General features: G+C 39.5%; 3 protein-coding genes across 13 annotated transcripts; 2 read left to right on the forward strand and 1 right to left on the reverse strand.

The window, feature by feature from the left end:
• The first annotated feature begins 11,475 nt into the window (after window positions 1–11,475).
• RICTOR (RPTOR independent companion of MTOR complex 2) lies at window positions 11,476–101,089 on the forward strand. 2 transcript variants are annotated; one of them, XM_052778819.1, is made up of 38 exons: window positions 11,476–11,614; window positions 11,776–11,823; window positions 30,005–30,102; window positions 38,697–38,761; window positions 44,334–44,465; window positions 45,481–45,544; window positions 49,876–50,002; window positions 50,951–51,120; window positions 51,370–51,437; window positions 52,324–52,391; window positions 54,894–54,976; window positions 56,008–56,095; window positions 57,058–57,148; window positions 57,283–57,349; window positions 57,454–57,534; window positions 59,401–59,501; window positions 61,966–62,128; window positions 62,551–62,652; window positions 65,097–65,143; window positions 67,468–67,603; window positions 68,179–68,378; window positions 69,441–69,567; window positions 76,419–76,583; window positions 77,042–77,118; window positions 77,234–77,312; window positions 78,174–78,283; window positions 81,469–81,556; window positions 82,259–82,351; window positions 83,243–83,349; window positions 84,013–84,242; window positions 84,985–86,014; window positions 89,591–89,768; window positions 90,919–91,003; window positions 92,388–92,621; window positions 94,071–94,223; window positions 94,928–95,051; window positions 95,961–96,099; window positions 96,269–101,089. In XM_052778819.1, exons 1-38 carry the CDS (start codon window positions 11,566–11,568, stop codon window positions 96,341–96,343), a joined length of 5,142 nt encoding a protein of 1,713 aa, XP_052634779.1. In that variant the 5' UTR covers window positions 11,476–11,565; the 3' UTR covers window positions 96,344–101,089. The 2 variants fall into 2 exon arrangements, with proteins under 2 accessions (XP_052634779.1, XP_052634780.1); XM_052778820.1 differs by lacking the exons at window positions 11,476–11,614; window positions 11,776–11,823; window positions 30,005–30,102; window positions 38,697–38,761; window positions 45,481–45,544 and having other exon boundaries at window positions 44,340–44,465.
• On the reverse strand, window positions 100,192–135,754 carry OSMR (oncostatin M receptor). Of its 7 annotated transcripts, none has more exons than XM_052778822.1 (20): window positions 135,542–135,754; window positions 132,837–132,929; window positions 129,148–129,245; window positions 128,407–128,503; window positions 124,755–124,918; window positions 121,887–122,046; window positions 120,061–120,342; window positions 119,309–119,438; window positions 117,796–117,953; window positions 115,551–115,687; window positions 114,087–114,246; window positions 113,483–113,559; window positions 112,840–113,056; window positions 112,055–112,237; window positions 110,780–110,881; window positions 110,154–110,333; window positions 108,237–108,401; window positions 106,599–106,677; window positions 106,249–106,321; window positions 100,192–105,231 (listed from the first exon to the last, which is right to left on the reverse strand). In XM_052778822.1, exons 4-20 carry the CDS (start codon window positions 128,477–128,479, stop codon window positions 104,782–104,784), a joined length of 2,790 nt encoding a protein of 929 aa, XP_052634782.1. In that variant the 5' UTR covers window positions 128,480–128,503; window positions 129,148–129,245; window positions 132,837–132,929; window positions 135,542–135,754; the 3' UTR covers window positions 100,192–104,781. The 7 variants fall into 7 exon arrangements, with proteins under 7 accessions (XP_052634782.1, XP_052634783.1, XP_052634785.1 ...); XM_052778823.1 differs by having other exon boundaries at window positions 132,837–132,933; XM_052778825.1 differs by lacking the exon at window positions 129,148–129,245.
• A 91,201-nt stretch (window positions 135,755–226,955) lies between these two features.
• Window positions 226,956–281,972, forward strand: LIFR (LIF receptor subunit alpha). Of its 4 annotated transcripts, none has more exons than XM_052775676.1 (21): window positions 226,956–227,092; window positions 235,691–235,795; window positions 248,387–248,541; window positions 249,258–249,378; window positions 251,432–251,583; window positions 253,327–253,490; window positions 254,327–254,501; window positions 254,784–255,053; window positions 257,143–257,272; window positions 259,078–259,241; window positions 260,711–260,856; window positions 263,610–263,775; window positions 263,930–264,000; window positions 264,428–264,641; window positions 267,500–267,679; window positions 269,299–269,400; window positions 271,024–271,191; window positions 271,847–272,008; window positions 273,042–273,135; window positions 273,685–273,763; window positions 274,440–281,972. In XM_052775676.1, exons 3-21 carry the CDS (start codon window positions 248,460–248,462, stop codon window positions 275,076–275,078), a joined length of 3,279 nt encoding a protein of 1,092 aa, XP_052631636.1. In that variant the 5' UTR covers window positions 226,956–227,092; window positions 235,691–235,795; window positions 248,387–248,459; the 3' UTR covers window positions 275,079–281,972. The 4 variants fall into 4 exon arrangements, with proteins under 4 accessions (XP_052631636.1, XP_052631637.1, XP_052631640.1 ...); XM_052775677.1 differs by having other exon boundaries at window positions 226,956–227,088; XM_052775680.1 differs by lacking the exon at window positions 235,691–235,795.
• The last annotated feature ends 5,684 nt before the right edge of the window (window positions 281,973–287,656 follow it).

Here is a 287,656-nt window from a genome sequence, read left to right on the forward strand (position 1 = left end):
TTAAAATGGACCTATAAACTGATGATAAACTGGTTGGGAAAAACATCTAGACTAAATATATTTATCACACCATTTTGATAATATCTTTTTCTTTTAAGTACTATATTTTACACTAGACTTGGCTAAATAAGAGTATAGAAATGAAACATTTCCATGCTTACCCATTGTAGAAACAACATTTATTCCTAAAGATCATTGGTGATGCTGTTCTGTGAATGAGCAAGTAGCAAATCAAAGTAAAATGAACGGATGAATCATAATAACGATCACTTTGCACTTATATATCAGAACTCACTGAAAATCAAAAGACATTTACAGTGAACTCCCAATAAAGAGGATGAGCATGTGCAGAAAATGGAACATGTATTTGTAATGTGTGATGCTTTTGCTGTAGTGCAAGATAATCAAAAACCCGTGACGACCAATGTGGCTGGATCAGTGTAAGAAACTCCTCTTGATAATCAAGTCTCCTATAACCCTCAAGGGAAGTAAGGTACTCTGTGCAAACCAGTGCAATGTAGCAAGCTAGTGAATTCAGCTTGTAAAATATTTTGGCTCTGTTGAAGCTAGTGAGTTTTGGTCTTACCTTCAGTGGCGCTGAGATTTTATCTCACACAAGTGCCTTTTATTGATGATTCAAAATACAGTAAATCTCTAAGGAGGTATAATGCTATGGGGATATCAAACATAAAATTAGCTGTAGAGATAATAGCCTATAAGCTATTTTATACTGTATTTAAAATCACTGATAATACACTGAAAAGCTATATGCAAACTTGAGTTTCCTGTTCTATGTTTGCTATTCAACCAGCATCCAGGCACACAATACCGATTTTATGTGTAAATATCAGTACCAGCACCCAAATTTAAAACATGACCTTGTATATTAAGTACAATGAATGCGGCTGGCTATTTGGCGATGTCACTGCTGGAGGTTTACTTCTTTTTCAGGGGCATTCAAGAGGGTATCTGCATCATATTAGTGATATGCCAAAGAACTGAGAGGGAACACAGATATTTAGAAATACACAACCACTTGTCACTTAACAACAGGATAAACAGTTTCATGCTTTATACAGTTAATTATCTCAAAAAGAGTTTGTGTTAATTTCTAACATATATAACCAGTCTTGGTTTAGTTTTAACTGATAGTAGAACTTCACGCATTGCAGTAAGTCCAACAAAGGAACTTTCCTTTTGAATATAGTTTATCCTGTATTAAAGGACTTCAGTAGAACACAAATCTCTTTTGTCCCCCTGAAAAAGAAGTGAGTTTTATTATTTGTGAGATTTTTTGGTCATATATTTTGAATAGTTTTTCCATGTTCTTAGCCTTGGTGTATTGTAGGTACTGTGCTTCCTTGCTGATTATACTGACTGAATTGGTAATATGATACATTAAGTCATCATAAATAACCATAAGATAATTTAAGCTAAAAATCCGTGCATCGTTTTCACAGATCCAATATGATGTGATTGTAACAGGGTGTTGAAATGTATTTATAGGTACTACACACTGAAAAATTACTGGTATTGTACATGTTTTCTTTTCATTATTTTACCAATGCCATTCACTGGATGCATTTTTTTCTTTCTTCTGAATAAAAGCGTGCTTTCTGACAAGAAATGTGGGTGCACCATCTTCTGCCAAAGTAGAACAAGAGTAGCTGAACAATAAGTTCTGAAAATCATCATTGAACTGCGGAAATGGTGAAAATAATTTTATTATTGCTGCAAAGGCAGCACAACTAGCATGTGGCATTTGTTTGTCAGTAATTACTACCCAGAAAGTGAAATGTAAGCAGAAAATCTTCCAGACAGGAAAATCTATACTTAGGCAGTTTAATAAATCTGTATTTAAGGCTTTCTCACCTGTAATTTATTCTATTATCTTTTACAAGTCAGAAAGAAAGAAAAGGAAAGCTGTTCTCTCTCTTGATATTTTTCTCTCTCCAAACTCAGTCTATAATCCTGGAGTATTTGGCTGTGCCTGCTAAAACATTCAGCAGTGAAAACATCAAAATATTGACATAAAAATTAGACTTCAGCATGAACACCCCAGATTAGGTAAACAGAGTTAGTTTCCATCTGTGTTGTACCTCTACACTGTCCCAGGAAACAGGCTAAGCAAAACCAAAACTAGGAGGGCAAAAAAGACTTCTCTAATTCAAGAGCTTTAGAGCATTTCTCTGCTGCTACCGCAGGCTCTGGACTGCAGGAATGCAGCTGATCTCTTGTGCATTCCTGTGTAAGAGGTTTATATTCTCGATCCACATAATTGCAGATCCCTTGGCTACTTCTCCCATGGCAGTAACAAAACCCTCTATGTGTGATCTTGTTGCATAATCCACCTCAACTGTGAAGATCAGTGCTTTAGTATGGGGAAGGAAATTCAGTGGAGGAACCTAGATTCACTGTGCGAATTAGATTACCCCTTACCACTACATTACTTCATGACAGATTCAGGTGTACGCATGTGTGCATCTGTGTGTGTGTATGTCAAATAAGACAACTTCTGAGGAAACTAATGGACCCATAAAAGGATACCCTTATGACTTCTGTACAGCATCACCAGACCACCCTACATGGAAAGGCTTTTGCATGTAGCTTCGCTAGAGACTGCTAGGAGGTGCAAGAAATGAGTTTGGTTTTGCACAGCCTCAGTTCTGCCTCCTTGTGTCTTTAACGATGTGCGCAGTCTATAATTACTTGATGGCTCAGTACTTTTTTCCACAGGATCCCCACCTCATTTAGTGCATGGGCTGGATGAGAGTTAACAGAAAAGGCAGTTGTTCAGCCTTGCTCATTCAGTTTCTGGCCACTCCTTTATTTAGTGCAAATCTCCCCAAGCCAATGCTGCACCCAGAATTATTAGTTTCTCATGGCATTCATCACAATGGTATCCCAGATTCCCATGAATAGTAATAGATTTATCTTGTGAGACAGGAAAATATTTTATCCCCATTTTTAATGTATGAAAGGAAGGCACGCACAGAGAACAATTTGTGGCACATATCCATTAATCCTGGATATAGAACCAAATTGCTAAAGCTAAATTGATTATATTTTTAGTACTTTCCTAGATTAGGACTCTCACTATTTTCTCCTCCTCTTCTTTGCCTCTATTTGTGGTTAAACACAAAGAGAAGAGAAAAAACACCTTATGTTTAAAAACTGTTAGCATCCAAAATGTATATTTTAAATATACCATGTTTACAGTAATAAAAAAGGGGGCAGATAGGGGATACTGATTAAAAGTTAATTTAAATAATAGTTTAGATTATATTGTGCAACTTAATAAAAACTGGGGAAAAATTCTAAAATTGAATGGTCTATCTTATTACCTCCCCTTACATCGTTTGCTGTCTCCCAACTCTCATGTCAACAGCAAGTTTGTTTGCATGGTTTTGAGTCAGGTCTATGGCTTTTGCCAGATTTAAATCCTTACGTGTATATGGTCTGGCGATATGCCAGGCTGAGACACCCTAACCAGTTCTGAAACAATTAACTTATTTATCAGAAGCCATTCACCCAGGGTAGCAGTGTAGCCCTCTAAGCCCTCTACCTTGACTACTTAGCCCAGCTAATAAATAAGGTAGTAGTGCAGCTGAAGGGTCATCCTAAGCAGTTTCCAGCATCCTAGTCAGCTGGAAGACATCTCTGTGCTGCTCAGTTAGCCATGGTACTGCAGAATGCCACTGCAACATGTCGTAGCCTTGTGTAGAGCAGCAGTGTGGTAGCCCCAGGTTCCCTTCTTTGCCTGGGTGGAGCAAAATTACAATGATCTCACAAAGCCTTTCTTCTCTGTTTCATTCTAGCTAGATGGCTCCTGAACACATGTAGAATTTGCTAAATTATCTCTATTTGCCTCCTTCTAAAGCAATTTGAGAGAGAGGATTAAGCTGCTATTAAATGTATAGAGTTTTTTGCTCCAGGGTTTTTATATTGTGGGCCTTGTTGAAAAGAACATGGGAAACTGTTTATTTTCTTTCTTAACACACAGACAAATACTGCTTAAACTTAAAACGTTCACTGTTAGGCAGCAAAGAAGTATGCAAAATGTCAACACAAACATGAATGAAATGTGAATTAGATGGATACCAAGGGTTTTAAGAAACATTATACGATTTGCATTACTTCAGTAATATTGCCAAATCCTACAGCTCAAGCATCATGAGACAGACAAAGAAAAGGAAAAACAGCACTGGCTTTTTTTCCCGCCTTTTAATTCTTTTTTTGGCCTGATTCCTGATTTTCAAGTTCTTAGCAGGAAAAGCTGCCTGATCCTTCATTTGTGTGTGGGTGCACTTCAGGTGGAAAATGCACACAAAACACAGACACAGAATCCAGGGCTCCCATCCCCTTTTCTTGCTGACAGAAGAAACATTCTGCCAAGCTCCCTTCCCTTCTGCATCTCAGCTTCCTTCACATTTTCCTGCCCTGGACAATGCCGTCACACACCTTCCAGCTCACACAGGTAAGCCCAGTTTCCTCTGTATTGATCCAAAGACGTCCTTTTTTTCATGTTGTCACTGCCTCCGTTCACCACCTGAGATTTCTCTGTACTCTTCTACTTGCTTTCTTGATTACTTCCTGTTCCCTATAATTATTCCTCTTTTCCTTGATCCTCTGACAATGGCATTCTGTCCTTTGCTTTTCTGCTCCCTTGTTCCTTTCTCTTTTCATCCTTTTAAACTGTTCCCCTACTTCTGCATCCCTGCCCCTGGCACTTTCATTTTTATCCCATTTTTAAAAGCTGCTCTGTTTAAATGCTCATTTTTTGTGCAAGATTCCTAACTCTGTGGGTGACACCAGCAGAGGTTTTATGACTCACCAACCATTGAGAAGACTTAAAATTCTTGTATTTTGCATTCTACACTGTTTATCCATAGCATTTAAAATCAGGCCAAACATACCTTCCTTCTGCCCTCAGTATTTGGGGGAGTTTTTTCAGTACTTAAGTTGTGATGCTATATATAACTAAATCTTACTACTGCCAGTTTAAATTAAAAAAAAAAAAAATCTTTTCTATCCTATCCCTTTCTCTGCTTCTATATTCATAGCAAGCTACTTGCTACTGCCCGTGTAAGAGACCGAAGCCTGTTCTAATGATATCCACTGACTGCCGAGCATCTCAGATATCCAAATATTTCAGTATGGATACCATGATGTATAACAGCGTTGCTATTAAAATGTTAGCCAGCCTTCGTCAGCCAGTGCCCAAAGAAAATGTTAATGGGCTTCTTCAGTTTTTAAAAAAAGGCCATGAAGGCTTACAAAAAATAGCTTCTGCTGCCATATGGATTTTGAATTGGATGATAGATTATCTTTACATAGAGCTTCAGCACTATTACTGGAGTTTATTTGGACTGAAACACTTAACAGCTGTGTTTTTTTAAAGTTTTTTTTCCTCAGGTCTAATTAATATGCCAACTATACCCAAACTCAACACCTGCTGCTTTTCACAGCTTCAATAGGATTATGCAGTGCAGAATGCTGTGAAAAATCTTACATGAATGGGTGCCTAAATGTGAGTTTGCACTAATTAACAATCTAGTTAGCAACCTGCCCGGTTAATCAGGAAGACTTGTTGCATCACTTGACACTCTGTTATTTTGCAGTTGGTTGTTGTTGCTTTAGTCTGATACTTATTGCTACTCCTGCATAATTTTCTGCTACGCAATGTATGTTCATTTTTTAATTTCTTCCATTACTGGATACTGAAGAAATATTAGCATTTTACCTGGTTGCAATCAATTCAGATTTTTATTAATAGTTTTTATTTCTACCTGGATTTAAGGGTGCTATATTAATGAACTAACTTAGATTATGATGTTTGCCAAAATTAGAGCAATTCCAGAAAAAAATACTTACCGAGCTAGAAATTTTTTTAGGAATTGTTTTTTCTTTAGCCAAATCATGTTACTTTTTAAAACTGTATTACTGATACTTAAAATATTATCTATAGAACTCCTTTTCCACAACAATGTATGTAGAAATACACCTATTGGCTTGTATTTGAAAAGGCTATCATAGGAATATATTAGGAATATACCATATCAGCCAGGAGAGCAATCACACCCCAAAAAGCAAATCCAGTGAAAACAGTCTCCCTGGGGAGAAAACTGCAAATTGCCCCTTGCTTTTTCTCCAAGCTGCTTGGTGAATGTGAGACCAAAAGGAACAAATCAGAAAACTAACACATGGCTCAGAAGTTCAACAAAAAATATTCAGCATCCACCTAAACCTAGTGGTTACAGACTAGGGTCCTCTTTGCTTGACTTATTCTCTGCACTGTCCCAGTCTGAGCAGTTTGGCAATCCAGCCCTTGCCTATAACCAAATGCAGCCTAGGCACTACAGCTGCATCCATACTAGTCACTTAAAACAGTGCCAGGGAACATTCCTGGGCACTGGACCTCGATGGTCTTTGCTGTCATGTTGGCTGAACCAGACAGTTTTGGCTCAGGACCAGTGCAAGGCTGTCCAAAGATGGCCCAACATGTTTTTACAGGATCTCCATGTCACCAGTGCCCTCCCCAAGCAAGCCCATCAGCCAGCTGGATTCCCAAAGGAGCAGATGTGCCTAAGATGCAATATCCATGCTTTCACATTGCACTTGTGTTTCAAGAGCTCTGTCCTTCCTGATACCCCAAATTCTGCTAGGTTTTCAACCAAGCTCTGGCCACATTCACATTTTCTCAGATCTTCTGGCAGGGTCCAGGGCAAAGAGGCACTGCTCCCAGGAGGCAGCTGACTTCATACACAGGAGGAAGGACCTTTCCTATTTCTGCTCGTTACTGTGTTACAGAGACACAGAACACAAATCTCAAGAATGGCTCATGAAAGGACTTTGATTTACGTAGATTAAGCTGCAGCTAGTAGGGTCACCTTTTTCCCCTCATTTCCTTTCCCACATCCTCTGAAGATTCAGCCTTTTTAGTCTTGCAGCACAAACCTCTCTCTCCCTAGCAGATCCTAGCACCTTCTGTTGCACAACAGGCACGCAAGCCCTGAGCTGCAGCAGCATGCTCCCACAGACTGCTCTGTACCACTGGATGGAGATGCGGTGTGCAGGCTCTTGCTGCTTTACAGCTGCTGTGTAGCACTCGGAATTCTGAGAATATCACGGTGTGGCTGCCCACGGGCCAGGCATTGTGCAGGTCTGCTCTAGTGTCTGTGTGTTACTTCAGAGTGACTGTTGGTAGTGCAGAGCTGCTGATAACTTAATTTGATATTACGCATTTTTCCAGCTGCTAAAAACACGCTGATGAGCTGGATTTGATTGTCTCAAACTGCAGAACTTCTAAACCAAACACCTACTAGCACCTGTTCTTGACCTGACTCTGAGCTGCTGCTGACCCAAACATTTTTACAGCCTGAGATTTTTTTACATAAGGAAAAACAGGTCGAGTGATTCTTGCAATATCAAACGGACAAACCAATGTCTGGTCAGTTTTGGTGCAGACCTGTTCATCTATTGTATTTGGCCACTGATCACCTTCTGAGATACTTCATCCAATCAGTAATGGTTTCTTTATACCTTCCTTTTTTATCCCTTCATTGCCAATATTTCTTGGCTGCAGAAAATAGAGCTCATGTCTTATCCTTTCCTAAGCAGTCTGATGGGCTTCACATGAAGAAAAAGGTTAAACAAATAGAGTGATTACAAAAATTCTTGCTAACAATATAGATATAGCAAAAGAAGCAATGATTTTTTTTTAACCTTTTGATCTCATTCACTAGATTTTCTCCTTTTCCTGTTTGTCCCACTGTCATTCAGGATTTATCATCTATTTAAAACCAATTTTATGATACTGCAAATTAAAGAAGAGTGTAACAAATACATTTGGGTAAGATAAAATGCTCAACAACTACAAATCACTGTAGCTCAGCTGAATTCAACAGCTTAACTTGTTATCTGCATAGCTTGATTCAAGTTTATGTTTTTTCTCCTTCTACCTTTATATAAAGGGCGGGCTGCAGCTGGTGTAAATTGCACAACCTTATTCATTTCCATGGAGTTTAAACAAATTAAGCTAGATAACGCTCTGCCCCTGGCTTGTCCCTCATATCCATATTTCTTCATTTGACCCCAAACAAGTGGAAAGCTGTTCTCTTTGATCTTCATACTAGATTTTAAATCTTTAAGATTTATAATTCACGTAGTGGTATCCTCTACAGCATATTGCAAAACCCTATTTGGCGTATAAAAAGGCTGTCACTGGCAAAATCCCACATGTGAGGGGGCAAAAGGGGATAATCTTCTGATTGCAAAAGGATGGAACAAAGCAGCTTCTTCATGAGTCCTTTGCATTTATGTGCAAAAATGTAGCTCTAGCTTTAGAAGCCCCTATCCACCACTGACCATGTAGAAATATTTTAAAATGGTTTCAAGATTAACCTGCCTCTGCAAATCTCCAGATTTGTTGTTATGTTCTCTTATGTGGTGCTTTGCAGGTGGGAAAGGAAGTACGCCAGCAGCTCACAGGAAACTCTACTTTCACACTGTGTCCCCAGCTTTAGGAGATTTACTTATCTATATAGAGAAGTTATATTCACATAAGATTATAAACTAGGAAGTAAAATTGAACTAGTCTGATTCCCCATTTGGCCATTAAAACATCTTTGATTTGATTTATAGTGATTTGATTTATTGTGATTTAGACACTGAAAGACAAAAATAATAAATCAAGGAGGCTGCCTTACACTGGATCAACTGTAATTTGTGACACAGACAAGCCATCAGACCAGTGGAGAAGTTCATTTTCTCTTTGAAATTAATCTCCCCCCTCCACACGGACAAAACAGCTTTTTTTTTTTTTTTTCCCCCTCCACATTTCTCCCCTCCTGCATACTCACAAGCAACAGTGGCTGAGGAAAATGTGTAGGAAATTCAATAGGTAAGGAACTTTTATCATTTTTTAGTTAAACTTTTGTGAGTCTTGCCCCACATTTAATGGGAGAACAGAACATGGGAAAAACTCCAAAAATAGATCCCAAAATGTCCTCTACTCTCACAGGATGAGGATGTCTCATACCAGCAATGACCATGCCATTTTAACGGCCAGACCCACTCTGCAGCATGTTGGGTTTTTTGGTTGTTTTTTTGTGGGTTTTCTTTTGGTGGGGAGCAGGGCGGGGAGCTCCCACATATGTAAGTGATAGTTAAGGGTAATGCATACTTGCTATTTTCCTTTTCACCATAATAAAAAGTTAAAAATCTAATGGTTTTTTTTTTCCCCAGTTGTGGCAAATATTAATTATACCTCAAACTATCTTCAGCGTACCTTGTGGGTTACCACTTGTAACTGACATTATGGCATTATTTTGTGTGTCTATCACAGACAACCTCAATTTTGTTGGCATAATTCAAATATAACTAGAGTTAAAAAAAAAAAAAAGGAAAGAGAAAACTGGAGCCCAGTGAGTTAAGTGAAATATTTTGATTATTAAAGGGTGTCTGCAGAAAAAAAGCTGCAAAAGAGTACTCTGGAGTTTAAACATTACTCCTTTCTTACTTTCCCCTGTTGGAAGAAGACGTTCTGGTTCTTTTAAAATACATGGTGTCTCTCTGTATCTATAAGAGAAGAAATAAGTGCTGTATGGAACTAGCATTTAGCATGAGGGTCCAAAGCATTTTTCACACAGATTACAGGTTCAAACCCAACCCAGAAGTTTAACAGTGGGCCAACGCTTAGTGGTACTTTGAAGTTTATGTGAAATTAACCAGTCCCAGCAGAATTTGAAGTAAACAGGATACAACATTACTACCAAAAGCAGCAGTTAATATGGCATTTTCAGGAAGTCAAGGGTTCCCTGGACATGAAATTTCAAAGGACAGCCCTGAGGTACATTAATGAAACTATTTAAGGAACTTCGATATGCTTTGGTCCTGTGTTACGGATGGGTGAGATTTTATTGTTTAGACCTTTTGAGAACCTGGGGTTCCTCAAGAACATTAACTTCGTATTTAACAAGCAAAAATCAAAATAGGAAAGTTGTTGAAAATGGTGTTTTAAATTAAATATACTTGACGTAATCCTATTAAAACAAGATTCTTGTATGTGTGTCATGAACCGATATGCCAGAAAGTTCTTCTACTCTGGCTTTACAAGTAATTATTTTTAATCTTCTAAATCAGTATTAATGTTTTAGAAGTGCACCAATCAGTGTAAAAACTAATTTACGATTTTTGAGATGAAACTTAGTGTCCTTGAATACTTAATGAAACCAGATTTTTATAAGTAATGAAGGATCTGAATTGAAAGACCTCAAGAAAGAGGAGGGAAAACTCAAGACTGGAAAATAATTGACTACAGAACAGGAAAACAATTACCTGAGCTTGTGAAGCTATTTTTGAACGGTTTGCTACTTCTACACTTCAATTTGATTATTATTTGCTGGTTTTGTTTCTGAGAATTTGGGAAGTCTGGATGCAAAAACTTGCCTTGTCTATGGCTGCCTGAAGTGTCAGGACATGATGTGTTATGTGCTTATTTAAACTTTTGCCTAAAGAGGACAAGAGCAACTACATATAAGTATACTGTTTATAATAGAGGGACTTCGGGTTTGGGTTGTTTTTTTTTATATATACACACTTATTTTATTAGTTAAGCTCAACAACTACCAAGGTAAGAAATAGATCAACACTTGAGACTGCAGAGACCCGCTGCATGTAAATCAAGAAAGCAATGTAAAGGTATTTTTTCCTGTTTTTAATTACTTCACATACTAACAACCAGAGTGCAGAAAACATCCGGTGTACAAAGCCAATGGTCATGCCGTTATCCACGTGAACTACCATCTCATCACAAGGCAAGTGCAGCTCAAAAAAGGAAAACTAAGCGGGCAAACCTCATAAAAACAAAACCAAAAGAAGTAATTTCACTGGACAGACCAAAACCTTCAGATGTGGTGACAGACCAGTTATGTAGGAAGCCAGTTCCCAGCAGGGGAAGCTCTTCAGCAAAAGGAGGCATTTCGCCACGTTTTCTGGCACAGCGGGGAAGCCCCCTCAGACACCCCTTCGCCCCCGCCACCCTCCCTTCCCCTCAGCTTTTGCCTCTCGGGGCTGAGCTGCCTGAGGGGAAGCCCCGCAGCGAACCCCGGCAGCGGACGCGGCCCTCGGGACCGCCCGGCTCTCAGGAGACCGGTGTTTCTCCCTCAGCCACGCTTCCAGCGGCGCGGGGCGGCGGGGTGGGCCGGTCTTCGACACCCGGGCAAGCGTGACTTAGGTGTGCGCCCAGGCAGGCGGAACCCTCCGCCACCGCCCCGGGGAGGCTGAGGAGTGGCGGCCCTCGCCCGCCCTCTAGTACTTAAGACCTCTCCTCAGAGCCACCAGACGCTGCTCCCGCACGGCAGAGAGGCCACGGCCGAGCAATGGCCGCTTAGCCTCCTGCCGCGCCGCCTCAGCCGCCCCCGCGCTCCTCCCGCCGCCGGCGGCGCAGTGACTGGGCGCAGGAAGGAGGGAGGGGAGGGGGTGCCGGCCGTGGCGGCGGCTCCGCGGTCTTCTCCTCGCGAGAGCGGGCGAGGTTTCCGGTGTTGTGACTGCGGGGCCGTAAACATGGCGGTGAGTCTACGCGCCCGGTCGTTGAGGCACCTCCGCATCCGAGGTAAGGGGCCCCGGCCAGGCCGCGGCGGCAGGCTGTCCCCGCGCCGGCTGTCGCGCCACGCCGGTGCCCAGCCGCCCCCTGCCTTCCTTTCCTCCCTTTCTGCTCCTCCGGCTCCTTCCTCCCCGCCAGCCTAACGCGCTTCTCTTTCCCCGTCCCCGCAGGTCGCAATGACAGCGGCGAGGAGAACGTCCCCCTCGATCTCAGCCGAGGTACGGCCGGTGGCCGGCGGGGCGGGGGTCGCCGCCTGCCCCTCGCTGCGCGCCCGCGGCGGAGCGGGGGGAAGTCGCCGGCGGCGAACGGCCTGGTGCTCCGGGGCGGCCGCGGGAGCTCGGTGGGCGGGGGGGGTGGGGGGAGAGGCGAGGAGGCAGCGGGGTGCCAGTGCCCGCCGCCGGTGGGCTGACCGGCGTCCTGTAGTGAGCGGAGCTGCCCGTAGGTGGAAGCCTCCCCTCAGCCCCCCGCCGGCTGCGGGGCAGCTCGGGCACCGCCGTGCTGGGGCCGCAGGGCTGGCCTGCCACGGCCACAGGCGAGGGGAGCCCCTGCGTCTGGGCAGAGGCTCCTCGGCCGCTTCTGGGGTTGTTTTCGGAGGAGGTCGTTGCTCGTGGACGGGGCCGCTTACAGCGTCCGTTCCGCAGCGGGGCTGCCCGCGCCGCGCCCCTCGGCCTCGCCGCTGGGGCTCCCTCCGGCCGTCGCTCCGCTCGGCGGGGCGGGCCGCGCGCCTCAGGGGAGCACCTCGGCAGTGGTGACTGGTCCTGCCTCCATCCCTTGTCGTACATCCCTGCCAGCCCTCGGCAGGCTGGCCACGGTGCTTCCCGTGAGCCTCTTGCTGTACGACCAGAACGCACTCATCTCCCGTTTACTTGTTAAATTGCTCCAAACATCCTCCACTGCTCTGGGATGTATGGGGGCGGAGGAGGGGATAAGAGGAAGGAAGTAAAGGTAACGTCCAATACACACTAACTAATTTTGTCTTGGACGAATAGGAACTCGTTCCCTACCCAAAAGTGTAGCTCATCTTGCCTTGCTGAGGGCTAAGGTAAGGGGTAGACTCTCCCAAAGGGCCGAATAAAATGCAGGAAACAAACTGACCCACTAGAAGCAATGATCTTCCCTGGGGCAGAAGGTCTTGGTCTGGTGGAGGGAATAAAGTTGATGCTTGTAGTATAACTGCTCTGCTTCAGGAGATCCAGGACTGCTTCTATCCTGAATAGATCCGCTTTATGAGGAAGTAGGCAAGGAGATGACAGAATCAATGAGATAAAAGTGGGCTGTGAAATGTAAAGGAAGTACAAATATTAGCAGCATCCATAAGGTTTTCAGCTTAGTGAGAGGCTGTATCAGCAATTCCACCTCTAATTGTTTTTTCCCCCAGTATGATCTGTGTTTAGAATTTTTCTATTAAGCAGTTTTACTGTGGGCTGAAAGTTAGCTCTATGTATACATGTCATATTTACAAGTGTATTTTAGTTCCTGGGAAAAGCACTGAGGTTTTTTTTAGTTTAAAGAAACAGGCTCTTATGTCTCTTCCCACCTTATCACCAAATGGACATGATTGCTTTAGTGTAACACTGTTTAAAATTATAACAAGTGAAACTTTTGCCAACAAAATGTGGGACAGAGGCCTTAACAGTTCAAGCATGTGACACAATTACTACTGTAAGCAGTGTTACCTGTTCATGAAACTTACAGAATCAGGATTTTAATGAATGGGTTTAGTAACTTTTTTTATGTTGTGTAGCATACTGCAGTGTTTTGATGTGAAAGAGCAATACACAAATCTTAAATGCTGGAGTGGTAATTTTTAGATGTGGTCTGTTTGAAATCTTTTACTCAGAATTTGATAGGCAGCTATCATTATGATACTGTTTTTTGCCATGAGGTGTTTTCAGCCACCTACTGATTCCATGCAACCTGTAGTAGTAGCAGTATAGCTACTTCACATGTATCATATTGTAAAAGAGGCTCTCGGGTAAGATGCAAAAACAATTTTTCATACAACAAAAAAAGATGTTTTGCACTGTGACTGTATATAGCCCCTGTTTAAAAAAAAAAAAAAAAAAAGAGCGGCTTTAAATTTAGTTGTGAACCCTGTATCAAAAAAGTGAGGGTTTTGGTTTTTTTGTCAGAGAAACTACAGCTGACTGATCAGTAATCATATAGTTATCCATGGTAGGTATTAACTTCATTTTAAAGAGAAAACAAAAGTAAAAAGCTAAAAAGTCTCAGCAAGACATTAGCTAAGCTAGATGATAACTTCATTTCCACACTGAACACAATGAATGTTTGTTTTTACAGCTGTTACAATAGTTATATAAGCAATTAGTTTAAATATTTTAAATTGTTACCCTAATTCTGTACTAATATACACTGTTTTGATTCACTTTGAGCGGATCATACAGTTTTCCACAGGGCTCACATTTTCAGTAACTTAAAAGAATATTCTCATATTTTTTTATTTCCCCAGACAACTGAACTTTATGTTGATTAATGTGAAATAACTGATTTGGGCAAAGTAAAGAATCACCATAAACAGTGCCTCAGCCATATGCTTCTAGTTACAGTGGCCTCTTTATTACAAACATGTGAAATTATATTGGTATTGCCTTGTTTTAAACAGGTTCCTGTTAGCATTGGCTTGATGAACATGACTTGGCATACATGTCAGACCTTCACTAGTCCATACCTGTGGACTATATACTATGCTCTTTCCATGCAAGAGGCCAGTGCAGTTACTAAGTATTTCAGAAGTAATAATAGATGTGGGGAGGGTGCTAGCCCTGTTTCTGCTACTTTGGGTCCTACTTCTTCCTGGCTTTTTGTGCAGTAAGGCTCGGGGAGTGTTTTGCTGCTTGTGGAGCTGATCTACCTTTCTCTGCTGCTTTTTGTTTGCTCTTTTCTCCGTTGCTGTAGTTTGAGGGTTGCTGGTGTCTTCCCAGAATACACCATGTTGTTCTTATGTATTTTTACCATGGCTGGTGTAGTAGGGTTTTACTCTTTGGAGCTTCTTGGTGCTCTGCCTTTTTAAAAATGATATATAGTAATGTTTATGAAAGGCATTTTATATGATGGTGCATTGTGTGTGTTTGTGTATGTGAACTCTTTATGTACAAGATTAGCCTGGTTAAAAATGATACTGTAAAGTCTGTGGTTTGCTGTTTCTGGCTGGCTTGGTTTTTTGTTGTTTTGGGTGTGTTTGTTTTTTTTTTTCCTTTTAAACTTCTGGGCCGCGCAGCCCTGGCTGTACCCCATCTTTTAAGAGGATTCTGGTAAATCTTTTTTGGGGACAATAATTTTCTTAAAATTAGGATGATCAACTCTGGAAAAATTGTCCCCAGACCAAATACTGTTGGGCATAATGTTGGTACAGTAAGAAAAAACTGCAGATACAGGTGAAGTCTCATTGCTTTTGTCTACTTAAGGTCATATGTTGTATCTTTTGTTGGTTACAAAATTGCAATTAATAATTGGGATTCAGAGTACCCAGCTTTTGGCCTTCTGTTGATATTACCTGCTCAGAATAGAACAGAAAAGGAAAAGGAGGGCAGACTTGCCACCAGTGCAACTCCCATTGCAGTCATCTGGAAGGAATTAGCAATGGGATGAGGCACATTGGTTTAATTAGACTACTGAAATCAAGCTTGTAACTTCTTAAGGCCAGAAAGGACAGTTGGAGTTCTTGACCAGGTTAGTGCATTTTGTAGGAATTCTTGCATTGAGTCTGGTCATGGTTTTGTATGTAACCATGCTACAAGTATTATATGCTTTTAGCATAATTGATCTTAATTTCTGACTGTTTTACAGGTATTCCAAGCTGAATTACAGAAGCTTATATATCTCCCAAAGCTCTGGGTACTGTAAAAGGCTTGTGTAATCCATGCTTTGTTTGCTGCTAAGTTCTTTGCTCACCTCTATAACTGAATCGCCTCGTCCTGTTGGGTGGCCAACAGCTCTTCCTTTGTTGGAGTTGCATATGTTGCCTTCGCGTTGTGAAGGCCTAAGTAGTTTAGAACTTGCCTAGTTGAGAGCTGTGTCTCACAGTGCCTTATCTGTAGTCAGGCTCCTTTAAATGTCCTTCCTTCAAGGGATCCCTCTTTTCTTGGATTCCTGTAGCTCTGAGCCTGCAATGGATATTAGGAACTTTTCAGAGCTTGTTTGCTTACTGAAGCTTTGGAGAGATACAAAAGTGTCAACTGCTGATGGTCAAGTGCAGTTCATGCCTGTATGTCTTTATTTCCTCCTTTTTGAGGGTATCAGTCTTTGCTTTCTGATACTGTACTCTTTAATTAACTGAAATGTACCTATCTCCAACATCAATACTTTTATTTATTATTCACAAATGTGCATTATGAGATCCTACTTTGATTTAGCAGCTTTTCTTGTACAGGCAATTCTATTTTGTAAATGTTGAGTCCTCTAGCTACACCACGAGGCAGATATGAATAAAGTAGCTGAGAAAACTGGTGCTTTTTTCTCCCTGAGAGTGAGTTTCACAGAACTGGCTAGTGTTACCTGAAAAAATTTCCTTTTTTCCTTTTCCTTTGCCTCCATTGTCTGTCATTTCCTTCTGTCACGTAGGCAGAAATAAAAGATGCAGAAGTTCCATTTAACTTCACGAGATCTGAACTGTATTACTTTTTTTACTGTGCTTGCATCACTTTAAACCCTGTTGTATTTGATTCCATGTGCCCATATGGCAAACCGTAATGCATTGCATGCAGGGCAAACATCTCAGGATGCTATTTGCAGTTTACAGCCCACAAAAATGTCGGGCATTTTAAAGGGTTATTTGCGGGATAGTTGAAGAAGGCTGGATGAATTTTGTTTCCAAATTCAGCTTGAGATTTGATGACCGTGCTGTTTCTAGCTTCCTTCATCAATATGAAAGAAGCAGGGAGGGATGCTGTGCACCTGTCTGATACTGAGAGCTTAAGTAATGGGGAAGGGGGAAAAAAAAACCCTCTGGGAGTGCTTCCAGCAAGGCAGTAGGGAACCAGTGCAGAGATGGTAGCTGGTGTGTACTTTCTTGGTGGCTCAAAGGTAGTTCTTCCACACTATTGGCAAGGCTGTTACAGAAAGCCTCTAAGTTCTTCTTTGCGTACTCCTGCAATACATGGTCTGGCTTGAAAATATGGAGTGGAGCTCCACCACACTGTAGAAACAGTATTTTAAAAATACCAAAATAAACAAAATGTGTGGGCGCCTTTTGCCCTCGCTTTGCAGTATGCTATCATTGTGATGGGTAACTATAGCAGGATGCTTGTGTTAGATCAGATCACACAGAGCAATAGCTGGGTTTTTTGCCCCCTTGTTTGTCAATCTATAACAGAAGCCACAGCAGGAGCAAGAAGGTAATAAGTAACTTTTTTTTTCAGTTCTTCTGAGATATAAAGGGGCAACTTGAAAAATGGCTTGAGAGAGATCTTACTTGTCTTGCTGTCTGAGGAATTTTCTGCTGCGTTATTCTTGTATATTGGTTTTTTTTATGTAGGGAGACCAAAGGGCAGGTTATCAATGATGGTGGCCTGTTAACTTTTTGGGCAACATGTAACATTTTAAGTAGGTTTTAAAAGTGAGCGAGTTAGAGGTGCTGAGTGTATGCACTGCAGAATTAAGGCATACGCTTAGCTTTCTTGCCTGCACTTGTGCTTTAGTTGGCCGTTGTTTTGGAATTGTATAGTGCACTGGCCTGGTTAGATTAATAACACTTGTGTACCTTTGGCTTTGCTTCCTAAGGTATTACTGCTTTTACAATCTTAAGACTTCTCAGAGCTACTAAAATGGTGTGTGCTTACAATATTTTCACTTTTTATTTCTTGAAAACAGGAACAACATTTTTAATGAAGGAAAAATCTTAACAAAAGGCAACTTTAAAACCTTATGACTTGCTTACCTAGCATTAAGGTATCTGTAGGAGCTGGGCACTACCATGTCTTTCAAGATCTGCATTCGTATCTGTCTTTAAAGTTTCTGTGTACAGCATCTCTAAATTTGTTTTTGTGGGTGGGTTCTTTGTTTTTACTGCTGTGGTTCAGATTGGTCAACAAATGTCAGCACTTTTCTTCTGAAGGGCAGAGAATAAAATGACTGTTCTAATATCTTGTGGTTTCTATTTATATTTGACAAAAGAGATTGTTCTGCAATTTGGATCGGTATAAATAGCTTCTTAGGTGTTTAAGCAATGCTGTGTTTCCACAACATTATAGTGTTCTGCTTCCCCTCCCCCTGGTCATTTGAATCTTGCAAACTGTTGAAGTACGAAAATCTCTAGTCTTTGCCTTGGTATGAATGTTTTAGTCTTTGTCATAAATGTTCTTCAGGTTTCCTCCCCCCTGCCTTTGAGATTAATGCAATGCTTAGTTTCAGGTTGTTTTTTTTTTTTTTGTCAGAGCCTATCCAGTGTAGATGCTGTGTAAAGAAACGCAGCCCTTATCATAATTACAGTAAATAAGGAAGCTGTGTCAACGACAGCTTTCCCAGAATGAAATACATCACTTACTTGCCCAGTCATGCATACTTTACTAATTACCTAGCAATCTTGGAAGTTTTGCCCTAATAACATAGAAGAGATGCTCAACATCAGATAGAGTTTTTCTCTTTAAAGTGGGAAGAAGTGAAACAGTTATGATGAAAACCTGTTGTTTTCCAACTGTTTATTACCATACAAACACTGCAGAAAAGAACAGTGTTCAGGAAGTGTTACCGGATGGCTTGAGAGTTGATGTTGAAGTGATGGCTGACTAGTTTGGGGGAATGCACTGAAAAGTCAGGTAAGCTTTTTATCTTTCATAGTAATTGAGACTCCTGCCTGAGACTTTTTAAATAATAAATGACACAAATCATCTACCTGAAAACCAGCTACCTTCTTACAACTAAGACATACGCATGTGACTTGAGGCTTTGATAACTACACAAAAGGTTAGATAAAATAAGAGGTTTGCTTTTTATTGTAAGTGTTTTTAACTGTGTGCAGGTAGGCAGATGCTTATGCTGTAGTGCAGGTGAATTTGCACACTGAGCAACACTCCTGTGATGAGTTCTGATACAGAAGGGAGGGTGCTAATAACACTGCTACAGAAGTGCTGGCTGATACTGGACAAATTGTTTTAACTGGAGCACTCGTAACTTTCAATCTCACAATAAAATATATCTTGCTTTATCTTGTTTAAAAATCTGTAGTATTAGTGTATTCATGTATACTGCAGAAAATATTTTTTTCATTTGCCAACCATCTGTTGTGGTGATGGAAAATTTAGGTAGAATGCATCAGGAAAAAAGCGGGACTTAGCAAAAATTCAGAGCATGATTAGTGAAGAGTGTATTCACCAAATTCTTGCATCTGGTGAAGAGGAGGAACGTTGGTAAAGCTGTGTAAGTGAGAAAATGGAGTAAAAAAACCAGCACAAAACCCAATAAAAAAACCTCAACCCCAAAGAACAAAAAACCCTACTTACAGTTGTGTTTTCTTAGTTACATGATGAATTTTACTATTATCACATACTTGAAAGCTCTGTAGGACTCATGTTCATACGCTTCTGTTACATTTATCAGAGTGTAGCAAGCTGCATCGCAATAGGGGCCTGAATAGGTTTGGGTAACTAAATATTATGAGGAAGTCTCTTCTCCCAATTCTACCTGAACAGCAATATCCTTGGAATCAATATTGTTCATTAATAAATTAGTCTGAGTGACAGAGCCTTTAGGAAAGTGTTCCTAAAAGGGGAGATTTTGTTTCTAAATTTACTGGGTTTGTTCTTCACTATGTAGACTTCTCTAAACTCATTTTAGTCCAAGTGCTACTTTTTGCTGTGATGTTTGGCTACATCTGACCATTTTTTCACGTAGGTAGTCCTGAAACATTTCAGAAGGCTACTTTTAAAATTATTTATTTAGTATAAATTAAATACGCTTAATTGTCTCAGATGTAAAGTGAAAAGCACAAAGATTTTGAATTCCTTTTCAGTTGGAGAAATGCATAGTTAACAATATTTCATGCTGTTTATCAGTGATACTTTGAGTAACCTTGTGAGTCTATGACCAAAGGGATGGCAAAATGGTTAAGATGAGCTAGGGCAGTTACCCGTATTTGAAATGGCTACTGTTAGCTGGCACTTATTTGGTTAAAATGAAAGATGTACATCTGTACCCCATTTGCATAAATTTTATTCATTGTGAAATGAACTACAGCTACTGATTTAAGACTACAGAATGATTAGTAGAAGATACTTGTGCATAGAGGTAAAGTATTTAAAGCAAAACAATATGAACTTGATTTATGGAAAAATAATAATTATAAAAGAGTAACAAAGAATGATTTCATTAATCTCTTCATGTGAACATGTGTGGTGATCAATACAGGGATTTTGTTTGTTTTTTTAGCTGCGTAAAAGATTGGTTTCCTGCTTCAAGTGTACACTACAAATAAAACTATATATATTTTTAAAAATAATTATTTCGTAAAAATAGAGGACTATCAAGAACAGCTGTTGCCTGAAAATTACTGTTTTTAAAAAAAAACTGATTAAATCTGTAAGTAATCTTTTTCCTTTGTTACCTTCTGAGCATCACTGAAGTCAGAATTCACCTTTAGCAACCTCATATCTAGATAATTTAGAATGTGTTCATCTCCTTCTTTATGCAAACCATGTGTGATTCTCATGGGTAGACTTACAGGTGTTTTTTTTTTTTTTTCATGAAATAAAAAAAAAAAACCAACCAACTTACTGTTCCTATAAATGTGGTGTTTCCAGCTCAGTTTTTTAGGTCAGCCTGTTACTTCAGTGGGATAGATTTTTCTAAGTTGAAATTGACCAAGGAATTGGGTGTCTTCAAAGAATTGTACTTAGATCATATTGTGAAATTTTTAAATATGATGCTTCCTGTCTCTTCTCTGAGAATGATGTTTTTCAGGGGAAAGAGTAAATGTCTTGAACAGTCACAGCTACGGATGGATGAGATTTGCCCTGTCCCTAGTATAAGGGACTGGAGTTCCCAAGCATCTTTAATCTGTGCACTATTCTGAAATCTTCTGGTTATAGCATTTTAAGGGGTATAGTTATCACATTGTAGATTTGCCACATTTTAAAGGTTTCCTGCTTCCGTTAGTGCTGTTTGTGAATTACATGTAGTTTCTAGTTGTGTACCTCTATTAATGTTTGAATTTGAGGTTGTTAACTACTTTGCTCTTTCCATGTCTTGCCAAATTGCCCTTCATGTCTTCATTGGCAAACCAGGGGATCCTACATCTGCTATGTTGCTAGGCTTTTTCTTACATGACGCCCTGTGTAACAGGGTATTTCTGGGGACAGTGGCTAGCTCCTGACAGCTTGGAGTTTATCATGAAGGGCCATTTAACTGGACAATACATTTTTGGGTTCTTGAACAAATTAAAATGATGCAGAGAAGAATTAGAATGTTCATTGGGAAAATATTCTTGGATACGATCATATTTCTCCCTTTCACAAATTTTCTTCTGATGTCAGTGATATTATTATTAACTTGCTTGTCAGTTTGATAATATTCAGAGAAATACATGATCAGAATTCTTTTGAGTAGTTTTGAAAGGAGACTTGCCTGATGTGAAGCAGTCACAGTATATCTTTTGTTAAAGCAACTAAAAATTGTGACTGCCCTGAATTTCCTGTTTCTAGAATTGGTGGCAGAAAAGAAGAAAAAGGGTTGGAGGAATTGAAGATAATTTTCTAACCGTTACAATAAACTCATATTACTATTCAAATTCATAGTTGATGTTCTGGAAAGTATTAATTTGATTTGTATACCAACATAACCAATGTTGTGAATCTGGGAATGGCTTATCCTCCAGCCTTTTATTGGCTTTTGGGCATAAGAACTGTACTGGGGTCACTCCAGCCTTGTGTCCTGTCTTTGACAGTAGCTGATAATTGATGCAGAGGAGCATAGAACAACAGGGCAAAGAAATGTGTAGTCACGCCACAATGGAGTGTTCCCCAGCCTCCAGTGTTTTGTGCCTTTGTGTTCTTTTTGTCGTCTTTTTTCCCTCCTTTTTCTTTTAAACATCTAAACCTTTGAAAGTTTTAGAGCAAGTTCTTCTAGAGTTTAACTATGTATACTGGAATAATTTATATTTCTGTTTTGCTTTGAAGTGGTAATGAGAGAAATTTTGTTAGGAGACTATAATCTGGGCTTGGTTTTAGTTGTCATAGTGTGCAGTAGTTACAGTTGTGTACCTAATATTTTAGAAAGATGGCATTATGTTTTTCGGGGGAGGGGGGCAGAATAAGTATGTAATACACAAAGATGGTATATATCAAGAATGATTGCTAAGATTGTTGGCATTAACATCACGTCTTCCTGAGAGTTGAGGACCTAACTGTATATTTTAATGGAGGACTAAATCAAATGTTTGTTCTCTCTGAATAGACAAGTTACTTAAAGAACAACAGGGTGGTTTTTGTTTTTTTTTTTTTTTTGAAACTTACCTTGGTACCTTATGTAGTCCTAACTTTAATATTATTTTCATAATTGGTCTTTGAGGAAACTCATGCAGGACAGTAGTTTGTTTTTAAGTAAGCATTTAAAGAATAGTTTGTTTATCAAAAGCTATAGGTAATTAATTTTCAAATCAACATTGTAGCTATCCTTTGGAATGGTCCTTCAGATTTGTCTTTCTGTGTTCAAAGCTTAAAGGTATTTTAAGTTTGTCACTAGCAATCCAAAATAATTTGTGGCCAATCTTCAGCTTTGTTCTGTGCTTCTGTTTAAGTAGTAATACTGTAGCTGTAGGTGCTAGAAAAGCTGTTAATGTTTCAACTATAAAACCTGTTTTGCAGAAGGTTTAACAGTAAAGCAAAGCTGTCTACAAATTTGGCATACAAGATAACATAATTATTGGGAATAATTAACGTAATTCCAAGGGTGAGGATGTTAGGATGTTTTTTTTACAGATAGAATCTGTGTCTTGGTTAGAAGTAATATTATAAGACAGTAGTTTAGAAACTGGTCCATTTTTGAACTGCTGTCACTGCTTCAAGCTGACTGCAACACCAGAATGTATATTTCCTGCCACCTTTATCCATACTTAGTAATATTAAAAAAATTATCCTTTAATTTACAGTATTTTATGCACACTTGCAAAAGAGAAATCTATACAGTCACAGTAGGCATTTAAACTTTACTTTCCTGTTTACTTACAGAAGGATGTAGTGCAAGTCTAGATGTACAGAGCTAAATATGAAGGATTAGACTCGTTAGTGTAGTCCCAATACAAGACTTTCTTCTTATCTGAGGTTCTAGTGATTTCTGCATCCTACCTTGGAAATGCTGTCTTTTGCACTGCTTTCTACTTAATAGGTATTTTTATAAATGTGAAGGTTAATTTCTACCTGATTGATGTAGGAAGAACAGTTGTTTTACTTTCTTTGCTGACTGTCATGAAAGAGAGGAGGTGTGCTTTTTTTCATATTACTGAGCCGCTTCCATCTATTCATAGCTTTCTTAAGCAGCAAGAGTGAAAATAATCATGCGTTCTTAGCTTTTATTTTCTTCTGTTTTCATGAACAGGAGTTACTGGAACTTCTCTGTATTCAAAATAAAGTGCTTTATGTATGGTTCACCTATGGAAGCTATAGGAATCAAACTAAATAAATCTTTAGGTACATTCTGCAGAAATCACTGGTTTTGGTCACCTCTACTTTTCAGAGTGATGCTCTCAATTGTTAAGATTTGTTATACATTGTGGGGTTTTTAATCTAAAATTTATGAGAATTATTTGGAAAAACTTAATACAGCACAGTATACCAGTGCGAAATACTTTGCACCTTACTGAATCAAGGGTGATAACAGAATTTTAACAGTGATTGTAGAGGATCTCTATCTGGCTTAGTATTCAGTACATTTTTCAACATAACAGTAACTACCTAAAATTGATACTACAAGCAAACAAGTATTTCTATGTTTTTACCTTATAAATTGAGACATACCTTCAGTCTAAACATATATTACTGTGTTTATGAAAATCATAGGCTGAATGTAAACTGTTCATGTGCTAATTTTTTTCAATCTGGCAAAGTGGAGTTGATGTGTCAATATAAATAATTCAGGAGTGATCTCTGTGTCATGCAGTTTGCTTTTTTTATGTAGCTTTCTCTTCTTCTGTTGTTCTCAGAACCTGGTTGTTTTTCTTCTGTGCAGTTTCCACATTTTGAATTAGATGTAAATTAAGAATACTTCATGTTATGAGAGATTACGTAATTGTCCTGATTTTTTTCCCCAGCAAGCTGTTAATGGCAGGATATGCCTTCTCATTGGTGTTTCATTTAATTATTAAAGGTGTTGATAAAAAGTATTTTAGCAGGCTGTCATCTAAGCTTACAAAGACGCCTTCAAGTAACTGATTTCTAATGTTTTGTTGCTTTTGATAACTGATATTTGATAACTATGTCAGTGGAAATGGAGAACAGTGCATTAATGTTTCTGGTTGAGGTGTGTTTCACTCAACTTCCTTTGTTTTGTCAGCATGTAGTTTTAACAGGCCACTAAGAGCAGCTTTGCATTATACAGTTGCATAGCACTTAAACTTTAAAAATCTCTGATAAATGTGGAGGTGTATAGTGAATTCACCAGAATCATCCATTTATATTGTGATTCTTTCCTTTAGTAAGAGGAAGATATTTCCTGTGTTCTTAGTCAAGGATGAAATGCTTAACTGTATTGAAGTACAGCTTCATTCTTTAGGAGAAGTCTTTAGGCATATTTAGTCTCTTATTTCACTTTTTGGCACTATGATTCTAGTAGGCATGATAGGAGCTGCTAGTGCAGTGTCTCACTTGAGAGTTTACTACTGTGCGTACATTGATTGCTGTGTACATGTACTGTCCTAGCATCTACTAAGTGAAGCATATAAAATACATGCTCCTCAGTTTAACTCGTTATGCCTGACTTCAGAGTTACTGAATTATTTGTGTGCTAAAGCCTACCATTCTTTTTGTTTGCTTTTTATTCACATGTGCATAACAGAATAGCAAACTGGCATGCTCCTAGCGTACTGAATGTGGTCAAACAATGCTGCTAAATCTGTCAGGGGAAAGGAGTTGTCAGTTGTGCTAATATAGCTATTGCTGGTCCTGTTTCATCCCAGCATTAGATGGAGCACTAGCGGGTTTGTGTAGCTGGAGCTCTGTGGTGTTCTTTCTCTCTAGAGAATGGGATCTGTCAGAATGCATCATGGTTCTCACTGGGGAAAAACAATGTCACAGTCCTGAAGGGGTGAAAAAGTGAGTCAAGCCTGAAAAGGCCATGAGAGTCTAAAAACAAACACCACCACAACTTAGAAGATTTTTAATATACATGCATCTATGAATTACTTTAAGGTGTAGAGAATTACAGCATTCTTGAGGCTAGGGTTTTAAAAACACCAGTTTTGCTCTGTGCTAAAGATTATCGTTATATGTACTGGGTGTTATTCAGTGCAGACAGTTGTGGGTGAGAAACTGTTTGGTGTAACAGAAGTACACAGAACAAAGGTATCTGCTACTTCAAAATGCTTGCTATCCAAAAAAAGAAGGCAGATACACAGAAAATCAGATGGTAATGATAATCAACCGAAGCTATTGTTGCAGAACACAAGTGTGCTGGCTTGAAATTTTTTTATATGTCAGCAAGTTTTTAGATGAGATTTGAGGCAAAGTGGCTTTGTGTACATTAATCGGGACAATTTGCCAAGTGTAAAAGTGCAGGTAAAAAAAAAAAAAGTCTGACTTTTTTCTAATGAGTCCCTTCTGGAAGGGGTATATCCTGCTTCCACCACTCTACCTGTGAATGGCTCAGTGGCACAGCCATTTCTGCGTGGATTTTTGTAAGACTTCAGTATTTAGTTTGACTTGGTAACCCAGCAGAAAAGTAACATAGCCAAAAGAATGAAAAGTATTCTGCTGAGTTAGTTAGCAGAATTGTTTTAATGTGAACTTGATGGGTGCCAGAGTAGTGTTAAGGATAGGGTGTATCATAGAGTGGGATAGAGTAGAGGGGAGGAAAGTAAGGGAAGGGGTTATACATCTTTTGGCAGAGGAAAGCTGTAAGATCAGCTCAGTCATTTTGCACAACTCCACCCTCAGAATCACCATGAGAAAGAATGTGAAGATACTTGGTTGTCACTATGGGCCAGCTCGAGATGGTAGAATCATTTATGTTGGAAAAGGCCCTTAAGATCATCGAGTCCAACCGTAAACCTAACACTACCAAGTCCACCACTAAACCATGTCCTGAAGTGCCACGTCTACATATCTTTTAAATACCTCCAGGGATGGTGACTCAACCGCTTCCCTGAGCAGCCTGTTCCAATGCTTGACAACCCTTTCGGTGAAGAAATTTTTCCTAATATGAGTCAGCATCTCAGTAATAAATGAGTTAAGTCAGGAAAGAATAGACTTTTGAGGGGTCTTGAAGTTATACCAAGTAGCTTCTCATCCTTGTCTTTTTTTTGGATAGAAAAGCAAGAACTTCTGAAGAGCTAGAGTAAGGGTTAATCAGAGCTAAGAAATCCCTGCAGCAGTGGTCTGAACTGGGGTCCTTAAAAGAGACAAAAAACCAAAAAAACCACCCCCCAAAAAAACCCCAAACCAAAACTCCTTGTCAACACCAACATGAGCTGTTAAGCTTGACAATGAAATGTTATGGCCATGATATTTCTTCTTTTGGGAGCTCAGTCTCTGATTTTGTGCCATGTTTTTTCCATTGCTGCATTAATCCATGTTCTTCAATGCTGTTGCATGAGTTTGTGACAGGAAGATAACGCAGTGCTGTATCTGATCTTTGATTACAGGAAAGCCACATGGCTTAGGTGGTGAATCCAGAATGTATTTAGTCTATTTTCAAGCCCATTTTAATGTAAGGGACAGACTAGCAAGAGACTATCTCTCCATTTGTGAAGTGATGTTATTTTGTTTAAGTTCTTTTACATCTGCCACATGTGAGGTTCTGTTAGGCCTGCCTACTTTCCCTATTGGCTTTATTTTTAATAAAAATGACTCACAGTTGAGTAACTAAGTAAATTTTCTACTTCTTTCTAATATGTGATGCATTTCCAGAAGGGGAAAAACAGGACAGCCAGTCTTTCCTTGAAGTTAGTATGTCACAATTCTTTTGGTCACTTTTTTGGAAGAGATTTTTTGCAAGAAGGTTCCTCTGAAGTTTAAAAGAAGACTTGAACTGACAAGGCTTGACCAAAAAGGCTTCTGTAATCTTAGTTCTTTCTAAGGGTATTTATTTCTTTACTGCTGTAGAAAAAACAAGATAGTAGTGTTGATATAACCAAAATGTGAGCTAGTTTACTTGCGGTATTCATATTACCAATTTGATAGTGGAAATATCTGTCATGTTCTCAATTTTCTTTCAGTGTTTTAGACCTCATACTGGAGTCCCCAGTTTGCTTCAAATTACTTGTCTGCTAGTGAAGCTTCTGGGAAATACCTGGCTGCTCAACTAGGCAGTACAAAGATGGTTTTCCTCAAACTTTTCTGTCTCTCTATAAATGAGAGTTTTTCTCAGCATAAAGAGGACAATGTGAGGAAAAGTTGCTGTAAGTGCAGTTTTTCATACATGAGTAAAATGGTTTTAGTGCACATTTTAATTAGCAAGCCTCATTATAAAGGTCTGCCATTGCTACAGAGTTGTTAACACGGGAATTGGTAGCATCATTATGTCCTGGTTTCTTCACATCCAAATTGTCTGCTTTTCTGCACAGCACACCTTGCTCACTTCTGAGTTAGTGCCCACTCTGTCAGGTAGCTGAATAGAAATGTTCATTGGCAATGGTGTACAAGAGGCTTCCTGGGCTAGTCTCGTGGTCTTTCCTGTCCATGTAGTGAGCTTAGTTTTGGTAGAGGTTTACCTTGAGTATGTAGCCATCTGCACTTTCAAAATTAAAACTTACAAGCATATTTCCAGTCATTTTGGAAAGTTATTGTTGCTGCTTGTTTTCCAGGGAATTGAAGTATAACATTTTGAAGAGCTCTAAGGCTGCTCACCTGGGCTCTTTCTTGTGGTGTAATGGGGTGTGTTACAGCTCCAAAAGAGGTGTGAGCTGGGGAAATTCCCACCCAAGGCAGGCCAAAGTATAGAAATCGGCCAAACTGTATTTTCAGAGAAACCAAATTACGAGGAAGTTTTTTTCCTCTCCTATTATGTTCCCTTGAAATTAGGGGCTATGATGTAAACTATTTGTAGTGCTGTAACTATCCCAGCCTACTTGTCTTCAGTGTTTCTCTTGTTTCTATAGCTTGTGCTATTGCAAACCTCTCAAACTGAGTTAAGCCCTGGAAAAGTAAACTGTGCAGAGGAATCCTAAACTTGGGATGGATCTACTAAGGTTTTCACTGTCTCTAATTTCTGTGATTGTGTCAAAGATTTTTTTTTTTGCTTGGTTGGGGGTGGGTTCAAAGAGATGCATGCACATGTTCCAGTTTAAATTCACAGTTATTGGATGTTTGGTTTTGCTATGCATACAGTTCTGTAATGCACGGTAGCTCTGTCTGTACTTGTGGCTGTGTATTCGAAGCTGACTTTGCTTATTGCTGTGACTTAGGTTTGTGGAAAAGGTTATTTCACACCAAGCTGGTGATGACTGAGATCGATGCCCACATTTAGGAGCCTGTCTTTGCTTCCCAACATCTCACTGATCCTTTGTCTGAAAAAAATCACTATTATGTGGTATGGCAGTAGCATGTCTGTACATGTGCTATAGTTTCATTATAAGCAGCATAGTTGGTACAATTGATTCACCTTACCCTTGAGTAGGCATCTTGCAGCTGGTCAGGTTAACTGTTTTTGACTTCATTGGCTGACAGATGAAATCTCCATTGACTACAGTGGGTTTACAGGTTTACACACCTTAATTGAGGTGTCTACCTGTAGGTGTCTTAATCTTTAAATACTGTCTTGTATTCCTGATGGTAGTGCAAGTACAGGGTCTTGTCTTTCCAAATATGCTCTGGATATATCCTGATGAGCTTGCTAGTTATGTCTGCTTTTTCAAATTTGTTGCTTTTAAAGTTTTTAAACTATAGAAGGTGATAAACTCAGCTTGGTTTGTAGAGAGGTGGTGAAGAAGGTGCATCTTTACATCTCTGACACTTTTGATTTCCTTTGTATAATGAAAAATATACAAATATCCTTTCTGGATGAACAGGGAAGTAAAAGACTCCATATGCCACAAATTCAGCTGTAGATGTTCGTACTGCAGTGGGAAGCAGGTTTCTTTTACTGAAGTGAGTGTGGGGCATCACACACAAAAGCCTTCTTTTTGCTGCTTTCCATATGTCTGGGGTTTGGACTCCTCAGGCATTTCTAAAGACTTCATTTTATGTAATGCAATTTTTTCTTTTGGTAATGTAATACTTTCTAACAGTCGACATCTCCAGTATAGCCTTGCTATTTCATTTATTTCAAACTACAGTGCTGTTGATAGTATTGTTGTAGTACCTATTACATAGTGTCCAATCAGACTGCATGAGAGTCCTGCAGTCAAGCATCTCCCTTTGAAAACTGTCCTGCCGCAATGCCACCATGTACAGAGCTTACTGCAGTTTCTGTTACAGTAGCTCTGCGTGCAGCTCTCTGTGCCCAGCCCCACGCTGTGCTGCTTGTCCCACTCTGCCTCAACTCCCAACCTTATTCTGAAAGGTGGGGCAATATTGTCTCTTCTCATCATGTTTGGTAGTCCTCTTCCATCTCCCAGAAGAAAGTAGGGTCATCAATTGGTGTCTGAATCCTGGTTTGTGAGGTTTGGGGTTTTTTGGCTGGGATGGTGGACCCTTAGGAAGAAAGGAGAAGACATACCTAGTCTCCCTGTTTACCTTGTAGTTAACTTCCTTTGTGACTGAAAGTCCTAGCCCTCAAGTATGTTTAGGGTGATTGTGGACAGAGATCGATATGGAGAGCAGAAAAGAGTCCCATCTTCCCAAAATCCCACCAACCCTTTGTCTGGAGGGAACAAAGAAGTCGTGGTATGACAGTAACATGCTATCTTTTTACTTCTGTCTTTAAGTTTACTTCTTGTCTTTAAATTACAAGGGGATTAAAGGTAAAGCTGTTCAGTTACAAGGTGTTAGGATTGGAGTTTTAGACACTAAATGGTTTTCTTTGTCAATTGTGAATTTAAGATGTGGATTAAAATCTGCTTTAAAATAGGAGTCTCGCTCCTCCATGGGCTTTAGCATTTATTCTAGAGAACTTGAGTGTGCCTGGTTTTGGTTCTAAGCATAAATCATATTGATGCTTCTTGAGGTAAAAATTATCTGCATCCTTAATTAAGACCAGGAGAGTACCTGTGATACTTGGGAAACTGCATGTTGAATGCACGTTTAGATTTTTTACTTTATTTTTCAACTGTATCCACTAATAACCTGTTTTCTTTTGCAGAACCCTGTGATAATATGAGAGAGATTCTGCAAAATGTGGCGAAACTACAAGGTGTTTCAAATATGAGAAAACTAGGTCACTTGAATAATTTTACTAAGGTAAGAGTTCAAATGGTATCATAGAACAAGTGATTACCCAGGCAAAATATTTTGCATGTACTCTATCAGACATTGGCTGAGAGATTCATGAAACAGCTTAGTATCATGGACCAGTACTTGAAATCTATATACTATGGGAGAGGAAAGGAGCAGATAAGGACAAGCAAATATGTGAATGCAGGGTTATGCTGAAGTTTGTCTGAATGTCCTACTAGCTGAATTTTTGTGTTGTTTTAGTGCTTAGAAGCCTGAAGTACCTCCCAATTAATGGGTTAAGTTGCACAAATAGAGCTAAAGATTGGTTAGTGCTCCACTGAATTGAATCAAAAATGTGAAATGCCAGACACTCTGGGTGTAAGCTGTCAAAAGTATGGTGAGGGCAAGTACTATATCAATGAGCATCATATGCGGTGGTTTGGACACTAATAGAACAGCAACCATCAACTTTCACTGCAGTTTTCATAGTGAAAAAGATTTAAAGGGGTGATTTCTAGAAATGGTCTGTATTGCTGATTTTTGGGGTGCTTTTTATCAAATATCCAAACCATGGGAATGTGACAGGTACTTGCCTGAAAGTATGGTATGTTGGAAGCTGTCATTGTGAGCTGACAGGAGGCAAGAATTAAAAACTTATGTCAGGATGAGAGTGTAGGCTGAAGAAGGAGGCCATCAAAGGCCTTCAGAAGGAGAGCAAGTACCCTTTTTTGGGGTAGATGAGGAACCTGTGGAGAGGAGCAGAGAGGACTGATGGAAGGTGGGCAGGAAGTTAGGAAACTGTTGTTGTAGCATATTGAATGGTTGTGGTTCGACCAGTGTTCCATTTGTGAAAGCAAGGGAAAAGTGCATTGCAGTCAGTGAGCTAGGAGAGATGAAGCTTCAGTGTGAGTGTTACCCAAATGGATGGGCTGATACTCAGAAGGAGCTGGTAAGTTGTATACCTTTCTGATAGAGCACCACAGAGAGGGCAACATGCCTGAAGATGAAACAGAAGTTTTGGTGACAGAGGATGGATCCTGCAATCAGCAGTAGCCAAGAAACAAGGTAGTAGTGGAGGATTTTGTGGGTAAAGTAAGGTTTAAATTATTGTTGTTGTAGATGAGCTGGTAACAGGTCATTGAGTGAGATAACCAGGAGGCTTTGACAGTTTTGAGACTTATCTCAAGTGAAAGAACAAATGCTCAAGGGCAGGTTTAGGGGACCAGTTTATATGAGAAAGACAAACATGCATGCTAATCTTTGAAGTAGGCATGCTCCTTGGGTGTTAAAAGCACTCCTTGCAAGATTGAACAGCACTTCAGTAGTAGTGTATGAGATTTGGTTAGCAGGAGGGCGAGTCCCGAGAACAAAATCACAATAGCAAATACATTGGTCTTCTAGTGCATTAATAATAAATCTGTAAATGCCCCATTTTCTGAGTTGGTTCAGAGCACATGTAGGTGCATAACATTCACTGAGGAAATGAACTTACTTATATGGAAATCTTTCATTTGGGTCATTGTCTTGTGTTTGTTAGACATCCACCATTGACAAAATGCTACTGTTTTTACTGAGATTCCAGATTGTGTTCCAAGAAAGCCATTATTCTGCTAGAAAAGGCCGATACATAGATACGTTTCCTTTTTGCGCTAATCTGGAAACTTTCAAATGCAAGTGCTTCCAAATTCTCTAGTTGCCTTAAAATTAAAAGAGCTGGATTAGGTTTGCAGATGCATGATTCCTAGTGAAAAGTCAATATGTGAAACTATGGATCTTAAAACAGTGTTGATTTTACTACTGAAATCATATGTTAAACAGCTCTAAATGTGGTAAACTAGTAAATATGCATACTGTAATTAAAGGATGAACCAACAATTCTTTTTAAAAGATAGCTTTGAAAAATTGAATAATTCCATAATTGAATATTTGAAGAATTTGTCCTTTATACTTAACCTGGTGCTAAAAATGGAAAATACTTACAAAAACACAAGGAAGGTTTTCATAAATTGGACTTAAAACTGGCAAGAGATGATTAATTTGTGAAAAGCAACTTGGTAAAATTAAATATGACTTTTAAAGACAGAGACAGTAGTTCATAACCTGGTTTTAATCCTGAATTAGAGTGACCCTTTATAAGGGAATCATCCTACTCTATTTAATATTTAGCACTTGTTCTTATATACATCTCCCTGGACTATCTGCTTTATAAATGTATAACTTGTACATTTGGTTTTGAAAAGTCTTCCTATTTTTGTTTAAACTGTAAATGCAGCTATGAAAATAGAATAAAAGTTGCAAATTGTATTGTACTGTCTGCCTTGTGGTTGGAACAATTCTGCATTTTTCATTCCAGTGAAAAGAGTGAAAGCCTGGAGCTTGGGGGAGATGGTTTTATTTCCTTTTTGCACTCTGGTCTTCTACCATGAATTGACACAGTCCGAGTTCCCCCTTTGTGAGATAGGACTGTGGGCAAGATAGATACGCTAAGAGCTGAGGATGTTTGTATCCTGTCTTGAAATTATATTGAAGATGAACTTGATTTGTTTGTAAATTCTTGCATTTTATGGTCCATTTTTGAAAGACTACCAGTTATCTAGGATATTTGTGCTATGGACTGGGAAAGGACCTGTGAATTTTTTTATAGCATATTTCTCATAAAATAATTCAGAAAAATCTATAAAATTTAACTCTCCTGCTAGGAATATTACTATACTTAAAAGAAAATGTCAGTACCAGTCTAAGAAGTTGCTCCCCACTGCCCCAGATTTTTCCTTCAAAGATGGGGCAAATCTCGCATTTGGAAGAAATACTGTTCTTTTTTGGTCAGGGGAAGCAAAATGTTTGTATTCATGTGGAAATAAGTAATGTAAGTTAACATGGACTTTCCTGACAGAGATCATGGTAGACAGTAAGCTTTATATAAGTTTCAAGATATCTGAGGTATATTAGGTTCAGGTTTCTTTCCTTGAAAGAGGACTAGATTTTTAAGGTGGGCTTTGTTCCCCCTACCCCATTTCATTTAAGGAGGAGAGTAATCACCCTTCTAAAATTACTGAACTAGACTCCAGGATTTTATGCACAAGTTGAATACTTCAAATAAAATTTATTAGAATAATGGCAGTCAGCAGTCAACAGGATTTGTTACTTTATCTGCAGGAGTGATACCATAAGGCAGATATTTTGTATGAAGCTTGACTCCCTTTTCACTTGTTTTTGCCTTCAAGAGAAGTGTGAACTAGTGATGTTCAAGTCCCCACAGCATCCATACTTACTCTGCAAAGTATGCTGTACACATGATATTTTACAAAAACCTGCATTTAATTCATCAAATTTTAGCTAGTACTTCTGAGTAAAAACCTTTGTGTTCTTGGCTCTTTGGCTGCAGAACATGGGTTGTTCTTGCCCAACAGGTGCTGTAAGTCTTCTCCTCCAAGAAATTAGCATCCCCAGCCTGGTGATACTCAGGCTGTGGAAAGGTATGTTTAGTTCTGAACTGCAGTAGTGGCAGACTTGGAAATTTTTCTCCTCATCTGCTGCTCATCACCTAATAAATGAAGCTGCAGTTCTGTGGGCAAAAATGTTTATGAAGTACTGCCTAAACTGTATCAGACAAAAATATTCTTGTTCCTTTCAAACCACCTATATTGCTATTTAAGCTAACCTGAATTTTGACCTGAAAACTGAGGATTTGACCTCTGATAAATGGTCAGCAACACTTTCAGTCGCCACAGCAGTTCACAAGCTCGGTATGTGCCTTTGGCTTCAGTAAACTGAGTAGGATTACTCATCTTTCATTTATACGGCCAGCTACATAAGGCAAGCATCTTGAAGTTTCCCAGCTTCTGCTGATTAATACCAGAACATGATGGTTACTTCTTTGGGGTTTTCCCCACCCCCATGAGAAGCAGTAAGTGATAAATTACTGAAAACCAGAAGGAACTGTACAATTGCATTTACCTAGTGGAAAATATCTTTTGGATTTGAAGTATTTATTTAGAATCCTTTATTATAGAAGGTTTATCCCACTGTTAGCTTCTGAGGGATCCTTTATACCTTTTTAAATCTAAACGCGTATTTAAATAATGAATGGAAAAAAGATCCACAGATGTTGTTAATAGGGATTTCTATTTTTTGTTCAAGAAGAAAGGTGCTTCTTTAAGGAGAAAATGAAACTGAACTAATTTTAGCTTAAACTTAGCAGTTTAATAGTATCAGCATTATGGAAAACTGCATTTTCAATCTGCTCAAAACTAATTCCATCATTATTTAATGAGGCTCTACTAGTCTGCTTTACATATCTGTTAGCTTTTGACCATGCTGCTGAATTTCACTGGGATATGGATTGAGTTTGGGACTATAGAGGCTTTCATGGATTCCGTCTCTGTCTGATTCATAGTCCGTCATTTTAGAGTCTCAACTGTCCTTTGCAAAACCCCAGTATCTTAGAATCTGAATGTAGTATTGACTGACTGTAACATTCATCCAAGTAGCTCAACTACTATGGCCCAAACTTGAAATCTCATGATAAAATATGTAGCAGAGAGGAACAGAACATCTGCTTAGGGGCATTCAACTATGGAACAAATCTGGAGAGCTGATGGGTCTAAACCCAGAGTCTGCAATTTCAGTAGGGGCTTCTCTTAAGACTAGGATCTACTAAGTAGTCTCCTCATAAATATTACCAGTGATGGTAATATTTATGAGGGTGATGGTTCAGGCTGTATTTCCAAAATTACTGTATCATAATTACATTTTGGATGCATAGAATAATGTCATACTTTTACCTAGTAATTGCTGTAACTATCCTGTTAAATATAAATTTGAATGGTCTCAGTGTGCACTCAACTTTTGTATGCAGCTGACCTCCTGTGGTTTTGTTGTTTTGAGCTACTGTTTCTAAGACATGTTGATGTGTTACTTGTATTGCTATGACTCATCCAAGTAGCATGAAAAACTCATAGCTGACAGTAAACATGAAAAAAACCTTTTTTGTAAGTTAGTCACTGTCTGGCCTAGTGTAAGTACCATTTTGTCCTAATATTATATCATAACCTCAAAGAGTCTGTGCTATTCCCATTCATTGCCTATTATACAAAACAATTTGAATTTTAGAGGTGACTTATTGGCAATTTTAACAAGCAAAGTATACTCTGTATGTATATGTATAGAAATACATAAAATTATTATGTATATATAAAGAATATACATTTTATATATTTTATATATATATATATATATGAAAAATATAAAGTATATTTGCATAATTCCAGGCATTTACATGATATGATAATCCATTGCCATTTTAGTGAAATATAGCAATGTGTAGCCAAAAGCAGATTTTAGTATTCTGGTACTGCCTGCTTACAAACTTGTACTACAATGATATGCATGTTAATTGCTAAATGTTACAGTCAAACACATGACAGTTACTTGGCTTTGTCAGGAATTCAGCCATCTACAAAAATCACTGCATTTGGGCCAGAATCATTGACCTGCTTAATGTTGTTTGAAGGTGAAGTGAGAAGAAAGTGGCAAAGTTTTCCCTATAATATATATGAGACCAGACATTTATAACTGAGCAAATACTCAAAGCATTGAGACCAGCTGAACAGTGTCTTCTTTATACCAGCTTCCATGACTTTTCCCTGCCTGCCCCCCCCGCCCCCCTTTAAACATATATCAATCCAACCTTACTTTTGCCAGGGCTTTTTTTGCTAAACTAAATAAACTCAATGGCTAGGCCTTCATGGGTGTATTTTCTAGCTACCTCGTACAGTATTTTAGTGTTTCCAAAGGTAAAAATTCCTTTTTCTGTTTTTTGGTTGTTTTTTTTTTTTACGATATGACATCACATTAATTCATTTAGCTTATAGTTTGCTGTAACTTATAGATCTTGCTTTCCTTTTGAAATTTGCTTTTGTATTTAACATTCTGAATATTTTCTGGACATCTTGTATTTCTCTGCTGGACTCCTTTCAGTTTTTATGTGTCTATTAATGTGTGGTACTGTGAAGGATATGATATGATTCCTTTTATTTAATTGAATTTTCTTATTGATTTTAGGTACTCCTTTCAAATCACTGAAACATTTTGAATTCTGATCTTGCTGTCCATCTTTTAAATTCTTTTTTAGCTAGAAATCCTGTAAGCACACTACTGTGCATACATTGCAGAGCTAATACACAAGTAGAGATGGCCCATTGGAGTGAGAGTAAACTAACAGCTAAAGTAGCTAATCTTGTATTTACATTTTTAGCCAATTTTATCTGTTCATTCTCTGTGAGAAATAGTTTACATGTATGCACAGACATCAAACACTTTAATTATTGGCACATTCAGAAATGTCTATTGATACAGTGGTTAAACTTGATGAAAGTTACAACTATTGCCAGGTTACATGACTATGAGTTTCAAGATGCAGTCAAGTTTCTTTCTACATTAGTGAGAATGGCAGCATGTATATAGAGGAAAACAGTTGGTATTGAGGAGCTAATAACCAGACTATATGTATTTGGTAAGAGTAGTTACTGACAGCTAGACTAGAGCTGGTCCAGTGAACTGAATGTTCTTTAGCAATTGCAGCAAGTTAGGTGGGTTCCTGGAACACGTCATCTGCTTTAGTTTCATCTCAGGACCGCTCAAGATGCAAACCAATGGTAAGTGCAATGATAGAAGACTTGCTTCAGAAATGCGCTAGTGCATACAATAGCAGCTTTCTCAAAAATGTTTTTTCCTACATCAGAATTATAATTCTGTGGGTTTTTTAAAGTAGGAAAAAAGACTGTTGAGGATAATCTGCTATGTTTAAATTAGGATTTCTCATTTGTATCTGGGGTGGAATGATGGGGAGAGGTTTAGATGTATAAATGATTAGCCTAAACAACTATTAATGTACTTGTCTGAAACTGAACAATGAACTGTTTTTACTCACTATCTTCTCACACTGTTTTGCTTACACTCTGCCAGCCAATTTTTACAGTTCATAAGATGTCAATAGAAATGCTAAAGCAGCAGTGGTGGCCTTAGGCAGTCCAACAACATGGCATAAAAATAGATTGATGTTAGGAAGTGACATACTGTCATAACCAGTTAATGCACTGATTGTCTAGTTTTATTATCACTTAAATTTGAAAGGTGGGGGAAAAGAGGTTATATAATAACTTTCCTTATGCTTTATAATCATCTTTGGTTATAGCCACTGTTAAGAAAAATGCAAAACCCAAAATATTTCAATTAACTTGGGTTATTTGAGCCCAAATGTGGAGCTGATCCAGGCCAATGTAATAATCTCTTTCATTAACAACTTCAGTTTTCAGCATTATCACTATGCATTTTTCTCACAATATGAAAAATAATTTCTCAAAATGTAATGTGATCCTTGGAAGAATTTGTACTTGTTGAGCATAAACGTAAGTATTGTTTGAATTTAAACCATCTTGCTAATAAAATGGGTTTACTTAAAAGCAGAGTTTCTATGCAATATGCTGCTTTTTCAGGTGGAGGTGGACAGTAGAACGGGAGCATGGAACATGTCAAATATTTCAACTTACAGTAGCCTTAATTTCATTTATTATAAATTTCTTATTGTTAGCAATAAATATGTATAAAGAGCATAGCATGGGGTATTCACTAGTTAGCACAAACACTTCCTGAATTCCTCACTGACAAACTGTTAATACCATGCTGGCTCAGAACTGAACACATGCATGTTTCGAAAAGAGAGGACAAAATGCAAAGCTATTGCAATTAGTGTTAGTCACTTGAGTTTTCGGAAGTGCTTGGAAGAGTGCTTTGGGATTTGGATGTGGTAATGAAGTATTTTATAATTTAACTGGGGGTAGTAAGTGAGATTATTAGGAATTTCTTTGCTGCTATAGCAAAGGAGAACAGCATGAGCTTTTCTTAGAGAAGAGACTGTTTTCCTTTCCTCAAGAAGCTAAAACATTGCAACGCACTAGATTGCTCCTTTGAGATTGCTTTTGGATGTAAAAACTGCACTTGCAAATCTTCAGTCTTGTGTTTAAAATGGATAGATATGGTTGAAATGTTCAGAATTTACAACAGTTTATAGGTGTCTTCTTGTGTGCATAAGTTCAACCTTTGCACTGATTTTTGAGGTACAAGTTCTATGGAATCGATGGCAGGCCAGACATTTATGGGACACTTACCATTGGCAATGCCTGCTGATGTTTTTCTATGCCTGTGCTGCTGTGGCAAAACATGACAGTGGACCATCAGTGTCAATCTTTGCTTCAAAACTCTCACCAAAGCTGTCTTTTTGAATGCAGATGTACTTTGACTTCAGTCTTTTTCATCTCTGCTCAGGTTACCAATTGCCCAACTAGCAATCTGGAGCTGAAAAACTGACCAGTAGGTAGCTTACACAATTGTACAAGCTTTTCTCTCGTACGACAGGCCACAGATTTGTGTGTGTGTCTGGCATATATAGAAACAGAATACTGACAGCAGAAATTCTCAGGGAAGTCTGAAGTTGGTATGCTTCCCCTTGCCATGAATTAAATTCCTCAGGTTTCTTTGAAAGCATTGCCAGAAATCTACAGTTTTACATAGTAATTTTTAAAGACTTATAAGTAATAGATGTTTTCTTTTATTTTCAGCTTCTTTGTAATACTGGCCATGCTGAAGAAAAGCTAGGTTTTACATATGACAGCATCATAATATGGTAAGTAGTAAGGAGCACTAGAGCAATACTAGGGTACTTTAATTGTTCTAAGTGCAATTAAATAAAGTTTATTTGTACTTTTGAGCTAATATGTTGTATTTCTAATGTGTCTGAAATTTCATAATGCAAACATACACCTTACAAATATTTTAATGAGTAAAATTAGAAATACTTCATTTGCTTTTGGGCAAAGAAAGGGAAAAAAGCTCCAAATTGCAAGTGTGGATTTCTTTATTATATTCCTCAGATGTACAAAACCCCTCTAAATATGTCAGTACTTGCAGAAAGCACTTTTAGTGAAAATGTGCACCTACAGAACTTAGAGCATACTCTTGATGTAGAATCAGGATTTAAAGACAAACATTTCTGTTAATTGGGTGTGTAGATATGTCTTCGTAGCATTGCTTTCCCTGCTACTAAAATGACCTGTGTATGTACTTTGAAGTAGAATTTTCCTATGTTTTGTTGCCGTTTCTGACAGTCAAAAGTAACTACATGCTATTTTCCAGAACTTCTGTGTTTTTACACAGACATTGGTAAATTTGTCCTGGGGCTCAGCATTGGTGACAGAAACAAATAAGATCTAGTATTTAGTATGATTTTGTGTTCTTTCAATTTGGTTATCTGACTTAGGAAAGCAAGCTTAGAAAAACTAGTCACTCTTTAATTAAAATGTTGGGAAAACTTGTGTAATTTCTTGTGGAAATATTTTAAGTTGTTTTCTTGACTAGAACTGATTTTCCTTGCTAGAACTAAAAAAATTTAAAAAGTCAGTATATTTTTGTGAATGCATATTTTACTGTAAATTTTAATAGGTTATCTTCTGATCTTATTTATGTAATCCATTATAGTGATTTATGATAGCAGTAAACATCACTTAAGAGTATAACTTCAAAATTCAGTGTTCTTCACCAAATATTTTTAAATACAAGTCTTAAAGGGTTGTGCAAATACTAGTGTTTGTTTTTATAGGAAGAAGTTTGCAGAAAGATCTGCTAATCTAAACTCAATTATGGATATTGATAAGGAAGAGATAAAAATGGTCTCAGCAGACACATGAAGAAAAATAGCCCCCTACTTAGAAAAATGCCAAAAATGGTTTCTCAAAAAAATAAGACCTACAGCAGGAAAACGGTTTGGGTTGGTGTCATTACTTTGGTCAGTCCAGTGGTTCCTCTGTGTGTGTACGTGAGAAGCAAACTTTTTATGCATATATGTAGGTTATTCTGCTATACGGATAATTTTCAAACTCAAATACATTTTAACAACCATAATCATGCTGATTGGTGGTTCTTCAGAAATATTTATAGGGTGGATAGTTTTCATGAAATACAGGCTTTCCAGGCAAACTTAAAAATTTTGCTCTACAGAGTTAAAGCCATTCTGCAGTAGTACTCTGCAGATTATTTTGCTATACAGCATACAGCCATTCTGAGTAACTTGCAAATACTGGACTCTTTAATTTCGGTGTAGGCCTTTGGAAATAACATGCAAGTTCTGTATTTTGCTCTGCTGATGTTCCCAACTTTATCTTAGAATCCCATAGGGAAACATTTTTATTCTACAGAACAAACTTGTTTTTCTTTGAAAACATGAAAAGTTATTTGGATGCAAGAAATACTTTGAGTTTTCTGCATTTGTGAAGTATGAATGGCTAACCTTAAGGCATTAAACTATAAGGGAATCAATGATTTCAAGAATAATTACAGACTTCCTATAAAGTTCTAGGTTTGGGGGGTCAGTAACCTTGATAGAACATTTACCCAAACCAAAGACAGTTGCAGTCTGCAATAATTGTGATTATTTTCAAGTTAGACATCTGTTTTTCAGAACCTATTCTCTTCTTAGAATTGTGTTAGTCCAGGTGCCTGAATAGAATTTCTTCCTGCCAGCAGATGGAGATACTAGTGATATTTTGTTGTCATTCCCAGTGTAGATGGGTCTTCCTGGTTCCCAGAGCAGCATGCCACTGACAGATGAGAGGAAACCGTGAGCAATAAAGAAAATGGAGTGTTTGTAGGCCTCAAACTTTTGACGTCTTTTAGTAATGTGCCAAGGGGCTTTGGCTGTAAAAGCAAAATTCAGAATATTCACAATTACCTGGCTGGATCAAACAGAGTTTTGTCCAAATCATGGTTGTCTTTCTGTAGTGTGTGGATGAGATGCTTAGAAAAAGGTGTGAGAATGGCCCTGCAATAGGAATTCTTATCCATCCTTTCTTAGTTCTTCCAGATTTTGTGTTAGTCTTAATGTTTATCAGCCTTAATGCTGTCTTAGGAAGTTATTTTCATTTCTGCAGTGACACTTAAAATACTGGGGCAAGTAGTATTGCGCTTACTTTTTCTCTTACACAGTCATGATGTCTTTTTGGCACTTTCAGCCACAGATGCACTTGGAGTGTTTGTATCAAAATAATTTTCTTGATCTGATGGCTATTTTAGAATCATGCATTATGGGTTTATAACAGTTTGTCTTGATGTGCATTAAGTCATATCTAACAATCTTGAATTTTCTTCATCTTGTTAACTATGTATACAGATAATTTTTAAGTTCCCTTGAAGTTTCTCATAACCCCATCCTATTCTTATTAATATAAACTACATTGCCCTCTGTATCTCTGTCCCCCTGCTTTTTCCAAATCAAAAATTGTATACTAAATACTACCTACAAAAGGAGATTGTGAGCCTGGATAAAAAGCAGGACAGAAAATTGTCAGGATAAAAAATCTTCCATTCACCTCTGCTCTTTGAATTCATCTTTTCAGATCTTGATTTGTGAGACTACATTTCATCACTCTATAATCTCTTTATAACCCTTAATACTATCTTCAGCAACATCTTATGCCTTTTTATACACTATTGTAATAAGTCCTTTCAAGTCTTTCAAAAGGTTAGTAGAATATGCTGGGTGCTTCACATGGCTAACCAGCTTTATTTTAAGGTGATTTTATTTTAAGATAATAAACAGTCCTCTGGATGCCCCTTTAGAATCCTTTTTGTATAGACCTGTTTATCACCTTTTCTCCATCTTGGCCACTACTGTTTATAATACAGTGCTAGCAAATATATGCAGATAGTGCATGTTAATATTCTTTCCGAACACTTAAAATGTGAAGCTTGGTGGGCTGCTGACAATACTTACCAATAGATTTCCTCCAGTTCTTCCATCGTTTTCACTTCTTAGTCTAACTTGTATTTTGTATAATAAAATTAGGATAGGAATTTTCATGCAGATCTCTAAAGCAATGACTTTGTATGAAGAAAATGCTTGTTTCTGTCATACTTCTGTCAGTCTCTTATTTGTTTCATTCCTTCTTTTCCTCTTGAGTTTTTCAGTAGGTCAGGTTTAATTTTTCAAGTTTTCTCCTTGTGGTACAGTTGAGTCAGAACAGGTAGACACATACAGGTGCACGCACATAGGTTTTCCCACATATTTTGTTTCTGCCTGCTGAAGCGTATCTTCATTGTCTTTATAAAGTCATGTTTCTCAAGTTTTTGCCATTCAGTCATTGACTGGTGTTTGGGGGTTTTGGTTTTTTTTTTAATGGAGAGATTTTTGTTCAGTGTTGTACTCTTCTGTGTTGTTACTTTCAGTGGACCTCTATGGATTTTTATGGCGTTTATTTTAGGTCTATATCTTTCTAGCTAGCTATATATTTTCATTGTGTTCTTGCTATTTAAAGGTAGTGACACATCCCTTTTTGATACCTTCTGCTTTTGTATGTTGAATCTCATTACAGTGTTGTCCTTTGTAGTGGTTTCATTGTTGCCAATTCTTAAATTAACTTCTGTCTACAGATTAAGAATATCTTCCTCTTATGAGTTGTAGAACAAGCTTTCAAAGCATTGATTGTTTTTGAGAAACTTTGTCTAGAGATTGTTTTGGGCTACCATTCAAGAAGTGTTTTCCTTGCAAATATAAAAGTAATGTATTTTACTCAATGAGGAGAAAAAAAAATCCAGATTCAGTATTTGGCTGTCCTAATAAAAAATGGCATGGATAGCAACAACACTATTTGCATGAGTAAAGGGTAACTTCTGCCCTAAAAAGAAACTCTACTGAAGTGTTTTAAACTGGCATATCCAAACCAATTTAAAGTCCACATAGAAAAATACCATTGAGTAGAACTGAGTCTTAAGTGCTCATCCCTCAGAATTCCATCTCTGCAAAGCTGCAAAACTAGAAATGAAGCATGATTCATCATCTAAAGAATACCTACTGTTTACTCAGCACAGTTGAAGAGTTTCTTGTCTGCTTTTCTTGAATGACTTTGGAAATAAATCCTCCTCTAGTACAGCTTTTTTTAGAGGAAGAATTTTTCTTAACTTCACAGTATTGAGAATCTGTTTCTTATTTGCTTCTAGCTCAGCTTAAAGTAAATAAAGGCTATTAGTGGCACTCTTTATGTGAAGAATTGTATTTGATATTACAGCAAAGATGGTCTTCCTGAAGTAATTACCTACTTGGTGCTGAAAGTAATAATCAGTTCATCTTTATTTGCATATAGTGTTTTAGCCTTTCTACTTTGTCTAGATATCACCTGGAATTAGGTTCCTGTTACAGTGACTCTTACACAGGCCAGTTAATCTCCAGAAAGATTCAGAAGATTTTTGGCCTTGGAGTAGCTGATTACCATGCATGGCAATCCTAGAATAAAAAAAGAAAAAAAAGCCATTTGTGTAGGCAGAAATTCAGTCTCACTGGCTGAAGTATTTACATTCTGAGATGTCCACTGAAAGAATCCTACTAAAACATGTCACTGGGAGGTTGGGGGTTTTTCCCCTGCTGTGTAGTCAAGGAAAAGGGGCAAATCTTTTGAGGGCCTTGAAAAGGACAGTGTGTCACTTAATACTTTGAAACTGCATCTCTGGAGGCCTTCAGTATCTCTTTTCTTTTTACTTAGTGAATTTAGGAAATTAAGTTATGATGATAGTTCTGTTAGGAAAGCTCACCTCAGTGCAAGCAAAATGCTTTCAAAATCTGTCTAAAGAGAAATACGTTTTGGTTATATGTTAAAATGAAATCTGTGCTGTGTGGGGCTGCTTAAGTTATGACTCTCATATTTCATGTGAACATAACATGGTGCCATAACATCTTTAGTGAGAGGTGCATGCAATTACTTATGGTGCAAATTTGTCTCTGTTAGGTGTCAAGATATTGTGTTGAGGACTCATGCTTACAGGTTGGCATTCTAGCAGAGGAAGCAATGCTCTCTACCTGTTAATTTTCTTGGACTAATATTGTGCTCAGCTGTTTTATCAAATAGCAGGTCGTAGTATACAGGTCTTGGTCATGTATCATTTAATGGATGTACAAACTGTTCTTTGGGGGGGGGGGATGGTTTGTGGCTTTTGCAGATTAATATATTGTCTACATCTACTAGCAGGGTGGAGGTTTTGCCTTCTAGGCTATAGAGGTGAATATCTCAGAAAATTAATGTGGACCATTTCTTGTTAAAAATCAGACTTTTTATTTTAAAGGAGTAGGTAGGTAGTAGCTGCATGTCAGATGGTGAAGTCAGATTTACCTGCTGCTAAATAATTGTTTGTCTCCCTTGTTTTCTTCATTGTAGTCTGAGGTTAGCTTTACTAAATGAAGCAAAAGAGGTGCGAGCAGCAGGATTGCGAGCCCTCCGCTATCTCATTCGAGACTCCAGTATTCTCCAGAAGGTGCTAAAGTTGAAAGTGGATTACTTGATAGCCAGGTAATTTTTCTCTTCCTTCTTGTTGTAAACTGCACAATTGTAAATCACTTTTTCATGACTGAGACAGGTGAGAAAAGGCATTTTCATATCCTCTTACATTCTCCATACATAGTTTTATAGAAGCTGTTTTTCTTCAATATGAATAATGTCTTTTAAAAATAAAAGGATAATGCATCACACCAGCTAATCCAAATAAAATGCTATCCTAATATATGATGTACTATGAGTAATCTAAAAAAACTTGTTTTTCTGTCATAAATGCCATTAATCATAAATTAATGTGTGGTATTAATAGAAGGTTGAAACATCAGTAATTTTCATGTCTTAAGTTGTTTTATGGGAGTTGTTTTGATTATTTCTATTATCATAGTGCTTTGGAGCCTCTGCTACAAAGTCAGGGCTAAAAAGTAGTTCATGCCCAAGAATTTGTAGTCTAAGTATAACCCATGACATGACAGAAGAATACTAAAGGGCAAACTAACAATGAGATAATAAGATCAGCATGATGAGTAGATGTAAATATTAACATTTCTAGTGCTTCCTCTGTTAAAATCTTGTTGGATTTAATATACTGATACAGATGTGCGTGTTTCTGTTTATATATGCACATAGTCAGTTTTAGTGTGCTGTTTAATTTTGTTGGAGCAAAAGGACTTTTCTGATCTGAGAACACACACAAAACATGTTGATGTGAAACATTGCAAATACTTTGTTTAGTCTCATTTGAAATGACAAATGCAGCTAGCTCAGAAAATATTTGCTGAAGCCCTTATGCCTTGATGTTGTATATTTGAGAACGCTCCAGTGATTTAATTATAATGAACATAACTGAAAAATACAAACTGAAGCTAATTGACCATTCATAATGAGTGTGCTGAAAGGCATAATTTTTAAACAATCGGTCATAATACTTGCTTCTGTTTATTCAGTTGCATAAATATTAACATGAGATGTTACCAGTTAAGGTGAAAGTTAGTGTTGTTGTAAACAAAATGTGTTTTTTAACTTACTTTAGGTGCATTGACATACAGCAGAGTAATGAAGTAGAACGAACACAAGCACTTCGATTAGTCAGAAAGGTAAAATCTAGCTATATATGGTCTTACTAGCTATGCCAGTCAGTTGTGCTGACTCCTGGTTTTCTCCATCAGCAGTTTTTTCACGTAGTCTCTAATACCTTACCTTACTTTACTGTATGAGAAGAAATTATAGCTGATAATTCAAAAGAGAGAAGGAATGGCAGTGCTGAGACTTGTTTCAATTTTGATCTCTTAAAACTGAGAATCTTGAGTGGGCTAGAAAAACACTGCTAATTTTCCTTTAATAGAGATCATACTGGACAAGATTTGGGAAAAATTTATCAAATGATGAATGCAAGGGTATAAGAACCATATTATTAAGTTTCATCTAATGATCTAACTTTATTGTATAGTGTGTTTAAGCATCTGTGAATCAAGGATGGAAGATTTTCTGCCATTTGAGAAATGAGGCAGATCGACATCACTGGGAATAGTCAGGCGGGAATGCTTCTAGCCTTATTGCTTTATCCATAGAGGATGCTATCCATCATTCTTTTCTTAGATACACCATAAGACATAGTTAGTCTGTGGTGGTTACTGTACTGTGTACCCATGGATATGAGATGTTTGAAGCTGTGGTAGCTGCATTTTCAAGTTCATCCTGGAGAAATTGGCATACACAGCTACTGAAGGTATTTTTTTAGGCAACACAGTATTCTGCCTTTGTGCTGGACTTTACTGTTCTTCATCGTGCTTATGTTCTTCTACTGAGTATCTTAGGAAAAACTACCAAAGCCCTAAGTAAAGTTTGAAGTAGTTAGAAGAATGGTTCCCCAGGAGCACTGTGTGTGTTTAATCTGTTTTGTGTGTATGTGAATTTTTTTACGTATATGTATAGGTTGAAAATATGGAAGTTTGATGTGCAATTTATTTTTCTTATAATGAGCTCACTTGGTTTCTGTCTTACAGAAGAGACAATATGGTTGATTAACAATTGTGCCAAAAAGAGCGTTTTAAAGCTTAAACACCACCCTCAAACCCAAACAAACAAAAAACCACCTTAAAGAAATGGATCCTTGAGGAAGTTGAAATCTGCAAAATTTCTTTGTTAATCTGCTTTAAAAAAAAGAGCTTCAATGTAGAGCCAGAATAACTTAAATCAGGCAATAGAATGGAAACACATTTGTAATTGGTTTTATTTGGATCAGAAATTTGTCCTTATTATTCCTGGGGTTATTCGAGCATTTCCTAGTTGAGCAAAAACTTCTGTCCTGCTTGAAAGAAACAAGAGGAGGCAAGAGAAATAAATCCATTCGTTTGATTGGGAAAAATGATCCTGAAAGATAAGCATTAAAAAAATCATACAGCTGACCACCAGTGCTTTTTTTTCTCCATTGTTGTACAAGGATGCTGTGAATGGAATGTACATGCTGTACAGAGATGCTCATGGTTCTTTGATGCTGAGAACTATGTTGATGAAAGATGTTTCCTAACATCTTTTGCTACCTAGAGCATCCTTTTTTCTTAAAAGACAATGTCAGACAAACAAAAAGCCACCCAACCTGGCTACCAGTAAAGTTAACACCTCTTTCGTGTCCTGTCTGAGCTGCATCAGTTAAGTATGCATTGGCCTAGAGCAGTTAGTACTTGAGAAACTCTCTTATAAGGAATACAGTGACACGCATCCTGAATGGCATATTCTGGATTTTCACACTGTCTTTTTGTTACCCTGCTCTTGCCCTTTTCCCATCTCTCCATCTCCCTCAATATCTCAGACTCAGTGGTTTGATACAGGATTTGTAAAAGATTATATAAAGGTCTAGAAGAGGAAAATGAATGACAAATAAAACATAATTCATTTGTGCAGGAGGTAATTTACTGTGAACCATGGAAGAAGTGAATTGGCTTCTATCAGCGTTATAGAACTATTGTTCTCAGCTTCAAAGTGTGGATGCAATTCTTTAACCTCATCTTTGATAGCAAAAATGCCTATGTAAGAATAGTGTAGAGACAAAACTTTAAAATATTCTCTCGCTTTCTTCTCTTCCTTTTCACAGGGTAGAAGAACAAAATACAAAATACTAATCCTGTTTTATGAATTCATAAAAGGCACTAAATGATAAACTTTTTTACAAAAATGTGCAGGTTAAAGTAGTATAGGAAGAGAAAAGAAAAACAACTTTAAGCTTTTTAAACTTGGTTTCTGATTATTTTTTTTTTGAAGGCTTTGAGTGCTCACTGTCTCTTTTGACTGTAATCACCTCTACACTTCCTAGGAAGAGCTTTGCAATTTAGCAGTGTCTTCAGCCATGAAAATGATGGCATACATTTTCTTCGGAAAGCATTTTTCCATCTAATAGAAGTCAATAAAACCACTTTTTTATAATTTAATAGGCAGGATGTTTTCTTGTAAAGCAGAAGTCAGTGTTATGTACAATATGAACCACCTTCTTTCTTCCTCTTTTTTAGAGGAATCTTTAAAGACCAAATTCATAGTCTCTGTTACTTACTTCATCATAGCTGCTTGTAAGTCACCTTGCATCACCTGTCCTTGGTCTTTAGAACTGCATTTCAAAACCCAAAGCAGAATGAAAGCAAATGAAAAGTTTATATTTATTCTGATGTACTTGGAATTGAATATTAAGAGAAAGAAATCTTTCATTCTCATGACTTAAAACCAAAGAAAACAATGAAGCAGAGCAGCCTTGAGAGGCTGCTTGTGTCCTCACACTAAGTACTTGTCAATATCAGTAGGAAAAAACGTTACAACTTTGCAGAGTGGATTGGTGCTCCCTTTCTATTGCTAATTCTTGTTACTTTATGCCCTTGTAAAAGTGAGACCACATGGGTGGGGAAGAGTTTGTTTTTTCTTTAGAGTCCTATCTTAAAACTTCCTGGTTTGTGTGTGACAACACTATGTATGACAAGAAGTTTCTCAAAAACACAACTTAAAAATAAGCTTGTTAGTGTTCTAATACATTTGTTAAAATGAGATCAACCATTATGACATCCTCTGCAAAGAAGGTAAAACAACTAATAGATATTTGTTCAAATGGGATAAGACACCCAAGGGAGCTGTAAAATGAATATAGGACAAAAGAATTTTGGAAAAATAATGAAGATAAGCCTGCTTTTGTTGGATACAAAAGGGATATTTAAAAAAAACCTTGGAAAACTAGCCTTAAGTTTTTAGGTGTTTGATGGATATTGAGTGTTTTTTTTACATCTCACTTTTATTTATTAGTAGAAGAAGATGTGACATGGTTGAGTGTGCTATAACACATTATGTTGTTCCCTTTTTAAGCAGTCAGACAGATAAAAAGCTACTTCCTCCATAGTAAGACATCTCTTTAGTGATGTTCATGTTCCACAGTATAGAGGATATGTATATTTAATTTTTGCAAACTATGAAAAAATGTGAACAAACAGCTGATCGGCCTTTGTAGTCACAGCCTCATTTGGGGCAAGGTCAGGAGTGGTGGTGTTGGGTTGGTTGTTTTGGAGTGGGGTTTTTTGCCTTTAATGTCTGCACAGGGTTTTGCTCCTCAATCTGGTTTAAATTCTGATTGTCCTAAACTAGCAGCTGGGGATTTCCATGGTGTGGGACCTCTTCAGTAGTGTAAATGAGCATTGGCTATTAAACTCTGTTCTTTTATTCTGTCTGAAATTTATTGCAAACTTTTTTCTAATTGAAGAATGACTTCATTAATGGATGCATGTCTTGTTTTCATCTTTGCTTTTCAGTTTAATATGTTTAAGGTGTGTGTGTCTTTTGTGCCATAGCTATATAATTTACAATGAAGTTGAATTAGGCTGCAGTTCTAGGAAGATCAGGTACTATGCAAGAGGATATAGGGGTGTTACTGACAGTTGCCTTCTAGATACTATAGCAGCTTCTTCTGTTGACTGTCCTTTTTTGTAGTCTGCAGCAATCTAAGGATCTCTCTGCAAAAGAAGAGATTTTAGTCCTGGCTAATTAAACAGTTGAATAGGTACTGAAGAATCTGCTGCAGTATGAATGAATCTTCTAGAAGAGTTTGTAATCTACTCTGTGCTATTGGATAGCATTCTTTGTTGGTAAAGAAATCTTGGAAAAAATGTGAAAAAGGTAGCTGTAGTTCTCTCTTTAACCCTTTCCTATTGCAATAAAATAATAAAAATTATGAAAAATACCCCAAAACTAAAGTGGGAAGAGAATGGCAAAGTAAATTGACAAACAAAGAATTTCAAGAACAAAAGAAATAGTTTTGAGGGTTCACCAGATACAACCAAGTAATAGATGGAGTGGTCTGTCTGGTTGTATCTAGGAAACAGAATGCTGGTGAATCTGTGAGTATATTTAGAGAAATATTGCAAAGAAACCAGAGGGCTTTTTCTTTCATTTTTGGCAGATGATCACTGTGAATGCCTCATTGTTCCCCAGTTCTATTACTAATTCTTTGATAGCAGTTGGAAACGATGGTCTTCAAGAAAGAGACAGAATGGTTCGAGCGTGTATAGCCATTATCTGTGAACTAGGTAAGATAACTGAAAGCTAATTAAGAAAAATTTTGACATGGTTGTCATCAGTTTTCTAAGAGATTCTCTTCTGTGGGTTAGTATTAAATAGATTGTGTTCAAATAATTAAGGATATTTGTTTAATAATGAATTAGAAGTTAGATGTTCTTAATGTCAGTTTTATGGATTTTAGTCATTAGTTTGATATAAAACAAAATCACTTTAACTTAAAATCAACGTCTCTTACATGAAGTACCTGAAGATTTCAGGTGCTGTTCTTTCCTTTAAGACTTGCCAATTCTTGATTTACTTTAAAAATGTTTCTCTGCTGCAGTTGATGTTTCTAAAACTAATGGATTGGAAGTAAGGAGAATTCCATACCTGAGATGCTGACAAATGTACAAGAGTTCAGAGAACTACAAAACATCCTCCTTTAAAAATTTCTACAGTGGCTTCTGGAAGTCAGTATTTGTGTCCATGTAAAGGCTATCTGGACAGTGATTTATACTAACTCCCTATGCTTGTTAAAAATCAGCACCCACATATGGTTTTTTGAAATCAATAAGAAGTAATTTCAGCAGTGTTTTCAACATACAAACTTCTGTTTTAAAGAAATAAATGATCTGTTGCTCCTTTATATTGTATAAATATTTTATCCATGTCAGTCCAATGAAGCACAAAATCTTTTTGCAGGGAAGTGTGGAAGCTACTGTATGGAAATTTGGTTGGAAATAAATTGGGAAATTGTTGCCAATGGTGACTGACTGACTGTTCATGATAAATTAATCCAAAATCTCAATTCTGACATTGCTGATGTCAGTCAGTTCCATTAAAAGCTTTACATGTGTCTCGGCAGTGTTCAGGTAGAAAAAGTTACATGTCCTGAAGAGACAAGTTTGTTATATTGGAAGCCATGAAATGTTTTCTTTCCTATCACTGGCTGAAGTGATGTGTTTTTCTTTATTTAGCACTTCAGAATCCTGAGGTGGTGGCTCTTCGGGGTGGTTTAAGTACCATCTTGAAAAATGTGATTGATTGTCAGCTAAGCCGAATAAATGAGGCTCTGATAACTACAGTTTTGCATCTCATCAATCATCCAAAGACCCGACAGTATGTGCGAGCAGATGTAGAATTAGAGGTGGGTTCAGTTTTACTTGTTTAGTGACAGAAATTAAACATTATATTACTAATGAAAATGTTTAATTTTAATCTCAGATTTTACCCTCTGTGTTTGTGCAAAATTTTTAAAATACAACATTTTAGGCTAAGAGCATAATGATTTATAAAGCGGGAATAACATGACAGATTGGAGTGGGACTGAGGAAGGGACAAGACCTGTTTAACTGTATTCTCATGTGAAAGTAATGCATGTCTTTCTTTCATTTAGAGAATTTTAGCTCCTTACACAGATTTTCACTACAGGCATAATCCAGACACAGCAGAAGGACAACTCAAGTAAGTGTTAGTGCTGCTACTTGTGCTACCAGTTATGTTTATGGTATGGGAATTAAGTGGTTTTTCTTTCCGAAGTGAAAATAAAAGCAATGACCTAATGCTAAACTATTTGAAGTTGAATACAGTGGGTTGGAATGCAACTTCCAAAAATACTATTAAGCGTTTAAGGTTTAAAAGGGCCTGTTTAGCGTGGAGAAGAGAAGCCTGGGGGATACTCTGCCCTGAATAACAGCCTTTCTAATACCTATGAAGATGTAATCAAGAAGATGTAGCCAGCACCCTTCGTGGTGGTAGAAGGTGGGAGGACAAGAAGCAACAGAGAGAAATTGGAACAGGCTGTCCGGAGAGGTCCTGCAGCCTTCATCCTTGCAAGTTTCTAAGACCCAACTGGATAAAGCCTTGAGTATAACCTGGTCTGGTCTGATAGCTGACAACTTCTTTGTGCAGGATTTTGGACTAGAAACCTCCTGAGATTGCTTCCAACTTGAATTGTTCAGGTTTTTTAATTATCAAATGGCATTAGGTGCTTAGGTCTGTGTAACTGAATAAGGTCCAACTCTTTATGTCCCTGCTGTAGATTCACTGTCAGTGGAGGTGCAGAGTGATTCATCTGACCATATATAGGTGTTTACTTTGTGATGATATCCTCCTACCATGGAAACTCCCCTGAAAAAGGAAAAGTAACAATAGTTAAAAATTCTAATCTTTGTGTGTGTATACACATGTGTATACACACATGCATATATGCACACATAAAGGCCTTCTCTTACTCTGGGCTTTGTTCCCATCTAAAGTCTCACTTAACTACTTTTTACTTGCTATGTTAGTAACACTGTTTGTTTTATGGTAATGAACTGTATTGTGACATCTGTTGTTTTAATGACAGAGAGGACAGAGAAGCACGGTTCCTAGCTAGTAAAATGGGAATAGTGGCAGCATTTCGATCATGGGCAGGTAAGATTGTTTTTTTTCCCTGTTTGAAGCTGGATGATTGGAAGGGGAATTTTACTTTCTAGTATAAAAAAAGTGGTTTGTTTAAACACGCAATCTGTCTCATTTTGCGTCTAATTTCTATCAATACCTTCCTACGATGCTACTAAGATGTGTTTTGATATTGTAAAATTGGAGGATGCATCCATAGTTTGACTACTGACAAGATGCAGCTTTCTGCCTTCCCCCCTGAATACCTTGTAAGTTGTACCTTGATGGTACTTCTTGACATTTGATGGGTGAGAGGATGTTGAAAATAACATCATATCAGAAGAATTTGCCTTTGACATGGTTCTGCCACTGTAAATAAGAAATTTGTCTATGTGAAGAGATACCAACAGAATAGTTTCATTAGCACCTGCTTTTACCAGGTGCCATAGCTGAAGTGAAATTGCGGGTGGACATAGTTTGGGATTTTTCATGTAGAAGACACTTCTAAATCAAAAAAGCAGGTTTCCACATCTTTCTAAATCCTTTCTCTGCAATGTTACAATATCTAACATGAAGATACTGCCTCTTTCATGAGGGACTGCTCATTCTTTTAGTTAAGACGGTGTCTTGCAAATAAAGTAAATCAGTTGATACAGCCATTTACCAAAATTTTGAGTAGGATTTTTGCAGGCTATACTTAGGAAAGATTCAGACTGTATAGAAAGCCTTTTTCATTGTGAGACTGTTTGTTTTATTTTTTTTGTGGTCTGAAAATGATCACTAAGCTTAATTTAATATCCAGGTATCAGTCAAAAGTTTCTCACATGTGTTCTCACTTGTTTGGGTAGGAAGCTTGGGAAGTTTGTGACAACTTTGAAACTTCTAGGAAGCAGTTTCTGGTAGGAGTGTTGCTGCATCTTCCCTTACTCAGACACTTAGAGCTAATAGCATATGCCTGAAAGTTCAAGTGACTGAAGAAACAATTGTCCTGGAATATGTTACTTGCCATGGCACTTTCACTGTTACTCATTTATTCTTTTTTATATTGCTTGTTAAGTTGGAGACTAAAATCTTAAACGTTTTTAGTATAAAAATGTCCTTATACTGTCAGTCTTCTCAAAGGACATGTAGCTAAACCAGGCTTGAGGGTGTTCTTGGGTTTTGTTTTGGCTTTTGGGGTGGGTTTTTTGCCTGTCTGTACCATCTGCTGTGTTCTACTGTTCTCTCCTTATTTTCCAGACTGGGTTATTCTTCAGAGCTGATGGTTACTATGTCCTTTATTCTCATGTGTGATCATGTCCTTAGAGATAAAATTGGGGCATGGAGCAATGACTGCATGTACCCAAATCTATTCCTGGGTTGCAATTGGGCCACTATATGCTCTTGGAAAAGGCCTGTGAGGTGCACTGTGGAACATATTTAAATGCCCTTAGTGTGTCTGTGGCCATATGTGTGTGTGTTAAGTTTTTGTGACATGGAAGTTTTTAAATTGAGGACTTGCTTCAAGTTCATATAAAGCACATGTCATTAAAGTTAAATTTGTATTAGTGAAAATAAATAGATGAGTAGGTGATATTTTTCATCCTTTAGTAATTTTTAAAGAATAATGGTTTGGGTTTATTTATGATATGTAAGACAAAAAAGTGTGTAAACCTGGATTCTTATTACTGACTTAAAGTTGCATTTTGGAGAAACTTGTTTGTTTTCTGGACATGTTTCCATAAGTTCTAATTCTGTGAAGTATGAAGAGAAGTGGTCAAGGAAATGAGTAAGGTTATTGTCTTTGCAGCCACATTTTTAATGAAGAGAATGTATGTAAATTGAGCCTGAAAATTGGTGTAAGCTTTAGGTGGTATTCTGTAACATTGAGAAACAATTTGAAGGTTTTCCCTATTAATATTGAAATATTGAACTAATTGAGTAGAAGTACAGAGTAAAAGGACAAAATTATAAAAGAGGCTCTGAGATTTTATGCAAAGTTAAATCGAACACATTTCAGTGTGGTGAAACTTCTTCAGATGAGCACTGGTCATTTAGGAAAAGATGGTTTAAAATGGTGCACAGAGAATGTTATTCCAAGTATGTTTACACTTGCTGTTTAGAATTTGCCTGAGATTAAAAGGAACTGAATAATCTGTTAGGTTAAGATACAGCTTTCGATGGAGAAACTTCTCATAGTTCTACCAAGATGATGCAGATCTTTCAGGTTTATGACTCATTCTTTACTGACAGATTTGTCTTGTCTTTTCTGCCATTTCTTCCAAGTAAACGTTGTTTCTGCAGATAATTTAAAAATACTGTTCACAGTAGAAAGGACAAAAGTAACTATAGTTTTTAATGAAGGAACAAGAGTTTTGCGATTAGAAAGTTTTGTTAAATATTGATTGGAAAGGAGATGACATTATAAAGGTGAAAATGTTTATGATTAGTAATTTTTGTTATCTGTGCTTGTAATCAAACTGGAAATCAAACTTAACAATGTGTCTAATGCTTTTTCTGTTTGAGGGATTATTACTATGTATTTAATGTTTCTAGGTATTATCAGCCTGTGCAAACCTGGAAATTCTGGGATTCAGTCTCTTATTGGGGTACTCTGTATACCAAATATGGAAATACGGGTAGGTGGTAAATATTTAGTACTGATGTAGGAATAATAATGGATGCTTTAATTAACATATTCTTAACATTTTAACAATTCAGTGGTTTAAACACAGACTCCAGTTATGAGACCACTATCCTCGAGTTTATTTGACTCTCAAGTTCAAGTCTGTAATTCCATCATAAAATTCCTGTGAGAATGGCAGCACACCCTTTATATCTGAGAGGAGGGAATGAAGGAGAGAAAAGTACATAAAATAACTTTTACTCTGGTGACAAGTCAAAGCACGTTCACAGTAGCTGCAGTTATGAGTTTAAAGCATAATAACCAGAGCTGAATCCAAGATTAAAAAAAATGTTTATTCCCAATTACCTATTAAACAAAGAAGTTGATGGTGGTATCAGTAACTGTTCTAAAAATCTGTAATCCAAGTAGCTTGAGCTTCTGTAGAATTCATAGTGACAATAAGGCACAGTTATAAAGTAAACAGGCCCCTTCCCTTCTCTTCTCCACATTATTTCAGTTTATGAAAATAAGCATGTTATCAAAAAAAGAAACACTGAAACAAATACACCAATTTTAGCTCTCTAAAGAAATACCAACTTCAACATTAGTTGTGGGAGCAGCTCGGAACACCTGGCATTTGTTTTCAAGAGTGACCGTTAGAATTTGTTGTGCTGCATGTTTGCCAAACCTTTGAAGAACTAGTTTCACAAGGTCAGGTTGGAGGATGGCCTTGTGTAGGCCTGGGAAGATGTGGCTGAAGACAGTCACAAGTATGTCTATGGAATGTTTTTATCTTTAACTGTTCTGAGGACTGGCAAGCATCCCAGCTGGGCCAGATATGCCCTCCTGTGTTAGTAGTATTGGCTGTGTGCCGTTAGTACTTTCTGGATCTTTGTTGAAACATATATAAGTTGGATTCTTTTGTGACATAAAGGGAATCTTGCACAGAGAGTTTGAGCGCTTAATTGAGTCTCCGCAATTAATAGTGAACAAAAGGACAATTTTTGTAAATCTATAAAATTCCTTTTGTGCTTTTTTTGGTAGCGAGGTCTGCTTGAAGTTCTCTATGATATATTTCGCCTTCCTCTCCCTGTTATCGCAGAAGAATTTATTGAGGCACTTCTCAGTGTAGGTAAGTATTTAGAAGCAGTTCACATAAGAATTCTGTCTATTAAGCTCTTCTACAAATTTGAACCCTTCACTGCCTCCTCTATATTGTAAATTACGTCAGCATTAACTGTTTCATCACTGAATTAATTGGGTGCTCTGAAGTCATGTTTAAAATTCTTTATCAACCATTAAATGTTGTAAGTTTGATAAAAGATCAGCAGTGGAGCACAATGGAACATTTATGCAAAACACTGTGTAAACACATTACTACAAATTAGACTGAAGTGTCAGAAGTATTAATAATGTAAAAGTGTTATTGAATGTTACAGAAAAGTTCTTGAACAGTCTTTTCTATATATTAAGTAGCTGCTAGCAATCTCCACTGCACTTTAGCAGACTTTTATTTTTCCTAGGGCAAGTGTATTCTTTTTCATGTCTCTATGTTTAGCAGAGTTAGTCTTTTATCTTCAGAATTACTCCTTTGTGAACCCAAGAGTATCCTCTGCTTTGTATCGCAGTGCAAAAGTATGAGCCCAGAAGGAGTAAGTTTCAGCCTTTGATGTTCCAGCAATTCTCTTCTCTGAACTTCAATTATAAAAGCTTAATCCTTGTTCTGCGTTTAAGTAAATAAATCATTCTTTGTTGCAAACTTCCTGCTTTCTGACTTATGGATGTACATTTTTGAATGTTAGGTCTTATGATATTTTCTGTTAAACAAGTTTAATGTGCTTATGAATTGGAAATGTCATTATTTGGGTTGATACTTAGATACAATCTTTGTTCTAGCTTTGAAGTTAGCCTTGCTTTGTTCAGCAGCGTGGATTAGATAACTTGTTAGGGATCCCTTCTGACAAAATTTTCTGTAATTTGAAACCTGAAATAACAGTTGTTGGCAATGACTATTGTTTACCTACTGACAACTATTAAAATAACACTGTGAAATCCAATGTTATAATTACCATTGTCTATATTTTCTTGTTCTAGATCCAAGCAGGTTTCAGGACTGCTGGAGACTTTCTGATGGCTTTGTAGCTGCTGAAGCTAAAACTATATTACCCCATCGAGCCAGGTCAAGGTGAGCATTTAATGAATTTAGTCTAAACCCTTGTTTTTGTTTTGTGGTGGTGTTGACAAAATACTTGTTGCTTTCTTGCAGAGACAATAAGAAATGAATTCTCTAAATTGTTTCCGTACTTTTTTTCTCCTTAGGCCTGATCTTATGGATAATTACTTGGCTTTAGTGCTTTCAGCTTTTATTACCAATGGACTTCTAGAGGTAACTAATGACTTAAGTTTGAATAGATGCTTGCTACTTTTTTCCTATAAATATTAAAATAAGATGTTGTACATTAAACGTAATAATTTTTAAAATTTTTGAAGGGTTTGGTTGAAGTGATCACAAGTAGTGATGACCATGTATCTGTCAGAGCAACTATCCTTTTAGGAGAACTTTTGCACATGGTAAGTAAAACTTTTTGCTGAGAATAAGTAGTATTGGTAGCTAGTTGTAAATAGATATTTCCTATTATAGCTTTGAATTTATGTTATGAACTTGGAACATCTACTTTTCATCAGAATAATGGGTTAATTTACATTACATCTTTAGGCACTTCATATATTAAAAGCAGTATGAACCAATACGAAGGCTGTTCGGGAAGTATTGAAAGTGGGGTCTGCTCCAAGGATAATCCTCAGCTCTCAAACTCTCACCAATACACTTCCTTGCCTCAGTAGCCAGTTGTATTTTTAAGCTGGAGTCCTGCAAACTCACCCATCAGTTACTGTGTTTGGGAAGAGGGTCATTGCAGATTTTTGCTTTTTTTAGAATGACCGTAGCCCTCTGGCAGTGTGTTTAGCTTTCTGCCTTACAGGCTAGGCAGACAGAACTTTTTTCATGTTCAGCTTGGTGTGGCTGGGGCACTTGATTTATTCATTCAGGCAACTCGAACTTGGTGGAGTGCTCTTTTAGCCTCGTGTGGGTAGCCCCTGCTACAGAGAAGCTGAAGGGACTGTGCTTTGTTCTGCTTCCCTCTACCTAACAGCTTTTACAGCAGCTTCTCTCTCTTAATCCAAACTATTTTGGTATAGAGATGATATGACTGTTTTCATATATACTCCAGTGCTACCTTTCAGCTTCCCAAGGAGCTGTTAGTCATATGTGAAGTGACATGATTTACCTTTCTTGCAAAACAGTTCTTTTATCTTTCACATCCTGTATTGATGACAACAATAGCATATGTAGCAGAGCATTTTTTGATTAGTTTTCTTGTGCTTGTTCTTTTAATCTTTTCTCCAAATAAACTATTTTATAAGAGATGGTAAGATCATGAAGTACAGCTCTGTCTTACAAAAATTTGAAAATGAATTATCAGACATAGTCTGCACCTGAGGACTATCTACTCACTTCAGTGGTGCTTAATGCTCCAAAAAACAAGATCTCAATCTTCAGATACAAGATTGCTTATTACTTACAGTGATTTACAACATCTCAGCTCAGCAGCAGGTGTCACAACCACAACAAATCTGTTCTGTAGTCTCTTCAGTGACTTTTCTTTAAATTATTGGTGGAATTTGTTGAGTATTCCATTAGCTATGTAGTGTAAAAAGAGGAATCTGTAACAACATATGCTACTTTTATGGTTTCTGGAATACTTTTGAATGGGAGTGACTGTTAACTGACATTTGAGTATGCTGCAAAGCATAGGTATTTTTTGGTTTTCTGAAGAGATGATTCATTAGAGATGACTGTTTATCAAAATACTGAACAAATATTTGTACTTTTATTTAGTTTTAAGAGATTGAAGTATTTCTTTATCTTCATTATTCCTTAGTTTCCAAAAACGTTTGCAGAACTACCTATGTTTCCCAAAATAAAAGCAATTAAATGTCTAGTAATTTAGGAAGTTATGGTAATTAGATTTTTTTTGTGCAGAAAGTTTTTAATAGAAATCATCAGCTTAAATTGTATTTCTGATTTTAGATTTTTTTAGCACTTTTGTACACATGACATGGGTATCTGATGCTTTGCATGTTTTTGCATATTACCACTTAAAGACCACCAATGCAAACAATACAGATTAGAAGGCTCTGAGATCTAAAATTGTCTTAAGTTATTTTCAATTGTATTTCAGATTGATTAGTTAGATCAAATATTCAAAATAGTATGTGTAATTATTGCTTTTTGATGTTATGCAAAAGGTAGTTTTATTGTTATGTGTTTGTGAAAGTCTTGTGGAAAGTGGTAGATAGTTCAAATGTTGATCCTAAAGAGATGGCTGAAAATGTTGTAATAAGTTATTCTAACAGGTCTTTTGTTGGTTTTTTTAGGCAAACACAATTCTTCCTCATTCTCATAGCCATCACCTGCACTGCTTACCAACGCTAATGAATATGGCAGCATCTTTTGACATCATGAAAGAGAAAAGACTGTAAGAATTCTAAGTTACACTTAAAAATATTTATTACCACCCCCCCCACCCCCCCCCCAAGTTGAGTGAAAACCTACATTACAAGCTTTCTGGTGGCAGAAAGTACTTATGTCTTTATTTAAAAGCAAACAAATGCATGCATATAGAAATGCTGTGTCACACTTGCTAGGGAAATAGTCTCCAGTGCATCATTCCAAAAGTGTTTACATTAACAATTTAGAAATTTGGAAAGAAAGTTTTGATAGTAGATTTCAGAAGACTTTTGTGTGGATTGCAGACTTTTACACAGAATTTTTCTTAAATGAACTCTAAGGCACTGTTCAACCAAGCAACATCTGAGGCATGTTCTGTGTGTTTGACCTCTCCATTGTTTCACACTTCTTTTTTGGCATTTTGATACAATTAAGCTTTCAAAACTAAAAAAGTCTGCATGAATTTTGTTTTCTTCTGTTGTTGTTTATCTATAGCTAATTAAATCGTAAGAGACCAAATCAGTGAGTCATTATTAGTGTAAGCAAGAGAAAAAACTGTAATATTGACATGGCGCTGTTTTTTTGTTGCTTTTCTTTTAAAACCATTTTTTCTTCAGAATGGTGATTGTAACAATAGTAATTGTTAAAACTTTCTGGTGCTTTTGTTCAAATTTTGCACTGATAATTTTTCAGTTCCATTTAAATATAAGAATGTATGAACAGAAATTTTAAATTTAGTGCAGCATTCTGCAGTGGTATGTATTAGGGAACAGTTTGGCAGTCATGGTGCTAATCAAATGAGGTATATTTAGGTATCTGATGAGAAAAAAATGTTTATAGAAGCCATTTATTCCTCTTTGAACTAGAAATACCTGAATTTTGAGATATTAAACTATGGGCTTTTTAAACTTATTTTACTTATTTTTTTAGAATTTCTCTGTACATCTTGCAATCTTGCAATTTAACCTCTGAAGTGCTCTGTCATAAAATACCATCTCTTGGGTGTTTCACACAATTCAAACCTCCTGCAAACCTCCTGAGGGAAAAGAGTCAAATTAATAGATTCATGTGTCTTTTAAAATACATTTCTGTAACTCAGTGTTCTTACTTCTGTTTCTTTGTGGAGACCCATTTAAATTGTGTGTTGGGTTTTTTCTGTATTATAGGAAATGGTTTTGTGAATTGCTCTTGCCATTCCTGATCTGCCTTGTCAGATCAGTATTATGATAAATATGACTTTCTATTTTGTCTTTCATTGTGTTGTCAGTGATAAATTGCAGCATCATTCTGAACTGCTGCTGTGAAATGATAAATGTTTCTTGTAGAGTGCTTCCAAGAAATGTAGTGCTCTTCTGCTTTTTAGTTTTGAAGTTTTCTTATGTGTCAGTACAAGATTTTAATATGTGAAAACACAGTTATTTTTCAAAAAAGACATATCTGAAACTCCATCACAGGTTATTTCACTTGGTCAAAGCTGTGGGGTGAGAGGAAGGATGAAGAACAGAAGGGATACGTTTGTGTATCACGTGCAGTGTATCACGTGCAGGTTTTTTGCTTTTTGGCATTTGTGGACATACCTGAGAAAGTATTAAGAATTCCTGGTTTTGTTGAAAGAAAGTGATTTTGTAGAAGTAGGTTTTTCTTTTTTTTTATTTGGGGATGTTGGTCTTGGTCAACACTGCTTTGTTTCATACTCTGAAAAACTGTAAGCCCTGTTATGGATTAAATTTATGTAATTCAGATAAGTGACCAAATTCAAATGTATTTGTTGGTTTGAAGATAATACAAAAACACTCTCCTACCCTATGAGAATTTTTGTTAATGGGGAAGAAAGGTAGACTTACCTCCTCCTTTTTAGACTTCCTTATTTTATATGCTCAGCAGTTTTTGTCTTTTTTTCTACCACTATTTTGTAATTAACTGTTTCTGCCCTTGTCAACTGTCATTTCTGTTAACTTCCTATCTTTTCCTGGAAAACTTCTTACATGCTGTTGCTGAACTATTCAGATATAAAGAGCAGGAAGCATACTACTGATACTCCTGCCACCCTTGTGGGGGGTGGGGGGAAAGAGAATTTATAAGAAATACTTTGTTAGTCAAAGTTGAAGCTAGCCCCCTCAACTCTCAACTTTACTACAGAATGTTGATCTACTGTGACATCTCACAATACTCATCAACTTTAAACTTTACAAATCTTCTGTGAACTGTGATAGACACCAGTAATTGCAGAGTAGAAGAAAAGGTAACAATAAGGCTTATTCTTCAGTACTAGAAGTTCTGAAAGGTAATTTTCTGTATAATTTCAGTACAAGACTGAGTCCTATGTATGTATGAAAACTTGTATCGAGAAAATTATTTTCTTTTTATTTGCTTTGGAATTGTTAGTCAGTTTTTTCTTGAGCTATGTTTATTTACTCAAGATAGAGCAGTGGTGCTCTTTAGTTGGATAACAGTTGCCAAATACTGATTACAGTATTTTTTTTTTCTATTAGACGAGCAAGTGCTGCACTCAACTGCTTAAAACGTTTTCATGAGATGAAGAAAAGAGGACCTAAACCTTACAGCCTCCATTTAGATCATATTATTCAGAAAGCGATCTCAACACACCAAAAAAGGGATCAGTACCGTGTGCAGAAAGACATCTTTATTTTAAAGGTATTACCATTATTGGGTTTCCAAAACGGAATATGACTTTGTATTTTGGAGACTCATATCCTGCCTACCAAGCTTCACTCTCTCATCTAAATCAGAGCCATTTAAGTGATCTCTTTATAGTATTTTTTTCATTTAATTTGTCTCATAGGTACTTGTGGATACTATGTTGCATTTCTGGAATTTGAGGAGTGAAATTACAATAATTCCTAATGCTTTTTAGCATTGTGTGATCTCTTTAGCAGTGTGATCTCTTACTATTAGATTCTTAATGCAGTACTATAACAATGCAATTTACTTTCAAATGCAAATTACTGTGGAGCACATCTCTTTTAATGATTGTTACATGAACAGTAAGTATATCGTGTGACAAGACTGAAAAAAATGGTGCAAGGCAACTGTAGTTTTTCGTGTCTGTATTCCAGGATACAGAAGAAGCACTTGTAATGAATCTTCGAGACAGCCAAGTTCTCAATCATAAAGAGAACCTTGACTGGAATTGGAATCTAATAGGGACCATACTGAAGGTGAGCTTAAAAAGGGCATGATACTACTTTTATGAAATTGTTTGGAAAAAGTCTCCATTTCATAAGAGAGCTTTGAATTTCTAATATTAATTCCACAGTACATCCCATCATCTGTTTTGTTTCAGAAAACTAGGATCTCATGGATTAATCAGTGCTGATACAGTCTGTTTACATACAACTCTTAAACTATACACAAAAATACACTACAGTTACATTCACAAATTTCTTAATAAGCATGTATTAAATTTTATATAACTTTATTTGTATAAAAATAGACTTTAAAGAATTAGCTATATTGACTTTAAAGCTGCTAATATTTTAGACTTCAGTCCAAACTACACAGGGATACTGCCTTGTTCAGTTTCATAGCAGAATTTTTTTATATAATGTGAGCTGAAGGTTAAGGCTGCAGGTGGGTTATAGATCAAACCTCAGATGCTTAGTCTGAGCCACATATGAAAACTTCAGTAATATGCAATCTCATTGTATGTTTTGAACTAGTACAAATACTCCCATAGCATCAAGTTCATTACAAACTTAACTTGTTTTTACAAAATAAAGAAGTATCTCTGACAGGGAAGGCATTATCTTAAATATATTTAGTGCACAGTTTTTAAGAGACTGCCTCTTTTTTTTAAGGAGAAAACTTACTTTCTTTGAGTATAGAAAACTTTCTGAGTACTCAGTATAGTTTTCAAACCAAAATAGCTCCTGTCATTCTGTGCATCAAAGCCATCCTTTTGTTGTTACCCCCAAGTAGTAACATTTTCTTACTGTCTCCTTACTGTGTTGTTATAAAGATGGTGAGAAAAAGGATTAATGGTGACAATAATCAAGATTATATTTTTTAAAAAAACTAAATATTTCTGTGCATTTTTTCAGGGACTGCTAAACTTGAGATAGTAAGGATCTCTCTGGTGTAAAGACCTGAATTTGTATATGACAGTAGCTTTGCTCCACCAAATTTCACTGTTCACAGGCTTTTTACTGCAATTACTAGTTTTACTGGATTACTAGAGATCTATGATTATTAATCATAGATATTTTTACCTTTGATTCAGTATTAAAGATATCAAGAAACTGTTTTTCAGAATCTCACTGTTAATTAATCTGTGTTGTACTTTGGCAACGGAAGTTTTACTACAATTTTATGTAGTTGACCACTAAGGTTTTGGAGGGGTTTTTTACCTGAAATTCAGGTCAAACTGTCAATTTCCCTGCTATCTCAGACCTCCCCAGCAGTATATTTTCTAGTGTCCTGACAAACAGTTGATAATGTCTCAAAATCAGGGACTTCAGTCTTTCAGAATGAGAAGTTTGTGTGTTCTCTGATTTAATTCTAACCACTTCTGTTCCTGTTAAACTGCGCAACACCAGCATATAGTTAAGATAATGTTATCAGAGTGGTCCATCTTTAGTCCTCCTATGAGCAGGATCCAGATTCCAGTGTTTGGACTTCACTATCTCATGTGGCTACTCACCTCTCTCTTGTCTCTGTCACAGCCTTACGGCTTTAGAGCATCAGCTTTCTAACCACCTCACTACTTGCATTTCATGTGGTCCCTTTACTGCCTTTTTTACTTGCTCAGCTTGCTGTCTAAGCTGCTAAAAGGGCAGCGAAAGTGGCAGCAGTCAGGATGGAGGAATTGCAACTTTGTTGTTCACAGCAGAGTTTCATACTTTTTCTAGAACTGTTACTAGTGTCAGTTTTACTAATCATTAACTAGTGCACTATACATCTTAATACTAGTATACCAATTGGAAATGTAGAACTGTATTGCTTAGGTAGGAAAGAATGCTTGCTGCACTTTTTTCCATCCATTCCAAGAAGATACTAGTAGCAATAAAAATAAATCTGAAACTGTAGAGAAAACAGATAGCTATAAAACAGAGGGAGATATAATAGGAAGAAAGGATAGGTCTGGAAGAGAGTATTATGACTTCATGTGGTCCTTCTTAAAACCTCTTACGAAGTATCAACAGGAGAGTTTAAATACCATTTTAATAAGCAGTATTTAAGTGAGCTATAACAGAATAATGATTATTTTTAAATCAAATCTGATTAATAGTGAAAACAACAACAAAGATTATTTGCCTATTAAGCATATAAATTTTTTATTTTTAGAGAAGAAACTGAGAAAAATTGTTTATTTTTCATTAGCTTTTCATAGTTTGCTGTTTTCATTAGCATTGTGGCCTTGTACACATAGCATGTGACCATCATACCCTGTCCTTCTCTAGAAAGAAATCAAACAGTTCTTGGAGCAAGAATTGTGGGATTTTCAATAATATAAGGGTTTTTTTGTAGGTAACATTAGATGCAAGGAAACTTACACTTCTAATTTTTAGGTAAATATAACTATAATAGAAATGAGTAAATTATAGTGACTAATCAAGGACTGATGTGCAAGTTTCATATAATGCTATATTTGCTGTTTTTCTAGTGGCCAAATGTAAATCTAAGGAACTACAAAGATGAACAATTACACAGGTATGTAAAAAATTATGTAGACTCTCTTTGAAGAAAGAAATTTGGAAAAACTGGGTTTTAATATTGCAATAAACTATTCTTGGATATGTCACACTTCTAAAACTTAATCTTTAGATAAGCAACAAAAAATCTAGATAATTAGGTTGCAGTATTTGCTTTAAATAAACAGGTCTTTAAGCTTTAGTGGTTTCTTTTCTATGTACAGATAGTTTATGTATTTATTCCCTTAACAAGAATCATACCAGCTTTGCAAACACCTTATTTGATTTTAAACCTTAAAATTATTACTGCTTTGATATTTTGTACATTAGTATTTGATATCAGCACTTGACAAATTTTGACAGAATAGGTTTACAGTTGTACCGTTATACAGTTACATCTTTCATCAAAGACCAAGAGGAAGATATTTCTAGTTGCTGTTAATGGCAAGGGAAGCATGTGTGATTCTGGAAAAAAACAACAACAACAAAGTACAGCTCTGGTTCCTTTCATGTCTGTTGGCGTTAAGACATTTTTATTACTTTTGTGCATGTGTGGCAATAGTGTAACTAACTCGTTGTTAGATTTCCCTTTTAACATGACTTTCACAAATTCATTTGATTAAATTATTTTGAAGAGTAGTTCTGTATTTGTAGGCATGGAAAGCTACCTCTACATGAATTTGAGGAAAAAACTAAAGCTAAAACATGCTGAAAGGCTCACACTGTTCCATTTTAAATTTTTACTAAAAAGTAATCAGGCTACTTTATATAATGTTCCCAGCATAAGTGGTAGGCCTAGTGTAATCACAGCCGTAACTTAATTTTGCATTTGTATTTATTCTGGTTTTTTTTTTTTCCTTCCCTAAACTTTGATTGCCAATCTGTACTTTGTGGTAAAGGATTATTTTCTAAATCTGGTGGTTTATAACGTTGCTTCTCTAAAGTAATGTCTGCAGTGCTGGCTGACAGCCACACCCACACTTCTACCTACCTACCTGAGACAGTGTTCCTGGTCCTTGGTTTTGTGCTGCACTCAAGTGTTGTTCAGCGCCTAAATAATTTAATTCCAAATAAACTGAGAAAATCTAGGATTGAGTTAGTATAAAACTTCTACAGTTCGTTGATCCTTTCTGCAGGATTGTGTTAGATGCTTTGATGGCTCTAAAATGCTGTTGCTTTTGTTTAATAATAACTAATTATCCCTGAATCTCTCTAGTTTCACTGCTGGTTATAAAAAATTTTCAGCCACTTTGTTTTTGAAGTGTAAAGTACATTTATTTGTCCTTCCATAAGTTGATTTTTTTTTAACTGTTAGTGTTCTTGTGATTATCTTATCTGGAATTTCACTTTAACAGCCATATTTCTGATACAGATTCCTTCACGTCATAGGGATGCAGTTAATGCAATATACATACATATACACACTTAAGTATACACATATCTAAACAGACATAAATATGTGTTAATATATATAATATATTTATTGCTATTAACCCAGAATAAAATACATTTCATTTGACAAAATTTAAACAAGCCCTCAGATTTCCATTGTAATTGGTCCTGTGTTTGGAGTTGGGGATAGTGGCTTACTCTCACTTTAAAAGTGCAGTGCTTTAGTTAAGTTTTTGTAATGCTTGACATTTCTACCTTCAGACAGAACATTCTGTGTTACTTTAAAGTACAAATGTGTGTTTATTTTTTGACTAACAATTGGCGAGGGGAAGTTCTTTGCTGAAGACTTTATTCCTGCAATGAAAAACTCAAGCGATACTGGTTCACCATGATCTCAGAAAGGCTGAGCGAAGAGTCTGCGTTTGCAGTTGCTGTGTTATGCTTCAGAAATGCTTAAGTGAGGTGAATGAAAATACTGTTGCTGAATAAATAAGGCCTTTTCCTGGAAGAACACAAAAATATATTTTTCACAGTAGCGTTAACTATTATAGCTGAAGAAAACTCAAGTCACAGATTCTTCTTTAGCCCTTTGTAAGTCTAGATAGTATAGTCTTTGAAACTCACCACAGGATAAATTACAGCAGAATAAATTATAAGCATGAGCATGAATAGGAAGCTACGGCTTCTAAGAGCATAGAGATTTTCAGTTCCTTTTGCTTATTTTAAGTCATGGCATAGAAAACGCTTTATAACACACAGTACAGCTGCATCTCTGAAATCGTGTCTGGGTAGACTCATTACTGTTACCTGCTACTCTTTTAATAAATTTTGAAGATTTATTGCCAATAAGCTAATTTAATGGTAACATATCTTTTGTACCAGCATCATTTTATACTGTGAGACTGTCCTTGTCATATTGAAAAATAGCAAATTATTCATTACTTTCCATAGGTTTGTAAGGAGATTGCTATATTTCTACAAGCCTAGCAGTAAACTGTATGCCAACCTGGATCTGGACTATGCCAAGGCTAAGCAGCTCACTGTGGTGGGTTGTCAGTTTACTGAATTTCTTCTTGAATCAGAAGAGGTAAGAAATTTTCAGCTACAAGGCTGGAGGTAGAATGAGTAGTGCTGCTGTATGCCACTTAGAGGAAAAAATTTAGTAAAGACTTCCATAGTCTTTGGGTGTTAAATCTAAAGTGATCAGTGTAATTAAGAAATATAACTTAAAATCTTGAATTGTCCAGATGAGACACTAAGGAAGACGACTGTGTTTAAGTCGAAGTTTTATTAAATACAGATTTATTAAATGTGGCTTAGGGTTTGGAGGGTTTTTTTTTTAATTTTTGCTATGAATATCCTTCCTTTCTCTACCTCCTTTCTTCTTGTGTACTAAAGACTTCTATGCCTCAGGCCAGAGGAAAATGTCATTGAACAATTCTTTTCCTGGAAAGAATAGAATTAGTCCCAAGATGTCTCCAAGCTAAACTCTTTTTCTTTGCCTTGAATCTTTTTCTTTAGTCTGAATTGTGTTTGCCAACCAGCATTTCTATTTTGTGTCTGTATTGTGTTTGTACATTTCAAGAAATTTAAAATGATGGATTTCAGTAAAGGAGACACAGTTCTGTTACTAGTAAATGCTATTACTCTTTGTTTTGTTAGGATGGGCAAGGCTACCTGGAGGAATTGGTTAAAGATATTGTACATTGGCTCAACTCTTCATCAGGAATGAAACCTGAACGTAGCCTTCAAAATAATGGGTTACTAAATACCCTTAGCCAGCACTACTTTCTGTTTTTTGGTACTCTCTCTTGTCACCCTCATGGAGTGAAAATGCTTGAAAAATGTAACGTGTTTCAGTGGTGAGTGTTTTTATTGTGTTTGAATTGTGCTTACAGGTATAATAGTTATGAAAATTATAAACTGTGCATGAGGACTACTGTCTGTAAAGCTGAAAACTTTAAAGTTCTTTTGAGTTACTTACAAGTAATGATACTCAGTTGTGGGGGGTTTCAGTATTTTTTTTTTTTTTAATAAAGGATCTTTTAGTCTGTCATATCTGAACAGATATGGGTGATTATATCACTAAATAGCTTACTTTTTCCTGTCCACACCTATCTGACAGAGATCAGTATCAGGAAGGATGATGTTGTACTGAAAAGACAGCAGGGGAAAAAAAAAAAACCAAACAAAAAACCCCACAAACAAAAAAAACCAAAACAAAACCCACATAAACCACGAAAAACTGGCAGGTATCATACTGTTTGTGAAATGTGATGATGCATGTTATACCTAAACTTAAGTCCAATATATTTGAGTGAAGCTGTGGAGTTCAAAATTTTGTTCAGGTACAAATAAACTTGCCTGCCTTTGGGAGTAAATTGGTTAGTGGCTAATACCAGTTTATTTTAAATACAGTAAACTTTAAGTGAAAATTCAGGTGTTTTGATGGACTCTTTTTTTAATTACGTTGTTTTCATTGATTATTAGAATACAAATTTTTTACTGGCTTCAGAAAACTTGGTTTACAATAAAATCTAGACAGTAGTACTAATGTTATGGCAAGCTGTATACACAGAATGTTTTACAATGAGGAATTGTTCACAGAGTTTCATGAACGCTGATTTTTGTACTCATAATCACTAATTAAAGTATGCTGACAAAATTATTACAGAGCAATTATGAAAACTGTTGGTTTGGGGTTTTTCCCCTTGCAGTTCAGTGCATTATTTGATCCCCATTTGACTTTTAACAGCCATAACAGTTTAAAGTTACTCCATTTCATGTGAGAACTTACTTTGTATTTTGAGTTTAGAAATGAAAGTCTAATTCAAAGTACTTAAGTTTAAATTACTGATTGACTAAATAAATGGGTGGGTTCAAATACTAATTTTTATTTTCTTCTCCCTCCCCTTCCCCCCCAGTCTTCTTAATCTTTGTTCTTTGAAGAACCAGGATCATTTGTTAAAATTGACTGTTTCCAGTTTGGATTACAGCAGAGATGGGTTAGCAAGAGTCATCCTTTCTAAAATCCTGACAGCAGCTACTGATGTAAGTTCAATTCAATTTATGTACAATTGTTAATTGCCACTAGACTTTTATTTTCTTATTCAAGGTGTATGACTTTATTTTTAAGCTATTATATATCCAGAAAGGTTTTTATTTTTGTTTCAGAGAAATGAAGCTCCTACTCATGTAGTTTTTGAATTTGCTGTGAACTTCACACTGTATATTGTATTTGTGCACAAGAAATTGAGTCATTCAAATAGAGGTTTCTGTCATATATTAAGGGGGTTGAAGTCTTTAAATGCATAAACCAAGTGTTATTGTCTAGGTCAGTGGACAGCCTAAATCAATTGTGAAGGCATCATTTTCACAAACAGAAATGTGTATTTCTAGCAGTAATAAACAGGTTAACCTTCCAGTGGTAGATACTGTTTTGATAATGATTGAGGTTACCGTGGTGGAACTGAGTAGACACTATAGCTGCTGGAACGAAGGGGTGGTTCAGAAATGGGCATTGGGATTTGTACTTCTGAATCAAAGAATGTGAGTGAAAATAAAACACAGCCTTAGGTAGACTTGGGAGAGGAAGCTCCTGAACTTTTAAGAAAAGAGAAATCAATCAGGTGTAACGTAGACAAGGAAGCATTGATGTCAGAAATGACAATTAGTAAGTTGAAATCTAAGTAGGAAAGAACTTACATTACTTCAGGGAGAGCTATTCCTCTGTTGTCTGGACAAGGCAGAATATATTCTAGAGTGGATAAAAGAGGGAATAAGGTAGATGCTAGCTTTAAATATCTCACTGTATTTTGGAAGAGGAGAGGGAAGGAAAGAAATTCAGGGTATTTCTCCCAAGACCATCAAAGATACAATGATTCTTACAGGTAAAGAGTGGAGTCTGAAAGTAGGGGTTTGAAGGAATGACTCATTGAAAGTGAAGCTCCCTACTGAATAATTTTGAAGTAATCTTTCAGTGAAGTGATGACTTTGATATCCTCTCTTCAAAGTTGTTTTATGCCTAGTCTGAGCAAGAGATCAGAAATTAATATGTTGTGAGGATGCATGCCTATGTCTTTATTAGACTTCTAAGATCCTGTTAGATGACTGTCACTTAAGAGCAATTTAGGCTGTGGAACTTTATTTAGCTGTTTCTACTGAGATTTCATGTCAATAGGTACTGCCCCCTGCCCCCCTCCACCAACTCTCAGTTATTTTTACCTCATAAAAAGAGGCTGTACATGGAGTAAAGAGCGCTCCAGCATTTCAGTTTCTTCCAAATTAAGCTGGTTAACAATTAGAAAAAAGTCCAGGCATGCTGTCACAATCTCCTCAATGAAGTATACAGTTACACTAATAATTTGAGACATTTTATTATGAATTAATGTTTGGGGTTTATATTTTGGGAAAGATTTCTTGATTCTGATATCTGAGGGATGAAGACTTAAATTCTGTTTTGAGAGAGGTACTTCCAAATGTTTTCAAGTATCCAGTACACTACACCAGAAGCTTTATGTAGGTAGGAATGGGTTGATCTCCATCCAAATGTTCTATAAAGACCTACTTTTGGACTTATTTTTATCTGACGGGGGGCGGGGAGTGGCACATGACCAAAACAGAATGCATTCAACTCTGATACAGGTATCACTAGCTGTAAGCAGACTGGCTTGAAGTGGGGTGCAGATACTGTCTTAACGTACTGTCCCAAGCATATACAAAGCCAGAAAACAGTTGATGGCTACTGCTGCTCTTAGCGATGATAACTAAAAATACAATTTCCACCTATTTGTAATTCAACTTAATGAACAATAGGTAGTAAACACTTCTTATACTTCAGATGTGAATAGAATAGACATCACTCTCTGGCACCTTAGAAATTAAGAAAGCTTGTAGAGCCCTCAGGCTTACCTGTTTCAGTTCTGGTCTGTTTGGGATTGTGAAAAGGATTAGGGATAATGATCTGATGGTTGGCATTACCTTGACTATTTAATGTCAGACCTTGACAGATGTCAAAGTAGAACACTCTGGAGAAAGCTAAGAAACTTTCTACAGGCTCAGAAACTTAAGAATGCACATTTTGGAGGTCAAACCTAAATAATTAGTTTTGAAGTTAGAGGTCCTTCTTGCCAGATATGCTGATAACTTCTCACAACTGTGATGTTTTAAGGTCTTGGCCTATGTTAGCAGCGTATGGCTACTGAGTTCTAATGCTTCAATTTCCCAGTCTCACATTGATGTGAGGTCTAACAACCTAGGGAAAGGGTTGTCTAGGGAAACAGCAGAGATTAAGTAACTGTCTGGTTTTGGCAGTCTCCTGAAATCTAGAAGAATAGAAATTATTTGGATATATCTTCTTAACTGCCAAGCACTGACTTACTCTAAGTAAAAGTGTAACCTTTCTCATATATGCACAATATGGGTCAGTGGTCCTTAATATCAGTTAGGTGTGCGTTCAGGTGTAGCAGGTCTCTAACCATAGCTATCCCCAGGCAAGTTCATGGCTGAGCTGTGTTGTGACTTAAATTCTGCTACTTAGAGTTCAGTGTTGTAGTGGATGAGACTGTATCCTGATTTTTGTACACTACAATACCATGAGAATCCCTTCAATATTTTCTTTTTTAAAAAAGAATTTATGATAACAATTTTAAGAAATATAAAAAAATTAAATCTTGTTTGTTGACCACAAATGTAAATGAATCTTTTACTATCAGAATACTAAAAAAGAAGGAAAAGTTACTGTTTGAACCTCTTAAATAGAGATTTACTTCCTTTGTGAAACATATTGAACCATGAGGGATGTACAAAACTACTTCAGGGTGTTTTGTTTCCTGAATTAGTTGACCTGCTTGGACTACTTGAAATTCATAGGGAAATATTTTGTATATTTCATCTAAAAGAGGAGAATCACAAATAGAATGGACTGTTTCAGTCAGCAGAAGTGGGTCTATGCTTGCATCAACCACAGATGATTTCATACTTGGATAAAATTTATTCCCTTAAGAAATTCTTTCCCTGCTTTATCATGTGCTCAACCCCATAAGTTCTTATGATGAAAACTGAAGTGATGGTATTTTGAAGAGAAAATTTCACTGAGTGCTACTTGACAAAAAGGCAAAATGTTGACCTGTCAAAGAACCCTTTGGCAATGCTTGGTGTACACAGTATTGCCAGTATCATCTTGTGGATAAAATGCTTGTCTTCAGTGTTTCTGATGTTCATGCTCCCAATACAAGACAAAAGCGTAAAAAGCTAATCCAAAGGATAAAACCTTTTTTTAAGTCTAGTATTAACTCTATCCTTAGTGGTATAAGTGGTATTTTTAAACAACTGCAATGGGCAAAACTACAAGTCTTCTCCAGAAATTAAAATATTCATGTGAGGTGGAAATTGTTGTCAATTCTGAGAGGGTAAGATACCTGAAAGAATATGGAAATATTGAACTGACAGGTATTTGTGTGGGCAGTTCCACTGACTGAGTAATTTGGAAGTACCTCTGTTTAGATTTTAGGGGAAGGTATCTGCCATTTTCTGGATTTTATGGTCTGGAATTCTGAAACAGCAGCATTGTCAACAGCAAAAGAAAACTTACTCAGCTGTATTTAGCAAGCATGGTAGGAAAAAATTGAAACTTGGAGCAGTTATACCACTCACGGCTCTGTCCCATGAGGAGAACATATTTTTAATTACCAGAACTGACATTCTGTCACCTTGGACAAGTGAATCCTAAGATTAAAAATGAACATGCAGTTCAATTCAAATAAGGCACTTGCAAGCCCGTTCCACCTTACCTTTTCAAGGACTTGTGATGAGGACCTCGTACGATGAGTGGAGCCTGTAAGCCTCTGGAAAGGGTTTGTATTAATTCATAATCCAGAAGACAAACTGTGATTTTGATTCTATATGCTGCCTCTGGCATCTAAATTCTATTTAAAAGCAATAAAAATGTATGGGACTGGTCATAATTTCTGAAAAGCTGTGTTTGTAAGTGAGAGACCATCTCCAGTAGGGCTTCTTCCCTTCAGAAATTTTAATTCCATGAGATATTTGTTAATAAAATACCTTATCTGTTCATTTCAAAAGTTGAAGTTGTTCTTTTTCTTGGGTTAACTGAGATTATAGCTGCATACACCTTTTAAAGCTATACAGAGCTGTGAAGCAGGCTTGTTAGCTGTTTGCTAATGAGTGTCTCTGAACAAGGAAAACTAATTTCTGTAGCCAGCTTAGCATTAGACGGGGAGAGTAGCATTTTGGGGTGACTATATACAATGAAAACATTTACAGAGCAGTATCTATGTAGATCAGTGAAGCAGAAGCACATCTTAACCTGCTTCCAGATGTGCTTTGGTCATTTGTGCTAAAGCAAATTAATACTGCCTCAGCTGCCTTTTTGCCAGTTCATGGTAAAAACGGCAGAGTACCCAGTGTGTCTTCAAGTGCTGCAGTTCATGACCTAGAATTTCATCTTCATAGGTGGCTAAAGGGTAGATTTATCCTGTATCTACTGGCATCTATGCTATGCTGTATGTAATCAGCTGAGCATAGTGACCTGTGACTTGCTGCTTCAATTCTAAGGGTCTCAAAGCCCTTTGATAGTAAAAGTAAGAATCTTCTGACAGATTTAGTACAGGCCTTTGTTTTTTAATGTAGTTCATGCATGAGTGAAGGAGGGGAATGTCTGTTTCCTCAGATATCCTCTACACTGCTTTTCTGATCAGTTCCCATCAAAAGTAAAAACATTCTAGCATTTTGCTTCATCTGGAAAAGCAATGCTGGGCTTTGCCTCTCTCATCTGGGAAATGCATACAGGTGATCTTGCTGCACAAAGGTTGTGACCCTGCTTGAAGACTTTAGGACTGTTAGAAATGCATGCAGTGGTTTTGCAGCCCGTGTTCTGAGGTTTGAACATCTTAGTGTGTTGAGTCATTCCTTGTTGTAAAGACCCTTTTCTGTACCTTCACTTGCTTAAAACCCTGTTCTTCTGTACTTTACACCTTTTTAGTTGTTCTTTTTATTTCTGATGATGGTAGGAAAACCAGAACTGCACACAGTGTCCAAGATGTCAACGCCCAGTGGATTTACCTAGTGACAACGCTGATGTATTTTGTTCTATTTACTTTCAGTGGTTTTGGTTGCCATTGAACTTCTCTCTAACGCTTCCACAGAACCAAATAATATTAGCCTCAAGATCTTTTCCCTGGGTATAAAGAGCTGGCTCAGAGCCTGTTGTGTGTGTAAAGCTGGGATTATTTTTTCACTTCAGCTCATTGTTTCAACTTTATCTGCAGTGAATTTTATTTGCCATTTTATTGTCCCAGCAGAGTCATGAATTCCTTCTTGTCTTTTCCATCTCTAAACAGAAAATTAAAAACTGTTCTAATTCTGTACTAGTTATCTGGATAGATTAATTCATGTTCAGCAAGTATTTCAGGAAGTGAACATTGTTCTCTTTCATTCTCTGTATCACACTCAGTGTAGTTGTAGCAGTAACAACAATTATTTATAGACAAATTCTAATGCACTACATGACACTGAATTCTGGTTTCATATTATTGTGTTACTCTGTAGGCTTAACATCTAGATCAAGTGATCATTTCAGCATAATAGCTCTTGTTCTCATCTTTAATAAATATGCTGCTAGTCGTCTATTCCATGTTCAAGATATACCACTAATAGTATGCAAGCCGCTTCAAAACGGTTGTGCAGCCTAGGCCAGAGTTGTGAATCACTGTTTCGCAGTCTGTCTTCATACGTGTGTTACGTCATTCCTGCATCCACTCCAAAAAATGAGCCTCTGTGTATTGAATAAGTAGAAATGTGCACATGATATTTGAAGTTGAAATAATGAGACAAGACTTTTGAAATGAACTGTGCACATTCACATTTCCTACTCTCACTTTCTTTCAAGTATTGCTTGCCAAGTATTTCTGGAGGGAAAAAAAACAATCCAGAAGATATTGTTACCCTAGGTAGTGCTGTCCAACCTGGACCAATTCACCTATCTCTTGGAGTACAGATATTCACATGCATCCCAACATCGATTATTTATATTTTAATGTATAGAAAATTTACTTGGTTATAGCTATCACAGCTTTAAAGGTGTAGGGACTGAAGACCTGAGGAAGGATTTGGGCACCTGATTTTGTCTTTTCCAGCTATGCTTGTGTAAGTATAGATAACACCTTTGCTAGTAAGCATATATTGTAAGGGTTGTTCTGTGCTTGCTTCAGAACACTGCAAATTCTTGTAGATTAGGCCTGTTTCCTTCTATTTTGTGTGTATTTTTTCTAATAGAAAATGGTGTTAATCGCTTTATGCTGTTTATTCAGCAAGTTCTGAACAGCAGTACAGGAACTTCTTTCTGCTGTCATTTGGAGAAATTCATAGTAGTAAACTAAGTGTTGGGAAACTGTCTTATTACAGAAAAAAACATTTTTCTATTTAGAAGGTTTTCTGAGACGTTTTGAAGATCAGATATGTTTGGGAAACAATTTAAAATGTATTAAAATAAATTCCCCAGAGGTTCTAATATTTGCTTGTTAAAGTTTTTTGCAAAACATTGCGTACATGAAAGTATATGCAATAGCACTGGCCATTTACAAGGTATTTATTTTTCCTGCTAATTCTGATGACTTTGTGTAGTGCTATCACAGCGAATGACTAATTGATAACTGCTTTCCAAGGAGACTTGCAGTGACCAGATTACTAGTGATCTCACACTCAAATTTCCCATTTGATAAGATAGAAATAGCTCTGAAATAGACTGTAGTTTTAATATATAAGGTGTGTTTCACAGCTACTTGCTGTAAAATATGGTAATTAAAATGTATTTTTTAAAGTGGTAAATCATTGACTACATTAGCTATTTTTCTTCCATTCAGAAAAGCATTTTCCTTTTGCAGAGCTGCAGGCTGTATGCAACAAAACACTTAAGAGTATTACTGAGAGCAAATGTAGAGTTCTTCAGCAACTGGGGGATTGAGCTACTGGTGACCCAGTTACATGATAAAAATAAAACTATTTCTTCTGAGGCACTTGATATTCTAGATGAGGCATGTGAAGACAAGGTGAGCATCCTTTCCCTTTCTAGTCTCTTTTTTGTATGCTACTCTGTAAGCTATACCCCACTCCCTCCCCCCATTAGCAAAGTAAAAGTATGCAAGAAGTTACTGATGGTTTCCTTCTTGATTGTCATTGATGGACTTCATAATAGTTTATAGACCCCGTTGCTGAAAATACTGCAGTATTAATGACAAGATGAGGTAGACTTCTGGGTTATGCCTACTTTTAAATATGGATTCAGACTACTTCAGCTATTTCGATCATTATACTTCTTGTGAAGTAATAGATATATTTAATGACAGATGGTACCTAAAGTGGATAATATTAGGATGAGGTTAGTGCTGTTTGGTACTTTCTTTTGAGAAAAACTTGCTGCTTCATTGCTGGCAGATTATTGTAGTTGCTGTAGTTTTCAGGATTATATAGTGCTCAGATACTCCGTATGCATTTTTAATTATTTTAGGCCAATCTTCATGCCCTCATCCAAATGAAACCAGCTCTTTCTCATCTTGGAGACAAGGGTTTGCTTCTACTCCTAAGGTAAATGTTGAATATGCTGTTTGACTTTACAGTGTGAAAACAAGTAAGTTTGTTTTTATTCAAATTATGTGATTTGTTTTAAGTGGACTACTAACTGTCTGATGTTACTTTACAGATTTCTGTCCATCCCAAAGGGGTTTTCATATCTAAATGAAAGAGGTTATGTAACAAAACAAATGGAAAAATGGCAAAAGGTAATGCTAAGAATAAAAAGTGTGCTTGATACTAGGAGGAGAAAGGGTGTGAATATGCAGGTTTAGGATGTCAAAGATTCTTAAAAATACTGCATATTCATATATGTGTATTGCTAATGCCAATACATTTATTGCCTCAGTGACTTAACAATTTTGCTGGAAAAGTTTGACAGGGACTCACAGGAGCTATGGAACTGTATACATGTGTGCGTTTGATTTACCCAGGCCTTTTATATAATTTTGACATTTCAGCAAATATTTCAGGAGCGTAGTGACTTTCTAAAATAGGTTGTTGTGTGAGGTCCTATCTAGAGAAGTGTGTAAAGGAATACTACTTTTCAAGATACCCATTACCTCTGGCTGTTGCTAATTAAAGTTAAATCTAGAGATCATGAAGATAGAATTAGCTTATGCTGTTAAGAAGTAAATAGGAACACAAGACCGCTGAGAAAAATGCATCATTGTCATGACTAGGATAAAACTCGTTATACATTATTTTGTTTTCATAATTGATCATAAATGCTTGGTCTTATTCCTGTTGCCATTTTTTTTACTAACTTATAAGCTGTGACTTCTCTAGGAATACTGAAATGCGTGGTGGTCTGTTGAGATTATTCGGGTTAAAGTCAGATGTGAAGTATTGCCTTCTTTCCTTCCTTTCTTAAATTCACTGAAATAATTATGGAATCAGTTGTCGACTCTGCAGACTCATTGTATGTATGAAGTACAGTAATTCTGGTGAGCCCCACCATCAGATCACAAAGAAATTCAGCTTTCCTTAATTATTCCTTCCTTATAAAGTACCACACTATAAAAACATACTGCTAAATGTATTGTCAACCTTTGTCTGTCGTCTTCTAGGAATATAACTTAAAGTATGTTGAATTGATTGAAGAACAACTTAATGAAGCACTTACAACATACCGCAAACCTGTTGATGGTGATAATTATGTTCGTCGGAGCAACCAAAGGTAAATTTGGGAAAATGTGTCTTTGGGCGTAAGCCGGCAGGACTGGTCAAGAGAGCTTTAAACTAGAATTGATGGGGGAAGGGGATACCAACAGGATTGCAGTAGGTAAGCCAAGGGTTCGCATGGCATCACCTGAGGGTGGCAATGATAGTGGGAATATTTATACTGCTCCTGGGAGCCCAGAGGGCTCAGGAGTGTATCTGAAATGCATGTACAGCAACACATGCAGTATGAGAAACAAACAGGATGAACTGGAAGCGTTGTTCAGTTCCCAGAGCTATGATATCATTGGTATTAGTGAGACTTGGTGGAGTGAGTCCCGCAGTTGGAGTGCTGAATGGAGGGTTCCAGGCTGTTCAGGAGGGATAGGCAGGGCAGGTGAGGTGGAGGTGTCACCCTATATGTAAGGGAGAGGTTTGATTGTACGGCCCTTACAGTTTGTGATGATATGTGGTTGAGAGCCTCTGGGTGAGGATTAGGGGGATGGGAAACAAAGGACATGCTGTAGTGGGTGTCTACTACTGACTGCCCAGCCAGGATGTTAGCACTGATGAGTTATTCTATAGGCAATTAGGAGAAATCTCTGGATCAGTAGCCCTTGTCCTTACGGGAGATTTCAACTTCCCAGACATTAACTGGGAGTACTGTGACAAGCAGGTCTTGGAAATTCTTGAAGTTTGTAGGAGGTAACTTCTTGTCACAATTACTCAGTAAGCCAACTAGGAAAGATGCCTTCCTAGACTTAATATTTGTGAATAAAGAAGGACTTGTGGGAGATGTGATGGTAGGTGGTTGTCTTGGCCACAGCGATCATGAAATGGTTGAGTTTAAAATTTTCAGTGTAATGAGAAAAAAGGATAGCAGAGTTGCTACCCTGGACTTCAGAGAGCAAACTCAGGGAGCTATTTAGCTGAGTACCCTGGGAGTCTGCTTTTGATGGCTTAGGATTCCACGAGTGCTGGTCAGTTTTTAAGAACCACCTTTTAAAAGCACAGAAGCAGGCAATCCCATTGTGTCATAAGTGAAGCAAGCGGGGCAGAAGACCGGTTGGCTGAACAGGGAACTCCTTGTGGAGTTCAAGAGGAGAAAGAAATTGTGTGATCTCTGGAAGCAAGGTCAGGCTTCATAGGAAGATTATAGAGCTGTGGTTCATATATGCAGGGAGAAGACACAAAAGGCCAATGCTCAGTTAGAATTGAAACTGGCCAGTGTTGTGTCAAATAACAAGAATGGCTTTTTTAGGTACGTTAATAGCAAGAGGAGGTCTAAATAAAACGTTGGACTGATCCTTGTTGAAGATAGTCACCTGACTAATAGGGATGAAGAAAAAGTGGAGGCATTCAATGCTTTTTTTGCCTCAGTCTTTAATAATACTGATAGACCTTGGGCTGCCCAGTCCCCTGAGTTGGAGGACCACAAGTGTGGGAACAGTGACTTTCTGTTTGTGGACACTGAAATTGTAAGGGACCTGACCAGGTCATATCAGCTGAATGTTCACAAATACGTGGGCCCTGACGGCATTCATTTTGGAGTACTGAGGAAGCTAGCAGATGTTACAGCAGGACCCCTCTTGATCATCTACCAAAGGTCTTGGGAGTCTGGGGAGGTCCCTGCTGACTGGAAGCTAGCCAATGTTATTCTAATTTACAAGAAGTGTGTAAGGGAAGACCCAGGAAGCTACAGACCTGTTAGTCTACCCTCAGTTCCTGGAAAAATTATGGAGAAGATCATGCTGAGTGCTTTTGAAAGGCATTTAAAGAATAATGCAGTCATCAGGCACAGTTAACGTTGGTTCACAAAGGGAAAGCCCTGTTTAACTAATTTGATATCCTGCTATGATAAGGTCACCCACCTAGTGGATGAAGGGAAGGCAGTGGATGTAGTTTTTCTAGATTTTAATAAGGCTTTTGGTACTGTCCCTCACAACATCCTTCTGGACTAGTTGTCCAACTGTGGGATGAGCAGGTTCATGTTGCACTGGGTGAAGAACTGGCTGAACAGCAGGGCTAAAAGGGTTGTAGTGAATGGGGCTACACGTGGCTGGCAACAGGTCACCTAGCAGTGTTCCTCGGAGTTTAATTCTGGGGTCAGTGCTGTTCAATAAAATTATCAATGATCTGGATGCAGGAGTTGAATGCACCATTAGCAAGTTTGCTGATGATACCAAACTGGGAGGTGCTGTTGATTCTCTTGAGGGACAGGAGGCCTTGCAGAGGAATGTAGATAGGTTGGAACATTGGGCAATCATTAATGGTATGAAATTTAATAAGTCCAAATACCAGATTCTGCACCTAGGATGGAGTAATGCCAGGCACAAGTATAAATTGGGAGACAACTGCCTGGAGAGCAGCCCTGCAGAAAGGGATCTGGGAGTGCTGGTCGACAGCAGGCTCAATACAAGTCAGCAGTGTGCCCTCACAGCCCAGAGGGCAAACTGCATCCTGGGGTGCATCAAACACGGTATCACCAGCCGGTCAAAAGAGGTGATTATCCTGCTGTATTCAGCATTGGTGGGGGCCCATCTTGGAATACTGTGTGCAGTTCTGGGCCCCACAATTTAAGAAGGATGTGAAGGTCCTTGAATGCATTCAGAGGAGGGCAACAAAGCTGGTGAGAGGGCTGGAAGGAGTGTCTTATGAGGAGCAGCTAAGGACTTTGGGCTTGTCTAGTTTGGGGGGAAGCAGGCTGAGGGGCGACTGCATTGCTCTCTGCAGCTTCCTGAGGAGGGAAGCAGAGAGGAAAGTGCTGGTCTCTTCTCCCTGGAATCCATCGATAGGATGTGTCGGAATGGTTCAAAGCTGTGTCTAGGGATGTTTAGACTGGACATTGGGAAGCATTTCTTTACTAAGAGGATGGTCAAACACTGGAAGAGGCTTCCTAGAGAGGTGGTCGATGCTGCAAGCCTGTCAGTGTTTAAGAGGCTTTTAGACAATGCCCTTAACTACATGCTTTAGCTTTTGGTCAGCCCTGAAGTGGTCAGGCATTTAGACTAGGTGATCATTGTAGGTCCTTTCCAACTGAAATACTCTATTCTATTCTGTTCTGTTCTATTCTAAATTCTCCAAAAGAATCCCCTTTGTCTGAAAAAGCTCAAGAGTAACTTATTGCATTACACTGCAGTGTAATTTATTTTAAAAGAAAATGTCAGAATTTCCTGGAAAGCATATGATTTCTCTTTCTGCCAGATTACAGCGACCGCATGTGTACCTGCCAGTTCACCTTTATGGCCAACTGGTGCACCATAAAACGGGCTGCCATTTATTGGAGTCTCAGGTGAGGATAATAACCATTTATAACTTGAAAGATTTTAAAGAGTACTGTAATCCTTTTAAGTACGTTTTAAAAGAGATGGCATTTAAAGTCATTGCAAAACAAGTTGATCATGAAATACCAGAGAAATACATTGCAACCCTTTTCTTAAAATGGCTTGCAAAATCTTAGAATGGAAAGCAACTCACCAATAGAAATAATTTTTCAGTTTGTGTGTGCATGAATTGTATATTGACAAGTAAAACTGTGCCTATCCTTTTATACATATAAAAATGTGGAGATGAGGGAATAAAATCTTATTTCGAATATCCTGAAAAGCTAAGAAAACAAATCCTAAGCCAGTTAATAGTTGCTTAAATGAATACACTTTTAATGTGAGTTTGCAAGATGATGTAATGAATATGATAGTTGAAAAGTTCAAGAGAAAGCTTACATATTGCAGTTTGTTAGTCTGATTAATCTGTTACCTTTATAAAATCTGAATTAACTTGATGCAGTCAGTGCTTACATCAAAATTTTCTACTTGCATTACCATTGCTGTTAATTTATGCTTATTATTCCAGAACTACCACTGTTCACTTTAGAGTGCATACTTTAAATTAGTGCTTTACCTTTTATTAAAAAGGCAAGAGAACCTGTTTGACTGAGGTCTCCTTTTCATTTTCAACTGAGTGGTTTTTTTTTTCTTCTGTTTCTCTCCTTCAGAGTATTGTTACAGATCTAAGTTATACTGTTCGTTCCCCAATGCTGGATAAGTGGGAAGGAATTAAGCAGCTGAAAGCAGCCCTTTGGGCCTTGGTTAGTAATAGATTTACAAACTTTTTGCAGTTGTTTGAGTTCTGTTGTGACTCTTGATTCTGAAATAACTAAGCAAAATCCTGTAAAATCATTAATTAGGTTTTTTGTTATAAAATGTGTGGGGTTGTTTTCTCCAAGTTGGCGTTTTGTACCCTAACTGGACTTTCAGTATAAAATGGTTCACTGCACCTTTTTTGTTCTGAGTTTTTTAATAGTCACTTTGTCTTTTTTTATTTTTTCTTTTTTAACAAATAAAAAGAACAGATTGCCACATGCAGCACCAATATTAATATGGAACCAGTAGTTACAAGCTGCTGTGGTCTGATTTTAATGTATTTACTGTAGTGGTCCAAAATTCATGTTTCTGGAATAAAGTTGGCTGCCACTGTGGATGCGTGTGAATATATATGGTCATGACACCCCCTGGTACCTGGGATAGGTGAAAACCTAGTGTCTGTACTTATCCAAGCTACACTTCTAAATTTGCTTTGCCACCTCAGCTGTTTGTCTGCTTCTTTCTTGTCTTCCCCAAAGCTTATTTAGGAACATTTGTCCAAGGTGACTATTACTGGAAGATATTGTAGGTATGTAATATAATGTATGTAAAATGAGTAAACGAAGATCATACTGCTGGCTGTAGCAGAATTGGTAAAATGAGGAATACACAGTAGTTAACTGTGAGCAGTTTTAGGGATTATACGTAGTATGCCAAGTCCTTTTTTAGATCTGCATGACTAGGAAATGCCAAAAAGGGTGCTAAAATCTCTTAATTGCTTTGAGAAGATGTGACTTGAAACTGTACTACCAACAAACAAAAATGTTAAAAGCTTTACACTGATAGTGCTGCAGATCACATCAAAATCAAAACTTACTTGAAAACTTTTATTTTAGGGCAATATTGGATCTTCAAATTGGGGTCTTAACTTGCTTCAAGAGGAGAATGTAATTCCTGATATAATGGCACTTGCCCAACAGTGTGAGGTTCTCTCTGTCAGAGGGTATGTGTGTCTGCTTTATATATAAAATTTACAGATGATAGTTGCCATAGGTTTTCAAATAGCCTTACCTAATTTACATGAACATAGTTTTGTACTTACTTGGAACTCAGTTATTAAAGATCATTCATGACTGAGTATCTATCTCAGTCCTATACAATCGCAGAATTGTATAGGAAGTCTGGAAGAACATGCAGTAAGCAAATGAAACCTATGAAAAAAGATACACTACTCTTCTTTTTTAAAAAACAATTAAAATATTTGCTACTTATATATCTGTTGGAATCAATTTATTATTCCATCGCTTTTATTCAATATCTTTTTTGAATCTTTAAAAGCATTAATAGATGGGGTTTTTTTGTACTATTGCTACTGCATTAATGTCCTTTTATTATTCTTTTTTAAAAAGGTATTCTTCTACTTTATATTATCAGGCTCTTGTAATAATTAGTTTTTATTTTTGAGTAGTGTATTGTTCTCAGATATTTTAGTCCATTTCTTAAGCTTCCATTGGTTTACAAATAAAAATGAACAAAAAGCTACTTGGCAGTTTTGTGAAGTTTCTGCTGAATTGTTTTGAAACTGTTTCCTTTCAAAAAAGAAATAAGTTTAGTTAAATTAGATTCTATTATTGTTGCTTTTTTTTCATATATGCATTAAATACAGAACCTGTGTCTACGTGCTTGGTCTAATAGCCAAAACTAAACAAGGATGTGACATTTTGAAGCATCACAACTGGGATGCAGTGAGACACAGTCGTAGACAGCCTTGGCCAGTGGTCCCTGATGACATGGAGCAGCTCTGCAATGAACTTTCTTCTATACCCAGCACTCTTAGCTTGAACTCTGAGTCCACCAGTTCTAGACATAACAGTGAAAGCGAATCTGCTCCTTCAAGTAAGTAACAACAAAACAAACAAAAAAAACCCACCACAAAGCAGCATTTTGCTGTTCTTACCAACCTTTTGGCAGGATGAGGTTCAGGCAGATGGTGTTATTGCAAGGAAGAAGAGTGCAAGCAAGGGTACAGTTATATGCATTGAGACATGTAGACAAGTGAGAGGGAAGAGAACAGTGTCTTAGGTTTACATTCGATGTAGAAGTAAGAAGTTTTAACATCAGCGTAAGTTACTAGTTCTTCTGTCAAGTCATGGCAGCTTGCTGTAATACCTGGCAGAAATCTCCATGCTTAGGTATGAAGATACACTTACTTAGTTCTCCTCAAAGGAATATTCTAGAAAATAAATACATTCTGTGTGTATATATGCACACACAGAGTATTGCTGTATTTAAATTCTTGTATATTTTGAGTATTTAATACATTTTAATTTTGTTATGGATATTTGGAATTTAAATCCAGAAATATACCCTATTTAGATATTATTAGAGGAGTGCATTGTTTGTAATCCTAGTAGCTGGATGTTTGCACTGAAATAAGGTAGTGTGGCTTTTCTTTTGAAGCAAGGAGACCTTCAGCTCAGGTACTCCTCAAGATACTTAATTTACTAAGTTCTACAGAAAAAATGTTGAATTAAAATTGCAGTAAATTGCATAGCCTCCCATTTTGGCTTCTATAGAATTGCTTTGTTTTCGCACATGAAATGTCCATTTTCAGTGATGAAGTCTCATATAATTTCAGGTATGTTCATCATGGAGGATGACCGTTTTGGTAGTACTTCCACTAGTACGTTCTTCCTAGATATTACTGAAGATGCAGAACAAATATTTTATGACAGACCTGGACCTTCAAAGGACAAAGACCGCAGTCCCTTTCCTTTTTTTTCTTCTAGTAGACTTGTGAAAAATCGCATTCTAAACTCTCTTACTCTACCTAATAAAAAACACAGAAGTAGCAGTGATCTAAAAGGAGGAAAGCTGACATCATCTGACAGTAAATCAGGCCTGAGGCGAAATCGTACAGTAACAGAACCTTCCAGAAGCATAGACTTTCCTGCTGGGGAAGAATTCAACCCTGTTTGCAAAGTTCCTAAAATCCAGACTTTACGATTAGAAACTTCTTTTGTTGGAAGTAAGCACATGGAAGATACTGATAGCACCCCAAGTATTGGAGAAAATGATCTGAAGCTGCCAAAAGGTCTTGGAAATGAAATTCACCGGGAAAATGCAAGCCGAGAAAGACTAATAGGAGATGGTACTACACAAACACATTTCAAGAGTCGTAGCTTAAGTTTTAATACAGATACCACAACAAGTGGCATAAGCTCAATGAGCTCTAGCCCTTCAAGGGAGACTGTAGGTGTGGACACTACAAATATAGATACTGACTGTGGAAGTTTGAGTACTGTGGTAAGCACAAAAACAGTTAAACCAAGTCACTGTTCAACACCACAGTCTAACCACCTGCCTCTCTCAAAATCCAGCTCTGTATCCCTGGTACCGCCAGGGTCTTCTCATACACTTCCCCGAAGAGCCCAGTCTCTTAAAGCTCCTTCTCTTGCTACGATAAAAAGTCTCGCTGACTATAACTTTAGCTACACAAGTTCTCGAGATGCCTTTGGCTATGCTACACTAAAACGCTTACAACAGCAGAGGATGCATCCTTCACTGTCTCATTCAGAAGCCCTAGCATCTCCAGCAAAGGACGTGCTGTTTACTGACACTATTACCATGAAGTCTGGCAGCCTGGATTCTCGGCTAACCCCAAGCCGGTAAGAGATTATTACATGCTCATTTCTTACTTCAAAGCTGTAAGACCAATTAAGTAAAAAAAGTATCTTTCTAATACTTTATTCCAACTTCACCTAAAAGTGAAAATTGTTGGAAGATGATTCATAACTTCACTGAAAGCAGTATCAAATACTATCAATAATATAGTAGAATGAGAATGCTGAACTTCATGCATGCTGTCAAAGAAACCCAGCTTTCATAGCTGTGCTCGGCCCCTTTAATGCTGTTAGTGACAAAGGAAAACATTTCCTTTTATCACATTTGCTTCCTGTTTAACTTTTTTTAATATTTAAATGTGATTACATTGCTAACATTATTAAAGTTGCAGTCACACGAAATTGCCCATGTAGTCAGAGCTATATTTCAGAAGAGAATTTTCTCTTTGTCACTCAGTGAGGTTTTAGGACAGGGACTCCTGCCAATATGCTATATTCGTGGCATTGAGGTCAGTGATGAGATACTGGTACCACTGATAGGAATGTCAGTTTGGCTTCATAGCTACAACAGAGCAAAGATTTTACTCATAGCGTTTATTTTTAGATGGCAGTGTCACCTCTTTATTTTTGAGTAATATTAGATGTTCTGAAGACTAATTGGATGGTTACGTAAGATATCTAGCTCATGACATTGACACTGTTCCCAGCAGCTACAGTCACTGCTTAAGAACTTTCTCTTAAAAACTCTTCTACTGAATTTTGCCTTTCAAATCATCTTGTAGCTAGTGCATTGGATTTTCACATTAGTATTGAAAGGGAAAAGACATATCTCTGTTTTTACCTAAACATCCTCTCTCAGATGAGAGAAAGGGGAAAAGCTACCAATACCTCAGTCATCTGCTTACTACACAGAACAGCAAATGCCAAGTCCCTGAACTGCACTCTGCATACCCAGTTGAGCGTACATAGTGCCTGTTTATTAGTATGCATTTTTTGTCCTGATGAAGAGCAAAATTAATTTGTTGATATTTTCACATGATTCTGCAAAGATGCCATAAAAGGTAAGTTTTGTTCCCTTCGTTCAATTCAGTTAGAACTAGACTGAGTGTGCTGATAAAATTAAGGATGAGTCAGTAATTAAGCTACACTATCCTGGAAATCAGAAGTGCTGTTCCTTGCTCTGTCACTGTCTTCCTGTGATAATGCAGGAAAAAATCAGTGTGATTTCAGTGGCAGTACAGGTTCTGTTGTGGCTGTAGTAATGTTGTACTGTGCCTTGCAGTCATGCCCTTGATAGGCAAAGCAGCCTTGCTGCAGTGGACTTTCATCCTGAAGTAATGTAATACTAACAATATTCCTGGTGCTTAGCTGTTCATCATCTCTTACATTGGTGGTCAGGCTCAAGGATTGGAGCTGACCTGTTTAACATTGAACTGAAGTGGCTGTAGTGCTTGTATCTCTGAGAAAGTTAAAAAATTGCAGACGTACATATTACAAGAGATTATCAGATTGTGTTGGTTACTAATATAATTGGTTGGAAAGGCTGTGATATAACTAGTATACATTTTTTTTCTTACTGGTTACAGCTGAATGTCTACACTGAATAATTGTGGTCCTTTTAATTTCAGAGTATGTTATACTTCTAGCTAAATATTGTCCTTAACTGCTGTTTAAGTAATAAATTGAAAAGAGATATTCTGTCCTTTTTGTCTGCTGAAGCTATTTTTCTGTCAGTTTTAGAAAAATTTCTTTGATTAGTGCTTCATTGACAAACTCATTTGTTCATAGCAACTAGCAGCTGTAAATTGATTTTTGTGATGTTTCCAGTTGTTTCCATTGAAAAGGTTGAAAAGCTTATTTCTTTGCATAAATCATTTTGTGAGGCTAAATTTTCCACTTTTGTCTTTAAAGACCAACCAAAAATATTAATGTGCATGTCTCAAATAATGGTCTTGGCTCTCACCCTATCACCTGCAGACATGCTTTCATGAAAACTTACTGGTGTTTATCACCACTAATGACATATCTGTTAGCTTTTCCAGGAAAAGCAGGGACAAATGTTTAGGATTAATACTTCTATCTTTAATTTTATATTGAGAGTAATTGTAGAATGCTTTATTATGAAATAACTAATGCATTTGGTAACTTTCTGGGTTTAGAATCATAGAATCATTTAGGTTGGAAAAGACCTTTAAGGTCATCAAGTCCAGCCGTAAACCTAACGCTGCCAAGTCCACCACTAAATCTCATGGCCCTAAGTGCCACATCTCCACATCTTTTGAACACCTCCAGGGATGGTGACTCCACCACTTCCCTGGGCAGCCTGTTCCAACACTTGACAACCCTTTTAGTGAAGAAATTCCTCCTAATGTGCAATCTAAACCTCCCCTGGTGCAACTTGAGGCCGTTTTCTCTTCTCCTTTTGAAATACGGCTTGACTTTTATTGTAAGTCCACTGCTACTGTCATTAGCATTGGTCAGAATTAGTTAGTAGCAAGAAAAGTATTGAATTCCTATAATTTGTGTTCTGTGCATTTCCATCACATAATAATGTCTTGAACCTTAGATTGTCAAATCTTGATAATATAATTTTATCTCAGTATAAATCTGTTAACCTGTTAGGGGTAGGAAGGCATTTTAATTGCCCATCTAAAACAAAAAATGATAGAAAATTATTTCTAAGGCAGGAAGTCAAGAAATCAAACATTTACTGTACTTTACCTCCCAATGTATAATAATTTGCAGTAATGTAATAAAAATTTACTGTTCCTGAGGTTTGTCTCTTTTTAGTAGGAAGCTTTAAGCCACTGTATATAGACCATCTACATAGGTTGATTAGAAGAAAACATTTGTAGGTTTTTATCTTCAATGAGAAGTAAAATGGCAGATGGCCAAATGTGAAATTTCCATCGTCAGGACTCTGATCAGCACTGAGGACTTGTTCTCCAGCCTCCTCTCTCCTGTCTCATTTTCCCAACCTATTTCTTTCTTTGTTCCTTGGGCTGCTTGTCACAGTCAGCTCTGCGCACTGTGCAGGTTCGAGTTTGTTCTTTGTGCATTCATGTTGAGCAAATTCTTCCTCCATGCCTGGGTGACCTAATTGGTGGCTCCTTCAGAGTACAGGAAAAAAAATGTTCCTTGTTCACATTGCTAATACCTTAGCAGGCTCAAGCTTTGCATTTGCAAGCATGTGCCTGCTCAGCTCAGAGTTTGTAAATATCCAGGGAGGGTAGATTTCAAAATGAGGCAGTTAGTTTAAAAGCCTAAATCTTTACTGACCATGTATGGGCTATAAATCTTCTAAGCCTGCTGAGTTGGAGAGAATTGGTGGGTTTGCAGGGTTGGCAGCCCCTCAAGCAGAAGTTACATACTGCCATCTTTCAAGTCCCCATCCCAGGACTTTCAAAGAAAAAATTTTTACCCAAGGAACTGCCGAACCATGCAATACAATATGAGAGAGAAAAAAGGAGTGAACTGATAGCTGCAATTTGACAGAGTTACAAGCTCTGTGTTCTACAATGGGAAGATGAGGATAGCCTTTGAGTCAGCAGTCCTTCTTACTTTTTATGTACCAGAATAAGAGATTTACCAAGTTTGTGATGTATTATTTCAATGTTACAGGTTCATGAAAGCTTTAAGTTATGCCTCATTAGATAAAGAAGATTTATTAAGTCCTATTAACCAAAACACACTTCAGCGTTCCTCTTCTGTTCGCTCCATGGTTTCTAATGCTACCTATGGTAGCTCTGATGATTACATTGGCCTTGCTCTTCCAGTGGATATCAATGAAATATTTCAGGTATGTATGTGATAACTTACTGGGTTCATTTGCATTTTCATAGTGAAAAGTAGTCAACTGTTGCATTTTTATCAGAATAGATTAGACCTAGAGAAATGAGGAAAAACTCATGTGGTACTTTCAAGGAATGCATTTTGGAGAACAAGAGTTTGTTTTCTAACCCTGTTTACAGAAAACCAGTAGTCTGTTTTGTATTATTAGGCAAATAATGACACATGCTGGGTTAGAAGAGTGTTAAACAATGGTAGCATAAGTTGTTTTTTTTTTTTTTAGTTGACAGCTAGCTTCTATACTAAAATTAGCAGTCTGTGGACATTTGTATCATCATACCATTAAATTATATTGTCTTACTTAACCTTACAGATGTATCTATATTTAAGTTAAAACAGATCTTTTTAATATCTTATCAATTGCTTTCCTCTTTCTACTTGGTTAAAACACTTTCCCATCTAACAAACTGATGCATCACAGGGTTTAATATTCTGTTACTTCATTATCAAAACCAGGATGTGATGTATGTCAAAGGTAAATGAGCGCGCTTCCTTATCTTTAGTTCATGTAGTCTTTGCCTTTTAAACCTAAATGGCTTTCTTACTCATCTCAAAAAAATTACTAAAGGTAGAGTAAAGGCAAGATTTTTCAATCATACCTGCTTCTGTTCCCCCTTTATGAAATGACTAGTTTTTCTTTCTCCTTTACAGCCTTTGTGGCATATTTATGTTGCCTCATTTCTTCTCACTCAACTCTTTTTCTAGAGTTGATACATGTCTTGACTCTGCAACATCTTACAGGCAACTTTTTTTATGTCCTGGGTGGTTTTGCACTGCTCTCCCAAGATCTCCAGCGTAGAGTGATCATGGACAGATCATTAATAGCCACTTCTGTGTCACTGGTTTCCTTACAGCCTGTCACTACTGTTAATATTTGCTGACTGTTCATAAGCCTTGCTTAATAAATGTTCATTCACAAATGTGTGTTTTTCTCATTGGCTTTTTGTTAGTACTCAGGAGCCCATTCTTAATTTCCTCCTCTAATTAGATCTTTTTCCTGAAGTAAAAAAACGGACATTTTATTTCCTCCTAAAATCTACTTTTCCTTTGTATATGATTATTACCTGTGCTAACTTTTAATTTTCACTTCAATATTCCAGGTAAAGGAAACTCCGTATTTCCAGAAGAAAACCACACTTCCATTTGATGACCATGGAACTAGGGTCTTCGCACCTGATGCAGGAGGTACTGTTTTTGTTTGTCTCATGTACCTTTTTGGTGTGTATTTGTACATTGGGTGGGGTGTTGGTTTATTTGTTTTTTTTCTTTACAGAAAAGGTTATTTTTAGCTGTTAAGTTTTGAGAGCTGTGTTCTGGACTCAGGATGGCAGGCCATTAATTCCCTGTCTTATTTAGTTTGAGATAATGTGGTGTTGCTGCAAAGCAACATAAGCTTGGTCCTCCTCTAGTAAACAAAGGAGGAAAGTCTACATATCTTTGATTATAATATGAGCTAATGCTAATCTAAGACTGGTATTGATATTGCGTTAAAGTAAGTAGCAAAATTTAAGCTAAGATAAAATACGTATGCCACATATTGAGCTGTTACATTTTTACTTCCCTTTGATTACATGTGAATTTATAGGAACCAATGAAGGTGTTAGGTGTGTATTTCAGAAAGTAAATTTTGTCTTTTTGTGATGTTTCCATGACAGTTGATCAGCGGAGGTGATGAGACATTGTACAAGAGAATTGCAAGTGTGCTATAATGCCTGGCTTGTTCTGAAATGCACTTCCTTTTTACTTGAGAGTAGTCAGAAATCTGTACGGCGTCAATATGTGTCTTTTCAGTTTGACAACTGAAAAAGCGGTGAAGCTGGTCCTAAAGTAGTATAGGATAGCTGTTGTCTTGCCTCCTAGTTAACTGGAACTTTATTACAAGCACTTTGAACATGCAAATAGACACATCTTACTGATTTTTATTTTTATTTCGTGTTGTTAATGTAATATATAAAGCTGATTTTCCGAAAGTGTGTTTCTGTAGTTTGATAAGTTTCAGTGTAAAGTAACTCTTGTTCAAAATTGTATCTGTTGGTATTTTCCATCCAGGGAAGAGCATGTCACTAAAGTGTCTTTGGCTTGTTTCTCCATTGTTGAGTCTAGTTTCTTCTTATTACAGGCACTAAGTTAGGTCTTTAAATTGTGTTTCTGTGTTCATTGGTGCACCTGTCATTTAACCATCTGGTATATTGTTGTACTAATCTTGTTTGACACTATGAAAATTGGTAATGTGTTAGTGTTACATGAGTATTACTAATGTTGATACAATGTCAGGATTTACCACACACCTTACAGTATGTGTGTACAGTATGTGTGTTTAGAGGTTGAATTCTGTCCTTTGCAATGTTTTGTTATATATGAGAAGCTGGGACTAAAATGTGATGTCTGTTTCCCAAATGCCAACAATCTTGGGAGCTTAACCACTCAAAAAAAGAAAAAAAAAAAAAGTTTCTGGATCTTCACGCACATGTACCCTTCCTAGCCTTAAGAGATTTAAAAGGGGAAATTTAGTTGAAATAACATTATTGCTTGGTTTTCTTTTTTCTGATGTCTAATTGCTTATCTACAGGCCTTCCATCAGGTACAAGTGATGTTGTCAAAAGCCCTTTTCAGATGCTCCGACAGCAGATCAGTCTCACAGAAATAATGAATACTAGCCGTTCAGATGCCTCTCAGTTTTTAGAAAATACAGAGGATACAGGGCTGCAGGAGCACACAGATGAGAACTGCCTTTACTGTGTCTGCATTCAGATACTAGGTTATCAGCCTAACAACAAAGTGAACTCTTCATGTAGTCGTACAGGTTAGTGTTCCTTGTGGGGAAATGTGATAAAACTGAATGAAAATACTGAATTTTGTTCATCTTTAAAACTGATTAATCTGTAAGGGTTTTTTTTCTTACTACTGACCTTGACATTAATTCTCCATAATAAGCTCACTGTGCAACCAATGGTATATCTATGGTCATTTCCAGCTTTTCGATTTCTAGTGGTGTTAGTACGACTAGGTGCCTGCGTGTTTTGTGGGTTTTTTTTTTTAATATTTTTAAGAGCTTGCCAAAATACAAAATCTGAAACCTTATTTAGTACTTAAAATCCATGTCCTGAAAACTGACACTGTCAAACTCATGAAAAGTCTGACTTCAAAGCCAGCCTGTACCATAAAACAAAGCAAAGGAAACTGAGGAGCCTGAAGTCAAGCTGTAATTTCTGGGATTTAGTCGTCTTCCTTCATATTTTGAGATTCAGATAGGATTCAGAATTATTTTTTCTTAACCTTCTCTGCAGAGCTTGCAGTTACATACCTCTTTGCAATGTCTGTAATAAAAAGATAATCCAGTAATGGATGCTTAGTAGGAATCCTCACTGTTTTACAGCGGTGTTACACATTCAGGTGGTAGCACATAGAGTACTGTTGGCAAGGGAGATGATGTACAAAATGTGAGGAATGGCCCAGAGAGCTAAATTTGAGCTTGAGTTCAGTATCAAGAAGGGATAGCAAATAAAATCCCAACTGTAGTCTTCAAATAAGGGTGTTAGAGGTGCGGCAGAGCCAGGCTCTTGTCAGAGGCACACAGCCAAAGGACAGGAGGCCATGAACACGTGCTGTAGGAATAGAAATTCTGGTTGAATATAAGAGGAAACTCTTGACAGTGTAACCTAATGTGATTTTCAGGTGAACTCTTCTTTGAGCAAGGGGGTGAACTAGGTGATCTCCAGGAGTCCCTTCAGACTTATTGTTTTTCTGTGGTTCTGTTAAATGCGCTACAATTAAAAGCTTGGATTTTATATTCATTTCTTTAAATCCAAAACACTGAAGGCTGTGGATAGTGAAACATCCCAGAAGAATCTTACTTGTCACATCTTTCTGTTGATGAAGACAGAGCCCTTTCTGTAACACCTGTGATAATTGTATGAACAAAATTATGTATATGCAGGAGCATCTTTATTATGTAAATAGAGCACAGATATATCAATAAGAACTCTATGTGTGATGACGGTTTTTAGGCTTTCATCAGTGTCTAAGAGAGTTGATTATTTTCAGTCAAGTATTTTAAGATTCAAAAAAAGTGATTTTTAGACATTTTGTGTATGATTTGTCCAAAATCCAACATCTGGTTTCCAGCTGGTTTATATGCACAGTACTTAGTGTATCAGTGTTATGCATGCTTACCATTGTTGAAAAATAACAAAAGCATTTGAAGTGAGGAAAAATGTGAATAACAAAGATAAAAACATCTTGTTTATGTCAGATTTTTCAGACATTCCATATACTGACTGGTGTGGGCAGACCATACACAATCACTTAGATGTGCATTCCTCCAAATTTTCTGGAATTTCAGGCTGTAGTGATGCAGTATCCCATGGTTCAGCTAGCAGCACCAAGAGTACAGAGCTTGTACTAGGTAAGTTTGAAAGCCTTATGATTATTAGAGACTATAACTCTTACAGTATTTAAGTACTGTGGAAAAATATACATACTGCAACAAAGTATTGCTTATTATTTAAAAAAAAACAAACAAAAAAAAAACCAAACCAAGAATAAAAACAACCACTGTTTCCAGATGAGAGAATATAATTTTAAGCTCTCCTTTTGCTGTACAGCACTTCTGTGGGTTATTAAATAGCTCTGTATCCGACACGACAAGCAAATTGATTGCCTTTTTTTCCACACTGGTGTTAGTTTAAAAAAAAAAAAAAAGACTAAATTTCTGTAAAGAGAAAGACGCTTCTTTCTTAGCCTTGTGGTTTACATTTTGAATTACCATAATTTCTTATTAAGTAGCTGGTTGCTAACTTCTCCAGTATCTGATAGAAAGAGAGCAGGTAATCACTCACCCAGACAGAACTGTAATTGAATCTTACAGGTTTTTCCATTTATGAAATGGTAGTTTACCTTTTAAAAATATTTCTATGTTAAAATTCCTGAAAATAGTATTTTTTCTGTTTTAATTTCAATGGAAATATTTGTTGATAGCTCAGAATACATACATAAATACGTGTGTGTGTGCGCGCTTTTGGAATGCTAAAACAGACTTACGTGGCGTAAGATTAGCACAATCAAACACTGTTCTGTTTAAACTCCATACTGTTTAATTTGTTTTTCCAGGAGTAAAATCAATCCCAGATGATACACCAGTATGCAGAATACTTCTGCGGAAAGAAGTCTTACGTTTAGTAATCAATTTAAGTAGTTCAGTAGGAACCAAGGGCCATGAAACTGGACTCCTGACGTAAGTTCAATACATTTCAGGTGTTTTAGCAACATTTAGTTGTATGTATTCTCAAAGATCTCTGGGATAGTGATTAACCTTATTTCTGACTTGTCAAAGAACTGTCATGCAGATACAATTGAATGTATCATAAAAGCTAAGCAAAGAATTTTCCTTTAATATTTTTGCTCTGTCTTTAATTTCTTACTCTTCCCCAGTCTTTTTAAAATCAGTAATTCAACTGTAGTGATACTTCATTACATACCCAGTATATCATGCATCTTTTTTAAAGAAACGATAATTCTTTTTTGTTATTTGTGCCAAATATATATCAGATAAGCAGAATAATGAGCTGAAAGTAACTTCTTGAGAAACACAAATCTGCTTTGAGAGAGAATACAACTACTGGAATTAATTTATAGAAAAAATCATGTTAAAATATAGGAATATAAATCCAGGGGCCAAATGTTATAATAAAATCTGTAGATTTCTAGGCTAGTGACATTGGAAACTGATGTACAGCTGCTGAAAGAAAATGTAGAAATGCTCATTTTAGTTTCAAAAATGCTTGCAGGTAATTGTTAGCTATTTCGTATTTTTTTTACTGTTGTACATGTGGGTGCCAATTCTTTGATACACTGTTCTTTTTCTACATCTGTTATTTTAAGACTAGGGGATCTCAGCAATTCTGTACAACTTTCAAATTATATATTCTTTTTTACCTCATTAATATAGATTTCTTCCAGTTTGGTACAAAATAATGCTGTCCTGATTTTCTTGCTTTGTCAGATCCAGAATTTATAATGCCTGTTACTGAAGAATTCTACTTTTGTTAATGATGACAATCAATATCTAATTGAACAGTGTTTTAGAATATGATGGAAGTATGTTCAAGACTTATGAAATCTTGGTGTTTTTTCTGTTTTTCAGAATTAAGGAGAAGTATCCCCAAGCATTTGATGACATATGCCTTTACTCTGAGGTGTCCTACTTGTTAGCACATTGTACATTTCGACTTCCATCTCGAAGGTTCATTCAGGAGCTATTTCAAGATGTACAGTTCTTACAAGTAAGTGGAGGGTCCAAATGCATTGAATGCACCAAAACGTGCCACCTGGGTGCAAGTTTCATGTTCTGAATAAAAGATGCTTTCAGATATATCTTCAAGGAAACCATTTTATAGTGTTTCTCTGGTAAAATCTCTAACATTATTAATACTTCATGTCTTTTTCCTGTAGATGCATGAAGAAGCGGAGGCTATTTTAGCAACACCAACAAGACAGCCAGTAATTGATGCATCAGCTGAATCCTGACCTCTGTCTCATGCAGTGCATTGCATATAGACTTTCTGAAATCCTCAGACAACCTCCGACTGACTGGATAAAAAGCTTGGAGCATCATCTTCTAGACTGTTCCGGAAGCTACTGGTACCTGAAGACTGAACTGAAAACATTTTCTTCCTCAACCAACTACTGCCCCAGTCTTTTGAGCCCTTTGGGGAGTTACTAAACATTACCATAGTTTTAATAATAGTAATTACCAGTATATGCAAGAGCCAAGCACTGAACACCTCCACAAGTTTTCATTTCATTTTCTACCATAAATTTAAAAAAACAGGACAACATGCAGAGACATCTTTTTTGATTGACTTCTGATTCTGTTCCAGAGAAGCAGAACGATGCCTTCCTTTTTAAACCCTGGATATCAGGAATCAGAGAGATGAGGGTGCATTCCATTGCCAGCAATGGGGAGCCATGCTGTAATTGTGGACAAAGGGGGATTAATGTTAACTCTTCTCTGTTGTTTTTTGTACTGTTTATAACACTACTTGGGGGTTTGTAACTTCAGACAGAAAGAAAAGCCTCTGTGAATCTGAGGTTTCCTTTAAGTTATTTTAATATTGCTATAGTTGTAAATCATTTTATTAGCAGTCTCTCCAGTTTCAGTACACTTACATACATACATGTATTTTATCTGAACCAGTTAAGGATTTTCACTACAGTTTGATTTTAAAAATAACAAATCAGTTAAATTTAAAATGCTGAAATCAGATTGTTTTCCCTGAATGATATGCATGTGTTTGCAGTTTCTACACTCATGCTCATATAGTACGAATGTTGGTCTTACTCTAAACTAAAATCCTTTAAAAAGCATGCTTTGTATCAGTTAAATGAATATTGTATAAACTAAACTTGAAGACATTTAATCATTGCTGCTTTTGTGAGAAGACATAATACGAGTGTTTCCCAAGTTCCATGGAAACAGCCTTTTATAAAAACAAAGGTTTATTTGAATATTCAATGGATGAGTGATCAAGCATTGGATAGTACTAATAATTGTAGTGAAAAGCCTTAAGTACCAAATTTTGGAGCAGCAGTACTTATAATTTTATACTGGTATTTAAGACTTGTTTGAGAAGTTAAATGCTACAGTGACTGAAATTGTTGCCTCTATCACATTACTAGTGAGGTTTCTAAATTAATGAGTGCAAGCTTAAAAAAAATAAAGTAAGAATCCCCATCACTTTTATCATGGATCTAAAGATTCAGAAGCCTTTATATGAAGGTAATATAAATATATGCAAATGTGTATATACAGTAGCATGGCCGCCTTTGTTAGAATGCCTGTAATAGAAGGGATTACCCTTTGATTTTGATATAGGTGAATAATTCAGCTGGACTGTACTAAGTAGAACATATTTTTATCCATTCACTTTTACCATTTTTTATAATTGTCAGATTAATACTTAAGTGAAGATAAGTGAAATTTATCCTGATGCTCATAACTGTTCTTACTAGCTATGCTACTGGAGATATCAATTAGTTCTGTGAACAGGAAAACACAATTCCTAGTGAAATGTAGAATTTATTTGTTCTTACTGGAGATTTCATCTTGCCACATAAGCACTGCTTTGCAGCTATCACTTCACTGAGTTCTTATGTGCACTCCATATCATCAGGTTCTGGTAAAGCAGATTGTAAGTTGCTGCTCATAGTCAAATTTAGTTCTTAAGATTTCCTTTTCATGAGTTTTCACTGAAAGAAGGAGCAAAAAGAAACTGATTCAACTCTTCTGTGGTCAGTGACACAAATAATATCTGTGTGTCAAGGCATGTTTGAAATGCTCTGAAAACATACCACACCAGTAACTATTGGACTTCTGTGGTCATAAGAAAGAAACACTTCTGTAAAACCAAAATGTCAAATCACAGTAGACCAAATAGTGGTATAAACTCCAAAGGAAGTAATGTAGTTTTCCCAAAAAAGGGGCTAGCATATCTTATACAGTAGTTTCAAACACTACCTCAGTTCGACTAGAGTATAAGAGATTTGTTTTAACAGCTAGATGGGGTTACATCAACAACTCCATGTTATTTTTCTGCAGTTAAAGCAAAATAAGTTTTATCACCTGTATTTAAAAAACCACCTTTCTTCATTTGTTACCAGCTTAACCCATAGCACTTAATGTAGAAAGCACCATAAGAAGGCCTCTGATTATAAACAGGTAAGCAAAAGCAATGTCAATACACTTTTGAAAGAATCTCCATCCTGAAATGCTTATGTGTTCTGAAGTACTCGCTTGTGTGGGGATCCATGACAACAGAAACTTGACATACAAATTATGGCCTGAAATTCAGTTACGAAACGTGATTTTTTTTTTCTTTCTGAAAGTGTATGAGTGTCAGTAGATTTCAACAAGTATGCATCAAGGATGTAAAGTCTGTACTGTACATAACATACAACATTTCTAGAATTAATTTACCTATTTACATTAAGCTGACATTAATGTTTCATTTTAATTGGCAAATGAAGGGATTCTGTAATTGAAGGAATTTGATATTGGCCTAGTTGCAAACTGTGAATTTCTAATTCTATAGATTTCTTTTTTTAAATATCCCTTTTAAAGTTCTTATTTGGGGGGGTTTGCTTCATGATAAAACTTCAAAAGAAAACATTAGTAAATAAAAATTGTGCTTATATTAACCCTAATAAAGAATCCTTCCACTTCTCCTAGAAAGATTTGCAAGGGAAGCTGACAGGCCACCTGCTTTGTATTTTTCCAGTCCGAACAATTGGTGATACTATCAAATAAATGGTAAAACGTAGAGCATTCACTCACACTATATACAAATACACTTTGATTGCTGTGGCAAAGAAAACTCCTGACTGATTCAATGTGCTAACACAAAATACTTAGCTCTGAGGGGAAAGCCTGTGTGGGAAGGAGAGGCTGGCTGTGAAACCAGTTGCATTTAGTCTACTGCATTAGCTGGTTGATTTTCTTAGTCTCCTTTTACAGTCAGTGGAAAGGGATAGCCCTTTTCAAAGGGCAGAGAGCTAACTAAAGGGCTCCAAATTACTTCCCCGAGGGCCTGTTCCTCTCCACTGAGTGGGGAGGAGGACAAAGCTGGGTGCTGTGAGTGTCCTTTTGGAGAGAGAGACCTTTCAGCTGTCTGAAATTCAGAGATGCAGAATGCTCCCAGCTGTCCTGGATTTCACTTGAAGCTGGAGATGGTCAGACTTTGAGGTGCTTAAGTTGTATGTTGGGCCTGTGGCATGTTGTGCTTGAAACAGTCATTTTTCCTCATCTGACAGTTATTATTTGACCTGACATATGTATCCTAAATGTGCTCTCATTAGGTTTTGTTGTTTTTTCCCAATACACGATGAAGTGCTAAAGTATTTGGTAGTGTAGGGTACAGTGGCTTGGCACACTGACATATGTTGCCCTTATAAACGTTTAAAAAGGCAGCAGTGAGAATCCTGCTCATATTTTTGTCATTTTAATTTGAAACATATGTAGTGGTCTTGAATGAGATTTGTAATTTGCAGTGAGAGACTGAAAAAACCTATAACACCTTTACTAGGCACCTGAAGAGAAAAGTAGCTATTCGAGAAATAGGTAATCAAAGCCTTGTGAGAGATGGAAGAGTTGTTGCTGCTGCTTTGTCTGTGTCCTGGACTTGGTATTTGGCTGTTTGCACTGCAGGAAGCTGCTGTTACTTTGTAGGTGAACATGAGCTCAAGCCAAGCAATCGCAGTGGAAGAATTCTTGCCAGGCTTCAGAGCAGCTCCAAGGTTTCTGCTTGCCTCCCAGCAGGGCTGCACGGAAGTCCTGTTACTCAGTTTCACTGGAGCCAGCTGAAAGCAGGTCCTGTAACTTTTTAAGTTACATTTCTATTATCATGTGCTTATTAAAGGTGTACTAGGTGAGAGTAAAATCTGAGAACTGTAAAAGACCTTTGGGAACATACTAGAAACCATGTTTGTATTTTGCTAGAAGCCCCCCATCTCCTGGTTTTTGTTTAACTCCCGATTCTGGTTCCCTGGATTGTTTTGTTTTCAACAGATGTGTATGTTCAGTAAAGAATGTGGATTTTTTTGGACTATTTTTGTAACATGGATGGACAGCAATGCCACAGGATGCAGAAATTGCACATTTTGCTTGAGTTGCTTTGTAAAATACACTATTTTATTTGAGAAATGTAATTTATGCCAAAAAGTGTAACATGCCATTTTGCCACTGAATACTGTGTTTTAGCATAAGATGCAATGTCTAAGGGAGGAAAAGCCAGACATTTTGTAGATTTATTAGAAAAATTGTTCCAATACTGGGCTGTCAGCATCCCTAAAACTGCATTGCAAGAGATTATCTAAATTAACCATTCTGAGGAGGGAAGGGATCAAGGAAAATCTCAAGACTTACTCTCCCTGTCCTGTGTGGTCTTTTAATTTAGTAATACGCTGCTACATATTTGGAGGTTCTAGTGTTTGTAGGTCACTGAACAGACATTGAAATCTGATTTATATTGTATACCTGTAACATAAAAAGAAAAAGTATTTATATATTTTCCGTAAGAATATTGCATTGAGCTGTGTATAATTTAAACAGAGGCTTGTCCCAAAATGGTATTACCCACTTTGATTTTTTTTTTGGGGGGGGGGTTTCTGGTTTTTTTTTGTATAGTGTGTACAGTTCATGTCAATGGGCATTAAAAGCCTCCTGAAGCATAATCTTGTCAAAGGGATGCATTGTTAATAAAATGTACTTAAACTTCTTATAGTTGTTCTGGTCTTGTATGTACCACTCGGTACTAGAAATGGGTTGGAATTTTATTTATATTTGTAAGTTACTAATTAACTAGAACAACCTGATATTTTTGTCAAATTCATTTTACATTATTGCTTTGTAAGATGTCTTATAAAAATATAAGGGGACTCCTTGTACACCATTCTTATTTTTAAAATTTAGCATACTGATTGATACTGAGAATTAATAATTTTCCATTATGTGATGGTTTAAGTATTAGCATTTCAACAACTGCTGTGAAAGTTGAATTATAAACAAAAAAAAGTTTAGAGTTTTGAATTCATTCAACTATTAATGCAAGACAGATGTCTTAAAAATATGAAAACTATACATGCCTCCCCACTGATGCAAAAATACTTTTCTAATCTTTAGTTCTAGTGCCTGGACTGTACTCTTTGACAGGCAGGAAGGCATTATCCTCCCTGGAATCCTCTGTGTGCTTTTAAGCACAGGTGGTTTCATGAAACACCACCCATCAGGGCCAGCAAGGGGAAAGGCTTATAGATAGAGAGGAGCTAACTTCTCATCACCTTGCCAAGCAATTTGGTACTGGGTAAAGTGTTTCCTTGTTTCCAGATAATGAAGTTTCACCAGTGCAGGATCTCCTGCAGAAAGACCAAGGGAGCTGAGGTGGAAACTCTCCACAGGCCAATGTGTCTCACCCCACCATTGGGAAGGCACAACTGGCCCCACATTGCCTGCACCTGCATGCATACCTCCATTCACTCCTGGGGCTGAATTACCACAGCCAAGCCCTGGTGGCAGCTGCTTTTTCAGAGGTAGGAATTTGCGCTTTGTTACAGCTGTCCTCTGGTGTGAGGAACTGCAGCATGTTGAAATTTAAAATGTTTCATGGGATGGTCTGATCTTTTTGACCAACTTCTGTATCAGAATTCCTTAGATGTGTAACTCTTGATTTAGGATACCTTTTAAACCTTTTTAAATAAACAGGCCTTTCTTTGAAATGCACAGCTATGAAGTTGCTACTTTGGTAGTGGCAAAACAGCTCCCTTCTGTTTATTGGCCTTTTTTCCAACAATAAAGCTTTTAAACTACGCAAGTACATGCGATGTGGTGAAAACACTTCGGAGAAGTTCTAGGTCACAAAGATACTGTGGTATCAAACTTTCAAATTCACTGTAACATAGAGGGAAGAAAAGTTTCTCTGGGATGTCTCCATTGAATAGCATCAGCTTCCTCTCTTACCTCCTTATTCTCTGTCAAACTGCAGTTCAGCTAAATGGGACCAGCCATGTTTCCTTACTCCACTGTCTGAAGGCTAAAAGGAAGGACCATGCTGCATTTTTTTTTTTTCCTATGTCTCAAGTAAGTCTGTGTGACCTACACGTGGACACAGAACAGTGTGCATTGACTGGATAGTGAACTGTGGTTAGGGGTATCTGTGTGTTTGCACTCCTGTTTGTACCTCTCCTTTGCCTGCCTGAAGACTTCTCCCCCTGCAGTCAATGTGTGTCTCAGCCAATGTCTATGTAAGGTCTTAACTGGTCTTCCTGTTGCAACATTACAGCAGTGTCTATAAACAATAGTATAAAACCTAGATGTGGTTCAGTATCAAAACTTGTTTCTGCCTGCAGCTGCTTAGTTTTTAGGAAGTATGATTAGCTAGTTAATGCACTTGTCTTCCCTATGTTTGAACAAATTAGCTGAAGATCAAATTGTAAAAAACACTTCATTTTTTCCCTTTTGAGAACTGCTTATTCTGTGCTCTTGTTGCAGATGGAGTTACGCACTTCACTTGCAAGAGAGAAGCAACAATGTACTTTATTGATCAAGACAGTGAGTTAACAAAGCTCAGTGGTAAATGCGACAGTGGTTTACAGGATTCGAGGGCAAGGTATGCTTCAGTATTTACCGCATAGAGGACACTTAGCTATGACTTCAAAGTTTCAGTGCTCTTATTCCCAATTCACTTACTGAGAATCTGTTGCGGCAAGGAATCTCTCAACCTTGAGGAGTAACCTTGAGAGGTGTCCCTGCTCAAGGGGAGATCCTGCTGTGCAGTCCACTGCTGTGCAGGAGAGCTCAATGGGCCCTGGGCTAGCTGTCTGCTATTTATGGAGTAAGATAATTGACTTATAGTGATATTTGCATACCAGCCATATTTTGGTTGGCACATGCTCCATTAGCCCTTGGCTGTTGTGTTGTTACCTGTCTCCCCTGAATCCACTTTGAGCTGGATGCTGCCATTCCAACCAGACGCATCCATTATGACCGCCACTGGTGGTTATTGCTTGAGTGGAGTTATGGGCAATAGAGTTCAGGCTGGGGCAGGGGGAACACACTATCACAGCTCTTAAGTTGAATTCTTTTGTTTGTGAAAGATGCTGGACAGCATCATAATTAGGCAAAACCAAAGGGTTCCTTGTGCACCGAGGAGGTTAATCTGATGAGACTTTCAGATAGAATTACAACTATTCTGATTCATTACAAATACACAATTTTTTTAAATCAGAATGGAAGACCTAAATGTACCAGTGCCTACTGTAGGGATTCTAAGCATTACAATGAAAAATATATATGTGTGTGTGTATATATATATTTTTTTTTTACATGCAAAAGTAGTGTTGGAAGATCTAGCTGATATGCAGCCTGAATATGATGTTCTTCACAAATGGGATTTATACACCTATGCATCTGACTACTGTGTCTCCTTACCAGGTTGATTGGGGCTTGCTATGTAAGTGCAGGGGTTAATGCCAAAAGAAGTGAATTCATGTGCACAAGCAGAGAAGGAGTGCCATGGCAACAGGTCTGCAAAGAGGTGTCCCGCTGGAAAAACAGTTCTTTTCCACTCTCCACATTTCTTTGTTTAGCTAAGAGGATTTGGGGGGGGGGGGGGGCGATTTTAAAGGGTGATTCTTCCAGGCAAAGAAGGCAGATGTGTGAGGAGTCCCAGTTACCAGAAATGGGAGCAGCAGCCCACTAACAAACAGGGGCCTGTACTATAAAAATCTGTTTTCAAGTGTAGTTAGGTAAAGTAAAAGCAGGATGATCATTGGATTTTAGTGCACAGGGTTAACTTCTCTAGGAGTGTTAAGTTCCTTCTAATCTTTCAGTAATGCACCACACTGAATGCAGGTAACCCTTCCACGTTGATTCCTTACATCATTTGAGAGAGGGAAAATACAACCCACCATCCCACTGTTACTGGGCTGAGGCAGACTCTGAGCTGGGTAGTGCTCCATGCACAGCTGCACAATACACACTAGCTAGGAGTGGCCAGAACACGGAGTAAGCGCACACAGAATACTGCAAGTGGAATACCCTCCTTGAGCACAACAGCCTACCTGCTTGTTTAACTTGCTCCTCTACTTTCCAAATAAATTTTTAATCACTGCAAAATATAGTAGTTTTCTGCATCAGGCTATGAGAAACTGCTGTGATCTAACTTCATACATAATACAGGCCACAAAACAGCCTGCAAATCTTACATAATCCTATAAATTGTGATGAAACCATAGCACACATCACTCCTGTGCACAAGTCAGTATTTTTAAACTAGTCCTGAAGCAAGAGCATTGCAGTGTTAACAGAAGTTGGGCTTGTGAAAGCCTTCATCAAAAGAAGCTGTTGTGGTTTTAGAAATTCTTATTTATATTGTGTAACCAAATACTGGATTTACTCAAGGGAGGAGAGGACATCAAAGCCTCCTCCCTAGGCAGTGCACATCTGTTTGTGAAATATATCTCAGACTGGTCTTTCTGCCAGCTGTTTCTCTGGGTGTTGAGGCAGCATCTTTATTAAAAATATCAAAGTAGTAGTGTGGCTGGTACAGCACTACTGACAGTTCTGGCTTGCTTGGTTCTAGTGTCTCTGGTATATGATAGGGATCAGATTCAACTGCAAGATGAGAAGAATAAGCAAAATTTTCAAACCAAGTATGAGTCTGAGGTGTAGGTGTGGGTGTAAAGTCTCTCTCTTCATTTTCATTAGGGTAAATCCAGGAAGAATTGTGACCACCAATCTTATCTTCTGTTGGTGTTGAAGACAACTGGCTCCATGGATGTAATTTCTGGGCTTCAGCCTTATTGTCCACTGCTAGCATGTCAGGAATGCAGTCACTTATTTTCAATACTTTCTCAGAACTGATCTACAAGAGAATCATAAAACAAAAAAATTACTCAATGAAAGAAGCCCAGAGTAAAGGAAAGGGAGTGATTACTTCAAGCACTTCTAATATCATCTTACAGGTTTTTTTTAGTTTAGATTTTTCAAATAAATGAACAGAATTTGAAGGAAAACATATGTACAGAATGTTCAATGGAAGCTGCATTTTATGTGGTATTTTTCAGAGTACTTATTTAGAGATTTCTTTTTTAAGTTAGTTCCATATGACTACATTTGAAGAAGGAACCATGCCCCTCTGCTTTAAAGACTTTGGCCAGGTTTTTGATGTGTGTGGTTTTCAGTCTGAACCACCAGCAACTACAAGGCAGCAGCATGGGTTGTTAGGTTGTGCAGACTCCTCCCTCTGGTGCTATCGTTCAATGAACACCCAAAACCAGCAGCAGCCCCACGCCTGCCAGGGTAAAGACATGCTCCCTGTTTTGCGACCCCCTTGCACACAGCATGGAAGTAGCAGCTCCCAGTTTAAAGGGCCTACGGAAGAAGCTGAAGGCCTTTTGGCAATCCTTTCCTCCCAGCCAGACCTGGCAGAACCCCCTGTATCCTCCCAAGGGCCAGCAAATGCATCACTCTGCTGTGCCCTACCACAGAGGGTTGGATGTTTGGGGCAGGAGGAGTGGGCAGATACAGTTCACAAGCTGCGGGGAAGTAACAGTATCAGCTGGTCTGTTGTGTTCAGACAGTGCTGGGTTTTGAACAGCAACACTGGAAGAATCACCTACTGTATCAAAAGATTTCATTTATTCTCCAATTATGCTTTCACTTTTTGCAGTAACAGACTGCAGAATATAAACTGATCACTGCAGAGTCACACAAATATCAAAAGGAAAATTTTCCACTAAATGATGGTATTAAATTATGTTAATTTCTGTATGAGTATCACTCATTTTTAAATGTAGTCAACACAAGAAAAATATTTTTCTCAAACTTTACCAGTCAAAGAATGGAAAAATTAAAAATACTAGATTTTCAGTGATCTTACCTTAAACTCTTTGAATGACAGCACTTTGCTCTTGTTAGGACTAGGTATTACAGGACAGCAGCACTCCTTCACCCTGGAAATCAGAGAGCAAAACAAATGACATTTTTGTTCTCTCATCAAAGCACATTCTACCAGCAGAAGCCACACAGAGATGTGTACACAAAAACAGCAGCAGATGATGAGTGTCTCAGAAATGCCGCAAGCCAAATACTTAAAACATCCACACAGTTGGACAGCCAAAGGAAAAAATGAATGAGGCCTTATAACAGGCTGGAAGGAACAAGCTGCAGCTGTGGTTTGTGAATTACACTAGTTACATTCGCTATAATGAAAAATGCATTATAACTTACCACTTCATCTTCCAGCGGCATATAGCTGCTACTAGTGATGGAACTATCACTAGCAGGACTAGAAGGTACAGTATGTTTGCTGTGAAAGAAAAACACTTTAAAAATTTGTTTTCATCTTCTCACCTGTTACAGTCAATATAGCCTGAGTTTCTGGGACAAAAATAACATCAAGCCCACGTGGGACACCTGCCACTAACTCAGCGGTAAAACCATGTGGTCCATGGTTGCAAGATAGTTTGGCAAAGTTCTGGGATACAGCTGTAAGTTTTTGGACCTTGATTTCCTTTACCAAAATTGAATTATTACTAGATTGCTTTTATTTGACCTCATGTTGGCATCTTAACTATAAGGGTAAATTTCCAAAATTAAGATAATGATAACCTCACTTAACGATTTGGTTTAGGTTTTCTCTCACATCTCCAAAGACGACAGATTTTTACCATGAGACGTTGACAGAACATCTGTACCTCCAGTACGGATGGACTATAGCAAGACAGACACGACACAAGTATTCATGCTCTCTAGGATTTGTGCTGACACAAGAATCTCAGTATTTTCTTCTAGTTGGAAGACACAGCCTTGGGCTATGTTTTTCACAAACAGTTGAGGCGGAAGTAAGCAGGCCAAGAGGGAGCACTAGTTAGTGCTCACTCTCTCTCTGCCCTGGCCAGTGCCCTATTACCCTGTGCCAGCAAGTCTATGTGTCCCTACCACACACCACAGCAGGGAAGGGACAGGGGTTACATTCTCTTTTTATCTTTTCTGGGTTAATTAAGCCCCCATTTTGATTCCCTGTGTGGCTGTACAAACGTCTCTGCCTGCACAAGAGAAGGCTGGCTAATGGGAGCTGGAACACAGGTGCAAGAGGTAGAACTGCCTCTGGGAGGGTACCATGTGGGTTTAGACACTGTTCTGCTAGTTAGCCTAAAACACGAAGTCTCCTTGCATGAGCCAATGCTTCACCCTTTCCTACACCTCCCCCTTCACCTCCACCTCCAACAAATTTTTCAAAACCAGACAACTCCCATTTGGATCATAAGTTTCACAACCATGTCCGCTGAGTGGTATTTTCAAGGGAACAGAACTACAGGCATGTGATGTTCCTGTTCTGCTTTGGTGATCAAATCTGCCCAGTTAGCAAACTACAGTGCTTAAGCCAAAAGCCTTTTCTTACTGAGTTATGAAGGATTGAACTTGGCAATGGATTTAAAGACTGATGAGAATAAGAATCAACATTAGAAGTTCAAGAGTCTATACAGAAATTACTTGTTTGCACACAGGTCTGCAGTTTTTCCCATATTAGAAAACTAGTTAAATGCAATGCAATTCTTCAATGCATTCCAGCAAACAGGACTCACTAGTCATGCAAATGTGCATATATTAAGCTATTTCCCAGAAAGATATAAGGCTTAAATATGGATGTAAAATTATTTTCATTCTAAAAATAAAAAAGCCATAGCTACTTAAAAGTATCAGAATGCTGTGTTAGTATGCACATTTCATTTCTCAGTTGGATCCTTTCTCAAGTGCATGTTACATTGAATTAAGTGTTTTCCCTTGAGAAAGGAAGATTATTCTAAGCTTTTAAATCATCCCATCCTTCTGCTAGAAGACAAATTTTCCACAGACAATACTCACAGTTAAACGGTGTATCTATGTATATAAAGTTAACGATGGGAGTCTCTCCTCCACTTGTATATGCTTTAACCACTAGTTTGTATTTTGTGTTTGACAGTAGGTGTTTCACGGTGTATCTCTTTTCTTCTGGGTTTTCAATTGTGTATTTACATAGCACTGAACCATCTAAAATGAAACAGACAAGCTAGAATCACAGAATCACAGAATGGTTTGGGTTGGAAGGGACCTTTAATGATCATCTAGTCCAACCCCCCTGCCATGGGCAGGAACACCTTCCACCCAACCAGGTTGCTCAAAGCCCCATCCAACCTGGCCTTGAACACTTGCAGGGATGGGGCGTCCACGGCTTCACTGGGCAGCCTCTTCCAGTGCCTCACCACTCTCAATGTAAAGAATTTCTTCCTTGCATCTCATCTAAATCTACCCTCTTTCAGTTTAAAACCATTACCCCTTGTCCTATCGCTACAGGCCCTGGTAAAAAGTCTCTCTCCATCTTTCATATAAGCCCCCTTTAAGTAGTTAAAGGTTGGGATAAGGTCTCCCCAAAATATTACGAATCAGCTTAACTGAGACTGCTAGACCGCTGAAATAACAGAACATTTGCAACCCACTTTCTTTGTAACTTGCACACTTTCTTCTGAGAAGGATGATGCATCCTGACTCATTGCCCCTGGGCTGAACTCACATCCCTTCTAACTGGACTGTCTACAGCATTGCCCATCTTCTGGCAGACCACCTAATAACTTGCTGTCAAAAGCTGCAACTGTTTGTTTTAATTTCCTTTTACTAGAGCTTTTTAAGAGAATGATTTGGGTTTTGCCATTTCTTTTTTCAACAGAATCCTGTAGCCCTTAAGCTTACATCAAGTTCTTTGAAGATAATTGAAAGCAAGAAATCTCTGCCTGAAAAAAAAAAAAAACTTTTGCCTCTGCATTGTGCAGCTCCCAGACCCCAGGTAGAAAACGGTTAGCTTATTCCTCCTCTTCCCAGTCACACCCCTTATCTGCTAGCTCAGGCAAATTGGGAAGCAGGAAATCTTCAATTTAAACATATTAAAATCTAACTGGGATTACTTGCAGAATTATGGTACTTCTATGGTTAAGTTTAGTTCTGACAGGAACTCCTACATAAGCCTCCTCCAGTTCAGACTAAGATTTTCAGCCTGGTACTAGTCTAATCAGCAGAAGGATCTGATACAGGACATGACCCAACTAGAATAAGAGGCAAGGGGGAAAAAAAAAAAAAAAAAAAAATCCTTGAACATGTAGAAAACATCTGAAAATTATAATGGAGCAAAGCCATCTGGAGAAGTTTTGAGTGTGAAGCAGGAAGATCAGACATAAAAGTTTAAACGTGGCTTTGTGCCACCCTACAGCTCAGTTCTGCTGAAGGAACTCCACTGTAGAGCACAGCCACAAAATTCTTTTATAGTGAAAGTATTAAACACAGAATTTACACAGTGCTCCAATTCTGAAGGAAATAAATTGTATCCCATCTGTTTCTAAAATACCCCAAATTTTAGTAAAACTAACATGCTTCCTATGACTGTCATCCAAGTAGACCACAAACAGATGTTTTCAAAATTCATCCAGAAGTCAGATCACAAGAGGCAGAAACTTGACTCCTCCTACAGTACTGCAAGAATCTTTTCTGGAGCTCACACTGGAGTTAAAAGGAGCTATGGACAACAGGATGGGAGCTATAAACCTGTATAAAGCCAGGACCCACTTCTGCCCATTAGGACCTCAAGCATTACAGAGGAATCAAAAGCAGCAGGTGTTGAAATCTATATATTGCCTAATCAGCCAATTTGCCTGCCTAATGTGAACTTTCTAAGAGGCTCCAGTATCAGCTACAGCCTCAAAGTCTTTCACCCATATCAATGACACAAATTCCTAAATCCCAGAGCTCAGTTACCTGGAAGAACATGTTTTTTGGATCCTTTCAAACTGCAGTCCTCTCGTATAGGTGACACGTAAACATGGTAGCCTCTTACAAAACCAAACTGTGACTTATTTGTGGGGTAAGAATCCCAAGATAGTGTTACTGCATTGAAAGTCAGTTCAACTTTTTCCACAACAGGGTCAAGCAGAGTAGCTGGAAGAAAGGAAATTCAAGTTAAACTTGCCATTATTCTTCAAGAATGTTTATCTTCTCACTTGAAAAATGTCTAAATTCCCATGTGGTGTTTCTGTTTATATCTTACTTGCGTTTAAAAGCTGAACAAAGCCAAAGTGCTCCACACAAACTGTCAACTTCACAGAGCCTTCACATACTCCACATTATACACAAAGCAGTGACTGCTAATCACAGCTTTGTTTAGCTATTCTAATTAACATAGACTCTACCTGGTCACTGAACTAGTCAAATATCCTTGATGTAGGATCATGTACGTTGTTGTACAACTTTTAAATGCTTCACTGATGATATAGAAACAACACAACAGATAACATTTTTAGCTAGTTGCAGGAGGAAGGCTGTGGAATTCTGTTTGACAGATTAATTTAGCAAATACACAAACCCTAAATACGTTGCCAACTTACGTAGCTCCCTGAGATAACCAGTCTTCTTCTCCAGTAAGGAGGCTGTATTAGCAACAGATCCATAGACGTGGAAGTTGTATCTCACCCCCGGAACAAAAGCAGCTAGAAAATAGTGGAACTGATTACAAAAGTAGGTTATGGTTTGTCTTTTGGTTTTGCTTTTACTTAACTGCTTTCTACAGAGGTCTATAATCCATTAGAAATCACCTTTGTGTGCTGTTGTGCTATTAAAGCAACTGAAGGAGACACAGGGTAAACCAATTCTTAGTGTGCATAATGCAAATTTATGCTGTCTGAAAGAGAGAATAGAGGGGGGGTAATACATTTTTGTTGCCCTAGAGTATTCAAGATCAGTGCACAATAGACTCCAAGTGCATCAAAGAGCAAGATAATTTCATTTCTGCTTCTGGCACAGGCAAGGGTCGTGTTTTGGACTGTTTAATCTAGACATATACCCATGCATCAGGATTCCATGTTATCCTCACTAACATCCACTCCCATTCGTATTAACTAAGTGCAAGAACTGGACAACATTTTTTCCATGTGTTACCACACTCTCCTTCAGTAAGGATGCAGGCTCCCATGTGTTCGTATGAATTGAAGTGCAGTTCCTTTATTGCATACTGAAATGCATTCAGTCAAATTTTGATCAAACATGTTTCATTCCAAAGTAAACTCTCAGCTTGAGAGACTCGAGGAAGGCTATGTTCTTGTACCTGTGGAAGTGTATCAGAGCAACTTCCACACAGCCAGAAAGGATTTAGGTCTAGTGGCCACCACTGGGATAAAAACCACACAACTGGTCCTAAGCAAGGACTGGTGCTGAGACACATTATTTGTGCCACACTGACAGCACTAAGCCTCTCACTACACAGTGGGTGTTAAATTGTCCGAGTCTAATTTTCTGACCTGTATTACAGATAAGGCAGAGCTCCATTTTGCATCTCTCCTGCTAAAATATTTTTAACTCCTTCATCAACCTCACCATCCTCCTTCAAGATGTTACTACAAGCTACTCAAAAGACTTTTTTTCTAAAATACTACACTGACTTTTCTAAAATACTATGCTGACTTTCAAGGCTTAATTGTGCTGGCACATTTGTGGTGTCTAATGCATTCGCTAGGCAAAACACGATGCCACATGCCTTTGCAGAATTACACCTCCACTGCACAGACTTCCGTATTCCACAGGATTTGTTTCCTAAATTCAATTAATGCCCACAGCATGAAAGACTGCTGCACAGATATCAGAAAGAAAAATTGTTTGGCTTTCACCTGAGTTAATCAGAGCACTGGAAGTGTTGGGCCCAAATCTCTTCCACTGCAAATCACAGGGCTGCAACATTGGAAAGTTACACCAATCGATAACGTAACTGTCATATATATGTCTGGGCTCCCAGGAAATAAAAATGCCATCATCTGTACCATTAACCTGTTCTTCTTTAAGCTCTTCAGTACCTACAAATGAACAAAACAGAGTGTCTATTATTTTCCTGCATAAGACCTCAGATTCATAAATGAAGATCAATATAGTTTCCATGCTAAGCTGTTAATAATAAAATAGTTGCGTTCCTTCACTATCAGACGTATGGCATCTTTCACATGCTGAAAGCTGATCTCTTTGTATGCTGAAAGCTGACAGCTCAAAAAACATCCAGTAATTATTACTATATAATCATAAAAAGAACTGAACTGCAGAAACCTGGAGTCACAAACAGAAAGTCAGAAGTAGCTAATTGCACACAGGAGTTCCCTGCAAGGCACTGGCTGCACTTCACAGCACCTGCCACAGGTCTGAGGCCCTAGTTTAAGGCTAAATGTGTTTTGCTCTGCAGAGACTCTCTGTAAGGGATGGATCGAGGCACTTAAGCTTAACATACATACAGTTACCACCCTGTAGACAAAAATACAGTACAGTAACAATTTCCAGATAGCAGTGATGTGAGTTAACAGGCCAGGTTAATTTGTTCCCCCAAGATGATAAATTATCACTTCACTTAAAATAGGTAGAAACGAAACTCTCATAATGGAAATCTAACTGAAAATACTCCTACTGTTACCTGTAGCTCTAGGGATGATCAATACTGAAGGAAGTGAATAATTAACATTGTTCTTTGCCATGATACTGATTCTGTAGGAATCGTTATCAATAGAAATCCTTGTGCTATTGTAAACTGATGAAAAGGAGATGCTTTCAGGCTTAGAGCCATCTTCTACTTTTTCCCAGGTTACTTCATAGGAAATACTTCTTGCATTTGCTCGAAAACTTGGTGCTTGCTGGGGAAAAATTTATGGGGGGTAGACATCAATTACTCCATAAATTTTGCCAAAAAAATATGAAAGAAGCATTTAGAACTTTAAATAACTAATTGGATGTATTATTTCTGTAAGAATATAAACACTTGTTTCCATACATGCATACATATACTGGTTGAAATGGAAATGCAGAAATCTCAGTAATGGGATTTGTCATGTTATAATACTTAGAAAAAAAGAAGTGTATGTCTGAAATGCCAGGACAGCACACCATCATAGAGCTACATACGTTCTAAATTACATTATATATAATATTTGTCTTAGATTCTTAGAAGACATTTTCATACTGAATTGCTATTAAGCACACACAAACTTTTAAAGCTTATGGGAGAAGTTTCCAACTCCTTTATGAAGGCTTTTGCTGCCATTTCTGTACCAATGTCTCACCTTCCAGAACAAGGTCACATTCCGCCCCCCCAGAACTGGTGTAATTTCTCTCCAGATGTCCAGTTTCCCTGATGGACCTGCAAAAAATACAGCAAAACAAAGATGCTCTAGGTGCAGAAAGGATAAACAGTTTAATTGCTTCCTCCCATTTGAAGAAATTCCACTCCCAAAACCTCTTTTTCCCCATCACTCCCAGATCTTGCCAAAACACTACCCTGTAACTTCTTTCTTCCTTCATTTCTTTTTCTGAATGAACATCTGGTTCATTTCCCTAGATAATCTTTGCTTGCTGTTCCCAGGTGCTTGTTCCCTACCTCTGCACTGTTCCTCCAGCCCTCACAGAACACTGTAACTCAGTCTGACCATCCTCCCAGTCATCTGGATTTCCCACTGCCTTCACTGGATGAAATGGCAGAGACTGGCAGGTAGGATGAGAGTTGTTTAAGAAGCCACCTTCTTAAAGTTTGCTTAGTGTGCTTCTACTTTTATGTATGCAACAGGTCTCTGCTTTAGCTACACAGCAGAGGAGTAGAAACAAATAGCAAACAGAGATGGCAAGTGAAGAACGCCCTTCAAGGTTTTCTTCTCAAGAGGCTGGACATACTTGCTTCCTTTGTTCTGATGGTTCGGGCTTCACTCCATTCACTCCACCTCCAGAAATGCTTAGCTGCCCCACAGTGTACTCTAGCTGTGTATTCAGTGTATGGCTGCAGTCCACTCAGGGTGATGCTAGCATAATGGAGTTGCGCATCTGAACTATTATGCTGCAAGACAGAAAAACATAACAGTCAGAGCCCAGTTCAGCTTCATTAGCAAAAGTTATAGTCTGAAAAAATAGTTCTAGTTCTTCCTCTAGATCCTACGATAGCCAGTTAAGCTTGACTTGGAAAAGATAATCATGGAACAGTAGTCAACCCCTGCCCCGCCCCCCCCCCCCCCCCCCCAAAAAAAACCCCAAATCCAATATGCACAAGATCAAAAGACTGGGAGATCCAAAAAGAGGTCTGCAAACCTCTTCTCTGTGCAACTGTCTGAGTAGGAGTCACTCACAACCTGCCAAATGACTATTCTTTACATCAAGGAGGGAATCTGCTGAGATCTTATCCTCACAGAGCCTGGGTCTCTTACTCACTTCATGTAAGTAGGATGCTGTTCCAGATCTAAGCACAGCATCTACAGCTACCTTTTCTTTCCATTTTATCCCCAACCTTTTCCCCTACTCCCTCCTAAAAGACTGGGTGAGTTCTGGTTAGAGTCAAAAAGTGAGCATGCTTTTAAGCCTCGCCTCCAAACTGTCTCCTGCAATGGTCAGCTGCGGCAGCCATTTGATCTAACAGGTCTTGAGCAATACTTAAGACAGAATGCAGCTTGATCCTGATCTTCATAATGCCTTTTTAATATGCTAGAGGCAAGCTGCCTTCCTAAGAAAAGGGCTACACAGAAACCACAGTACATATGCAATAAGTCAGTCAGCCTCAGTCAGCCGTTTGTGAAAGAGATGGAACAAGACAAGGAGTCTACTCAAATAATCTTCAAGGAGATGGAAGAGGATGGGAAGAAAAACTGTTCTGGGGTTCTCTCACTAGGAACCAGACACACTACCATCAAGTACAGTCAATAGCACACAGAAAGCTCCTGGACTAACATAAAAAAAGCCTTCAACACACCTCTCCACCATTTGTGTGTAAGACGATATGAGTAATAAAAATATGACAAATCAAAATTAGCAATAACTAACAGCAATTATAAGGCCCATAAGTATTTTCATTTACTTCAACAAATCTCAGAATCCATCCAGCAGAGGACAGAGCCACATACGCAGACCAGTCACCCCATACACTTTGGCCAGCAGTACAGGAACTGTTGGGAGTGTGAATTACTGCCAGCAATGGCTGCCCACAGGGACCACATCATGACTGTAGAGCTTGGGAGCAAGTAAATCCAGAAAAAAACACATCAACATACTCACAAGATTTAGAGTATATTCATACTGCTGGGAAATTGTTTTTTAATCTCAGATCAAAGAGATATTTGCTATGTTCTTGTTTATGAAATTCAGGTTTCATACCAGTTCCACTTTCCCATCAGGTTGGATCACTTCAGTCTGACAAAAGAATTCAATTCCTTTGTTTCGATGTTTCCAATATAATGTGATTTCTGTATCTGTGCATTGTTCCCACAGCTGGAAAGGTGCAGCAGGATAAACTGCCAATGGAAAATCCAAGTTAGCTCTTGTAAAACATAAAATACATGCAAAAGTATTTGAAGGTACTTTAGCTGAGTAGTAAATGAAAAAAAGAAATACAGATTTTTCTGCCAGTTTAGGAGAAGAAGATATAAATTAGTAAAAATTCATTTCAGAATGTACATGTAAGTAAATGTTGTACAAGATTAAAAAAACCCCTTGTGCCAAGTTGGAAATATTTTAGAACATCACGAACAAAAGAAAGTCAGAGACTTTTATTGCAAATCCAGTAAAATTCTCTAATCCTGGCCCTGGTGGAGTTTCTGATGTAGCATGGTGAGTAATATTTGCCACATTTCTGCACCCCAGAATCCAGCCTCTTCACCAGAAATTTTATTCACAACTCTTACTTTGACTTCTGCCAGTAGTCACACTCTGGTAAACAGTGCCAATGCTACTCCTTCCAAAAGATTTCTGAGATCCTTTACTGCTATGTAAGCAGTATTCAGTGAGAGCAGCAGATCTCAAACTGTCCCATGTTATCAGTCCAATTGTAAGGAATAAGACATGGCAATGCAAGTGAGTAGTATGTTTACAGCTTTGGCCATTATCCTGGAACTTCAAGGACCATGAATTATAATTTGAGGATTTCCAGACTCAAAGGAACTTGTGTTTGATACAGAAGGTCCCAGCTACCACATGCAGAATTGGAAACAATGGACTTCAGTTTTCCTTTATGTGCTGACACCCTTTAAGTAAGGAAAATTCTGCTGTAAATACATCCAGGATCAGAGAAAACATAAAGGACTTTACAGCAATCACTATTTAAAAGGTTAACTCGTCATAAATATTATATATCATTTCTTTAACTAGTAACAATCACTAGAATTGGAAAAGAAAATTGTAGTAAAACATTAACATATTTAGCACATTGAATGTAACCTATTTTAGACTGATTTCCCGTGAAAACTTAGTTTATAATACTGTGTTGTTTCACTACAATCTGTCAGTTTACTCCTCCACTTTCTTCCTGCTCTATGTCTTCCACCCCCAAACAATCAAGTAATCAACTTTTAGAACTCTCATGCCTTTCTGAAACAAATTTAACAGACAGGCATTTAATGTATGTTCCTACAAGTCATATGAAAAAGCATGGCTAGCAAAACTGTAATCAGTGCCTCTGAGGAAGGAAGTGCTGCCAGAATGCAGCAGTTACACCAGCAGCCTCCCTGTCCATCAACCTGTCAGCTTCAGAACTAAGAAAAGCACATGTTGCCTCCTGCTTCTTCAAACAGGCAAGGCAGCCACAGGACCTTAGGAACACAGAGGTGGATGTGGTGAGGCTAGAGGACACAAGGAGAACTGGAAATGCTGCTGGAGACACATGAAATACCCAGGCGTTTTGAGGCAGGAGTAGGTAGGAACTTACAGGACCTGGGGCACAATGTGATAAAGGACACAACTAATAGGGAAGACAGGAAATCAGCCATCAGTTACCGCTCACAGAATAACCTGCTTTATTTCACTGATGATGAACTACTCTTCTTCCCTTACAGTAGCACAGCAGATGTTACTGTCCCACATTAGCACTAAGACAAGTTAGCACTATCACCTCTTTCCTGGCAATAGCTGCTTACACCTGTATTGCATCTCATTTGGAGAGGTGTTAGTAATTTTATTCACCCACTTTTCAAAATGTGCAACTCCATTTTATTTTGGAAAGACAGTAACATCAGCAATAATATTTTGGAGAAAGAACTGAATTCCCAAGTAACCTACACAGATATTTTTCTTCAACTCCCCATTTTATGTCCTTGTATCATATTGCTTCCTATGCTATGAACCAGCTTCAGCAAAGCAGCAGATTTTGAAGCATTAAGGGGTCATTTCAGTAACCAAATCTGACCTTTGGAGTGAAGCTGTTTTCTACCATTAACACAATTTTGCAAAGCTGAAACTGAAGAGACAGCACATAACTATAGAACAGGGACAGATAATTAATAAAAACTGTGAAGATAAAAACCAAGGACTTCCATACTTTAAACTAGAGCACTCAAATATTAAGATCAGAAGGAGGACAAGACCTGCAACAAAAAAACCCTCAACAAAGACATAGAAAAGACCTTACTTCTGTGAGTTACATCAAAAACATCCGTGGCAGTTTTCTTTCCCAGTGGGTTTTCCACAGTCACTGTGATATTACAGATCCTTTGCTGGCCTATATCCCAAGAACACGAGCACTGCTCAGAACAACTTACTGTGCACGGAACCATTTTTTGGGAAAACCTATCAAAGAAGGTGGGGCGAAGGGGGAAAAAAGAGAGAAAGACATTTTTCCATAATGTACAATCGACATAGGTATTGCAATTTTTGATGACCAACTGGAATACAGCATCATAAAAAATAAGGCTGAGTGGGACTATAAGAAGCCACCCAGTTTTTTCCGCTAGCCTGAAGTACGGTAGGTATTCTTACAATTAGGAGAATGTTTTCTTCAAAGTCTAAGTTTACTTCAGCCTTTTAAGATACAGCTAAATTGCTATCCTTTTAAAATACAGCTGAATTGCTTTAGTGATTTCCTCATGGAAATTCTGAACTAGGGACTTATTTGCCAAGAATTAAACCATTCACATGTCTACCATTATGCTTTTAAATGAAGCAGTAATTTCAAGTGCATCCTCTAACCTTCCATTTTTAAACCACCATCATAATATCTCAATGGAAGTGAATGATGCAGAAACCATGAAGGTATACGCAATGATGACCAGCCTTCTGCTGAGATCTTTTGATGAATGTTTATTGTGATGATGAGGTATCTGTCCTGCTTTATGTGTTCCCCTTTCTCTGCAGGCCCTGCTGTAAAGTCCCTCTCCTCTTCATTTAGATACCTCTCTAGCAAGGAGCCAAGGGCCAGGTCTTATATGCCACAGCTGTGTAACCTTGACTCAGACTGCTAAGAAAGAGCTGAGAAAAAGTCTGCAGAGACATTTTACAAAAAAACCCCAAACAAACAAACAAAGCCAAACACCAACCAACCCCCCCCAAACCCCCAAAACCTGCAATTATAGACAGAAGTAGGATTTTTGATATAGGATTGTCAGTAGCTCAAGGAGTCAAGAAGGAAAACACCAGCATGTAAAGTTATAAAATCCTAAAGAAAAAAAAATAGGGAGGCTAATCAGGCTAACTGAGGGTGAGCTGGGAATCATCACTTTGAGTCAGCATTAGTGTCAATGGATTGTGAACAAACTAATATTCAGCCTACCAGCTGATTAAATCCTAATTATATGTCATGTGTGTTACCCAATAATTACATTGTACTTTTAAGTTATCTGTTGTGATTGCAGGGTGTCTTCATATCTATTGAAAGATATCCAAACAAATTACCCCAAAAGAAAGGTTAGAACAAGCTTTATCAAGCAGAACCTGGTCTGATGGACCCGCAACTTTGTTATAAGCAGTCTAATTCAGAGCATTTCTGCACTGCTCAAACTTTGTTAAATAAGCTGATCAGTGAGCTGGAAAGAGGCAGACAGCTAATTGCAACAAGGATAAAAAACATTTCCACAGATCTTAAAGGAAAGAACATGACTGTTCTGTACAGCACAGGCCAGAGTTAACATAACGATAAGGAGACATACTCTTCAGACAAGGTGTGTTTTGGTGAATGACGTCCATAAAGATAGGTGTCTCCTCCTTGGCTCCAAGTACATGTTACTATTCTCACGTCTTGAGTTTGGCAGGAAAAATCATTGGGTGTATCAGGTGGTTCTTGTCAGAGGGAATAACCAAAAAAACACCAACAGCATGGCAGTCAAGGCAAAAGTCATCAACCTTTTTACTGTATTAACAAACTAGAAATAATGGATATGTACAAAGTCTGCCTTACTACAGATGTTATTATTTCAATAATACTTATTCAATGACCACTCTGCAGGGAAAATCAGGATAACACCATAAATTAATTGCAATCCAAACACTTCTGTATGTTATTATTTTTTTGTTATATTCATCCATTCATTAATTTAATCTGTACTGTTTTCTATCTGTAAAAATTGCTACTAGCCTTTGAAAGGGGCTCTGTGCTGAGTTTTTACCACATGTGCAGAGACAATGAAGCTGAACTCCTAAATGGGTAGGTATATTTAAAAATCAGTCACCTGTACTAGGATCAATTAATGAGATTAATCTGAACATATTTAATGCTATTCTTTAATGCTTTCTATATGCAAGTGTACAGATCTGAAGTCAGACAGTAAACAGAGTTCAACTGGACATGACAGGATAATGACAACTTACAGCAAGGGGGTTTTTTTTCCTCCCTCTGTTCCCCACAGCCATTCTTGACTTAATAACAACAGGAAAATATAACTGTAATAAAGGATTCACTTACTACCCACAAAGAAAACTGCATGATCATAGCATTGCTCTTCGTTGCAAGACTCCTGACAGTAGACACTGATGTGAGGCACTTCTTGATGTGCCACATTTTTCACTGTGAGAAGTCCAACTTGACTGTTTGTGTGACTGGAAACATGAACAGCTGGGACTAGAAAGAATTCCTTAATGATTTGACCTTTCCTTCCAATGCAACAAAAAGTGATGTCAGAGCCTTCCTCTACAATTTTTTCATTTGGAAAGATTTGTGGTCCACTGTTATTTGAAGTGTCCAGGCCTGCAAATTAATACATAATAAACTATTTCAAAATCTGCTGATGGCAGCAGCCTTCAACTAGAACACATAACTGAGCATTTATACAAGAATCTGTTAATGTTATATTATCCATTCATGGACTTCTACTTAGTATTCTTCCCCCTACACAGATCAACTTCACATGTAATCATACCTGTATTTCTCTTAAGCCCATAAACATACGATGTAGTCCAACAAACTACCTAAGAGACAAAAACCATCTCACTGCCTTTCACTTAGGTGAAACAAAAAGGGTACATTAAGAACTGCCTGTACAGATGAGCAGTACCTCCTGCACCTATGAAGAGGCTCTTGAAGATTATGAGCAGGGGGCTAGAAAAACATCATGTTCTGAAGCTCTTGCAGAGCTCAGCTAAGGGGAGTCAACATTCAATGAATGACATCAGTAAGGGGATACTCAACTTGGAATGAGACTCCTATGGTTTCAATGTTGGACTCCTTGCTGGATGCAAAACTTAGTGGGATTTAAGTGACTTATGGGCTTTTGCACAGGTTGGAGATAAAAATCTACTCTCAAGAATCTGATCCAAAAATCTGACGAAGTCTAGACGTGCTGTCTCTCAGAAAGCTCTAAATCAGATCTGTAATGCAGGATCAGTTTGTGACAAAAAAGTAGTATATCCAACTTCAGTTGAAAAAATAAAAACTCCAAGATGGAGGTTAGTGAGAAAGAAAAGGGAGTCTTGCATCCTATTTCCCATTATATAACGTGATGGAGATGGGCAATTTATGTGCCACCATCCAAGTACACAGACCTGTGATGCTTCTACTGCCCATGATGTTTCCCATAACTAAAAGCCCTTGCTGCTCCAAACAAGAATAGTGTTTCTTTACAAAATCACTGTAGCCATTTTTTCTCAAGCAGTTACGTATTTTGTTTAAACCAAATTCTCTGGAAACCAAACTGTTCTAGTAAGACATTGTAATCTGAAAAAAAGGGGGGTTGTGATATCATTAATTACGTTATTGGTTCTCTCCCTGTTTACTCTCATATAATTCACAGAAGTTCATTCCAAGTGACATAAGGAGCTGACTTGCTCCTCTCTCTCTGCTTCTTTAATACTAATCAATGCTTTGAACTCCAGACAACAGCAACATATGCATCAAATGATGTAGCCAGAGCTATGCACTTCCTCTTCTCTCCCCCAGTCTGGGCCAGGGCTGCATCTGACCTTCTGATAGTCAATGCTAGAGCCTATCCAAGATCCCATGCCACTCAATGTACTGCATTTTTTTAATATATGAGCAAGAAAAGTTCTAAAACTTTGTCTGCTAGCTGAGGAGGATAGCCTGTAAATTAAAACAATGGCTGAAGCATTGCTATTGTTGCCAGCAAAAGAAAAAAAAAATTGGTTAGAGCTTACAGATAAGAGTTCAAAATGGATTCCTGATTTGATGCCACCTCTCTTGAATTGGACTTCACTGTTACAGTCACCAGAGAATTACAATCTAGCTTTGTACTGGAAAAAAATAAAACCAATATTGCAAAATTTTGTTTTGCTTACCCAGGACAGTCTCCCACAAACTCCACTGACTCCAGATTTTTGATGCTTCTGCTTTGCTCCTGATTCTCACCGAGTGAGACATACACTCCAAAGGTAAATCTGAATTCCACATCCAATGAAGAGGCTTTCCTGATTTATCAAGTGTGACATTATGAAACTCCTACAAAGGCCAGTAAGGCAAAGTATTGAAAACACAGCGATGTGTAAACACTTTGGAAGTACAATCAAAAGCAGCGTGAGAGAGAGAAAGCTCAAAGGACGAAAATGCTCTTGAAAAATGAAACTCTAAAATCCCACTTGCTACACGTGATCTCACACTAAGTAACTAGTAGGTGAAGTAACTGCTTACAAATCTGTACTAGCAGTGAGGGAGTGACTGATGTGCTGGCAAGACTACTTGATTCTGAGAACAGAGTTGTGAGTCAGGCCCTGCTTCTCATGAAATTGATTCACTCTCAGAGACTTTTAGTGGGTTATTTGTGCCTGCTGTTACATGAGTAATAGCATACACAGATGCTGCTGCCTGCAAGTGCACCTTGTCTAATGCTCCACATTACATATCCCTGGCTCTGAATTACAGCAGGAATCTGCACTGGCCAGTAAAGATTTATGCAGGTGATATCTCATTGTAGTTCTAAGGCACAGCATCTGAGGTCAGTACTACCATCAGTGGCAGGCAGAGTAGGAATGTATCTGCTGATTTCCCCAAAATGATTGACTGCTGTAATATGCACATCTAAGAAACATGAAAAAATACATCCAAAACTGCTAGAGCTCCATGAAAGTAACAGAAGGACAGCCTAAAATGTAAAATGGAGTTCAAAAATCATGAGAGCTAAATGCTCTGTAATTTGGCAACCATTTTTATATTGAATTATATAAACGCAGACAAACGGCAAAAAATATAAAATGTTCTGCTGCTCTCTAAGAGAAGATATCCTACAAATTTCCCTCAGCATGTGCTACTAAGGCCCAGCTGGGCATTGAATGAGCTGCACCAGTACACAGCACAGCAACTCAAACTAACCAGGGTACCACGTAGTCATACAGACAGACAGATGAAAATGTACACCTGCTGTGAATCTCCCCTCACATGAAAGCCCATAAGAAGCAGGAAAAAATGGCTCAAAAAATTCTATTAATCACCTGTAATTATGAATACATTTTAGAACACAATATATATTTCAGTACTTCTTAAAGCAACCATACCAGATTCTCGGCATATAGATCTGTGCTGCTTGTATGAGCTGTACCAGAGCCCTGGCTCACACTGACAACTACAGAACTGCTCTCCATTACCTCTTTCCATCAGCAACACCTGCACTTTCATAATACCACCACTCTGAGAAAAACTCTGCAATCAGTTTACAATATAATTTCTCAGTTACAGCACTGAGGAATGTAGTCACTGCTTTGGAAGTTATATAGACTGTCCATGCTTTGGTATGAGCAGACTCACAGAGTTTCTTTATTGGTACAGATTCTTCAGAAAAACACAGAAGCAAATACATTGCTGTGTGGTAGTGACATCCAAAATACCCTGTTTATTTTCCTTGTCGTGTTTATTATGAGTAACAGAACAGACTACATCCTTGGATTTGAAAATCTCTTTCTCTTTTCCAGCAAGTTAGTAAGAGTTTGTTGGAAGGATACTCCCAAAAACCCCACTTAATTGTTCGTAGCTATATGTACCCAGTTTCTGATTTCAGGGTTAGATCTACTCATGGGGTGTTAAAAATCCTACCCCATGTATCAAAGTGGTCAAAATCTTCTGAACTGCATGGATCTCATCTGCAGTGAAGATGTGGTTCTTCAAACTCAGAGAAAAAATAGTACCAACTTGGCTGAGCAGAGTAAGTTGTGATTCTTAACAGTGCCCATCTTATTTTATTGACTTCTGGTTTCAGAAAAAATAAGCCCTTCTCCACTTTATGTGCTTTCTCACAAATAGCAGCTTTAAATGAGCTAGAGCAGTTTTCCAGTTTTACTGATTTTTAACATGTGCATTTCATATTTTTCCATAGTTCAATCAGCAGATGACTCATAATAGGTTATAATATCCCTAAAACATGCATTAGTTCCCAAAAGATTTTGTCAGATCCAAAGGAAAGGAAACTTTCTTTGGAGACAAAAGTTCTCACACTGAAGTCACAAACTGGGGAAAACATCAGGAGCAGGCCTAAGCCTACAATTTGGGTGATCTCCACCTCTTCAGAAAATTTGGCTGATTTAGGTGTTAAGGAAAACTAGCAGGATAGGGACTTTGCAAAAGAGACATCACTACTTCTTACTTAACTGGAAGAGGTGGGTATAAGGTAACTGCTAACAGGTCCAAGCACAGGGCTTAAAAGGCTTCGCTCACACTGAGACTATCCTATGGTTCATAAGGTGAGAGGAGCTGCAGCAACATAACTCATGCTCAATTAGTCCCCAGTGACAGGTAGTACTCATGCTACAAAAAAAGACTGCCTTTAGGAGCAATGGAAGGGAAGGGATGATTCTGGGAGGCCACTTAAGGGATTTGCACCCTGGAAGGGAAACAGAGACCTTCAAAATCAGATGTCCTAAGTCTGCCCACCACAATCCCTCAATAAGGGTGTGCAAGGCCTATCTACATTCTGCACAGGTGGAAATGACTTCTTCATCTGAGACAGTATTTTTTTTGCACAAAAACTGGGCATAACATTACATCAAGTCTTGCACCTAGTGAAATACTGAGGTATTTCTAGTACAGTTTTGTAAATATTATGTTGTAAATTGTAAACCTATACAGCAAAGCTATCTGCATATGTATCTGAACATTTGATTTTCTGTTAGCTTCCTTTGTATTGTAAATAACTAATATACCTTTTTTAAAAATACACTTACTGTCCACACAGTAGTAGTTTCATCTATTTGGCGGACTTGTATTTCAAAAGACATTGCCAGCTCAGTATCATGCGCTGACCTGCCAACATCCCATTCCACCAGCAGCCGCTGAAGAGCCAAATCCTTGGAAATGTTAAGGTACATTACTGGAAACACAGTGGATTCTGTGAGTACAAAAAGGACACAAAAATATTAACATTCAGCTGCGTTACAATGCAGATCTGAAACAACAGTGGTTAGAGGTAAGATAGGTTCCACACAAGACAGTTCTGAAGGAAAAAAGAAAGAAAGTGATCAAGACCCATGCTGTTGATATCGAAAGCAAAGATAATCTTTCATCTTAAGGCATCAGCAGACTAGAATGAGGTTCCTGAATCTACTCAATAGCCCCCCCCCCCCCGACATTGGGTATGCTATTTACTTTCTTTATGCCCTCAATTTACTAGCTACTTTATGGGAATATTGATCCATCCCTATAGTCTTATGAAGAGGAACAACATAATGTATTAACAGGGACTGAATCCCAAGAAATCCCAACCCCCAGCAAGCTTTCTTATCATTAGGGCAGAAAATCTAGGCTCAATTTTGCTCTCTGACCTAAAAAAGATTAAATTAGTTAATGCAAATTAAGTATTTGAACAGGATAGGTTAAGAGTTTCCCTCCAGTAGCTAGCTCAGAAGGTAGTCTAATATTAGGCACATTCCTGGTTGCTCTACACATTGCTTAGGTACTTTAGTCAGGGCTGTGGATTCTTCTACTGGAATTAGACACCTAGTCATAATGGCACCTCCATCCTTTTGTGGGTCTGGAGTTAATTCTCAGAATAAAATAAAGTTTAAAAGTCAGACTGAAGTCCCTTTTGGTGTCAGGAAAGGAAAGGCTCCTTAAGAAGACTAGCCTGCTGAAAACTACAGATCACCCTATGAATGGTCCCTCTTTTTAGATGTTTGGTCTGTCACGCCTCCCCCAAAAACCTAACTCTTGGAAGAGATGAAATATGGTCCTCACTGATCTGTATCTTCTCTCCTTCCTGAAAAATAAACAAACAACAAAAAAATCCCTGAACTTAATCTGGTTGTTAATGAAGTCATGGAACTGAAATGGCCAAATAACTAGGATTTTTCTTTTGCCACAGTTGCTTTCCAACATGCTTCTGCTTGTAACAAATGACACGGTCAGAATGCTTAAAATAAACAGGACACAGAAAACAAATCACAGAAATAACTGTATGTTTTAATAAAACAGAACTCATTCTGGGCATTCCTGCCCCACTACAGCCACAGTCCTCAGGGACATATGCTGAACTGAAAGACCTCAGCATCTCCTTCTCATGAAAACGCCACCTCCAGACATTTCTCCTGGCTGTGCTTCACCCACTGACCCAATGATTATCTGAGATTTTTACAGAATATTACTGGCAGAAACACAAAATAACACTAAATTCAGGAAATCTAGTTTGAGAATCTACATTTTGATAGGTGCTTCTGGCAGCAGTCAGATATCCAAACCATTTTGCAGTTTATCTTGTGGTGCCTGCTCTGCACTAACTTCTGCGCAGCAGTTTCCCTAAGTATGGATCTTTACATTAACTGTGGGAAAGTATAGGGTCAAGAGAAGCAGCAGTTATAACAATCCCTGATCAAAAGAAGCAAATAATACTTTATAAGCATATTTATTAATTGCGAGAATACAGACACTGACACAGCTTAGTTGTTTATCCAAGTCCAGCCTATAAAGAATAAATGGAAGAAAGTAAATATTGTACCATTAGTAACAACTTATAAAAAACTGCTGAAAGAAAGGATTGTTTCTCTTTTGCAAATCATCTACAAACTCTGTTGGTATATTTTTAATCCATTCCATTTTGAAAAGTAGTGGAAGTCAAAGCAAAATGAAAACCGTATGCTTTCAATCTAGAGGAAACTACTGGCATAGGTTTCTTCAGACATACTTGGAGGGAGAAATTAAGGTTTCATTGTTCAAATGCTTGGTCTCAGAAACAGGATTGTGGTATCCTGAAAAAGTTTTTCAGAAAGAAGTACACACACACACATATATGCACACTGCCTTTGATCAATTCTCACTGCAGCCTTAATATAGAATTACTGGAAAAAGATGAACGTGTAAATTACATGAAAGCAGAATTTGACAGCATTAGTGTCTTCTGTAAGGTAAATGCAATCAAATCTCATCCCTTTTCTCACCATGGAGAGTATTTTCACCTGCCACATTTAATTAACTTGACAAAAACCCCAAAGGTCTCATTAGTTTCTGGTTTTTCTCCATCTGTACAAGTGTCCCTCCACTATCTCCTTTTAGTTAGATGACGTATCACTTCAGACCTCACACAATCTTGTTCCTTGGAGCCTGACAGAAGACAGTCTAGATCACCAGTCAGGGCTTATACACAGTACCAAACAAACAGAAGAAATAATATAGTTAAGGATATATCCCAGATCTTGAAGACCACTGAGTTACAATGTGGGACTTAAAGACTTTTGTAGTATAATTTACACATGTAGAAGTATTTGTAGCATTCACAGTTATAATCTTCCCCTCCTAGCAAAGTTAAATAATCAAGGCGTCTTAAGACTTGTTTTAACTTGAAGGCTAACTCAAGACCATATGAATAGCTTTATGATTAACAACAGACACTGATTTTATTCCTGAACAACTGCATGTGAAAACAAATGACCAAGTTACTGTAATGCAGTAACTGTTTGGACTTGCCCGCATTACAAAGTTTTGCTACTTTAGGGGCATTGGTAACGCTGAGGAACTGGCACCTTGGGTGAATGGAATGTGAACATACGAATTTCAAGGTTGAAGAGAGGCAAAAAAGTCTGAAACAGACATATTATCCCCTTCAGCATGATAACAACTACATTTATATAAAATAAACCCACCCCTCTCCCTCCATCACCAACTTAATGGAGGCAATACAACTTCTATAATGCAGACTATAGTCCGATAAGTTCTGCCTTCTTAATGGTGGTTACAGAAGGTCCATTAAAAATATTAATTCCTTTTTTTTCTTTTAATGGAGTCATGCCCAATGCTGTTGCCAGCAGCAAGTGCACAAGCAGTACTTTTACCTTACAATACACAGACTTCTGGGAAGTTATTCTTATAGTCAACTTTTTTGCCTCCAAATATGCATATTTACTTTTTTATTTGTATTGGATACACATGTGAAGTGTAAGAAATAAAAATCTGATCCTGGAATCTTGTGGCACAATCAGAAAAGAGCAAACAGAAGTGCTAAAGTTTTCATAGATGAGACAAACAAAAAAGAGAAAGTGAAGGGAAGAGGTAGAAAAGCATAAAAGTTGTCAAAGAGGAAATAAATTATTTGAAGATGACAGAGTACAGACCAAAAACATATGAGACAGAGGGGGAGAAGATAAATAAATACACTCGGGCTTCACATCATTGCAAGTTATCTCTTCAACAGGCAGTTTGCAAAACTGCAAAACTGATGCAGTTACAAAAGGTAATTATACAAGTTGCTTCATCACCTTACTAAAGGTAATCATTTGATTAAGCGTGTAACATGTTCCTTAATCACAGCAGACTTACAAATGAGCAAGTCCAAAGCTTCAGTTGCCATAGATTGTTTCCAAATAAAAAAGCAAATGTTCAGACATTTACCTTGCTGTGAGTATGTACTGTAGCAAGTCCTCAGGGGGAGCAATACTGCCAGAACCATGAAGGGATTCATCATTCATCCACCTTTTCCTGCACAAGACTTACCAGGAAAGAAGACATTTCTATTTATTTGGGGTTTTTTTACAAGAAACGCATGCCAGACAATAGTCCAAATAATATTACTGTATTTAAGAATGAATAAATAAAAACCCAACCACACAGACTCCAGGCAGTTTAAGAAAAATTCAGGAAGAATGGACAAAGAAAGATAAGGAATGAAAAAACCCTCTTGTTTTTAGGACCTGGTTATAGCATAGGGAAAAATACACCACACTCAATAAGTTCAATTTAACCTAAACAAATAAAACAGACAATAACTTTAAAGTTTTCCCTCCACTTATTTCTAAGGAATAGTAAAACAAAAGTTTGTCCTGATATATTTTGGCTTTCCTCCTGCACAAGTAACAAGATATCCATCCTAACAAGGGGAAAAAAAAAAAGGCTTGAAAAGTGCAAAAGGCCTTGTGGTTTCTACTCCACCTAGAGCCTGACTGATGAATGCAGCAGACTTTGGCAAGCATGGTCTTGCCCTTTGCCAGCACCCAGGACACTATATGGGGGGCTTTAGTTAGACTGGAGTTGAAATACACATGTCAGTGTATTAGCAAGTTCCATTCCTAGGAGGACCATCCTCTCAAGCACCACACAGCTATCTAGCATTCCTTTTATAGCTTTTACACTCACATTGTCACAAGATGAAACTCCGTTGACTTGCACAGCCCAGTCCTGGGGGACTGATCGTATGTCAGATCTCACAAGGCATGAATCACCTGCAAACTCCCCTGTGTAGAAGGGAGAGGTAAACATTCAGCAGCAGTGTGGTTAAAAGCACTAGGGCACAGAGGGTACAGGAGTCCAAACAACAGGAACAGGACTATGGATACAGCTATCTTTAACTTTCAGTTTCTACTTTTTACATTTCTGGAGCTGTGTAGAATACTGATAAAGAGAGTCTTCAACCGCTGCTTCCATAATAGAAGTTGAAACTGCTCAGCAGGACAGATAACCAGGATGACCTTCTGTCCCCACTAAAGCCAAGGACAGGACATTTACTGATTTCAGAAGGGCGAGGAATTCACTCCAGAACTTCTTCCCAGCACAAAACCTTCAATTTTAATACCTCAGAGCTACATACACTTAAGTTTAATGACCTGCCTTAGATTTATTGGTTTTGAGAAGCTCTGAATTTCTCCAAAGGATCAAAAGAAAAGATTTCAACCTTTTTTTTTTTTTTTTTCTTTTCACATTTCTAAAGGTCACATGGAAAATGCATGCAGCACTGCAACCCAGGGCTCAACGCCCACAAGCACCTTTGCGGCAGTGTGCCCCAACATTTTCCTTGTGAGCACAAATGCTTAACATGGAGGTCCCCATATTTAAAAGATGAGTGTTGCCTTGCCTGATGTATAGGCTTCTGCGTTCTTTCTTGCCATTATACCAATATCCTCAAAAGTATTTGGACAACACTAAATAATCTAAATATTTTTGACAACCTAGGCCTAATTCACAAGCAAATAATAGACTGTTCCAAGAACTGACTTAGGGAAATGTGCTTCTTTATGAATTTTCTAAGTTTAGACTTTTTTTATCACCTGATCAAATTTAATATCTGAAAGGAAAAATAATTTGATATGTTTTTTTCTGGAATAAACACAATAGAATGGCTCTTTGTTATAGAGCAGTGAGTAGGAAGTAAGTGACTCGAAGTCTTTCCAAGGCAGATTGTGTTAAAACTTCTAGTAACTCTTCAGTAGATTGTTATTCTTTTGAATTATATGAAATGAACATTGGGACACACATCCAAATCTTGCATGCCCTCTTTCAGAAAAAAAGTGAAAATAAAACTGCCTTTAAGGTCAAGGGAATTGACTCTCTGCTCTAAGACCAATTTAATACAAGGGTCGTCAGTTAGGTTCAGTAGCATGACTCCTGACTTAATTATATCACCACAATGAAAACCTGGCCCCATGGGACTCCTGATCTCCTGATTTTGTAAACATCTCTGGGGTTGGACACAAAGCTATTTGCCCTATTTGTTACATAGCACTTAAATCCAACATTAAATATAGCAGCAAAGTATTGTGGAACTCATGACATATTAGACTATTTGTTTAAATTAATTCCTATATGGAAAACAAATCCAAACTCTTTTTTGCTCTTAAGAGGCATTCTCAAATATTGTATTTAAACAAATGTCTAATTTAAGTATCTCTCTCCAGTCATTTACACTGTCAGTTCACTAATGACACAGCCTAGATCAGTTTTATTGATGCATAGTACAAATGCCGTATGCTACTAAAGGGCAGTATAATATAATAAATGACCATCAGAATATAAACATACTTTGGACAGCTACAATGCCTTTTAACTATTCAGTATGTTAATAATCTAGTTTAATGCTGTATAGTAAATTGTGACAATATGTATCACAACTGTATCAAACCAGTTTTCATGGGAAAAGTTCTTGAATTCTCTAACAAAAGAAAATATGAAGTAAATTTAAATAAATGCAACACTAGTTGAGAAAAAAGAAATAGTCCTTAATATGAGTAATATTTTTACTTAAATCATCTTTATGCAGAAACTTCTGCCTATGACTATTAAATTAATCACATACAGTAATTACTACCAACTAATGTCAAGCACTTATTCTGCATAATCAATAATTAAGTACTTTTATAAAATCATCATTTAATAATCTGTGTCTTGGTTACAAAGATTAAAAGAGACTCAAAACATTTGCACAAAATACATTATCAATTTCATTAAAAAAACCCAACACGATGATAATAGATTATCTATGACCTTGCCAAAAGTGCAAATAATTGAACAACAAAGGGAATGAAGACAGGAAGCCAGGGAAGGTTTTTAGACATCTAAATAATTCATCACCCTGAAAGAGGCAAAGTACTACCTCTGAGAAATAGGAAGCAATTACCAAATGCCACAAGAAAAGTGACAATCATGGCCATTGTTCTGGTGAACAGCTTGGTTTAGATTTGCCAATCTGAAAAGATATGAATACCGCACTAGTATGCCACAGTTCTTCAGCTGAGAATGAATCACTGCTGACTCTTTTTTTAAGCCTAAGAGAAGTCATGTTTTGTCACCATCCTCCAACCTGGAATGACCGTGTACTTTGTTTCCATAAATTGCAGGTAAGAACAGGAATAGGCTCTCGTGCCAGTGGTTTTGAATATGGACTGCAGACACATAATTTGAATACTTTCTCCTTTCTGATTACTTTTGTCATTAAGATAATTTTGCAATGGCATTTCTCTAGTCTATCACAGGATCACAGAGCAGTTTGTCCAACTGAGTTTTGAAGAACTCCAAGGATGGAGATTCCACAACTTCTCTGGGCAACTTGTTCCAGTGCTTAACCATCCTCACTGTGCAGGTTTTTTCTCCCTATATTCATATATTCATTTTTCTTCTTATATTCATATAAGCAGAAAATCTTCTTTTAATCTCCTTATATTCATCTATTCATTGTTCTCCTTATATTTTCTTTGCTACAATTTGCGTCCATTTCCTCTTGCCCTTTTGCTGCACACCTCTGCAAAAAGCTCAGCTCTGTCTTCTCAGTAACTTCCTATTTGCTAGGCAAGGACTGCAGTTAGAGCTGCTCTTACTTTTCTCTTCTCAGTGCTAAGCAAACTCAGCTCCTTCAGTGACTCCTACATGTGCTCCAGTCTCCAAAGCCTCCTGGTGTCTCTCTGCTGGACTCGGCCCAGTCTGTCAGTCGCCTTTGTACTGTGAGCCCCAGCCTGGACACAGTAATTTAGATATGGCCTCATAAGTGCCAAATAGAAGGAAATAATCACCCTCCTAAACTCTAATTCTTTGCCATCATTAACAGCAGTTACAGGTCTAATTTCTATGATGAATCTGGTAACGGGGACACATAAAATGGTGGATAATACTAAGCCATAAGTTGAGGATGATTGGGCACAAAATGATATCAGAGCTACAGAAGTCAGCTAAGCAAGGTATTTTTCATTTTACCCTATATTCTTCCCCCTTCTAAAAATTCAACATCTATGGGGGAAATAAAGCACACTTGCTTAGTCTTGCCAGGCTGTAGCCTGAATCACTGATAGATTTTTTAACTCATGAATATATAGTCTACTTGCAATTCTTCCTGTTGGAAGAAAGTAACCTGGGGTGTGACTAATCAGATAGAAATGGATTCAGGACTCCCCAGCCTAACTTGAAATTAATCAGTACCAATAGATACATCAATAGAACAGAAGCCTTTTGGAAACCTGGTGGCAACTGCAATAGTATTCAGCAGCAACAAGAATTGTTCAGAGACCTGACAATTAAAGAGCAATCACTCAAGAAGTGAAGACAGCACAGGAGCAAATTACCTTGGGAAGAGATGAGATCTCCTTCAGTAGGCGATCTGCAAATGATCTAGATAAATATCTCCAGGTAAACTACTTCTCCTTCAGAGCAAAATGCTGGCTTAGATGAACCCCAAAGTCCCATCCAGGCCAATGATTTTGTGATGCCATGGTTGACAGAAAGAAGAAATTCCCTTTATTCATCTGGTAAACATGCTTAAGATAAACATCATCAAAGGCATTACAGCACCAAAATTCAACTGAAACCTCTTTCAAGATCAGTTTTATAGTATTCAGGAGCCATTGGTGGGGAATTGGAGCTGTATGGTGCACATACTGCTGCAGTACCTGGGACACCCATGTGTGTAAGAAAAGGAAGCCCCTGCTATGAACGTCTAGTATTAGTTGACCACAGAGTCAATCTGTTTTGTATCAATCTTCCTAAAGCTGCATATTTCAAATCATACTTCATATAACTTCTGTTTCTCAGTCCTCTTTGCCTTGCTTATTTAAAACAGCTGCCTGTCACAACCCACATCCTCAAATGAACCAGAGCCTGTACACAGGCTGGGAAAAGAAATGTTTTCAGCTGCTAGGATCCAGAAAACTTTATTTATTTAAAGGAGAGTATTACATAGGGACACCAAATCATAAATACTATTGATCAAAGAAATTTTCTAAACCAGACATGGAAGACAACTGTCAGCAAGGCAAATGCAGTACTAATACTACTTTGGATTTATATCACATTTTTCACCCTATGTTCTCATTCCCTCTACTCTTTAGACAGACAGGCTGAGGGTGGGAATCACAATTTAAGCTCATACCACACAGTACAAGGTCACTAACAAAACTGATGTGTTTAGTGCCAAAACTTAATAAACTCCTTCCATAGCCACCAAAGAGAAAAAGGCACCCCTAGAAAGTAAGCCAGACCATAGGTAGACTAACTCATCTTCCAGAAGTGTTTTTTTTCCTCTTAAACAGATAACTAGGTGGGTGCCAAAATGAGCTAGAATGCCCTAAGTCAATGATTTGTACAAAGACTCGGCACTGCAGTGTGCATCCGCTCTCATGATTCCTGCAATTCCCAACATGATATCCCTTGCAAAATCAACAGTGCAGAGCTGATAACCAACTGAGGCAGCTTTACTTGAAAAAGGGAGCCGTGTCAAGCCATCAGAAACCTATTGAGTGTTGGTAAAATAGCATCTGCCAAAACATCCCACAATTAAATAGAACCCTCTTCAATATAAACATCGCACTGTTTACAGACAATTTAATTTGCAACAATTCTGAAAAAAATGAATAGCTGAGACACCAAATTCTAAAGCAGATGAACCCTTCCTTTAGTCCTTGTAGTCAGGCTTTCTTCTCCCAAGCAATTTTAAAGATGGTTTCAATTACGCTTAGCACACAAAATACATCTGTGTGTAAGACACTGAAAGCTCCTAATAAGCCTTTGTGATTTAATGGGTGAGCAACAAGTTTAAAGCTGGACACGGAAGAAATGAATTTCTGTAATTAAGGTCTGATAGGCATATAACCATTTGATCACTTAGGGATAACTTTATCTCCTGTTTTTTTGATAAATAGAAAGCTCCTTGATGCATGCTGTTGATTTTCTGAAGAGCTTTGCCAAAACAGGAAAACATTATATACTTCATGGTCCCATGAAGGCTGGAATCCAAACAAAAAAGCAATTAAATAATGAAAAAAATGGCGTCTAAAAACATAAAGCACTCAACAAACTGTGTAAGACTACTCCAGCCCCATCAGAAAGCAAATGCTAACAATTGTAGGGAAGGAATCACATAACATGGTGGCATGACTCATACCAACAGGAAGAATAATTTTACGATGTTTTTCAGGCAATATCTACTTGCAACACTGTTAGCATCTGGTTTACTCCGCTGGACTAGGGACTGGTCCAGGCATGCAATATTTAGGTAAAAAGACAGAAAAAATGGTTATGCCAAAAAATCAGTCAAACTCCAAGAATGCAGGAACCACACTGGAATTTATGATGTTTCCTCACTTATTCCAGTGGTTTTGAGATTAAATAACAGATTTCAACTACTTAAAAGAAAGCAGCAGTATGATGCTCGATTAAAGGTCTGGGCTTGCACTTCTGAGCAAGTCAACACCTTCTCGAAGCAGCAGGAACAGGAGATGTTAAAACTAAATCTAATCACCTGGCGGGAGCAGCATCCTCATCCTGCGACGTACCTCACCTCAGTAATTTTTACTCAGGTCAAACCAGCAGCTTTTATGCTGTAGCTAAGCAGTGACATCTTGAAAGCAGATACGGCTGGGGGGTCGTAAACCGCGTTAAATTCAACGGTAAGTGGCGGTGCTGCCGGGGCGACCCGTTTCTGGAGGACGAGGGAGCAGCCCAAGGACGGCGGTGCCGAGGCGCCGGCTCCCCTCCCGCCCGCCGCCCTCCCGCACCCGCCGTGCCGAGGGACGCCTGGAAAAACGGGGGTTAAAGGGCAGGCAAAGGGCGAAGAGGGCTTAACGGGCACAGGAAGGACTAAACTTCAAAGTAAAAACTCCACAAGGCGTTTCACGACCGGCACCGGGGTGGATAAGGCGGATTCTCCTCAGCGGGGCAGGCTGAGCCCCTCTCAGCGAGGGCGGCCGGGATCCCCCGGCGCGAGGAGAGGGCGAGGGGGGATTCCTGGGGGAACGAGGGGCTGCCGCCACAGCGAGAGACCGGCGTAACTCACCTGCAGCCGCCGAGCAGCTCTCCCAGGAACGGGGCGGGGGGGAAGGCAAGACCCCGCCCGGCGGCCAGCGGGACGCGCCGGCTGCCCCCGGTCAGTGCCGGGAAGAGCTACGGCGCGGCCGTGCTGGCCCGCCCGCCCCGCTCCGGGCAGGGCGGCGCCTTCTCTCACCTCGCGGAGGCCGGGTGAGCAGCGCCTCGGAAATTTCCCCCCCGCCGCCGCCGCTCCTCCGGGAAGCGCGGCCGGTTGCCTTGGCTGCCCTCCCAAAAGCAGGGCGTGGGCCGGCCGGCCCGCCTCCCTCCCGCAGCGCCTGCCGCCATCTGCCCCCTCCTTGAGGGAGCCGGCGCCCGCGGAGGAGGGGCCCGGCGGCGGAGGCCGGGCAGCCGCGGTGCCCCCAGGGCGAAGAGGGGCTGCCAGGCCTGGGGTGGGCCGGGGACAGGGGCCGACCCCGGGGTGGCCGAGCAGGGAGAGGGGGACAGGCAGGGTTAGCCTGAGAGGACCGTGAGGAGCAGAGAACAGACGCTTTGCTCAAACGGACGCTTTCCCGATCGTCCCGGCCCCGAGCCGGTCAGAAGCGAAACCGCACGTAGGAGCGATGTCTCCAAGACGCCTGTCCCTCTGGTGCCACGGCCCCAGGGCTCCCGTGTCTCCTCGGTCTGGCTCCGGGGGACGGGGACGGCGGCTCTGGCCACCAAGGCAGGCGGGGCGAGGAGGTGGCCTAGTGCTTGCGGCAGGGCTTGGGGTCGAGGCCGCGACCAGTCTGGTGCTGCACCACCGCCTGGCATGCAGCTAGCTGTCTGACGACATCCCACTCAGAATCCACGTTGAGGAAGGTTGTGGCTCACAAAGTCCAACTCTCCGCTCCCAAAACTGTAGGACCGTAAGGCAGGCAGGGAGACCAGGAGTTCACCGCGTCTGTTGCCCTGCCCTTCAGCTGTGGGTCCCCATCTGACAGGCCTCGGTAAGACATTCGGAGAGGTACAGTGTGCCACAAGCTGCCTGAGTTACTGCTTCCATCAGAAGATGTAGCCATGAGATAGTTTTGTTTAAACCTGTTACTTTTCAGGGTGTTCGTGGTGAAGGTTTCTCCAGGTTGTTGCACTTTTACGTAAAAGAGGTCTTCTGCCACTTTACTTTCTTTTTCCTAAGCTACGTTTGTAGGTTAAATGTAATGTACCGATTAAGACCCTGTTTTCCTTGCTCTCCTTTGGATTGTCTCAAATTCTCGAAGCTTGGTTGCTTTTCCTCAGAGGGATGTGGACTGGGAAGTGTTCTGCTTTACAGGCTATATTACTTTTTATACCTCCTGATACACAGTTTGCCCGTTTTTGCAACAGCATAGTGTTGCTGGCTTACACTTTGCTTGGATGCACTTCAGCACCTCGATCCTTTTCTTCTGAATTGCTGTCTAGGCAGTTGTTCCCTACCTCTTTGTATTGCAGTGACATCTTGTGCTTCCCTCTGTTGAGTAACAACCTGCTCCTTTAGTCAGGTTTTCCATTTTCTCATGATACTTCTGCTCTCTAGTCAAGCAAATGATTTTTCGTCAAAGGATAGTTTTATTCTCCAGAACCTAGTTCTGGAGAATCACATCTCTTTCTTCCACAGAGTTCCCGTGAGTGTTGTGGGAGTCATGTAAACTGAACTTTTCACAGAGGATCACTAGTTACTCATTTTTCATCGCCCATGTGCTGGTCTGGAGGCACTAGAACTGGACATTTACTGTTGTGTTGGAACTCAGAGGAGTACGTACATGAAAGGTCATCTAACTGCTTAGTTTAACTGAAAATGCAAATCACGGATGTCTAAAATTTGATGCCAAAATTTTGGCATTTTTTTTTTCTGTATTTTTCCCTCATGCTTATTAACATCTCTCTGTAATATGCTAATAAGTTCTTTCCTCTAATGTTTTTAGACAGTATAATTATAAAAGCTCACTGGAAATTTATCACTTCTATATGTGAAAGTAGGATTTGAATAATATGCAATAAATAAAACTTGGGGGGTTTGTACATTAAGGGATCTCATGGGAAAAATGGCATATCATGTAATGAAAACAAAAGGGAATAAATTAAGACAGCTTAGTTCTAGCGCTTTTAAATTTTGAATGGGTGTCATTGCACTCCTTTTTGTCTTTTAATATAGGAGTGGAAAATTTTTGTACATATTTTAAAGATAATAAGTCATTTTTCTGCTTTGAGCCCCCTCATCTGTGTTTGAAAATGTTTCTTGTTTTAGGCCTCTGCTGGAGATATCTGTTAAAATATTTAACATTTTCTGAATCATTTCAACTCTGCTGTGGATTATAGATGTTCAGCCCTCTCTTGCCTCTCCATTTGGGTAGCAGCAATAATCTCTGATGCTGCTTTTGTACACTGATCCACATAATCCAGAAGTTCCAGAATGAACAATTTAAAAGATAGCTTATCCTTTGAATGCTCCAGACTTATGAACATATGAACTCACTGCTATCTAGAAATAATGTTCAAGGTATTAATTAGTACCCAAAAACCTAACAAGTTATTGAATAATGGCTATAACGAATTTTCATGCCTGGTCAGAAAGTGTTTCAAAAAGCAAGTTACCAGCTTGTTCATATTTGAGGTGGGAAAACTGAAATAGAAAGAAAAGAACAAAGGTAAATCCACAAAAGAACTTGGCATTGCAATGTGTTGAGTGTCACAATGTCTACAGAATTCAGAGTCCCAAGTTAGGTGCCAAAGTTCTTTATATACCAAATCATAGCAATGTGGTTTGGAAAGACCTAGAGAAGAAGACCTCCAATCCAACCTGAGACCTTCTTTCTCTGTAACCACAGCCCTGAATTTCCCCCCACCTCTCCTAGGTGCTTAGTTATCTGTTTACATATATCCAAAGCCCAGCTCTGATATGGCACAGCTGCATAACCTTGATCCAGACTGCTATGAGAGAACTGTGAGAACATCTGTAGAGAGATAAGAAAGATGAAAGTGCAGACAGAAGTAGGGCTGTGGACATGAGATCGTTGGTAATTCAAGGATTTCAGAGGGAAAGTACCAGCATGAAAAAGTGTAAAATCCTAAAGGGAAAAATCACCTGGGGAAGCCTGGTCAAACTAGCCAGTCTCACTGGGGACTAGCTGGGAATCATTGCGTCATGTTATCCACGTTGATAGAGCTGGTGGAAGATGGCGACTTGGCGATGCTGGGAATCCTTTCCAGAGAGCCATGGGAAGTGACCCTTCCCCTTTTGACTCATGCCTGCCTGCCCAGCAAAGACTTCTTGTGTAGCTTAACATGAGTGGCAGGTATACTAATGTTTACTTTAATAGCTCATTAAACCCTAGCTAGCTGTTCTGTGTGTTAGCTAGTAACTAACTGCTCTATTTTGAATTATGTGTATTCTTCTTGCAGAGTATCTGTGTCTGGCTAAAACTACCTGAATAAACTGACCAGGTGTGATGGATGCACTCAACTTCTTAACCAAACTAGTGGTAGTTGGGTAAAGGCTCCAAAGGAGGTAAAGGCCTAAGTCGTAACCAGGCCAAGAACTTCTCTAGTTCCAATCTGTTCTCTGAAAATCCACAAAGGAACACGGTGACACAGTGAGCATCGATGCATACGAGCTTGGAACACTCATCATGTGATTAACACATGAATAGCAGGTGGCTTTTCCAAGACTCATTTATCAAGGAACAATGAAAGTTGTGGGTACAAGGAGTCTCATGCATACCTTTCCCATTGCATGTAATTTGACTACAAGCCAACTGCTTTTTTCCATAAATACAACAGCCTAAGTGAGCTTTCTTTGAGCTCTCCCTGTGAAGCAGCTGGCTAGCTCGCTGCATGGTGATCTCCCCTTGAGCTGGGATGCCCTTCAAGGTTGCTCCTCCAGGCAGAGAGACTTCCCACCAACTGCAGATCTTTGGTAAGTGACTGATACCATGTATAACTCGGTATTATAGTGCACTAAGATTTTTGTATCGGTAACTTTGATTCTGTCTTGGTAACTTTGAATCATTGTTGTATACTTTGTGCAGTAATAGAGTGAGCCTTGCCATTGAATTTTGTTATGCCATCGAATTTTGTTAAGTCAAGTCGCACTCTTACAACATCATATTTCAATAAAACCACTTTTGCTGATACTTTTGGCAGTGGTTCTTTAAGCTGTCTAAATCACCCATCCGTGACAACAAGAGGGGCCATAACAGACCTCCCATCCAAAGGAGGACTTCACCTGTCTGTTAAGTCTTGAAAGCCTCCAAGAAAGGCAATTTCAGAACCTTCCTAGGTGACCTGTTGTAGTGCTACACTTCCTTCCTAAGGGCAGAGTTTTCCTAGTATCCCAAATGACAACTTGTCACTGTTGCCTTATGTTATCTTGTGCCATCTGCCACCACTAAGAAAAGTTGCCTGTCTGCTTTGTAACTGTCTTTCAGGTAGTTGTAAGTTGCCTTTAGCTGGTCCCTTAGGCCTGCTCTTTGGGAAACTAACCAGGCTTCTACTTCATGTTCTCCAAGCCACTGACAATCTTGGTACACCTTTGCTGTATCTTTTCCCATTTCTCAACATCTCTTTTGAACTGGGGTGCCCCAAACTGGACACAGTGTTACAGTCTCCTTGCTGCTAATTAATGGCAGTATCATAGCCCTGCATCAGCACACAGAGCTCTCTAATGCCTCCTGTTTGTTTGTTAGTGTAGCATCACTTCAGGTGGGCACCTGGGTGTGATAATTACCCCCCAATGTATGAAAGCTTCCCCCATAATGCCATCCTTTCAGCTTCCTTATTTTTGTGCATAAGCTTGGGGTGGCATCCTTTGATTGCCAACCCAGTCCACCTCCCCTCACTTCATAGTCATCATCTGTCTCCTCATTATTCCTAGTTTAAAGCTCTTGTCAGCACAGCCAACACGTTGGCAAAATTTCTTTTGCCCCACTTAGTCATGTTGCTCTCATCTCCTCCTAGCAGTCCTCAATGTGCAGCAAGAGTCCCTTGGTCATAAAAGCTGATCCCTTACTGTTGGTACCAGCTGTGCAAACATGTATTGACCCACAGAATTCTCCATGCATTGAGGGCACCTTTCCCCTTGTCGTGGTTTCAGCCCAGCCAGTAACAAAGGACTACTCAGCCGCTCACTCACTCCTCCCTGCCCCGGCCACAGTGGGATGGGGAGGAGAATCAGAAAGGAGAAAAGAAAAAAAAAAAAAGGAACCTCATGGGTTGAGATAAGGACAGTTTACTGGGACAACGCAAGGAGAGAAGTTACAACAACAATGGTACTAATAAAAGAATATACAAAACGAGTGATGCACAGTGCAACTGCTCACCACCCAGAACCCAATGCTCCACCACTTTCCCCACTGAAAGCCAAGAGCTCCTCCCTGGCCCACTCCCCATTTATATACTGAGCATGATGTCACATGGTATGGAATAGCTCCTTGGCTAGTTGAGGTCAGCTGTCTCTGCTGTGCCCCCTCCCAGGTTCCTGTGAAAATTAACTCTACACCAGCTGAACCCAGGACACCCCTTCACTGGCAGGGTTGAGGAGAAACCACCTGAGCTCCCTTGCCCTTGGGCCTAACCTCCAGAGCCAGATGGTCACGCTTGATACTCTCAGGATCTCCTCTCACAGTATCATTGGTTCCCACAGAGAAGATCAGCACAGGATACTAGTCTTGGTGCCCAGAATATCAGCATGGGATACTCGTCTCAGTGCCAGGCAAGCCTAACCAGTCTCTCCAGAGTGTCCTGGATCAAAGCCCTCAGCAAGCAGAAAGACCTCCCTAGACAGTGGATAAGAGCCTCCACCCCCCACAACAGGGAGCCTCCCACTATGACTCACCCTCAGCATGCTTAGGCTCAGCTGGCTCTTCTGATGCTTTGTTAAACAGTTCCCAGGCCCTCATCTTCTTCCAGGACACAGAGCCTGTTCTGTTGCTGCAGATCTGCAGGCAGAGAAAGAGACATCCTTCTGGTGTCAGAAGTCACAAGCTTCCAGCCTTCACTGTCATGGGAGTCTCTGTTTCCCAACCCAATGCACACAGGTGCTGCCTGTCCCTGCTTCAGCACACCTAGGGATTCAAGCTTTTGTATCTGTAGAATCTTTGAGTTCTGGTGAGCTGCACTAAACTAGCTCTCTCTCTAGCATCCTCCCTAGTCAGACTCAGCTGGAGACAAGAGCTCAAAGCACCCTTTTACCATGAATAGCTGACGGAACTCACTAGGAGTTGCTAGACCTTGTTAGAAGTCAAGGCCTGTTGAAGCTATCTTTTCCTGGCAGCAGTAGACAGCCTGAAGTTCCTGAAAGAGTTCCCAGGAGTTCTCCAGTGACCCAGAAAGCATTCCCATGAGATCTAGAAAACCCACAGGCAGAGCCTGGAGAGTGCCTTGCAGACTGCTGTGTCTGTTGCCTGCCTCTGTTAGCTGTTGTCATTTAGTCATGTGTTTTTTTTCTTTGCATTCTCCAGATACAAATATCTGCAAGTTTCATTAGTAAGAACACTCAGGTGAAGAGTGTTGAGCTTCTGCTTTAGGAAGGCAATTGCTGAAATGATTGCCATGCAGGAAACTACAGCATCCTATCGGACTTGAGTAAGAAATCTTAACTGGCAATACACGAACACTTGGGATTTTAAACAGCAAGTGCACAGAATATATCACTAGAAAAATCACAGCAATGCTGTTCAGAAGATTAAATGCATCAGATAAATAAGCGGGGAGTGTGAAGAGAGGTGGGGGGGATGGGTGTGTGCGCGTGCGCATCTTTTTGTCTTCCTTCAGACAGGGATTGTGCCATAAATATTTGTGCTAGCAATATTCCACATTGCCTACAATTCAGGCACTGTAGCATTGTACTCACTAAAAATTCACCTGTACAGAATTCTGGGGTAAAAAAATTGAACAAGTCAGGTGAAAATACTCAGATTTTTTGCATATTTTGCAAATCCTATTTGCTGATATTTGGCTAGACAGAGAAAATAACCTGGCCTAAGAGGGAAGAATAACTTGGTTAGGGCTGTGAATAGAAAAATAATCATGCCACTTAATCTCCATCATTCAGTTTTTCTTCATTAACTTGAAGTAATAATATTTCCTTTTTTTTTTTTTTTTTTTAATTTCTCTTGTCAGTTTTACGACCAAAGACTGCCTCTAGTTTTTGCTGCTGTGCTATATAATGTAACTGGCCATGAAACCCAAGGGGGTATTTTAGTCCCAACTTTAAAATAAATACATAAATAAATTCATTAATAAATAATTAAGGGATAAATGAATGAATGAAAAAATAAGTGTATTCACTAGCAGAGAAGAGAGAAGCTGCTGCTGGTGGTGTTAAGCTTGAATTTTCATTTTAATTTTCTCAATTTTAGCCATACTAATTTTAGAAAGGCTTTATTTAAATTACTTGTTTTCAATATTTTAGTGTCAGCTGTAACTAAAATAGAATATTTCCCCTTTCACACATCAAGTTTTTGTAGCCTCTCAGCATCTAAACCTAATTTTTCTCTATTGAGATCTGTGTTTAACAATGTGCTTGTAATGTTACATCATCTAGCTCCAGCATTTACAAAATCTACCACTGATGTTTGTATACTAATAATTTTTACCCATACTGTCTTACATGGTGCAGTAAATGTGCCACTTAGGAGTAATAAAAAGGTAATTTTCAGATTTCTCCATCCTTCAGGAGGAAAGTAAGACATTGGAACAATGTTATCTACAGGACCATTTCAAAGGAAAAAAAAAATATCTGTAAACAGAATGTACAAAAGAGAATTCCCCTTGTCAGGCACTGAATCAAAGACTTGAAACAAGAGAAATGGGATAGTTAAAAGTTCCTTATTAACGAATGCAGTGAAAGACTTTCATTTATTATGATATTTAAAGTAGAAGCAGAAGTATTAGTTTATTTTGAGAGTTTCTGATTCCACTTAGTTAATGATCATATGCATGAGTTTCTGGACAGTTTACTAGAGACCTTGACTCTCTTATTAAAATCCAGTAATTTGTATGAAAAAGCCTGAAGTCCTTTCAGTTGTAAATTTATATTTAATAAAGTGTGAAAGAGGCCATCTTTAGCCCCAAAGCAGAATGAATCACACCCACATCCTGATTCTCAGAATTTTTTCTTAAAAACTTCCACTGCCAGAAACTCCACTGCCTTTCAAGGCAGTCTCTGGCTAGGACCTAGCTGTCCTTAGCAGTAGAAAGTTCTCTCATATGTTAACCAAAAGTACTTACTAGCTCTTTATACCCACCACTGTCTGCCTACAAACTAATAGAGACCGTGTTATTCCTTTCTGGTTTTCTGCAGCCTTTGAAATATTGAAGATTAATAACAGGACCCCCTCAGCCCTCTCCAGGCTAAACAAGCTCAATTCCTTCAGTGGTTTTTCATTTCACTGCTATTCACATCTCTCTTGAAAGTTCTGAAAGAAGAAATGAAGGACACAGCACTCCCCACAGTAGATCCACCCATGATGTTCTGTAAGCCACAGATCATTTTATCTTGCCAACTCTTCTCTTTCCTGCTTATTCAATTATTGATGTTTAACACTACAACCTTGCACTTTCCCTCTTGAGGTATGATTTCACTAATTTGTCAAGATTCTCGTGAATCTTAATCCTGTTTTCTGATGTGCTTGTGATCCGTCATAGCTCCACGTCATTTGAAAATCCTAGGCATCTTCTGTTTTATTAGACAGATTTTTGACTGCTAAAAGCCAGGACAGATCTTTCCAACTCCACTCAAGACATTGTTCCTTCTTAACAGTGAGCCACTGCTAACTGCTTTCTGACTGCACAGTGGCAACTTCCAAAACCAAAGTCAAGCAAATCATTGTTTTCCATAAACCGTGTTCTTCAGGCAAGATTTAATTCCTAGCCAGGAACAATTTCTATTTGGAGCTAGTAGTTGCAGAAATGCTGTTTCAGAGCAAAGGACAGTGAAGTGTTCTTGAGCTGGAACTGCACTGGACTGAATAATTTCAGGTGTGCTCTTCAGTGCAGCCAGAATGACAAGAGGTTTTCAGCAGTATTCTTGGAGTTCTCCTGGGAGTAATTTTGGTCACCCCACAGCTGCAGAGGAAAGTCATTGAAACTGTATAGCCATATTATTGTTGGACTGAGCTAATATTCTTTGCTTCTCAATAGGCCTCTCATCTTGGAGACAAGCTAGGATTCCTCACTGCCAACCTGAACGGTCTCAGAAATGTAGGAGGGAGGAACGGCATAATTGTCTGCACTTCTTTTGCAGGTGCATCCTGAGTGTCCTGTACAAACAAGCTTTGAGCTTTTTGTAGACATTTCCATTGTGCCTGTGGTAGGTCACTGTAAAGGGCAAGGCCTCAGCTTGTATTGAACTGCAGTGTATTGTACACAAACTTGTGTGGTTCCAGCAACAGTCTCTCCTGCAGGCATATCTCTTTGATCAAGTAATAATTGTGGTTCCTAATAAGAGATGGTGCAGGTGTTGTATAGGTATAATCTGATATGATCTCAGCTAACATGTAACAAGTGTAGGTTTGTTCTAAAAAATGAAAAGCACAGTAGCATAAATAAATTACAGGATTACTGAAGAAAAAATGATCAGTTATTTGTCATCAACTAATAATTGCAGAAAAATCCCTATGTTAATTGTTATTAAGACGAAAAAGCAGTGAAATGTAAGGAAATACCAGCATTAGAATTAATATGTAACTTCAAGTGACTTTTTAATGTATATACACGGTTATATAGTGCTTAATTATTTCAGGTCTGGTTTTACTCACAAGGTCCATTTCCCCAGTGAACACTGAGATACATGAAGTTCACTTATTCTGTAGGTCTTCCATATTTTATTTTCTTCCAGTTGCCAAGTGGAAAGGCTGCAGCTTAGTTATTCTGAAGTATTAAAACCCAGCTCAGAAGCTAAAAAAATTTACAGTCTTTTTGCTTAGCGTTCTTATCCATGATGTCATATAACCCAAATTTATGCACATGAATTTAATCTAACAACAATCTCCCATCTTTTCCCCACCTAACTTACTTGGAAACTAAAGATGCCAAAGCTACCAAAATTAGAAATGCAGTTGGGTTCAGCTGAGCACAGTAATAAATTCATCACTAACTAATGAGTACTTACACCATTTAGGTACTTATTTACCCCCGAGGGTTGTTTGGGGTCTGGAGACCAGCATCTTCCAAGTACCTTCAAAGGTCCTAGCTTCTCCACTGAGTAGATAAATTCTGACCTGCTCATGTCCCAGAACTATTCTTTCCCATCGGATTGCACGAGGCACAAGTAGGCTGCCTCTCCAACTCCCATGAGCTGCTGTGTCTTTCTGAACAACGGCATAGCCTTAACTGGAGGGCAGTGGCTGTCTCTATTTACACCATCCTTAAATCTGTACTTTTAGTTATGCTTTGGGGTTGTTCCAAGCATGTATTTGAACTTCTTTCAACTGAAGAGAGAATTGAATCCTCCTCTTTACTTTCAGGTTGAGCACTCTGGTCAACAGGCTATTATAAAAGGACTGTGTGCCTTCACATTTTAAAAGAGAGTGTCCTCAACATCTTCCTGTGAGGGACAAATATGTGCAACATGCAATAGTCATACCCTGAGAAATGAACCTCCTGGGAATTCCCCCACCTCGTTTTTGACCCCAGAAGCATTTGTGCAGGCTGTATGCTCCTCACACTGAAAGAATTCTGTGCATATGAAGTCTAGGTGCTCAAGGAATTTGAATGAAGAGATGCCAAGCGTATTCAGGCTTTCAGGTTAATGCATAGCTAGACAGGATTCCAGAGGGGAAATTAGCTTCTGCCTAAGAGCCTCTTTAGGTGACTCGGTGGTTCACTGGCTCATCCCAAAGAGATTAAGCTCAAAAACATCCACCCTCTGGGTTCCGAATTTGAGACACTTCCGGTATTATTGTCAGACTAATTTTTCTTAGGAGAAACTCTCTGCTACCATCTTGTGGTAAACTAGAGGAAGAGACATCAAGAGCAAACATTTTTACTTACATGGCAGTCACGGGTTAAAATTCATTCCGTATTTGGAGCGTTGGACTAATAAAATATCGAGAATGTGATGGAACATTTCAGGATAGGAGAGTAAACATCACAGTGTGCTGGAACAAAGTAGTTGTTCCACTGTCATATATTGAGATTGTCTGCTCAAATATTCTGGATACATGCCTTTTTTTCTGTGAGAAAGATTACTAGGATGAAAAAGGGGCCCAGAGTTTCTGTCTGTGTGATCAGAACATTAGTTACAGTGGTAGCAGGGCTACTTGATTACCTTTATGGTTACATCAGACTGCACTTATTCAGGCCATACATACAGCACTGTGTCTCATGTCCAGATACAACTGCCCGTTTTGAGTGATTGTGTAATGGAGTCGAGCGTATCCGGAAGGAGAAGGCGGCGGCTCCCTGTGGACTCTTGCTGTACTATGGACTTTCACTCTGATGTAAGAACAGATGAGAAGTCTTCTGCCCTGTGTCTGATGGAGAAATCAAGGGTATTTCCCACTGAAGCCAGTAACAGTAAAGGAACTCTGGTTAATACTGTCGTGGTTTAACCCCAGCCAGCAACTAAACACCACGCAGCCGCTCACTCACTCCCCCCCCACCCCCACCCAGTGGGATGGGGGAGAAAATCGGGAAAAGAAGCAAAACCCGTGGGTTGAGATAAGAACGGTTTAATAGAACAGAAAAGAAGAAACTAATAATGATAATGATAACACTAATAAAGACAGTTAACTCTCTCCCAGCTGAAACCAGGACAAATACCCATTATTATTCAGCACAGATGAAACTGGGGCAACCAGAGGAGAACCAGACAAAGCATTGGGGCAAGAAGGCACTAATGGAGTATGGGCAGTAATGCTTTCAGATGCAAAATCCAGCATTCCAGTTGGAGATAGCAGCTAGCAAGAGATGACATACAGGTTATTTGTCTGCAAAAGTCCCTCTGGTGGCACTGGACTAGCCTAAGGCCATTCCTGAGTTCTGGGACACAACAAGCCAGTGACAGGACATGATGTAGTACAGGCGTGCTCCTCTGCCAGATAGTTACACAAATGAGACTGAGGCAAAGGACTGTTTCCCACAGGGTGAGTGTTGGCTTGCTACAAAAAAATAGTTGTTTCCATAGGTGTTGCACTTTCCTGAATTAATACAACGTTATTCTAGCCCATAAGAGAATTATTTGGTTTACAGGCAGTTTCAGACTATGTCTACTGTAGACCAAATTGAGAAGTCTGAATTCACAGGCTAAACAAGCCTGCTGCAGTCAGATGCTTTCAGGTCTCTCATTATTTGAAATGAGTGTGGTGATTTCCACTGTATCAAGCATTGGGAGTAGTGGAACAGCTCTAAACAGTCGCCAGGTTTCCTTTAAATATCATTCTCAGAAACTGATAAGTCATTTGGACTGAAGTTTAAAAAAACACACAGCAGCCTACAACAGACAACTGGCATAGAAAATTCCAGCCCAACTGAATTTTTCAACTGAATATACAACTGACAGTAGCATCTTCAAATGGTAACGCTACCTTTGTCTACCTGCTTATATGTCAGTTCACAGTAGTCAATAAAACGAATTGGAAAAGGGCTTTTTAAGTCCTCTCGTGATACAAATGAAAAAAAAAAAAAAGAACTTTGCTTTGTCCCATTCCTTGGCTTTGGATTGCTGTATTCAGCAGTCTTGTTCCTGGAAATTCTTGTTCAGTAGAAAGTCCATGGAAAGCAGAAGCAAGCTCTAGAAGAGGAGGTAAGCTTTCTCGGATACTGTATAACTCAAAATACCTCAGCAACAATCAGAATAATTTCTCTGTAAGATGTTGAAACATCCTGGATGACAAACCTAATGCGTTTCATGGAAAAATGAAAAATGCTGGGTGTTATGTGGATGTGCCAGAAGTAGAAACCCAAAGTCCCACCACTGAGAATTAATGAGTTATCACTTTCCTCTTGCCCCCAAATTTAGAGTCTGGCTTAGGATGCATGAAATTTAAAGAAAGAACAAACTGGAGTGCAGAAGGTCTTGAAATTTTAGGTACATTAGTGTCATGTACTATTTCTTCAGTAAGCTGAGATTCTCAGATATTTAAGTTATACACCATGAATAGTGATATTACTGGTTGAAACTTGAATGTGTATTTAGTGAATGAATAACGTAATTAATCAATTAGAAATTCGTCATAAATTCACAATAGAAGATGATATAATGTGAATGCATGTTGTAATGTATAAAAGGTTTCCTGGAAAGAAAATTGAAGCTTGGATTCTTTGGATGGTTGGACTCAGTGGTTTGATGGCTGACATTTAGTGCAGTGTTTCCTAACTGCTGTACTGAATAAAAGAATCTCCATGGCAAAGCCAGTGTGGCATTGAGCCGTGCATCTAGGCAAGGCTGAGGAAGTCTAGCTTGTGGAAGAGGAGGCGTTAGAAGCCCATCCTGGAGCAGTTGACTGAGAGCACTAAGTAATCAGACACTGCATAGGGTACCAAGAATTGGGATCTCTGTGACCGATAGTGCTAGTTAATGACCATTAAGTAGGGAAGAGGCAGACTTTGGAAGGAACAGCCCAAAGAATATGTCATTAGAGCTTGTGAGTGTATTCACAAGTATTGTCCATGCTTCAGGGGATTATGGGCATTCCTACCCCAGCTATTCCAGCCCTAGTGTTGTATTAGCAAGCCTCTGCTGGTGACACAACTTATACTAGAGAAAAGTTCTGTTGTCTTCACTGTCCACACTGCTTCCCTGAGAAAAATAAGTGCTGCCAACCAGTGGCTTTTCTGCTGTTATAGGGTGTGTTTGCACTGGGCTGTAGGCCACACACAAAGTTGGCCTTGTATCACTTAGCAGTATGATGTTTTTTAATCTGCTGACATATGTAGAGTGGCCTGCAGATCATGTCTTTTTCAACAAGGGTAGCTTTTCTGATTTAGCTATGCAGCTTTCCAAGACAAGAAACACAAACTAGAAAAATACCACCCTTACACTAGAGTGTTTTACTCAGGAAAGTATTTCAGTGTGTACTCAGTATTGATTGATACATCCACAACAGATTGCAGGGGAAAATGTCCTCTAGGCAAGGCTAGGTGGCGCAGTAGGTTAATGCATTAAAGTTTTTCAGACGTTTTAAGGTCTGCAAATTCCTGTAAATTTCCACAGCCTACTATGTTTATTGACACATCGATGCACTGATTAATGTGGGAGAACCTCATTACTTTTTGTGGCTTTTCTGATCATGATTTTTCGTACCTATCCAAGTAAAAGTCCACATAGAAAATCTTCCAAGGTACTTTCTGGACAAAACAACACAATACATTTCTCATTTTTTTGCACATTGCCTTCCAAGCAGAAGGGTAGCTGAGGGCAAACAGAGTCTGGCTGCTACTAATTTGGGAAAATTAGAGTTTATTTTATTCTTACTGCCCTCTTGAATACCACAGGGGTGAGTTTATAGATGTTTTGTATACTAATAAACCTCTGTCTCCAAATACTTACCAAACATTGAAGAAATCCTCAAAGTCAGCTTCTTCTTCCACAGAAAAGGAAAAAATTCTGAAAATACATTATTAGTGTGCCCTCAATATTTCTTCCATCTACCATAAAAGAGATAGCTGAGTCTAGGAGTGAAAAATTGCTGTTTTGCTTGGAAAAACTCAGAATTACCTGGACAGTTTTGTGAAGCTACTTAGTAAGCATTAAATAGAATAATTTTTGTTGCCAAATTAGGTTGTAGCAGACTGCTAGTTTCTCAGATAGAGAATATTGTTTACATAAAAAGCTTAAGATAAGTGTCCGTCTCATGTATTGTTATTTGCAGAAGATAACTAAGTGATGATTAATGAGTTATTTATATTCTTTAGAAGAGGTCAGAGAGGAGTTATCAATATTTGAGCAGCAGTATGTGGCATTTTAAATAACCCCAATTATCAAAAAGGTTGAGGGTAACAGTCAGATGGTTAATGTACTGAGCATTTAGCATCTGCTCATGTGAGGTGTCAAGTGCCTTTGCAAGGCACTGAGTGCACTCAAATTACATTAAAATAATGAGGGAACTCACTTCCTTCCAGGAGATTCTCAGCCACTGGCAGGATAAAGCTATTAGCATCCAGGCAGTAATGGATAGTAGGAAAAATCAATTTCCTTCTTTCAATTATTTAATTTTTTATTCTTTGTAGATTTCTACTCCTGAAATGGCTTGCAGGAGTTACCAATGCTCTGTAAACACCAGGCTGAGAGCTGAGTGCCTGCAAGCAAAATATCTTCTGTCTGCTCTGAGACACAGGGTATGCACAAAAGCTGAAGACAACAGAGGGAAATTGAAGAGAGCGAGAGGCCATGAAAACCTTTATGTGGTAGATTTAAGCCCTTCACTACAATCTATTCCTATAGTGTAGGGAAGCTTCAGGCATCTCAGTGTGATGTGGCTTGCTCCTTTGTGTGCAGACACACGGGTATTAGCTCTCTGCTGCCAGGCTCTGCCCTGAGCTATAAAAGCAATTGGTTAAGAAGCTAATTCTGCACAAATCCCAAGAATCATAGCACACAGCTCATATCAGCATTCACAGCTCATATTTGTAGCTTGTTCCAGGATAACCTGCTTGTCCCATCATGGGGTTAAGGAAGGAGCTAGTTTAGATCCCCTTTGGTAGTGTTCTGTTAGGGCTCCTACTCTTAAAATTACCAAAGTTGTGCCAGCTTTTTGTGGTATTTTCAACCACTACAAAACTGTTTCTGGAAGATTTAGACCATAGGAAAGTAACAGTAGTATTCCGCAGGAGGGCAAGAGCAACTTAAAGAAACTGGGTGGATATAGAAGTGTGAACCAAGGTGATGCTGCTTTAGAACAGCAAATACATGCTACTTAGGCATTTTTATTGAGACAGTTTTACTAAGTTAGTGTCCACACACTTTGTATGGTGTAGTCATAAGAAATATATGAAGAAAGCTGTATGAGGAAATATTCTGGAGTTTGAGTGGTAAGGCACCCTGATGAAAAAGCCAGCAATAGGCAAATGTTTAAATTATTGAGGAAGCTCTCTCCTGGAACTTCAATCTCCTCTATGTCAGGTCCTGCACAAATATTGGACAAAATAAATGTGAACTCCAAACAGCTGTGGAAATTTAAAGTAAAAGACAGCTGATGAGTATATGCAGAAAGAGAAGCACAAAGAAACAATATTTGTTATGTGATAAGTAGCGGTAGTGGGATTATATGACAGTCTAGCTGTGGTTGAAATTTCAACAACCTTGTGATATTGACTGTGAAGGTGCTCTGGGGAAACAAACATATTATATGCATTTCTCAAGCTGTTCAAGCATGGCTTCCATTCTAGGTCTGTGTCATGTCACCAGGGCTGGGCTGGAACAGGCTGCTGAGTATTCTCAGCTCCTCTCTGGGGGGGAAAGTAAGCCAGCAAGGGTTTCTGAAGCTGGCACTGTGAGATAATGCTAGGACCCAGCTTAACCCCAAACCACAGACAGGACTGTGAGTGTCCTGGGGAGCCACTGTCATCTTTGTAGAACTATGCTTTTTCTCCACTCAGCTCTCTGAGGGATATGGTGAGTGTCCTGTGGTTCCTAGCCCTCTGGTTTAAGGGTCAGCAAGGTTGTCTATGCTTGGGTTAGTCCATGAAAGGCCTTGAAAGAAAAGATATTTGATATCACAAAGAAGGGAAGTCAGTGGTGTGGTACAGGAATAAAGGTAACCAGTCAAAATGCAAGACAAAGACAAAATGCTGGCAACAGTATACTGAATAGATATGAGCAGGTCAAGCTGGGCAAGTCTTGAGAGGGGAATTCCTTAGTGGCTGACACAGGAGACAGCAGTCTTCAGAAGAGTTTTAGCTAGCTATGCAGATAGAGGAAGCTAAGTTGTAGAAATGTTATGTGGAAAGGATGCTTAAAATTTAGACCTAACCTGCAGGTGAAGACATGGGATAGTGTAGTCAATGATAATTCCTAGGTTATTGACTTGAGAGACTAGGTGGTGTTATCTCAGAAATGGAGAGTGTGAGAAGTGTAGTGGATTTCTGAGAAGGTTCAGAGTGCCATCAAATTTACCAGCAAATGGTTCAAGGTTGGAAAAAATCTATGAGTAGTATGGTGAATTAAATATCAATTAAAAGAACTGGACAAATCATTAGTATATCTGGGTTTATTCTCCTGCATGGGCCATACAGTGAGCTTGTTTTTACTGATTGGGTAAGGGGCCTTGGCTCATTGTCTATCTTCACTAGGAATTGTTCTTCATATTCTATGGTACGTGGTAGCCTCAAGATTGTGCCAGGGAAGTCATGATTACTGAAGGTTTGCTACCATGTTTTATGACTCAAAACTTAACTGTTAAACCCATTGACATAATTGAAACACCAAGTCTTACTCACTGATGACACAATCGTGTGGAAGATACTCTTCTTTCACCGCCCCTTAAAATCTTTCTCCTTCCTCTTTTCTTTGCTACTCCATGTGATTTTCTGATCAGCTAGGGCAATCCTTTGCATATCATTACTGATCCACTGCTTCACTAGCAACTTCTGTCTCCTGTACCACACACTGAATGACCTTCCAATTATCAGCTCATAACTTTACATGTGTAACAGTTTGTTCTATTCCTAGCAGACATAGAGAAGAAATCAAGAAGTGCCCTCATTTTCATGTAAATTCCTTTTTACACCATTGCAAGTGATAGCTTCTGTATAAAAAAAACCCATTTCTTTTGCTTTCTCATGCTTGTGAGGCATTATCCCAGAAGAAGAAATACGAAATTCATTTGATCAGTCCACATAAAAGGAAAGTACTCTTCAGCAAACCTATGTTATCTACTATTCCTGACCATAATACCACCTCATCTGGTTTCTCACCAATTCTATTCACCCAGAAAGTTTTCTGAAGGATGCATAAACCCTACATGAGAATACATGAATGACAACTTGATGGTATCAATTTTTCTGTTTTGGCCTTAGTGAATGTTATCTTGTAGCTATCCCAAACATCCTGTGTGGGAGGAGAAAAGGAATGGTAAAGACACAAGTTATTTCTTTCTTGTGTAGTTGATGTTGTTAATCCTTTGAATGTCTAGTGGATGCTTAGATGTATTTTGAAGAGTTTGTGGTTGTACTGGGTTTGGCTCATTTTGACTCACAGGAAGGGATCAGAGGATCACGGTAACTCTGTTGTGCTTGCCTATAGCTGCACGTTTTCTTTGTGGTAATGTGCAGTAATAAAATGCCTTGAAAGCTAACTATGAATTTCGCCCATTGGCTTACCTCATGGTGGATGTGTCACCATACAGCAGTGAAAATGGAGTGTAGCTGTGTGAATGTTGGGCAAGGAGGAAACCATGGATGGGAAACAGGAGAAAATGAAGATGATGTAAGATGACCAGCAAACAGTGAAAACAACATCTGGGATATTTGAACTAACGATTATAAGGAGATTCATTAGATCCAGAAAGTTTTTGGTCTGCAGGATTATATTCAAACTTCAAAATCTGTATGACCTAATGGGTTGAAAACTCTTAAATTTCTTAACTTTGTGTGATCCAGGTTTCACTGAAGCATAATTTTTATTTTGGCTAAAATACGTCTTCATCTGTCACAATGACCAGTTGCAATCTAAGGATATCAAAAGATCTCATCTGTGCTGCTTTTCCTGTGTCATTTGAATCCCCTTCAGGTTCGCGCAGTGTGAATAAACTATTAGGTTGTTATTACTACCATGGGTACTCAGGCCATCTGTAAATGGCTTGCAGGTTACATTCAAATCCTTTGGGAGTAAGAGGTGAGTGAATCCATGTTCTGAGCTGCTTTGAATGGCCCTATGATGCTGTAATAACTCCCTCAGTATGAGGTGTTTCTACCACCAGTCAAGGACTATTTGAGGTACCTTTCTATAGCCTGTCAGTTCCTCAAAATTCTTGAAAATGTGGACTGTAGAGCTGTGTTATTTTGACATCGATCTCAGCAGTTTACATATAGAGGCAATATTACTAATTCCCTCTGAATTCTTCCTTCTTGTCACATCATATTTACTGTTCTGTCACTATATCACTTTGACATTTCTGTGGAGTTCCTTGTCCACTTGGACCCATGTCCATTTCAAATTTGCTCTTTCTAGGAAACTCTCCCCCCTTCTGTTCATCTAAACCCACTTAAATTTCTAGTTTGAAGGAATCCATCTCACCCAAGTGATTTGTGGCTGTTCTCTGCTTACCTTTGTTTTTACTTGCCACACCCCTAATTTTGTGTCATCCACAAAGGTGATTTTATATTTATTTTCAAATGAAAATTCTTTCTGAAAGTGTGGGATAGCATCCAGTCCTGGAAAACTGATGACTGATTATTTTCCCTTGAAAAGTCCTCAACCAGTTATGATTCCTATTGACTGCAGCTTTTAGAAATCTAGGAAGTTGGTAGTTCTTATCCCTGGTAGGTATGTACTTTATCAGTGGTTTTTCACTCAACATTGTCTCTCTTCCAGTTTCTGAAAATTCCTTATTCTTCCAAGCATCATTAGAAACAAGTATCAGCAGGCAGAATTTCTCCTCAACTAGTCTTCTAGAAGGATTAAACCCATCCAGAAGTAGAACTATTACACCAAGAGGATTTCTTCTGTTTCAAATACATTTGTGAAATCTTTTCTATGTTCTTCATCCTGATAGCTAAAGATTTCTCTATAATCTTCTGCTTTCCTTATCAGCTGTATGTATTTGCTAACTTCTAATTTATATTAATTAGTCCCTTTTTAATGCTTATTTTCATTCTTCATTTATTTCTTATGCTAAACCAGACTTTTAGCAAAATAGTTCATTTTCTTGATTATGGGAGGATGAGAGGTTTTTGCTACATAATAAATACCTCCTGGAAACTTTATAATTTGCATTCTTATTCTTTAGTCTTCAATTTTTCTTCTAATAATAATTTCTTTAAGTTTGGTAAAATAGTACTTGTGACGTAAGGCTCTTATGTATGTCTATAGGTATAAAACTCATCTTGACAATGCTTGTCATACTGGAACATAAGGAGGTCCGATAAAGGCTTCTAGTCTCAGCTTCTAATTCAGTGATTAATCTTCTCTATTGTTTAAAAAAGACCCTAACACATGATGAAAGCAGTTTGGTGTAAGGTTTTGGTGTAAGAAAAAAGTATTTTCTCTGCATCTGCAGAAGGCATCCAGCATATATCTTCTAACATGGCATACATGCCTAACCATTAAATCAGTTTCTTACTAAGCTGAATGTTTACAAAGAAGTGTTTCATTATAATTTTCCAGGATGAGCACTCCTTCACTAGTACCTTCTATGGGGTTATATTAGTGAACTACTCGTGTGTGTATTCCTTGGTTCATGAGGTTTCAGTAATTCCAGAGTGGTCAATGCCTTCTGTACAGGCCTTTTCCATAGGCCTTACCAGTCATAGGTTGGTTTTACATTTCAGTTATACAAATTAACAACGGAGACTGGACTGTTCCATCTCATCCAAGAGAATTTCCAGTCCTGTTTATTAGTTACCCAGAGTTCCTGCTTTAGCATGTGAGCAGTTAAGAACTTTGTAGCATTTGCCATGTAGGTTCAGTTTCTCTATTAAATACAGATTTTTAGCTTGTACAGCACTTGATTCCCTTTCCCCATTCTCCATATCTCTGCCCTTTTCAGTGCTACCAAATGTATCAGGTTCTACCAGCAGTTTGGACCAGAAGGATTTTTAAGCAGCACACTGGAACAAGGCAGCTGTGTTTGGATTTCACTGAAGGCCTTTGGAACATTAAAGCACAGGGAAGCCAGGTTCTGCCTGTAATTATAAACCCAAACCCAAACAAAAAATGCCCACAGTAAAAACCTTACCAACAATAGTCTGATTGTACTGTATGCGATTAGAGATGCTAAATTGAAAGAAACACTCTGTTTTTCTTCTTTTTAGTACACAGAGCAGTGACAAGGCAAGCAGAGTTTTCCAATGGTCATACTGTGCTTTGACACATAGGCAGCTTGATAATAGTGAAGGAAAGTGATATTAGAGCTCATCAGCTTTCTTCAAGAGTTGAAAATCCAAACCTATACAGAGAGCATCTTGATTGTGCTTCTCAAGTAAGATATTAATTTGAACTTTAATAACCATATTTCTGTCTCCACAAATCAGCACTGCAAGCATTTAATGATGCCAGGCTAAAGTGGGAAGTGTTGCATCAGTTTATTTGCTAGAGTAGGGTTGAAGGAAGTGTAACGGGTCACTTGCAAACCTTCTGAGAAGTTAGGAGTGGTAAGGGCTGCCAGAAATGACTGAATTTTTCATCTGCAGTAAAACTGGCCTGCACAAATGTCAAGTCTCATTTTTATGTCTGTGTGTGAGAGTAGGAGATATGAAAATGAACCTAAAGATGCTACAGGATATGACTGTCTGTTTCTAAATTGAGAACATTAAGAGAGGAGTAGTGCTGCCAAAAGTTGTGGATCTTGTGTGATATTGTGTATTCAGCAGACTCATCACAAGTTGTCCAGTGTCAGCAGGATTCCTGTGCATTTGACCAAGCTTCTGGAGACTTCTGACAATTGTGTCCAGGTCTTTACCCAACAGGGACAGGTGCAGCCTTTCTATCTTTTTAGCTAAGAAAAATGCAACTCAGTGCAGTCATGCAAGAGTCAAAGACAGGCAGGAATGGATCCCTTGCCCTCTGCAATAAGATTTCCTCAGAAACTCTCATACTTTGCAACTTCACAGCGGCTCTTTCGCTGCCTAGCTGAGCATCCACCCAAATTTAGAGTTTCAGATTTGTGAGGAAATGCATTTGTACACATGAAATCACAGTTTCATATGTAGCACAGAACTCTCCAGCAATAGGCAGAAGACTCCACAATTTTTCTTTACAAGGTTCAGTCACAGGCAGACAGGAAAGCCAGAGGTAGGAGGCCAACATGCAGACGTGAAAGACATATCTGCAGTCATCTATCTTCAGTGCAAAAAGAAATGGTTGCAGCCTCTTTCTGCATACTCAGATCTTGCCAGCTCAGGGATGGTTAGGGTGGAACAGGGAGAAACTGCTCAAGTTCTCAAAGTTGCATGTGGCATAGACCCAGTTTTGTCTTGTGCTTAATTGGTCCAATCTTTATGCTTGGAAATTGAAAAATTGTGATTTTCGTACAGAGTGTTTTTCTTCACTGTAGTGCCTGGAGCTCTCCTTTAGGAGCACATGAAGGAGAAGCGCATGTAATGGTTGGGATTTGTGTGTCAGATCTGAGGTTGCAGTGGGGCAAATTCTTCTCACAGCCCTGCTCTGATGGCAGCATTATAGTTACTGAGCTTGCTTTTCCTTCTAAGCACACTGTGCACTAAGATGCAGGATTTCTTGCCATAAACAGTTGTGAGATCACACCATTGCTGTCTCTTCTGAGGCTGAGCTAGGAATGGAGATTTTTTTCAGCACAAGTCAATGCCACTATTTGAGAAATGCAGCCTGCCTTTTGAAGTGCCCCTTGTTGTAACCATGGGCTGCCTTTAAAACAGCAGATGTCAAGACCATAAACCTTAGGTGACATGCTCATGATCTGCTTTTGTTTAATTAGTCACAAAATCCTTCAGCCACTCTCCCCACTTGCCATACAGCAGATGAGATTTAAAATGCTATGAGCCTCTTAAAACCTGCTAAAAGAGTAGGTCTGAGATTTTTAAAGAAAAAAAGGAAAGTCGTTTGGGCCTCAGGCCCTACTACAATGACTGAATTTCCTGTTTTCACCCTAGTACTTGTAAGCCAGTGGTAAGTGAGCACTCCTGAAGGGCAGCATGTGGGAACTCAGCTAGGAGACTCAGGACTACTATATGGGACTTGAATAAGAAAAGTGGAAACATACTGGTGACAAGAGTTTGGTTTTCTTTTTTTTTTTTCTGGAAAAACTGGAAAATGCATACAGCAAATATTGTCATTTATTACAGAAGGCAAAAGGTAGGCTAATTTTTAAATGATACTGCCAGCATTTGTTTTTAAAATGTTGTAAGAAATTGATTTGAAGTTTATTTCTAATTTTACAGTATTAGACAGACACTATTTGTATGCAGTAAGGCCTACATATTATGTAGAGCCATATAACTTCCTCATCCCATTATAAAAATACATGTATGGCTGTCATGTTTATTTTCCAGTTTTTTCCTCAGAAGCATGAGTTTCTTTTGTGTCTTCATTCTAAAAGCACTTCTTTCACTTTTTATTTTTGGCCATACAGATATAACCTTTCTTTGGCAGTCAGCATTACTAAAAAGTTCCGTTTTCCTAGGTCTTTATTTTCTTGCCTGTATCAACATGAAAATAATACACCGCACTACGCACAACAAATCTATTATGGTGGAATTGTGGTCTTCATTCAAGAAATAGTTCTATCTATTCCTTTAATGTATCTATTAACACTTTTTGAGTGCTGACTACTATACACAATACCTTTCTGATATTTGAATAAGCAAATATGGTCTAATTTCAGTTATCCTTTTGCAGATACTTTGATTTCCTCCCCACTGTCTGTGTTTTCTTATGGATAGAGGGAAGAATCAGGGTTATATTTAAGGACTGACCAGTTTTGGATTTGCTTTAACTCTAATTAGGAGATATGGGTTGTCTTTCTTACATGACCCTGAGCAAGTTGCTTTCACTCTCTATTTTAATCTTTGTAGATAAGAAGTTTTGTAGTCCTTACCCACAAAATCTCTATTAAGTACTTAGGTTTGTGGGACCTGAAGGTTCTTGGAAAATAACATTGATACCAGATCTGACAATCATTGAGTGTAGGTTTTACAGCAAGACCTGACATTGAGCTTCCAGCTGATGAATGTCTCTGCAAGCCCTGCTTTTTTCAGCATTCCTTCACTGGCTGGCTGTGTTATGAACATGAAGACTCAGTCATGTTCTTATCAGCATGAGAAATGTCTATTTTGCCCTGATAAATAGTCTCCAGCTTCTGATTCTTAGGAATTTACAAATTAATTTTCTGTTTATACCCAAGAAATTTTGCTACCCTGGAGCAGCCAGGATTTAGAAGTGTTCTAAATGTCAGACTGTAGCCATTTGGTTTTTGCAGTCAAATTCACTGGAAAAGAGGTCAAATGACTTAGTACAGGTTGCAAAGAAAGTTATTGATTGATCTGGAGTGAAGTCCTCACACTTTACCTTTTTCTGGGCCTTTTCTCTGACCAACAATCAAGTTCTTTCTCTCATAGTAAGACAGGTTTATCTGAAAAGGACTGTGATCTTTAAGCTCTGAAGTGTTTAATTCTTTTGCAGCACCAGAAAAAACAATAGTGACTTTTATACCAGACTGTAATTTGTTTTGGCAACATAGCACAAATGCACATTCCAGCAGTTTAACTGTATCGCGAGGATAAACTCGTTAATGGAACTACTTTGCTGTAGTGTTTGGCTGTAGCCAATTTACTCTTGACATAATGAACACCATTCAATTTACTGTTAACTGGAGCTGGGTAAATTTGTTCAGGCTGTGTCATAGTTCCGTTTTTCTGAAATCGTTAGGTGAAGAAGGCAGACTTCCTTACTAATCGGTGTAATTGCAAAAAAGAAATGTGGGAACACTGTTAGATGTCTATAAACTTTCTATGGAACAGCAAAATCATTCCCATTGTCCAAAGACATGATCAGGAGAAACCTGATTCAAATAAATGAGGTTCTTGAGTTTCTTAGGTTTTTGAAAGATCTTTTGTAACACTCAGAACATGTAAATAATTTAATGAAAATAAAGTTTATACAAAGATCCTGACAAAATAGGTTTTCACAGTCATTCTGATAGTGTTCTTGTATCTCTCAGTTTGGACTGATTTCAAGGAACCAGCACTCTCTTGAAGAGTAGCACACATGGCTCAAGCAGATGACAAAGAGTCAATGAAACTCAGGGGCAGCAGCATAGATCCTAATACTTCCCTAATCCTAATCCTAATCCTATCTTCTGATTTTTTGTAAGACAGTCTTTGGGAAAAGTCTGGATTGAAGGAAAAGAAATATGAGAAAATGGTTCAAAAAAAAGCCAAATTGTCATTTGATTGAAAGTGCAGTTGACAGCAAGTCAGACTTCACTTTGCATTCTGACAAGAAAGCATAGAGAGCAGAGGAGGCCTGAAAAATGTATTACAAGGACTGAAAGCAGGAGGGCTCTCAGTGGTAGGGAAGAGGAGAGAAAATAGCTCCAAAGGAGGAGCATTCTAGTTTGAAGAGATTAAGAATGCTTGTGATTCTGAAAGAAAAAAGTAAATTTAGAAGTTGCCTGCCCTAAAACCCAAGCCTTGTTCCATGTATGTGAAGGCAACAGGAAAGGTGCCTGCATGGGAGTAGCCAAGTGTCTATAAATAAATGTTGAAAAGCGAGATTTTAAACAAAATCTCATCTTCCTTTATAATATTCCTTTACAACAGAATCTTCTTTATAGAATAGACTCTTGTGTTTACATCCTAAGCACATCCACTTTCCCCTGCATTCTTTCCTTGTAATACAGCTTTATTTTTTCTGTTTTCTTTTGCTGCTGAAGTGAAGTACAGACACTAGTCTCAAAAAGGAGTAATAACTACCTAACAATCTTTTTTTTTTGATGCTGAATCTGAATTTAATAGCATTTGTTCCTTAGATAGTCATCTGAGCAGATAAAGGTGCTTGCTAAGTGTTGCTGCTGTCAACATTCAGAAACTGAGACAATGGCTTGGTTAAAACCCAGCTGTCATTAGAAAAATCTTTCTAAAAAGAGCTCTGTGGGATTTTCTTTTCATTCCATCTGCCCTTCTTCATGACTTCAAACCTACCAGTATTTCTAAAAGCCAAGCTGAGTTCCTTCTAGGTCAGTCATGATCTCCAGGGACAAAAGTCAAAAAGGAAAGCTTTAGATGACAGCTCTATCAATGATATATGAGGCAGAATAGAATTCAGTGTTGTTTTCTATAGCTGTGTTAATTATGCATTGCTGACAAATATCATTTTCAGCAGTAAAGTAAGCTAACGCAACAGTTATGGGTGATTTCTTATCTGTTGAAAAGCTCTTCCGCACTGGTGGACAGTAATCACAGCACAGCAGCAGCAGATGACCTTGAAAAAAAGGATTTGCAAGGAGGTTAAAGGAATAGACTTGCATGGTTGCATATGTAAGCTCAGAACACTCATCTGAAAATTGAGCAAGAGGTATGGAGACTGGTATTTCAAACTAATCAGCCTTTAGATTCTGAAGAAGGGATAGTAAATAAGGAGGCAACAGCCTTTGAAGTGACAAGAAACAGTTTACTGTCACATAAGAGAAAAGCAAGGAACTGGTTGAAGAAATGCATGGGATAGGGTGGTCAGAATCCTGGCTGGACACAAACAGAGCTAAAAACACTGCCTCGTACTGGGGACAGATCTCTCTACAGGTAGTTAGAAGGTGATGACCCGGGGAAAGATGGTAGAAACTCCAGTGGATTCCTTGGGAAAGGAGCGAAGAGGCTCCTCTGAGCAAGGGCTGTATGTGGAGTGTGTAGCTTCTCCAGGACCTGGGAGCAGCCTGCTTGTGCCATACATATACAGAAAACAGCTGGGGTAGAATGGGGTGTTCTCTAGCTGCCTTTTCTGCCTGACATTGGTTGGATCCCTGACATTGGCTCTGATTTATTAGCTGGTCAGCAAATAGGACATACATCATTTTCATAGGGCCGTAGCTGAATGCCAGTAAACATGCCACACTTCAGATCTTCAGAAGCTCAGCCTGTTTGCAGTGAAGAAATGCTACTTAAAATAGCCAGTCCTACTGATATTCTCTGAAGATGGTATATTTTGAATTGAAGAGTATTGAAAGGGACATGATATGCAAAGGGAAATAAGGGAACATGATCTAGAAGATACAACAGCTTAGTTCTGATACCAAAGCTAGGCTGCAAGTGATAGTGAGTGGAGTTTTTCTTTTACAGGCAGTAAGATGCCTCATCATTTGGCCTTGGCATCCAGAAGCAAAAAATTTCTTGCCCACAAAGACAAGAATTCTTTTTAATTGTGTTAAATGTATTTAGTGTTGAAGAAAATGTTCCTTTTCTTGCTCTTTTGTTGGAGGCTGTGGCTGCCCTATTGGGGATAGAGGTAGCGTCATCAGCCTCAAAGTTGTGAATGAGAGCAGACGGGATACAGCCTTTTGGGCACATTCAACCAGTGGTTTGTGCTTTAGACTGGGCCTTTGCAAGGGGATAATATTTCAATTTAAGCTTTCAGTGTAAAATTGCACTATTGTTCTAGTTCAGGATTGATTGAGCATTTGAGGATAAGTATTATGCACTAGCCTGCAAAAAAAAAAAAAACAACAACCAAAACCCAATCTGGTAAATGTGGGGGAGCTTAACTAGATTTTCCCAAGAAAACCAGAGAGAAGTGAAGGGAGGGTTATTATGGCTGTGGGACCTGCTGAAATCCCTCAGCTGTTTTGGGGCTAATCATGACTGGCTTTGAAAGCAGTGATTCAATGCAGAAATGTAATTTATTTCCCCAGCTGGTTAGAGATAGTGGAGTTCACGCTTTTAACATAGGATTGAAACCCCTGGCCCTCATTTAGAGCTTTGAGGAGCTTTGAAGATAACTTGCACTTCTATTACCTCCAAGTTTATACAATCTATATACATTGATGCCCATCTGAAATACAGAAGCCCTCGCATGTAAACAGGGGGAATTAATGCCATCAGTGAGGATGCAACAGTACCATAGAAGCCATTTTGTCCCATTGGCTTCAGTGGATTGGGCTGCTACGTGCCACACACATGGGATTTCTGTGGGCTTTCAGCAGCTCCACAGTTCTGTGGAGCACATTGAAGAAATATACATATGAATTACTTCAGAAATCTGATTTTTCCTACACAGAACTGCAAAGAGTGCTGTACCGGCCAGGGTATATCAACCACTGAAGCTGTACTGAGAAGCCAGATCCAGAGACTTTGCTAAAACAAACCTTGAGGTCTATATTTCATTTTGTTCTAGAGCTGAACTGAGTCTTTTATTTTGCACTGGTGGCTTAGAAATGCTTTCTGTCTTCCCACATTATGTTTGTAGGAATGGAGTCCTTACTTGTGCTATTCTGCCAGGAAGGAAACCACATATTCAAGGTTACGACTGCCATCTGAGTGTTCAGACTTGATTGAACACCAATAGCTTGCCATGCAGCTTAACTTCCAAAACTCCTAAGAGCTCAGCTCATGACTTTTTCATTGCTGGGCTAAACACCAATTCTAGGTCTCTATTTTCCAGGCCTGCTAAGTTATGGCTAACCAGCACAATCTAGGGACGAAATTGCACAAAATATTCAGTTTCTGAGAGACTGTTAAGCACTTTTAGGAGTCTCAGGAGACTTCTAAGAATCCATTTTTCACTGCCATGACTAACAGTAATGCTACTGTTGAGACAGTGAAATAACAGTGCCTTGATCTCTCTCTGAATGTTTGATGTGAGAAGGGGGACTTTTAATTTGTCAAGTGATAGATTCATAATGCAAAGTTTAGGGATAAATACCACTTCCATCTTTCAAACATCTGAAGTATAATTAGACAAATCTTAAGTACTTCTGAGCACTCTGTTCCAGGATGACAGCCCTGATCCCATGTTAGAGCACAACTAATGCAAGCCTCTATGTATTGCCTTTGAAAAGTCGAAGACGTTGGCAGAAACTTCAAATAATTATTATCTCTTGGAGCACTTTTTGGCTGTAGATAATCAGAGGCTCTCCAAGTACTGTCACAGCATATTAAACTACAGCTGGTAAGTGCAGGTACCCCCTCATTTTTCTTTGTCTTACTGCTCTGGCACTAACATTAACTGACTCACCGCAGGAAATTGGTCACAAAGAGGAATTGAAGCTACTTGTTGTTGTTGGGAGATGGCTTTGTTTAAAGGACTTTTTTGTTTTTAGAAAAGTTTGGAGCTCATGGTGCCTCACTCCAGGGAAACACACAGAACAGACTGTTTTGTCTTCTATTGGATTCCACTTCCCATCCTAGTGCAGGATAGGAGGGAAACCACAGACCAGCTAATACTAGTGATGCTAGCCTGCATACAAATTCAGGGAAGAGGTATGATTAGGACCATGTCCTCCCATTGCATGTAGGCACCTGCATAGCTTTTATCCCCACAGGATTCTCTGCATGGAAAATGCAGGAAATGCCTAGGAGCAGTTGAAGGTCTCTTACAACTCCTGCAGAAAGGTAATATTTCATGGTTCCTCCAAGGCATATCAGAGCCCTCCCTCAGCTACTAATACAGGTTTCACTTTCTTGTCCTGATGTCTTCCCTAAGCCAGATTTCTTGCTTTTTTCCACTCAGCAGGTAAAGACAAAAGGATTGATTCTCAGACACTTACAAATTCTTTCCTATAGACTCTGAGGTGTAAGAAAGTAGGAAGCTACATGGTGAAAATAAAAGTTAACCCTGAAATATTTCCATTTTTATTTTAGATTTGAGAACGTGTATTAGATTCTGACAGTTTCCAGTACTAATTCTCAGCTCTGCTTGATTCCTGATCTATCTCTGACTTCTGCTTTGTTTCCCAAATGGAATGTGCTTCAGCATCACTGTCTTGTCCCCACTTGAACATTAAATTTAGCACTTCTGACCATAACCAAGAGAGTCAGAGCATGCTTAGAAGACCAGTAATTCCCAGAAAAAGCCTGGCTTGCCCTTAAACAGTTCCAGAAAGCTTGAAAAGTTTCAGAGAATGAAACAGTTCTTCAAAATTTCTTCAATTCCTTGAGCATATTCCTCCCTCCAAAAGCACAAAGATTCAGGTGTTATCCCAAACATGCAGAACTGTTTTCAGGCAAGATTGTCAGAGCTGTCACACAGTAAAGCTAGAACAAGCTTTGCCTGCAAGACATCTAGAGCTTTTCAATACCCTTTCCTTTCTCTGGGAAGCTGAGACACATAGCTTATTGTTCTCCTGGGAGAAATTCAGAACTGCCCATAAAATAGTGGGTAGTTTCTGCTGTACAGAAACCTTACTATATATGATTAAGTATGTTTAATATGGTGTAGCCACCACATGGGAACAACTTCATTTGCCATTAGAATAACTAGAGTTTTATCCAAGTTTGTTCTGCATCTGCATTAGCAGAGAACTGAGTCTGAGGGTTCACATAACATCGCCTTTGGAAACAAATTTTCTTTTTTGAAAACCTGAAATTTTGCTTAGAATTTCCAAGACAAAGCAAGTGAAAGTCATGAGTAAATGAGTGTTGTAAGAGAGAAGACATCTTGTGGGAAGGTCTCCTGGGAAAGACTTGTTCCAGCCACTGAAAGCAAACACTGTTTTAATATATAATAACACATCTTCTTTCCTTTGGTCTGGCTTCCCTCTAGAAAATGTTACAGTACAACTGAGTGGTAAGCAAAAGAAGCTGACTGTCTCAGAGCAATTTTACTTGGCTTTGTATTGCAGTTATGTACTGGACCACAGAAAAGCACAAGTAAGATCTCACCTGTGCAACAGAGGTGAAAATATCTTTTATCCACCTACCCTTCCAACGATCTCAAAGTCTTCCACCACTGAAGTCAGGAGAAGCTTTCCTATTTTCTGAATGCACAGACAGCCTGAAACACATGAATCAGAAGGTGGTGTCTGAAACAACATAAAGCCCCTACATATCTTGGTCCTGGTTCTACTCTGTGCACATAATTTCTACTATTTGTTCTGTTAGAGCAGCCAAAGGGCTAAATCCTACATCCCCCACAAATCCATTACCTTCATTATCATGCAGCACTACCTATGCCTCATCCCCATAACTCTGTTTCTCTTCCCCCTCTTCAACAGCTTTGAACTCATTGCATGCATGACTAGAACTAGTGAACATGGATAGCAGTGATGAACTGTGACCTCTATCCATAATGAGAGATGTCAGTGTGCTAATACGGGAAAGGACAAGGACTGCAGGAAAAGCTGTTGAACTTGACAAACCACAACAGTGGGGTTCAACTCTTCACTTGGAGAGCTGGAAAGATGCCAGGGAGAAATTATAAAAAAACCCAGATCCTTTGATCAGGTTTTCCACCCAACTGCTGCTGAGCACTTTTGCACAAACAGTATATTAATCCAGGTCTGTTGGAGGTCAGGACATACGTGGCACCTCTCAAGTCTGCAAAGTGCTTCAGTTGTAACTCTGCTCTTAGATGTCTACACAAAGGACCATGGGAAGTCCCAGTAGAAGGTCTGTGGCCTCACTGTACTACACGCTGCTCAGATGTATTGAGAAGAGGATTAAGAAGTTTATGATGAGATGCAACAGATGATTAAAACAAACAAACTGACTGACTGGGGATGAGGAATCAGCAGCATATGAGCATGGTTTTAACCTAGTGACTAGTTGCCTCCACTGGGCAACCTGTCTAACCCTGGTATATCTGAGTTGCATCATTTCAGGGAATATTGTCCTTGAGTCATCAGGTCAAAAGGTCTGTAACATGACCTGTTAGGAAAGATGGAAAAAAAAGTGATTGTTTAGTCTGCAGGAGAAAAGACTGTGGGGATGCATGGTACAGCTTCAAATTTTCAGAAAAGAGGAAAAGAATAAAATGTTGCAGAGAGGACAGGAAGTAGTGGGTGTGAATTGCAACAATGGATAGATGTGCTAGAAGCATTAGGTAAAGTTTAGTTAGTCTGTCTCTGGATTAAGTTGCTTAGGATACTGTTGAATCCCCATCAATGAAACTAAGAATGAATTAGACACGTATCGCTGAGTGACACAGATACTGTAGGTGGGCAGGGAAATGACCTAGATTACTTCATGCTTTCTTCTGTCAGTAGTTTCAGTAATTTTTGTGGTATCTCTGTGTATTTAAAATACACAGAAGGCTGTTGTATTTTAGAAGCTGTTTATGAAGGCCTCTCCAAATCTTTAGGGCTGCTTGATTTTAGAGAGCTGCACTGAACATTTTGCACAGAAAAACATGTTTTTTTCCCTTCTCGATCTTTTTTCAACATCTCATATTTGAAGGGAATATGGGCAGCTCTTTGTAATTTTAGTACTCATGTGAATAAAAGAGGTTTATTTTTTTGTTTTCCTCGTTGTGTTTGCAGTCTCTTGAATTTGTTTTGCTAACTTGCATTGTCACCAAGTTCAAAGCAGAGAAGCTAGAGTCAGAAGAAGCTGTAAAACTTTGACAACAATTCATCACACCATATCAGTGACTGGAGTTTGCAAGGGTTTTTTTCTGATTCTCAGGACTGTATGTGGTAAACAAACATGCCATTACTATAGTCAAGACTCGTCTAAGTCCAATCAAGAGCAGCTAGTCCAAACGTGTAGAGGTTCACAGGGAGCAGAGTGATCAGGGAGACAAGGAGCTGCCTAATTCTGTAGTAAAGTAACACACCAAGAGTACAGAACTGACAGCTTACTTATCACTACTTGTTAATGTTTTAGTACAGAGAAATAGCTCTCTCAACTGTTCACTGCAGTCTTTTCCTGCTCCAGTACTGAGCTCATCTTTCAAGTGGCACTGTCTCTCCATTTCCCTTCTGACCCTATGATGCATGTTTTTGAAACTTTTTAAATCAATGGTGTGACTTCTTGCTTAAGAATAAGGCTATCTGCCAGCTCTGATTAGGGAAAATGATTGAAGGCATACAACAGCATGGTGTTTGCTTGCTTTACTTATCTTGTGCAGAGATTTAGGCAGCAATAGTCCAAGGGTCCAAGTACAACACAGTGCCACTCAGAGACACTGGACTGGGACTCAAATAACCACATTTGCACGGCACTACATTTTGTTCAGACCTTGCTCAGGTGTTCCTAAATTTTCCAACAAATGGTATTTCTTTTAGTTTGTTATTTGGCCAAACCTGGACAGATTTTCATACAAGCAATACAAGGTCTCACATTCTCAGATTGCCCCATTATCATATTGCAAGATTTAGTCCAAATCTTGAAGTTTTTGAAATGAATTATTAAATGTAATGCAATCTGTTTTCTCCTTATTTTACTCTCTGGAATGGAGGTGGTGTTTTGCCAAAACTAGGAACAAACAAGAACAGTGTAGCAACACTCCTTGAATGGTTAACCTTAGGCAAAAGAAAATGAAGGTATGTAATAGTATAATTGAAACAACAACTTAATATTGCCAGCTGTTTTGTTTATTGTCAGTATCATTTAAAATCTTTATTTCATAGAGAAAAGACAATGCTGAATCAATTGATTTCTGGTTCTTAGAAAAGTTGATAACTTTTAACTTAAAGTTTATATCTTGTTCCGTTGAAAACTGAGCTTTGAACATGGTGTGACCTTTGCATTTCTTATAACAGCCAGGTAACCTGAAGTTATTAATAATGAAGTATTTGGAAATGTTGTTCTAGTTCTGGGCTGACAAGTGGCATGCACTGTGTTATCAGTTGGCTCTCTCCTGCATACCTTCTTAGGGAAGTAAATAGCTGGCACACTTGGAGACCTCTGGTTAAGATAATCTGGGGACAAGAGCAGGGGAGCTGGAGGTGTTGGAGATAGACAGGCATGATATTTGGCAAATACCTGCCTACACTATTTGTGGTTCTAACCTTTGCTTTTTATTCCTCCCTAATCATTAGCCCTGTTAAGAGTTTTAGGTGAAAAGTTAAAGGAAAAGGTTAAGTGCAGCTCCTTTTACCTTTTTTGCAGCGGGTAATTCTAAAGCCCAAAGCAACTCCTGTGACAGTGTGACTCAGAAAGGGGAGAGAAGGAGAGAAAGTAAACTAAAGGAACAGTGAGATTTGCTGCTAGACTCTTAGAATGCAAAAGAATTGGAGCATGGTAGATGCCTTCAGTGTACGGCTGCTTTCTGAAAAATAGAGAAGACCAGGAGAGTGAGTCACCAAACTGCCTTTAAAAATATAGTCCCAGTTTCTTCCATTTTTGGTGTATTCTGCAGGATCAAGGCTATCGAGTCCCATCAAGAACACAGTTAGCTGTCTGTCCCCCAACTACAGAAATACATGAATTTTACACAATAAATTCTCATAGAATTGAGCTTAGCACTGTGGCCACTCTCCTGCTCCACACACCAGATGCAGCTACTTGGCCTCAGTTGTGCTCCCTTCATCAATGGCATCTGCACACGTGGCCCTGACAGGGATAGCGGTCATTCTACAGTGTTGCAGCCAGGACAAGAATAGAGAATTTTTCTGTACCTCATAGCATTGCCTTTGAAATAAAAGAGCCCTGCCAGAGGCAGACTCCAGAAATGCAGCCAGACCCTGCCCCCACTGTGCCATGTGTTGACCCCTGTTTTTAAAGGAAATACTCCCCATCATGTGCCCTAACATGCCTCCGTCTGTCAATATCAAAGAGAATGTCAACTGCAAGGTTTGCAAATGTCCTATGGTGAACAGCTGATTTTCTTAAACATTGAGTCCTTCCTCTCTTCTCTCAGACAGTTTACAATAAGACCAGTCTTTGACTTTGTAAAGTCAATTATATATTGGGCTAAATTCCCATATTAAATATGAGCTTCATGGGCCATGTCAGCCACAGGTTTTACTTGTGACTCCTGCAGCCTAATGTTATGCAGCTAAAGAAGTACAACTATCTAGTGAAGAATAAATACACCTCAGCTTGCTCTGATGTAGGTTTTCTTAAGCCTGTATTGACAAAATTATTATAAATTGATAGTAATATGTCACTTTGTGCCAATCTCATGTCTTTTTTTTTTAAGTGACAATTTTAAATATCAGGTGAAAAAAAGGTGGATAGTCTCTGCATAAAAATAAATGCATGCGTTATTAAATGCTGAAAGATTATTTTATGCACACTTTTCTGCTGTGACCCAGTACCAAGTAAATATCATAGAATCATTGCATAAGTGCCTGCAGGTGAAAAATTATGACAGGTAATTTCTTTGATGTATTTTGCCTTTGGGCAGGGATTGTCTGTAAAATGGTTATGATTTTCTAAAACTGAGTCAGCCTTTGTATGCAAAACAGCTAGAAGTAGTAAGATTATAACAGAGAATTTAAGATTACAGCTTTCATGTATTTAAAATCTGTTTTCTTCCTAAGAAGCCTGTGTTTATAAACACATGAAAATCCCCAGAATGTTCCTGATAATAAGACTACACCTAAATTTGGTGTCCGTTAGGTGAAATTGGGAGCCAAGGTTTCCCAAGACAGAGAATCTCTTCGGCATTCTGCTACCCAAAAACGGTGTGGTAGGCAAGATGAAGAATATATTTTCCCCTTCCTCCTCCTCCCCTTCCCTTGAAGGTCAAATCGTTACTCTGATTACTTAATAAGAACTGTCATGCTGACAAGCCCGTTAAGCAGACAAGACCTCTTGCCTAGTATCCTGTCTCTGACAGAGACTGGTAACAGATGCCTAGCAAGAGCTAGGAAAATGTGACCTGGTGCCTGGTATACTGTCCTTGTTGTTGGTCTTTGGCAGCTTAATGACTTCCCGAGCCTGTGATTGCATCTGGACAGTGCCTAACAGCTACTGACAGATTGAGTGTAATATTATTCAATCCTTTCTTGAGCCTGGAAGGGTTGCAGTTTACTATGTCTTGTCTGTGCATTCTCCCAGGAGAAGCAGGTCAGGTAACAGAGAGGATGTCTGCTTTTGATGGCCCCCCCCGAAAGAGCACCTGAATGTGCTTAACAGGAGCAGGAGAGAAAGGTGGGGAAACAGCACTTCCCACAGTATGGGGTTGAGCAGGCAGAAGAGAGGCACTAAGGTTGTATTTCTGTTTCTAAATGAGACAGGCTTAGGAGAGGAGCTCAAACACTGAGCTGCTGCTTACTTGATAGCACACTCTGGTACAGTTTCAACCTGTGCCAGCTAGCACCCTCTGAAATACTGCATGAGTATGGTTCAGGCGATAGCATGTGCCACACTATTCCCAACAGGCATTCATATGCTGAAGCCCTACCCCTGAACACAGCCCTTTTTCTATTCTTAGACATCTTACATTGAAAGAAAAAACATGCAAAAAATGTTTTAGAGCTGCATAATCACTACATGGAACACAAAGGAGACCCAGAGCCAGCTCTGTACAGTATGGACACTGCCATTTGGCCCAGGGCATGGGAACAGTCCCTGCCTTTGTGTCACTTAACAGAATGAATGGATCCAGAGAGACTGGGAAGCTGATGAGAAAAGCAGGAAGCACACCCCCAGCCAGACCTCAAAGGTGGTAGAGAGAGTGCTTCTTTTATGAACCTGACGAGCTGTGTGGAACTGGTTGCATGTCAGAAATGCACTCTGCTGGATCAAGAGTAAGCCTGAATCCAACAGCAAGATAATTAGGAGGCTTATAAACTTTCTTAATACCTATTCTGTCTTGCTATGACCTTTCTACTTTAAAACAAGTTTATTCTCCTACTTTATTTTCTTTCACCTCAAAAATGTTAAAGCTTAGCCAAACTCAAACTACTGAAGCCTTCACAGAGGCCTCCTGAAGTCTCCATTAGACCGATGCTCTGACACGCTCATAAAACACTGACTTGAGCTGTACCTTTCAGCTGTCCTGAACAGGATATTTACCTTGTTCCACAGAAAAAATTATCAATAAAATTTTACAGTCACTCCTCTGTGTAAGTTGTCATCTATACTACTTCCTTCTAGTCATTATTAAATTTACATGGCATGGTACTTGGGAATAGGGCCTGTGCCACACAACCTTGGTAATGCAGTCTTGAAAGGGTGATGGACAAGAGATGTAAGTCAGTCTTTTTTTTAGTCACAGGTATAGCAGCCATAAAGGGCCTTACATAAATTTCTCCTCAAAAGGGCATTGGTCTTCCAAATTATCTTTCATCATAATCCCAATTCAACCAAGCTGTGCCAAGCACCATTTTCAGACAACTCAATCTGACACACTGAATTTAACTACATCTCTTCCAGACCATTCCCACTGGCTAGCACTAGCTGCATGTGGTTAAAATTATGTTGGTTCTTTCAGTTTCTTGTTTTCAGAAATCTGAGTATGTTTTTTCTGGAAATGGAAAAGTTATCTCTCAGCAGACATAAATTCCTGTAACAACATCATCTTCTGTCATTGAATTCACATATTTTGCTTCATAACTGATCTCACAGAAGTTGATTTCCCAGCTCTTTAAAATTCTTCTCTTTTCAGGTCAGAAAGAAAACACAAGAAACATAAAAGCATTTAAAAGGAGAAGAAACATTTGATGAAAGCACTGCATGTTGGGCATATGTATTAACAAATATTCACACTTTCTCATTCATCTTCTCAGTGGCCATTTTATTCCTGCAAAGGATAGAAGAAGACAGCCAGGATAAAGACAGATATGTAACCTGAGAAAAACAAGAAGTCTTGATGATGCTAAATATATTCACCCTATAAATCATTTCAGATGCCTCTTGCTCTGAATCCAGCACCCTGTCAGTGCTTTCCAACACTTCATCAATTTGTTGTGGAGAATGAAATGGTATGTTAACTTGGGAGGGTTCCTTTTTTCCATTGGCATCCTCTGGTGCCAGTAAATCATTAACCCCCTAGGTTGTCACAGCGGGGCAGTCGACATATTGAACTTAGCTAGACAAACTGGGGCCTAATTTGAAGTGTTCAGCTGAGCTCTTATTCCACATGGGGATATTCATAGCGAGAACATTACTAAAATTCATGAGCGTGATGAGAAAAGGCAAATACAATCCCTTGAGTAAAAATTGAAAGGGAAAAAAGTAGAAGTATTTTCTTCTAGGCTGACTTCCTGGTTCAGAATGGTTAACAACATACAGATTATTTTTCTCTACTGCAAATGACATTTGCTAACATGCAGGTTGAAGTTGACTGACAGTAATAACATATGCTCCAGAAAAAAAGATTTTAGATGTTCAGAGCCCATAATATGGTGAATTCACTGTTTTTACTCTCTTCCTCAATGCACCTTCAGAAGCATAAATCCACTCTTCATAGAGTACATTAGCAACCTGATGCACAGCGACTTTACACCATGACACCAATTAAACTTAATGAAAGTTCTACAGCTGAATTCCCACACGCCCTCAGCTGAAAATGTACTTCTAATGGTGTTTGAAGTAATTTTTCTCTATGAGTTCTTCTCTGTAAGTTTTTTACCTTTTATGTCATTAAGAATTGCAGCACAATTTGCATGTTTTGCAGTCACTATGTCCATGTGTTCTAATCATGTTTTTCCTCCTCAGTTGAATTTCAGCAGAATTACTCTGCATGCTCTGATGGATAGGCCAGAGAGTGTTGACATGCTGCATTGATCTCCACTACCATCTCCACCTGCCAGATTGGATCCTGACTTTGTTCATTTGTGGCAGATTCTATTAATTTACTTACTGCCTTCACTTTTTCTGATCATGTTTTGCATCTTGTTTTTCTGTAAGTGCTTTTCCCTCCTTTCTACCTACTATCTTGATTTTCTTCTCAACTGTGTAATCAACAGAGAGTATTTCTTCATTATATATTAATGGCCTGCATGTTCCCAAAGCTTTTATGAGATCTTTTTACCTGAAAAAGCATGCTGGGAAGCCATATAAGTCTTCAAAATAGAGCTTTTTTTATTTTATCAGTGACACATTCCCTATGCATTTAATCATTTACATAAGATTATATCCTGTTCTGGACAAATTCTGACTTCATGTAGGTATCATTATGTACAGGAGAACTTCAGGAAATTTCTGTTTTTACAATGCAGATGCTGAGATTGCAGTCTGGCCCAATGCGTTGAATAGAAATGTGCAAAAGTCCACTAGTTTTAGTTTTGATCTTACATGCACTCGTTCTAGTAGGGGAAGAATCCCTAAAATCTGACTCTTTCTTCTGTGTCAAGGAGCAGCAAGAGCAGGCTACTCTACAGGGTAGGACAAACCAAGAGCAACCACAATGCAGACTGTGCTGTCATCAGAGCACAGGTTCTTCACAGCTCAACAGGCTGGGCATAATAAGGCTGATGATAACTGGTTCCGTCAATAGCTCCACGCGCAGGGAGGTGGTGCATGAGGTCCAGGGTCCATCCAGGAGTCTAGTCAGGAGCAGCAGGAGATGGGACCAGAGACAGGACTGTAAACCAGGCTACAGCATAGGTCCAAGAGTCATCTAGGAGGTAGGGCTGAAATTAGGTACACTAACAACATAGCTCAGGCAGGGTGTGAAAGGCCCAGGTCTGAGCTTACATGGAGCTCCTGGGCCTTGGGCAAAGGCTGGCGGTCCTGGGTGAGGCTGGTCAGAGCAATTAAGACCTATTGGTACAGTCACAGTCCTGACAGTGTGGTCTTGGATGAATTTCTTAGTGCCAGCTTTTTCAGCTGTTTCATCTAATTCCTACCTACTTCAAAATCAGAATCGAATGAGCTGTTTAAATGTCTTTAGAAACCTGGCTGTAAGTGCAAATGATACTTAGCTATTAGACATCTAAGAAGCTTTCAAGCACATTCTTGAGGTCAGTAAGGCCATTCATTTAGTCAGCAAATGTTTGTATTGCATTTTAGATTTAATCCCTCTGGCTCTTAGCTTTGTTGTCTTTAAGATGGCATTCTCATGAGGATTAATTAGTTCACATCTGTACTGCACGTGAAGAGCAAAAATTTCTACAAACTGCAAACTGCTACCTAAGGGTGACTTTACATGCTATTCCTAAACATTAGAAGAGGTATTCACACCATATAAGCTGAATGATAGAAGAGATCCAGTAGAACCCATTCAGACTTCGCCACCTCCATGTGCTTGTGCTTTGATCAGTTTGTTCTGCACTAACAAGCATGTGGAAAGTCAAACCCAGAGAAGTTCCCTTATAGTGCTTGAGTAGGTGAGATGGAGGAGCAAGGGCAAGGAAGCATGAACCTCAAATGCGTGAAGCTTGACAGAACTATATTTTTTTGTAATAAATAGCCTGAATGCCTACGGTGCCTTAGGAACCGTCCAAGAGAGCCAGAACAGAGCACACGAGAGCACAAGTATGAGATGAAACTGAGTTCAGATTGAATGTACTTTGTAATGGATAGGGACTGGTCCTCAGCGTCCAGGGGGCAGAACGTATAGCACTATTGATCTTGCAAATTCCAAATGTCATCATCCCCTTTGACTTGAGAATTGCAGCTGAGACATTTGGCAGGGCATTGAGGGCATCTGTGGGTGAAGAAGAGGAGACTGTCATACTTCAAAAGAAAAAAGGGTAGGGAATACAGATCAACCTCTAATGCATTCCTTGATGTCTATATCTAGTGAATATTATGTACCTATTTGTCATTTTCAAGGCTCGTTTTGGATTTTTAACAGTTCAGCTATGTGGCTGTATAGCTGAGTTACTAATTTTGTAGTAGAGCTATCTTTGGAAGGTGAGCCATTACTAGCTGATTGCCATAGCAGTTTGTTGAGCCAAATTTACCCTGACATGACAGCTTTGCTCAGGGCAGCCACACAGATCTGTTTATGGGATTTCCAGACAGCAATTCACATCCTCCCAGTGCTGAACACTTTCTATTTCAGGTCCATGTATCCAGGCTTGGCTCAACACTGCATTGCTCCACATTTATGCTGGTGGAACTCCTTTGGACAAGTTGATATAAAACTGGAAGAACACAGTGATAAAACAGCCTTCCTTTTGTCATTTTCAGGACACTAAGACTACCTCTGTAAGATAAGGATGAACAGACATATCCTGTTCCAAATTGCTGTCTCAGCATGTATTTTGCACTTGTTGTTTTGGATCCTTGAAGCTTTTAAGTATTTGCTGTATGTTTCTGAGCAACGTTATTGGATTACTCTGATTTGGTTTTTCCCACAGAAAACAAGTATTAAGTGGCCCTTTTTCCAGCAATAATAATCTCATTTACTATAAATTATTTTATTTGTAGTACCTTGGAGAGACCCGAATGCTTTTACATAATAAAAGAACCATTTATTTCCAAATATTTTAAAGCTTGTTTTCAATGTTTTTTCTCATGTTTAAAGTGGAAATAATTGAATTTGATGGGAAAAGAATCGCTATTACAAACAAAAAATCCTTTATACGAGTGTATGTATAACTTCATGTGAAGGGAAAGAAACAAGGACATGCCTGTTTCTTAAATATATAAAGGAAAATATGAAGTTTGTATAGATAAATAAAATTAAAAGTACATGGAACAAGTAAACTATGGACTGGACTGAGCTTTGCATTGACATTTACATTAGAGTTTACAGCTGTCTGCATGAAAAAGATGTCTGATAATTAGGCAGGTTTTTGAAATCAAACTTGCACCAGAATGACTTTGATTTTTAGGCAAGTCTGGCTAAAAGGAGGAAACTTTAAAACCCAATTTTAGAGGGAGGGTGAGGTAATAGTACAGGCTAAGAATTGCATAATCCTTCTTACATAATCCGAGCAACACAGCAGTCAGGTAGGACTGTTCAGTGTACACTGGCACAAAGTACCACAGCAGCCTAAAAATAAAGGAAAACAATTTTGTTTTCCTAGTATTTATGGAATATGTTCCAGATGTGAAATTATTCTGTGACCCCCTAATGGGCCCCAGTGTACCTTCTGGAGACCTGAACCAGCTGGCCCAGTCCAGCCCCATGGTTCCCACTGAGGGACCGGGACATGCTTTGGCAGCTTGTGCCAGGGTGGGATTTCCAGGGTGTGCCTCTAAATATGCCTGTCAAGCTACACAGATGACAGCCAGGACGTTAAGAGGATTTAGCACTGTCCCATTAGCACTTCTTAAATCCAGGTCAAGTGTACAGCAGATGCAGATGTTGCTCCTCCAGAAAGAGCCTGTGACCCGCGGCTGTGTGACAGAAAACAGTATGCCTGGATAGATCAGGCAGCAGGGGGGCTGTGGGACATGTATGGAAAAGGTGGATTGTGTAGCATGGAGATGCTGAGTGGGGTCTGGGCCAGAGGCGTTAATGCTTTTATATAAATGCCACAAATTTTATTTCTGATTATTTATTTTGGTTCCCTGTAGCTGCCTTCAGTTCAAGGCTTAGATCTGATACCTAGGAGAGAGCATGGTAAATGTGTGTAAGCGCATACAGGTGTGAGTGTGTATTTGAAAGGTCCTGTTCAGCAAATGCATTTTATTCCCATCTGGCAGAAATGAAAAGATACCACAGACACAGATCAGTGGATTTGATGCTCTGGGTGTACAGACCTTTTCTGGGCCATTCCTAATTCAAGACATTATCCCACTGGTGGCAGTCAGACCTCTTCCAATGTCAAGGGCTAGCAAAATTGAAGCTATAAATCAATGTTTACCCTGTGGGTCACGGCACACATTACGAATCTGTATCATCAAATCACACTACCAAAAAAACTGCCTTTTCTGAACTTGCAGTAAGGCTTAAAGAACAATTAACAAAAAGTCAAGATTTTCCAGGTTGTAATGATTTTGCTTTGGTCAGACTACCTTCCCTTGACTTTGATGATTGTTTTCTATGAACATTTGATCACTTGTTTTTTATGGAAGTAGTTGTCAGCATTTACATTTATTATAGTTCTCATGTATCACTATCATCATCCTTTGATCTGACTATTTTTTAAACAATTATGTGTGTATTTAGAGTGCTGTGTTACACTTGCTAAGCTAAACGTACCATATGAATTATAAATAATTACTGGTATAGTTTGTCTTCCTACATACTTAGAGCAGATGTTCATTTTTCAGGTTAACCAACATGATTTTGTGATAGAGGAAGTACATACAAAAGTAATCAGAACAGTTTTAACAGTGAGACTTAAGGATTTTCATCTGTCACTGGATCAGTTTCACAAATACTCAGTGTGAATGACTAATGTTCAACAACTGGACAGACACATGAAATAGCAGTGGAGATGCTCTTCTCTAGGAACATTCAGTACACAAAAAATAGAATCTCTTCTCCTTACCCAGCAGTAGATACTGCAGATGCCTATAGTGGGCTTTTTACTTTATGGAGTGCTGTCAAAATAGGGTGCAAACCTTTACATTCAATATCGGCACTGCACAGAAGCTACAATTAAAGAGGAAGGGTCACATTGATTTTTCCGGTAAGAATTCTATTTTTTTTTATTCTTAGCTCTGTGAAAGCCAAGTTATTAGCTATCAGTAGAGGTTGTGGGATGTTTGAACTCTGCTTTTTAGTGGCAAGAAAGTGAGATTAATGGGAGTTCTAGTGTCTCTCTGCTGACAAGAAGCCCATTTCCATTTTTGCTTTTAAAGGAAAGCACTGCATTTCTCGTAATTTGCAGGAGAGCCATCAGCTAGATATAAAGAAAAGAATATATATTCAGCCTCCCTTATGAGACATGGCATCCTGGTTGTCACACTTACTGGCAAATGAACATGCAAAAGCACCACGTTGCTGTGTTTGTTGAGCAGTTAAGTGCAGACTTTAGTATATTGGGATTTCATAAACCACCCACTCCACCCTCCCAGTCAATTAACCCACACTGTTGACTTTGCATTCCTCTCCTGGGCTTCTGTGTTACATGTTTTTCCTCTGTCTGCTGCAGATAGTTTCACAGAAATCTGTGCTGAAACAGGGTCAACCCCTGTGTCCTTTGTCAAACAGCTTTTCCCCAGTGAATCTTGCCTTTGGGAGCTGTGGGCTGTGGGGAGTGAAACACTGCACAAACTATTCTCTGTCTCCACTGGTTTGTGTGCACAGCTCTGTAACACAGACTTGTATTTGCCCTGAAAGCTGGTCTGGCACCTTGTGATTGATTGTACAATCATTCATTTCCTCCTTTTCTTTTCCCAGTCCACACACACCAGCACTGATAAGAGGCTGCACAAAGCCTTTTAGCCTGTGTTGTTTCTGTAATGCAGTGTTTAACTCCTAGGCTCTTATATTTCATAGAATCATAGAATATCTCAAGTTGGAAGGGACCCATAAGGATCATCAAGTCCAACTCCCTGCTCCTCGCAGGACTACCTAAAACTAAATCATATCACTAAGAGCATTGTCCAGACACTTTCTTGTGAACTGTAGAGGATTTCCCAAGAACTTGTACTTTGTAAGCTATTCTTGGACTGCCATACCTAGGTTGTCCAAGAATGGCTTGCAATATATTACTTAGACTCTTCAGCTGTAGTTTTTATGCCAGTCCTGATCAGAAAGCGTCAAATAAATTCCATTGTTTTTCACTGTGCAGAGGAAGAAGGAACTGACTGAGGAGAATAGTGAAACCAACAATGTAAGGATTTTCCCCACTTTTGCTAGCGCCAGAGGGCATTTGGGTAACAATATCTCCTCCTCTAACCCTCCAGCTTTTTGGGTAATAATCAGTTTGGAAGCTTTAAACCTGGCAAATTTCAAAAATGAAAATGTTTGTTGAAAAGATACTTCTGGTTTTTTGCTTGTTGTTGATCAGAAAATTATGTTCTGCTCTGGTCTACTGGAAGGCAGGGTAGAGCACACTGTACATAGTCTAGGCACTTCCATAGGAAAGCAAGATTCCTGTCCTCTGAATAAAAATGTGCTGTGATTGCTGTCCCTTCAGACCTGTTTCTCATCTGTTTCTAGCTGCACAGGTGTCTTCAATGACTAACACTAGTCATAGATTGCTGCTGTGTTTAAAGCCAGAAGTAGCTGAAAGGAAGCAGGCCTATTGTAATATCATCCTGATGTACATGAGAAAAAGTAAGTAGGAAGAACTAAGCTGCTCCTGTCTTCACGTTTTATGAGCTCTGCTAAGACAAAGAGAGGCAAGTGGTAGCACAGCTGTTACTGTGGGGGTAGATGGCAGTAAGCATCTGCCAAGCAGTGGTTCTGAGGTCCACAAAAGAGTCTTAACTTTAGCCCAAGAATGGCCAGGCAATCTAAGCTGCATGCATTTGTAGGGAAAACAGCTTTTCAAATTTTGGCTGCTCTGGGATTGGGAAGAAGAAGGAAACATTGAATTTGAGGATACTGGGATAGATGGAAAAGAAGGGGTCTGATGATGAAGACATTTTTATAGGAACTGAAAAGGTGGAGTGGAAGGGAAGAACATATTTGTTAGGAAGTGGATAAAGCCTTGATCAGGCTAATTAAAGCCTAGTGGTTACTCATGGCCCTGTCAGACCTCTAGGAATATTATGGTAGTAGTAGTGGTGAGTGCTACCAAGGAGAAAGGAGCCATGTGAGACTGTTGCAGCAGTGAAGGCACAGAGTGAGTCGGGAAGGAGGAATGTTATATGTTTGGGAAGTGCTGTGGAAGGCAAGCAGTAGGAGGACAAGGGAAGATCTGGACGGAGGACATAACCTCATGCTGAGAGCTTGCAATCTTCAGTTGCTCAACTTATTGTTATAAAAAAGCATCAGTGAAATACTAAAATAAACACCACCATAAAGTTTATGGCTGTTCTACACTGGGCATCTTATTTGCCTGACTTCGGTCTGAAAAGGTTATCCCTCCTCTCTGCCAGGAAAGGCTGCAGAAATACAATGTCTAGTAGGATGATCAAAGTCTGAAGTAAAGTTAATAGTTTCTGATTTTGTTTTATTGAGAACGCAACACACAAGTTGAAAAACAAAGCCATATTCAGCCAAGTTTCCTTATTTCCATACATGTTTTCCACAGTCACTCTCTGCACTAATTTTAGCCCTGTAAAACAATGGGAGGAAAAATGTACATGACGGAGTATTGTACATGAGGCAGTACGGAGATTTTTGCAGCCTCCCCAGCTCCTGAGTCACAAATGGGATGTCCAAATTTGCCATTCTTTGGAATCCCTTTCCTTTTTCGAGTACAGCTTCTCTGATGTTGCCTGAGCCTGCAATTTTATTCTCTCCTACAATGGTGTTATTGCTAGGACCTAATAAATCCCCACGGCTTAATATATCTATGTAATCTGCTTAACAACTGTTGTCCTAAAGCATCTCTTACTGCATCTCTTACTGCAGTCACCTTTACCCAGAGAGTAAAGTGGTCTCAGACTACCTTAACTTCTGGACTATTTTAACTTTCCTGTTATAATTGAAGAGGTATAACCCAGGCTCCTCAGGCCTTATTTATGGTAGTTACAGCGGTGCACTTCTTTCCTCAGGGAAAAGACATGTACACTGGCAAAAGAGTTGTTTTGCTGTTACCGCCTTTACCAGTTCCTGGAATTCAATAGCTTTACTGACTTTTAGGCTGGTACGACTATGGCTTTAGACCTTGGGTCAACTTCAGTGAAAGGGAGCTAAGCTAATTCAAACTACCTTACTTCTCGTGTGGGCAGAGCATACACAGACAGCTACAGTTATCCTGCAGAAACTTGTTTTGTCTATCTAGGGACACCTCTGGGGTGTCTGCCAGCACAGTTGTCAGTGAGGTGTGTGATGTTTTTTCCCCACACTCTTAACCAGCATGTCTCTGCCAGTAAGTCTTCCAAGTTTAGACTGGCTGTAGTGTGAATGCAGCTGTATCATTAAAGCTTGTTTCTCTATTAGAAGAGGACAATATTGTACCGTTGTAAGTAGCTTTATCATCACACTTACATTAGGGGTTATATCAGCATAAGCACTTTGTACAAGTGAGAATTAGACTATTTATCTATCACACACCCTGCTGCTGATGAAAGGGCCCAGTTACAATCAGCTCTGAACCTCTGAGGAAAAACTGCAAGATTTGCCGACTGAGACAAGTTTATATATCACTAGAGAGATTCACTTTGTCATGTAGCTGGAGTGCTGGTTTTGGAAAAAAGTATGGGAGCCAAGTGCTAAAAATCCAACAGTTACTGTAGCAACCTGATGGGCCACTATATGTTTCCTGGCTGGTGGCATCACCCTTGTTTGCAGGGTTTGTTGGGCTGGCCAAGGTTTTTTGGTCTTTATACTTGATGCAGTTCTTAATGACATGTGATTCTGTGACCTCTTCAAATGATTTCGTAAGCTGCAGACAAGGCTACACCTAGATTTCATGCATTTTATTTTCAATAAGATTATTCAAGAGAAAAAAAGGCTCAGTTAACAAAACACTGGAGTGTAAGAACAGCATGACAAAATGAAAAGACCTTACAATTTTGATAGCTTGCTTATGAAACTATGGCCCTGTCATGTCCAGCTGTGTAATCATAATACCTTTTCATGTTACGTCCCTTACAAGTTGTTGAGGCACACATGTATGTGCTTTTTATGCAGACTGTGAGGGATTGCAAAGTATTTTACTAGACTTTCTGTGTACCCTGCTGTTGAGTGGGAATTGTTTTCTCTGTTTTCTGGGGAACTCTGGAAGTACAATTTCAGAATTGTTTCCCTCACAAAATAGAGTTGAAAGAAACCTGCAAATATCTTCCAGGGACCAGAATTGTCCAAGATTTGTCCTTTACCTGAGAACCTCAAGCCCTTGAGCTTGGAGAGTTTTCTGGCAAGGACATGACTTTGTACTTAGGCTAGTTTCAGTAAGACGTGGAGAAGCTGAAGGAGGCAACGTATCTGCATGTGTCAGCGCTTACATGAGTGGTTGTATAGGAAGAAGGTACTTGCAGCAGTAGTACTTGACTGCTCTCGGAGCAAGATTTCTAAGCCTCTCATAGTACCTATGTATAGACTCTAGAGGTGATGTTTCTGCTAGTACCTGAGACACCTCACCCTTCCCTGTCTGTACACAAAAAATTGTAATGCTTTTCTCCCTTTTAATAGTATCGTGAGGAATCATCCATTCCTTTTATGTAAATGCTTTTCAACATGCCAGTGCAGGGTCCTGGGAAAATGTTAAAAAAGGATTGACTCATCTCTCTCAAGCAGTAGTAAACTGTTTTCAATGGGCAATAGCAGGGTTAAAAGGCAAAGATTGCTGTTTATCTAGCTGACAAAACTTCTGCCATAGTCCAGGATGAAGACAAACAAAATCCTAACCTGAAACAGGGGAAAGCCTGAGAGACCATTTGCTTTTTTGCCTGTCTGTGACTATGGGAGTACACTGCAGGCTCCCACCTCAGCACCCCACCCCAGGCTGTGAGGTGGTCAAGCATGTTGTTGCTTTGCTCACAGAACTAACATAAAGCAACTCTATCAGGAGAGTTAAAGCAAACTGAGAAGCTGAAATGGATTCAGTAGTGTTTCAGTTGGCCTTTTTGCTGGTTTTGAATATTTTTATAAGAAAAATATGACAGTCTAGTTCTCCTCCTTAGATGGACCAAAACCAAATGATGAAGCCTCCAGGATTTTTTCTCAGAAGAGAAACTGTGTCCAGCATGTACAACAGACTAAGCAAGTTGTCTCTGGATGGCTCTTTTCATGCATTCAAGAGCAAAATTCTGCCCTGTTTTACATATGCTTGCTTCAGAGCAGAGGCAAAGACCCTTCACCTCTCCCTAGGCTTTGGTAAATGCATGCAGGAGCAGGACACCCTGTATTTCTGGTACTGTCCTTGGCACTCAGGTGGGTCTCAGCTCAAGCACATCCTGATAGTCCATCACTAAGAATAGTTAATAATACACTGAGAGCAAGCTTCCATGTCTCCCTTCTTCTTCTCCAGGCCTTTGCACACATGGCTCTTTTTGGAAGGAGCAGAGTTTTAGAAGTCATGTTGTTCCAGCCCTTTGAACCCCAGTGTTCTGTATGTCCTTTGAAATGTTCTGTTCTTTGTTACACACAGCTTCCAACCTGTTTCCATCAGCACATTTGGTGTAGGAATCTGCTCTCACAGTCTCAGTAAATATGACCTATCTGAACTTTTAAGATGAGTATATGTTTAATCTCAAGTTCTCCAGTCAGCTTTTCTACCCTAAACCCATTTCTCAGGGGATGAAGTGCAAAAAGCAGCAGCTAGTTTCTGTAAACTTATGGAATTGGTCCAAGGAATTCGGTAAAATTTGGGGGATTTGAATATAAAGGGTACAGTGTGTTTTCTGCTTTTGATTTTTCTGCTTCTGCATTCATCTATAATTTGTGGAATCACAGTTAAGTCATGTTATGCCACTGACATTTTTGTATGGTGTAATCATTTGTGATTGCTGTCTCTGCCCTTTGCTAGCTGGTTTCTGTCTGCAGTACAGCTCTCTTGAGAGACCACAATAAGGAAAAAAAAAAAAAAAAAGAGTACCAGCAAGGCACTTTATTTTCATCTCTGAATGTTTGAGTAAAACAGGTCTCCCATGGAAAATAAAGCCAAATGAAATGCTGAGATAAGTTAATATGCCACCTTGTCATCTTACCGATTACTTCCAAAGCAACAGAAACTTGCTCTCATCAGCAAGTCTTAAGAAGCATTGGTTGCTGGAAGGGAAGCAGTGCTCATTCATGTGCCTCTCCATGAAGGGAAATAAAGGAGTGATTCACATGAAATCTGCCCTGTTTCTGCACTGTACCATGTGAACATCTCTTGACCTCCTGGCAGGCCCTAGCACATGTGCCTTGCTGTTTCTAGTTACTCTCGGTGTGCCTGGGTGGACAGGTTGTGAAGGAGGCCTGTCCACCCATACAGACAGTGCATTCTGCCAATTCTGTCCTATGCTGGCCTCAAACAGCACAACAAGGAAACTGTTCTCCGAACAAACTATTGCTCACAGGGTGAATGGAAGGCAGTGTTGTGGCCTGGCACTGGAAATGTCAGTTGAGGCTAGCTGGCTGGGAAACATTGGGAAGCTTCCTCTACTCTGGCCATAGGCCCACAGTCTCCACCGCGTTGTACTACCTATCCAAATACCTGCATCTTCAGGGTCAGGAAACCTGTAGACAATACCATCCTCGAGCCAGAAGTGTTTGTTACTTTGGAGGCATTGATTAGAACATATAAACAGTGTTGCAGTAGGGTTTTTACAAAGGCATCCCCTTCTGTGTCACTGGCATATTGTCTCAGGTAGCATTTAACTCCAGATGGGTTTCAATCATTACTACAGTACCTCTGGCTCTGCAAGGACAAAACATACTCTATGAAGTCTTTTTCCTTCAGATTCTACAAAATGGTGAGCTGTGTATGAGGTCTTTTCAAATATACTTTTAAACAAATACATTCTGGTCATTCAACCTGGTGATACTAACTTCAGCCAAATACCTGCTAGATTTTTCCTGAGGGTAACCATCTCTTCAGTCTCAGCTGATTTAGTCAGTTAAGTTATTAGCTGGTGCATTTGTGAGACAGGACTGTGTGCAACGATGAGAGAGGATTCACTGACAGCTTGCTGTCAGTGGCTTACAGGCACTGGCTATACTTACCATCTTGTGTAACTCATTAATACAGAAGGTGCTGAAGTTCACTATCACAGAGCACTTCTCAGCAGCTTTCTGCATGGGATTCATACAATTTTAGTTCTTCCTGTCCTTCTTCCAGTGCTGTGATTGCGGACCATAAAACAAATGACAAAATTATATTTTAAAACCATTTGTTTCCAAGCATACATGTCAATACCTACAAGCAAAGGAACAAGCAAAATGGAAGAACTGAAGTAATAAATGAACGTGCAAAGTTTAGGCTAATTTTCATGTGTTTATAAGTCAGAACAATTATGGCAGCTCTCCCCTACATGCCTTTTGGATCATTTGTTTAATGAAAAAAAGCTGAGATATCTCCTCAAGACCTTATTTCAATTTTTTTTTTTTTTTTTAATATGAATGCTCTGTATTCTTTAAATTTAGCTTTTGGACATTTTTAGCCACTTTAAGTTCTTCTTGTAAATTATAATACCTTGCATCCCTGCTCAGATCTATTATCTGTATAAGAAGGCAACATGAATATATACAAAGAATATATTATCTAAATCAACCCCGTGGAATTTGAATGTACAGTCAAACTTTTGTGTATGCTAGTGCTTATTACCACACACAAATTCTAGGGTTCTGCAAAAAATTTTATTAGCAATGTAGGCCCTTACATTTGAAAATCTGATCTTTAATATCTCTGTGCATTAGTTCCCATTTGTAGAACCTGTGAGACCTAATTGGCCTCTGCAAATCTTTTTGATTAATAGAATTCAAGTCTGGATGGGACCACAGTAATTGCTTAGTCTGGTTATTTTGCAGAAGACTGACTGATACATGGAGCTGTCCAAGAGCACGGGGAATTTTTTTTGATTCATACAGTGAAAGAAAAAGGACAAACACTCTTTCTTGTAGTTGAACTATACCCCATTTTTCAGAAAACACATCGATATAAAGACTTCAAGGGTGAAATTTGTCTTACAACATTTCAGCTTCAGTCTTTGGTATTTGTGTCAGTTACCGCTCCAGTCAACACAGAAATAGGCATTGCAGGCTGACACGTCTAAGAATGGGCTCTGTCACCTCCAGGAGTCATCTGTCTCCCCGCTGACTATAGGGGGGACCTAGACAATTAGCTGAGGACAGATTTTCATAAGCAATAATAGTAAAATAAATGCCACCCCAAGTGCTAGTATGGAGATATGCCATCAGCTCTCTAATGACTAATGCTTACACATCACATTTTATTTTTAATTTTCTCTAAATATAGCTTCCTACCCCAAACACTTGCCTGGACCCTTGATAGATTAAATTGCCAGTTAGGTAAATGAAAACTTTCCTCCTTGTGGTATATCCTAAAAGACAGTGACCCCATGGAGTTTCTAATCTCTTTCACAAACTTAGTAGATCAATTTCTTCTAAATCTCCATTAATAAGCCAGATTTTCCAGGCAATGGATCATCTCTGCTGGAATCAGAAAATAATCCTGCAAAAAGATCCTTAGAGGTTATTTGGTCCCTCTCCTTTTCCTAGGGTAAGATCTTCTCCTTCCTTAAGACAGAATGTTTGTCATTCCTAACAGATATTTGCATAGTCTGTTCTTAAAAGCCTCCAAAGGTGGAATCTCCACCTTTGGATTCTGTAGCCAAGCTTTTCTAGAGCTTCATTGTTTTTCTTAGAAGAAAGTTTTCCTTAAGATTTAAGCTTCATCATTGTGGCTGCAATTTAAAGTCCATTATTACCGCCTTTGTAGTCTTCTGCTCTCTGGGTGTGGAACAGTAGCAGTTTTCTCAACAGCATATACAGGAAAAACTTTACTTTTCCCCCTCCCATTGTTTCATAGAAATGCAAAGAAGCATGAGTATTTGATCTCTTTTTTGTTGGTTTTTTTTTAACATCTATGTGGAGTATATGTGTTACCTGACAATCTGTCTGTCTGTCTTTGCACCACTAACATAATTCCTTGTTAATTTTGTACTGATGAGAAACGGAGGTATATACATACGTGAAACCATTCTCCTAACTTTGGGATACTAAGCACAGACAAAGCATGACTTGCAGTTCTCAGTAAGAAAGGGCATGCTCAAAATGTAATCATCAGAATAACTAAGTACAGAAAAAAAGAACACGGCTGTGGGAAATGCATTCTGCTGGTGGGTTCAAGTCTGATTTCTCCAGATTAGAAAAAAGCGTCAGACTGTAGCAGCTGACAGGCTATTGTTCCTTCCAGATACAGAATCTGCTGAGACAGGAAGGTGAGGAGTTGGGTAGCTAAGTTTTAACTTGCATGCAAAGCACTGCCCAAACAAACAAGCTTTCTGGATCATTTCCTAACAAGGAATCAGGGATATCATTTTACTTCAGGGATGTATTAACAACAGAAGGCTGCTGAACTAATGACCTCCATGTCATACAAAATACCACAAGACTCCACAGTTGAAACCATCCAGTGAAAATGATGGTCCTATTCAGCAGCAAAAATGCTTGACTATAGCCAGCTAAGGTGGACTTACATTATTTGGCTTATCTTTCCACAGCTGTTTGTGGTGTAAATGGAAATCAACACTGTTTTATAGGGATTTAGGTCAGCATCCTTTCCACTGTGCCCCTTCTGAGTGGTTTAGCAGCTGCAAGTGCGTACAGAAGAACATAGCAGCTCCTCAAGTCCAAAATTTATCTTGTGAAAAAATCTTCCAATAGTTATAAATCTGCAAGTTCTCCCATTCCTTTAACCTTCAGCCTACATGCATGCTGGCATGGCACAGAGTCTTCTAGACCAATGTCGGACACCCTGTGTGTATATCTTAGAAACGCATGACCTAGAGAGAGATGGTGCTTGGTTAATTGGAAGCATCTTGGAGTGTACCTGTATGTCGATAAATATGGGATCTTTGTAACAATTCCAAAGTAGGACTACATGCTTGATGCTCAGTTTAAATCTGAATGAGAGCCTGAAATGAGAGTGCTGACTAAATGCTACTGTGAAGTATCAGGTCATTTAATTATTTGGAGACTAAAACCAGACATACTGGAAAGAACACAGGACCAAGTGTTACAAAGCTGTACACACACAAAACCTGCCTCAAATTCTTTGAACTTTAGAGAAAGTCTTTCATTGCATTTTTTTCCCTCTGAGCCCTCATTTTCTTCTCTGTCCATGCTGCAGTGTTACTTGTGGTGCTTCTGTCACAGAGAGTTCATTATCAGGGTCATGGCCAAATACCTTCATAACCCCTTCTCTTAGAGCATGCGGTGAAACCAGGGCATGCGATAGCTGTAACCAGTTGTAACATCTCTATTTCTGAAACGGTTTTTGGCCAGGGCCTCCATCCAAGTATTCACTGGTTGAAAAGCCTTCTTGTGTGATGCATGGCTGATTAACCATGAACATTAATATACCACATAAGCTCAATGCAATGAAAACAATGGTATGGTCTAAGAACAGTGTTATAAAGGCATAGAGAAAAAAATGTTTTCTTTTGCTTCTGAAAATTAATTGTGTTCTAATAATGTCAGTATGAGAGTGAACGAAGGCTGAGGAGAAGGCAGAGGGAGCAGCAATGAGTAAAGCTGCAGGACAAAAATAGTTAAGGAAAAATTAGATCACACCTTTATTATATTAAAATTACATTATAATTTCATTATGTAAGTACTTATAATACACAGATTTTAAATGTTATACATATTACATATAAAATATCATACTAGCAGCTGATGGATTTAGGAGGAACTGTCTCCTCATACAAACAGATTCAGGAGTAACAGACTGAATTACTCAGTTAATTTTCAAGACTGTGACTACGGAGACTGGATCTTGTCAGTCCCCTGGGTGTACCCATGAGCCTTAATTGCCTTGACCAGTCTCACCTGGGGCCTCTACCCACATCCTGCCGTTGGAGCCAGGTGCCTCTTTTAAGCTCATGTCAGGGATTTAGTCCCTGCTGGAGATAGGTTGCAGGAGCACTGATCTCTAATTCAGCCGCAGCCTAGCCTAGCAGTGGATCCCATTGATCTTGATCTGCAGATTGACTTCCTTGCTTGTTCTCAGACGTGTCTCGTCACTGCGGACCTGCTCCATGATCACTGAGATGTGTCTCGCTTTGGGCTGCCCTCATCAAATCTGATCCTGGTCCTGACTTGTGATTTACTTTCTGGCTTGACCTCAGACCTGCTGTATCACCATGAACACACCCGATAATCTGGACCCTTTGTTGCACTTGGCTACTGTCTCTGAGTCTGTCCTGCTCAGCTTGCTTGGGCAGTGTGGGGTCTGGGCTCTAGCTGATGAGGTCCCTGCCCTGCCATCCCTTTATTTTCCTCAGGTCCTGGCTTTCCTTCCCTTAGGAAGCAGCCAGCCCTCACTGTACCCTGAAAAATTTATCCAAAGCACTGTTACCACTATTGCTTCTCCAAATGTCCCTGTTCAGATTACAGAAAGTTCAAAATATCTATGCTACATTTCAAAGACCCTCTAAAAGGACATGATTCAATCTCTTTTTTGCATAAAGTACTGTACAGACTTTATTGTGGAATATTTTAATGCTCGGTAATGCATTAAAATAATCCAATACAAAATACTTATGTATTCTTATTACCTCAGATGGAGCTAAACCCAGCGCACCCTAATTCTTGGGCTGAGTACCCTGCTAGGAGATATGAAAATGGCAAATCCATTTCTCAGAATGGTTTTCTGTAGACTTGGTGCATCAGCTCAATGGAATTAGCTTAGGTCTCTAATAGTATGTTGTGTTGTGCAAACTTGACATCCCAAGTCTTCCATATTACTAATGGATTTAGGTGTCAGATCAGCATTTTAGTATGCAGGTCTCTGTGCTGTTATACTAACAAGGCATGTGTTTACCAAAGGCAGTCCACAGTGAGGACTTGCTTGCAGAGATGCATGTTCTTTGCTAACATCCAATGTAGACAGTTGTAGATTAATGAGAAGGTCAACTAAGCTGGTGAGGGGGCTGGAGCATAAGTCTTATAAGGAGTGGCTGAGGTAGCTGGGGCTTTTTAATCTGGGGAAGAGGAGGCTGAGAGGAGACCTTATCGCTCTCTACAACTACCTGAAGGGGGGTTGTAGTGAGGTGGGTGCTGGTGTCTTCTGTCAGGTGGCTGGAGATAGGACGAGAGGAAATGGCCTCAAGTTGCAGCAGGGCAGGTTTAGGTTGGATATTAGGAAAAATTTCTTTACTGAGAGGGTTGTCAGACATTGGAATAGGTTGCCCAGGGAAGTGGTTGAGTCACCATCCCTGAAGGTATTCAAAAAGCATGTAGACAAGGTACTCCAGAACATGGTTTAGTGGGCATGGATGATGGTTGGACTCGATGATCTTGAAGGTCTTTTCCAACCTAAATGATTCTATGATTCTATGATTCTATAATGAGAGCTTCCTGCAGTGAAGAGTAACCTGCATAGATCCTCATGAAGTCTGGATCATGAGTGAATGATCCTCATTCACTCCTCATAAGTGAATGAAAGTTTCATTGGTTTCTCCCAAAGAATCTAACTTTAGAGACAATTTTGCCTCCATTCAAGTTAAAAGTTAGATCTATTAATGGTAAAAGATTTCCAAAACCTCCTGCAAGAAAGGAAAGTTAAATAGTTGAACCAGAGGCCTGAACAAAAAAAAAAATCCAGTTTAGCAATGTTTTAAGGAATAAATGAAAGAATAAAGACCTTCTTAAGTTTTATTAGATCTCAAACAAACTCTGGAACTGCAGATGGTTTGTAGCGTAGTGTTTGTTCCATTACAATATATGCCATTCCTTTACAGTCTATGCTTCAAGTTTCATCAAGCTACAATTAGACTATGGAAGGACCCAAATAAATCTGTCCAATTTTAATACACATACAACTTTTGCCCTTATTTGGCATTATTAAGGAGGTGACTGGTACCTAAATACCTAAATATATTGAGAAGTTTGGGCTTAGTTGTAAATTTTGCACAGATTAATAGCCTTATCATTATTTTTTTTCCAAATATATAACTCTGTGTGTGCCTGTATATACAGTAATGCAGCCCCATTCTTAGAGTCAGAGTCCTACAGCTGTAGTCTTTCCTACATCTGTGATACCAAGAGCTATGCTGGCAGGATGGCACAAGTAGCTCAGATGAGAAGGGGGAGATTAAACTGACAGTTGTCTACTGGCAAGTGGTTGAGCAAAATACTGTCTGTACTTGAAAAAGAAATTATGATACAGAAACATGACAACATAGCTAATTTCTTTGAATAGGGAGAGCAAAAGCTTGCCTGTTCTGTGAATAGTGTCTGACTATATTGGGAGTACTCAGGTTCGACTCTGAAAGCTGTGGCTTCAGGGAGCACAAAGTGATCACAAAATAAATAAAGAAATGAAAATACACACATTCCCACACACCCAAGCATAACAGGGAAAAATAGAAAGGTATAAACACTGAGTTCAGTTTATTTACTTAGTTGTAAATGAAAGTCAGTGTCAGAGCAAAGAACAACATGGGCCTCGGATTGTTTTTCAAATAGGTGATGTAGTCTTCTGGTTAGAACTAGAAGAGAAGTAGTGGTTTGAGACAATGTGCCTCAAGAAATAAGCCAGACTTTCAGAGTGCTTGTGCCTCATTTAAATCTTACTTAAGCCTGAAGCCTTAATAAAGTCCTTATTTTATAGGCTTTACTGGAGACTTCTAAATTTAAGTATTTGGGTCTAGTAATTATCCAACGTCATTTAGGTCAATAGCAGTTTCATGGACTTCAGCAAACTTGAGGTGATGTCCTTAATAAGAGTATTTAGTTGCTATGTACATAAATACAAATAATACACAATATATACATGATGCATGTATTTCTACAGAATAAAGCTATATATTACATATAGCTTTTCCCTGTCTACTAAACATTAGTAACATTAGTAAAGAGGGTTAACTATGTCATGTCTTTCTTTTTTTTTTCCTAAGGCAACCTGTTTCAGATATGAACTATCACATTTCTGCAAGTTAACTATTACACAGTGAGTTATTAACTTTAAACACCCTTCATTCCTGAAAGCTATGTGGTAGAGACATTTTAGGTTGGGGCAACTCCTCTTACATAAGCGAGTCTTTCTGCCAAGTTATTACCTCAGACGGTCTTTATGTTGTAGGTGAATGTTTATACAGAAATTTCTCCTCCTCAGACAACAAAGGGCTACTGGAGAGCTCAGATGCCCAGCGTATGGCAAAAGCAGGAAGAAGGCAGTCTTGTACTTGATAAAACCAAAGAAAAACCTCTCCAAAAAGAATAGAGAAAAGGAAACCAAATGCTGAATTGTAATCCTGTCTCCTATGGAGTCCTCATTCCTGCTGCTTCCAGCAAAAGCAGAGAGCTCTTGACACCTTGCAGAAGCTCAGGAACACCTGGCTGGCTCTCAAGGGTAAGTCTAAACTTGTCTGTGAGTTCATTACAAAAGCACTAGCATGTTTTTCTTTTTCCACCTGATTTTTCTTTTCAGTTTGCCTAGAGAGGCTCTGGTCAGTGCAGTCTCTGCTTCTCAGAAATTCCACCAAATAAATGCCGATACGCTTGGCTTGCAACTTAAAGTGCCAAGTTAAGCAGCTGTCCTGAAGGTCTTGGGCTCCCTTGGGTGCCTGAGGTTTCTATGTCCTTGCAAAAAGAATAGAGAAGACGACGTAAATACACACTCTTTTATTTTTCTCTTTTCACTGGTTTGCTGGTCTGGGGACAGCATGTACTAGCTAACAAGTTCTGCCCTGTGCTATTGTTATCCTAAATTGCTACTCTTTGGTCAGACAATTAGATCAGGCAATTAGAGGGCTCTGTTGTTAGGTTCTCTTTTAATGTGTATTTAGATTATGGGCAGCCTAAAAAGACTACTGTGCGTGTCCGGCTAGATCCATACAATAGGGTTCAGAGCTACTCAGTCAAATTTGCTTTTTTTCTCCCAGCCAGGAAAAATATTAGGGTGTCTAAGAGAGAGGAGGGTGAGGAGTTTCTCACTAAGCTGTAGTCAGACTACTAAGAAGTGGTGTCTATCAATGAACTTAGGAAAGGCTAAGAATTCTTACAGAAGAAAACTGCTTTGGCCCTGAAAAAAGAGGTGTGAACAAAACCCAACCTTTCAGATATTGGCTTACTTCCCTCTCCCACTGGAGTAAGTGATAATGCCTGTAATTGATTCCAAAGGGAGAAAACTATGCCAGCATTTGCACAGAAATGCTCTTTTTCATATATTTCAATATGTGCGACCAAAGTTCTGGCCCTTCTGTAGCTTATGTAATGGAGTAACCTCCAAGGAAAGGGAAAATTGGCTGCTATATAGATGTGGAAACTTTCATTAATCACTGGATCAGCACTCTAAACATTTCCTGTTTATATCCACAGTGACACTTCTTTATACGATATTGCCAGCTCCAATCTGGCATTGATGTCTTATTTTGTAAAAACAAGTTGTTATCAAATTTAACAGAAATAGAATGGTTTCCATCAAGAAAATGATTCTGAATGGCCTTTGGTTCAGATCTTTTTTCAGAAAAACTTTTGTCAAAAGTTGTGATCCAGTCACCTTTGACTGAAAAACTGAAGGGAATCTAGTTGCAAAAGTAAGTTTGGAGTTGTCCTGTATTGTCCACTTCATGAGAAAAACAAAAATGAATTATTACAGAGATTTCCAATTAACTGGCTCGGCTCCTGGTAAATGAGCCTCTGATGGATGTGTTTCTAAAGAGAAACTGCAGTTGTAGTGCTCACACGCCCAGAAACATCCGTTCTGACTGTTGCTGTTTGTCATTCATGCTCTTTCAGAATTGCCATGATGAACAATTCTCTCTCCCTCTTTTTTTTCCTCCCCCCTGAAGAAAATAACACATGGATTTTAGCATATTTGGGACCACTGCATGAGCATATAGACAGGTTCTGCAGGGAGAGAGGGACACAAGTAATTGGGGGAAGGAAAAAAGCAGCCAAAAGCCAAACCTTTTAATATTCCATTTCTATCAGTTGTCTTCAGCATGGCAAGACCAGGCTTCTCAGGCTGAATGTATACTAGGGAATTCCTATACTAGGAAACAAAAAGCATTCTTTGGCATTGAGTTTAACTTGCGCAGAATAGCTGTGTCTATGCTGTTAAGCTCTTTTGACCTCCCAAACAGGTTGGCTGCATCCAGACTACCAATTGGGACTGATTCCTGGAAGCATTTAACAGCTGAATGGTGAAGGCAGTTGATTGTCAATGTGCACACTGGTTTCCTGGCACTATGTAGTTTACTAGTATAAACATAACCTAATCTTCCCCAGGACAGTAACCACTATGGAGATTATACCAAAAGGAAAAGTGTAATAAAAGTTTAAATTATAAAATATTCTGGGTTCCAGGATCTCTGCGTGTGGTAATCAGAAAATGTCACCTTGGCACTCTGATATATCTCCTCTTCCCTCTACACATACCTAGCCAGGGAAGGAACTATATGGTAGGATGTTGGGGGGGGGGGGGGGTAGTGGCAAGCTCTGTATTCCCTAGCGCACATGTGGCTTATAAAAGAAGAGGGAAAGGCCTTTTGCAGAGAAGATAGTAAAGCAGTGCATCCAGACTCCAAATTTTTCACTTGCCTGTGTGTCTGAGCCATCACATCAATGCATGAAAACACCATTCCCTAATGTAAAACTCCCATATCTCTCAGCTCTTGGAAAACGGGTGGGTGAGTAATTCACCTAAGACATGGTTGTTTAAAATATAGTAAATACCAGAACATTATGTCTGTTCCTACTTCTTATCTGTTCTGCTGTTTCAGCACATGAAAGAAACAGGTTTTAATGGCATATAAACTGCTGATGGAAGTGTGAGTCTCTTGTCATATTTTGTGTGAAGCAATTGTAATTCTCAGGGTTTGGTTTGCAAGGTAAAATCTCTTTAGGAGTCTCAGGAGAAAACTATTTTTGATGCTTCAGAGTCTTGGCATTTCTAAATCAAGTCAGAAACATTTCAAGAGGGAAGGCTGTAGTTTAATCCAAGCAGATTCAGTTAATTGTAAGAGAAACTGTTTAAAATTCAGTGGGTTGTATCAAAAGAGACTACAGAATAACTTAATCTAGTAATCATCTGTTAAGTGTTTTTAAGTTCAGGTCGCAGGATATGGCCAGCAAAGGAACTCTAAAACTTTGGCTTTCCATTCAAGCTGTCCTGACATACATTACCCACAACAAAGCATTCGGCCTTTGCCTCTACAACACTGCCTTGTTCCATGGCAGGGCCAGGAATGTAGGAATGTGGCTCACAGCCAAGCTCGTGGGGAAAGAATTCCCTCGACCTGGAGGATTCCAGCTCTCTCCACGTCTGCATCTTTTGTTCAGCACTCTATGCCATTTGTAGTGCATGCTTCTCCATGCTGCCCACAGCTGCTGTTCTCCCTCCTGCATCTGCTGTTCTCACACTCCCAGCCTGGGTGGCCAATGCTGGGTTTGTGCATTGCGGGCTAGCCAGGATGTGGCTACTGAAAGAGCAAACGTGGAGAAGGCCAGAGCTTGGCTATATGTGCATAATATCAAGTCAGTCAATGTTCACAGGCTGAGAATACCACAATGTTTGAGCTAAGGGAAGTTCTTTGTTTGCTTTTCCTTGCACTAGTAACTGGGTTACTTCAGCCTAATAGAAGGCTCTTTATTTTACGCTCTGTGAACCTGACCCATCAGAAATCAATTACAGAAAGCCTATAGGTTCTTCCCTCCTGCTCCTCCCAGGAAGGGCAGCTGAGAATAATTTCTGGTGAATAAACTTGATAGTTCCCAGAGGACTGTATTCAGTGAGCTCAAAGTTTTTCCTTCTGCTTCAAACTCTCACTAAAAGAGAGAGATGAGTTTCAGGTGAGGCAGTGGTAGTAGAACAGGCATTTTACACTTCATTTTCACCAGTGGGCAATTCCTGACTGCCCCTCTAATATGCCCTGTAACTTTGGGAAGCATCATCAGCCAGGGTCTTCTCAGGAGGTAAAGTCTTCTGCTGAGCATTATATGACTGCAAAGCAGCAGGTCTCCAGACTCTTGCTTGATACTGAGATGGAGTTTTTCTTCACAGTTCTCCCTGGAGTTTGAATGTAACAATTTCTGGGGAGTTTAGGGTTAAAGGAGTGGTTTATTCTGTTGTAAAGACAGGAACTATTGTGAATTTATCCTGTGGCTCTGGGTCCAGATGTTAAAGTTGACTGAGGCCCACCTCTCATTCTAAACTCAGTGGTAGTCTACAGAGGAATGAAATTAATCAGCAAGGATTTAAATTACATCTTTTTCCAAAGCCTGTTTATATTCTTTGCTTTAATCATACTTTCATTGGGCCAGCAAATAATAACATTGTAATAACATTGTGCCAGATAAGCCACTTCAAAAACAGGAAGAAATAGAAACTGCAAACACTGAACTGGCAGAGAAGAGGACCACTAGAGAATGCCCAAATGGTGCCGCAGTGTCTGCAGACATTGGAGGGAGAAAATAGGAGACAATACAAGGGGATAGAAACTGTTTCTGGAGGCAGGGTGTTTGTTCAGGGGATGGAGGATCACAGCCTCTAAGATTTGTATTTGATGTGCCTTATTTAAGGCCAAGTTTTAAAAAGTATTTAAGTATCTAAAGAGTTAGTTTGGTATCTGTGTGATATCAGATGGGAGCTGGGGATGTAGGTGCTTTTGAGATCTTATTAGTCACCATTCTGCTGCTTTAAATAACTGTGAATCTGGCTTTTTGAGACTGGTTTCTCAAAAGCACTTGGCTTCACTGAGGGATGAAACAATCAAACCTGAGGGATGCCCAAGATTGTGTAAGCACTGAGTAGCCTCCATTCCCATTCACACTGGTGGGGGTATGGAGATCCTGTCCTCTGCCTCAGTGTTCCCATGGCCTGTTACTTAAAATCCCTAGGCCCAAAGGTAAGCTTTGACCTACATGAGATTACTCCAATAAGTGATGGTTTGTTGCCAGCCTTTTGATTTCCTTTCCACCTTGCAAGTGTGTTGTGATGCATAACTTGAGTTTGCAAATTGCTCTGGCAGGAAAGCGCTCTGACAAGCAATATGTTGTGTGCTGCAGAGTCTGGTTTAAGTCCAAAGAGACAGAAAAGCAGCAGGAAGGAGGCTGGAATTTTATGTAATCCTCTGTATTTCTGAATCCATGTAGAATGCAGCTAGATTGGCCCAGAAATCTCCATATGTTGGACAACGTGTGAATATGCTTAGTTGCTGGTTTTGAAACTTTATTTGAAACTAAAAGAAATTATTTATTATAATTTCTTATGCCATTGACTCTTGCAGGTCCAACACACTCAGTGTCTGCAAGCCGAGAGAGGAGCAACAGTGAAGTTCAGGCTGAATGATACAGATTGAAGCGATGCTTCTAGGTATCAAGGGTGGCTAAGTCCTAGCACTTTCAACTCTTCAGATATATGTGACTGCAACGAGTGGATTAATTCACAAGGCATAGGAAAGGATACTTAGTTCACTGTAGTGTATCTAGCGGAGATACAAATGTTTGTGCAAGGACAATATACAGCAAACACAGTGACCACAGCAAACAACCTCTGACTCACTATATGGTTATTAGCTAAATTCTTTAACTTAAAATTTCCTCTTAGTTAAAGGGAGAACATTGGAAGTTTGGAGTTTGTACATTCTTACGTCATTTAATGGGTCTTACAAGGAGATGTGCTTAAACTGCCTATGAAGCATGGACATCGAAGGACTGGCTGCTTTTTATACTAATTCAAACACTTGGTGCTGCTTTGATTTTGTGCTTAGCCAGTCCCAACTATTTTGTGCAAGGAGAGACCTGCTGCTAGCAGTTGAATCTTCTGCTATTTGCTAGTTGGCAGGATGATGGAGGTCTTGGGCAAAAGAAGGAAGTCTGATTTGTTGCCTTTCTTGCTTTGAAGAGCCCACATGATTTGTATCACATATCATGGCCACTTTATAAAGAGAAATCTTCTTTGGCAGGAAAATCAGAGGGGAATGGGCTTATACATGGGGACTAACATGTACAGACATGTATTCTATCTTGGAATTAAATTGTGTGTTTGTATATATGTGCACACACGTAAGAGCAACAGTGTGACAATGTCTCTGCAAGGAAAAGCAAGAAAGGATTCATGGCTATCTACAATACAGATGTCCACAGCTGAGTTGTGTCACTCCACGCTTCCTTACAGTCAGTGGTGAGAAACAGGCACTTAGCAGAGCACAATTCATCTTATCATCTGAAATTAATCATAATTTTTAAAGACTGTTTCTCTCCATTATCTGTAAAGGAGCTTAGGGCAACATGTTCAGCTGCAGAGATCCATGTTGCAGAGGTGTAACATGAAGTGAGATGAATCCCACCTTTCCTGTCCGAGCTCTCCAGAGTATTCCACATACAGTTTACCATATTTTATGTTGTTTACAATGCTTTTTGTGTGACCCGAGTGTTCACTTGCCAAAAGCCAATGAGTAAACCTGACCTGAATCCAGCTGAGAATTACAACAGATTTCTCCACACAACAACCCCAGTATTTATTACAGTTGGTAGTGCTTTCTCAACTGCAGTCTTCAGTCTAAGAGATCTTCAGTTTTTGGAGGCTTCTCTTTCGAATTAAGTTTGTTGATTGATCTAGATTATAATATGATCGCACAGACAGTAGTGTTAGCACAATACAGCTCTGTGCCATGCCATGGGGCAAGGGACAGGAATCTCTTAAGCCAATACTTCTGCTAAAATTTGTGTTAAAACATCCCTGTATTATCAAAACTGTTTTCAGCACAAATCCAAAACATAGTCCCATACTAGCTACTATGAAAAAAATTAACTCTATCCCAGCCAAAACTAGCACAGAGAGTAAGTGTAAAGGACTGCTTTGGCACACAGTTGTTACAAGCTGAATGAATTTACTTCAACAGGAAAATAAGCAGAGTAGATACCTGTCTTCTGCATACATACCTGGCTAGAATGTTAGAGGGCATCCCCCAGGAGGAGTTAAATAAACTGTGTAATGTAAATGTCCACATTTCATTACCATCTAAATAGACCACAGTTTTGCATGACATAAGGTGTATCTCTGAGATGCTTAGAACAGTTCCGGTTCAAATTATGCAAAGAATGTGTCAGACGACACCAGCCTGGTTATACATCTTTTGCTTATTCGTACATAGAGATGATGACTTAAGTGAAACACAGGGATTTCCTGAGATATATCCAGATTCACCCTACCTAGCTTCAGATGCGGAGATGCCCAAGTCAGAAGTCTAGCTGTCTTAACTCACTGTGGAGTTAGTGGAGAGAGAGAAAGGGGCACCCCCCCAGAGACTGATTCAGGTTTGCATTTAAATTGCTCTCCATAGGTCCCTCTCTCCACTGACTATAGAAGGATCCTAGAAGAACTAAGCACCAAATGTAGGTGCTCTTGTTAAATGGGTGAACGTAGATGCTATTTTTGTCAGCTCCTTCGTAGTCACTTTATGGCATTCACAGGGTCCACAGCAAGTCCAGATTCAGATCTGCATTTGGTATGTCAAGGGAAGAGCGTATTTTTCCCTAGTTACACAAGCACAGATGTATCAGTCAGCAGCATGTTGCTGTGGTTGCTGATAATCTCAAGATCTCTTTCCTGAGCGTGCTGACAGACAGGTACATGGTGTAGATCTTCAGGCTGTACTAGCTGGAGAGAACAGTACTTACAGTTACGTTAACTCCACTTACATTAGGTACTTACACAGCGGATGTTTACTGGCTGTCTTGGCTGGAGTTGTAATGGCAAGTGGTTGCTAGGAGGCAGGAATGGATTAATCCTAAACAGAAAGGAAGGAGAGAGAATCAGCTTTTGAAAAGGAAAAGTTTTTGTCTCTTGAAAAAGAGAAGCGTGACATGCAAGTACTCTGTCCTCTGAAAAAAAGCCCATGACATCCAGCTAACCAGACCAAACCTGCTGCAGGTGCTAGGGAAAATTTGAAGGTGTAGCACAAGGAATGCATAGTTCAAACCTGCAGGGTCCTACTTTCATGCTTCTAATTTTGATGGCACAGTGCAAAAAATAAAGATAATGCTGCTCTAGCTAACGTTGCAAAAAACCAAACAGAGATTCTGTCACATCTACTAGATGGACTTGTGAACCATGATATGTTGGCAGGACTTAATGCACTGGACTTAGGAACACTTTTTTCCTTTTTGGTAGATCCTATAACCAGTTTCAATCAAAAGGGTAAGCTATTCTACTTGGAAACATGCACCATGTTTTCTCTGTTATTCTTGGGGATTTTGTAAGGAATATTTAGAATGAAGAAGTAGGTGAACTTGCTGCAAAATAGTCTTTTCAAAGCAAGAATATTCTCAGAGGTAATTTTGTGAGGGTTTTGGGGGGGGGATGTTTGGGGGGGGGGGGGGTTGTTGGTTGGTTAGTTTTTTAAAGGGGTTCTGCAGTGCTGGAGACCCCTCCATCAGGGATTGGATGGCACTTTAATCCTCCCTCCCACTGTTGAGATTAACTAAGAGGGAATTCTAGAAACCCTATCTCTCTCAGCATGTTTGTGATGGGAAATAGGATTTCACTGACCCCATAGGGTACTCTTTGCTATTGCTGAAAATAAAAAGCCTTGTGCAATAGATGGTAGAACCTACGTGGAGCTACTGGAGAGAGCCCAGACAAGGACCACTAAGATTAGGACCATTAAGGGATTAGAGCATCTCTCCTATGAGTAAAGGCTGAGAGCTGGGGCTGTTCAGCCTAGAGAAGAGAGGGCTCAGGGGGGGAATCTCATCAAAGTGTATAAATATCTGAAGGGAGGCTATAAAGAAGATGGAGCCAGGCTCTTTCTAGAGGTGCCCAGTGACAGGACCAGAGGCAATGGACACAAACTGAAACACAAGAGGTTCTGTCTGATCATCAGGAAACACTTTACTGTTTTACTGTGAAGGTGACTGAGCACAGGAACAGGTTCCCTAGAGAGGTGGTGGAGTCTCCAACCTTGGAGACTTTAACAGCTATCTGGACATGGCCCTGGGCAACTGGTGACCTCCTTGAGCAGGGGGTTGGACCAGATGACCTCCAGAGGTCCCTTCCAACCTCAGCCATTCTGAGATTCTGTATATGTGGGCCTGGAGAGCATCTATGGATTTGTGGTTGTCAAAGCTCAAGGGAAGGAAGCTGTCCTTGCACATGTAAGAGGATGTTAGTGGGGAAGAGATCACTTCCAGCTTATCTTTGGATGTCACTGTCTGTGCAAAGCAAAGGAGACAACAAATTTAATAACAAAGATGAATAAGAGTTAAGTAGATTTTCTTTCATATGTGGGATGTTCATAACCAAGTGTGTTTGGTAAACACTATATCTTCCTCCTAAGGCATGCTTGAGAGAAATCCTATGCATGTAGGTTGCTCCTCTTTCTCAAAAGAGGCAGCCTGTAATCCAGGACACATAGCACTAAGGCATCCCGCTGGCTTTTGCTAGGGACCTTAGATCCTTTCCATAGCCTTTCCCTTCCAAATTCATCAGACAGATAAATAATAATCCAAAATTCTGCCTATTTGATAGAAAAAAATAGTTTTCAGAAAACTTTCAAATACGTTGACATTCTATTCATTTAGACTCAACAGGAGAAAAGAGATCATGTGAAAATGACCTAGGGCTGAATCATTTTGGGGGCCCTTGTATGAAGGTGTAACAGTCTTCTTACTGAGCATAAGCAGAATAAGTGTGCTGGAAGATCTCAGGTGTATATAGGTGAAATAACTCTGCAAGTCTTGGGCCCAAACGGTCCTGGCACAACATAACTCTGCTTTCACAGTCAGTTGGTGTCAAAAGCTACAGTTTTTGTGTGCCCTGATCATATCTACATCTTTTGCTACAACAGGATCTTTTCAGCGTGATACACATGCTACATCCCAAGTTGTATTCAAAGACCTTCCCAAGCAGTTGTAGTAGGGTTCCCTAATATAGAAAGTGTGTTTGAAGAGTGGGGAGAAAATGAAAATATTACGTCGTCCACAGTCCTCTGTTTTCAAGCCTAATCTTGTTTTTATATATATATATAAACACGTGCCAAATCTGGTCTCTCTGTATGAACTGAGAACTTTGAAGTTACTATGATTTGTGTAGGGTAAATGCTTCCTGTTGGTATTTTAAAGAATACAGAGGCAGGCTTAAAATAATGTACCAGCCCAAGAAGTTCTTTAAATAGCACAGGAAACATGATGAACTCTGAGTCCGCCAGTGACAACACAGGAAAAGGAAAGCCAGAGATCAGATAACACTTTGGTAGCAGGAATGATGGTGGGATAATTTATTCCTCCAGAGGTTATCACATGCTTGACTCTGATACAGGTAGACTCTCACTAATAAAGACGAGATTCTACCATGATGGATTATACTCTCCTAATTATGGAGCTGTTTCCATGGTAACAGATTGAAACCACATTTACCCTCTTTTTGATGGCTTACTGCATGTATATCTTTAATAGTATGCTTCCAGAAAAATAAGCAGAAAGCGAACAGTGATTTGTAGAAAAGGGACAACATGGGAACATTGTCCTGCTGTTTTGCTTGAACACACTGACAAAATAAAAGTTGGTAAAAAGATAATTTTGGCTGCTTTTCAAAGAAATTTCCCTTATAAACTCAGAGCTTTGAGCTCCAATGTCCTTCATATGCTGGACAGAAAAACTCTTGCTATTAGACACCATACTTAGTTATAGTTTTAATTATAGGCATACAACAAGAACAGTATTCCACATTATAGGGGTAAAAAGCCTTATTACTGATACGTTGCTGCTATTAACAATTACTGCAGAGTCCAGCTCCCTCCCCTTTGTCTGTTGATTTATGTGGGTGTTGCCTGACTGAATTAGTTGATAATCTCATTATAGCTAATCCTGTTTTCTCCTTCTACAAAACAATGTTGCCATGACTGGCAGAGCTCCCTTTTCTTCTTATTTCTCTTTTCCCTTAGTTATTTCAGAGATATTCTCTAGAAAGCATGGACTTTCAGAGTGAATGCTTGTCCTGTTTACTGGCCATAATACCAGCTGCATCAAATTCAGTACCCAGCCCTGTCTCTTTCAATAAATATTTTCTTTGAGCAAACAGCATACAGATATTAGCTGTAGCTCTTTTATGTTCAGTTCACATAATTGCACTATTCTGAAGCAATTAAAGCTTCTCAAATGACATTTTGGGTTTGCAGTACCTTTTATGCCTTTAAAAAGTGGTCTCCCTTACAAGGTTTCTTTATGGGCAACAAAGTAAAGAAGACTCAAAGCTGCAATTGCCTACATATATTTTTGGTACTTGGATACTAAGGTGCTTAATAAGGTAGATTCACTTAATTCAGGAAATTTCTAAAGAGTAACTAATCACAAGTATATTTTTGGTGACTAGCAGCTCTTAATGAGGTTACTAGGAGCATGCACACAGTAAACATAACTCTAAACAGCACTTGTAAAGCAAGGTGAGAACCATAACCACATCAACCTATTTACCTTGTTAAGTGCTAATTGTATTCAAGAATAGCATACCTGACTTGATGAGGATTTGCACAGATATGCTTCGTATTTTCTGTTTTCCTTATTTAGTGCTTGTGAAAAGTGCCAAGGAAAATGAAAACTTCATGCTTATTTATACGACCTAGACAGTAAATAAACCCATTTCCTGAGTTTGTTTTAATCAGATAATCCTATTCTGAAGTGATGGCTTTCAAAAGTACTTCAGTACACCCCATTTAGTACAATAGGTTTTGGACGTAAAGAAAGCTTACAAATTTCCCAATGATTCCTTTTATACAGTTCCAAAAGCTGTAATATCGTTAGTTATACCATAATTCTTCATCATTAGTTGTCATAGAATTTCTACACTAAATGGGACAAGAATTGTAGGGGAAAGTAATATCTCATTTTGATTCAGCCCAGAAAAAGCAGGTAAGCTTTTTGGGCACATAACTAGAATAGTTACACTCAAAAATTTTACTTTCAAACTTCTGGATCAAGAAGTACATAATAAGACTGTTTACAGCCTTAACACTACCCCTGCGTTAGTTATATTGTACATGAGAAAACAAGTTCAGCATAGTTACACAAGCTGCAGTTCCACTATCTTCCAGTATCCAGTATCTCAAGACTGCCTGCCCAGAACTGCCACACAAGCCAGTAAGCATTGTTCATTCCCTATGATTATTTTGCATTCAGCAACACCTTAAGGCTTTTATCAGGATCCACCAAACAAACAATCCCCACCAGCAAAATTTTCAGTCTAAATAGGAAAGATCATGTGATTGTGACAGTGCAGAATCTCACTGGGGGAGAAGGGGAAAGGTCTCAGCACAACCTCTAAAGTCACAGCAACTAAGTTTATGAGGACAATTAAGTGCCTGTGTATTAGGCCTCATATTTCAGTACCATGTTACCAATATGAACTCCTACAGCAGAGTCAGTTGCCACGTAGCTGTCTAGCTGCTTAAAATCTCTGTGTTTCCCTTCCTGCCTTCAACATTTCTGAAGTTTCTACCATTAGGCCTCTGCATTGGGCTTCACTCAAAAGTCTGACAGCAAGAGGAGGTCCCTGTAAATGGAAGAATTGGGTTTACATCCTTACTCCAAATTATTTAAAGAAAAAGAATTTAAATGTAGTCCTGCCATCCCCCAGCTGAGCACTCTAATCACTGCCCTCTAAACTAGATATTTTAGACTGGTAGATATTTCAGACTGCTCAAGTCTTTCTACTTCTCAAAAAATACTGAAAGACCTGCTTGAAGCAGGGACAGGAATCCCAGTGCTCCAGAATTGTGTCCTCAGCATCAAGAGACAGAATCAGTTCTCTTTTTCTTGTCCAAAGACTATTTCAGTACTTTGTATGGAGAGGGATAACTTCTACAGGAGAAATGGAAGAAAGTTGCCCCATTTGACATAGGAAAGATCTGCTCTTAAATTTGAACCAGAGGAGATCCAGGTCACAGTCCGGGTGCTTTAATTAACAGGCTATTAAGTTATTAATGGAGACCAATTTTTTCAGGAGAACAGCTGATCTGGACACACATGGATCTAGCTGAGATGCTGATGAGCAGAAATAGGAGGTACACATACATGGACTCCCCCATCATGTGGTAGGAAACAGGTCCCACTAAATGGTACCAGTGTGGGGGAGAGGGAGGCTGTGACCAACCCAGTAAATATACATCTTCTTATTGTTTCCTCTCAGGCAGCTCTAAGCAGCTCCAGTACTCCTGGCTCTGTGTGTTGGCTTCTGGACCTCCAGTTCTTAGGTCTGTCACAGGCAAAAGATGTTGGCTGTTCAGTTAAGCCTGTTATTTCTGTCTAGGTGAAGAAGAGTTGCATGTTCTCAATGATGAGTGTTGTTGTATTCTCCATCAGTGATGCTCTCAAAGAAGATTTACAGTTGTGGAATTATGTAAAACTGAGCCCAGACCTAGTTTCCAGGCCAGTGTCTTGCTCTTTACAAGGTCTCTTTTTTTCTACTCATCTGTTGCCCTATGGAAATGGTTCTTAAACTAGAGGGGCCAGATTTGCAATCAAGTATATCCTGTGGTTGTATTACTGTATAATAATTTACAATAAGAATCCATTAGAAATGCATCTATTAAAATGGCATAGGAAGTGTCCCAAGTACTTACCCGTTTCAGAATTTTCCTCAGTTTCACTGGTTTCTCTCCTTTAAAATCTGATCTGAGAGCTTTTGCAATGCAGAATGTTTGCAGAGCATATTCCCTCGGTACTTCAGGATGTTGGCATGTGAGATAAAGGCTTTTTCAGAGAGCTGCTTTTCCTTCTGCTGCCCCTCTTGTTAATGCCAGCCTGTTTACCTCATCTCTGTTTACTTTTACCTGTAGGAGTCTTGCAAAACTCTGCACAGTTGGGCAGTTCAGGGATAGAGCCAAGGAAACACTTGCATGTCCTCTCCAATTCAAGCCTGGGAGACAAACACAGAGAGATGCTCTCCGTGTGCAACTTTGGGGTATGACTTGGTTCAGGCTACTGAGTGCTCTGTAGGGCGACTTTGTAAAGTATTCTATATCGCACAGAACCATTATCAGTTTTGATATAATGACTCAACAGAACATTTCAGAATAGAGGTGTGTTTTAATTCTGTTCTCAAATCCATCTGTGTTCAACAAAGAAACTAAATATCCACTTGAACTAAAACTTGCTTATATAATTTGCTGAATCAATCCTTTACAGGCACCCTGCTTTTTCTTCACAGTGCTTCACTTACTACTTCATTGTAGCTGTGATCCTGGCATCTCAACAGTGGGAAAGTATGGCTGTGCCCTAATATTACAAACAATGGAATTTGAGATAAAAACATTTTGAGGAGAAATTCTAAGTCACAGTTTCCTTTTCATAGTTAAATTAGACCTGCAGTGGCAATACCACCCTGAAGATATGCATAGTCAGACATAGATACACAGACAGATATCCAGAGAAAGGGCATTCAGGCTGCTTTTAGTTAAAAGGATGCAGAGGGTTTTTTTGATTTACAGGAATTCCCACAGACTTCTAGACGCGACATTGATGAGACCATGCTGTCTCTTGCCTACACAATTTCAACTGATTTTATTAAGAAAAGGGGATCTTGGAATAATATCTGCTGTAAAAGACAGTATCTCTCTTTCTTATTGTGACATAATAAGTGCAGACAGAAAAGAGCATAGAAGTGTATCTTCTGTGAGATGTCTCAAAGACTCTGACAGCTGCATTCAGTGCTGTGTTTGGGCTGTAACTTTCAAAGGAGAGCAAGGATGTAGGTGTTGAAATTCTGTGTGTGTTGGGGCCTTTGTTCTTTAGATGCCTTTGAAGCTTAGACTTACTGTTTGCAGCAAGAAATACTCTTCACTGTATGGTAGTCCTTACCACAAGGAATGTTGTTACCCAGGCCAGGAGTACTCCAGACTAGTGCAGCAAATATAGAATGACATGCATGTGGTAGCCTTTCTAGTAAGTTTATGAAATCCATGCTAGTTTACTCAGACAAGACAATCAACAGTTTAATGAAATAAATTTTACGGTGAGTGGTGCCATGGCCATGGAAAGAGAGGTACTGTTCCCAGGTAGTCCTTCAGGGCTATACCAAATGGAGGGAAGGATGTCCAAGGCTACTTCTACTTCTTAGGAAGGAGTATCACTGTTATTGTAGCAGCAAGGGTGCCAGAAAAAGGTCAAGGAGGAGGAGATTATGTCTCTCTATCTCCACTGATATATTATCAACTGACTGAAATGATATTCTCAAATTTTATAAGCTTTGAAGGCAAAACCAAGTGCACTGGCTGTATCTCAAGCTAGTGGAACATCCAGTACATTAGGAATAACTAAATGTGCTCCCAGCAAAGGAGTACCTAACAACATAAAAGATTAATTCTGTGCTGATTGTGATAATAGTCTTCAAGAATCTTGCAAAGTGTGGCAGCAAGATAGTAGTGGATGGCTGCAATACAAAAGTAGAAAAGGAAGATGTGGAAGACAGTGAGAGGGATCTAATGTTTATCATGTAACAATTAAAAATGACTTGAGATTAATTGGTTTTGTCACAGTTAAGGATACAGTTGAATAGCACAGAAAGCTTCTCAATAAAAATGTTCTCAAGCATATCCATTTATCTGCAGAGGTGGTTCCTAGTAATCAGATTGCATATTTTGTCTCAAGATGCAAGCCAAAGATTGGAAGCACAACAGCTGATCATAGACTGATAGCACAAAAATGATAAGAAAATTCAGTAGACAAGTTACAGATATAACACAACATCCTGGAGGTATCTGAAAGACAGGCTGGAATAGGTAGAAATTAAAAACAGGGTTCAGGAGATATCATGACAGACTGAACCAAAAGAGATAATTTAGGAGAATTCTAAGTATAAAGAATAAGGGATCATTGAACACCTTATGTGAATGTAACTGGAGACAGAAATGCAACAGTGAAAATATAACTTCCAAGCTGGTCTTATGCTAAGTGTCATAAGGCCAAAAAAAGACCTAAAGGACCATGCAGTTTTGCAGGATTTGGTGGACTAAATGGAGCAGGAGGAAAATACATATAATGTGGAAGTATTTTATGAGAGCTACAACACATGGAGGCAAGAAAATCAACTGTGAGCGTGAGAAAAGAACAGAATGCAAGAATGCAGTTACAGACAGAGGGAGGGAGGGAGCACTTTAATGACTTTCTTAGTATAGACATATTACAGATAGCTGAGCTGTTTGTAGAAGATAAATTTATAAGAGATTTAAGAAGCTGTTTGAACTCTCAGCAACAACAAAGAACAAAATGTTGGGAATTTTAGAACTGAATTATTGAAACCAGAGAGATGATGGAGAGGACTTTGTGGGATGGTGGGATAAGATAGCCTAAATACTATGCAGACTGACTTTGTTGGACTGAAAATAGTGTTGCTCCAGTATTTTTTAAAAAGTGTTGAAGTAGACAGTAGTAAGTATCACAAAAATTCCTGCTCATTACGGTTTATAAATTCCCATTTGTGACATTTTATTATACCCATCCCTTACACAGAAGAGATAACAGCTGAACAGCAATGTGGTTTCTAGAAAATAAGAGTGGGAGTAGACAGAAGGATTGACTCCTTCATGTCTTCTTAAGGTATCCTGGGACTCACGGCACAATTATAAAATTTGCTGGAGGAATTGAAATTAGATGGTATTTGCCAGTCCTTCTGATGTTACTAACAATTTTGGTGCCTACAGAAGAAAGAAAATATGATGCAAAGGATAATTGGAGACTTCAAGGAAGTAGAAAGAAAAATGGGACTTGAGATAATAAAGATAAAACCAACTATTGGCTTTAATCTGACAAGAGGATTTTAGACAAGCTTCTCTAGCAGCTGATAACTGTAGATACCAAAACTTCAGTAGCTGAAGTACCTCAGAGCATTGACAATCAGAATATCAGTGAGAACACTAGTATTAGTGCCAATCTGAGGAGGTAAATGGAGTAGGAATGTATGCTCCTTTATTTTAAAATCAGAATACCAGAGTTTAGGATATACCAGACCATTTTAATGTATTTTTGTTTACATAGAAGTGACACTTGGTCACTTAATAAAAAGACGAAGAAAGAAACTAAACTTCAGAAATAAAATACTGCTCAAGGATGTGTAGTTAAGATTTAATTAGGAATGATGGTGGGGGCTCAATAAAGAACATGAATAGTGATTTAATCCCCATAGCTTCAGTGGGCAAAGTGTGTGGTTAGAATGACACAAGACAGACCAAAAGGCATCTGGGGAAAGCCCTTCCACTGCTGCTTGAGGCTGGTCAATCAAAATGAAGCAAAGTGGAAACAGTAAGTTGAAATGATGTTCTTAATGCACATGACCAGCTACACAAAAAACATCCCCTAACAGAAGGAGTTTGGGGCAAATTGAGGAGCCATGAGTCATTATAATCTCTAAGACCGTGAAGGCAGGAAGGAAGCAAGTACATGGGAATGAAATGGACCGCCAGCAGAGACTTGTGCTTTGCAGGGGTAGCCACATGCAGTAGGAGACAGCCGTATAACAGACAAGTATATTGCGATTACGGTCTGCCAAATGGTGAGCAAACCTAATTGTAAGCCATATCACCATTTACATAATTCCTGAGTTTACACATCTAGATCTCAAAATAAACAAAAGATGAGCCTCATATTTTAAGAGGTTCTAATTCAGCTTGAACAGAAGTTTGAACATATTCCCTGAGTCCAAAAAGATGTGGGGAATGTCCAGCTGCTGCTAATGCCTGTGTCTCTGAGGTGAAAGTGAGCTGGGTTGTAGGTGTTTATAATGCACACTGTACTGCTGGGCTGGCCACACACAATATTAAAAGTAATAACAAAACCTGAGATGTAGCTTACTGCTCATTTGTAATATGCTGCAGAAGCTGTGCAAGGAGCTAATCTGCCCAGAACTATCAAGCAGGCTGTGGATTTCAAGACAGATTTAATTGCCATTATGAAAGAAAAATCTTTGCCATTTATTTTCTGGAGACTCTATCTTTTTGCCTAAGTTTGAAAATGCACCTACTGTGTCCCTGAACTACACAGTAGCGAATAATAATGCTCTTGGTTCTTGCATTTAAAACATTATTCCTGGAGCCAAACAACACCTCTGTAGCAATTTGAACTATTACAGAAGCAGTTACATTGTAGTTTTCCTAATACAACTAGGCCACATTCCTGAAATCAGGACAAACAGGTTTTTTTCTCCTTGAAGAGCATGTCTAAGTTTTGGATGCTCATGCTTGAGGATGCTTCCCAATGTATCTAAAGCAGGTGTCCACTCCAATGCAGCTAACCACTGGTGGTTCCCAAACTCTTTATTCCATATGACTTCATAGAACCATGAAGAAAGTGTTACCTTTGGGCTTGGAAATCTAGAGAAAGGTATCTCCCTCCTGTAAGTGATTTTATAACAGAATTATTTTTAACTAGTAGTTTTCTACTATCTACAATTGAAAACAGAAATAAAAGATACACTAGTGCCTTCTGGGAAGAGTCGGTGGCACAGAGAAATTAGTTCACAAATATCTTCCAGATTTGAAGGTAGAGTGCATCAAATGTGATCATACAAGCTGAACTGAATTTGAAGCTAAATCTATATTTTAAGAATACAAAAATAACTCGGGCTGAGTCACTGGGAGGCAAAAGTAACCACAAAGTTTGTGCACCGTCTATACAGTGAGCTTGACATGGTTTCCAAAACCTTCAATTTCTGTTGGTTTAGGGAAACTAAACACATCCTTTAAACAAAATGCTGTGTTTTTGCAGCATTTATGCTTTGCAAAAAATGAAAATGTTACTGAAGACATTAACTCTTCAGTACTGTAATCACAACAAATGTGGGAAGGATATGCACTACTGAAAAGCTTGCACACATGTCACCTTGGAAATCAGTGTCTGAACTATGGGCCTGGCCTGCAAAGTATTAGTTGAAGAGAAGGAGTATTTTTCAGCACAGTTGCTTTTATAGTTCAGAGCTTCACTTCTAGATGTATTTCAAGATACAGTATGATGGAGGACATATGATTTTATTAATTTCATAAAAATTAGGTGCCTATTTTTCACCAGACAACCCTGTGCTCTAGTGTGGCCACAGACTTGTTATCTAGACTGTTATCTTCAGTGAATCACTAAAATTTCTCTTTGTGCAAGTTTTCTCACCTACTGAGAATGCATCATGCCTAGAATGCATACTTTGCAGGTACTTATCAAAATTAATGAACCTATATTAGTGAATAAAAATTTCTGTTCTCAGAGTCCAAGCAGCTTATCCAAAGCTCACTGGGTTCAAAGGGAGCTTTTCCATGACATGGATTTCAACAAAGCCCTTAATACTAACATGAAATCCTGAAGTGAACTGTTTCCATTCTTAAAGATACATTCTATCAGTATTGATGTGATGTCAATGCAAAGATTTTTATTGCCTTCTGTGGAAGTAGACTGGTGAGAAAGCCGTCATAAACATAAAATATTTTCTGAGTTACTCTGCATGAAATGAAGAAAACAAAAAACCCTATCATAATAGCCTCCTTAAAAGAATACATTACATTTAAGCCGGTTTTGCTTTACATGTGATCATGTGAACAGAAGTTTGTGATGATGACAGCAATGAAAATGAATAAACTGTCATGAAAAATCTGCTGTCCCTAAAACATCAGTGGAAATTCTCATCACATTCTCACCTATTTGCCTGAGCTGTGAGTGCACTATCCCCTCTCCTCACAAGGAAAATGAGTCTTTTAGAGATGTTACTTCATAAGTGGAAAGCCTGTATAAACTTTTCTCAACAACTCACCAAGACAGTGTGAAGTGGAACTTATGTTTCAGCATTTTTTATTGGGATTATTCAGAGTATATATTATATTTTCAAAGCCATAGGTATTTCAAAGTATAAGTGCATCTGTCTCTCGTGTAGACTGAAAAAGAAATAGTTACCTAAGTGCCCTACACATCTGGCTCAAGAAAACTGCATACACAAGGCAGGTAATTCCTTGAGCGGGGTGTGTGTGACAAGGGCAATAGATGTCTTTTTCACCCCTTCTATGAAAGCCGAGTCACTCTATAGAAAGACTTCAAAACTCAACAAGCAGGAAAAAGACAGCAGGAACCTGAATCCTTAATGCAGTAATTGAGGCACTTTCATGGACTAATGGGAACCTGGGTTCTGGTCCTTCTTAAAGGGCTATTTATATGAAACAGTAACTGGATTCAGTGCCTACACAGTCCTCGGAGCAGGGGTTAGAATTCACACCTTCCCTTCTCTTGACAAGTACCCAATTTAACACATTTAAAATGTCATTCTCATCATCTCCCTCCGTTTTAGTAGGAATCTGGACAAATCCGTGTCATTCAGGTTTGGTATTGGCTATCTTTAGGCATCCTTTGCAATGAGAACACTGACCTACGGCAGTTCCTTGCACTCGGAGCTCAGAGAATCAGTTCTGAAAGCCAAATGCTCAAGGGTGAGGCAATGTGTGACTTTGAAGCACCTAAGAAAGAGGCAGATATTGGAAGCCAGGCTTTCCAAAAACTCATTCAAAGCCTCTTCTAGCCTCAGGTCTGTTTATCTCAGTAGGCTTGGGAAAATAGCTCACAGCATGTGGAACAGATTAATTTCCTGCAAACTAATATTCAAAATTGTAAACCTCCACTCGTGTAATGTTACTACATGTATGACCCTTTTGCTTATAAAGTACTGTGTGTTAAGGATAAGACTGACAGAAAATGATACAGATGCTGTTTAGAGTACAGGAGGAAATATGCTGAAATAGGTCATTATTCGGCTATTATCTTTGTAATGCAGAGGCCAAAAATATTGAAAACAGAGTATTTCTCCTTGTGTATATTGAGGAAGAAAAGGTTACCCAAGGTTTTCTATGCATTTGGCTCAAGGATGCTGCAATATGAGAACATGTGATTTGTTAGGGAAATCCTATGTGACTCTTCTACAGCAGCTAACCAAGTAAACAAGAAATGAGCTGGAACTTTCTGTACAAGGACTTTTACTGGAATCATTCGGAAGCTTTTGAATATACTCAGGCTTCCTTGGGAGGTTTGCTCTGTTTTAGAGCTGTTAATGTAGGCATCATGTCTCAAACAAATGAACTTTAAACAACTTAAGATTTTGGACTTCAGGAGAGGTTTTTCACCCCTTTAGAAGTTCAGGGTCATGTCATCATAATGATTTCTATGTGAGTTGATAGGCTTTTACAAAGTATGGTCTACACTTCTATTTTTTAAAGGAAAGAAATAGCATAAACATAATTTAAGAAACGTTTGACCATAACAATCTTGCTGATAATCTTCATGTATAATATAAACATCTTTATAAGGCCACAGTTCATCTTTTTGCATATCTCCACATGTGGGTTTTCAGACATTCAAGCTGGCATCTGTCTGTGTTATTAAATCTGAAATGATTCAAAACTTCCTATCTTATTCTAAGCCCTCATCTATGAAAACCACGAGTGTAACTCTTTTCTTGACTCCATGAAAAGCATATAGGCATCACTGAATGCTAAAAGCTCAAGTCTATCATGATCAAATTATGTCTTTCAGGAGAAGTCAATCGCAAATTGTTGTTAAAAATTCACAAACAGAAGACATAAAGAGTATGATTATTGCTGAAAAAGTTTTAACTGACCAAAGCACCTCAGCTCATTCTTATAAATGGTTTTTAGCCCTCATTCTGCACTGACATTTCCAGAGGTACATCAAGATCTGCACAGTTTCTGTAACAGAATGTGGACATTAAATTATTTTTAAAAATTATTTAAAAATACATTTCCCTTATTCTAATATGAAAGTGGTTGTATTCAGAAGTTGGCGACAGGGGTATTTGGGTGTATTTGCCCTTCTTTTGTTCCTTTTCTGTTTCTTCTTGCTTGGTTTTCTTGTGCAAGCATTTCCACATTATTTCAGAGGGAGGATCTCAACTCAGAACTGTTGGTTTGTGCTTGCAGAAACAAATACGAACGGTGGGTGCCCACCACCTTTAAAATTCATCTCCTTGTCTTTACAGTGAATGTGCCTGTTGAGCTATGCTCAGTGACAAACACACATCAATATTTTACGCCAAAATTTGGGAACCACTGGGTTTGCAAAGCCCTGTTCATTGTCCTCAGAGTAATCCTCCACCTTTCCACCTTAACCACTACAGCCCCATGCTTTCCATTAGTCTCCAATACAGAAATCACCTGTGAAAATTATTTCTCATGCCATATACACTGACACTTCTAAATTGTTTGAGTGAAGAATAAAAAAACCTCCAAACCTCTTCAAATCTGCATACTTGTACAAGCCTTATTTGTAGATGAAGACTGGACGCTGTTTGTGTATTTAAGTTTTCAGGTTGATTGCCTGATATTTAGGCTGTAGTCATAACCATTCAGGATAAAAGTCAAACATCACTTTGGACATTGAGCAACTGTTCAGTATTCAGTAGTTATACTTTGTATCTAGGATATTTGTAAGGTGCATGTATCCTAACATTTTGGGTAGTTTTGTATGAGCTTTCCAAGCAGTATTGCCTCTCTTGCCCCCCATTTCATTTGAGCAACTAACAAAATGCAGGCTGTTGTAGATGATTCCCATTCAGAGAAGGCAGTGACAGACTCAGACCTTTTGTGATGTACTGTAGTTTACTTGCAAAGAACCTAGTAAGCCTGTATCCCTGGGTACACCAGACTCTAAGAGCTGGAATCGCTCCCATGGCTTGTAATTCTCTGTTTCTTTCAGCCAGCACTCACAGGAGCTATTGTCTAACTTTCTCAGGTGCTTGTGGCACGTGCTTCTACACTGACATCTGGTATTTCCATGCTACTTTCTCTTCCTGCTCATTTCTTTGTGTGTTGGCTATACAGACCTTCACAAATATATATCAGAAGAGTCCTCCTAACAAACCTTTGGGGTAGGGAAAACATACCTTAGTTGAAACCACTTTCTGCTGTTTTTTTACAAAATAACAATAGACTCACACCTTCCCTGGACAATTTTTGGTTTCAGTTCTGCTATTCTGAAGTGGTGGGAAACTGGATAAATGTCTTAAGGATGCTGGAACACCCCAAGACAGTCCTGGGACTTCAGCTGGAAACAAAGAACACAGTCTTTTAGGTCAGCACGATCAGCACCAGAATATGTGCTTTGTAGATATTCCAAGCTCTTATCATCAAAATCATGTCAATAGGATCACACTCCAAAGAGCACTGGCTAGGCAGAGATTGCTGATGCCTAAGGGAGCTCTACACGCTCTCTTTTCTCTAATTCTGGGTCTGCACATCTTCTCTTGCTTTTCACAAGCCATCAACACCTCAGGTTTTGCTGGATGAATGAGTCATACAAAAAGAGTGTAATGGAGGTCTTCTGCTCATGGAATATCACAGATTTCCATTATCTAAGTAATTTTGCGTTATTTTAGATGCTATAGATTCATTTTTCTGAACTGATTAGGTTCAAATATGGAATATATTCCATATATATATTCCAAGTGGAATATATTCCCTTGATAGAGTTAATTGTTTCCTCTCTTTCTGAGTTTCGTAAAACCAAACTGAATACTTTTATAATAATAAAGCCAAAGAATACAGAAAATGTACCACCCTGGAACTGAAGGAAAGCTAACTTTTGTAATTAAAGGAACATGTGCAATTTAGATAGTGACTGTGCACAAATTGGTCAGCAATTAATACTAATGTATTAAGATTATTCAGGAGCTGCGCAATGTTGTTTCTCTTTTGCCTAAAAAAAGAGGATTTCATGCATAAAATCCTTCATCAAGAAAAAGCAAAATGTGTTGATCTTGAAACTTGTAAAGATTATTCAGTGTTGCATTAATTTCAAAAGTAAAATTGCACAATCACAGATTATGTGTTAATTACATTTGTTTGCAAGAGCAAGCATTAACACGCATCTTTTAAACATCATTAATTGGCTTTTAGGGATAAAATTATGGGGGAAGAATGAGTCATAGTGGTAAAATATCAATCTTTCTAATGATAATGTCACTGAAGTCATCCTCTCTGCTCCATTCATCTTTTTCAGGAAAAGCTTTGTGAGGGCAGAGGTCATATGGTAGAGAGTTCAATTCTTTTCTCACTAAAACTGACAGCAAAGGTTTGCACAGACTTGATCTGCTGCTGCATATATCAAAGACAAGGGATTCATAGTCATTTTGCCTAGCCAGGTTTGATATTAAACATTCATGCTAATAAATATGGAGCTGTTTTATGTCCCTTAATAAAATTTAACAGTTACATAGCTTCATCTTTCCAAACCACTGGAAGCTGCAAATAACTAGCTAAACACAAAGATAACCTTTCCTCTCTAATCTTTAGAATCCCATGCTTCCTATTTGTTTCCAGTACAGAGATTTCCTGTGAAAGTTATTTCTCTGTACAGCGCTGCAATTAGAAGAGAAAATTTAAGGCATCTCTGGGAGGATATTTAGTGGATTGGTTCTGCAGCTTGTGGTTTATCTCAAAAGGTAGGAGTAGCATCACATTTGGTCAGTGACTGCTGCAGTATGAAATGAGGTCTAGCTCTCTGGAAATTTCTATGACACTTGGGGCCACAGTGGGTAGCCCTCTGTAAGAAAGTGCAGGAGTAGCCCTTTAACCAGCTTCAGAATAATAAAAGGAAGGAGCAATAGGATGGGGAAGGGAGAACAGAAAGGAAAAAAAACCCAAACAACCAAAACAAGGAGAGAGAGAGAGAGAGAGAGAGAGGCAAGAGCATTTGCAGACATGTATCAAGACATTTCTTGGTGTCTGAGGTAACACCGTACCCCAAACTTTCTCTTCTTAAACTGAAATGCTTGTTTCTAGGTCAGCGTGAGACTGTGCTGGGTCGTTCCTGTTGGAAGCAGACCTTATTCTTGTTCTTCCTTTTACCAGCTGTGGGAACCCATCCCACAGGTGAACTGTACAAATTCTCCCCGGAACCTTTGGTACACTCCCTCTTTCTGGAGCCAGAGCCAGCTGCACTACCAGGACAGACTTCACATCCCTGTGCAATGGTAACAGCCAGCCTGCAGTCTTTCTGGCAGCCACTTCTTGCAAAAAAAGCAATGATTTATGCAACTACTGTCATCTGTGGAGCATATAAACTTGTGTCCTAATTCTGGAGTCTCACTCTGTGGGCATGGAAGCAGTGAGATGCCTGCTTTGGTATCACGTGCTGCTCTGTACTCCCAGCTCAGAACAGTACAATCAGTCCTTGCTTGCTGAAAGTCACCTTTTCTCACTGTTCCTCACCTTTGGTTGGCACATACTGATGGCTACTGTAGCTCCTGCCTCCTCCACATGTGGAAAGTTTGGTCCAAGTTTTTACCACTTGGACCCTAAAGAAAAACCTGTTACTGGCACAGCTTACATTAAACTGTAGAAAGAGTGGAAACTTCATCAAGTCTTACTGTCGGGGCTTTCTTGTGCGCATTTCTCTGTGGGAGGAATCAGGCCATTCTGGCATAGCTCAACATGAGAGTTGTGTTCCTCTGAAGTCCGGGAAAGTGGTAGGATTGCACAAGATGGGTCAAGGTTGCTGCCTGTAATAAGGGACAGAGTGAATCATAGTGTGACTGTCATGAGTAAATACAAGTTTCTTCCCAACTTCCTCAGCAAGCCTAACTGTTCTGTGTGAAAAATACATTACTTCTGCACCTGCATACACAAAAAATGCACGCCTTGGAGCAGGGACCAGAAGTTTGCACTTCCCCCTCCCTACCCAGGCACTACTGTTTGCACAATCACCTTCACTTCTGCTCCAGCCTTTTCTGCCTCTATAGCTTCACTTTTTGGGTATAAGGGAAGTCTATGCTTCAAAAGCAGAGTGGACAGTGCCCTCTAGCCTAATGAGGTGGTCAGAGCACCCTGTGGACATGGCAAATGTCCTCTGGAGCACCCTTGCCCATTGCACCCAAGCTCTTCCACTTCCAGAACAAGCCTTTAACCACCTCTGCATTTGGAGGTGATGTTTTCACCAATATATGGTGGCATCTGTTGTTTCTCCCACATGACTTCAGAGAGAAAAAATTCTCTGGTGTTTAAATCCAAGAGAGGGTTTCAGGCCACAAATGCCAGTTGGGGAGGCCTGAGGATTTTGAGTAGGTAACACAAGATGTAACAGAAAAGATTGACGTTACTGCCATTATCTCCAAAGCCAAGAGAGTCTCCACCTAAACGTGACTTCACACAGTGTGTATATTCTACATCTTAAAGGTCAAGACTTGCAGAAATTCTTCTGTGGTACCAGTCTTGCTAATTACAGGCATGAGAAGGAAGACTACATGTAAGGCCAGGGGTTTGGAACAAGGTGTGGTGGAATTGCTGCTTGTTGGTGCCTAAGAAAAGAAGAAAGACAACAAAACCTCAGCTGACAGACCTGTGTAGGAAAGCAAAACTGAGAAAAGAAATGAGACAACAGGAATTTCCTTTTGGCTAGAAAAAGTGCCCTGGGCTCAGCAGGTTGCTTCCTGTGAGCCTTTTCCCCTGTTTACTTGATGCCTGTATGGATTTGTAATTATATATTTTAGGTTCAGCAAAGCCTGTGTCTGGGCTTTGATTTTTTGAGTTCTTAATTTTCCTTTAAATGAAGGAGAACTAGCAGCCTAACCAAAGTATGAGGAACATCAAAACTCTGAGTGCTGCAGTGCCCATAACTTATGCATGTTCAGCTCCAGGCTGCATTCCACAACAGCGCCAGGCATAAAACAGGGAAGAGGTACAGGCTGAAGAGGCATTCAGCACTTGGAGCTTGCAACAGCCAGCATGCCAAAACCAAACACCTTTACTGAGGCTTCACTGAAATATCTCTAAAATTGGAATTAGAAGCCTAATAAAGGCTTCCTGGATGTATGTTCTCCTGAAAGCCGGGTACTTCTTCCAGGCAAGGTAGTTTCCATGTTCCAGTGGGTACCCAAATGACTTGGTTATAGGGGTTTGTGGAGGATAAGCATTGCTCTCATGCTGAGATGTGGGCTCACAAAGAGCAGAGTCCAGATGATCTTTGCAATCAGACACAGCTCTGCTCCCTCAACTGTCACTATGTTTCTTCAGACAAAGGACAAAAGGCAAGTTCCCTGTTTTCCTCAGGCTCCTACTGTCAGTCCATCCTGGCTATTGCAAGTGTGCTTGAGCCCCTGACCATGCCTGAAATACTCCAGCCTAGTGGCTAAAGCACATAGTTGAACTCACCACCTCTCCCAGACTAAGGACAGCCTAGAGCCCAGGACTGTATTTTGACACAGGGCAGGCCTGCTCCTTCAACTTTTGCCCTTGGCTGTTTATTCCTGTTTATTCCTACCTCCTACCAGCCTTCCAGTGGCTTGATGTTTGTATTCAGTGTACTTCACACCAGGGGAACTATTCAGTTAAAAAATACCTTAAGGGGAGGCTAATTAAAAAAAAAAAAAAAAAAAAAAAAAAGGAATTGTTTCCTTGATCTGTCTTACTGTGTGGATGTGTGCAAAGATTTATGCTAACACAATGCAGTAGAGGATCACAGAAGTAACAGAATGGATGCTCAGGTTCATACTTCCGGCAGAGAAAGTACCTGCCAAACCCTAATCTAGGCCAATACATGCGTTAACTCAGCCTGTGCCTCCTGCACTTACAGTATCTGTCTCAAGAACATGCTTTGCAGCCTCGCTGGTGAGCTATGCTTCAGAGCAGGGAGCACTGAACACAGCCATGTGTGAATGTGAATCAGTTTTAGCTCAGTGCTGGCAAATGGGGTTCTATGACACAGGGATGGTTGTTCTCTGCAACTCAGGTGACCCAAGTAGGGAAGAAAGTTGCCTAGACATCCAGCTTGGCAAAGATGGGGGAACAAGATAGAGCATGCTCAGTAGCACAATCTTTATCATGTATGTACATTTCTGGTGTCTCCAGTGCTGTCCACATATGTTCTAAGAAGTGTTTTACAGAAAATAGTTTCCTTCCTGAAGAAGCTTAATCTTGCAGCCCTGATGCTACAAAAAATCATTCCCTGGGTGGGCAGCTCCTTTGGCTTTACTAGGTATGTGCAGAGGCAGTTTGAGATTGCCTTCAATCTGCAAACTAGTGAAAGCAAAGGTGCTTGTTATACCAGAAGGGAGGATGTGAGGATGTACGCAGATATGTAATTAAGTGGGTACTAGGTTAGGATTGTACGTCATTGGTAGAGATGTTTTTGTATAAAAATAAAAACACAGCAGAGGACAAAAATAGGTCCACCTTGATGGAAGCTCCTGGAATGGATACAGAATTTGCCACAATATTTAACCTAATGCAAACAATCACCTGCTTTTATGAAAACCTGACTTTCAAATATGCTGGGATTATCTTCTTTACTAGAGTTAGACCTTTTAACACCCTGCAAGAGAACTGTGGTTAACCAGGGTGACTGAGACACACCAAAAAATAATATTTCTAAAGTCAGGCCCAGAAAGGGTAAAGTTGTTTCTAATAAATGGATTTTGCCATTGCATCCTCCAAGGCCACACCTTAAGGTATCTTACTTGCACATTATTTAATACTACAATATCCCAAGCTCTGATGCACTGTGTTAAGCAGTATTGAAACCCACATCTGAAAAATGACATGGAAAGACTGACAGGAGGAATGCCATGAACCATGTAAATATAGAACTTCATACGCTCCTGAAAAGCGTTTGTTATGTATCTCTACCTCCCCTCTGGCTGAGCTGTCTTTGTCTTGCTACTTTTATGCTGATGCATAGAAATTTGTTTCCAAGCAGTGAGTGGGCTTACAGCTCAGTCCAAGGATAGTATGGGAGAAGGCATATTTCTTTCCCTGGATATGGTTCAGCGGGGGGAGAGTGTGTTATTGCCCGGAGACTTTGTGCAGGGAGAATTTTGAAAATTCTAGCCACTTATTCAGGATTCACTGAAGCTGGTGGCTCAGCTGAGTTACATGAATTCTGATTGAATGGCTCCTGTTGATCTAGAGATCAGCTCTGGAGTGCATGTAAAGTTCATAACAGCTTAGGGTGCTTCAAATTCATCTGACATTCATCAGACATGTTCAGGCCATGGACTGAAGCACAGAAAATCTGAAGCATCAACTTACTAAGCTGCATAGTGCAGGTGACATTTCTTTGTGGGATCTCACAGAAACAGAGAAAGCATGGCAGTATCTAGCTGATAAATTGGTGAGCAGAAAGGTATGACTGACAGGAATGGCACTGCATTGGAAACAGAGCCAACACCACAGTGACAAGAACTGCTAAATAAGGAGCATAGCTGAAAGTTGCACAGAGCAAGGCAGTATGTTTGAATGTGATACACTGATGCTGGGGAGCCAACGGAGGGCCTTGCAGTATTAAGAGTATATACATGTCTGAGATGTTCTCAGTATCTTTTACTTGCAGATTTCCATGCTTCTCTGGATATTACAAATCTAAATTACCTTCTGACTCTCATAAATCCTCTTTTTCATGATGTAATTAGGCTTTTGCACTACTGTGCAAAGTAAGCCCCTTCAATTTCATGTCCATAAATCAGACTTAGTTCTAGGACCGGTTCCACCAACCCTTCCACAGTTAGTAAGATTGTTACCATTTGTTGGTGTTCAGAAATTAATATATAACTTCATTTCTTTCCAAGAACTATGCTGTATCTTATTTCACTGATCTGGAGACTGACCTCTCATGCTACTGTATGGGACTCAGCAATGGGACGCATCCAACATGATGATTAAGCATGTGCTGAACTTCACACTGCCAGTATAGTCAACTGCAGAATGGCACAAATGCTTAGATTGGGAAGCAGGCTTGCAACTGTTAATCAGTTTACAGCATGTAGGTTGTTTTAGCAGAGGAACTTCAACATTAGGTCCCTTCTCAGTCATTAGTTCACTGTAGCCACTGTAGACATTTGTAACATTAAGACTCATCTGAATGAAGTATGAATGGAAACGCCTGCATGTGGAAGCATCAGAAGACGCAGTAGAGCAAGGGTGGAAAGAACAAGCATTAATGGACATGAACAACAGCAGTCAAATCAAGGGTCGGTGAGGAGCGTGTTGTTTACATCAAGACCGCAAGACAAGACCAAAACTTCAGTCCCCTTGCTCTGATAAAAGACATAGCATAGGCAACTCGTCACCCCCCAAAACCATGCTCTGTTAACATGGGCTCAGATAACACCTTCCCAAGAGTAGCTTCCCAGACAGTAGCCATAAAGATGGCAAAATGAGGGAATAAGGCAATGGGCAGGAACTTTTTCAAAGGTTCCTTGAGGATAAGGCAAGCAAGGGTCTGAGGCAAAACCACTGCATAACAACTGCTTGAGTTGGGACAATATAAAAGACTTGTTCAAAAAAATTGTTTGTTGTTGCCAGTCAAGACAAACCCAACATAATTAGTGAGGACTCAACAGTTGGTGCCCCTTGTCCTCTGTCCTATGCACAAATGACCCTGGTCAGACCAATTGCACACAAAGATCTTGACACTTGGCAGTGCATGGCAATGAGATCCACCTGCTAGCGTCTCTGTACTGCATGGCAGAAGCTTTACCTTCACTGCTGACCATAAGGGTCTTATTGCTGGTAGTGAATCCAGTATTTCCACACCATGTATTTTTCAGGCATCTGAGGTAGAATTTTTTCCAGTGAAACAAATGCAAGTGCCTTCAATTTAATTGTTTTTGGCAAGTAGTGTTTTTCTTTCCATTTCTTTTTAAATTCATGGCACTATCTAAGTTAGTGCAGGTCACTAGATCAAAGTCCTTCATTGCTTCTCCCTGCAAACACGAAACCCACAATAGACTGTATGGTTTTCCTGCAGACAGGGGAGACCAGGGAATTTTCTGAAGCCCTTTAGCAATATATTGCCAACATGTCAGTGGGTTTACAAGCATAAGTCCCTAATGATGAAGAAAATCCTCTGTATTTGAAAAATATTAATTACAAAGAGTTTATTTCTCTGGGGTCAGTGTACTCATTTCCAAGAATAGCTCTACGCCAGATTGACAACACAGAGATGCTTCCACTGAGACCTCATAGGAAAGAGCTGTTGCTTTGTGAGTGCACCAAAACAAATGCACTATCCACAGTACTCGAGGTTATTCTTGGCATGAACAGAGGCTACTCCTGCTCTCTTATCACAGCCAGTGTGAGTTTTGTTATTGGCTTTCCTGAATACATTCAGTCAGACCCAGATTTGCTTTGTTGGTTGTATTATATAATATTTTTTTAAAGAAAACAGGAATAGATAGTCCATAAAAAGAATCATTGGCAGATCTTTGCTGGCAGTATTATGTATTTACAATCTCTGGTGTTTGTAAATGCTGGTAGAAGGACTACCTCTCACAATTCTGGTTAAACTGTATGGTTTGTAAAATGTGCACACAACTTCTCAGCAAAGGAAGTTCTTTAATATTCTTTATTGGCTGGAGGAAAGTGGGTGCCAAATACAACTGTGAAGTGGGAAACAATGCACAAAGGAAAAGTTCCAGAACATCAACACATCCGTTCCTTTTCTCTGCCATAAATAACCAACACACCCTTAAATACAAGACTAAATGACTCCAGGAAACTCTCATTAATGAAAATGTCCTAGCTGGGCTTCTCACTTTCATTTGGAATTTACATGCCCCAAGATGTATTTGCTGACCTAGACAGCAGATATGTTGTTCTCTAAGTAATACTAAGCACTGAGATAAACTAAGATAAACTAAAACTCGCCTGCTATCTGGAGAGACTTAAACCTTCCTCTCTCACTGTCCAAAACATTAATGTTGAAAGGCACAGCCCTGCTGCTGTTAAAATCAATGACAAAATCCTACACGGAGTATATAAAGACACAGTGTGTGTTCCAGCATCTGTCCTTCAGTTTTCTGGAAACCAGAGATAAGGCAGGAAACAAAATAAATGGCCTGCATATATGTACTACATGCGGATAAGTTTCATTATAAAATCTAGCAACTAAGATATTTTACAGGGAAGGTCTCATGATGAGACAGGATGCATAGATAGCATATTTTTCTGCAGATCAGAAGTAGTAGGATAGTTAGACTAGTCATTCATCTAGGGGATATTTATATTAAAATTAGCATATTTCACTGTATAAAAAAGAGATAACTGACACCAGCCATCTGTACCTTTATCACCTTGAAACTTGTACTATACAGACTTGTCTTAAATAGCATCAGATCTAGAAAGTTTCTTAACTTCCAACTGAGTCATTAAAAATTGAGTCATTAATACAATATCAAAACCTTAAAACAACATCAGGAACTACCCCTACCTCTGATTTCTCCTGGCAGCTTCTTCTAATTTCACAATCACATTTTTCCGCTTAAAAAAGAACAACCCACTCCTCTTTCCCCAGTTCCTGTATGGAATGTCTGTGAATTACAGGGAAGTTGCTTTGCTAATTAAAAAGAGAAAATGGTAAAAATTACTATTGCTTGATTTCATCATATAGAAAATGAGCCAGATCTTCCGCAATTACTCATGGTACACATGGTACCATGTACATGGTATAGGGCTTCCTGACAAGTCAGATGCCTGTGAGGTGAAATAACACAAGCTGCAGAAAAGAAAGGTGGTATACCTTCATATAATGTTTTCAATGCCTTTGAAAGAAAGTTCTTGTGTTGCTTTTGTGGATGGAAACCTGCATTTGTGGGTCTGTCATCCATGGCACAGATGCAAGCTGCATCCTTCTGAGCCTTGGTTGCAGACTCTAGGGAGGGCACCAGCCTCCAATTAATGAGGTCTGGAAATGGAAGAAGGCAGAGGCAGTCCTCCCTTGGATGGGTCAAGTACAATAAAACAGCCAACTTTTCCCCAAGCCTTCTGGTGCTATGGATATTCCCAGTTTCACTGCAGCCTTGGCAGAGGGGCAGGAGGGCTTCAGGGCTAGAATGGGAACAGGGAACTAAGTGCAAAAATGGTCTTAGGCAGCTGACATACCAAACCTCTTGGTGCCTGGAGTGAAGTCTTGATCACAGAATTAGCCATCCAGCAGACCTTCCTGGTGGGGAGAGATCTGGGACTGTGAAGAGCTGACTGATGTGCTGGAAGGGTAACTGCTTAAACGTACTAGATAGAAGACCCCTAAGAGAACTCTCTTAAAGCCTGTCCGTCCTTGGAGTTATGAATGTTTTGAAGTGCATCAGGAGAAGACATCGTCTTCTGCTTGGGATTCACAGCCCAGGGCTTCTCTCTAAATGCTCTTTAAAAAAACTCCCTTCCTTCCCAAGAATGGCATGTGTATAACGAGACTCAATCCTTCATCTTGAGAAGGTGACACAGGTCAACGGATAGACGACTGTCTCAGGATACAAGGCCTGAAGTCAAGTGTGCTCTTGAGCCAGAAGAGATCTGAACTCATGTACAGATGCGTGACCTAACCACAAGGTTCATGTGTCTCTTGCTGGCCTCCTGAAGCTTCAGTTCTCTTTGCAGAAGCAAAAACACTGGAAAGGGGAGGAAACGATGGAGGATTTCTTCTCTACAAAATAGCCTGTATTCACTCAGCCTGAGCAGGGAGTGTGCAGGATGGCAGGAGACTCTGGCTTTGAGGACCAGAAATCATCTACTTAGCCAAGACGGGACACAAGTCTGGCCCAGGGCCTCCATACAAGTCTTTGCAGTTCTTTATCATCCAGGTTCCGTGAAAAACAATCTACAGCAATTTGGAAAACCTCTGTAGGAAAACGTAGGCAGAAAGACGCAAGGACAAACCAAGGAGTTACTTTTTCTCCCCGTTCTGCTGTGGTTTACTGGGGAACAAGAGAGGAGCCACAGGCTTGCCAACTCCTCTGATTTTATGGGCCTCGTGGTATATATTTTTTTAATTGCCTGACTCTTGAGACTGTGGGATTGCGAGGATTTCAAGTTTAATTTAAAAGAGAGGCTGGCATGTAGCTGTTGTGGCTTCAAAGAAATGTTGGAGGTCAAGTTGCTGACCTCAAAAACTAGAGGCAAATACAAAGATAAAATGAATCAAGAATCTCCAGGGTTTGGAGGGCCAGGCCCATGGCTTCAAACCCTGGAGGGCTGGCAGCACTGGCGATACTCAGGATACTTTCCTAAGCAGGGTGTTTGGCCACGTCACAGAGAGAACCTGATGGGATCCCATCCCTGACTTCGCCCACCCTCGCAGCACCCTCCGAACAGCCCAGTGGGGACCCAACGAAACCACCGGCCACCGAACTATCTGTAACAACTTAGTCCCGGCTATACCCCGGCGACGCAACCGAAGCCTGAAATCCTGCGTAGCTTCGCCCCGATGTAACCAGGACTGCCGGCGGCGCGCCTGCGGCCGAGCGCGGCCGCAGCAACCGGGCCGGGCGGCGGGAGGCGGCGGTGCCCCGGGGGCAGGGCCGGGGGTGGCGGCGGGGCCGGGCGGTGCGCGGCGCAGGCTCCTCCCGCAGGCAGCCCGCCATCCCTTCTCCTCCATCCCTCCCTCCCTCCCTCCCTCCCTCCTTTCCTCCCTCCCTCCCTCCCGCCCCGCTCCATCCCTCCTTCCTGTCGGCGCTGCGCACTGCTGCCCGCCGGAGCTGGGCCGCCCGGGACCGCGCCGCGGGCAGCCCCGCGCACCACTCCCCCCGCGGCATGAGGCTGCCGCAGGGCACGGCGAGGCGGCGGCGGGTGGGTGGGTGAGTGAGTGAGTGAGTGAGTGAGTGAGTGAGTGCCGGGCCCCGGGCCGGGCGGCTTCCCCCGGCGGCGGCCCCGCGGTGGGGCTCCGCTCGCACCTGGGAGGGGGCGGCCCGAGGGGTGCGGTGGTAGATGCCCCCTCCATCCCTCCCTCTGCCCGCTGCGCGGAGGTGCCGGCGAGGAGGGGCGGGCGGCGGGGGTGGGTTGACGGCCCAGCCAGGAGGACCCGGCGGGGCCGCGGGGAGGTTCCAAGCCCCTCCGCCTGCCCGCCCGCCTGCCTGCCTGCTGGCGCGGGCGCTGCGGCGCGGGGCTCGGCCGGGGCTGGGGGACAGGTGGCGGCGGCGGTGGCGGCGGCAGCGGGGTCGCGGCGGGGGTCGGAGCCGGTGCGGGCGCCGGAGCCGGTGCGGGCGCGGACCGCGGCAGCCTCCCTCGGGGGTACGGGGGAGAGACCGGCGGCTCCTCTCTGCCGCTGCCCGGAGCCTGCGGCTTAAAGAGAGGCTGTGTTTTGTCAACAGCTCGTTCCGCTGGCCGGCAGGTTGGTTGGTTCGTTCAGGGACTGAACAGCGAGTAAATAACGTTTATGCCTCTTTTTGCGGTTTTAATTTTTTTTTTAATTTTATTTTTTAAGTAAGTAGCACCCTTCCAAAAAAGGGGAGCTTGGGAGGAGAATCCAGAGCCCCTTCTGTGGTTGGGGAGCATCCAGACACGCTGCGCACCTCGCCGCATGCCGTCTGTACAGGCACACCGGCGCAGTGGCAGCTTGCTGTGTCTATTTTGAGTGATTAAATTTCTAATGTGTTTAGGGAGTGTGTTTTAAAAAGATCTCTCTAAGCCTGTGAGGTGGTTGTGGAGAGAACATCATTCCCTTGTTAAAATTCAGCATGTGTAAGTGAATTTGAACCGGGCATATTGTGCTGGCATGCTGCGTGTTGCTTCGGTAGGAATTAGTGACATACGTGGTTTGTTTGTTTTTCAGTTGTAATCGGTGGTGGGTGCCTGGGAATCTTGCTATAAATTGGAGTAAAACTCTGGATAGATGTTATAATCACCTAGTGCCGGGGAGACTTAGGCTGTGAGCTGTTGTGTAGGAATTGTCACTTTGTTTCTTTTCCACAGACTTTCACACTTAACATTTCCATTGCAAAAATAGTCAAATATTCATATTCCATAACCAAGCTGACCATGTCCTGTCAAATTCCCTTCAGGGAAGCATGGGCATTGGGTAGCTTTCTGCTCTATTTGAAACCTAGCTTGTTACCTAAGTAAGGCAATGTGACTTGCCTTTGACATCTCACCTGCAAGTCTGTTCTGACTTTTTTCCTTGCTGTAAAAGAATTATTTGAATTCTTCTTAAACCCTTCGTTGACTCCACAGCATGAATCCAGACTGTTAATCGGACTTAGCAGGTTTAGTAGCTGTGGGAAAGATTAAAGTCCATGTTGTGCCATGTTTCCTCTCAAATCAGCATGTGGCAATACCAGCTGAGACAGTATGTTGTTTAATGTAGATCTGTCAGTGCACATGTGCTTTATATATAAAGCTGTGCACATGTGCTTTATATATAAACTTTGCACATCCTGTAGGGAAGAATGCGTGAATGCCTTGATCTGGAAAAAGCCTGTGCTGGTCCTCAACTTCTCAACCATTTTATGTGGTATGGTTTTGGTGACAAAGATAAGCTTTGATTTCTGTAGGTTTTTGCTGATTAAGCATGGGCATAGAAGTCTCCCAGATTTGGCCCCAGTATCAATCAAGAACAAAACAAAAATTATGATTGATGAGGGGAAGGACTAGGGTGTGGAAGAGACAGAAACAAATGCAGAGAGTGGATTCACAGAATGAGTAGTGCCATATCTGCAGCTGGTTGGTATTGCTCGGCATGGGTTGCCTGTCATTAGCTGGATAGGGATCTGCAGGTTACTTCTGAGAAGCCTGCTGAGGCTACTAAGAAAAGACAGTCTAGTATCAGCAGGCTGCAGGGCTATGTATCTAAACTGGAAAATGTTGCAAAAGTCCACAAATGGAAAGCTTAAAAATCTAACCTGGAGCTGGTTTGGAGTATAGCTTTTAGGCAGTCAGCAGATCACCTGATTTTGTTTGATTTTGCTTTCTGTTTACTTAGTCTTCGCATCCTTTCATCTTATCACTGTTTCACCTATTCAAACTTTTATCAGCGTTATTAAGTGATAACAGTTTCCATTGTGCACTCTCCAAACATACCACTTTAGTCACTTAGAGCAACCAGTGGCAAGCACTATCTATGAGTTAGTTTGTGCAAAATCCCTTTACAGGTGTGCTGAGGAAAGGGAGAAACTTAACCTTCAGGTGAGGGCATTCTCATAGACTTGCCAAAGGCAAGTCAAGAATATGTGGGAACAGCCATATGGTTGGAGGTGCTCTTCAGGAAAGAGATTGAAACTTATTTTCACAGGTGGCAAAGCTGCTGCTACTACTGTAGCAGGGAATTCATGGGGCTTTAACTTTCAAGTGCTTGATGAGTTACGAGCTATGGTATAAGGTTGCATCTGTTTCAACACTGTGCAGCTCAGGGCTTTAGTAAACATTCAAAAAAATCTGAATTTTTTAATATCCATAGGTAATGCTAGAATAGAGTCTGTAAATCTATTAGGAACAGTGCTCCCAGAGCATGAATATTAGATTTTTTAATCAGTGGGTGACTGAGAGCAAGTTTTGTGCTGTATGAAAAGAAGTGTTTAAACTCAGTATGTTAGTAAGAATTCCATCTGAAAGATGAAATGGTACGTCAAGAAGAAAGTGTCTGGCAGTCTTAAACAATCTAGATGTTTATAAATACCGACTCTATCTTGGAGAGTGCAGTGTTTCACAAGGCTGATGCAGTTGGATTATGTTTTTCTGCAAATGACCCAATAGATCATGTCCCCAGGTAAATGAGGTTCTTTTCCACTTATACTGTGTTCTAGTGCTCAGAGGAATGTAGAGGATGCTGAATTCAGCAGTTCCTGTTGTGTTGATACATTTGTTGGATGAAAGCAAAAATGATCTGATACAGTTTTAAATGATAGGTTACATTATCTTGTAATGAGCTTACTTGAGCTGTTGAAAGGCAGCTTTTAGATGATGGAAGGGAAAACAGAAAAAAGAAATCAGGAAACTTCTTGGAGTTAGTTTTGTTCCATTTTCAATAATAGGTATTGATCTAGGACACAGTTATAATAGAAACACTGGATCTTGGATTCAGATTGGTGTTGAAATACAGAGACGATTCAAGTGATGGGATGTTAATTAGCAGTAGAAGAAAAAGTCTGATGATGGAGGTTTAAAGATGCTCACATAGGTAGAAGGATTGAGAACTCAAATAAGATACTGGTGGCTCTTTGAGAGGGGATGGTGTTGCTCCGAGTTAGACATTGATTCACTTGCAGGGAGACACAGAGAGCAGGTATGAAAGTCAATTTTACTCCTGTTACCATAACTAGCTAGAATTAATTGAAATGATTCATGTTTTGGTGCGTCTTTTCCCCTGAGATTTAGTTATGACTCCTTTTTGACTGTTAGGCATCAAATTTCTGCCTACAAATAAGAAAATAAATCACTTCTAGATAAGGCTTGAGAGGTGATTATGCTCTATGCCCCCAAACTGGTTGACGTATTTCATTCTATAACAGTTTAATGTAAAAGATACAAATAATCCTTGGGAGCAGGACCTGGAGCCTGTGATCCCTCGCTTCCAGTGAGTGCGCTCTCACAAGGACACAGAGTCCCGCTCTGAGCCAGTGGTTACTTAAGCTGCAGGGAGAAATGCCATCTGCAGCAAGGCTGGAGAAGTCTCCATCCTGACCCATCTGTTACTTCGAGCAGTCTGTGGGGTAGTTGGAGGTGTTTCCTATAGCCCAGCGAGTGCTGCAGTGGCTGGGCTGCCTTAGAAAAGGGAGCACCACTGCTGCTTTCTTTTTCTGACTATGTCTTTAAACAAAAGCAATGGCTCCTGCTTTTTCTGGGGAACATGATTCTGTGGTTCTGTGCACATTTTATCAGCAGACACAGGCGGGGAATAATTGCTTTGTGAGTCTTGAGTGTCTAAGCATCAGGCAAATGTTGTGGCCCTGTCAAAGACGAGACTGTGCATCCGTGCATGCAGTCGAAATTTATCATCACCTCTCTTTTCTTTCCCCCCACCCCCACTCCCCCACCCCCCAGTAGTTAGCTGCAGCTAAATGGGATTTTGGAACATTTTTCTTTCAGGTTTAAGCATCAGAAGTTCGTTTTTTATTGGTACTTAAATGTCTCCAGGGATCATATTCCAGAATCTTATGGTTCTCTTCCAGACTCATTAGCACAGCAATGATGGGGTCCATATAAATTCCTAGATGTCCAGAGCTATTTTCTTACCTGCCTTTGCGGGGTGCAGGGGCAGCTAGGATACCAATCACCAGCAAATGCAGAGGTTCCTGTGTTCTTTGCCTGCCTTACTTACTGACTTATAAACTGGCAGATGGTAATTAGAATGAATGATATCAGAAAGTTCTATTCTGACACTGAGAAGAATATCCAGGGACTGTTCTTTCCTGTGCACCATCAATTTTTTGCTAATCATTGCTGTCCTCCCTCCCCTGGAAAATTTGAAATCCCTAAATTTGCAGACTGTGGGAGACCTCCTGCTGTGTGTCTATAAGGACCTTGCACTTCCTGCAAGAACCAGAAACTCTCAGCAGGGGCTTTTGCCACTTTGCTGCTGTCTGCCTTTCCCTGCTGCCCTCTCTTGGAATCACTCCTAGTAGCAGGTTTCACTGCAGGCAGAAAGTGCTTAAACTAAAAATAACTCCTAACCCACCAGTATGAATGTTGGTCAGGGTGTAAGGTTTTGAAGGGCATATGCCTCCCCTCCTTTCCATGCATGGTCTGGAGCTGGCATTGGAGTGAGGTTGAAGACTGTTGCTACAACAGAAGCAGCTTTCCCTTATCCCACAGGCAAAGAACTGCTGAGTTGTCAGCTGTTGAGTCCAAATTATGCCTTTTACCTCAGGGAGCACAAGTTATAAAAGCATGTGTCATGGAAACAAGGACAGCACTGTAGCAATTCCCTGCTCCTTCTGCCTCGCTTCCTACCCTGCCAAAAATCAGACCCACAGCACAGCCTACAGGAGAGGATGGACAGCCCGTGTTGCCAGCTTGGTGTTAGGGGAGTGCTTGGGAGCAGGATGGCTTCCCCCTCTCTTGGGCCATTTGTTGTCAGGGAGCACAGTCTCCTTTCTCACCTGTAAACCCAGCAATTTAGGGGCAGCTTCCTGCAAAACCAAAAAGCACAGCCTTTCAGCTCCTCCTGAAATTTCCTGAAGCCTTAAGTAGATAAAGTAGTGCTTTCTTTGGGTTGCTTTTATGCTGCGGCATTTTCCTCGCCAGCCAAATGATTTCACTGACACAGGAACACTGGTCAGAGAATTACTGTGGGTTTTTGATTTTTTTCTGGGATGCTTCTATATTGATAAGCAACATTATACCAGTGTTCTTTGCCAGTATAGCTTACTGCATTTTGATCATCAGTCAAAAGCACTTTCTTCTGGAATATACATATATTCCTAAAACAGAGGTATATATTTGTGCTTGCTCTGTACCTATAGCTGCACTGGTAATAGCTTTGTAATACTGACTGAACCTCGATAGCTTTGTATCAATGTAGCCTAGTAGTTTGTAGTGCATAATCATGAAATTTAAATAAAGCAATGTATTTGTACGATTTCTTTAGGTGATAAACACTGTCTGAAAAGTATGCTGGAATGCTTCTTATGCTTGCATAATTCTGTCATTATTGCGCAAGTTGCTTAAAGGTATAATAAAAGTACAAGTAACAGGGGTGGTTGAAGGTGGTTTACACTGTCAATCTGGCTCAGATATGGTCCATGTTTTACTTTTGGGCCTCAGCCATCCATCTAAACTAGTTTTGCTCCCTAAATAAATCAATTACTTCCCTCCAAGAGGAAATGCAGGCTCAGTTGACTGGGTAGCATGGTTAAACGTTTATTCTGGATGGCATGGATATGGCCTATGGCAAGCTTGGCTAGCATGGTGAGCAGAGCAAGCCAGCTCTATCACAGCTGGCTTTATGCCCTCAGATGCCCCCCACGTTGCGCCTTGGGCATGCTACACATTTCAGCCTAAAGATTTAAAAAATACTTTCTCTTCATTTTAAGCACTTAGAACGTAGAAACATAGAAAAAGCTGTTTTGGTGTCAGATGGTGACCTGGGCCACTTGCTGCAAAGTGGTCTAGTCCAGATTCGGACATGTTGGTCCCAAACAGTGTGATGGCAAGCCTGTCTGCAGCATTTAGCCCGGGGGTGAAGATACTCCCACACTGCAGTCCACAAGAGTGGTTTAAGCATCTCTGATATTCATGCTTTCTATAACTTTACAAGCTGCATTTCAAATTACTTGCATGTTTGAAACACATCCCACATATCTTGGAGAGCCCAGAGCAGAGGGAGATTTGGATAAGTGGGAGATGAGGCATGGCTCTGCTCATTGTGGGGCTGGCCTGGGCAGGCAGTTGCCTTTTGGGGCTGTCTGGTGGTATCTGCCTTAGCCTGGCAGCCCTTCTCCCTTCCAAACAGGACTTAACATGGTCACCCAGAAGCTCTTGTGCCAAGACAGTAATGCTGCTCATCATGTGATGTAACCTTGTTTGTATGGCTGACCATGGATTTGCCCTTATTGAACTGGGTGATCTAATGGCCTCTCTTAACTATAAAATCAGTGAGGACAGAGCTGCAAAATGTCTTTCTCAAATAATTGGTCTTAATATTACTGCAGGGCAAAAATGCTGCTTAAATCAAATGAACTTCAGAAGAAAATTATAGTGGTCAGTATTATAGGTGGGGCTTCTGCAGACTCTGAAGCCCAAAGGTGAATGTAAGTTATAAGTATTCCAACTACAACTAATTTTCACAATATTTCATGTTTTGGATCAAATTCAGCACTTGCGGCAAAAGAGATGTTTGACCTCTGAGGTTTTACAGCTACTCTGGAGCTAAAACCAAGGAGATAAGCTTTTAATGTTTAATCCTAGGCAGAGAAAGAGGAGGCGAGAGAGGAAAAAAAACAAAACAAAAATGTGATTTATTTATATTGTAGACTTCACTGTTGTCTTGAGTTATGTGCAACAAGCACTGAAGTACTGTGTGTGTGAGGTGTACATAAACATCAAACTCTTTTACTTCTGCTAGGGTTTCTGCTGGATAATAATATCAGTTCCCTAGAGTCCACCTGTTCCTCTTCCTTTTCCGCTCCTTCCCCCTGCTCCATCTCTTCCAAAGGTCATGGCTATGAGAAGTCTTTAGTGTACAGGTCTCCAGACACATAACTTGTAATTCATCTGCTAGAACAGCTTTGTCATGATTCCCAATATAGAAGAGCCTTCTCCCCCAAATTAAATGTGATTGACCTGTTTCTTTTTCAAAATGCTAGGAAATTTTTTAAAGAAGATATTTTTGACCAACTGGCCACATGTTTCAAATGACAGGATCAGTCTGGATGTAAATCCAGCAAGCTGTCATGTGACCCTCATTTTAAATCTTATCTCAAAATCTGTAGTTTGTCCCCTGTGTATTGTCTTCCTTCACCATTAAAATGCTTATTGATGTGAGATCTGTGCAAGATTCATGATAATCTAGTCTGATGTTGGTATAATGTTAACCAAAGGCTTTAATCTGGGAGGACTTGTATTGAGCCCATATTTAGAATTTTTGAGGAATGCATCCAATCTTATTTTTTATTTAAAAAAATAAAACCCCATCCTTGAAGAGCTTTGCCAATACTTAATTATCTTTACTTTTCACAATGTGTACTTTTCAGTGGAGGTCTACTACATGGCATTGACTCTCATATCTCATATATTGCGGGTTATGTTCAAAATCCTTTCTCTGTGTATGTTATGGAGAACTGTGATCAAGTAACCTTGTTGAACTAAATAGTTGCATTGTTTTAGGCTTTTCAACAACAGACGATCTCTCAAACCTGAACTGCCCTAAGTAATCATTTGATCCTGTGTATAAATCGACTTTGTACTGGATTAAACCATTTCCACTGGTAATGAATGGCTAGTTTTTCTTTTGTGCTGTTGGATCAAGTGCTTTTGTAAGGTAGCCTCATCCATACAGAATAAGTTGTGAGGACTTTTATCTTCAGCAACTTTTATGTATTTGTTTGCTTGCGATCTGATAACTGATACTTTGAGAATTGAATGTTTTCTGGTTGCTTCCCCATATTTCAACTAATGAGTGGTGCAGCTGGTGTCAATATGCGAAGAATTTATCCTTGAAAACATTAGATTCTTGTCTATTATCCTTTTGCCCTGCTGTATGCATGCTTGCTAATCAGTACGTAACTCTGTGTTGGAGTTTGGGCAGTGATTATTGCAGACAGAAATGGGAGCAAGCACTCAGTGCTACAATAGCTGCCTGTAGAATTAGGTCACTAATAGGCTTTCAGCAAAGTAGTATTAATTTTCCTCTCTACACACTCAAACACAGAAGGTATATTTATAATTCCACATCTTTTCTGAGTGATCCCCTAGTGTAGCATTCTTCTTGATGGTTTATATATGAATCTTTTAACTTCAGGTACCTAATGTGACTGCTCAGTTCAGCGTTTAACTCCCATACTGAAGACTAAGGACTGAGCCTGTCACAGGCTCCTGCAGCTGGGCTCCTGCCAACAGTGCAAATGTAAGTTTATGCATGCCTTTATTCATAAGATAGAATTAGTCATATACTTATGTGTTTGTAAATTCAGGAGCTATATGTGTATATATGTGGTTACTGAGGCTTATTATCTTGCATAAATCAGCAGTTAGTTAGTCACGAGCAGCACTCCATGGCTTTGAAATACCTTCTTGTCAGAGGGCACAGGTGATCTCTGATACCATTTAGCTACTTGTTTCATGGGACTTGAGAATTAAAATTAATAAGATGCTGCAATTTAAACCCAGATATTTGATGAACTGATCACTTTAATAAGAATTTAGCAAATATTGGTAGTAATTGCCTCTAGTTGATCTCTTCTTTTGAAGTAATGTGCAGTAATTTTTACCTTCTTTAATGATAGTCAATTGTTGGGTTGTTTTTTTTTTATTATTTTCTTATTTGGAAAAAAGAGATACTTGTCACTTGCACTCCTAATGCGTATGTGTACCTCTGATCTTTTTGATGGCTTCTACTGTACCTCACAAAGACTTTCTGTATATATTATTCTAAAGTCAAATATATATGTTCCTGAGGCATATGCATTGTCATCTAAATATGTTTTGCAAATATGATCCTTGTACAGATCCAGTGTCTAGCTCTTTAATATCGAAAATTGCAGAAATGGGGAAAAACAGAGTACTCTCCAAAGATGTTTGAGGTGGTGTTATTTTTAAATGCTATGTGGGTTCTAATGACTTGCTCTGTGGTGAGATTGGCACAAGCTTCTGTAGAAGAGGATTTCACAAAAGGAAGAAAAAGTGAGACGTTGGTGTTTCATACCATGAAATTTACAGTAGAGGTTTTGCCGGTCTCTGGATTTAGGCAGGTAAGCTTAGAAGAACGTGCTTGGCCTTGTGAGTCATGCACTGTATATCTGGATGGACCTGATTAGATGCATAAAGATCAGAAAAATTTTCCTAAGGAATAGGTACTGGAAGAGAAACTAAAAATAAGCTGAAGCAGAACATGTCATTCATATAACTACACCAAAGGGCTAGCTGTCCAATTAACTCTCACTTCTCTGCAGTTATGTTTCCCCTCGCCCCCGCCTTCGCGCCCCATGCCTGGGCACCGCAATCTGCAGCTGCCAGAGACACCACTGAGAATTGTCGCACATCTCTTGTTCCCACAGTTGGACTTGCTCAGCACTTTGGAAACAATAGCTACTTCATTGCTGAGTTGTGAAACAAAAAAGTTAAACATTTCAGCAACGATGCATGAAAAATGTGATGAACAGCCTTCCACAGGAAGAGATTTTTCCATGCCAGTGTGTAGGTGTACAGGATTTATTGGTGACAGAAGCTAATAAGTAAGAAATCCTTCTCCTTTTGTACATCCTCTGCCAGCTCAGTACTGAGAGAGAAGTAAACCATGAGATGTACTAATAATAGCAGGAAGGAAGAACCCTGTTAAACAGAGATAGCAAAGTTGGAATGACCTGTGTGTGTAAAATCCAAGGTTGTTTTTCCCTCTCCACAGCCCTTTTTTATAGTAACCCTTGAGAAGAGAAAACCAAAAAAAACCCCCCCAAAAAAGAGATCTTCAGGAGAAGAATCTTGCTTTCAAGGAAGGATTGAGGGAGAAGAGGCAGATGCAAGTCACAGATGATGTAGTGATGGTCATGTGAAAATTATGTGAAGAAGTGAGATGAAGTTCAGTTGTGGCTTTGAAAGTTTCAGTTTTGTATTCTAATTCTAAGTGTGAAGCAGGTCAGGAGAGACTCGTGGAACTGACTCATTCTATGTCCTATTAGTAGCAGTCTCAATTTTCTATGAGCTGCTTTCAGTTTTAAAGGAGGTGTGGCATCATTAGCCTTACAGGCACTGCTGTCTCAGCACTTGCTGGTGGGTTATATGGAGGGACTCAATTCACCGCCTTTGCTAAGTTCTAAAAGGAATGACAGAAAAGCATTGCTTTATTTTACAGCAATAAAAATTATATATATGGGTTCTAGCCATCTTGCGTAATTTTTTAAAATGTTCAGCCCTTCATTGCTTTGTTCCTTTTGCTATGCATTATTTTAATGATGGAGAGTTTCCTCAAGTGTTTTATCCCCCTGCAGAGTACTTTCTAGCAGTATTTTCCATTCTGAGACCTTCCATGAAACAGCTAAAGAGCTGCTAGTTTATTTACATCAAGAAAAGTCAAGAAACTTTCTAAGATAAATCCAACCGACAGACAAGATGTAAACTTCTAATTTGCAGTATTCTGAATAAACTTAGGAATTTTTTGGCATCTTTTTCACTATTATGGACTGAGACATCTCAGTCTGTGTTTGAATTAGATTTGAAGTCATTTAGCAGAAACTGAAAACAAAATTTGAACTTTTTTATATGTTTTGTTTTAAAACAATGTTCCACCTAAACTGAATATTGAGCCGAAATGACTTGAAATGGAAAACCAGGTGTTAATTTAATTGTAAAACAACTACATCTTGTGCCTTTGGCATTGCAGCCACATGATTTATTTCAGTTAGGGCAATACAGTTAAGGAAGTGCCGCATGTTTGTAGAGCTGGGGATAACATGGAGGAGTACACTCAAACTGAGCTGAGGCTGTCTGTATTTTGGAGGTGTCAAAGTCTGTTAGAGGGGTAGAAAGGATGACATGAATGTATCAGTTCATGTTGAGGCACTGAGTTGCTAGCTGTGCTGCTATGAGAACTGATCCACAGGTGGACCATCAGTCCTTTGAGTCCTTTGCAGGGACCTGGAGACCTTTGTGAGAGGAGCAGAGCGGACAAGGAGGAGTGCTATTAGCTGCAGACAGCTGGATTAGGTGTGCCTGCATGTCTTTTGGGTCCATGGCTCCAATGAAGGTTGTGAACAGCAAGAGAATGAGGGGTTACTGGTACCAAGAGCAGGTGTGCGTGTGGGTGGGACAGTGAGTCTCAGTTTCCAGTAGCCATGTGTAAGTACATGCATGCACAAGTGCAAGGGTTAATATTTGTTCTTTATAGCCTGGGAATGGTCTCACTTGGGTCTATGACAGTTAATTAGGAAAGAGACCAGCTCTGATGCGTATCAACTGTAGAAGTCAATATTTGTATTTCTGAGTACTTAATTCCTACACTTTGCTGCCTTAAAGGGAGGATATGCATGTATATGCATAAATTAAAAGGTGGAGGGGAATAAGGTGCAACTAAAACAGTATGTGAAAGAAATAAATGCCAACTGCTATGTAATTATGCATGGACAGACTTGTTCTGATAATGTCATGCTAGATTGTAGACCTTCCTTCTTTGAAAAGGTTGGAAGGGGAATGGCAGCACTTGAGTGCCCACTTGGGAGTGGAGCAAAAAGGAGAGCATTTCCTCACCCCAGTGGAACGGTAGCCTCCACATGATAACATGCTGCAGTATGTCTTCATGTGACACATCTGGTACTTACTAAGAGTGGAAATACAGCATGGCATGAGAGCTTTTAAAGTCTCAAAAAAGATTAATGCAATGGGAATTTATCAGAAAATATAGATCTATAGTTTCAGGACTTGCCCGTTCCCTTGATTACTAAAAACCCGATTTATTTCTCGTAAGTGACTCTCATTCCTTACATTCGCTCTAAAAGGATATTGCATAACTGTTGCCTATTATTCTCAATATATTATTTAATGTGAAAGCTGCATTTCAGCATTTGATCTATTTATATACTGTTTGTACACATGAAGACAGGCTTTCTTTGGATTTGGTTCATTGTACCTTAAAAATAATTCTAATACCGCAGGTTTCATTGTAAACAATGAAGGATTCCAACCCTCAGGTCATTGCCGGTTGTTTAAAAAAAACACACTTGGAATTGCTTCAGTAATTATCAGTGTTCTCTTATAAAACTAAATAGGCTTTTCCTGTGATGGAAAGAAGATTAAAGGTCATAGAGTTCAAAATAAGTTTTCAGACATTGCCAGATTAAGGAAAATAAACTCTTTCATTAATAAGGTCATCTTCTTTAATGTTTATTAGATCATAAGGATGTATGAGCTGAAGAGAACTGGCAGGGACAGAATTATGTAGATAACATGACTCTTCTGAGGAGCAACAACTTTTTACTGCAGCCATCTTTGTAAAGTCTGAGTGACATGGTCTGGCCGTTGAACTACATTGAGTAAAGTGCAGTTGACAATGTGGTAAAATGGTGTTTTCCTCTGAAGATACGCTATCTTGAGAACTACACAGAGACTAACAGTACCCCTCAAAAATGAAATGTGCTCTTGAATATTTGGTTTGTGGTTTATTTCAGTTATTTATCAGTAAAATGCAGCAAGCATTGGAGAAGTGGGAAATCTTCTCTGTGTATTTTCATTTCATTCTAGGCTTATACACTGCAAAAAAAGTGGGTACATTTGTTTCTATGCTTTGTACCTGTATTAAGTATTGAAAAGGCATAACGGGTAGCCATAGCATTTATGATAAGAGTTGTTTTTATATACGCAAAGTAATCGGACTTGTGTGCCTTTGCTCAGTGTACTTGTTCCATGCTGCGTTGTGAAGCGCAAGAATTCAAGGAAGTGTGTCGACCATGAGGTCACTGAATTCAGGCATATCAGGAAATGTGTGTAGCTGTATCAGATTTAAGCAAATACATAAGTTGAATCCTTCACCTTACTGCAATATTAATTTGCCAGTTGTAGTAAGTAACAAGACATTTTTTTAATGGGTTAAAATATAAGTGTGTAAACGACTCAGAGCCATTTCCTTCTCTTGCACAGCACAATAACCTAGAAGAACAAAATTTCTCTTTTGGCCAGTAGTGTCCCTTAACCTTCACCCCTTTGCTTTGTTCTTTGTTCAGATGATTAGGTGTTTTCCATCTGCACCTCTATGGAAGATGAATCTGTGCTTGTTAATTTGAGCTGACTTCCTAAGGAAGTCGGGCTTATCTGATAATGCTTTGTCCTCTTACCCTTGCAATAACCTTTGAACATGCTGCCCAGGTTCAGTTCACTCAGAACGAGGAGGTGAGGTCTCAGCATACTATGTCCTTACAAGCTTGATGAAACTCTGCAGCTGGATAGAGAGACCCTGCTGAGGAAATAGCTGCAGAGTGAAGTCAGCCTTTACTGGACTGCACTCCAGGCCTCTCTAGTGTGTCTTCTCTGATGTCTAATAAGTCTTAGGGGGTAATCTATAATAACATCTGCCTAATATGTGACAACAAGAAATTGTGAACAAGCTCGCAGATATCACAAAACATATTTAGTCTACTTTTGGTAGTATTAGGATTCACTGTGTTTCTCAGAAGAGTTTGTTTTCTGTTGTTACTGTCTGGAGAGCAGTGCTGTGTTCCTAGTAGTGATGGATGTGCTTGTATTTAACCACATGCTCAGTGGCTAATTGATATGGGCAAACACTTCCAAACTCAGGAGTTAGACACCTAATTTTCTTTTGAAAGTGTCTTTGTTTTTCTGAAAATCTCACGCTAGGAACATCAAATGCAAATTGGGGACCACTCTTGCATGGTGTATGCTGGGCAATGCATGGCAAATGACTCCAGTAGGACTAACAGTTTCCAAATTAGCATACGATTTAATTGAAAACAGGCATAATTCAGTGAGAACAAAAGGCGAAGTGTGCAAAATGTATATTTAGCTTGAAAAAACAAAAAATGTCATCTGGTAAGTTCAGTCTTAGTGGTAAAAACAAATCATCAGTTCCTACAGTGTCTCTTGGGTTTGTTCTGCCCTTGCTGTCAACTGCTCTGCCAGACTACTCTGCCTCTTCAGTATCGCTGCACTTCTTTTTTCTCTCCAGCCCGACTGTCCCAGCAGGGATATTCTTCCCAATTCTCTCTGTAAGCCACCTGGCTTGTTCTTGTTAGGTGGGGTTTTTTTGGTTGACATGAGTAATGTGAAGGAGTCTCCCACTGTACTTTCTAAATCCTTCTCAAAATTGTATCTATTGCTATGACATCTGCTGCTTCTGTGTATTTTCCTTTCTTTCTAAAGGCAAGTCCTAAGGGTCTCAGTTTCTTTGTGTGTATGTGTGTTGTGCTGTCCAACAGGTACTAAATGCTTTCATAAAATCACCCTTGAATTGTTGTGCTTGTTCATGGATTTCTTAAGCAAATGACTTCAAACCTTTCTGATCCCTGTCCTGTATGTGGTTTTCATGCATCAGCCTCCCCAAGTCAGGAAATCCCATGCAAAGAGTTTTCTCTCATCTCTTTGCCAGGTCAGGGTGCTTCTCATGCTAATCGCTACCTGGAAGTACCCACCAGCTCTCCAGTCTGCAGCTTGCTTATTTGTAGTTCCATAGTGTTTAACAGTACTGGGTTTGGAGGAAAGGAAGATACTGGAAAGCAGGTGCAGCTGCACGTTGGCCTTAGACCCTGAGCCAGGTGAAATATTTACTCCAGCTGGGGTGCACCTTTACGCTTGCTGGTAAAATTTCTTGCCAAAATGCTTGCCTTTGTAGATGGTGCTTGTGACCAGGAGCTTTGAAAATGAATTGCTGAAGTGTTGATCCTTGTGTTGAGCTTGTGTGTTGCATCCAGACATCTCACTTCATCTTGCAGAGCAGAAGCAGGCAGAAGCGGCTGCAAGGTAACTGTGGTAGCTTCCCCGCATCTCAGAGGTGATGCTGCTGTTTGGCAGCTAGAGGAAGCAGTGAGGAGGGAATTTTTCTCCTGATGCTTGACAGGAAAAAAAACGACAAAACAAAGTTTGTCTCAAAGGACTGAAAATTTGGCCTTGTGCACTGCAGCACATTTACTGTATAATATCTTAACACCCTGTCTTTGTTTCCTTTTCCTCCACTGCAGATTAGGAGAGTGCATTTGGTGCAGATGGGCAGCTTGAATTATTTTATCAGCTTTCAGAAAGCGAAATAGCAGATTCTTAAATTAATTCCTCAGAACTGGGGAAAGCCAGATTCCCAGATGGGATTCAGCCTTCATTTATAAACGAGTTTTAGTGATTCATGTCCTGCAAATCTTTTATAATGTGGAATACTGCCATGTTATAAAACAGAGAGGGAAAGCCTGCATTTAGCTTACTAGAGATTTTTGTCTCAACTTCGGGAATTTTCTTAAGGAGGTGGAAGAATGTACTCTATTGAAAAAGAGCCAAACCCCCTCAAATAAATCTTATTAATTCTACTTCCATTTTTCTTATTACTCAGCTAGCTTTAAAGTGAAAGACTGAAGGCTGTGGGATCAGCAAAGCTGTTCTAAAGAAAACCAGTTCATCTTCTGTTTCTGTGTTCATTGTCTTTACTGTCAGCTGTATTGGCAATTTGCTTGGTTTCCCAGAAATGTGTACTTCTGGCATGGTCTTTCAGATAGGGGAATTTTTTTGGAAGCTTTCTGTTGGCAATAGTAGGATATGTAATTTGATATATGCATTTTTATCTGGATATAGGCGTGTTTCGTTTCACTTTGAAGATTAAATTCGTATCTTTGGGCAGAGACAAGTAAAATGAGTCTTCTCCATCTGCTAAGCAGAATAATTTTTCTTCTAGCAATGAGGTTTTGATCTAGGCACATACTTAGCCACCTGCATTTCTGCCTGGCTGTATTTGGGATGATGGCTCTTCAGTATTGCCAAAAATGCAGCCTGCCATCAGTCACTACAATTTTTTGTTGATATGCTATATAATAATTTTCCTTGAGAGCTTTTAATGTTCCATTTGTTGGTAAATTACAATGATATCTTTAACTGTGGAGAAAAAACAAATAAATCGTAACTTGAGAAAATTTATTGACAAAGAGATTTCCTCTATTATGTTTAATACATGTGTTTTTACTGTTTTCGTGGTTTCATCTAGTATTCTCCATTTACAGTTCCCCTAAACATTTTGTATAAGCTGACTTTTTAACCGTTTCTTCTTAGGTGTCTGCTTGTGGAGCACAAAAATAGCCATAGAAAGTGTGGCCACTGAACCTCAATTCACAGATTTTTTTTAAAACCAAATCTGGAGGGTTGTGACTGGCAGATCAGACTGCAGGCAGAAAGCAGGCCAGAAAGATTTTTATCTGTTTTGTTTGTTTTCAAAGTGGTTTCCAAGCACTTGACAATTAAATAGATTTGGAGATCAGAAAACTCAAAAGTAGAACAAAGCTTTGGAGAACTTATGTGCTTAGAGAACTGATCTGTTACAACTGACTAAGAAAATACTTTTTTTTTTTTTTCTTTAAAGAGAATCGAGCATTTGGTTAGCTATGCTTTAAAAAAAGATATGCAGAACCAGTTAAGGCAAGAAATAACATAATATGAAACATAGTCAGTAGGAGAGATACCAGTTATCTTCTGTTTTTCCCTTTGAGAGGTTAAGTCTAAAGAGGCTGGTAATGTCTTGGCATGTCAGTGTCAAACAGCTGGTGCTGCCCTAGTTTTCTCAACTTGTCCCAGAACCTTTAACCTTCTTTACAGCTGACAAGGTTTTGAAGGAAAGCTGTCCACAGCTGCTTTTCTGAGGTGCACATTATTGACTTGGAGTCCTTTCCCTCTCTTATCTATCTGACCACCAGTAGGTGCACTGTATGGATCAAAACATCTTTAAAATTCATCTAAAAGTCCACAGTTGGTATTTAGCTGTTTTAAATAAAGACCACCATCCACTGGCTTCAGTGATTAAGAATCTGAATCTAATTGTTCCTTTGTTAGCATATCTGCATAAAAAGCAATTTAAAATTACTTCTTTCTTACCACAGGCACAAGGGTAATTCCTCTGCACAACATAAAGCCCTGAGCAGAAGTCAGGACTTCTCCATGTACTGTAGCTTCCAACAGTTATTGTGGAATCCTGCTTTTAGTAGCTGCTCTTAAATATAGGCAATTATATACTGAAGCCTGCCATGCCTTTGCTGTTGGTATGGCATGAATTTGCATGTGAATATGAGATGCAACATGATGTTGTTCCTTAGCATGGATTTATGTGAGGCTTTTTCCTTATTTTAAAATTTCAAAAGCGAAGACCTATTCAGGCAAGGCCTTTAAGGTGAATTTGCTGTGCAAATATACTCATGCTAAGCCAGGAGGTTTGCAGTCCATTTGAGGATGAGGTTGGAGTCTGAAGTACTAGATAAACAGCTATGTGGCAGCTTTATACAGTAGTATCCAGGGCTGGATCACATGCTGAAACTGAGTCAACGAGGTCTGAAAGTTGAGAGAAAAGCAAATATGGCATGGGCTGTGTAAACACACACTACGCATAGGTTTGCCTTAGAAAAGTTCCTTCATTGTGCTTGATAATGCTCAGGCCTCAGGGGGCAGAAATATTAAAAATCTGAGGATACAGCAGATTTGGTCCACAGAGAAATATTTTTTCCAGGAATGATCAGAAATCTAGAAACTGAGACTGGGAAATGGTGAAAAAAATTGGAGTTTTTAAGGGAGGAGCTAGTAGCGACCTGGTATCAGTCATCTTTGTAAGAGGTTGACTGCAAGACGGAGAATAAACTGTTCTTTGTCTGCTGTAGATAGGACAAAGTAATGTGCTTAAAATGAACCAAGAGATAGTTGTGTAGCACATTGGGAGCACTAACAGTAGTGCCAGTGAAGTGATACAAATAGATTGCCCAAGGCAATGAGATTGTTGTGGGATGTGCTATTGCTGATGTTTTTTGAGATGGATGTCTGTTAAAAATGGTTAGTTGCAGTTGCTCTTTATGGTGGAGAGAATGGGCTGACCGCCTTCATCTCATTTTTTAAAAATAAAGATTTACAATATAAAGACATTTACACTTAGTGACAACTGCTCCTGTTGCACTCCAGCCGGCCCTGGTCAAGGTTTTGCCTTCCTCTGACAACGTTGAGCTCTGTTGTCCTAAATAAATATCTCTGACTCTTATATTGTCCTATCCAGCTTTAGAGTACATCTGCCTGGAGGGTAACATGCTTTTCATGTCTCTCCAGGGTACAGAAAAACCTCCATGCCTTTTTTGAATTAGTCTTGAACTGATGGAAGGCAGCTTTCATCCAAAGAAAGTGAACTTCCTATCCTATTTTTAAATTACTTAAATTATTTTGTAACTTTGTAATTAAAACAAGCCTATAAATGGGGATCTTTTCTCCTGACTAATGGCATTTAATTATGCGACATGAGGCTTCGAATTGCCAACTTTTCAGCAAGCTATAAAATGTGTATGAGAAGACAGGAGCCAGGGAGTCTACGCTTCTTACGAAAGATTGTGGTTTACAAGACACTCATTATGCTCTGCATGAAAGTGCATAGGTTCCCTTTGGTGCCTGACTCTGAAACAGATATTAAAACTGTGCTTGAGTTAGGAGAATTTGGTATTACTCGAATTTCTTGTAATTCACTGCTATGATTACTCTCAAAAATTCGGCAGTAGAGGGACTACTCAGTAAGTGGTGTATTGAAAGAATTTGCAGAAAATCGGAAGATTTTCTTGAACCACAGACACACACAGGTATAGTTGCTGAAATCTGCCTCATAAACCTGGCATGACCAAACAGGTTTTGCACAATCCTGTTCAGATAATGTGTTTAGAAAGTGAGAGGCTTGGGATTTAATTAACTCCACAATACAGTTTTCTCTCCTTCCAGTGGCACCAGTGCTTTCCCTTTTTTTCATTCTTTCCTTGGCTTTTGCTAGCTGATAAGGGACTGTCAACAGATTTTGATGTAAAACTTGAAGTTCTGATTTTGGGCTTTTCTGCAAACCAGAAATGGCCTTTGAAGAAGTACTCACAAACAAAAAGATATAATTTACAGGTACATTGCAAATAGCAATCAGTCTTTTTATTCATGTAACTCCCAGGTCTGTCTGAGTGGTCTTCACATTTTTGATGAAGTGAGAGGTTTGTGAACAAAGTTTAAGCCTGGAGGTAACATCCCATATTTTCATTAGTAACATGGATAATTAGGACATGAAGACCCTGAAAGACACCAAAATGCAGTGGGGGACTTTTGGCACAGAGATTGTTATATTTTATGTGCTGGCGGGTTCTTGATTCATCTTTACCTGAACATGGATTTGTCAAACTTCACTTTTGATTTGGCCTTTAACAACTTGCACGGCATGGATATTACAGTTTAGGAATATGTAAAAAGAAGAACTGAATGTGTCTAGGGGTAGTATAGCTTAAATTATGTTTTTAGCGCGGTCTTCAGGTAGCTTGAGAACATGGTGAAAATAAAATAATTGTTAATTTTTAAGGGTATTTCCTCCCTCCAGATGTAACACTGGCCTTTATCATAGCATGTCTCTCAGCTCCTGTGCTGCCTAGGACTTTCCCTTAGTCTGGTTATTGCAAATGAAGAGAAAAAAGAGAACTGGCCCCTTGTGAACACCTCTGGATTATTTGACATGGTGCTGATATGTTTCTTCTCACACAATGCAGATTGGTGACGGACAGAAGAGCATTTCAGACATTCCCAGCTGTCCCTTGAAGGAGAATTCCTTAAAAAAAAAGTAATAAAAAATATACGGTTGTATAGCAGGGATGAAGGAGCGTACTCCTAGTGGCGCAGAGGACTTCAGTGAAGAGAGGTTTCTTTCAAAATTACAGAGGCTTTCAGGCAAAGTCTGTTATTCTGACAATGATGTACATCTAGCTTTGGAAGAGACTTCTAAGACAAGGTCAGGAGCCTTTCCACTTGAGACTTTCAAAAGAAGTAGCCTGGACAAAATGTGACTTTTGGAAAACTACTCTGTAGGACAGGCTGGCTCAGCTATGTTCTTATGTGAAAGCGTCTGAGCTCCTGCTGTTGGTCACTGAGAGAAGGCCCCTTGCTACATGGGAATTATGGTCTCTGGGAGGCTGCTCAAGTCTTCAGAGCTTTCAGGTCGCAGGGAAACAAGCATCAGGGATTGGGTGGGCTTCAGGATAAGCTTTTCTGCAGTTTTCTCTTTGAGAACAAAAACTGACGGCGGCCGATGTGTGGGTGGAACTGAATGTGTACCCCTGATCCCGCTAAACAGTTGAGCTTCTCTTTGGAAAACATGCAGCCCATTAATCTTTAAAAAACTCATTAAATGTAATATTCTAGACAATTTTTACCTTAAGGTCAGTATTTACAGCAACAAGTATCTTCTGGTAGAGAAATGGCTCTCATTTTTTCCTTTTTTTTCCTCCAGACATTATTACTTAACACTGGATTGAACCAGTGATCCTGGGTGATCAGAACTGGTTCTGCAGTGTCTCAGGCATCCCATAGCTTTGAATAGCAGCAATATGAAAACTGAGCAGTGGGGAGAGGAAAACAGATGGGTTCTCCTGTACCCTTAAACCCGTATCCGAAGCAGGGGACATTTCCATTCATGGTATACAAGACCCTTTGTGAATGTGACATTTCATCTAAGTTGAAGAGACCTCTTCTAGGGGAATACCTTGCCATGTCTATTCTGTTCTGGCCTGATAGTCCTGAAGGAGGCCTGTGGACACTTAGATTTTACATGTCTGTGATTCTTGAGGTTGTGTTTGAAATGCCTCGCTGAAGACTTATGCATCAAAGAGTGGCTGGGACAGGGAAAAGGTTTGCTTGCCAGACAATGAAGAGAAGGGAGTTGCTACGTCTGGATGAAGCACTGAAGAAGAAAAGTACATGGAGCAAAAGTGACGTTTGTGGAGTACCAGCTTTGGAATTTCAAAGATTTTTTTGTTTTTAATTTTAGAACTGACCAGCTTGTTGGAAGATGATGTTTATTCCTGCTTGAAGCTGCTGTTCTGAAAACAAACAGTAGAAGAATGTGGAAGAATTCAAGCCTCCGCTGCCTTTTAGCCCTAGCTATTTTATGTTTGAGAAGCTTAATATATAGCCAAGAGATAGGTGAGTCTATTGCAATGTAATTCACGAATTATTTTTTCTTTGTAACTTCTCTACTGACACCATTTAATGATGTTGCTTTCCTACTATATGTATGTTCAAAAACCGTTGCCTCTGTAGTCCCACACCATCCTAGGGATGGAGGGGCTACCAGAGCTGGTCTCTGCTTTCCAGCACCCACTGGCATCTTGTAAACCAGTGCAGAATTTGGTGTTAAATTCTCCATAATGCAACTGTGATAGTCTGCATATGCAGTTGGTGTAAATGTCTGCATTGAGACCTTCTTTCTCTATATGTCGGCTGTCTGCGACAATTTCACACATTATCATTAATTGCCCTTCTGTCATTAATTGCCCTCCATGTGGGACAATGGAGGAGAGCAAAAAACTCATTAAGTTTATCATCAAAGCTTGCGGTTTTGTCATTGGCCCAAAGCCTGCTTATTAGGCTAGGCTAGGAACGTGTATTGTGGAAAGAAACAGCTGCCTGTGTCATTACACACAAGTACAAACACAGATTTTAGGTACTTCTAGAAATCTGGCAGTCTGTGGCTGTCTGTAATCAGGCACACAAATCATTCAACAATTTTAAAATACTGGCCAGACATGCATGCAATAAAAACGTAAAAAGAATGGCTATAGATGTGAACAATAGCAGTTGTTTCACAGTTGGTCAGTTTTGACCTGCAGTTTGTGACTGTATTTCTTATATGATTTCAGGTTCTGTGGGGCACCCCCAGAATTTGAAATGTGTAACGCACAATTTACGTAAAATGATCTGTACTTGGGATGTCTCTTCTAAAGGAAGACATGGACAAACTGACTTTTGCTACACTACCAAGTAAGTCCCCTATATACCTGGATGAAAACTATTGAATTATGATAAAAGCATAGTTATTCCTCGGTCACTGCCCACAGAATTTGTGACACTGTTGTTTCCCAGCATCTCCCCATCAGTTTTCCATGGGTGGTGCTCCCTCCAGGCACTGTTAACTGAGGCAATTGTGGGGTTTCTGGCAAAGTCTTGTTTCATGCTAACAATTCTGCCAAAATCTCCTGATTGCTCTCTTCAAAGGACTGGAAGATGCTCTCATTTACTTAGACTTCTCTGTGTGTCTGCCTAGCCCTTGCTGAGAGTTTTCATGAGGGACATCTTTAAACCAGGTTCAATCCAAAAGGAAATGATAGTTGGAAGAAGCGAATCCTGATGTTATGGGCCAAAGCGGTAGAATATATGACATAGGTGTTGAGATTCACATGTGGAAAAACATGAAAAATCTCTTGGTGGCTGTCTTATAACCTTTATAAATTTTAAGCTGTCTGGAGAGCATTGTATTAGAGGAAATGTAAAAATTATTCCACAATTACAATAGCTTTTCTGAAGTGAATGCAAGTTGAAAATTTTAAAAGACATTAAAAAAACTTAAATCTTCAGTGTGTTTTTCACTAACGAGAACTACATGTGCAATTCCCCATGCTGTGGGTCTGCCAAATACTTATCATGTGCTAGGGATGAGTTCAAATCCTTTTTGCATCTTGATCCTGCCCCCAGTCCAGATATTTGTACTGTCGTTTTTCCTGTAAATTCTGCAGGCAGCCCAGACTTGTCCTTGGGGTCCCAGGGCTTGGCTGCACTTCTTCCACCTAGTTGTTTGATTCTCTGTGTCTAGTTATTCCTCCTGTGTTGCCAGCTATCATTTCTACACAAAAAAACCCACATGTATGTGACATTGTGGCCTGAGTTCAGGAGTGTAGAGTTCATGAGGTACTGCCCTCTAAACAAGAACAGTCATGTAGCTGCTGCTGTTTCTCCTTAGCAAAGCAGAACAGGCTTGGGTCCCTTAAGCAAAGAGGCTGAGGGCTGAGCTTAGTGCAGACCTCCCTGAGGGAAAGAGATTTTGTTTTTCAGTTGCCCAAACATCCTTTAATAATATCTCAGTACAGAAGAGGAATAGCCTTTCTGAGCACTCAAGTCTCAGCTGGCCTTTGCTAGCCCAGAGTCTTGCGTGAATCTTAAAAGTTCAACCCAAGCTCTTGACTACAGCTGATGGGAGCTCCAGGGTCCTGTTCCAGTTCATAAGTGAGTAACAGTCCCTCAGCAGGAAGTCTGGCATTGTTCTCTTTGCTTTCCTTCCTCCCATCTTTCCCCCAAGAGGAAGGTCTGGATTTTTCCAAACTTTTTGCCCTTCTAGTTGCATATCAATGATAATGAGCAAAGGGACTTGACCCATCCATTATTGTTTCCTGTATGTATCTGCAGCCTCCAGACAAAGGCCAGATGACATTGTGCCAAGCACTGCACGAACATTATGCACAGACTGTATTTCCATCTGGGATATTAGCAATTCTCTCCCCTGCCCTCTGCTCTTTCCCCATGAGCTGAGCAGCAAAAGGGAGCTAAAAGATTTGTTCTAAGATGGGGACACAGATGGGTAAACCTGCTCTTTGCACCCATATGCCATCACTTTAAGAAGAAATGGAGGGAGAGGGAGTCAGAAAACATAAAGAGAAGGGGAGGTGCTGTTGGGGTTGGGGGGGGTTATTTTGCTTATTTTGAAATACTGATTTATGGTGACTGTAGGTTTCAGAAATGTGGGTTTTGGTTAAAAAGTCAGTTTTTCACTTTGAAGTGTTCTCTTAACAACTAGGTAGCTGCATTATACAAGTAGTGCACAGCCTCTCACTATGATAAAAGTGACTTGAAAGATGAGGGAATGCCTGTTAATCTGATACTAACCAAAGCCCATGCAAGTCTTACTCCTTCACAAACTTAATATGGAGCGCTCTGTTATATTACAGAGAATTTGTGTTTTATTAGTGTCCTAGGAAAAGGACTTAACTGCCTTAGCTTTCTATCAGCTGAAATACCTACTTAATCCTCTCTGTCTTTTCAGTGACCTCCCTCCTCCAGTGTGTTTTAAAACTAAGGAGAAAAGGGTCGAGATTCCAGTCCCAGAGAGCTCCAGCATGGTGACAATAACCACAAACAGCATTTCTGGATCTGCTTTTGCTACCAAAGAATTTGAAATTCACAAGGAAGACATCTGTAAGTATCAGGTCTTATCTGTGCACATAAGGCCTTTGTACTATGAGTAACAATGCTCCAGAAGTGTATATGCTTGCACTTCTCTTTGGCAGTGTTTCTGTATGTAAAATGTTGACGTGCTGAGTCCATATGAATCTACTATACATAACAGGTTTTTTTCTCTCCCCCTTCAGGGGAAAGAAAACCCCTCTTATCCATAGCTCAGAGCAGAGAAATCAAGGGCAGAATATGAGGAGGAAAACTAAGTATAACACTGTTACATCCCCCTAATCACTCTTCACCTTTTTTTTTTTCCCTAATTATAAATTAGAAGGGATTTGTAAACAAGTTCCTGATCTACATACTGAGGTACCTGCATAGGTCATAAAGTGCATTTGGTCAGACTTGGCTTGGGAAAGGCAGAATAAACTTCCTAGTGCCTGTTCTCCCATTTTAAATGCTGAAAAGCTACAGAATGAAGTAGTTTATTCCTGCAATTTTACAACATTTTAAGGGAAGTTATATCATATGTCACTCCTGGCAGGATTGTATTTTCTTAATATATGCCCAACTTACCCATTCTGTTCAAATGTATATGAAACTAAGCAAATACATTTATGCTTGGAAGGTAGGCTATGTCATGTTGGAGTCATAGATAAATGAGTTTCCTCCCAGAGGAGGAAGTTGTAAGCTGAAGATTGCATTGACACCATCTGTCACGCTTGCTCATAATTTAGGCATTGGTTTCGGTTTGCCTGATTATTCCTTTAGTGCAGTCAAAATCTAAAGTCAGTAGCGCTTCTTAACCATGGCTCAGTTTTCTCTTCAGTTGAGAGCAGCTGAAGAACTTCAAGGAAACACACCTTAAAAATACGTGGGCAACACACTGGGTTCTCCAGCATTTTGCTGATTTCAGGCAGGATGAGTCTCTCAGGTTCATCAGAGTTTATCCCAAGTAGTGTGTTGACTATGCCGAACACTTTGCAGGCTCTCAGAGCCTTGGCCAGGACCGCAGTTGGATAAATCACACATTTTAGAAACAGGATTTATCCTGCACCAGGCCGAATGAACTGCCATAACCCTTGTACTACCATAATCCTTGCCTGCTTCTCAGCCTCTTGCTTCACCACCATCCATTCATAGAAGAGATGCTTCTGTTTAACCTCCCTGCCCTGTCCCCATCACTATGTCATGCCTTTAATATTTCTTCTGGTTTAAAGTCACATTCCCGATGATCCTCTTCAGAGCCTCATGTGAGCTTCTTCCGTCCTCTGCTTCTCGTCTCCTTTCTCCCTACTCTCGCTTTTGTTGCAAGTCCCCTCTTCCCTGCTGGTCTCCAAATCCCACTTCTTCCTTTGGGGGATTTTCCATCATCCTCCCTAGATGTGTTCTCATGTACACTTCAGAGACTGTCGCCATGTTTCCTTTATCTCTGTGGCATTGAATGAAGGTTGTGAAAGATAGGATGTCTTCCTTACTGTGCATTATGAAGAGTCATATTCATGATCAGTTACTCATACATCTGCATGCTGAGATGTAAAAAGAAAATGCTACCTGGTGACTCATCAGCACCTGTACTTTCCTGGGAACTTTCATGCTCAAGTAATGACAGAGCCCATCTTGTTCTAATTACAGAGGTTGAGTTATGTGTTTGTATGGCTACTAGCCAGTTCAGAGCAGAGAGATGTGGCTGTTAAACACCTGTAGGGCTGGTGTTGCTGACTAATGACTCGAATATGTTTTTTTCCCCCTCTCTTTTTCAAGGGTTTGTTCCTCTGACTCCACGCATTCTTAGTTTGACACCTGACTTTTCAACTTCTACATTAAATCTGAAGTGGAGTGATAATGGATCAGTCTTCCCATATGGACTGGGTGCCTTTTGGCAGATTCAGATACTCCGCAAAGAAGCAATGGAAAAAGTCACACAAGTAAGTCCTTTTCTTCCTTTATGAAAAATATATGTACAGTTTTTGCCCTTGGTAATATTCTGGGAGGTCATTTGAAGAAAGCTGAGAAGAATGAAAATTGCAGAGCTTTGCAGAACCTAAGTGTAGTCGTGCTTCTGGTAGGTAAATTCTTGTTAAGTTTCAAAGTTATGAGGACACTGGCTACTATACTGTCAGTACTTATTCACAGTCACAGAATTTTTATTTTTTGTAATTTAGTACAGGGTTTTTTTTAGTTAGAACTTGCTTATGAATTTGGCAGGTATTTTACACCGTTATCTCTGCTTTACTTCTCCAATAGTGTCTCCAGTCTTGGTGGTCTTTGAATGTTCAGTTTGATTTTTTTTTTCCTTTTTTTTTTTTTTGCAACCACAGTTACTCCAGGCTAATTTGTAGCTCTGTTCTATAATTTTTAGGAATGAAGGAAAGATAAAATGTGCAGCGTGGGACTAAGATGATTTTCATTTTGGAAAAGTTGGAACATTTCCCTGCCTGGGAGAGGCCCAGGATACTGAGATGCAGTATATACCTTTTGAAATGCTTGGCGAGCTTCCTGCTCTTTCTAAAATGTCTGCCCTCTGGTATTTCTGGCTGGCAGTTATACCTGGCTGGTGGGCTGTTTAGCATCTTAGGCTTTTGTCCAAGTAAATTCACAACACAACTGAAAGTTAGGTGGGACACTCCAACCACCTATCAGGATTTTATGATTTACTTCAGTTAATTTGCCATTCTGTTGACATCTGGGAGATTATATGTCATTACTAACAGGTGTTCATAAACTCTCTCTTGGTTGTTTTTTTGGGGGGCAAACTTTGTAGGTAACTTACTATTCAAAACTGACTCATGAAGACATCATTCTGTCTTGGAACTGGACATCAGATATGCCTTTGGAGTGTACATCACACTATGTGAAGATTCGCTGTTACATTAATGTAACACAGTTTGTTGGCCCCAGGGATTGGAGTGACTGGAGCCCAGTAGAAGAGGTCCCTGGTATGTTTGTTTCCTTGCCACCACATGGACTTTGATTGCTTTATCAAAAGTAAGCCAAAATAGGAGGAAAAGCATTAGGCAGTGATGGGCTGCTGCTTTTGGGAGTGTTTTGATTAGAGAAATAATGCAATCATTAGTTATGAAACGTAGTAACCATTGATTTGTATGCATTGGAGTGCTCCTCAGTCACATTTTAGCTGATCAGCAGGATGTATCTAGCAAATTGTTGATGTGGGTTTTTTGTTTGTTTGGTTTTGTTTTCTGTTCTTCCTTCTCTGCTAGGAAAAGATACCGAGCCCAATGGGAGTGGGGTGTTTCCTCAGGACACTGTGGTGGCAGTAGGTTCAGATGTGACAATTTGTTGTGTCCATGAAGAAGGACAGCAGATAAAACGGATGACTTATGGACCAGAAATATACCCAATGATACATCTGAGCAGTCGGAGCAGTGCAATCAGAGTGCTAAATGCCAGTGCTTCAAATACCAGTGGGACAAATGTAGTGTGCATACTGTCCGAAGATGAGATGGATGGAACTGTCCTGTTTGTAGGATGTATGTATCATTATGTTTACTAACCTTAGGAAAATCAAAATCATTTTGAGACTCTTAGGGTTCTGCTAGGAAACAAATACTATTGTGGCTTTTTTTTCCCCTGGCCTTTGGTTTCTAAGGATGAACTGGGATTGTACTTGTTTGATTTCACTGTGGAAACTCCAGCCCATGGAGAAGACACAGGCTGAGAGGATGAGGAGGTACCCATGTAAGCCACCTTCTCTTAGAACCTGGCCCAGTGCTTGTCTCCTTGATCTCTTTTTCTAAGGGACTTCTTCATGGTCTGGAATACTTACTAGTTTATTGCCATATGAAGATTCACCCTCAGTCTTTATCACTTTAGGTTTACATCTGTTCTAGTTTGGTCCCTGACAAGGCAAGAGTAAGAGCAAGAATTTTAAGTGAAAACATTCATTTACCAACCAGTCAAATGAACACAATAAAACAGTTAGACTTGCAACAGCAACAGATGCTCATCCAGGGCAGTAGTTCCCGGGAGCTAATTACAGCAAAGCAGCACAGCTGACAGTTCATCTTTCCTGGAAATTCTTCTAAACATTCTTTTAGTATTTTCTTTAAAGATACTGAATCACTGTGTATCTTCTCTGTGTAACCATGCAAGCCTCAGAAGTCTCTTTGAGATACAGATACCTCTTAAAACAAACTACTGAAAATACCTGGTTCTTCTTTCCTGTAATTGGTCGCTTTAGATCTTTGTGTGTTTTCCTCACAGGGGTTTTGAGAGTTATCATCTTCCAATAGCTGCCCATTAGAATCCTGTTCCTCATTACAAATGCCTGCGTTTGAACTTAGGGTCCTTGGGATTTAAGGAAAGGAGAGGAGAGACCGGGCTTATTTTGAAAGTGTGTTCCCAACGCCAGCCTCTGCCTCCTGTCATTGACTTTGTGTCTTAAGTGTGTGATAGCAAATGCAAAACAGAGTCCAACCTTTTATGACTCAGCAAGATGACATTTTTACATTATTTGTGCAGTATTTGCTTTTGTGGGAGAATCTTCCAGGTAACTAAGTCTGTGGTTCATGAATGAAGGCTGTGGTAATCCTATAGGTTTTTCTCATACAGTAGTTTGTGAAGAGCTGGGATGTGGTGAAGTCTGTTTCCTGCCAGTATTGCTTCTTGTGGTACATGCTTAGTGGGAGGGGAGAGGACTTGTCATGATGCTTTTGCTGATGAGAGACATTTGGGGAAGTAAAGGTAGAGGAAGTAAATGTGTATGCACACCACCTTGGTTAAGCCTAGGTCTGGCAAAATAAGTGTTCTTTTTGGCCCGCTGCTCATAATCTGAACTAAGCCTGTCACTATAGCCTCTTGTGTTAGTGCCCCTTCTCTAGGCCAGCTATGTGGATATTATTGTGCCACCTTTTGGAGAAAAGTGTATGTGACTTGAAATAAGTGCTCTGCTTAGTCTTACATTAGCATGGTTACCCTCTCTGTTGGGAGCACTGCCCATCTTCTCCAGGAAGGCACTCAAAGCTGCTTTAGTATGGGAGCAAAGAACAAGCTTTAAAAGAAAAAGATGGGCACTTCCAAAGAAACAGTGAAGAGGATGAGCCATTTGGGGCTTGCTTTAAGTTTCAAATTCAGTGTGGAATTCATGCTAAAGGGAACACCTCCTTGACAAGACTTGCTTGGAGAATTCAAAGCAGCGGTGGGGCTGGCACGTAAGAAAATGTGACCCACAGCCGACAGCATTCCTACATTGCTCAGCAGCTAAACTGATGCTCAGAATTTTGAAAAAGTCTTGGCAGAGTTTCAGTGAAACACTTCCAGGTCAGAGCCTGGAGCTTGTGAACATATTTGCATGTGATTTACCAGATTACCCACCCACTTAGAAGCCTAGAGTCAAGTGTTAGTCAGATGGGGCTGATAATTCTCCATCTGCTTTATTAGGATTTTTTTAAATCGTATTATTTATAGGGTTGGAGTGTAACTATTACCATGTATTGGTGAGGCATGCAATCTAGACCCAGCAAAAACAAATGGTGATGCTTTCAGGAAGCTAGTGGCCCAACTGCTGTACTGGGATGGCAAAACATTGGCTAACTGTTTTGGTTTCCTTTCATGCTACAGATGCCCCTGATATTCCCCAAAACCTCAGCTGTGAAACGTCCAACTTCCTGAATATAAAATGCACCTGGAAACCAGGCAGACCCAGTGGACTATACGGAAAACGAAGAACAAAGTATAGTTTATTTGAAAGGTAAAACAATTCGGCACTAAAAGGAGTAAAAAGGGTGGAACTGGAATATATCCATTACTGCCTGTGACTTTCTGCACCATGAAAGAGCGTGTGGAAGTCGAAACTAAACTAAACTTGGAAAACCATTGTCTAGCTCTGTAAAATTGCAATGGGAATTAAGTATAACTTTTCTCAAAGACTTATGCCATTATGAACTCATGAGAAAATAAAGGGCTTAGTGTGTTAGGCTGCTGCCAACACGTAGATAAGACCAATATGAAAATACAGGGAGATATAGGAGTCATTCACTAATTTTTAAATTTTTTTTATATGCAACCTCTGTCAGGTCATCTGTCAGACATTTACTGAGCTTCTGCTATGCACAATGACAGAAACGCACTGAGGAACAGTTGTAAGGCAGGCCATGGTGCATTTCCCAAATGCTACTAGGGAAAATAGCAGTAAGCCTACATCCGTTCTCCTCCCAGCATTAAGAACTAGATAGTGTAGAGCAGGCAAAGTACATGTTACAAGGAAAATGTTGAAAGGGACAAATAACACTGATATCATCCACAGAAAGAAGTGAAGACTGGTGTCCTACTAGTTTGTCTTACATCGTAGGCCATGTAAAGCCTTAAAAGTGAAGAATCGCTGTTTTGGAATAGCACTTGCAAATGGGATTCCTTGGTGGTTATGATTAGAAGTTAGTGAGGAGTTAACAAAATTCCTGTGGCGAGGAGGCTCCCCCATAATGCCAAAGGAACAGTCAGGGAAAGGAGCCAGGAGAGGCCTGACTCACACAAACTGATGGGAAATGAAGTCTCATGGTGGCTTTGAAGCAAGTCAGAGGCAATGAGGATTGAGTTACAGTCACAGATGTCATCCAGAATGCTAGTGCTAAAAAAGTCATTAGCTGGGGTGCGAAGAGGTGGACAAAACAGAGCAGGTATTCAAAGGAAAGGAGCTGCAGGCACTGGCTGCCCATATTCAGCTCATAAACAAGGATGTAGTTCAGACTTGTTTCGCTCAGCCCAAAGCTGTGAGGAGATTAATGTGATGCATTTCAGGGTAAACATTCTCATCCTTGTTCTCAGCCTACACTGAGCTATTGAAATAGAGAGAATTGTGTGGAGAGAGCTCAGAGCTCAGCTAGAACACAATGAAAATGCCCAAAGGAAGAAATTAAACTTGTGCTACTGAATGAGAGGTTCACACAGATTGTAATTAAAGCAACTTCTATATAGGTACATACATACAGATACACACTTTAGATTTCACCCCTTAAGATGTAACTCTGGTCTTGGCTGTTACCAGACTGCCTCTCCTGCTTTTGATTTAAAAACGTCTGGGACTAGTGGATATATCGCAGGTAACGAACTGTAGTTTATATTTGGCAGGGCTGAGAGAAAGTAGTAGAAAGTAGGGCTGATAGTAATGTGTGTCACATCTCCCTAGTTCAGAAAGCAATTAAGAACATTCTTTTAATGCAAATATATGCTGATCTGAAGAAAGATACTTTAAGTCAGAATCTCAGTTGTGACTTGTGAGGTGGTTTTACAGGACCTACCTGTTTTCCAGGCTTTTGAGAAGTGAGAGGATGGAAATGTTATGCTAGTGGAAGAGGAGAGTTTCACGTGAGAACAGGGCAAGTCATGACTGATGCCACTTTAACCTGCGTTGTGGTGTTAGATATGCCTCTGCAATCAAATCATTCTGTAAGCCATGTGTCAGTGAACCCATCGTTCTTTACTGTGTTTTCAGTCTCGACTTCTGACTTTCTAGAAATTATTCAAAAATTAAGTTGTTTCCCCTTTTTTACTTTGTAGAACATCTGGTAGAAATGTTTCATGCGAAGTCAATGAAATGAACAGAGAACGTGTCTGTGGCTTTCCAGTACTGGCTGATCAAAAAACCTACGATTTCATATTAGGCGTCTCCAATCCTATTGGGCAAACGGAGTCATCACTTTTGGTTGACTTAACTCAAAGAGGTAAGACTTAAGAATTACAAAGGCAAAAAGATATGTTTACTGCATGCTAACCATTTTTTTGTTGTTTTGGGTTTGAAGAGCTCTGACACGGTATACTTGTCATTATTTTGCTTTATTGTCACCAGTATTTTGCTGTGTTCAATAATTTGAACTTGAAAAGAAAATAGCTTAGGACATGTCCTGAGGGAATGATTAGGTGTACAGGGAGATGCCAGTTCTCAACAACAATACTACCAGATTGGATACACTGCTGTGTGGATAAATGCTACTTGTGATCTAATAATTAGCCAGCTGTTGTTTATGCATTACTTCATATTCTATTACACATCAATAATTAAAATTTAGGTGTAACTTTATGAACCGTTAAGTGACCCTGTATTTCAGTGTCTGCTTACAGGGCAAAATATTATGCAGTTTTACAACAGCAGGATTTGGAGCATAAAAAAAGTAGCAGTAAAAGTTAAAAGGTAATAGTAGGAGTATTACCTGCTGTTGATAATAGCCACGATCATCTGCTGTCACGGTTTGTAGAAAAAAATAACTTCTTTCATTAGACCTTCAGTTTAAACAAGGAAAGGGAGAAATTACCACCTTTCTAGTGCTGTCTTCCCCATCCTTTTCTATCTGCCTCCACAACCACAGCTGAGGATTCAGGGGTTCCTAATGGTTACAGCATTTGCTGTTCTCTCTGAAAAACTGAATTTAAACATGAAGATGGTGCGGTATTTTTGTCCATGTCCCAGTTCAACTAGCCTGAGGTTAGAATTTTCAGAGTAAATTGGCAAGTCCTAGAAAAGCATAATTTGTTTCTGTTAATTATAAACTGGGCTGTTTTGCACCAAGTCAATATGACTGCTATTTCCTATTTGTTTCCTTTCCTTTCTTTCCCTCACTGTCCACTTAATTCCCAACATAGAGTACATATTTCCTTGAGGGTAAGAGGGTAACTGGAGCAATTCCAACAGTAGAGATTTTCTTCTCTGATAGCTATGAATAGTAGTACTGAATATTATTGAAAAATTCTGTGAAGGGAGTTTTGGGAAGGGAGAGGTCATTTAGGAGTCCTACCCTGTCCTAGTCTGCAGATTTTAAGTTCTAACTTAAAAAGTTCCCAGAAGGTGAACAAAGTTGAATAAGTTTCATCCGTCACTGTGGTCCTCTGAAATAGCTTATTTTTTGCTTTTTTGATAAAGTCAATAGGAAGGGAAATGTTTTTCTGTGTCTCCAACTCCTTATCACACATGGCAGTATGCTCAGCTTTAAGTAAGTCTGTTTCCATGTTTGATAGCTGAGAAGAGTGTCAGGAATGAGTCTGTTTGTGAGTGCCTTCTCAGCACCAGCTGTCCTAGTTGCTGATCAGATCACTTATTTATCCTTCTGATTCTCTTTGATCTTCTAAAATCAGATTTTTCTGAACTGAAATGAATGTTTTTTTCTTAGAACTGAGGGGTTTTTCTTTATTTTTTAAGTTCATCCAAAAACTCCAGAAAAGTTAACTGTTTCTGGGAACAGCTCTACAAGCGTCCGTCTGCATTGGTTTATAAACGGCAGCTTTGCTGAAATAAGGCTCCTGTGTCAAATTGAAATTCGCAGTGGTCACTCTGAGCGAAAACTGGTAAGTTGCTTTTAGTGGATTTTTTTTTTTTTTGGCTCAAATGTTGATCTTTTTCACTGAACTAATCACATTTCAAATTCTTTTCTCTCTAAGAGCTTCATTCCAATCATCTTATTAAATGATTAATGTAGTAATGACTAGAAGTTCATCTACAAAAATCAGAAAAAGTTCTGCTCATCTCTCTTGTTGCCTGCTTTCTTTTTTATTGGTTGGTTTTAAACAATTTAGAGGAAAGTCAAATTACCCACCATGTTATTTGGTACTTGGAGAGGGTGCATAGTGCTTTATGCTGACCCATTAGGTAACAATCCTTGTGCTTTGTGCTTCCTGGTGCAAAAGGTATTAACACACACTTGTTCCAGGATGTGCTGCTGCCCTGCAGACTTCCATGGTGGTTGTTTCAGACTGCATCTTGCAGTCTGTAGCAGATTTTTTTTTTCTTTTTTTTTCCCCTCCCCTCAGAGGACAGATCATTTGCTTGCTGTCAGCAAATGATATGCACCTGGCTGTAATACGGAGCTGCTAAACCTGCTTGCGTGTCAGTGATGTAGAGGCAGGATAGGGAAGGATTCTCCCACTGGGTGTATCAATAGGTAATCCCCAGTGAAGACCTCTGGAGCTGGAGAGAAGGTGGTATTTCTGGGTGGGGTTCGGATTTTCCAGCATTCAGGCTTCCAGCTTTTGCCTGGCTTTGGTGCTCTGTGTCAGTGACTGGAGCTGCATATTTAGTCTGCTGACTGTCAGAGGAGTTTAGAATACTAATTCAGACACCAGCAGCAGATACTGAGTGTAGGTGGTGGGAATATATCGTCTTCTTCCGTATTGCCTACTTTGTGTGGGGTGATCTATGTCACTGGGGAAGCCTAATGGCAGAACTGCATATTCAGTTGGCCTGAGATTTACCCCCAAATTCTGTGTTTGTGCGTTTAGATGGAGTATCTCTGACCACCTTGGGTAGGCACATGCTGAATTATCAGGTCTTGGTGCACAGAGCCTGAATTTGTAATTTGAGTGTATTAACCTCAGAGGCTGGGTTTTACAACACTTGTTTGATTTTTAGCAGTATTCTGTTACCCACTACATTTAGTTGCCTGTTCGGCACAGCCTTGAATAAAGTCACTCAAGCCACAGAAGTGATGCAGCTGAGACTGAAGATAATCATTATATACATTGCCTCTAAAATAATAGGGTAGTAGTTAATGCATGCTCTGTAAGAGTATTTTTAAAATACTTTCAAAGCACTTAATGAGTATGGAAGCCTTAAGCTTTATATTTTCTCTGTAATGACGTGTGTTAAGTAGTACCCAGAGATTAGGTACTGCAAAGAAAATCATATATATCTTTGCAATTAACAGGAGAAGGAACTGGCTTTTAGGTATATGCAACAGCTCTGACAGATGAGCTGAGTTGGATTTTGGTGTATAGTCTGAGATACCACCATCGACAGCTCTCTGCATTTCTCTGCTCCCAACAGTTACTGCTTCTGGTGCAGTCAGAAGGGGAAAGAAGCACCCAAATGTCACCCACCCCCAGCTCAGTTAGGTTAACCTGCTAAAAAAGTAGATTTGCACAGCTTTGTCTAGCCAGCGTTACGCTGCTTGAAGCCTGGGGCACACACTTGCTTGTGAACTCTGCTACCAGGTCAGTCATCTGGGGCAGTGGGAGATGGAAAGGTCTTACGCTGCCGCAGCAGTTTGATTCACTGCACCTGTATCAGAGCCCGCAGCTACAGATATTTTGAAACACAGCAAACAGCTTGGTAGAAGCTTTTACAGCTTTGTTATGTCGTACTCCACAAGTTCTCTGTAATAAACAAAAGTAGCTGTAAAATTGTTATGGGGTTTTACATGGCATTTTGAGGATGTTTTCAGAAGCTTTTCCATCTTTATGAGAGATAGTTGGCTTTTTTTATATTTTTCAAGTTGTCATTTGGCTTTAGAAATGCTCAATTAGTTGCATCTTAAAGTCACTTGGAGTCCAGTTTTTGGCAGCTGTGATGCACATGTGTTATAATTAGATTCAGTAAAAAACACTCCCAGGCTTAGGGTTTCTTTAAGTAATCATGAAACTGAAATACTCCCTAGAATCGCACCATTTTAAGAGTAATAGGAAAGGCTAGTCCAGTCATAAGAGCTGTGAACAGAGATCACTGGGTACTATCTTTTGAAGGAAAAAATGACTGCCTAGGAAGAAGACTGCATGATAAACATTTTGCTCAGACAGGCTGTCTTTAATGTGCTCCTGCACCTGTATCTTAGGAGAAAGGCCTCTGTCTGCCCAGTTTGATGTGCATATGCACAGTGGAAGTGCAGGTTCTGAATACCAGAGGTGAAATCCTGGCCTGCCTCATAAGAGCAGTTTTGCTGCATGTGGGAGAGAGGGGGACTGGATGGGATAGATGGGAAGCAACTCTGCTACTGTGTGCAGAGTTCATCCTGTTGAAGGCTTGTCAGTGTTATCTCTCCTTTTCATGCTTTACATCTCAAAGGTGCTAACTACTGTCATATTCCAATTTCTGTGCTACATATGACTTTATTTTGGCAAACGTCTGAAAAATTTTCCTTTGTTTAGGATGACTGCATAGGAAATACTTTTCTTTTTCATTAATTTCTTTCTAGGGCTTGACTGCAGCTTTTTTTCACACTGTCGGTATTCTTGGGGAGAAATATCACCTTTTTAGGTGTTGACTTTCAGCATAATCTAGGAGAAAAAGATATATATGTATCATGTCAATTTCTGTAAATTTTTAACAGCACAATGTCTCCATGCCTGGTGGAAAATTCTCAACTTACACAGCTCAGCTGAATGCATTGCGCCCATATACCAAATACCACTTCAGGGTGCGCTGTTCGGCTGCTGACCACTTCTGGAGGTGGAGTGACTGGAGCATGGTAGAGGAGCACACAACACTGGAAGCCCGTAAGTTTATTTAATTATTTGATGATAAAGTGTTGAACTTGTGAAGCCAAATATTTTAAAATTACCCATCTAAAAAACTAACTTTTTAGTAGATGGTAAATTGTCTACTGTGCAACTTGGGAAAAAAACCCCAAACCTCTTTTTTATTTCTTAGCTCCTACAAGAGGACCAGATATCTGGAGAGAGAGAAGTCCTTCTGGAAAAAGTCTAAAAATCTTCTGGAAGGTAGATAGGATACTTAAAGTTTTAAAATATTATTTAATGTAACTGAAGAAAAACTATTTCCTTACACATTTATAAATGAGTAAAGTTTATAGTCAATAAATCGGACTGCTTTTCTTAACTTTTTATAGAACCATCCATTGAGACAAATATTTTTCCCCAAATGAGAATATTGTTAAATTTTTATAATTTAAACATTGCATTGAGAAGTGTTTCACATGAAGAATTGAATTTTTAATACATCTTAGCTGAAAATTAAAAATTTATGAACTTACACATTAATCCTGAAAGTCACACTTGAGTAACTGTCTCTTCTGCCTTGTAGTCCTATACAGTTATCAGACTAGATCAGGACATTAAATTCATAATATCCTATGTCTTCTTTTGTTTATTCCATTTTGGTTTTAATGCGCTCTTTGTCTGTTCATAGCCTTTATCCCTTTCTGAAGCCAATGGAAAAATAGTGTCTCATGAAGTGTCCTGCTACGTGCTAGAGACACCACTGGAATATAAAGAAGTCACCGAACCCTCAAACAGCACTGAGATAAAACTTGGAAAAAATGACTGTGTAATTAGTGTTGTAGCCAAAAACCACGCAGGTTCATCTCCTCCTTCGAGGATAACGAGTGTAGAACTTCCAAGCGGTGAGTGCTCCCAGCAGAGAGCTAAATACCTTCAAAGCTTGGGGAATACCTGGGCGAGTTTGTTTATTGAAAAATAAGATAGATACATGCTTTGTTTGTTTGTGTTTGGTTTCTGGTTTATTTCCTCCCCCAATCTACTGGGTGGGGGAAGAAGAAAATTGCTGCTTTGCTTTTAGGGTAGCATCTTGCCAATTAATTGTGCTCTCTGCATAAAAGACTGATAGTGTGCAGTCTCTGCAGCTATTTGGCCTTTTCTGGAGACATCCCAGGAACAACAAGAATGAGGCTTCAATGCATTAGTGTTGATCTCTGATGTTTAGGGAGCTCAGTTTATTTCTGTGTGTTCTTGTTGAGATGCTGAAAAGTGTTGCATGCTAAAGAGAATCAGAATAAAGTTTTGGGGTTGTTGTGTGGCTTTTTAAGGAGAGAATTGTTAGTTCAATGCCTGTGAGCTCTGCAGGAGAATATTAATTGGGCTGGTTGGGAAAGTGTTGGCATCCTTGTGCTACGAGCCAGTGTTTGAAAAGGAGATAGGACTTTAGCTCCCCAATTAAAGCACTGCCACTCTTTCTGCTTTTGTAAAGGGAAATAGCTGAGCCAGATAATGATTTTCTGCTCCTAACACTGAGCTTGTGGAAAAGATAATATTGCATGTGGCTATTGAGAGTCCATGCTTCCCTGCACACCAGGAAGAGTGTTATCTCCTAAGGCCCAAACCTTTAGCTCTGGATCTGGACGATGCTCTGCAGGGAAGACAGATTTACACAGCGAGGCCCCTCTCTGCTTGTTTGCTGGGAGCATTTATGGTGCTGCTTCTCCTTCCCCACCCGGAGAACAGGTACCACAGTTTCCCGCCTTGCGACTCAGGTTCTGGTAAGACAAGGCCATCTCTCATAGGAAGAAATGTGCTTTGACTGACATTCACAGTGGGAGAAAAAATGATCTTGTTCTATGTAAAGGAAAATCATTGCTCTTAATGTTTCTTTTGCCTCTCCAAAACACTGATACCTAAAAGTATATTCTTAGTCTGCTCCTTGGAGAGAAAAGTAATTAATTGTATGGGACAGTTGAATGAATGAAAATGCTTTCATAGCTCTCCTTCAGCAGTGAAAGAACGAGACTCTGGGAGTTGGGGAGGTCTCTGTAATAGGTTTGTGGTGTGGGACAACTGATGGCAGCTGGAGCTTTGCATTCATGTATAGCTTTCTGTCGGATGTCTGAGGTTCCCTTTGGTGTTAGCCAACTTGTACTCGTTGAAGACTTGCTCCAGAGTTGGTATAAGAATTATCTGAGTCACTGACTGGAGTCATGAAAGATGACTCATTCACTGAACTGGATGACATTTCTGCCCAAACATCTTTTCTGGCTGCTTCCTGTGTACAGTCTGTAAGTGCTTTTAATGTCTGTAAGAGAGCAGTGGCTCTGAAGCTTGAGATCTGCTGAGGTTTTGTGAAAACTGAAAACACAAACAAAGGGTACTCTGCCTTAATTAATTTCTCACTGTCTCTGAAAAGTGCTCTGTAGAGAGTCAGGGCATATAATCTGGCTGTTACAGACTCCCTTACCACAGTAGTAGTGTAGTGCTAGTAGTTACTTCTACTAGTCCAGGTTGCAGCTATAAATACACCAAAATGAGCAGTACTGCCCTGGGTGAATTTCTAGTCATCTGGCACAGGAAATAAAATTGAGTGTGGTGTATTTAAGCATTTTTTAGAGAGTATGTGCTCACTGTCAGTAAAAAGTCTCTCCTGTAAATAGAAGAATTAAAGCAGTCTAAATAGAAATATGCTCTCTTCCAGCATCATAGAAGTGTAGTTTCACTGGATGCATAGTAGTTTAGGGAAAGACTTCTGGAGTTGATTTGCTTTTTTAATCATGTGTGTCTTTCTCGCCATGAGCAAGCTAGAGAAGGATGGTACGCTTAGCTGCATGTTAAGATTATTTAGAAATAGACAGTCCTTCGACATTCACAGCACATCTGTGAGAGTAAAGTTTTCACAGCACTGGTTCTTAAAAACTGCCCTTGCCCTTCAGCTTTCCATAGTTTATGGCTTTAATAACATGAAATAATAGACTCAATAGGGAGTATAAATGAGAACACTGAAAAAGGAAAAACTGAAACCCTGAGATCATTTTTGCAGATCTGTTGTGGGGCCACCACTGTTGTTGTGGCCTTTGGAAAACATCCCTTAGCTCAGCGGGGTCCCATCTGATGGACAGCTGTGGAGGGAAGCTGCAGAAATCAGAAGTCGTTCCCAGATCTGATCACTTCAAGGACAGTAAACCTTTGATAATCCAAACCAATAAAAATAGACTAAAAGCAAAGCTTTTATTTTTAAAAAATTTACCCTTGGTGGACTGGAGCCTCCATAAAGTTCACCAGGGACTTGACTCTTGCTGTCAATTGTCAGTGAAAAATGGTTGTCTGTGGTCGGGCGAGTGACAGCAAGACACTTTGAAAGAAACACAAAGCAAACTGTTCGATGAAATGACAGCAGGAATTTATAGCTGGAGGCTCCTGCCAAATTGGTGTCAAGTCAGATTTGAACCTGCCATCTACTGTAAATCCTTACCTTGAAAAAGTGCTTTTTAAGCCAGTCCTGAGCTGCAGCACTTCTCGTCATCATACTTAAGGCTGGCTGAGGGATTTGCTGCAGGCTACGTCTGATTTCCAGCACTTCAGAAAGCATAGCTGAGTGCACCGCTTCAAATTTCATGGTACCGGGAGCGTACCTCTTGTTCTTAGAAATGACTACAGTTTATAAAACCTTTGTACTGTGACTGAAAGGCTTTCTTCCAGCTTGGACTACAGATAAATGTCTGCTCTCTGATGGATTTTTATGTCGTCTTTGTTGCAGACAACGTCAAAACAGATCGGGCTGTGGCAATGGGGAATGGAATTTATATTTCTTGGAATTCTTACCCCAACATGACCTGTGGCTACATAGTAAAATGGTGTCATTCATCTGGGTCTGAACCCTGTAGTGTGGACTGGCAGAAATTTCCTTCAAATACAACAGATGCAGTGATAAAGTCTGGTAAGTCAGAAATAATTTTTTGTGAGTCTTTCTGGTTGAGAGCCTGAGCAGCAAGTGGAATGAGAGCAGCACCAATACTCTTTAAGCTGAAGATTGTTGCATTGCTGTGTGCTTGTGTATATAAATGAATCCCTTCTTGGTACTGTGTTTATTTTAATTTCTTACACAGCCTTGCCAAATCCAAATATCAGTCTTTACTTGACTGTTATCATACTATGTTTATTAACTGTTTCAAAATTACCTCTTCTAGCTACACCCAGCAACTTCCTAACTCAGCCTAATGCATAATGGTTAATATAGGGTTTGGGGTTTTATTTGGATTCTAAACATAAACAGCGCTGCTCAGGATGGGGGGAGACTAATCCTTTGTTTTTACATGAGGCAGATTTTTTTAAGTGTGACCTCCATGTGTTGGCTTGCTGTCAGCAATTGAAATTTCCTGGAACAGGGCACATTTCAGGTCTCTAGATGCTGGTGGGCAGATCAGGGAAATGAAACTCAGCTGTGGTGGGACAAGTAGGAGCAGAAGAAGAAAGAGAGGACCCAAGAAAGATGTAGGATTTTTCTCTGCTGTCTAAAATAGTATATATTTGCTTTTTAGAAGAGTTTAGTATATAAAGTCTCCGTTGGAGAAAACAACTTGGAGCTGTGTACATAGGACAGCTGGGGGGGAGTGGGACCTGGGAGGGGGGCAATATGTTTTCCTGCCTGTAATTACAACACTGTGTCCATGTTGTTTTCCTTTGCGCTGGCTAGAGCTTGCTTTTTCTAAGCAGACAATACTATGTCTGTCCAACAAGGCAGTGCTCTAGTTCTGAGCTCTTCCCTGGGATGCTTATTGCAGCACATAGTGGGAGTTACCAGGCTGCTAGGACAGGGCTCAAGCTAGCAGATCCACCTCAGTGCTTAGTCCTGCCAGGAGAATCTCTCAGGCTGGACCTGAACTCTTGCAAACCCCACTTGACTTTGGTAGAGTTTCACAGTGGCATGCTGTTTAGAAAAAATTTTGAAAGTAGTGTATACCCCTGACTTGAGAAAATCCCAGGAGATGGTAAATTATTTACACATTGTAGTATCAAACACCTATGCCTCCACCAAAGACATGTGAACTGGAAATTTGCTGACTATCTGTGTTTTGCAGAGTCAGTTCAGGCCTGGAGTTCATGGCTAAAGTGCTTCACTATCACTTTTGAGAGTTCTCTGAATTTGTTTTGTACTGTTGCTGTAATAAGCTTGGGTATTTCAAAATACATTTGTATTTCTGAGGAGGCAGGATCTACATGGCTACCGTGGGAGGAAAGGAAAGGGGTTGTTTCTGGTAACTTCAGTTAGTGTTTCCTCATGGAAAGAGCAATTTATGAAATTTGAGTAGCTTGTTTTGAATCCTATTTGTTTAGAATCAAAATTTCTCTGGGAGCTAGATTTGCTTACTGCTTCTAAGCTGCATCTGATGGCATAGCTTTTATAGGAATTACAAGTAGGGATAGTGTTTATACCTAACAGCGTGGTCTAAGACTTTGTAATTTTTGAATACGTATATATGTAAGTCTGTGTCCCGTGAAAGCTAAAAGCATCACTCTTCATAACTGAAGTATTCTTACAGCAATTTTCTCTTGCAGCTCTGTTTAGACCTGGCGTGAGATACAACTTTTCACTATATGGCTGCCAATCCAGTGGATATCAGTTACTGAAAAACATAACTGGGTATATGAAAGAGCTGCGTAAGTGCACTTTATCATTCAGGATCTTTACAAAGTGGATTTAGACTGTGTCTATTTTTAGCTCAGTTTTGGCAGAAGAGGATTGAGACCAGAATCCCCATACAGTACTACTGACTTCTGCTTGTTCTCTGTATATAATTGTAATACATTTCTCCAGCCACTTCCAGTTCCCAGCGTGGAATGACCCTGTGTTCCCCAGCTTGTGTGGTGGCACAGGGTGTCACAGAAGTTTGCTCTGGAGACAGTGGTCTTCAGAGCTGAAGGCACAGGCATAAGTTGAACCACAGGCCTGCAGTCACTTCTGCAGGAGAGGAGGCAACTTACTTTGATTAATCAAGTTAAAGTAAACTTCTGAGCACATTTGGTACAGCTCAGCAAATGTAAAAGGTGTCCACAACATTTCTGTTTAAAAGCACTTCTTAGACCAGAATGAGATCCTAGAGTATAAGCCATTTTGAGAATTGCACTTGTAATCCCTCCTGTAACAACGCCATCTGGGTAACTGCAGTTTGATCCAAGGCTGAGTTTTGCTTGCCTGGAGATGCATTAGTGTCTGAATGCTTTCTGTTTGCAGGTATCTGAACTTGGCTTTACCCTTTAACATCTCAACTGTATTGTATTATAACTGCAGCACACATTTCACTTTGAAGTTTAACGTGTTTTCTGCTAAAATAGTTTGCTTGGAAAACTGAGCTGCTGACACAATCTGACCGCTTGGAAATGCCATTGTTTATTTCATTGCTAAGGTTGAAGGTGAGATTAAGGCAATTTTACCAGAAACTCATCTTTCAGCCATTTGTATCTCTGCAAAAATCCTGAACAGTTTCCCAGAAGGTTCTTCCATATGTGTTCTCAACAGATTGGAAGCTTTCAAGGTGAAAGGATAAAGACTTTGGGGGACTAAAAATGCATCAAACATGCAGGAGAAACTTATTAGGAACTGAGAAATGTATTCATTTTGCACAAGAGCATAGATTCATTCTAAAACTTTAGATTTTCCTTTGGACAGATAACCATCAAGACAAAAACAGATGCATTGTTAAACGTGAGTTCAGCACTGGTAGATCAATGCCAAATGTCAGACTAAGTCCTGATGCACATGACCTTACACAGTATCTGCTCTAACACTTTCATTGCGGTGCGGGTATTGGAATAAGGAATTGTGATGCCTGCTAAGAGTAGTTCTTTTAAACTGAGATAGATTTCCATGATAGGAATGTAGAATTTGTTTAATTTGAAGACAAGCCATGAAGTCACAGAGTTAAAGCCTTTAAAAGCTAAGTAATTTGTGTGGTCTGAATGTTTATGCAATCTTTTGGGATTTGTAGCAGGAAGAAGGGTATTTACATGTATGGATCTGTAAGAAGGTTGCCCAAGGAGAGATTCTTCTTTCAGCTTCTGTTAATAGATAATACTGCAGTAATTAATAACAATGAAACTGACATACTTATATTTTTGTAGTATCACCTGCTAAGTCTTTTCACATGTTCTTGACAATGAGGGAAAAGTATTCAGGAACAAGTTGAAAATGCTAGCCCTGAAATGAAACTGATGAAACACATGGATTCAGCATTTAATAAGGTGGTTACTTACTAGCTTTTCCCTTCATAATTCTCCCTACAGCTCCAAAACGTGCACCAAATTTTACTGTAGAAGAAACTTCTTCAGATTCTATATTGGTAAAATGGGAAGACATTCCTATTGAAGATTGTCAGGGGTTTTTAGAGGGATATCGGCTTTCCTTTGCAAAAGGTGAAAAAGATGCTTTAAAGCCTAGGCTTTCGGAATCAGGTAAATGAAATCTATAGATCACAACTTCCTCGCTCAAGCTTTTTTTTTTTTTTTTTTTTTTAATAATTTAATTTCACTTTAAAAAAAGATGCTTTAATCATAATTCAGTTGCATTACTTACTGGCATAATTGGCCCCTGATATGTGACAAAAGCATTTGAAATAATCAGCTCCTTGTGTGGTTAGCATAGTTGTTTTTTAATATAAGGCAAAAGTCAGAGAAAACCCTGGCTCACGAAGGCCATAAAGCTGTGCAGTGACTAAGTGGCAATGTGGCACCCTGCCCTGCATACAGATAACCTGGGTGGATGAGACAGGGGGGAGGTTACATGGCTATATTTAATTGAGTATATTCTTCCAGTACCCATCTTGTAAGGGCATCTCTGTACAGAACTGAAGCCTGAGTCACATTAACATAAGAAGACAAGCAGGAGTGTAAGAAACTGAAGCCAGTCTGCAGCAACAACACACCCCTGTGCTGTTTGGTGCTGTGTAAGCAAGCAGCATTGCTAGGATTCTTTATTTCAGTTTTCCTCACACAGACTGTTCTTCAGGTTTCATATGCTGACTTCAAGAAAGTCTTGCTAAAGCTGAGGTTGTCTTTGTGAATCCTTTCTTACAAAGTTATCCTTTTCTTATTGCTTCCAAACAAACAGGGAATCCAGAACTTAAAGTTAAGAATATCACTGACTTAACAAAGAAGTCTTTGAAAATACTTGATCTTCAAGGCAAAACAAGTTACCAGCTGGACCTACAAGCCTACACTGCTGGTGGGTTGAGCCCTCCAAACAGCCTCTATGTGGTGACAAAGGAGGACTGTAAGTTGAATATCCCTGTTCATTAATAGTCTTCAGCACAGGGCCTGTGCAATGTATATAAAGCTGAGCTTATTTTGGTTTTTTTCTGGTCCCCTTAGGTAGTTTGGGCCTACAGTCTAATTTTTAATTTATTTACTTGATTATTTTTAAATACAAAAAATTGGTACAGTTCAGGGTGAGGAAAAGATCCTTTCCTATTACAGCTACCTTGTAGTTCATGGTACTGTATACAAGAAAAATAACTTCTAAGCTACTACTAAGTATGATTGAGTCTGAACTTAGTATTCTCAAGCAGCTAGCTGTTTTTGTCATGTTTCCCATGATGAATATCTGCTAATACATGGTGGGAAGAAAGACACTGTGGAAATATTTACCAGTTTCAGAATTATAAACAGATGCCTCTCTGCTTTGAATTCAGTTTTATCGATCCCCTGACAGAAACAAACCCAGAAAGACAGTTAGGAAAAAAAAAAATTACTTTAGGGAATGAGGAAAAAAAAAAAAAGTATTTCATATGAAAGACTAAACACTGGGGTGCAACTAAAATACATGAAAAATCAAACTTGAGGCACTTAACATCAGTACAGGAAGGCAGTGGGAATGTATTGGAGCTAAACCCTAGAGATTAGAAGCATTGTAAGGCAGTGCAGTTTGTGCAATGAGTTGTTGGCCTATAAGAGCCATTACCAGAGATTTGGCTGGCTCAAGTAACATGAAAGTGCAATTCCACTGCTTACTGAGAACAGAATTACAGTGGCAATCCGTCTTGTGTTGCACATGAAGCCTTTCGCAATTGAGCAATCGGAGAGAAGTATCTGCTGATTCCTGTAGTTATCACTGAATCAGCTCTGTTTATGGACTTTTGCCCTTCCAGCAAAGGGAAAGTGTATGGTATAGGTCATTGTTTGCAGACTACTGTTAGACTGAGTTTAATGAAACGGTCACTAATCTGTGGGAATGTTAGAAAAAGCATAAAACTCGCTGGTAACTTTGGATATACATTTACTGTCTTTTTTTTTTTTTTGTCCCTCAGCTGTAGGATTAATCATTGCAATTCTCATCCCCGTGGCAGTGGTTGTGCTGCTTGGAGTGGTGGCCAGTGTCTTCTGCTACCGAAAGAGGGAATGGTAAATGCCTGCATTCAGTACTGATCTTTTCCTGGATGTGTTTGCCTCAGTGCTAGAGTTTTCCACAATTTCAGTTACTCTTTGTTTTCTCCAAGTACCCAAAGATGTCAGTGGGCTTTGTTTAAAGGTGGGTGGCAAAAACACATTGTAGAAGGTGAGGGAGAAATTGAGTTGGAGAGAGGTCAGAGTGAGGAATGCAAAAAGGTTTTGCAGGAGCCTGACTCCCAGTCAGCACTGTTTATAAATAGTTCCCAAATGGAAATAAGCTGGCAACAAACTATAATTTGTGAGCCATCCACAAACATTCAGGTAGACATCCTATCTTCAACTTTTCGTAAACGTGGCATATCAAGTTCCCCAGTTTAAAAAAAAAAAAAAAAATTGCTGTTTTTTCCATTAAATACTCAGTGAAAGTGTAACACACTAAATATTTGTGCCAGATGTCTTCAGTATTCTGAATTAAAGGGAAATGTCCTGACTCCTTTTGTGTATTCACAATCTGTTTCAGGGCTTGGTAACTTTAAAAGTTTTTTTCTTCCCTCTTTAAAGGATTAAAGAAACATTTTATCCAGAGATCCCGAATCCTGAGAACAGTAAGGCACTGCAGTTTCAGAAGAACATCTGTGAGGTAACCCTATTTTAAATCTGGTATTTTAAACTTCTGAAAGGTATCACGAGTAAAGAATTCTTTTGCAAACTCAGAGTCTTCCAGTTGTAGAAATAACGCTGTGGCAGGGGGGAACAGGGCAAGTTACTGAGTAACTTTTGTCACCTGTTCTCAAGAGCTTTCTTGTTACTGTAGTTACTTGCAGTGTTTGAACTCGGAAAGGATTGCTGCATTTCTCTCCTCCCGCAGTAATGAGAAGTGTCAGTACATGATAACAATGTGGGAGTAACATACCCATCTTTGTCCTAGTGTTAGGAGGAGTAGAAAGTGTGGAGAAGTGTACATGCCATATCCCCAACCTTCTGGTAGACATAGTAGCTGGAATTGGGTGTAACATTTAAACAACGTTCCGGAATGAGTTAAGCTAAGATTTGGGGAAAGAGTGCTCAAACACTTACTGCAAGATCCGGAGTGTCTTTAAGTTGGCTAAAATACTTTTAACATTAACAGGAATATGCAATGAGCCAGAAAATGAGAACTAAACCACTTTTTTTTTTTTTTTAATATTGTACTAATGGCAGTGGGATGAGTGCAAGCCACAAGCCAACATACTGGTTTAATTTGGGCAAGTTGTTGCTTTCAGGATTTCGAGGTCTTTTGGCTTAGTCTCTCCCCTTTCTACTTTTTGTCACTTCAGGGGAATAAGACACTTAAAACACTGGAAATGAACCCATGCACCCCCAATAGTGTTGAAGTGGTGGAAACACGGTCTGCAGCTCCCAAGATTGAAGACACAGAAATTATGTCCCCAGCAGCAGACACCACTGTGCCTGAAGATGGCTCTGACTCAGAAACGGAGAACCATGTGGTTGTGTCCTACTGCCCACCTATCATTGAAGAGGAGATCTCAAATCCCCCTACGGATGAACCTGTGGGGTCATCTCAGGTGGTTTACATTGACATCCAGTCAATGTACCAGCCTCAAATTAAACCAGAGGAGGAGCCAGAAATAGACTTAGTGACTACAGCAGGCTATAAGCCACAAATGCAGCTGCCTATCAGTGCTCTGAAAATAGAGAGTCGCTCACCTGCAGAGGAAGAATTGGATAAAACTGCAGGTTACAGACCTCAGGCAAACACAAACACCTGGAACATGGACACTCCAGACTCTCCTGGATCAGTTGAAAGCAACAATGAAAACGCATCTTTTGGAAGCCCGTGCTCCATTAATTCCCGACAGTTTCTGCTTCCCCCAAAAGATGATGAAGACTCTCCCAAACCCAGTAACATAGGGTGGTCCTTTACACACTTTTTTCAGAACAAACCAAATGATTAACAGTGAGTCCTCGTTGCACCTGAACCTGTCTTCTAAATAAGCTCTTATTCCGGATGTTGTAAAGAAAGGAAGAAGAAAAGTGCAAAAGGCATGAATTATTCTTGGAGACAGTCAGCAGAGGTTCTAGTGAGCTGAATGTTACCATGTTTAAGTTAGTGGAAGTGTTAATGTTCCATTTTAATAGAGGCCGAGCGGCCAAAGTTATAGCAATTTAGTTATTACTCTAGTAAGATATATTGGATATAAAGGGTATTAAGTTTAGAGCTCCTGATAATCATAGTCAAAGAACTCTGCCTATCTTCACATAGTGCTCCAAGATTAATATGGTCTCATGCAACTTATAACTTGGAAAGATTGCTTTGCTTTGTTGTAGTTGTTCTCAACTGTGTGTACTCAAATGATGCAGCCCCAACAGGTTTCCTTACTGAAGGTTTCATTTATCACAAACCTCAGCCTAACACATGGAAACGATGTGGTTGGAAACTCTTGAGATCTTTTACCTAGTTATAAACTAAGAACAAGTGAGAGTGCTATTTTTTTTTCCTCTCCCATACGGAAGGGTATTGTCACTGTTTAACACTTCTGAAGCAATGGCCATTTGAATCTATTGCTTTTTAACTAGACACTAGTTTCTGTACCTACTGTACAATGTTTATTCAATGTTTGACTCAGGGGTACAAACTTGGGGAAAAAAAGTGTAACACTGATTTAAACCTCAGCAAGAACTGCATAAAGTTTAATTTTTTTTTTTTTTTTAAACTTAGAATGCGCTATATTTTTTCTATCCTTTGGTTAAGGAGTTAATCTTTCCTAATGTATTGCACTAATGCATTTTGTATTTCATAGCTTCAGCTCCAGATCTCTTGCTTCAAAGTGGTACAGTAATCCTCGCCCCCAGTGTTCAGCAGTCTTTGCACTATACAGTAATGTAAGCCATGGGGAAATCTTGTCTACTAACACTAGCTGTCCAAGCAGTGTGGCATGCAAAATCAGAGGTAGTAGTACTAGCTCCTTGAGAACAAATTGCTCTTTGGGTGATCTTTATTGTATTAGCTTTGCCACCTGCTGCCTGGCTGTTCTCGAGTGTCTAAACAACAGGACCTTCTCTACAAATCGTACCTGAGAGTACAATGTGGGATTTCTCCAGTGGCAGGGAGAAACCCAAGGAGGTTTTAGTGCCGCTGATTCTACCTCTCCTTTACCAGACATGTGATGCAAAGAAAGCTTAAATAATGTATTTGCGTGCTTAAAGGAGTGTTCAGAACAATCATCTTTGAAAATGCTTGTTTTCATATATGGATCTCTAGGCAGCTGTAATTGTAACATTTCACTGTGTAAACTTCATTCTGTGGCACACGTGAATTTCACTAGCTTACAGGAGAAAGTGCTTTCTAACTTACCTGTTCCTTACTGTAAAACACAGTGGTGAGAGGTCAAACACTAAAGAGCTTGATCAAAAAGGGTCTCCATAAAGGTCTAACCTAATCTTTTTAGATTTCAATTTCCTTATCTACTTTGTGGTTTTTTGAATAAATAAGATAGGGGAGTGGTTTTCTAAACAAGATCTCAAAACAGATAAGGAGGGTGAATTGGCTAAGCTGCTAGTTGTAAAGGTATGAGAACTGACCAGGAGGATGGCTAGCTTGGCAGACATTTGGTCTCCAAACCATGTGATCAGGCCATCAGAATAAAACCAAGCATTAGGTTAAACCTAACTGCAGCAAAGGATGCTGCAGTTTCAGATGTTGGTATGTCTCTGCCATCACCATAGAATGAAAATACAGAAGGATTTCAAAACTGACAAAAAGGCAAAACACTAAACAGCATTCAATCATCATCATCAGTAACAACTGCCTGTGTGTGCCTCCTGGAAGAGTGAACTGTGAAGGCAGTAAAAATAGATCTGTCTGCAGACTTGACAGAGTGCAAGGTGTGTCTGAAAGAACAGAAAGTGCAGATAGGATTCTGCTTTTGAGGTTGAATCTTGGAATTAGCAGAGCTGCGAGTGAAAAGACAGACAGGCAGTGCAAAGAGCTGGTGTCCATCTGTCACCAGGCATCACCACAAGAGAAAGTTTCATGCCTAATCTATTACTGCCTATTAATCAGAACACTAACCTAATACATAAAAGGAAGCAGTTTTGCCCTTTGTGCTTGGTAGCTGGGAGGTGGCTAAAACCTAACAACCTTTTCTCACAACATGTGTTTTAGAGCAGATTTCTTTTCACTAGTGCAGATTTGTCTTAATGTGTTTATCTCCTAAGATGAATTTTAAATTATGCTGCCATACGCTTTTAACTGAAAGCAGAAGATGTCATGGACAGAGTGTATGGGTAGTGGTTTGGGTTTTTTATGGAGCAGTTTCTCAATGCAGAGGAGCAATCAGTATTGTACTGTAATCCAAACAAAAAAACCCCTCTGTAGTGGAACAGCTGATCATGAAGAATATCTGTGCTTTCATATGGCTGTGTGTTGCAAGAAACAAAACCAAACTGAAGTTTGAGAGTACTAGCAATTTTTGATTTGGCAGACTGGAAGGCAGGGCAGCTGCTGAGAACACATAGAGCTTGCAAGGAGCAGCCTAACACCCTTTGCAGTGCTCCCACAGTGAACCACTTAAACACATGCATCACATACTCAGGTTTTCCTTTGTGCTGCTCTTCCTATTCAGTCAAGGCAACAGCATTTTAAATTGCTTCATTTCGTAGTGATTAGGCAGGGGAAAGGTCCACAAACACAGGGTCTGCCTCGATGTTATCAAAGCACTCTCATCTAATTATCCATCACTTTTTTTTAAAAAAAAACCCCTTGACTGTATATTTTATTTGACTGGTGTTTTGACGTAGGGCAGAAGAGTCCTGTTAATAGCAATGGCTTACTATACACATCATCTTGTATCAGTAGCAGAGGAGTGGGGCGAATGGGGGAGAGACACAGGCTTGTGCAGTATATGTAGCATCATTTACTGTTGCTTAATGGTTATGAACCAGTAAGCAGTTTTCATTCCAGCACTTGAAAGCTCAGCTGCTTCGCCTCTGTGGTTTCCTTTGAGCCTATTCAGTGCTGCCAGTGAGGACTCCTTTCAAATGCCTATTTTAAATCTTCAGCAGCGAATCCAAATACCAGATGGGTAGTGAGAGGTTGTGTGCTAATTTAGTGATCCTGTGAAGACATCCCTAGGTGCACGGAGCAGTAAGAATGAGTGACAAGGACTGTCAGGGAATGGTCATGCTTTCTGAGCCCAAGTGCCATGTTAAACCAGTGAAGTGTCTTTAGGAATGTCTTCGTACTGAATTCACTTTCAAAGCATGGTGCTGTTTAGCCTCTAAATGCATTGGTAACAATTGTAAGACTAAACTTTGGGCTTCAGAGGGGATCAGACTCCTTGTACTAGTGCCTTTGGGCTTCCTGGTGAGCCTCTTCAGTCAAATTGTTTCTGAAAACTGTTTTAGGAAGCAAAGTACTGCATTTTCTAACCATCATTTTCTGTAAGATCTTACTCCTTTATTGAATATCTATTTTGGTTTAGGTTTTTTGGCTTTTTTGCCTTTTTTTTTAATGAGAGTAGTTCAGCTTTTTAAAAAACAAAACAAAACAAAACAACAACTTCCAGAAGGGATATGACCAGAAGGGATTGTGTCTGAAACACTGTTACTCCTAACTTGGTGCTTCAATCCTCCAGTTGGATCAGTGTTCAGAGGTGTAGGGTGTTAATGCCAAGCAATTTCTTTCTGAAGCAAATCATCGGTGCTGCTGCTTTTTATTTTTGAGCCATGCCTGTCATATGTGACAATCTGGGGTTTGTAATAGGTTTTTGTGCTGTTCGCTGTATGCATGGAACCTCAGTCACATTTGATGTAACATCGTGCACTCTCCTATTTGACACATTCATTATTTTTATTGTTCTGACATGTGGGGGGATCTGGGATCTTGGTTTTGTGTGTTAAATTTTGGGATGGTAGCTCTGCATGTGATATACCTCACAGAACTACTAGTTAATATATCAACAAAATAGTAAGCTAATATTACAGGCAGGCAGTGAATTACCTCCCCTGCTATGCAGTGGCTGCATAGGCAGACTTAGAACCCAATGACTGACATTTGCTGTGGTAGCTGTCTTTATTATCTGTAGTTGCTGCTTTCATGGGTAAACTATTTCCAAAGGGAACCAGTAGCCATGTTGTCTGTCATGGCACAATTGGCAAATGTGCCATGTTTCTTCATCTTTGGTTTATGTGGGGGACCAGAGCTTTCCTCTGCTGGGAACATGGCAGCAGCAAGCTCCTGCTGACCTTAAGTTTTAGGCTGCTCTGAAGAGGCATGTTCAAGCTGCCTTTTTTTTTTTTTTTTAATACGTTCAGCTGGGTAAAGCTTAGGGCTGTGGCGTTTCCTGTGATCTTGTCCTCCAGGACATTCAGCTGAACATGAACAGTAGCAAAAATGAAGGCAGTTGAATGCATTGGAGGTAGAAGGTGTTCAGACATCACTCTGAAAAGGCAATGAGAAATCATGTGCTCTATTTTTAGACAAATACTGCTTTGTAAATTGAATATTTATATACCTACAAGTAGATAGGAATATAGTAAAAGAATTTGAAATACATAGGAAAAATGTAATATTTAAAGGATCAGATTGCTAACAAGGCTCCATGTACCATAAATCTATCAAGAGCTTCCCATGTAAATAGCATCTTCTGTTCTGCCGCAGACTTTGATGAAGACTTCAGTGCAAATGGCATTAATATTTTTAACACTAAGAAAAGTCCTAACTCTTTATGCACATATGTGCTTACATCATTATGTACCTAGGTGCATATTACAGAGGAAGTTGGTTTGCAATTCCCAAAGTGATTTTTTTGGAGCCCTGTACTTAAATATATGCGTTTTAAGACACAGTTTCATCTTAGAGGAAATAGCTGCCATCTGCACTCCTCTGACACACTACATGAGTTCATGCTGCTGTGCATTAAGCAGTGCCCTGTGTGGCTGGTGCTCAGAGATGCTGTCGGCAGTTCGCAAGATTTGTTGTTGGCTTTTTCTTTGCCTTTTCCTTAGCAAGCCTGGAAACACAGTCCGAGACCCCAAATGCCAGACACAGATTCAGAAATATTGGAATGTTTAAAAACTAATTTCCTCATGCTTAGGCCTGTCTTAAATTTTTAAATATTTCTTAGAAGCTGGAAAACAGTTTCTTCCATAATGATTTTCTTTCCTCTCCTCCCCCATTTATATAACTCTGGATTTTCCCCAGTGTTTCTAAGATAGCCAGTGTTTGTTTCCTTTTTGCATGTTATGCAAACAAACCTCAGATGATATTGGCAGGGGTTTCTGTAACTTTACGACTTGTCCCAGGGTGCATGACAATACTTTTTCCCCACAAAAACATCTATTAATTCCTTCTGCTCTTACAACAAAAAAGTCCCCAGAGAACTTCTGTTGTTTTGGATGGCAGAGGCTCAGCATCCCCATGCAGGTGAGCTGGTCTAATGGCAGGGTGCCGCATAAGAGGATGCGGTTAATCCCTCTCCAGTCTCGCCCTCTCCTTGTGCCAGCGCAGCCCCAGTGACTTTGTGGCGCAGCAGAGCAGATGACATCCTTATTTTTTGATGTGATACCCAACAGAATCTCTAGGTAGGTTTTTGGACGGTCCCAAATCTGCACTTCAGCTGTTGTTACATGAAAGCAAGCTCCAGTGGAAGTGTATGCACAACTTCCACAAGAAGGTTCAATACCTTTGCAACCCATTTGGTCTCATGGTCTCACGTTGTGCAAAGTGTAGGAAGTAAAACTTACCCAGGGACAAAGCAAAAAATGAAATGTTCTCATTTTCATTCTTTGGGCTGAAAAAAATTCAAAAAAGAAATAGCTCAAGCAGGGCAAAGTAAAATAGAATCTGGCAAGGTCTCACACTTTTTAGTAGTAATACAATAAAAAAAAGAATCCTTGAATATAACTTTGTCAGTGTTTCCTTAATGTGACTCAAGAGTGGCTTAGGATGAACAGCATTTTATGCTTCATAGCATGTCAGAAAAGTTTGTAATAGTAAAAAAGGGGATAGTAAAAAAGAAGATAACTGAATCGACTCGTGTGTGAAATCCTACTCGAAGGTAACAGTAATTTGGACTTTGATCTTGTGGCGCACAAAACAGCGGAGCTGGTGGAGTCATACAGGTCACCTGAAAAAAAAAAAAACGTTGTACTATAATGCTGTAACTTTTAAAATATATACTGTGAACAGGTTCAATGTTTTTTTAGCTCTTTTTATACCATATTTTTTACAGCGTAAATAATTTGTTTAGAGATGTTTTTATGTTGTTTTTACAAAGATTTTAATGGACTTCTGTTTAATACTAGTGAAAAAATTGTTTGCCAATTTGAAAGTCATCTATAGAAATTAATTCTGAGAAAAAATCAATAAATCAAGCTGACAAAATAGTCTTCTTAACACACTAAATCTAATCAGTCATTTAACATATTTCTGTTGCTGAATGATACTGAAGTTTTCCAGCTTCCAAATCCGCTACTGAAAAAATACTTCTTTCACAATTTAAGCAAAATCATCACAAGGCACTTTAATGAAGTTGTAGCATACCAAGTAAAATACTGATTCAACAAATTGTATCAACATGAAAATTTATTAGCTAAGCAGTTAAACAAATGCATGCTTGAAAAAGGAAGTGTGGGATGATATTGGGGATATAATATTCCAGTGTGGGAGGTGACATTTAAGACTAACCTAACACTAAGATACCAACTTTGCATATGTTTTAAACTTAGTTTGCTTGGCTGCTGTAACTCCTGTTGTATTGCTTGGGTGTCTAAAAATACGCATGTATTTAACAATTTTACCATAGTATTGCCATGGAATTTAATAAATATATTTTCTTACACTCTTACATGTTTTCATATTCCTTGCTTGCACGTTTATTTTTAAGGAAGAGTTAAATTCTGCTCATGCTCCAGTACAAACAGAGTTATTTTAATTTTGTGCCAGAGTAAATAACCACATGATCTGGCAAGCACAGCCTTGGCTTCTTGATCAGCAGAGCGGGTCGTAATGCAGATATTCTCTGAGCAGCTTCTCCTAAGCACAGCATGCTATAGTGCATACATACATGTTTCACTGAAGCTCTCCTGTTCCTGCCATGCGATGTGATGATAGGAGGAAGGCCAGCTGACTCACCTGTGTCCTCCTCGGCTTATGGCTGTAACACAACTGGGGTTTTGAGGTGTGATTTCCCTGCAGGCTTGGGCTGAGGGCTTGCAGAGATGAGCAGCCAGAGGCTCTCCATGGAGGACAGGTCTGTGTGGCAGACATCCCTATTTCAGGATGAAGGATGTAGCGGCAGGAAGGAGGGGCCCAGGCTGTGCGCTGTGGGGTTGATATGGGTGACATAGGACACTTTCTCAGTGTGTTTTAGTGGAATGGAGATGATCAGTTTCTGGTGGCTGTAACACGGGCCTTCTGTTTGAGGCCATTTATGCCACAGTACTCACTTGTCCTCGGAATTTTGTGGCTCATCTAACCATGGCGTCTGAACTAGGGAGTGACACATGGGCTTAGCAGTGTGCGGACAGACAGGTGCCACATCACAGCATGTCATGTGAAGCCATCATTGCATGGTGGCACTGTGCTCTCTCCATGTCTTTGGACGCAGTCTCAAAAGTCGGAGTCAATTCCTTGTCTTGCAGTAGCAGATTGGTGCAGCTTATTGGTATGACAGCAGCTAGGCAGGATGTGTGAGCTCCACTGAGTGCTGGGGAGGTGCAGGGCCAAGGGTGCTAAGTCCTTTAAGCAGGAGTGAAGAGTACTGCTCTGAAAAGACTGAAACATATAGAGCTGTGGGAATGAGGAAAGGCTTCGATTATTCCAAAGGTGAAATCCCTCAGCTGCAGTCTCAAGCCCTGCAACTGCTCTGGCCAGTGCAGGAATACCAGGGATGAGTTCAAGACAGGTCTCACTCCATCATCTGGGCCTCAGGTCTAAAAGAAGTAAAAGGATGATAGTTTTGCAAAATCTTCTGAAGACATTGCAAATTGTTCAGGTATAGCTCGCTCAAACCTTGGCAAAACTACGCTAATCCTGTTGGGTTTAGTATTTAACACAGCTTAGGGACAGCTGGGGCTCCCCAGCCATTGGCACGGAGGTACTCATGCGATGGCAGCACCAGAGGAACAGGGAAGCAGCAGGTTTCTTTGCAGGGATGGAGCTGTGTCACGTCCACAGTGGGTGCAGACCAGTTAGCCCAGGCTGTGCTCTGCCACTGCAGAGCGATTGTGTGAGAGAGAATGGCTGTGAGCTCTGGCCCTGCAAGAGGTGAGATGGGTCTGACCCCTCCATGGACACTGCCGTCCCTGCCCTGGTGCAGGACACTCAGCTGCAACGGATGGCCCTGCTGTGTGCCTTGCCCACATGCAGGATGTGCCTGCGGGGTGCACGGGTGTGCAGCCCCACGCTGGTGCTGAATTATCCCGGGGCAAACCAGGGGGGATTCTAGTCATGAAGCCACCGCAGAAATTGGTTGCTGATGATATCCTGCCATGTCGCATTTAGAATGCACAAGCACTATAGGTGAAATACCCCAAGCCGGTTGCAAGCTTGAGCTTTTAATTTTGGGTGCATTTATGAGGTGCCTGGGAACTACAGACACAGGCACTTCTACAATGTAATTAAAATCACAGAGTCTGAGTTTCACATAGCGTTGCGACCATTCAAAGAAAATAAGTTATGCTACAAAATCCCAGCAACTGAGATTGAAGTTTGGGTAATGACAGAGCATGTGGACTGCCCTGTTTTTCACCGTTGGGACAAGGGTGGGGAGAGGGACTTGAACCATCGTGTTTCCTGGCTCTGTTGCAGCACACATCCTTACCTTCTACTTACTTACACTTGACTCTCCCTGTACTGTCAACACCGGCTGCTCTTAACATGGCACTAGCTGTAGCATTAATGTCCAGCATTTCCCTGCATTTACAACGGCAAAAAGTTACTCTCAACACATAAATAAAGGTTACAGAGTCCCTGTGTACGAGGCATTTGTTAGTTCTTTAAAAAAATATCTGGTTTTGCAAGAACAATCTGTTCAAATGAAAACTGCCTAAACATGATGATAAGTTGGTAACTCCATTTTTTAATTCTGCTCTGCTGACACCAACATTAAAAGCCATAGTGAGGAAAAAAATGGAAGCAAGAGAAATTGTAAAGAAAAATATTAAATATTGCCCCTCTGGTGTCTTTAAAAGACAGGAAAATTGAGGAAATTTATAGAATCATAGAATGATTTGGGTTGGAAGGAACCTTAAAGATCATCTAGTTCCAACCCTCCTGCCAGGGGTACCACACAGTGTCCACAAAAAGTGACTACATACGCTGCAGCTATTGCCACTAGAAACTATTTAAGGGTCTGCAAAACAAAACAAAAAAGCTGGAAAGCCACTGGTTTGTGAGCCTGAATATGGGGTGTCCATACTCAGCATCCCCATTTCTTCCACACTGTCCCCATACATCATGGTAACGTACAGTCTGGAAAACACAAGCTGTGGGGACGAGTGTTGAAAGAACCGGCACCGTTGTTTTCCTAGAAAGGAAGACTGAGGGAAGCTTAAAAAAGAAATAGCGGGGGGGGAAGGGAACGACGTCATCTTTGTCCTGTACACAATAAACAAAGAAAAACACTCTGACAGTGAATGGATATTCGAGAGAAATAAGGGCAGTCGGTCACAGCACTGCCAAGCAGTCTCTGTCACAGGGGGTTTGGGAAGAGGGCACTCACAGATGAGTCGGGTCCTGTCCATGCGGGCGGAAAGCCAGGACCTCGCAGAGCTGCGGCGACCGCAGGTGCTGGTGCCAGGCTGTTACTCATGTGTGAGATGCCCGAGCACAGGGGTGGGAACACATCATTGCCTGGCAAGGGGACCAGGGGTGTCTGCGGTGACTCAGACTGATGGAAAAATGGAGTGGGAGGGAGGGGTGCACTTGCTGGAGCAGGCGATGCCCGAACTCAGACATCAGAGCAAGGTGTTGCTCTGGAGAAGGGAAACCCCCGCTGTGTGCACACGCCACTCCGCCAAGAAATAAAATGGTGATAAAAAGACACATCTGGCTGATGGGATGTGGCTGCTGCTCTCCATGAGTAAGCCACAGCTGCATTTTACCTAGTCCTTTAAAGTGAGGAGATTTGTTCTTTGTGGGGTGATGCCACTGTGGAAGGAGCTGCATGTGCAGAGCTGGAACAATGCATTTCCCACCTGGCTTATTTTGCTTTATCAACAGAATGAACATGTTTTTCTCAAAAGCAAAGCCTGGCTAACAAAATAGTAACTTTTAACAGACACCTATGGCAGGCCAATGCGCCAGCAGGGAATAGGCAGTTTCCCAACCCTGGCAGCCCCTCCTCCTCTTCACCTCTTTGCTCCCTGGGGCCAGGCAGGGAGGACTGGGATGGAAAAGAGCTCCTGGCCCCTCACCTTGGACCACCCAGGAAGCACCAGTGCAGGGAGAATTTGCCTACCATAGGGACCATTGCCAAGTCTGGTCTGGCTTTAGTTCCCCTTGATGTCTCTTTTTGCTTGCCTTTTTTTTTTGTATTTTTTCTTTGTTTTTTTTGTTTGTGGGGATTTTTTCCTTATTTTGCTTTAGGATGACCTGAGTAAACCCAACTGCTGATTCCCAAGTGCCTGGTCCCCAAGGAGATGGAGGAGTGGTGGAGAGCAGCGAGGTATCCTCTGCCCTGGGCAGAGCAGTGGGCAGGCAGGGAGCAGCTCTGCCCGACAGCCAGTGCCCAGCACAAAGCCTGACTTGGCCCATCCCAGGCTGGCACCAAGGAGGGTGTTTAGCCCTAGAAAGTGGAGGGGGATATCTTTTGGGATTAATGTGGAAAATTAGGAAGAAAGCTAAGAACTGCACTTTTAGGAAGGGGATTAAATTGCAAAGAGAGGCACAAGCACCTGGGACTGCTGGCTTCATTGCTGGTTTGCACAGGTACCTGTGGCAAAAAGGATGCTGGTCTGTCAATGGGCAAGAGGTCAACCTGCAGTGCCACCAGGGTCATGCCGAGCATCTGATATGGCCCGAGCAATAAATCACATGATTAATAAACAGCCTTGGAGACAGTGAGCAGCCCATCCAAGCCAGTTCCTAGGAAAATGACTAAGCACTCTGCCATGCACTGTCTGCCTTTCCCCTCTCCTTCCTTGGCCCAGCATCAGGGAGGTTGGGGAAGAGGCCAAGCCTCCACATCTGGTTAGATGTTCCTGAGCTTCTGGCACCTATTTCCTGCTCAGCCCCTTGAGTGGAAACCCCTGCCTCTTACCTACCCCAAAGCTTCACCAGAGACACTGGAGATGTGGATGTGGGATTCTTCCCTCTTTGGAAGTTTCTCAGACTATCTTTAAAAGGCTGCAGAAAGGACCTTTTTTTTTTTTCATTAAAAGATTCAAACCCCACAGCATCTTTGCTATCCCCCCATCCAGCACCACGCAGCTGTGCCACTCGTGCTCAGTCTATGCCGCAGTGGGGTGATGCCGCCAGCTCTGAATTCCCGCCTGGTGATACGCAGAGTTGGAAAGAAGCATTTGGGGAGCTGCCGTATGTTGCTCTTCTTTTTCCACAACAACAACATAGGTATTTCCTACCCGCTCCCCCCCCCCGCCCCGCGTTTCAAAGAGCAGCTTTTGTTCTGGAGAAGTATCGCCTTGTACCAAAACGCCTGTTATTCTGCAGTAAATGATCTTAAAATAGAGAACTCTCCCGCCAGATGTTTGTCTTGGAGCCACTCTCCAAACCCTGTGACAGAAATGAAAGGATGGGAAAGGCAAGGCACATGGGACAGAGCGGAGGCTGATGCTGTTTCTGGACCAGTGTTGTCCCCTGTCACCAGCAGCATGGCAGGTCCCCAGGATTAGGGGTACAGCTGGCCAGTTCTCCCTACCGTGACCCAGGTCAGGACAGGTCACTACCATCTGGGAAACCCCTCGAGCTCATAAAACATGAGTCTTCCCTCTCCAGCAGCCAGCAGCTGAGATGCAGCCCAGGTACAGGCTGCGTCTGGCCACTGGCACAGGGCTGCTGCAGAAAGCAGCCAGCAAGACCTTCAGCCTCCAGAGGCTTTAGTTTTTACCCCTTTTCAAAATCTGCACATTTCCCCTTTACATCCAATGGCATCATATTCCATTTACTTTTATTTTAAAGCTGCATCTTGATCATAAATACTTTATCCTGCTTTTCTCCAGCCATGCACAGGTTTCTTTCTCCCTGTGGGGCTCCCCAAGCCAAACAAAACTTCACTTCTTCTGGGAGGAGAGCCATAACTGTCTCCAGGTCCTCTGCAAGCTGCCCGTGTCTTCTACAGACAGTTTTTCTGAAGTGTGATTTGAAAAAGGGGCAGAGCACAGGTGCACATTACATGCTAGCACCACCGTGTATTTTTCTGTTTCTTTCTATTTCTAACAAGCGGCTGTATTTGTTTTTGATTACTGCTGCCATATCGACAAGGAGCACAAGATCTCTCACCTAAGTGATTAGGGTGTCCCTTTCACGGTGCACAAGAGGAGCTGGGGTCTCCTTGGCAGTTACTTGCGT

This window comes from Harpia harpyja, chromosome Z, assembly GCF_026419915.1.
Source record: "Harpia harpyja isolate bHarHar1 chromosome Z, bHarHar1 primary haplotype, whole genome shotgun sequence".
Lineage (NCBI taxonomy): Eukaryota > Metazoa > Chordata > Aves > Accipitriformes > Accipitridae > Harpia > Harpia harpyja.

What these genes read in the sequence shown, in the direction of transcription:
- LIFR (XM_052775676.1), top strand. Translation starts at nt 248,460, where the DNA reads ATGTGGAAGAATTCAAGCCTCCGCTGCCTTTTAGCCCTAGCTATTTTA. An exon ending in CCCAGTAGAAGAGGTCCCTG is followed by an intron (nt 254,502 to 254,783) that starts GTATGTTTGTTT and finishes CTTCTCTGCTAG; the next exon opens with GAAAAGATACCGAGCCCAAT. An exon ending in TTCAGAAGAACATCTGTGAG is followed by an intron (nt 273,764 to 274,439) that starts GTAACCCTATTT and finishes TTGTCACTTCAG; the next exon opens with GGGAATAAGACACTTAAAAC.
- OSMR (XM_052778826.1), bottom strand. Translation starts at nt 128,479, where the DNA reads ATGATGAATCCCTTCATGGTTCTGGCAGTATTGCTCCCCCTGAGGACT. An exon ending in CAGTGCTCTGATTAACTCAG is followed by an intron (nt 110,882 to 112,054) that starts GTGAAAGCCAAA and finishes ACTATTTTCTAG; the next exon opens with CTGCTTTTGTTCCGGGGGTG. An exon ending in TGCCGCTGGAAGATGAAGTG is followed by an intron (nt 106,322 to 106,598) that starts GTAAGTTATAAT and finishes TCTGATTTCCAG; the next exon opens with GGTGAAGGAGTGCTGCTGTC.
- RICTOR (XM_052778819.1), top strand. Translation starts at nt 11,566, where the DNA reads ATGGCGGTGAGTCTACGCGCCCGGTCGTTGAGGCACCTCCGCATCCGA. An exon ending in ACTTGAATAATTTTACTAAG is followed by an intron (nt 30,103 to 38,696) that starts GTAAGAGTTCAA and finishes TTTTATTTTCAG; the next exon opens with CTTCTTTGTAATACTGGCCA. An exon ending in ATCATGAAAGAGAAAAGACT is followed by an intron (nt 59,502 to 61,965) that starts GTAAGAATTCTA and finishes TTTTTCTATTAG; the next exon opens with ACGAGCAAGTGCTGCACTCA.